Source organism: Lichenostomus cassidix, chromosome 20 (genome assembly GCF_008360975.1).
Source record: "Lichenostomus cassidix isolate B80296 chromosome 20, HeHo_3.0, whole genome shotgun sequence".
NCBI classification, from domain to species: domain Eukaryota; kingdom Metazoa; phylum Chordata; class Aves; order Passeriformes; family Meliphagidae; genus Lichenostomus; species Lichenostomus cassidix.
This window is the reverse complement of record NC_139500.1, coordinates 11977541-12258545: the sequence shown is the minus strand read 5'-3', so window position 1 is coordinate 12258545 and position 281005 is coordinate 11977541. Positions and strand designations below refer to the sequence as shown.

At 50.8% G+C, this 281005-nt stretch overlaps 8 protein-coding genes and 2 long non-coding RNA genes across 25 annotated transcripts; 3 read left to right on the top strand and 7 right to left on the bottom strand.

Annotated features, from left to right (window-relative positions):
- Window positions 1-64367: 64367 nt before the first annotated feature.
- LOC146428847 (uncharacterized) lies at window positions 64368-71204 on the bottom strand. The gene is made up of 3 exons (XR_014855948.1): window positions 70978-71204; window positions 67135-67224; window positions 64368-64581 (listed from the first exon to the last, which is right to left on the bottom strand). It is a non-coding gene; the product is annotated as an uncharacterized LOC146428847 (long non-coding RNA).
- Window positions 71205-75245: 4041 nt separating this feature from the next.
- Window positions 75246-79187, bottom strand: LOC146428846 (perilipin-3-like). 6 transcript variants are annotated; one of them, XM_085079179.1, is made up of 9 exons: window positions 79047-79187; window positions 78500-78639; window positions 78410-78457; window positions 77512-77704; window positions 77141-77223; window positions 76685-76931; window positions 76138-76337; window positions 75902-76030; window positions 75246-75784 (listed from the first exon to the last, which is right to left on the bottom strand). In XM_085079179.1, exons 2-9 carry the CDS (start codon window positions 78632-78634, stop codon window positions 75356-75358), a joined length of 1464 nt encoding a protein of 487 aa, XP_084935305.1. In that variant the 5' UTR covers window positions 78635-78639; window positions 79047-79187; the 3' UTR covers window positions 75246-75355. The 6 variants fall into 6 exon arrangements, with proteins under 6 accessions (XP_084935305.1, XP_084935306.1, XP_084935307.1 ...); XM_085079180.1 differs by having other exon boundaries at window positions 78410-78454; XM_085079181.1 differs by having other exon boundaries at window positions 78410-78505; window positions 78554-78639.
- Window positions 79188-111064: 31877 nt separating this feature from the next.
- LOC146428845 (uncharacterized) lies at window positions 111065-114139 on the bottom strand. Its single transcript, XR_014856083.1, has 2 exons — window positions 111956-114139; window positions 111065-111842 (listed from the first exon to the last, which is right to left on the bottom strand). It is a non-coding gene; the product is annotated as an uncharacterized LOC146428845 (long non-coding RNA).
- A 5142-nt stretch (window positions 114140-119281) lies between these two features.
- CHMP4B (charged multivesicular body protein 4B) lies at window positions 119282-139746 on the bottom strand. The gene is made up of 5 exons (XM_085079675.1): window positions 139416-139746; window positions 124265-124442; window positions 123456-123570; window positions 122801-122927; window positions 119282-120100 (listed from the first exon to the last, which is right to left on the bottom strand). The coding sequence occupies exons 1-5, from the start codon at window positions 139609-139611 to the stop codon at window positions 120033-120035; spliced, it is 684 nt and encodes a 227-aa protein (XP_084935801.1). The 5' UTR covers window positions 139612-139746; the 3' UTR covers window positions 119282-120032.
- Window positions 139747-144279: 4533 nt separating this feature from the next.
- On the bottom strand, window positions 144280-163210 carry ZNF341 (zinc finger protein 341). 2 transcript variants are annotated; one of them, XM_085078978.1, is made up of 15 exons: window positions 163048-163210; window positions 159319-159429; window positions 158041-158228; window positions 156797-156949; window positions 155938-156171; window positions 154514-154709; window positions 153928-154012; window positions 152790-152980; window positions 151684-151877; window positions 150516-150724; window positions 149165-149261; window positions 148352-148484; window positions 147430-147541; window positions 146572-146642; window positions 144280-145370 (listed from the first exon to the last, which is right to left on the bottom strand). In XM_085078978.1, the coding sequence occupies exons 1-15, from the start codon at window positions 163076-163078 to the stop codon at window positions 144859-144861; spliced, it is 2517 nt and encodes an 838-aa protein (XP_084935104.1). In that variant the 5' UTR covers window positions 163079-163210; the 3' UTR covers window positions 144280-144858. The 2 variants fall into 2 exon arrangements, with proteins under 2 accessions (XP_084935104.1, XP_084935105.1); XM_085078979.1 differs by lacking the exon at window positions 163048-163210 and adding an exon at window positions 161904-161922.
- Window positions 163211-163418: 208 nt separating this feature from the next.
- PXMP4 (peroxisomal membrane protein 4) lies at window positions 163419-170701 on the top strand. Of its 2 annotated transcripts, XM_085078992.1 has the most exons (5): window positions 163419-163677; window positions 164005-164067; window positions 164619-164817; window positions 165719-165978; window positions 167681-170701. In XM_085078992.1, the coding sequence occupies exons 1-5, from the start codon at window positions 163547-163549 to the stop codon at window positions 167688-167690; spliced, it is 663 nt and encodes a 220-aa protein (XP_084935118.1). In that variant the 5' UTR covers window positions 163419-163546; the 3' UTR covers window positions 167691-170701. The 2 variants fall into 2 exon arrangements, with proteins under 2 accessions (XP_084935118.1, XP_084935119.1); XM_085078993.1 differs by having other exon boundaries at window positions 165719-170701.
- Window positions 170702-174877: 4176 nt separating this feature from the next.
- E2F1 (E2F transcription factor 1) lies at window positions 174878-179532 on the top strand. Its single transcript, XM_085078986.1, has 7 exons — window positions 174878-175311; window positions 176149-176239; window positions 176805-177024; window positions 177386-177538; window positions 177652-177766; window positions 177871-178075; window positions 178286-179532. The coding sequence occupies exons 1-7, from the start codon at window positions 175117-175119 to the stop codon at window positions 178534-178536; spliced, it is 1230 nt and encodes a 409-aa protein (XP_084935112.1). The 5' UTR covers window positions 174878-175116; the 3' UTR covers window positions 178537-179532.
- Window positions 179533-184033: 4501 nt separating this feature from the next.
- Window positions 184034-209890, top strand: NECAB3 (N-terminal EF-hand calcium binding protein 3). The gene is made up of 13 exons (XM_085078991.1): window positions 184034-184614; window positions 189038-189062; window positions 189952-190060; window positions 195641-195666; window positions 195954-196051; window positions 204522-204658; window positions 204811-204932; window positions 205342-205421; window positions 205776-205829; window positions 206364-206476; window positions 207945-208022; window positions 208300-208391; window positions 209162-209890. Exons 1-13 carry the CDS (start codon window positions 184522-184524, stop codon window positions 209188-209190), a joined length of 1056 nt encoding a protein of 351 aa, XP_084935117.1. The 5' UTR covers window positions 184034-184521; the 3' UTR covers window positions 209191-209890.
- On the bottom strand, window positions 201559-204232 carry ACTL10 (actin like 10). Of its 4 annotated transcripts, none has more exons than XM_085078988.1 (3): window positions 204175-204232; window positions 203896-204085; window positions 201559-202765 (listed from the first exon to the last, which is right to left on the bottom strand). In XM_085078988.1, exon 3 carries the CDS (start codon window positions 202723-202725, stop codon window positions 201616-201618), a length of 1110 nt encoding a protein of 369 aa, XP_084935114.1. In that variant the 5' UTR covers window positions 202726-202765; window positions 203896-204085; window positions 204175-204232; the 3' UTR covers window positions 201559-201615. The 4 variants fall into 4 exon arrangements, 3 of the variants coding, with proteins under 3 accessions (XP_084935114.1, XP_084935116.1, XP_084935115.1); XM_085078990.1 differs by having other exon boundaries at window positions 203896-203977; window positions 204175-204210; XR_014855910.1 differs by lacking the exon at window positions 201559-202765 and adding an exon at window positions 203098-203337.
- A 1366-nt stretch (window positions 209891-211256) lies between the features above and the next one.
- Window positions 211257-269375, bottom strand: CBFA2T2 (CBFA2/RUNX1 partner transcriptional co-repressor 2). Of its 6 annotated transcripts, XM_085078985.1 has the most exons (12): window positions 269241-269259; window positions 241332-241379; window positions 226889-227032; window positions 223575-223816; window positions 221869-221958; window positions 220967-221148; window positions 220088-220341; window positions 219335-219420; window positions 218153-218348; window positions 216727-216795; window positions 216176-216366; window positions 211257-213787 (listed from the first exon to the last, which is right to left on the bottom strand). In XM_085078985.1, exons 3-12 carry the CDS (start codon window positions 227004-227006, stop codon window positions 213500-213502), a joined length of 1716 nt encoding a protein of 571 aa, XP_084935111.1. In that variant the 5' UTR covers window positions 227007-227032; window positions 241332-241379; window positions 269241-269259; the 3' UTR covers window positions 211257-213499. The 6 variants fall into 6 exon arrangements, with proteins under 6 accessions (XP_084935111.1, XP_084935108.1, XP_084935107.1 ...); XM_085078982.1 differs by lacking the exon at window positions 241332-241379 and having other exon boundaries at window positions 269241-269375; XM_085078981.1 differs by lacking the exon at window positions 241332-241379 and having other exon boundaries at window positions 216176-216363; window positions 269220-269323.
- Window positions 269376-281005: the final 11630 nt, after the last annotated feature.

Sequence of the window (281005 nt, the reverse complement as noted above, 5' to 3'; positions counted from 1 at the left end):
GCCAGCAATTCTTCATTTTTCCCCGTGCCATTGGTCTGGACTGGGCAGAGATCTGTATTCCTTGAGGAGCAGAAGGACAGAAATTTGGCCAAAAGAAGCATTGGAGAAGTGTCCAAATCTTGTGACACACAGCAGACAGCTCTGCACAGGGTGAAAGTTCCATGGTTGAGCCATGGAAGGATGCTGTGGGCAGGGAAATTGGGATTTCCAGATGTGTGAGCCTGCAGAGGTGCTAAACACCTGTGTGGATGTGGCTGTGAGGGTGGAGAGGCTGATAAGGGTCTGATTTGGGCTGGAAGGGACCTTAAAGATCACTCAGTGTCACCCCCTGCCATGGACAGGGACACCTTCCACTGTCCCAGGTTGCTCCAAGCCCTGTCCAACCTGGCCTTGGACACTGCCAGGGATCCAGGGGCAGCCACAGCTTCTCTGGGTACCCTGTGCCAGGGCCTCCCCACCCTCACAGGGAGGAATTCCTGCCCAAAATCCCATCTATTCCTGCCCTCTGGCAGTGGGAAGCCATTCCCTGTGTCCTGTCCCTCCATCCCTTGTCCCCAGTCCCTCTCCAGCTCTCCTGGAGCCCCTTTAGGCACTGGAAGGTGTTTTCTGCATTCTCATAAAATGAGTATTCCCGTATCAACAGCAACAGGGTTGATGCTGCTCTGTGTGTGTGTGAAGGGGTAAAATCCTTTTTTCACTAAAAATCAGACCATGTAGCAGATAAATTCCAGAACGCAGCTCTGGTGAGAGAAAGTGACTCCAGCCACCACTCTCCTTAATAAATATGTATTGCAAAGTCATCTGAGCTCCCTCTGATTCACATCAGGGCACTCAAATTTGCCATTACAGGGAATGTGACTTGTCAAAATCCCATCTGTAATTATAAACCTGCATGAGGAGATGGTGAAATGGTGGGAGAAGGAACGAACCCATTAGGATTTAGCTGCCAAATGTGTCCTGTTTCCAGAACGACTTCGAAGGTTTAAATCCCCAGCAGGTAACAGCACAAAATGTCACTTCCCATAGCAATAAATTCATGCAGGGACAGTCACTGACCACCCTGCTGCAGCCTGGGTTTGCACTCAGTCCTAGCAGAGCCAGGCTCCAAAGCAAATATAATTACCCAGGCAATAGCCCTGAACTTTTGCAAGTCTGATTTGTGCCTTTGGCAGCCAGACAGAGCCAAGAGCTGCAGGAGGAGGAAGGGATGGAGGCAGGGAAGGACAAGGAGCACATTCATAATCCCAATATTAGTTTGGAGACACCAAACTGCACCTCTTTAGAAAGCCTTGCTGGGAATGCTCTGATTCCCATAGCCTGTGGTGTGCAAACACAGGGAGCCAGGCAGCAGGATCAAAACAAGGCAGGCTAGCAGGAAATGAGATGGGTGGGAAGGACAGCTGAAGCCCAGCTCTGATGTGGGGGTGCTGCAGCAGGAGGGGAGCAGCCCAGGTGTCCCCTGCCAGGTCACAGGGACATTTTGTCTCACTGAGGTGTGACAGAGAGAGCAAAGCAGCTGGCAGGCTACAGGTGGGTGTTTCCAGCTGCCAGCACTCAGCTCCTGCTGTCAGCTGGGGCTCCTTGGCTTCTGCTGGGGTGACACTGGAGTTGTTAAATAGCTGTCACTGCTGTGCCACAGGGCACGGCCTCTGCCAGTCAGCCTGGCCCTGCAGCCTCTCCCTGCTCTGTTTTCCATGCCCTGAACCACGGAAGTGTCTCTGGCATTGAGTAGACTAGAAAATCAATAAGCAGCACTCTGAGCTCAATGGAGCAGCAGGAGACAATTGCAGAGCTGGGGACATGCCATGCCCAGAGGGGCCTTGTCCCCAGCTGAAGTGGCTGCGCCCCTCACAGTCTCTCTCTCAGCACCTTCTCTGTGCTGGGGGTTTCAAACCCTGGTTTCCAGCTGCTGTCACAGCTTCAGGGCAGAACCAAAGAGCTTTCTGGACAGGAACACCCAGCTTTTTGCCTTCCAGCTGTGGCCAGATGAAGTTAACCATGGGGATGTGTAGAGATGCGGTGGCCCGATGCTGCGGATCCCGAGTCCCCAGGTCCAGTGACCAATGCGATCCACGAGGAGGCCACTGAGGACGCCATCTCCTGGGGCTCGGAGGAGGCCGGGCCATGAACCGCACTCTCCCTTCCCCGGAAAGTTTTGCCTTAGGTTCATTGGCTTGAAGTTTTGCTTCCCTACCCCTGTTACCACCCCTGTTGCTGCCCCCTGCTCGAATGTTCTGTTGCTGTGCTCCCCTCATTGGCTCTTTGTAATCCCCTCCCCAGTTGTCATTCATTTGCTCCCCCGCTTGTCCCTCATATTGTTCCGGAGCCCGGCTGGCTCCGCCCCTGCTGTCCCGCCCCTGGAAACCCCGTGTCTCCCCTCAAAACCCCCGTGCCTTTGCTCTCCGGTGTGGTGTGGGCACGACCCCAGTCCCGCTGTACTCTGTACCTGGTAGCTGCGTGGACCGCCGCACCCGGGTAGCCTCCCAGTGCGCCCCCAGCTTGCTTCATCCTCAATAAACTGCGCTCTGGTGACTCCCACTCGCTGGACCCTCTCTTTATCGCGGGGGGTGACCGACGACTCCGCTGCATTCCTGCTTGGCAGGCGCCCGCCTCTGCCGCGAGGTCCCTGCCGCCCATTGGGCGACCTGGGAACTGTGAGGCCGACAGCTGCCGCCTCCAGAGCAGAGAAGAACAGCAGGGAGGGCCGAGAGCTCGAGCCCCGGTGAGGTCCCTGAGAGCTCGAGCCCCGGTGAGGTCCCTGAGACCTCCCAAAGCTCCGACAGCCCATTGGGAGTAAGGCGGCCAGCTAGGACTGGACACACGACCACAGGGATGCATAGCAAACTCATCCTGGGAGCCTCCAGTTGTCACCCCTGGGCTGGGGATGCACTGGAACATGCAGTGTCACCTTTGCTTGGAATTTTCCATTTGTTGGATTCTTTTAATTCAAAAGAGCTCAAGCCACAACTCCAAATTGCAGCTGCTCTCTGTAGTCCCATGGGCAGCAATGGCATAATGCACTTGGGCTTGGGGTTTTTCCCAGGGAAAGCCTTTGGAAAATGCTCCTTGTTAGGAAGTTCAGAGCAGGCATGAGGAGGAGGAGGAGTGAGAGGAGCTCCTTGCAGAGACACCCACAGGGGTGGGTTAGTGCTTGGGCTTCATGGCTTCAGAGGTCATTTCCTACTCAGTGATCATTAGGTCCCCTTCCAGCCTAAACCATTTTGTGGCTTTGTGATTCTCTGATCTGGTTTTGTCAGCTCTGGGTGACAGGAATGAGGGACTCAGCTCTGCTGGTGGGTGGCAAAATCTCCGTGAGTTGTCAGCACAGGCAGATACACAGAGATACAAAAATCTGATGTATAAGCAAGGGGGAAAAATGCAATTAAATAGATCAAACAGATCAAACAGAACTCCTGCCTGCTCAGCACTGCTGTCTTCATGTTAAACTGCTGAGAAATGCTCACACATTTGTCTTCCCCAGTCCTTCCTGAGGGTGTGCCTGAGCTGGGAGTGCCCTGTGGGACTGAGCAGGGACTGGGCCAGGAGCAGAGTCAGCTCAACACCTTGATCAAGGCATCAGGCCAACCCCATCCTCATCCCAAAATGCAGCTAAGGCTGGGGCTCCCTGCATCCTCTGTCACACAGGATGATGTCCCAGGTGTGGTCTGACTTGGGGAAAGCTGTTAAGTGGGATTGGGAAGGAACTGGTGAGACAAGCAATGTCTGGGAATGGTACAAGGGCTCTAGATGGTGATGGATTATTCTCTTTGAGGGTCCTGGCTGGGCAAAGAGGGCAGGGCCAAGCCTGGTTCCCTCATTTCCCAGCCTGGAAACCCTTGGCTTAGGGCACAGCCCTTCTTCTGAGCCTTCCCTGAGAGCACTCAGCAGCTCTCAGGGCATCCCCAGCAGGAGCCAAGTCCTTGCTACAAGATGTGCTTCAAGTCCCACAGAGGTTTCTGAGTGTTCCCAAATCCCAAATGGAATTCAGGAGCTGAGAGAGAGCAGCCTCCAGGGCTCTCCCAGGCACTGCCCCAGGGACACAGTGACCTGCCCATGGGGGGTGTGTGACAAAGGGGGCTCTGCCCCACAGGGATTTTGTGTCTCAGAGCATTCCCTGGAGTGCAGCCTCCCTCATTCAGTGGATCTTGCAGGGACAGAAGCAGGTATTCTTCTCCTGGGGTGCTGCTGAGAGAGGGATTTCGTTGATGGGATGCATCCCTCTGCCTCCAGCCACAGTGGCTCCCAGGCAGACAAAGTGTGTTCCCCCAAACCAAATGTTTTTTGCGGAACAATCCCATTTTGTGATTTGTGATGGCCATAAGCTAAACCACAGGATTTCCATCTCAGCGTGAGGGAGAACTTCTTCCCACTGAAGGTGCAGAGCACTGGGAGAGCTGCCCAGGGAGGGTGTGGAGTGTCCCTGTCTGGAGACATCCCAACCCCACCTGTGTCCCCTGCTCCAGGTGACCCTGCCTGGGCAGAGGGGTTGGACTGGATGATGCCCAGAGGTTCCTTCCAACCCTCAGGATTCTGTGAACTGTCCTGTCACCAGAACCCAAAATGGATGCCAAGTCACATTTTTTTCATACTTTATAAGTTCTGTCCATTTACATATAGAGCTTTAATGCTCCAATTACAGTTCCAGGTGATGATGTCAATTACCCCAAGGTTGCTCTCCCCAGTTCACAGTTGTTCACGTATCTTGGAGCCCTAAGGCAGCAAAGCATCCCTGGATTTCCACCTTAGAGGAATTGTTTGGTCTAAAAATGCTGGGAACAGCAGCTTTAGCAGCCTGTATGGAGTCCAGAGTTACACACTACAATTACAGATACAAGAAAAATAGAGAAGCTAAAATCCTAAGGCATCACAGGGACTGCCAGGGTGCTGCTGCTCCTCTTTCAAAGCAGGAAAAGGAGGTGGCACAGACAGGAGAGGGAGGAGGAGGAGAAGCAGCAAGAAGCCTCTGTCCAGGTAGCACAGGCAGCTGAGGGACAAATCAAGCAGCAGGAGCTCAGTGAGTGACCCAGGCTGGCTCAGCCACCTGCCCTCCAGCTGGCTGCTCACTGAGCATCTCCACACCCTCTGCCCTTGCCTTGGGGAAATCAGCACTGCCTGGCAGCGAACAGCACTCAGATATGTTTGATCAGCTCCTGAAAGGCCATAAAAGAGGAAACAGAATGATTGTACAAACCCCAAGGCAGGGAGGTGAGAGACTGGGGCTGTGAGAGTGCCAGACTGGAGCCACAGCAGGTCTCAGGCTGAGCAAAGGCACGAATGGCACAGGCCAGGGTGAACATTTGTACACAAAATGCTCTTTTCTGAGCACAGCCCCCTGGGCTTTGGGGCTGCAGCTGGAGCCCAATTAGCAACAGCAATTAGCAGAGCACCTGGGGGGGGAGCAGGGGCTCATGGAGAGGCACCAGAGCAGATCTGCTGGGCTTTCCAGGGTGTTTTGGGGTCCTGGGGGTTCAGAGCATCAAAGCAGTGTTGGCTCTTCCTTGGGAGACTCTGGGGAGCTCTGGGAGGCTGGAGCTGGGATCCACACTGATCCACATTGACCCACATTGATCCACACTGATCCACACTGATCCATATTGATCCACACTGATCCACATAGATCCACATTGATCCACACTGATCCACATTGATCCACTCTGATCCACATTGACCCACATCGATCCACACTGATCTACATTGATCCACACTGATCCACACTGATCCACATTGATCCATATTGATCCACACTGACCCACACTGATCCACATTGACCCACATTGATCCACATTGACCCACACTGATCCACATTGACCCACATTGATCCATATTGATCCACACTGATCCACACTGACCCACATTGATCCACACTGATCCACATTGACCCACACTGATCCACACTGACCCACATTGATCCACATTGACCCACACTGATCTATACCCTGTGGGAACCACTGCTGTGACAAGGGCTTGTTAATGGGTAAGGAATTCCAGAGAGAGCCCAATCCATGTCCCTCACATCCCAAACCCTCTGACCTGCTGGGGCTGAGCACCCCTCACTCCAGAGGAGAAAAAATGATTTCCCCACACAAATTAACTGCAGTGCAGACTAAAAGCATGCAGATGAAAGCAGCCAAACCCTGGGGTTCCTGCACATTGCAGGGCAATATGAATCTATTCCACTTGTAGCACACGAAATATTATCTGTGGCAATATTGGGTTTAATCAGACTCCTCTAGGGAGGTGTACAAGTGCTGCCAAAACACGGAATGGGATTCCTGCCTTGTACAGGCTCCTGCAGCCCTGGCCAGCCAGGGAGATGTAACAGGAGGTGATGGTTCCATCCACATCATATCCAGAAAAAACACATTTGCATGCTGTTTGTAGGGATAAAATCCATTAGCTGGCTGAAAAAGTGACTTTTCAGTGCTCAGAGCAGACTGCATTTGCTCTCAGTAATATTAATGGCAAAAATGTTATGTAAGGAGAGACTAGGAGGGCTCATTCCCGATGCTTTCATCTCCAACCTTCTCTTTAATTTCACTAATTTAATTGAATTAAAATAAAATAAAAAACAGACTCTGTTACACCTACATAAATCCTACAAGGTTCACCCTCCTAAACAACGTCCTTCAAGAAATTAGTTGAGTAAAATATACTGAAAACCATTATTACATCCCAGACATAAATTATCAAATAAAATCTCTAATGTGCGTTTGACAATCAGCTTCCTGTCCCCTGAAAGTCAAAATTTTCCTACAAAAAATTTGGGCCTGATGTTTTGAGCTGCCAAGGATATGAAAGCCCAAGGAAAAATTCGGTTGCTCAGCACTATGGAAAATCCAACTTATTAATGCACTTTTCTCCCCATTCCGAAAATAAAAAGAAAAAAAATAATCCAAGATATTTGAAAACAATATCATTCTTCAACATGAAGTGTAAATCACACTTCAGAGAGAAAGCAGAGAGGAGGGGAGCAGAATGTTATTTAGGTTTGTGTCATGTGTCATTTTTCTCTTGCTATTAAATTCAAAGGAAAACAAAGTCCACTATAATCAAGAGCAATCGTTCTGCTAGGAACATTTATAAGGTACAATGAATATAAATGGACCCCTTTTCCCGCAACAGAGTGCAAGGAAAATCCTGTTAAAAACAATTACTTAGAGCCTGGCAATAAACCCAGCACTGAGGACCCCTTGAACCCAGAGCTCCTGGTGTCAGGCCACCAATTTTGCAGTCAGGAGTTCAGAGGATCTTCAGTCAGGACTGCCATTGAAATCACTTCCCAGAGTCCCAGGAGCAGGATTTGTGCCTTTGGAAGGAGCAGCAGGGTTCAAAGGCATGGGCTGTGTGCTCTCTGTGGCTGGGGCTGTGCTGGGAGCTCAGCCCTCTGTGCAGGGGAGAGCTTTGGGCTCCTCACTGCATCTGGGATAGCAGGGACAGTGGGGACAGCCTCAGGGAATGGGATTTGGGAGCAGCCTGACATTGGGACTGAATGACTCAACCCTTGTTCAACCCCCTTCTTCTCCAAGCCCATGAGCTCTCCCTTTAGATTTAAACCAGAGCAGCTGCTGATGGTGTGGGGTTGAGGCTTTCTGGGCTCTCAAGCCCAAAGAAACAGCTCCAGGTCAGCTCCTGAGCCATCCTCAGCACTGACACCTCCTGTGCCAAGGAGGAGTGATGGCCCTGGATGAAAGGAATGTTTCCTGGATGCTCCATTGCTCCCATTGCACTCCTTGGGATGTTCAGGGAGCAGAGTGAGTGACCCAGAGCATCCCTGTCCCCGTGGTGGCTGCAGGTGTCCTGGGCATGGCCTGCTCTCCTCCTGCCTCTGGGATCCCAACCCAGCTCCTGCCAGCTCCTTCTGCTCTCAGCAAGGAGAATTTCAGTCCCAAATGTGTTGTGAATTCCTGGGAAGGCACAGATGGAAACCCTGCTGGCTGAGCCAGGGCTGGGACCTTGGGGACTCTCCAAAAGCCAGCCGGGAAATGGGGATTTGGGGGCAAAATGGAGCAGCCTGGCCCTGCACTGCTTCCCTGAGCTGTCACCACCCAGGAGTGTCACCACAGTCGTGGTTTGGGCTGGGCTGAGGCAACAAAATCACAGTGAGGGAGGACAATCCCCTCCCCATTGCCCAAATCACTGGCGATCACCACGTTGACTTAATTAATTGTTCACATCTCTGTAATTAAGCAGTAACAGCAATGACTCCCTCTCGGTGCTGATGACGATAATGAATAACAATCATGGCTGCTTTGTTTCACAGCACTAATCTGTTTTGAAATATACATTGATTTTATTTTGATTAGGCCTAAACCCCCTTTCCACACCGCAAATAAACCTCTCTGATTTGAGTAAATTGCTGTTGGCATTTGCATTATGATAATCAGCTCAGAATCAGCTGCTGTCTTCCTGGGTATTATTTGCTTACTTCTTAGTCCACTGTAATTTGGGGGTTGTATTTGGGAATATTTAATTATGGCTTTGCTCCATGATCCACATGTTCCCCATCACCGTTGTTATCCATGAAATGTTCCATAACTCTGCAAGCTCCTCCAGGCTCCTTCTCCTGGTGCTCTGAGTCCTCCAGACCTGCTGCAAGCCAAACCCACCTTCAAGGCCCTGGCAAGAGTGGAAATTTGTGAAAATCCCAAAGAAAACCAAAATTCATGTGATGGTTTTGCACCGAAACTCTACTTCCTGTTGTTTTCCTGATTCCTTTGGAAAATCCCAGGAGGTAGAGCCTGGTACCAAACTGCCTCAAAAATCTATTTTGATTATTTCAGTTGTGCTCAGGGAGCTGCTCCTGCCTCTGTCCCAACCTTTCCACCTGCTCCATGCTCATCGCAGTGCCACTGAGGTGAGTGCCTGGGTTTGGATCAGGTTTGGCTCCCAACACTGCAGTTAAAATCCCAACTATTTCACTACAAACATCTGAATTCTTCCTGCTGTTTTTTAGGGCAGAGTGGGGATCTGGCAACAATGAGATATTTTTTAATCTCAGTGTTTGTTGGAAAATATAATTTTCCAGCAAAATTCATGCTAACCGAACAGAGCTGAGCAAGGTTTCAGTGTTCCCAGGCCTCAGTGAAATTCCGACAAGCTGCAGTGGTTGTTTGCCTGAGAATGTTTTGCGGGAAGAATGCCATGAGAAAGATTAGGAGTCAGGAGTGTTATGAGAAAAGAATAAGGGAGTTAACAAAAGGATTCCTGAGTGTGTGAGAACAGCTGCAGGTGTGTGTGTATCTATAATTAGAAATATCTGTAAGAGTATATAAGTCTCTCGTTTAGCGAAATAAAGTTGGAGCTTACTTTATATCTCATATTGAGAGTGCTGTGAGTTTTCCCTCGCGCCGCATCTCGTTAAGTGTTGAATCCTTCATTTAAATTATTCACAACATTCAGTTCTGGCATTTTATAAATGGAACTTTTGCCTGCTTGAAAATGTTTCCCTTTTTTTATTCAATGCTTATTCTGATTTATTTTCTTTTAAGAGGAAAAACACATCCTTGTCAACAATTCTGGTTTTGTGTTTTCCATTTCAGATCATCATAAAAGACACATTTTTCTTTTGAACTGAAAGACAACTTCTGTCCAGACTAGCCCAGCAACCAAAGTTTTTTGGCCCGAGAAGTTTAACCAACATTTTTTTTATGTTCATGTAGCAAAACATTTTAAAACTTCTTTGCTGTGAAACTTCTCCTGTCATCCTAAGTCAAGCTATCCAATGAGAAGTTTATTTCTGATGTCTAAAAATACTTTAAGTTCTCCAATATCCTGGGAATGCTGCTGGCCTCAGCCTGGGAGGAGGTGCTGGGCTAGGGATCCATGAGCTCCCCCTGCCATGCTCAATGTCATTGGAGGGCTTTTCCAACCTCAGAGGTTCTGGGATTCTGGGATCGTGCTTTACCCCCAAACCCAGGAATCATGAGAATTGCCCTAAAAATGAGTTGTAAAAATAATTTGATTGGTCCATGAGTCCCCACTACCAACTTAGCCTGGTTCCTGTAGGGATAAGGATGTGACTCCTGTCTTTCAGGAATGTGCTTCTGGAATGTTTTGGTGTGTGAGGATGGAGCACATCCCTTGAGCACAGAGTCCTGCAGCCACTGAGGTTGGAAAAGCCCCCCAAGGTCATTGTGTCCAGCCTGTGCCTGTGCCTGTCCAGCCACCTTGTCACCAGCCAAGAGCACTGAGTGACATTCCTTGGACACCTCCAGGGATGGGAACTCCAAACCTCCCTGGGCAGCTCCTGCCAATGTTTAACAACAAGGAATTCCTCCAGATGTCCAGCCTGGACCTCCCCTGGTGCAGCCTGAGGCCATGTCCTCTCGTCCTGTCACTGTGTCCCCTCGTCCTGTTGCTGATCTGCAGGTAGATCCTGTCAGCTGCTCCTCAGCATGGACACAGATGGGAATTGAGGGGTTTTCCCTCAACAGCAGCAACATTTCATCATCCAACAGCCACACTGCACCATCCAAGAGAGGTTTGGAGCCAAAATGGCACCAGAATTCTCATTGTTCGGATATGGCAGAGCAGAATCACACATCCAGCATTGGGAATGACATCTGCTTCTTTTCCAGCATGTAGTCAGGGGAAGAACAGCTTCACCCCCTTCCACATGCCCACTCTGCCACCAGGGAAGGGGTTAAACACTGATCAAAGGGAACAGCACAGACATGGGGTGGCCATGCAGGCAAACCCCAGTTCTGTAATTGGAATCCTTCACAGCCCAGGGCAAACAGAAACAAGGTAATGCAGAGCAAGGGGCTGCACAGAGCGAAAGAGGCTTTGAAAAATGCAAAGCCAACCTGCAAACATGCCGGGAAATCTGAACCTTTCACTTCAAAGCGTTTAAAGGCAGTGTTAAAAGGCTGATTCTGAAAGGTTTCTGTTCTGCTGCCTCTCGTGCACAATTTTTGTTTAACTCAAACTCCCTCTAAGAAACAATTTTTTTTTATTTCATGCCTGAGCTCTGCTGCTGGTTCTGGGCGGAGAGGCATTGTGTGTGTGAACAGAGCACCCCAGGAGCTGTAAAGACTCGTGGAATAAAAGAATATTGAGGTGTTGGCAGAGGCCTTTAAGGTCATCGAGTCCAACCATGAACTCAGGGAGGCAAGGCAGGGGAGGAGTAGGGAATTCACACCAGGAGAAGGGTAGGGAAGGCAAGGCAAGGAAAAGGATGGGGAGGGAAGGCAGGGGAGGGGCTGAAAGCTGCCTTGCCTTGCCTTGGGTACTCCTCCCCTCCTGCCCAGGCCATCATTAAACCATTTCTGTAAGTATCACATCCACATGTCATTATATCCCTTCAGGAATCCCACTGCCCTGAGCAGCTGTGCCAGTGCCTGACAACCCTATTTGGGAAGAGATTTCCCCTAATACCGAACCTGAATCTCCCCTGGCACAGCTTGAGGCTCTTTCCTCTCCTTCTGTCCCTGTTCCCTGGGAGCACAGCCTGACCCCCCCGGCTGTCCCCTCCTGTCAGCAGTTGTGCAGAGCCACAAGGTGCCCCTGAGCCTCCTTTGCTCCAGGCTGAGCTCCTTTCCCAGCTCCCTCAGCCTCTCCTGGTGCTCCAGTCCCTTCCCAGCTCCATTCCCATCCCTGGACATGCTCCAACCCCAATACTGGAGGTGGTGCACTGGCACAGTCACTACCCTGGTGCTGCTGTCACACCATGGCTGGCACAGTCCAGGTGCCATTGGCCTCTTGCCCACCTGGGCACACCTGGCTCATGTCCCCCCTGTCACCAGCACCCCCAGGGCCTTTTCCAGCTTTCCACCCACTCTGCCCCAGTCATGGAGCATTCATGGGGTGGTTGTGACCCCTGTTGTGACCTAGGTGCAGGACCTGGCCTTGGCCTTGCTGAACCTCATCCCCCTGACCTCAGCCCCTGCTCCAGCCTGCCCAGATCCCTGTCCAGACCTTTCTTGCCCTGCAGCAAATCACTTCTGCTGTCCACCTCACTGTCACCTGCCAGCTGGCTGAGGTGCCCTCCCTGCCCTCCTCCAGACCACCAATAGGGACATTAAAGGGACTGTCCCCACTGCTGAGCCCTGGGGACAGCCCTGCTGACCAGCACCCAACTGGGGACAGCCCTGCTGACCAACACCCAACTGGGGACAGCCCTGCTGACAAATATCCAACTGGGGACAGCCCTGCTGACAAACACCCAAGTAGATTGAACTGCATGCAGGATCTTGAACCTCCAAGACTGTGGATTTCATTTTGATTTCTTATGACCAAGCCAAACCTGAAGCTCTGGACACTCCAAATGGAATTCTTTGTGGATTGGGATTGTATTTTTCAGGAGGGCCTGGCCAGTCCATGAAAGCTTTAAGTGAAAAAGCAGAGAAAACCTGAGTCATGATCACGAGGCACTTCCCCAGCATTTGGGGAAACAGCGTTTTGCATTCCCCAGGTTTTTCCCAGGAGCTGCAGGAAGGGAAATCCTGTAAAGCCCTCATGCTGCTCCCAGGGCAGCTCTGCTCCCACACAGACCCCTGGCACTGAAATCCCAGCCCACTTGCTCAGCAGATGGGACTGGGGGCTCTGGCATTCCCAGCTCTGCGTGGCCAGGGAAGGGCCAGCTCCACGGCCTTTGCTTGTCAGCATTCATCAAGCATTAAAGCACAGGACAAGCAGATTTTGCTGATTTAATGGATAATTCCAGCTTGTTTGGTCCATCTAATTCAAACTACTAGAACTGAATGTGAAGTGACTACTGCCTGTCCCTGCTTATCTTTGTCAATAGCTTTAGACACAGGTCAATGCAGGTAATCAGTTTTCAAGGGACTCTTAAGAATAGCAGGAGCTTCTATTTAAATTTTTTTTTTCATTTGTAAGTTCTCTCTTTCCCTCATTGTTGCTATTAAGTTTGTTTAGATCTTTTCCCTGTAAAATTAAATCTTTTTTTTTATTCTGAAAATCATTTCTTCCATCTCCTAGCTGAACCTCTGCTGACATATATATGAATTATGGCTTGCTAAGGCACTTCTCATCCTGAAATAGCTTGTAAAGGAAGGGAATGAGCTTTGTGAATATTTACCAGGCTTGAGACAACCCTGCGAGTGATCCTGATGAACATGATCATGGTTTGAGGAGGAAAATATGATGGGCAAAGGACTCAAACACAATCCAAGGGATATTTTTTACCAGAAATGCTGCACACTCCTTTTTTCCTGCATGCACAAACATAAAAGCCCAAGTGCAAGCTACAGGGAATTTATAGACAGAGACAAGCTGCTTGGATGATCAAATAAAAGATGTTTAAACCTCATCAATCGTTCAGGAAGCAGATGGGAAATTTGATTGTCTCTGACAAACGAAGGACCTTTGACAGTTCTGCACAAAGGTGAAGCAGATCTCAGAGTAGCAGCACAGGCAGCAAGAGCAGCAGTGCAGGCTCACATTTTATAGGGGGTTCTTTATATGATGAAGTCCATCCTGTAAAAAACCTCCCAACATCCCATGGCTCCATGTGCAGCAAATTTAGGAGCAGCTGCTCAGAGACATCACAACTTTCCCTGTAGAAACCCCAAAGCAGGAACTTCTGCTCCTAAATATCTTCCCTGGGCAGGAAGAGAAGTCGAGCCAAGGGCCAGCAGGTCCTTTTATCCCTCCTGGGAAACATTATCCTTCCTGGTCTCCCCTGGGAGCTCAGCTTTATGGACAGCAGAGCAGCTTTGCTCTCTCAGGTAGGTCATGGATAAGTACAGCAGGCTCTGCACTGCAGACCAAGTCCCTTGGGAGTGCTTTTAAAAGATTATGTGTGAAGCAAAATAGGAGCAGCAGGGGCTTTTGGACTCGTGAGAAATCAGCTGTGCTGCTGCTGCTCCTCAGCTTCTCTGAGCTCAGCAGCTGCATTTCTCCTGAAGGCCAGATCACATGGATATTCCATGGATTGGAAATATAAGGATGATTTAAGAGCTCCACAGGCTGACAAGACATCTTCTCCAGGCTGGTGAGTTAGAGCTTGTCTCTCCTCATCAGTTTGATTGATCTTAAGGTGACCTCAAAGCCCAGTCCTGCAGAATGCTGGGCCTGGCTCCAGGCTGCTGCCTTCCCAGGGATGAGAGCAGCTCATCCCCATTCCTGTGCCTTCTCCACCCACCCCTGCCATGGGCTGGGGCACAGCAGGGCATGGAAGCACTGGGAGCTCTCCAGCAGCTCCCACCTTGTACTGGGGAGAGGAAGCCAGCCTGTAGCAGATGGTCTAGGGGTGCACCCAGGGCAAGGCTTCCCAATGGGACCTGGGACAGCATTTAATGTGCACTGCACTGGAATATCTTTCATGCAAGGAACAGCTCCAATAAACAGAAAATACTGAGAGAAACACAGAGGTGCCCCCCAAAATGTCAATGTTCTTATTTGCCTGTGTTTTGGTGAACTTCACTGTGTGGTACCTACAGCACAAGCTGGGGAAATATTGGAAGAATTGACCATTAGTTTTAAGGATTCACTGTGTCAGGCACTGGAAAACTTGAAAGACAAGAGACATTTTTAAATGCCAACCTTTGAAATGTTAAATAAGAAGACAGAGAGTCAGGAGCTTCCCTTTCAAACCTCTAAAACTCCAGTTTTCAGAAAACACTGAAGTGGATAATCAAATAGTCTATCTGTGAGCTCACAGAGGAGTATAAGGGGATGAGTAACAGTCTGTATGGATTTGTCAAGAACAAATATGTCAAACCAATCTAATTTTCCTTTATGACAGTGCAAAAAGCCTTCTGGATAGAGAAGAAACAGACCATGTCATAGATCTTGATTTTAGTCAGGCTTTTGACACTGTCTCCTCTGATACTTCCATGAGCTAGAAAAAATACCATCTAAGTGAATATATTATTGGGTAGTTGCAAAACTGGTTAGAAAATTATAGATGGAGCAATCATTGACAGATTACTGTCAAAATAGGATGCTTGCAGTATGGGCTGAGCTTTCAGCACTTTCATTAATGGTCCCAATGAGGGAACAGAGAAAACACTTCTCAAGCTGGCTGACACCTCCACATGGAAAGGACTGCCAGGATTTGGGATGAGTAGACTCACAAATGAACGGCATGGAGTCAGAGCTGAGTTGGAGATGATTTGGGAAAAAAAAAAGAGATGCTGCTTGGTGGGTATAAATCTGTTGGGAAAGGAATGGTCAGCTGCAGGAATTCTAGATGGGAACGAGTGGCTGATGAGCAGATCTGAAGGGGATTCTCTGGAATTATGTGGCTCAGGTGCTCAGCAGCAGAAGGCAAAGCCTCACTCCACACCAAGTGTGCTTTGTGAGCCATGTCAGAAACTCAGCTTCTCTTGAAGGTTTGGACACATATGGTTAATGCTCAGCCACTCTCCCTGTCCCTACAAAACCACTGTGTTCTCCAGAATGATTTATCCCCAACTTAGCAGTGGCATATTTAGCTTTGAACATATTGGGCTTGGAAGGCAAGGCAAGACTGAGAATGTGATGTGACTGTGGCGCAAACTGTCCAACTCTCCCATTAGTTGGTATTTTATTCTCCACTCTTCTCCCTCATGAGAGTGCAGGGCTGGGATTATCCTGGGGAAACAAGCAGACTCTTGGTAAAACCTCATCAGCTGAAAGCTTGGCTTTGTTGCTTGAATAAACAAACAAAACCAGGTGTTGGGGGGAAAGGTTCACTTTTGCTTTCTTTTCCAAGAATGGTTTCCCTTCTCCCCACTCAACAGTGGGATGTGAGTCCTTGCTGCTCTCCTGCCTTTCCAGAGGAAGCCACAAAGAGCCTTTCCATGGGACATGCCCAGACCAGCCCTCTGCAGCTCCCCAGGCCTCTACACGAGCACAGAAAGTCCATGGAGTGCTCACAGCCCTCCCCATCCCTCCCGCTCCTGGTTTTTTTTTTCTGGAGAAAATCTGATTAAAGCTGTGCAGGAGAGAAGCAGATGGCAGTTTTGACGTGAGGTGAAGACAGCTTAATCTCCATCTGTGCTGACATTTTCACATGTCTCCCTGCACACGCTGGCCCCTGATAAGCTCTAAGGCAGAGCTGGGGGTCTCAGTGCCCTTTGCTGGAGGATTTTCCAGGAGGGATGTTGGGAGCTGGCAGACACGAGCCACGGGCTGAGCCCTTGCTGGAGACACTGATCATTAGCCAGCGGCTCGGTGATTGGGCTAGCGACCTCATTAACACCCGCAGCACCTCGGCATGCTGAGCTGGGCTTTGGGAGCATCTGCTGAGCCCTGCCCTGCCTGCTCCAGAGAGGCAATTAGGGGAAAACAAGGCTCAAAGGCACTGTGTCCTCTGAAGGGGAGCTAATCCAGAGGGCAATTCCAGCATCCTGGACACCCTGCGTTCCTGCAAGGCAGAAGAATCTGGCGGTTAAGGCAGTGATGCTTTTCATACCTGGTTTCTAAGTAAGCACTTGGAATTTTGGTGTTGGAGGCTCACTGTACCTGCCAGGGCACTTCCACAGCGGGGTTTTCCAGGCCACCTTTGTCCAGATCCTGGCTGAGTGCTGAGACTCAGCTGTGGGGTGGCTGTGGAGGACAAGCCCAGGGAATGTGATCCCTGCTGGGAGCACATGGTGTCACCGAAACTGGGGGAAAACCAAAAACCCTCCAACAACATTTTCAGTATTACAGAGTCAAGGCATTACTTTATTATCTGGCCAGGATGTTGTTCTGGCCAAGATGTGCCACAGAAATCCCTTCCACACATAGCCCAGGTGTGCAGGGAGAATCATTCCATGACACAAGGCTTTCACTAGATTTTTCAGATGTTTTATGCAGTCAAAACTCATAGAAATGAATTAGTTCCAGTGACAATGGGACTGGGAGCTCTGTGGTACTTATTCCGCTGCTGGGATGGGAATTCCTTCACGCAATCCTCTCCATTACTCCATGGGACTGCTAAAACACAGAGCTCAACATAGCTCTGGGGAAATAGCAAATCCCTTCAAGGTGAAATACTGAATACAAAAATACAAAAACAGATGGCCCTGCAGCAGGGCACTGGCCAGAGCACTCAGAAATGTGTTTTCCCTGGATTTCCTTTCCCTGTGCTCCGTGCCAGCCTCAAACAGGACCTGCAGCACCCAGCAGAAGAGGGGAAGTGCTCAGCTAAGGAGGCAGGAGAATCTCAAACCCAAATCCTTGCTGGAGAGTGTGAGGAACACACTGTAGAAGCTTAGCAGTAGGGATGGGGAACTGGAAAACATTTCTCATTAACTGGAGCAACCAAATAACCCAAAGCAATGGGAAAGGTGTGTTTTAATTGAAGCAAACTTCAGATGTGAAGAAATGGTATGGCCCAGCTGCAGTCTCGAGGCTCTCATTCCCATCACCTGTACAGCACAGTGCTGGTGATGAAACCAGAACTTTGTTCTGTTCCTGCAAAGAAAGAATCAAAGCCCTGGGTGTGGGGACACCAGAAGGGGAGAAGAGAGTGGTCAGAGGAGAGCTGATGTGGCAGCATGGCTCGGGAGAGCTGCTTCTGCTGACTGCCACCCTGGGATCCATCCTGCCAGAATGGGAGAGAAATCACAGCTACAAATTCCTCTGGAGACCTGAACTGCCCGAGGGGATTAGGGCAGGCTTTGGCTGCACATTCAGGGTGGATTTGGGAGCAGGGTCCCAGCAGGACACAGGGCAGGCATCAGCTCAGCACTGCAGCCACAGCTTTGGGGTCACACACAGCTTTGGGTTCTGAGCAACAGCAGGACTGGCAGGGCCCAGCGAGCCCAGCACTGTCAGGAGGTGGCTGAGCCCAGGGAGGGGATGTTCACTGCCACCCCAGCTCTGCTGTCCCTCCACACCCATCCCCGAGCTCTCACCTCCCTCTCTCCCCCGTGGAAATGTCCCCAAGCCAGCAGCACCATGCAGAGCACGTGGTGGCTCCTGGTACAAGATCTGTGTGTCCAGGACACTCTGCTGACCCACATGTGAGTGCATGTGAGAGCTGCACAGCAAACCCCTCCAGACAGCATCTCCTGAGGGCAGACACCTCACCTGAGGCGTCTGGAGGTCTGTAAAATAACCCAATCTGCACAGACAGCTTTAGGATGCCTGGTATGGCTGTGTGACACCCCGATGAGCTACTGCCCAGGGACCTTTCTTGGGCAAGCAGGGCGATTTATGGTGCAATTGTGCTGTTTAGTGTTTTGCAGGGAGGGGGTTGTGGCTTTCAGGCACTGCAGGAATTACTCGTTTCTCAACTTCACAGAGCATCCTTGAAATGCTACTTGTGCCATCTTGTGTTTTCCCTGCTCTAAATCAGTGTAAGTGTTTTGTTCTCTCTGCTACCCATTTTTATGATATCTGCCCTACTTGAACATGCACACAGCCCCATATACACTGCATTTCTAGGCAGGCAAGCAATCTTTCATGCTTTAGGAAGGCCAACTCAGTCTAACACAGACATTAGGGCTCCTGACTCTCTGTGACTTGTTTGACGTCAGCCAGGCGAAGATGAAGCTTTGATGGCCACACCTTGCATGTTCTTCTGGTTATAATCACTCAATAGCAGACAAATGTGAGGGTTCTGTGCAGATATCTCAGCCTCAGAGGTGTCACTGCCCCGAGAAAAGGTTTGAAGGCACTTGAGAGGTTACAGCGAGGTCCTGCCTCTATAAAATGTGAGCATTGCTCTGTTTTGCTGGTAACCTCAATTCTGGGAACAAATCATTGCTCAGGAAACCTGGGACTGTCTCCTTTGTTAAAATCCTTAGTCAGGGTGAATTTAGAATGCCTAAGCTAGAAGTAACTTGGCTGGGAATAAAGCAATAATCCATTCATGGCTTTGGTTCAAAGTTTATCCATAGATAACTTTTTCAAGCAAATCCTTCTAGATTTAACCAAGCTGACCAAAGTATCACTGAGCATCTCCTGTTCTCCTTTAACCACATTATCTGGCATTGTCAAGGAGCCAAATAATGTGGTTAAAGGAGCTCTACAGCCTACAGGGTGGCAGAGAGCTTCCCAGGAGCTTTGCTCTGCAGCCTGGCTGTGCCAACGTCACCTCAAATCCTCCTGGCTCCCTGCTTGGTGAGTGACACTTCAGAATCCTGAGAACAATATGTGGCAGCTAAAAATAGCTGTGCTCTGCAGGAATCCTCAGGTGCCAATCCACTGGTGATCACGGGATTTGGGAATTTTGGACAGACAGCTGATGGCTGAACACTTGCAAACAGCCTGAGCGTCAAACTGCAGAGCTGTGCCTCAGCATCTGCTCAGCTTCATCCCTGGTTTCATTTGTGTCGATATAATCACAGAATCACTGCAGGGTTTGGGTTGGAAGGGACCTTCAGTCTCATCTCATTGCACCCCCTGGCATGGGCAGGGACACCTTCCACTATCCCTGATTGCTCCAACCCCATCCAACCTGGCCTTGGGTGAACAAACCTCCTGAGAAAATGGGAGAGATACTGCAAATACTGACATTAACTCTTTTTTTTTTTTTACTGAAAGGTGGTTTTTATCAGCAAACAATCCAGACTGTGAGTCTGAGGAGCTTTGCAATTAGACTGCTAATGACAGCAGGTAATTTCTTCCATTTTTATTGCACTTCATTTACAATGTTCCAGCTGCAAATTGGACCTGTGCTGAACAAGAGGAGCTGCCCTTTCCTGTTGCACTCAGAGCTTTCTGGTCTCACGTGGGGCTGTGAGAGAGCATGGGCCTTTCTCATTTCAGCATGGCACATTCCCTGTTATCTTGCTTGAAATAAATAAGGTAAGATCAAACCCAGGAAATGAAGATGCAGCAGTCAGATAGGGCTGTTTACACCCCAGGCTCAGTGGCCTGAATTTAGCAGAGGTTTGTAGCAAGTTGCCAACTTCCTCACTGCTCCTCTGATTCCTGATTATTATTTTTTTCCATAATGCTCCAGCACCCCTGGCTCCCAGGCATCGCTTTGAACTCCAGCTACTGCTTCATAAATGAGACTCCAGACTGGAAAGGCAAGCTTGAAAACAATGACCTGAGGCACCTCAAAGCTGAAGAAAGCAAGGAGAGGAAACAGAGATGGGGTTGCTGGAGCTGTGCTTTTAACTCTCATCTTTTCCCACCTCATCTCCTTGTGTGGGGGACCCACTGCTCACTGATCAACAGGCAGGGCCATCCTGGCCCAGGAGCCACCACTGCAGCCAGGACTGAGCCCTCCTTGGATGATGCACTTGGGCTCAGAATCACCGAATAACTGAGGTTGGAAAAGACCTCCAAGATTATCAAGTCCAGCTTTCAGCCAAACACCACCATTCCCACTAAGCCATACTGCAAAGTGCCACATCCATGAGTCTTTTGAATTCCTCTAGGGATGGGGACTCCACCACCACCCTGGGCAGTTGTTCCAATGCTTAACTGATCTTTCAGTGAAGAAATTTTCCCTAGTATCCGACCTGAACCTCCTCTAGCACAGTTTGAAGCTGTTCCCTCTCCTCCTGTTCCTGGGAGCAGAGCCCCCCCACAGCTGTCCCCTCCTGTCAGCAGTTGTGCAGAGCCACAAGGTTCCCCTGAGCCTCCTTTGCTCCACCCTGAGCCCCCCACAGCTCCCTCAGCCATTCCTGGTGCACCATTCCCTTCCCAGCTCCATTCCCATCTCTGGACCAAAGTGCTCCAGGGAGAGCTTTGCCTCTCCCACCATCCCTGCTCCCCTGGCAAACCTGCCCTGCTTCTTTTCCCACCCGAAAAACTGCACCAAACCACTCGATGCCAGCATTCCCTTCAAAGAGCAGAAGCAAAAAAGGGGAAAATGCATTCCAAAGTAGCTGTTTGCAACCTCTCTGGCAGGTGCTTTGAAGGCAGCCTGCAGAAGGTTAATGAGTCCTGGCACGTGTGAGCCTCTGCCATGGGGATCGAGCCTCATGCCGGGATAATGAGAACTGCCTGGGGTCATCTGGAAAGGCAAGGCTGCCGCTGTGATCCTGCACCTGGATCCAGCAAGGCTTGCTCTGCGGGCAGTGCTGAGCAGCCTGGGAACTCGCTGGCTGATGTTTCTCATGCCTCGCAACTCCTTTTGTTCCTCAAATTGGGCTTTCATTGAGGAAATGGGAGGAGATGTTTTGTAGTTCTAAAATCTCTGTCAGTCGGAGTGATTGCCAGGGAGTCAACACAGCTTTGAGAGGGGTCTGCAGCCATGAACGATGGGCAGCTGGAAGGGACAAGGAACGTGTCACTGTCACCTCATCATGGTCCCCTGCATGTGAAGGTGGTGGCACTGAGTCCTGGAGCGATGGGGAGCTGGGGAGGGGAGGGCAAGCTCAGGGATCTGCCACCAGCCAGGTGCCCAAACCCTTTCCTGGATGCTCTGGGAGGAGGGGAAGCTGGAGGAGGTTTTGGGTACAGGGAGATCCCAGGAGACTCTGGGTAATGAGTCTGTGCCCTGGTGGGGAGGAGAGTCCGGGTGCCATGGATGATGCCATGGATGATGCCATGGATGATGCCATAGATGAAGCCACGGATGAAGCCATGGATGATGCCATGGATGGCTCCAGGAAGGCAGGTGTGCCCCCATTTCTCTAATCACGCACCTTCAGTAAATATAATTAATTTGACATTTTCAGTTCTATTTTGAAGGAAATCCCTGGGGAAGGTCCTGCTTGCTGCACCCCAGGCAGGTGCAAACGGTGCTGCTGCTCCTGGAGAACACAGCAGGACTTGTTCACAGGGGAAATGAGACAAAGGCAGCCTAAGCTGGGCCAGCTGCAGTCTGCAGCAGGACACACAGAGCAGGACACACAGCCACGGGCCATGAGGGATGCTCCCATCCATCCCCAGCTCTTCCCAAGCCTGCTGGGCTGCCAGAGAGGCCAGAATGCTTTGGGAATGCTGTGGCCCAGCAGCACTGGCTCCTGGCTGTCAGGAGCTGTGTACCTGCATGCCCTGCTCAGCTCCCAGCACTTTGGCAGCCAAGCCAGACAAGCCCTGAGTGCTGTGAGCAGCAGCAGCAGCACAGGGACTGTGGTGTCACTTCACAGCGTCCAGGGAGGAGGGCAGAGCACAAACCCTGCTCCAGCTGTTGGCACAGCTGCAGCTCCAGAGGCAGCTTGGCTCCTGGCCTTCTCCCCTCAGATCCATCAGACTGTGGTTCCATCCAGCTCTGCCTGGAGCAGAGATCCAGTGGAAATGGGGAAAAAAGGGGTTTTGCTGGCATCTCATTCAGCACAGAGAGAACAGCCCTGTGTGCCCACAGGAAAGCACAGCCCCAGTGCTGCTGTGGGAATTGCACAGGGATCAATCCCACTTCCCAGGACTGCAGATCCCAGAATGCCACAATGGTTTGGGCTGGAAGGGATTTTAGAGGTCACCTCACTCCAATCCCCTGCCATGGGCAGGGACACCTTCCACTAGACCAGGTTGCTGAAAACCTCATCCAGCACAGATGCTTCTCCTTAACAGACCTGGTTTTTGCCTTCCAACAAATATTCCCTGTCTGATTTTGGCTCTGAACCTGGCATGATGCCTAAAACAGAAGGCTAGACAAAGTTAGAAGAACAAAAAGCAGATTAATTTATTAAAGCCTTTAGGTACATTTAGGGCAGACAGAGCTACACCCAAAATGGATGACAAGTCATGAGTTCTTCACATTTTATAAGTTCTGTCCATTAACATATGAGGCTTCAATTCTCCAATTACACCTTCAGGTGATGATGTCAACCACCCCAAGCTTGCTCCCCCAATTCACTGTTGTTTACATATTTTGGGGCTCTGAGGCAGCGAAGTGTCCTTGGATTTTCCAACTGAGAGCAATGTTTTGTCTAAAATGCTGGGAACAGAGGTTTTCAGCACTTTATATGAAGCCTAGAGCTGCACACCAAAACTAAAGATACATGAAAATAAAAGCTAAAAATCCTTGAGGCATCAGGAGATTGCAGTAAGTGCATCCCAGGAAATGGGATGCCATGGAGGCAAAGGCAGAGTCTAATGCACATCGAGGCTGCAGCTGGGACATTTTAGCTGGGGGCAGGTCCAGAACACTCTCTGCAAGCTCAGGACAGTGGTGAAACACATCCTTGGAGCAGGACAGTTCCACTCTCTCTTTGGGTTGTGTTTCTTCCCCCTGAGCCACACAGCCTGGCTGGGGCATGGACATCTAACACAAGAGAACCTAGGGATGGCCACACTGGAGCATGGAGTGCAGCTCCATCCTGCTTGGACACAGCCTCAGAGCTCTGTGGTCACTGTGGAACACCCAGGGCACGATGTTCTCACCACATCCTCTCCCAGTCTCCAGGGATTTTCCACTCAGGGAGCTCCTCACCCAGAGGATGGATTTCATTTCCAGAAATTCATTTCCATAAATTCACTCCACAGCTTTGGCCAGTGATGCTTTCACACCTGTGTCAGAGTGCCCCTAATGCTCTCAGTGTGCTGTGGGGAATGAAAATCCATTTCCAGCTGATCCATGGCCTTGGCTCCCACTGGGATATTGCCCAAGGAGAAAGTTTAAGCAAGCACTGAGAGAAATAAAGATTCCTTCTTCATTACCTTTATTGAAATACATTTATGCTAAAGCTGCACTGTGTGAACCTGCTTTGAACACTGCAAGGGAGAGACAAATCTGGGCATTAGGCATCCCCCCTGTAAAGGATAATTGAAATCAATGCAGTTGTTGTCTGCCTCTGACACTGGGGAGATGCAAAGGGATGTGCTGAGATCCTGCTAATAAGTTGGAGGGTTCTGGCAGCAAGTGTGGCTCTCAGATGTTCCCTCTGCACCAAAGACTTTCAGTCAAGGCATCAGGAGCTGGAACATCAAGACAAGGCCAGTGGAGAGTTTTTCTTAAATAAAAAAAAAAAAGAAGATTAAATGTTTAAAATTTAAAGAATCACCCCCATGTTGAAAATCTCAATATGTTCTGAATACACTTGGCAGAAATCCACCCTCTCACTGCACAGTCACAAGGGAGTGAAACATCACTCAGCTGCTCCTCTGTATCCTTTTACTTTTTATGTGTTTTCACTCCTTTTCCTCCAACTCCCTGTGATTTCCAGCCCTTGTTGAACACTGAGGTTGCCTCCCTATTATTCCAGCATCTGTGGTCTGCTGTCAGTCAGACTTCAAATCGAGTGCCTACAGCTCCCTGTTTTCTGTGCTCCCTCAGTGCAGACAAAGCTGAAAAGTGGCAGTGTGTTTTTTAAAACTCATCTTCATTTTGCTCATTCTCTCCCCTGGAAAATTCCTCCCTCTCCCGAAATCTCTGCCGTGGATCTTTACCTTGAATCTCCCAGTGCAGGAGGGGGAGCAGAGCATGTTCCTGACTCCAGGCTGCACCAAATGAGATGTTCTCATTTCTTCAGGATGAGACAGGCAGAGCAGGTTATTCCAGGAAGGGCTTTGGGAAGAAAATGCTTTCAGGAGTTCCTGGGAAGCAAAGAGGGAGGATAAGGAGGTCCTGGCCTGCCAAGGTAGACTTGCCCTGCTGGGATAAGGCCCTACTGGGGTACTTACAGAATAAAAACATCATTATTGGTCTCCAGAAATGATATCAGGTCAGATGAACCAACTGCAAGGATTCCCCAGTCCTAAAGGAGCTTAGAGAATTACTCTTCAAGGCCTTTGGGATGGAAAGGTGCATTCTAGCTACGGCCAAAAATTTTCCTCTGGTTGTTTCAGTGCTTCTCTATTAATGATAAATTAAATGGTTAATTATAAAATAAATGGTTTCAGTAATTGCGTGCCTGGCCTTTGCAGAGGGGTTGTGTGTTGCTTGTAAGCACTGTGATGACAGAGAGGATAATGTTTTCCTTGATATAATAAGATTAATTGCAATTAAGGAATTACAGTGTAATGGGTTCAACACGATGCATGTTAAATAGATGGAAAACTTAGAATCATAGAATCACTGACTGGTTTGGGCTGGAAGGGATATTAAAGAGCATCTCATTCCAGCCCCAAACCTTCCACTTTCCCAGGTTGCTCCAAGCCCTGTCCAGCCTGGCCTTGGACACTTCCAGGGATCCAGGGGCAGCCAAAGCTTCTCTGGGCACCCTGTGCCAGGGCCTGCCCACCCTCCCAGGGAAGGACTTTTTCTGGATATCCAATTTAAACTAACCCTCCTCCAGCTTAAAGCCACTCCCCCTTGTCCTGTCACTGCAGGCTCTTGCAAACCTTCCCAGGGATGGATGTGAGCTAGGAATCCATGCCCGTGGCCAGAAGGATGCTGAAACGAGGTCCTGCAAGGGTGGGCATGTGGGTTCTGTGCTGCTTAATATTTGTACTGATGGCCCAGGAGAAAATATAAAACAGGCACTGATCTCTGCTCCCTGTGACAGCTGGAGCTGTGTCAGGGCAGGTCAGGCTGGAGATCAGGAAAGGTTCTTCCCCCAGAGGGTGCTGGGCACTGCCCAGGCTCCCCAGGCAATGGGCACAGCCTGAGGCTGCCAGAGCTCCAGGAGTGTTTGGACAGCACTGCCAGGGATGCTCAGGGTGGGATTGTTGGGGTGTCTGTGCAGGGACAGGAGCTGGATCAATGATCCTTGTGGGTCCTTCCAGCTCAGGACATTCTGTGATTCTGTGAAAGCTTCAGGTGGTAAAATGTTGATGGAGAGCTGATGGAGAGGGCTGATTGCTGTTGGGAAGCAGCCTGGCTTGTTTGGGAAAGGGAGCAAAGCAAACCATTCAGATTGGAATGAGGATGGAAGTGAAGTCATTCCCACTGGGAAGAGGCTGCAGTGGGCACAGAGCTGTGCTGGGGAGCAGTGAGATGTGGAAGGTGTGAGGGGAATCAGCCCTTGCAGGGAAGGTCCCCAGCAGCCAGAGGTGGGCAATAACAGCCACAGCTGAAGGAGGATTCCCCTAAAATGGAGATTTCGGGATGCACCAGCGGAGAGGTTTGATAATGGGATAAAGCCAGGCAGGTAAATAATTCCCAAAGGTCAGTCAGATAAACTTAGCGAAGAGGAGGTTAAGGACGAGTGGTCCCAAAATAAGGCAGAGAGATTTAACACCGAAGGACCAGCAGGATCGAAAGCTAAAAGCACAGGATAAACTCACCCTGGCTATAAATAAACTATATGGGCTCCTTTAACGAAGAACGTCCTCGTTAAAATGATGAATGAAGGCTGCTCCACTCCACCACATGCAATGAACAATAATAGCTGGCTGTGCTAACTGTGGGTGCAGCCCAGTTCAAATGGGAGCACAGGGACCTCTGTGGTGTGCAGGGGACGTGAAGTGATCCCGATGTCCCTTTGGGACATTCAGCTTCCCCAGGGTAGGGCTGTGCTGCACCAAGGTTACATTCTGATTTATCTCACCTCTGCACAGGCTCAGCTAGCAGGGACCCAGCTCTCCCTCACATGGCCACCTGATAGGATAAAATCACACATATTTGAATAAAATAAAAAAAAAAAATTCTAACAAAAAAAAATTAAAAATAATTCAGTCTGCGGCTGTGTCCAGTTCTGCAGTGAAAGCTGTGCAGCCCAAAGGCTGAATTCCTGCCACAGGCACTCAAAGGCAGCATTTTGGGAAGATCCAGAGGGACCAGATGTGTTAGTGGGAAGCACTGGAAGGCACAGCAGGAATGAAGGGCTGTGGTGAAGCCCTTGGCAAGGGACATGTGCAGGTGAGCAGATCCCTCTGAGCTGTGAGCACAGGCAGTGCTGGGCTTCACTCAAGCTGCAGATGGGCTTTAGGAAAGAAGGATGAAATCTCAGATTTTTACCAGCAGCTTCTTTCCCCTGAGCCTTTGGGGGAGAATGTCCATGCCTAGTGCCCCTGGGAGCACCAGAACCTGCCTAGCTCTCTCGTTTACCTCCTCTCCTCCAGACTGGAAGCAAGTAGCCAGGTGTGAAAAAAATATTAAAAAATACTCTTTCTCATTGCACATTCTTTTGGTGCCTTTTAGCTCTGCTGGGACAGGGGAGCTGCTGGACTCTGCAGCTTGTGTCTCAGCCTGGGGACAGCTGTGTTCAGGAGCTGCTGGGTTGTTTCACACAGATTTTCCCCCCCTGGCTCCACCAGGACCAGGCTTTGCTCTCTCCCTCTCCCTGCTGCAAACAGAGCACCTCCTGAGGGCACAGCCTGGTGTGGCTGTCAGTCCCCACAAGGGTTTGTGTCCAGCAGATTCCCACAGTCCTTACTCCCAGTTAGGAATTCATCTGTGGGATATTTAATCCAGTTTGCTCTCGGGATGAATCTCAGCAATTGGGATCACTGGCAAAGTGGCTCCATTTCACTCTCTGACAAAAGCCAGTGACAATGTCCCATCAGTGCCAATCACACCCTCCTCAGCTTCACACAGACACAGAGATTTTTCTCCCAGTGGCTCTCTTATTTCTCACCTTTCTCTGTGAGCTGTGGTTGAATTTAGCTGTGGTTTAATTTTAGGAGTTTGGGGAGGGATCAGATGGCTGAAATTTGGAGTCTCTGATTACACCCCCAGGGCACCTTTGCAAAAGCATCTCACAACAGCCTCAGGTGTGCAGTGCAGGGCTACAGAAGGACAGGACACAGCTCCCTGACACCTCCCTGGGACAGCCAGGGGGGGCTCAGGCTCCCCTCACTGGGAACAAGGGAGAGGACAAGGGGAAGTGGCCTCAAGTTGTGCCAGGGGAGGTTTAGATTGGATGCTATGGCAAATTCCTTCCCAGAAAGGGGGGTCAGGGCAGTGGTGGAGTCACCATCCTTAAAGGTGGTCAGAAATATGTGGATGTGGCACTTGGGGTTAGTGGTGGGTTTGGCAGTGCTGGGTTAATGGTAAGACTTGATCTTAGAAGTCTTTTCCAACCTTAATGACTCCAGAATTCTGGGATTCCATGACCTTTTCAAAATCTCTTGGCACTTTGCTCTCAAGGATGTTTTTCTTCTAGGAATTACATTTAATGTTGAAAAAGCCAAGAGTATGAGACACGCTGTGACATCAAACTCAAAGTGCAAAATGCTTCTGACTCTGCAAGCTGTTCAAGGGGGGAAATCTCCCTCCTGCCATTCCCCAGGGCATGAAGAAGCACTTAGGCCAAGGGTTTGCCAATCCTGCCATCCCAAAGCTCAGTGGAGAGGCTGTAGGGTCACTGCTGTTGGCACAGCTCGAGCTGTTGGATGCTCAAGAGGAAAAGCAGACAGGTGAAGTAGTGGAGGAATGAGGAATGTGCTTTTAAAAACTGAGAGGATTGGGATTGTTCAGCCTGGAGAAGAGAAGGCTCTGGGGTCACCTTGTTGTGGCCTTCCAGGACCTGCAGGGCACCTAGAAGAAATCTGGAGAGGTACTTGGGACAAAGGATGGAGGGACAAGACACAGGGAATGGCTTCCCACTGCCTCAGGGCAGAGAGAGATGGGATATTGGGAAGGAATTGTTCCCTGTGAGGGTGGGCAGGCCCTGGCACAGGGTGCCCAGAGAAGCTGTGGCTGCCCCTGGATCCCTGGAAGTGTCCAAGGCCAGGTTGGGTTTGGACCAACCTGGGATAGTGGAAGGTGTCCCTGCCCATGGCTGGGGGTAGATTTGGATGAACTTTAATCTCCCTTCCAGCTCAAACCACTCCATGATTCCATGATTTCAGGATTGGCCTCCATGCTAGAAATCCTCGAGCTGTCAGCAGCTGAGCTGCTGCCTTTGGGAGGTTCATTTCAGCCCAGCAACACTGAGTGAGCTGCCTTGGACCAGAGCTGGGGCTGGCCAGCAGAACCTTAGAGTTTCCTGCCTTCACCCCCAGCAAGGAACTGACCCAGCTCTGGCCTAAGCTCAGAAAACAGAGAATCCCAGAATGGTTTGAGTTGAGACAGTCCTTAAAGCTCATCCCATTCCCCTGCCATGGCAGGGACACCTCCCACTATCCCAGGGTGCTCCAAGTCCCATCCAACCTGGCCTTGGACACTGCCATCACCAAACTCATCCTCTGGACACTGCTGAGCTCTGATGAGCCCAGAGAAAGCCATGGTCTCTCCCTACTGCTGTGTATCCTTTGGGTGAAATGTGGGAATTGGCTCTCTGGGATGTGCTGTTGGGAGGTCTTGGCTTCACTGGACAACACCAAGCTCTCTAGATTCTAATCACTGCTATCCCTTATCCCCGTTCAGCCCTGCAGGACTGGGTTTCTCTGTGCTGGACATGGGCTGGGTACAGATTTATGGGTGCTCCACATTCCTGATGCACCCAAAGGCCCCTGGCTGTGCTGTTGTGGCAGGGTAGGACAGTCAGTACTGAATAATTCGTGCCTGCTGCTAGGGCACTAATTTCATATTCATCTGCTAATCTGCCTGGCCACATATATTAAGGACTTTAAATGTGATATATGCTATTAATCCTGCTACTGAATTATAAATTTGCCCTGACAGGTTAAAGTGCTGCTCTCTCTGGTCTGCCCACAGAGCTGCTCTGTCACTCCTGCTGTGTCCTGGAGCCTGCTGGAATAACCATGAGAAAAGGTTAATTGGGAGCTGCTCTGAGCATCACTCCGGTTAAAGACCTCGGTGTTGGGCTATTTACTCAGCTGAAGCTCTCAAAACCTCTGCCCCAAAACCTTGTGTGGGAATCTGCTCTTCCTGGAGATGAGCTGTGCTTACAGCTCAGGGAGTGTGCAGAGACATCACCTCAGGGGGCTGCCAGAGCCTCTGCCAGCACGGAAAGCTGCAGTGATGGTGCTTAAAATCCAGGGAAAACAGAGCTTGCTGGATGCCTGCAGTGCCTGCTGTCTGCTCTGAGCTCTGGGCACAGATCTGTGTGGGACCACAGAGCCACGGAATGGACTGGGCTGGAAGGGGCTTGAAAGATCAGCTCATCCCAGCCCCCTATCCCGTTATCCCCATTATCCCGTTATCCCCATTATCCCGTTATCCCCATTCCACACTGGGCTTTGCCTCTCACCAGCTGGCCCTGCCCAGGGGGCTGCAGACAGGCTGGGACACCCCAAAACCACCGTGTCCCCTCTTAGCCAGGCCCAGGCAGGACAGAACCAGTGCCACATCCATTCTCCAGAGCCATGGCACTGCTCTCAGGCTTTTGTTATTAACTCCTGGCTGGGTTATTATTCTGCTGCCTCTGCGATTTCCCCATTGCACTGCTGTCAGCAGTGTTTGTCAGCCTGCTGCATTAATACCTAGGCTTTACCTCCTTGCCCCTTCCTAGCTCGGGGAGAGAAGGGAGATTTGGTGGTTTCACGTAGCATTAGAGACTCGGGAAGCTTCTCCACATCTCAGCAGCCTGGGGGAGATGAGGGTTTGTTGCCTGCCCAGGTCTCAGGCATGTGTGGCTGCACAGAGGTGACCTGCCAAGCCCTTTGCTGTCTGTGCTGATGCCAAGGGCTGTTTTCTGCGTTGCTGAACAGATAGAAACAACAACAAAAAAATAGAGTAGCCCAGGGAGATGAGATGTGAGGTTTGCTCTGCAGCAAGCACCAGCACAAAGCATTTAAAGGCTCACACTGTCAGTAATCAATGCTCCTATTACAGGCTCCTCTTTTTCTGAGGATCTCAAGCTACTTAACTGTTGATATTTAGGCACTGAGTCAGTTCACAATTCATTTATTCTCTTATCTGGAGAGCTGCTGTGGACACTAAAAATCCACAGTCAATTCTCACTGCTCCTCTGCTTCTCTGTGTGGAAATGAAGCTCAGGATACTCGAGATTTCTCACCCTGTGAAGGTATTTAAGGAAACCTGCAGCACAAATGCTCCATGGCCATGTTTCTGTGCTCAGCCCAGCATGGTTGATACCCTCAGACCGAGCAGCGGTGCTGCTCCTGCTGCAGCATCCAGCTCAGCTGCTCTTGGTGGGGGATGCCTTAATTGTTTCTTAATTGTTAGGAATTGTTAGTGTTCTGAAACAGGAGGAGTTTCCCCTGCAGGCTCTCAGGAAGCCCATCAGCCTTTTCCAGCCTACTCTTCAACCTGGGAGAAGCATCCCTTGTTTTACAGGCCACCAAAATGAGGTTGTATTGGTTTATCCAAGTGAAAAATTCCTAAAATCTTCAGGGATTTGGGAATCCAACCAAGCAAAAGCCTCTCCTCAGCTGCCTGGGAGAAGCAGTAGTTAATATTTGTGGCTGGCTGTACCCCACTGGCCTTCTGCCTGTCAGCACCACCATGAGAGCTGCTTTGGGCAGTGGAGGTGTGTCTGATGCTGCTGCTGCTGGACAAGCTCCCTCTCTTCCAGGGGCCATGGAAAGAGAGGTTTGGATTCCAGCCCAGCCCTCGCTGGGCACTGGGATGCAGTGACAGCCAGAAAGTGCCCAGATGGAGTTGTTACATGATTAATAACCCAGGAGGAGCTTAATGGATAAAGCCATTCCCTTTACCTGGGATCTGCTCTGGGAATTGCTGCTGGAGAGCTTGGATGAGCTGAGTCAGGGGGTTACTGCTAATTAGTGTGGGTTATTGTTCATTAGTGAGCCAGGGACTGGAGGTGCCTGCTGAAGGCTTTGTGCCTCCCTCAGCCTCTCATTGGGGTTTCATCTTCCCTGGGAGCCTGGGAAAGGTGGTGTCAGTCAGAGCCTTCATCCTGAAGGGGTCAGAGCTGTCAGGATGTGGGAGGTTTTCTGGTGGGATTGGCCCTGGGGATAAAGGATGAGCTGTTCTCTGATGAGCATGGTGCAGGTGAATAACATCTCTCCTCTGAAATGCCTCTGAGCCCATGTTTTGATATTCCTCTTCAGCTCCCCTCGAAGGAACAACAACAGAGCCCATCAAGGAGAGATCTTGAGATCTCCAGCACATCCTGAGCTGTGGCTGAGCCATTCTCAGGTCAGATCATGCTGCTGCTGCTGCCTCTGCCAGGGGGAGGATCAAAACAACCCAGGGACATCCTGAAGCTCTTGCTGAGGATCTGCTCAGGACCCAGGGAACCTCTCTCATTCTGTGGTTCATTCCTCAAACCCCTCTGCAGAGGCAAGAGCATCACCCAATTCCAGCTGAGAGTGCCAGTGCTGGGAGCTGCCTCTGCCAAAGCAGCTGCAGGTCCCAGGAAGTTAAAGAAGTCAAGAGAAAGTAGCAAATGCATCTCCACAGATTAAAATGCTTCATCTCTGCCAGTGAAGGGCCACATCCCATTGCTGACACTCTCCTGCAAGCACCAAAATCCACATTGGTGCCTCTGGGCTCTACAAAGGGCACAGAGCCTCACTGCCAGAGCCTATTCACAACCCCAGTTGGATGGAGCAGCTTCCTATGGGACTTTTCCTCCTGTCTCACAAAGCACTGTCCACGTCTCTGGATGTCCCTGGCTCTCCAGTAGGTCACTGGTGGCTCTGGAGGCTCCTGGGAAGGACCAGCAGCTAGAGCACACATCCACCACACCTGTGTGGTGCTCTCTGTGACATCCAGGTGGCACAAGGACATGGTGGCCCAGGTGGCCCAGGCAAAAGCTGGCAGCTGGCAGCACCCCAAAGTCCAAATAATTTGAGGGGGATGAGTTTTGAAGGTTTAGAGGCAGCCTCTGCCATGCAGGGTTTTTCTCACCTCAGTTTAGAGAGTGAAGCCTGAGCTGGAACAAGAGGAACGAGCTGTGTGGGTGTCCCAGTGAGCTCAGAGAGCCCAGGAAATGCCCCAGGATGAAAACCCACTGCCTCCAGGCTGGGCGTGAAGCCAGGAGCTGAGCCAAAGGGAGGGGTGGCACAGGGAATCACCCCATTTTCCCAGGGAATCTGCACTGGGAGAGGCTGAAGGTCTTGGCCAATGACACAAACCTCTGGCCATGCCAGCTTGTGGCTGAGCCACCCTGCCACCTCCCAGACCTGCCCAGGCCAAGAGCAGTGTCCCTGTTGCTGTCCCCCTCGGCAGCCTCCTGCCCCTGGAAGGGCCACTTGTCCCCCTGGATCAGACATTCCTGAAGCTCTGCCTGGTTTCCCAGCATTAACTTCCTCTGCCTTGCTCTGTAACCACTCCTTTGGCTCTTGTTGTTGGGTTATTTATAGTAATCCTGCCGAGTGCTTTGGAAGCAGGAGAAGGGCACGGCGCTAAATACAATAGCATCACCTCGTGAGAGCTGACATTTCAATCCAGGGATCTCATTACTGGATCCAGGGAGACGGCAAATGTCAGGAAGAGCCGCTGGCTGCTGGCTCCGTGCTGGGGCTGCAGCAGGCACAGGAGCCCCTGGGGACACCACAGAGCCTGGGGACACCTCCAGCACCCCTCAGAGGATCCAACCTGGGCTGCTTTATCCAGGGCTGGCTGGAAGCAGCAGCAGTGTGAGGCTGGGCATGTTCTTGACCCAGGAAAATGTCCCATCCCATGTTTGGGATGTGTGTTCTACAGCAGTGAGGCTCTGGATGCTCTGCATTCCCCACAATCAGTCATTCCCACCATCATTCCCAGCCCCAGACCCTTCCACTGAAGTCAGGAGAGTTAAACACCTTCCTAGACCTGAGCACAAGTTTTCCAGCCAGACCTGGTGTAAAAACAATTCCCAGCCTGCTTTTTCCTCACAGAGGAATTCCAGTGCACAGCATGTCCAGGCTGTGTGAAACAGTGCAGATACCCTTAAGCTTGAGTTAATATTCATGCACTGTGCAGAATTCCAGATGCATCCAGGATTTCAAATGCATCCACCTCTCATCAGCCACGTCAAACTGTCTTGACAGCTAATAAGGGAGGCACAGCCTCGAATCCAGCAAGTTGTAACTGAATAAATATGATAAACAACCTGTTTCCAGATGGCTTTTTATGTAAAACTATTTATGCAGCGCTGATAGATGGCGAATTTTATGCCAATAAATCCTCGTATTTTAAAACATTTGCCTTCTTAATTGCCCAGTTCACATGTAAAATATGTTTATGTGCATTGCTGAGTCGAAAAGTGGCCTGGGAACAGCTCTGGACTGAGTAAGCACCGTTCCTGTGCTGGCTCATCTGCCTGGGCTCCTGGGAATGCTGTCACAGGAATGTCACCCAGGAAACCTGGGATTTAACAAGAGCCAGATTCCGACCATAGGAGAATCCATGTGGTTGTTAAGCTTCTGTCTCTGGCTCAAAGGTTTTTGGGGGAATTTGGGGCTTGGAATGCTGCCAGGGAGGTTCAGGCAGGGATGAATGTGGTGCTGGGAATGAGGCAGTGGTTTGGGGGGTAAACGTGGTGCTGCAGCCTCTGCTTCACAGCCCTAAAATCATAGCAGGGAATCCCAGAACAGATGGGTTGAGGGACCTTAAACATCATCCAGTTCCACCCCTGCCATGGCAGGAACACCTTCCCTATCCCAGCCTGCTCCAAGCCCTGTCCAGCCTGGCCTTGGACACTTCCAGGGGCAGCCACAGCTTCTCTGGGCACCCTGTGCCAGGGCCTCAGCACCTGCACAGGGGAGAATTTCTTCCCAATATACACTCTAAGCCTCTTTCAAATGGGAAAGTTTTGACACCTCTGCTGTGTTTTGGGCATTGGTTGTCATCTGACCACTTTGTGCTGCCCCTAGAGAGAATCCATCCTGCTTCTCCATGCTTTCCCAAGCTTTCTCCAGGGCCAGCCAAGTCCTTTCCATCCCCCTCACGCTGTGGGAACACCAGTTGAACAGATGTGATGCAGCAGGAAGCACTGAACATCCCCAGCTCTGCTGCTGAGCCTGGATCCTGAACCACCAACACCTCTGGAGAGCACAGGGCACCTTCCATGTGCTGCTGGCTGCATCCCAAGGATCTGAGCAGTGGCAGGAGCAGGAGAGACAGAGCCCAGTTAGCCTCTAATGCAATTAGTTCATGGTGTATCTGCATTCTTATTACTGGCTATTTGCTCTAATGGGCTCAATCATGTACAGCATTAACATAAATTGACACCAAGCAGAGTTATTCCTTCGGAAATGTTTGCTCATTTAGGATTGTTGGTCTCAGCTCTACGGTATATGGGGTGTTTTATTTAGCCTCTAACTCATTTATTGGGTATTTATAGAAGAGGGCTTTCCTGAGCAGTAAAACCACAGGGCTTTGCACACAACAGCTCTGTCCTCCTGACAGGTTTATTTGGGTTTATTTCTCTGCGGGAGAGCTTTGCCTCAATCTGTTTTCACCTCAGCATTGCTGCTGAAGTCATTCACCATCTCTGCCCTGTTGTTGGTGACACGCAGCACTGGGGCCTGGCTGGTCCTTGTGGGGACAGGACTGGGAAGGGGTCAGGGGACATTCCAGGGGTGCCTGTGCTCAGCACCAGGCATGGCTGAGCTGTGTGGGTTCCTCTGGTGCAGCAGTGGCCTTGGCTCAGATGAGCTTAGAAGCAGATGATACTGAGGAGGAGCCCTGGCTGTGAGGAGACCTTTAGATCAGGGTGACAAAGTGATGCTCCTTGCAGCTAGCATCCTTAATATGCATCAGAGAACAAGAGCATTGGTTCTGGATATCTCCTCCTCTCTATCCTATACGGAGTTAAAAGCTAGAAAGTTCTTTGTTCCATGTAGCTGAGTTTCACCGTTGGTTTTCAAAATTCTGTAACTCCCCTCCTCGCGTCCCCATTGCCCAGCGTCCCTGTCAATCCTGCTTCCCTCGCGTTCCGGTTGGTTCTCCCGTGTAAACCCTTCCCATCCCGCTCCCCCTTCTTAACCCCATGCACGGCATTCTTCTGGGCTCTCTGGGCTCTCTGTGCTCCCGAATCCAGATCGCTCCATCCTCCCCGCCCCGTCTCTCCTCAATAAACCCTGGATTCCGAGAACTGAGAGACTGTATCTCTTTTCTATCGCCTCGTCTCCTGCCGGCCTCTGTCTCCGAGGCACTCCGCACCGGCGCCGCGGCACTCACTGCAGCGCCCGGGCCGGGCCGTGTGAGAGTCATGGCGGCTGGCCTTCCTCCGTGTGGCGTAAGGCTGGCCGCCTGCCGCAGGGCGAGGAGCTGCACTCCGGCACTGCAGGGCAGAGCTGCTGGATCCCCCTCTGGGAAAAACCCTGCAGATCCCTGAGCTGCTGTTCCCTGTGGTCTGTCTAGAGCAAAATGTGTCCCCATGCAATCCTTATTCATGGGTCAGGTTTGATCCTTCCCTGTGAGGGTGGGCAGGCCCTGGCACGGTTTTCCCAGAGAAGCTGTGGCTGCCTCTGGATCCCTGGAAGTGTCCAAGCCTGGATCAGATGGGGTTTGGAGCACCCTGGGATAGTGGAAGGTGTCCTTGTCCACAGCAGGGAGTGGAACTGGAAGATCTTGAAGGTCCTTTCCAGCCCAAGCCATTCAGAATTTCTCCAGTGTGGAACAGGAGCCTCCAGCACCTCCATGGGCACCACTGAATCCAAGAGGCCATCAACAGCATCAGTCCTGCTTTGCTCCACAGAGAGCCCTTGGGCACAGCAGGAATTAGTCAGCAGGGAATCAGAGAAAATCCTCAGCTGGATGGGATGATCCACAGGATCATCCAGTCCAAATCCCAGCCCTGCACAGACACCCCAACAATCCCACCCTGTGCATCCCTGGCAGTGCTGTCCAAACACTCCTGGAGCTCTGGCAGCCTCAGGCTGTGCCCATTGCCTGGGGAGCCTGGGCAGTGCCAGCACCCTCTCGGGGGAAGAACCTTTCCTGATCTCCAGCCTGACCCTCCCCTGGCACTAGAACATCTCCCAGATTTTTCACAGAGCTACAGGTTCAAAGAAAACCATCATAAAGGAAGACTGGGTTTGAGGTGGCTCAAAACCACAGGAAAAGAGTTTGGGAATAAATAATAAAATAATTTAGGCATTGTCAAAATGTGCCATTTTGATTTTCAGGTGGGGTTTTTTTTGTCGTCAAGTCGAGAGAGACTTTGGTTTCCAAACATGTTTAATCTTGGACTAACCAATAGGCAAAGAAAGAAGAAATGTCAAATGTCATCTTGCTCTGGAGTTTATGAATGTGGGACAAATGACAGCCCAGAACTCTACTTTGCTGTGCACAAAAAAAGAAGAAAAAAAAAAAAACATGATTTGCAAAAATAGCAGGCTCGGGAAAAAAAAAAAAAAAAAAAAAAGGAGGACTGTTTTTGCCTTTTTAAAATATGAAGACTTTTTTACCAGAAGAGAAAACCCTGCCCTGTTTCTGCTCCAGTTATCACCATGATGGGCATTTTTCGATAAGATTTTTGATGGGAGAAGGGGTGGAGAGAATCCCAGGACTTTCTGTGTTAACTTGCATGTTCTGTGCAGCTCTTGACTGACACTGCATTAATAACCCTTGAAGATCAGGATTTTTGGGACAGCCAGATTTGCCTAAAGAGCATATGAAACTCATGAGGAAGCCACGGAGAGATGAGATGATCACCCAGAGCTCAGGTGGAGTCTGGGCTGAACTGGGATTGACACAGCATAGGAAATGCAGCCTCACTTCATCCCAAAAAATGGAACCAATGGAACCAATCCTTCAGCACCAGAGCACCTCATCCCCACTCCATCCCCATTTCCAGAGGGTCTCAGGAAGCCTGAGCAGAGGAGAGTGTGGAAAGGACAGCCCAGCCACCACCACAGGCTCAGCAATGCATCCTCCCATCTCCTTTTCCATCCCACATTCCAGTGACATTTGAGAGTCCTCTCAGATTTTAAAACACATGGATTTTGACATTTTATTACTCGCCTGTCTCAGTTTTATGGTTATTAGGATGGGTGAAAAATTAAGGTTCCTGCAGGCTCCAGAGAAAACCTCTGTTTTTACAAAGGGCATGGGAAAAAATGGCTGCATCCCTGTAGGTGACAGAAGGAAATTTAGGATCATTCCAGGCTCTGGGTTGCTTTGCAGAATGAGCATTCCAGTGTCAGCAGCTCAGCCCCAATCCTTTCTGCCAACTCCCACTCTTGTTTCATCCCCTCTGTCCCCAGAGTGCAGCACACCTGTCCAGGGCACAAGGAGATGTCCAAATTCCCACAAGAAATACCTTGAGGGGTTGGAGAGTGTCCAGGGAAGGGAACAGAGCTGGGAAAGTTCTGGAGCACCAGGAGTGGTTGAGGGAGCTGGGAAAGGAGCTCAGCCTGGAGCAAAGGAGGCTCAGGGGGACCTGCAAAAAACAACTGCAAGAGCAAAGGGAGCTTCCCCAGCCTGTTGCTATATTACATACATTCATTTCCATTTTTAGTGTTTTCACTTCAAACCACAAAGGAAAAGGATGCAAACCCTTTTTGCAGGTGTTATCTGCCTTGCTCAGACTCAGGTGTTGGGCAGAACTCGAGGTTGCCGTGGTCAGGAGGGCAAGGGCAGCTTTGGGGGGATGGAGAGACCAAAGGCAGCTTTGGGGGATGGAGAGGCCAAAGGGCAGTTTTGGGGGGATAGAGAGGCCAAAGGCAGCTCCTGGGTGGAGCTGCTCCCTCCTTCCCTCTCTCCATAGTTATATTGTGGGATTTTCCAGCTGGGGCAGCACAAGGCAGAGCCTCTGAATCCAGCTTTACTGAATTCAGCTTTACTGCTGCAGGTGTTTGCTTGTAGCCTGAACTCCAACTCCCCAAATCTTCCTAAATAGGAGCCACGTGGAGCAAACAGTGGCATTGAAGCTCCCTCCCCTCCCAGGGTGCTCCAGCTCAGCTGGGGAGTCTCCTGTTTTCTGGAGGACATCCAACACAATTCCTGCTGCTCCCACCAGCCCTTGCCTGAGCTCATCTCCAGCCTTCTCCCTTTTAGTCATACCAGAATCCCATTTTTACAACATTTTTCCAATCCCCAGGCCACACTCCTTTGCTCACCATTCCTTCCCAGCTTTCCCAGCTCCCTGGCACAGGGTCCAATTAGTGAGAACAGCTCAGAGCTTCCATGCACTTCATTGTTCCCACTGGTGCCAGGGAAGTGCCCTCACCTTCCCCAGAGCATTTGTAATTATTGCTGCTGGAATTCCTTCTTCTTCCCCTCCTCCAAGTCTCCCCTCATCCTCCCAGGTGCCACCAGCACTTCTGGCCCAAATTAAATGCAGCTCTCGTCATCACTTGTGGAAGATGAAACACAAAAATTATTTCCCCCCCCCTATTTTTTTTTGGTCTGTTCTGAAGAACCACTTGTGGATTCTGGCTCATATTCCCAGCTTGTGTAATTATGGGAACTGTCACCAGTGAGCAGAGAAATGGGCCTGGAAAATTAGAAATGCTTGGAATTTCGCTTGTAATGTTTCCCTGAGAGCCTGAAGCCAAGTTATCCAAGCTGTGTGATAGGCACAGGGACAAAGTGTGTCCTGCTGCGCATGGTTTGGATACAGACCCACATCTAAACCCCAAAATGGAGAGGTTCAGTTTCCCCATCCCAGGCAGAGATCAATAATGAGGGAAAAGGGACTCAAGTTGATCCAGGGGAGGCTCAGGCTGGATAGGAAAACTTTTTCATTGCTGAGTTTCCCATTTTCTCAAATCCTGATACTCTTCCAGCAAAACAGGGTGTCTTACCCACCCTCCCATCTGCTCTATGGACAAATAACAGATATTTTCTTTGATAAATAAACTGGGAAATGGATACTCCTCCAGTGCCACTTCCCACCAAACTGGCATCCCTCTCTGGGTTAGAGGAAGAACCTTTCATTTTAATCCAATCTATTTCTTGGGGTCCATTTACTCCTTTATCACCTTTTCCTCCAGTTAAGCCAAGTCTTAAATTTAAAAACTCTCTAGAAATTAAACAAAACAACAACTCTGTGCTCACAACAGGCTTTGCTGTGAAAGCCAGCTAATGAAACCTGCTGCTGTTTGCGAAGTCTTTCATCTGGGAAATTTCCCAGATTACATTTTTCAATTTATTTTTCCTTTTAATCCTCCCTACCTTTTTTCTGGCTGAAATTCCCACTGCTGTTTGAAGGCCTTCTTGAATATTTGCTGTTATTTGCTCCTTTCCCTCTGAAGTGAATTTGAAGCCAGGTCATGATGTGGAAGAGCACAAGGAAACCACACAGCAGCCCCTCATTGTTTGGAATTTGGAGATAAGGAGCTGGAGGGGCAGAAACTGCCTTTATCACTCTGAAGAAATGCCTTAAAAGTGGTCTCATCCTATAGAGGAGTAGGAAAGCCTTCTGAGATCCAGAGAAATGGTTCCAGACCTAGAACTGGGAAAAGATTGGGAAACAGTGGGATCAGCCCTGCAGAGGGGAGGCTGTGCAGATCCCATCCTAGGAAAGGGAACAGCTGTCCCCAAGTGCCTTTTGCGGGTGGAAAGGGATCTGGATGTGACCAATTTTCTCCCAAAAAAGCCCTTCCCCTCCTGCCCTTCATTGCTACGAGGCCACACTCCATCTTCTGCTTCTTCCCCCTCTTTTTACTGCTTCACTCTCTCTTTTCCTTCTTCCACTCTCTTTACTTCTCCTTCTCCTTTTTCTTTTCATTCTCTTCCTTCCTGCTGCCTGGGTTTTATCTCAGACTTTTAAAAACGGGCTCTGGCTGTAAAATTCACCGTATGGATTATCCATTTTTCACCAGAGCGCTCCTGACATTGTGTGGGGAGGGAATCCAGGAAGGGATGGATAAAATATATGAAATATATAACTGCAATTGAGCAAACAGCACCAACACTTCCTTCAGAGAGTTCCTCACAGTTCACTGAGGAAAAACAGAGCCCAGACACTGAATCATAAACCTCCAGCTTAATTATAAACACAGAGGCTTGGAATTGCAGCTCTGATGCTGGTGCTGCACAGCTCCTGCCTGGGTGTTTGCCCAGCCTGGGGAAGGAGCTGATGGAGCACTGAGCTGAGTAATTCCTCAAAAATCCTCCATTTAGGAAAAGGAGCAGCAAGAACCATTTTCAATTTCAGTGTGTCAAGGAAACTGGGCATTTCATCCGGGGGAGGGAGGTGGGGAATCAGTCAAAATGTTTTCATCAATGAGGGAAGAAAAATGGGCTGAAAGAGAGGAGAAATAGTGAGGACTTGGAGGCAGAGAGAAGCAGGAGGAAAGGATGGAATTGAAATCTTTCTTCTCGTGAGAGGGGCAGGGAGGAGGGAGGGGAGAAAGGGTGGCAGCAATTCGGTGGAAATTGTGTGAGCTGGCTGAGAACAAGTGGTGAATACATTTCAAAAGGTACTTCCAAATATATTGCGCAATTTAAATATGTCTCATAAAACAGAAAGAAGGAGGAATTTCCTCCCAGGAATGGTGGGCAGGTGGTCCTTCACCCACTTTTTGGAGCTGCAGATCAGTGTTGCTTGTCCCACAGAACTCCCCAACATCTGAAGCTGTCACACTGCAGTGCACTTGGGGTTTTTTTACCTCATTTTTTAACTGATACAAAATGTTAAATCATTTTAACAGCCCCTGCTCAGGTGTGAAGCCTTACCAGGTACTGTTGCCTTCCAGCTGGTAGAATTGTGAGGCAGACATGGTTAAAGGGGTAAAAGGGTTTTACCTGGGTATTTAATAGGATCCTGGGTGCACAGCCCTGCAAAGGTGGAACACACCGAGATACACACTCTGTATATACAATTTTATGGACCTGGCAAATTAGCATATCTGTCTAGGATTCCCCAATAAGAAACTTAATAAATGAAGTAATGTCCCCCTATTCTAAGAATCCCCCCACTTAATGAGACTAGAGCCCAGTTTATAAAATATGTTCCAGAGAGGAGGTTTCAACCAAGGTTAAAACCTTGAGTTTTGAGATAGCTTTGGGCTCTCTGGCCTCCTGCTGTGGATGTTTGGTCTTTCTGCCTTGCAGAACCCCAGAATTAAGCTAGAATATCAGACTACCAAAATCACAAGCATGTAGGCTGAGGTTACAAAGAATGTATAAAGGGTACAGAAAATATTAAAAGGGTATAAAAATGTATAAAAGGGTGCATAAAAAGAAAAGGCAAAAAATCATCAGTACCACGAGCCAAATCATGATGTCCCTGCTCCAAAGGATTTCTATTTGTGGGCAGCCCAGACCTGAGACAGGAGAGGAGGGGAAGAAAGAGAGATGGAGGGATTCCCTGAGTGCCATGATGTCCAAAGGGCATTGGCATCCCAGGGAACCAGTGCTGGGGAGAGGGGAGCTTGGGAGCATGGCAGCACTGCTCTGGGAGAGATCCCAAAAAGCAAACCCAGGCACTCCCTGGCAGCTCTTCTCTGTGGGATGATCCAGCTGCAGCTCCATCCTGCCCCAGCCCTTGCAGCCCTGTCATCCCTTGGGCTCTGGGGACAGATTTTCAGCAGGTCACAGGAACTGAGGCCACTCTCCTCACACGGAGCCTGGGGAGCTCCTTCTCCTCCTCTCTGAGCTCAGCTGGGCCAGAGCTGCCAGGGCAGAGGGCTGGGGAAGCACAGGGAAGGTGTTTGGGAATCCTCCAGGCCCTGGAGCAGCTGAAGCTCCTGCTGGCAGCTCAGCCCCTTTCTCTGCAGCTTGGCCCCACTTTTCACACAGCAGAGCCCTGAGTTCTGCCCCCTGGCCTCTCCCACCCCTCCGTTTGAAGAGCATTTCATCTCCAATCTCAGCCCTGTGATCTCTTTTCCTATTCCTCCTTTGATCCTGCTGGCTCCCTGTTTCTTTCCCGAATACAGGAGCACATTTAGCAGCTCAGGAGGAGCTAATGGGCAGCTTTCTCCATCATTCTCAGAACCATTAGTGCTCACATCTTCCCTCTCAGTAGGGCACATTTGTATGTTTAATTTAAGAAGGTTATCTGTCAAAAGTGATATCTCAAGGTAGCACTGAGCTGGATAAATATGTCAGAAACAATAGCTCCTGCTGAGAGGAACGAATGTTCAGAAAATTCATTCTTTGGAAGATCTCAAGACTGAGAAAATCAGGCCAGACTGGCACTTCTGTCTCAGAGTCACTCCCCCTGTGGCACTGTGACCTGAGAGCAGTGAGGGACTAACACCAGCCTGGGGCTCCTGCAGCTGCAGGAGGGAGCAGAGCCCTGGGCAGGGCAGCAAGGGTCTCACCTGGCACAGGGGGTCAGCTCGTGTGGGAAATGCTGTGGGGAAATGGGATTTACACACAGAAAGGGTCGGGGTTGGCTTTAGCACCCAGGGGTTGGGTCCTGGCAGTGATGTTTGCTGTCAGAGGAGCCCAGAGCTGTGTGAGCTCCTGTCAGAGACACAGGGACAGGTGGAGATGTCCCAGTTCTCAAGTGCACTGGAAATCAGATAGTCCTGGAATCTCCTGAGCTGGAAGGACCCACAAGGATCATCCAGTCCAGCTCCCAGCCCTGCACAGACACCCCAACAATCCCACTCTGTGCATCCCTGGCAGTGCTGTCCAAACACTCCTGGAGCTCTGGCAGCCTCAGGCTGTGCCCATTGCCTGGGGAGCCTGGGCAGTGCCAGCACCCTCTGGGGGAAGAACCTTTCCTGATCTCCAGCCTGACCTGCCCTGACACAGCTCCAGCTGTTCCCTGGCTCCTGTCCCTGTCACAGGGAGCAGAGATCAGAGCTGCCCCCCTGCTTCCCCTCATGAGGATGAAGACCCCAGTGAGGTTTCCCCTCAGTCTCCTCTTCTGCAGGCTGAACAAACCAGAAAGTTTCCCCTCCAGACTCTTTCCCATCCTCATGGCCTCATTTGGATTCTCTAACAGCTTAATGTCTTTTTTATATTGTGGTGCCCCTGGAAGTGTTGTGGTCCAGATTTGTGCCCAGACAAGGCTGTTATCTACAGCTGTTGTCTACTGGCCCAACGTCTTCTGAGGCATAAAAAGCCAAACAGTAAATCAGATGGACTCGTCCCAAAGAGAAAAACCAGGAATTATGGCTGTCCTGTGGCCAGAGGAGTCACAGAAAGCATTGAATGGAATTCTCTGGTATATCTGTGAAAAAAATTAATCTCTAAAGCTGGCAAGAGAAGGGGACACGTCCTCCTCTTTAATCCCACACTAAGACAGTGGAATTAAATACCACCACAGCAAATAAAGTCAAGGGACAAGGAGACTGGCAGAGCTGCAGCAGCTCCTCCTGCTTTGCAGGGCAGAGCACGATCCCTGAGCCCAGTGCTGAGCAGTGAATCCCCCACTGGGAAAAGCAGGAGCAGCCCCAGACCCAGCCCAGACAAAGCCAGTTTGGCTTTTGAAGATCAATCCCTTCATCCCAGAGGTCGGCAGGCTAATGACAAGAAATATCAAAGTTAAAGGAGGCAATCGCTTCAATCAGGTGAGTGATTAAATCGGGCTTTGAAGTGCCCGAGGGTCCTCTCTGCTGCTGTCAAAAATGGAGAGGAGAAAAGGCAGCCCTGGGTAAGGCTGAGCTCTTCAAAGTGTTCCCAGCGTCTGGGCAGCTCAGCAGGTGCCAGAACAGCCCAAATCTCCTCCTGCCCTGACACAAACCAGGGCCATGGGACATTCACTCACCTCAAGGAAGCACACTCGGTGGTGGAGGGACAGAAAGGCTCTGTTTGTCCCTGTTTTCCCTCCCCTGAGGGCATGGAGCTCACACCCTCATTTGGAAATGCTGGACTGGGAGGATCCAACACCAGATAAAAGATGCTGTAGGTGCTTGAGGAAAGCACTGCAGGCTTCTCCCCCTGGGTCAGACTCACCCAGGGTCACACAGCTCAGTTCTGTGCTGCTTTGTCCCACAGCAGTCACTGTCTGTCCCTCAGTGTGGGCACTCTGTCCTCCTGGTGCCACACAGCAGCTGCTCTGATCTTCCAGCTGCTGATACCAGCCTGGCAGCTAGCTGGGGCTGCGGGAGGATGCTCAGGTTTGGATTCCATGGATGTGCAGGGACATCAGCCAGTGCAGCCCCTGCAGGGCTCAGGAGGGGAACAGCCTGAGGTCCAAGCAGGACAAGGGATGGCAAAGGTGAAAATGTCCTCTAGTGGTGTCAGAATCTCTATTTCACTCCCATGGGAGCTGGGGTGACCACTTAGGATCAGTTTCCCATGATGAGGTGGGGCTTGCCTCTTTATTTTAACAAATTGAAATAACACTAATTTGGAAAAATGTTATTCTGCCCCTCCATGTCCCTGTATTCTCACAGAGAGGGCTCAGGCTGATTTGTGGGCTGCCACAGGAAGGTTTTGTTGGTTCCAGTGCAGTGCAGCTGCTGGAATGGAGCTTCATTTACTGCTGCAGCTCTCTGGCAGCTGATGGAAAACTCCCAGATATTACTGCCAGAGAGACTTCTGTAAATTTATGTGTTTTGTTATAAAATTCCCATCTGCCAGGAGTGCACAGCACAGGAAAGCAGTGTCAGCACACAAACAGAATGGAAGCTATGAAATAATCAGGGCTTCGAACAACAGGTTTTGGAGCAGGAGATGGATTGGGGTCTGTCAGAGCCTGTCAAACACAGCAGGAGTCGAATAATTCTGAGCTGCAAGGGGCTGGCTCTGTCTGGGGACACTGCAATGGAAATGGTAACAATAATCTGGGCTGAAGGAAACCCTTGGCCAGCCCAAACCTCCCTCCGTGCTCTCGGCTTCTTGCTGAATGCCACAGGGAGAAGTTCTTCCATCACTCCAAACCTTGTGAATTCTGCATGCATTTAAAAAACCCCATAAATAATAATAAAAAATAAAGCACTTCACTGACAGGAACACAGGCAGGGATGAGCTGATTGGGAAGTGTTTATGGATTTGCAGCTGCATGAGCAACCTGGGCTGGTGGAAGGTGTCCCTGGCCATGGAAAAGGGTGGAATGAGATGAGTTTTAAAGTCCCTTCCTACCCTGTTTCCATGATATAAACCTCCAGGTGCTTCTGTTGCTTTAACTGCACTTCCTTGTGACCCCAGAGCAGCAAAAAAAGAGAGCTGGCTGCAAATACTCGCAGAAAAACCTGGCTGAGCAGGCAAGCAAATGCTGGATTAAGCCTAATGTGGATAAATTCACGTGGTGCATGTGCATGGGGATAAATGGGACGCTCATCAGCAATTCTGTATTTCTAATATTGGGCTCTGTGCATGCAGGGCGAGGATCTTGAGGCTCTGGGAAAAACTCAGAAATGGTCAAAAAAATAAAAAACCCCCGAATGAAACAGTGGGAATGATTAGAGAACAAAAGAGAGAACATCTATTTTGGTGCTGCATAAATTCATGGCTTCCCAGCGTCTCGAGAGCTGGGCACAGTCTGGGCCTTCTGTTTGGAAAAGAGCAAAGTGGAAATGAAAGATGTCCAGGGGAAAGCAGCAAAAGTCATCAAAGGTATGAAACAGCTCTCAAATGAGAAACAGCCAAACAGATTAGGACCTTTCAGGATGGGAAACGGAAAATTGGAATAGAGAGGCACAGAGGATGGAATGAGACACAAAGCCAGGAGGGAGGAAATGAGCCTTTGTGGTCTATTCTGATGCAGGGATTTGGGGCCACGGAGTGAAATCAGTAATTGGAAGGTTCAAAACAGGCTGCAGGAGGCTCTTTGCACACATCCCAGAGCTCAGCTGGGCAACTCCTCCCTGCAGGAACCTGCAGAGAGGGAATTTCAGATGGGTTCAGAAAGCAGCTGGGCAAGTTCACTGAAGAATAATCCACTGAAGGCCTTTAAATTCAACAAAAACCTGAGCCTGTGGCTCAGGGAGAGCACGAGCTGCATGTTCCAGGCCCTTGGGACAGGGATCAAGGGAGATGTCCCTGTCTGTGCTCCCTGTCACTCACTGGCAGAGGGGACACAGCTCCCTGGGCTTTTGCTCCCCTCTAGCACAGCTGACCTTAGCTGAGGCAGCCCAGCAACACTCTCTGATGCCTAAATCACTTTAATACAGATTTCTCTCTCTGTGCTCAGGTCTGAGGCTTGCAGACATCCTGTGCTGTGCTCCCAGCTGTGAATTTGGGATGGAGCTGGGCAGGGAGAGGTGGGGAAGGGAGAGGCAGCACCTCCCGTGCTGCTTCCCAAAAACCTCTCCAGCCACCATGGGGAGCATCTCAGCCACCCTCTGACCTTCTGAGCTGCAGCAAAGCTCCTGGCTGGGGACAGGGAGCAAACCCCAAAGTGTGGCAGGGGTTTATCATGCAGGGGGATGAGTTTCTCCTTTCTCCCTGAAGAAATGCAGCCTCACTGTGGTGTTTTACATCCCCACGGGGTGATGGGGAGAGCAGGAGAAGGGGAGAGATGGGAAACGATAATTCATGTGAATCTATGTTTTAATCAAAGCCTGTAAATTACCCTAAGTGATGTTTTAACAAGATCCAATTGCGGGAGCTGAGCAATGTTTCTGTCATTACTCTGCTGCGTGTTTTTCTTTTTATTTAACAACCAAAATACAGGACTCAATTTACAGGGCTTTAGCCATGGTAGATGAATTTTTATGGGATGAATTCACACTCCAGCTTTGCTCTCAGGTTGCACGACGAGGAGCTGGGCCTTTTTATTATTATTAGACCAGGCTGTCAAAGGCAGTTATACTGCTCTCCTAAAACTAGATGCAAAATCACTTGCCTCTGTGCAGCATCAATAAAAACGGGGCTTCTCTCCCTGCCAGAATTCCTTTTTTCTTTATTTTAAATTCATGTTGGGAAAGTGGGATCACAGTCTCAGCTTTCTTTTCTGTTATCCAAACAAAGTCACTCCTCCGAAGGCTCTTCAGGCACAAACTGGGGCTGGCTTTGCCCAGAGGCACAGGAATGCCAGCCGTGGGGGATGCTGGAGCTCTCTGGTCCAAGATCCTTCTCCAAGGAGGATTAGAACAAACACTAGAGCAGCTCAGCCATGGCTTCACCCAGCTGAGCCTCAAAAGCCTCCAGGGACAGTGATCCTCCAGGATTTGTCCCAGTGCTGCACTCTTCTCCCAGTAAAAGAGTGAAAGTGTGAAAGAGAAATGGGGATTAAAAAATGTCAGCTTCTTCTAATCAATCTTTCTACCCTTCCTAACACCTTTCCTGGTGCAAAGCCCAACTGCAGATGGTTGCTGGGCTTGAACTGTGAGCAGAAGAAATGGATGGAAAACTTCAGTTTGTTGTGCCAGCCAGAAAGTGCAGGGAAGGTGCCTGGAGCACTTGGAGAGGTCTGAGTCACCAGGCAGGCTTGGGTTCCTGAGAGGGACATCAAACCTGCCCCAGAAAATTCCCACCAGCAGGAGCTTGGTCTGGGCAGGAGCTGAGCTCAGGAAACAAAAATCATGTTCAGTGCAAAGGTTTCCACCTCCCTGCTTGCACGGACAGCAGCCCCAAAGCAAGGAAATGGTCTTCAAATCAATGTTCAAGTCCAGAATTTCTGCCCAATTTCTCACCTAATCCTGCCCTTCTTCAGCCTCAGGCCATTCCCCATGTCCTGTCACTCCATGCCTTTGTGAAAAGTCCCTCTCCATCTACCCTGTCAAAGTCATTATCATTAATCAAATTAGGTGTAAGAACCTAAGTACAAATGTGCATAGTAATTTATGCCGATTGCTGTGTAAGCTCTTAAAATGCTGGGCTGAGGAAAAACCAAATGAACAACACAAACACAAAATCAAACCTGCAGCTTTCTCTGCTCTAATTAAATCCATCCTGCTCTGCCTGCAGGTGCACAGACCCTCTTGCTCATCTCTTTGTGTGATCAGACTCCGTGCAAAATGACAAATTAATAACTTGAATAACAACAGTTCAACAGGAACAGCCTGATTACAAATCCTGATAGAAGGAGGTATTGTTGCGGGAGTGGTTTCTGTTTAAAATGCAGTAAATCAGATGTCTCTGAAGGGAGGAAAGTGCAGTTTAAAAACTTATTTAAATGAAGGAATGGTAAATAGGAGAGGCAGTGCCCATTTCTCTTGTTATATGGGTATGATCCAGCGACAGAAAAACCTCGGCAGAGGAGCTGCTTCAATTTACTGTTATCAGAGGGGATTAGAGCTGAAGATCCCTGATAACCACAAGAGCTTTCCTGTGTTATTAACTAGGCTTGGCGATATTTCTCCTCCTTTAGAACAGAAATGAAAAACCTCTTCATTTGCAATGCACATTGGATATTTGCTGCTTTAATGCAGCATTTCTCCCTGGCAGGATCAGCAGGGATCTGCTCTGGTTGTGCTGCTCAGGAGCTCAGTCAGTCCCAGCGGGCTCAGGCTGCTCCTCATCCTGCCCAAAGCCCTGCAGCTGCTGGGAGAAGCCTGATGAGGCTGAATTTCGTGTTTTCAAAGGTGAAAACAGAGAATCACTGAATCCTGGGATGGTTTGGGTTGGGAAGGACCTTAAAGACCATCTTGATCCAACTTCCTTCCATGGGCAGGGACATGTTCCACTAAACCAGGGTGCTCAGAGCTCCATCCAAGTGGCCTTGGACACTTCCAGGAGGAGATCAGCAGCTGTTTGGCACAGGAGAGGAGGAATTAACAACTAATCAGCTCCCAGAAAGGCTGGAGCACAGCTGCTGCCCACACACCCACGGTCTGGAAGAGGAAACACGCCCAGAACCAGTGGCCAGAGAAAGTTTGGGACAGACAGCTGGACAAGGGGTTGGATGGCAGGGATGAAGCATGGCTGTGGTTGCCACGTGCAGGAGAACCAACCATGCTGAGCCCCAGGGGCTGGGAAGCCCGAATGAGGCTCAGGGAGGAGGGAAGATGGGGCAGGTGGAGGTGAACAGGGAACTGATCCGTCCAAGGTGCCAGCAGCCTCCTGGATGCTGCAAATGGACAGAAACACATCCCCTTGGAGACAAAAATAGGCAGGACCAGCCTCATTCAAGGACATCCTCTGTCTGCAGAGCAGTGCTAATCAGGAGGGCAGCAGCAGGAGCTGTGTGGGTGCTGGGGGAGGGTTTGCTCCAGAGCCAACTAATTTAGAAGCTGTGAAACTAAACTGTGGCATGAACAGGAGCACACGCTGGACACGAACAATTAGCAGCAGCTCGTTCTGGCAAAATGCAAAATACGGATTTTTCATCCCTTTTACGTCTCCATCTCTCTTCCCACAGCAGCTCCATTAAAAAGAGGGTGATTTACTATGGAGTGTGGAGTTAAACAATGCAGTTTGCTGGAAGGCTCCTGCTCTGCTCTCGTGGCTGCAGCCTGGCATTTAGGGATGTGCCTGGCTCTGTGCTGAGCTGGCTTTGTGGGATGTTCTCTCCCTCCCCATGGTGAGCAGCCAGCCCTTGGTCACACATGGCACTGGGGCAGGGTGACACTCTGCCATTTCCACTTGTTTGCAGATGATTTTTCTCACTGTGGCAAAGAGATTTTTCCACAGGAGTGAATGGAGAGGCTGATGAGGTTGTGGTGCAGCCCATGTTCCTCCCCAAATCATGAGTCCTGGCAGTGTGTTTGTGAAAAGATCCATAAAACCCCTGCTCCTGGATCCATAGAGTTGTGAATTGTCTGAGCTTCATTTTCCTCATGGAGCTGAGGTTGGCACTTTGGGATTATCAGGGAAAGCCAACATTTCCTGGGGAATCCAACACTCGGGGAGGCAGATGATGGTGGAAGGGACCCAGCAGTGAGACCCCAGGTGCCTCAGACCCCATCCAGGGCACAGCCACCAGCCTTGGAGATGCACACTGACAGATTCCTGTCTGTCCTCCATCACTGCAGCACCATTCCTGCAATTCTGTCAGGTGCAGGACCAAGAGAGGTGAAGAAATAAATCCTGCAGACAACTGGGGGGGTTAAGCTGCAGCATTAAAAATTTATCTCTCAGATTAATGCTCACCTGCTGGCCAGTCCTGGACATGTCCAGCCCCTTGGGTATCTCAGTTCCCTTTTTAAAGGTCAATTTTATCCACAAGCCAGTCTGGAACAGGGTGTGTGGAGAGAGCTTAATGAGAGACTTGCTGTGGAAATGGTAAAACACTTCTTGATAGCACTGTCCTCGTGTCCTGGGGCTCCAGCCTCATTCCAGCTGGCCTCTCTTGGCCAGGAGATGAGTGACACTGCCTGGATTTGGGGAGAAATCACAGAATCACAGAATATCCTGAGCTGGACCCACAGGATCATCCAGCCCAGCTCCTGGCCCTGCAGAGACACCCCAGCAATCCCACCCTGTGCATCCCTGGCAGAGGGGCCACATGTCCAAGCAGAACCTTCCAGAAGCTGCTGGCTCCCCTGGGAATTGCTGTGGGGACAGAGAATCCTGAGCTGGGAGTGTCCCACAGGGATGGTGGAGGATGAACGCCTGCTCAGGCTGTCCCTGGGAGCACAAATCAGCAGGGTGGCAGCACAGAGACAAACCAAACATCACTGCAATCTCTCCCTGTCCTCTCTCTCCAAGGCTCTGGTGTGATTTACCTCTCCTGACTTTGTCCCAGCCTCCTCTGGGCTCAATGAAAGAGCTCATTCTCAGCAGGGCAAGGGGCACAGGATTCCTGCCCTCGCTCAATTTACGATATTGTGGCTCCATAATAGGATTTCCCCCCTGTATTTGATTTCAGGTGGATTTCTCCAACTGCAGGAAAACAAGCAGGAGCACAAGTTTTATAGCTCCTGACGGCTCCCAAAGCACATTATTGAATTCCAGCACGAGGGCACAGCAAAGGTGAGGAGTGAAGTCAGAATCCTGACGCAGTGCTGCACACCCCAGGGCTCTGTGCTGACGTGAGCACTGAGCACAGCAGATGGAAATCCTGTCTGCCCCCCCAAACCTGCCTACCTGGTGCCTTTCTCATCTTCTCTCCTCTGGCCCATGCCTGGCCACTCTCCCATGGAGGCCAGGAGCAGTGGTGATGATCAGGGGTCTGATGAGCCCCTCAGGGGGACAGGAAGTACAGCCTGAAGGAAAGGAGTTAGGGAATGCTGCCAGGATCAGGCTGTGGTTTGCTGGCAGGGCTTGCTGCTTGTTTTCTCTTCATTCCCATCCATTTATCCCATGGAAAACCAGCTGGGATATGTGGCTGTGCTGATGTTCCTGGCTCCTGCAGGGCAACTACCTGAGAGCCTTGGAGAGAGAGGACAGGGAGAGATTGCAGTGATGTTTGGTTTGTCTCTGTGCTGCTGATTTGTGCTCCCAGAGACAGCCTGAGCAGGAGTTCATCCTCCACCATCCCTGTGGGACACTTCCAGCTCAGGATTCTCTGTCCCCACAGCAATTCCCAGGGCAGCCAGCAGCTTCTGGAGGGTTCTGGTTGGACATGTGGCCCCTCTGCCCTTCTCCATACTGTGTGTTGTCCTGCAGCTTCCTCTTCTCCCATTTCTTGGATAGCAGTGGAAATGCCACCATGGAGAGCAAATCCTCAAGGGCTGGGAGGAGGAAAAGCAGCAGCAAACCCAGCACAGCCCAAGTCCCTGCAGGGACCATCATGTCTGGAGAAAGATGTGCCCATGTGGTGCTCAGAGTGGAGCAGAAATGGCAGAAATTTATCCCTGTGAATATGTAGATATTTTATCACTGAGAGATCACCCAACTCCTTTATTTAGGCCTGCATTTTGGGTTCATATTCCCTGAAAATCAGGGGTAATGTCAGCTTTTAGAGAACTTCAAAGCAATGATCCATATTTGAGAGCCAGACATGGACATAGCAGAGCAGGACCAGCAAAGAGCCACAGAGGGGATCAAAGACAAACAATTCCCAGAGCAGGAAGGAACATTTACAGTCACCCAATATTTTTAAATAACAAACAAGCATGCGACACAAACTGCTGGCAAAAAAAAATTGATGAGCAGAAGAAGTAGCCAAATTCATTAAATAAATTATCCATTACATTTTATTGCTCCTTCAGCTCTATTAATGATTACAGAACAGCATCTATGCAGCCCCAGATAAAGCTGAATTATAAATATTTGTCAGAAACAAGTGAAAGAATGTAAGCATGCCACAAGTATTCAATCAGTGGAAGTAATCTATAAATACAGCACTGTGTTGTATAATTGCATTGATAAACTTAATGCAACAGGCTAATAGCAAACACTCACAATTAGCTGCTTAGAAATGAGCCAAGGATCAATAACCACTCATTGAGCTCAATGGGCAAAATATTCCAATTATTATTCCTGCACTTAATCCAGGGGTTTGTACAAGAACAGCAAATTTAGGTATTTCCTGATTTATTTCCTACCCTCCAGAGATCTGCAGCATTGAGACAGAGGTGGTGCTTTTATATTTAACAGCCCTCCATGGATTCTTCTCTCCATGAATTTGAGTAATTTTTGAACCAATGGTAAACTTCCTGCTTCTGCTGCTTCTGCAAGAAGAGTTTCCCAGCAAAAGTGCCCACAGAGGCAGAGGAGCCTTCTCTGGATCTTGGGTTTGTCACCCAGGAAGAGATCCTGGGAGAGACAATAAAACTGTTCCCCTCTTCACCATCTACACCTCAAGCAGGATTTTACTGTCCTTTGGAGATTTTTGAGGCGTGAGTTTTCTAAAAAGATAAAAATCAGGGGGGCAAAAAAAAAAGGAAAGCAAAAACCATCCCTAGCAGACCACATTTAGCCATGTGTCTCCTCACCCCAGCCTTTGGAACACTCCCACCCAGTTCCCTGCTGCAGATGGCAGCCAGGGCACTCCCTGGACCTTTCCAGCTCTTTTTATGAAATAGCAGCAGAGCTGTCAGCTCTCAGGCTGGGCTTGGGGCAGTCTGGAGCAGGAGATTCCACCCTGCAGTGCCCAGCTCAGTTCCTCCTCCCTGATCCCCAGAGCACATGGATGTCACCATCTGGCCCTGGCAATCTGCTGCTGCTCCTCCTGTCACCTTTCCCTGTCACCTCATCCAGAAATGCCTCAATCCATGACCAGTGGCCTGGGCAGGGAGGCTCTGACCTCCCAGCCTCACTGGGCATGGATGCAACACGAGCTCTGTGTTTTCCTGCTGTGCTTTGCCTTCTCTGAGCCTCCTTTTGCACCTGGGTTGTCAAAGGTCTCACAGGCTGTCAGAACAACAGCTCCTGAATCCTTTTATAGGGTCTTTAGGGTTTTGCAAGCTGCTCCTACACCTTTTTAACTCCTTGTGGTTTCCCATGCAACCAATGTTTGCATTGTCTTCTCAATTCCTTATCTGGATATTACTGCTATTTTTCTGCAGTTGTTTTCATGTTCTCCCACTCTCCTGACTTGATGTTTCTCCATGCTTTGTGGTTTTTAGTTTGAGCATCCCAGTGGCAATGGAAGGGCTGTGAGATCTTTTCCAGGAGAGCTTGTCAAGCAAAGGGCAGGGCCTGGAGCCCTTTCTCCACCTCATTCTATCCCTCTCACCATTGGCATGGCCTGATTTATGTTTCAGACAGCCCTGACTGCTGAGCATGCAGTCAGAACACCTCTGCACTCAGAGTCTTGCACAGAGAGAACAGGCAAGGCACTGAAAATGCATCTCAGTTCCTAGGGAGACCAACTGGCCTCAGCCTTTCAGGACCTCAGCATTCCACAGCCACTGTGGGAAGTGATTTTATCCTGCCAAGATTAGCTGTGGAAGAAAAAAACCTCCCCACAGTGTCTGGGACTTTTTACACAGACAGGTGGTGAAAGGACAAGGGGGAATGGTTTTAACCCATAAGAGGAGAGATTTAGAAATTGTTCCCTGTGAGAGTGGGGAGACCCTGGCACAGGGTGCCCAGAGAAGCTGTGGCTGCCCCTGGATCCCTGGCAGTGTCCAAGGCCAGGTTGGGTGAGGTTTGGAGCATCCTGGGATGGTGGAAGGTGTCCCTTCCCTGTGGTGTCACCTCCCTATGGCAGGTGAGTGGGACAAGATGGGCTTTAAGCCCTTTCTCACCCAAACCATGGAATGATTCAATGAAATTATCCATGTTCTCCCCACACCATGCAGGGCAGAGCTTCCTGAGGCTTCAAAATGCATCAGGGAGTGGCTGTGGGTGCAATTCCAGGGTCTCCTGGCTGTGAGCAGAAAGCCACTCCCCATCTTTCCTTCTGCTCCCATTCCTTCCCATTCCAGCATGGACCAGGATTTAGGGCAGGAACTGGCCAGGGAAGGTCTTGTCAAGCATCTCTCAGCCTCATGGGGCTTTTTCCTTCTGAAAAGCCTGGACACAGCCCTGCTGATGGAGTGGGGAGGCAGCTGGGGTCAGGTGAGCCTTTCCAGGCTCCACAGTGGGGATGAGGGAGGCAGCAGGACCAGCCTGGCACAGAATCCACTCCTGTGTCACTCAGCCGTCCTGGGAGAAATTCACAGCTTGTAACAGGACCCAAGTGGGGAACAAGTGTCATTCCAGATGTAATGAAAGTGCTTTAGTCCCTCCAAAAAAAATAAACCCAGCTTTAAAAAGAAGTATGAGATGGATTCATTCCAGGCTTACTCAAAAACCTTGCTTTGGGGGAATATACTTCACTTCTCTTTTAACTTTAATATCACATTAGAGACTGCTTGCTGGGATGGTAGAGAGTGTATCCTGAATACTTTATTGCCAGGCTCTGAGAGCTGGTGGAGTGTTTTGGATAATAGCAATGAATAATGTATCATGAATTCATTGCCTACCAGACTGATTTGTTTACTAATAATTTCATTTAAAGTACATTATTGTTTTACTACTCACACACTGATTTACTTCCCAACATTGACTAAACAGATATCATTAGATTAGAACAATTTTTAACTCCAAAAAGATATTGTTTACAATTTGCTCCTTAAAAGGCAAAGGTCTCCACTGCATAAATTTTTCTCCAGGATTTGGTGTCCAAAGTGTTCTTTAAGCAATCTCTGGGATATTTCCAGGCTTTCTTTGGTGCCCAGGTTCATTCCAGCCCTCGTTGCTCAGCTCTTCAGCAAAGGAACTCTGTAAAAACAAGAGGAGTCCATCATTAGCAGAGCCTCTACAAGATACTCTGCCAGAAAAGCAGCCTGAGGCTCCACACTGAGCTTTTCCCTGGAGCAACTCTTGTTCCTGGGAAGAGCAGCGTGTGCATCATTCCATATTCCTGCTCACAGCTCTGCACTGCACAACCACTCACACGGGGCTCCTTCTGCAGGTTCTGCAGCAGTTTTTGTCTTGAAGGAATGTAGAAACAGAACAACTCCATCTCTGAAGCCTTTCTCTGTAGCTCAGCCTGTAGAATGAATCCAAAGGCTACGGCTGAAGGAAGGGAAGGAGGTTTGGGATTGTTGCTCATAACCATCACCCCTGTTTGCAGTCCTTTTGCTGAAGCTCAGCTGAGCTTGTAGTGATACCATGATGGAAAATATCTCTTAGTCACAAATTTAATTCCCTGCAGGACACCAAGGCTGCTGAACACATCCCTGATCCGTGCAGTCATCCCACATTTTAGCTGCCAGGACCTGTGCAGGAAGGTGAACCAACTGGGGCTTTTCAGCACAAGCCAGACAAGACACAAGAAGGGGAGGATGCAGAAACATTCTTTAAAGGTGCTGCAAAGAAAGACACTGACTGTTCTCCATGTGTGTGGCTGCTAGGAAACCATTCATTTAAAATACGGCAGGAAATTCTCTTTACTCATTAGGAACTTTTTTTAGAAGTGTTGCAGGCTGGAGCAGATTGGTGCAAACCCAGTGAATCCTCCATGGGAGGCTGCAAGGAGTGGCTGCACCAGCATCTCTGGGGTGGGATGGGCTGAGTGATGAGAACCCAGCTCAGCTCTAGGCTTTCCCACAGCCTTTTCCCAAACCTCTGCATCCCTGGAGCTGAGGGGTGTGAGTGTCAGTGCCTTCAGAAACCTGGCTGCCAAAGGAAACACATGGACTCTGAGTGATTTCTGTTTTCATATTTCTGTTTGAGGTAATTCAAATGATGCTGGGAGAGGGTTCTGGATGGATTCACTGCTGGGGATGCTCAGCCTCCCTCTGCTCCTACCTGAGTGGCTGGGAGGAAGATGAAGTGTCTGTGCTGTGTGGACATCCTTCCTTTGAGGTAAATGGGGTCCAAGGATGTTTGCTGGAGGTGGGAAATTACCCCTCAGCTGTTAGTTTGTGACAACTGAGGTGTCACAAACCCTTGGAATCGGCTCCCCAGCCAGGCTTTGCAAATCCTCCAAAGGGAAAATCAGCACAAGATGTTGGGCTGCAGAGAACCCAGAGCAGGCAGCCTTCTTTTAACTTCCTCCTCAGACCTGGAGGAGTTAAAAATGTCAGAGCAGAGGGAAGCATCCCAACATTGCTCTCAGGGATAAGAGCTGGGAAGAGATTGCAGAGCTTACAGGATGAGAAAGAAATTAAACCACAGCACACAAAACCCCAATATCCCTGCTGCAGGCTCAGCCACTCAGTGAAACCAATCTAATTTGTTGGACTCTTTATTCCCAAAGCCTCCTGAGACCTTGGAGTAACAGAGAGAAGCTCCCTGGAGAGAAGAGAAAGTTTCCAGCCTGCAGGAGCAAAAGGGATGTCATGTTTATTTAAAAAGAGAGAGGGGACAGTGACACAGAGGAAATCCTGGGTGCCTCCAAGCCCTGCCAGGCAGATCCCAGAGGATAAGTGGTGTCAGAGTGTGGATTTTCCTGAAACACCTCTGATAACACCACTGCAGGAGCCCTGCATGGTGGTAGTGGCTTGAAAGGTGTTGGTGCAGAGGTGGAGCAAGAACTGGAACAGCCATTCCCAAGCTCTCCCTTGATAGTAATCACATCAGGCAGCAGAGATTTCCTTTGGAGAGATCATCCTGGGATGCTCCAGGAGCTGTGGAGCAGAAATCTCTCAGCCCAGGGATCAGGGAGCAAAGGGCTGTGGGTGCTTATGGAGCCCTGGGAGTAAAGGAGGGGAATGTTGGGAAGTGGGGATGGAGTGGGAGGAGCCTAGAGGAGGTGGGGGAAGGATAAGCCACCAGAAGGATCCAGAAGTTTGCTCGTGGGCCAGCTGGTGTGGGAAAGCACTGAGATAGAAATGCTCCAGGCTATGGAAATGATTTCCTTACCACACTGAGAAAACAGGTTTTCCACACATCCCCAAGGAAGGGGGGCTGGTGAGGCACCAGCCGCTGGCACAGCTCCATGAACACTCTGGAAGCTGCCAGAATATTCCCTCAGGGCACAGAAGGGATCCTCTGTCTGCCCTGCAGAGCTTTGGGATTGTGCATGGCAAAGTGCTGCAGCTCCCAAGGAATGGTCAGAGCCTCAGGGGGATTGTCCATGGATATGGGATTGTCCATGGGTTTGGGACTGTCCTTTGCTCATAGCCCTCCTTCCCCTTGGCTGGGCCTGAATCCAGCTCCACATGTGCTGGACATCCATGCTCTCCGGTTCCAAGCTTTGCCCAGCTGAGTTTGGGATCTCTCACAGCCTCTTGCAGCCCTGGTTCAGTGTTTGGTCACCCTCAGGGTGATTTTCTTTCCCCCTTCTGGCTAATGAGGATTTCCCCTGTTCCCACTTGTGGACACTCCCCTCTCCCCCAGGAACCTCTGGGAAGAGCCACCTCATCCCCCTCCTGCCAGGCCATGGCAGACTGGGACAGAGCTCAGCTTCACCTTTTCTTCTTCAGCCTAAACACACCCAGCCCCCTCAGCCTCTGCATCCCTGCCCATTTTGTTCTCCATCCCTGCCCATTTTGAAGGCTGAACCCACTGGACTAGCACTGGGAGCCAAGAGGATGAGGATCCCTTCCCTCACCACACTGCCACCTTCAGTGAGAGCTCTGGCAGGGGCTCAGTGTCCCTTTATCCCTGACCTGCCCACCAGCAGCCCCAGGACATTTTCCTGCAAATCTGTCCCTGGATTCAGCAGTGTTGGCTCCTGGTGTTCCTGCCAGGACTTTGCTTTTGTATCTATTGACCTTTGCAAGGCCACCAGCAGCCCAGTCCTGCAGCTGTCTCCATGTCCCCAGTGTCCCATGTCCCCAGTGTCCCCACCAACCCCACAAAGTGTGGGGAAGCTGCTCCTCAGTCTGTGCTGCCAAGCAGAGCAGTTTTGTTCTGAAACAGCTACAAGAACATTGCTCTGTTTCCATACAATTTAAAACAGGAATTAATAAGATTATTTTTAATTGAAATGGAGTCGACATCCTGCGCTCCCAACTCTGCACAAACCAAAATTCCTGATGCCTGACCTGCTCATGTGTCTGAATCTGCCTTCCCTCATTCAGATGAGGGCTGCTCACATTAATCCATTATTCAGTGATTCAGTCCTTCCATCCATGAGCCAAACCCATTTTCTGCAAATGTATTCATTGCTCCCTCCCGTTTGTTGACTTGTTAAGTGAAGGACATTCAGCCTGGCTGGAGGATTTGGGAACATTTTGCTTTGTTTGATGAAAAAGGGGTGCAGGATTTTACTCAGGGCATGGCTGAGACACTCTGAGCTCAGTGCCACCCTGACATGAACCTGTCCCATGTCACTGCCAGGGAGGATTTGGCTCTCAAGAGTTCCTGAGCTTGGCCTCAGCCCTTGCTGTCCATGCACTGGCAGTACTAGGCTGAAGAATATTTTGGATTGTATTTCCACTTTATTAGCATCAGAATCCTTCATTTAGCTATTAAAGCGTTTTCCTCTCGTCTAAATATCTTATAATAAAATTTTAGAAAGTTTTGAAATGCTGCTTGAAAAATTTTGGGTCTGGAAATGCCCCAGATTTGCCCTTTCACAGAACTCTTTCCTGCCTGGGGCTGCAAAGGCTCTCAGGGTGAAAGATTTACAGTGTTTTGGAGAGACAGGGTTATCCTTCACGAGCCAGGAACAGTGACAAGCTGGGTTGTTTCATCTTCATTCCCCTCCTGAAATCCCTCTTGATTCATTACACTTTGTCCTTCCCGCTGCTGTAATGAAATAAAAATGTTTATGTTGATATATAAAGATAGCAGCATTGATTTTCCTTTCTGCTGTAGATTTGATTACTATCAAGCTTCCAAAGCCTTCCCGAGGTCTTTTTTTATTTTATTGCAACACCTTTTCAAACTCGCAGCTTTTTCCTAATTGTGTTTTGTGCTGAGGGAAGCATGTGGAAGGACTGGGGAGGGATGCAGGTGAGGTCTCAGAGGGGCTTTTTCCATGCATTAAGATGTTGAGATGCTCTGATTTTACCAAGTGGCTGCTCCGCAAATTACATATTTGCAAAGAGTGGAGATGAAATTATAAATATGGGACTGCGAGCAAAGTTATTTCAGATTTATTATTGCTGCTTCTGGATTTTCATTTCATCTCCCATCCCTGGGGGTTTCGAGGTTCACCAGTATTTTGACACTATTTGTATTCCTGGCTCAGTGTAGGATGCCTGCAATGTGATCATGGGAAGGGATGAGCAGATGTGGGGAAAATGTTCAGGTGCCTTAAATATGATCAAACCCAGAGCCAGATTTAAAGTTCAGACAACATGAGTGTGTCGAAACCAGAAGAGGAAATTCCAGCCTGGAAATCTCTGAGTGAACAGAAGGGTTTGATATTTGCAACTGAATTTTCCACCTCGGTCTCCTGAGGTTCCTTCTCCACTCCCACTGCCCTGTGGCATGGGGAGAGCAGAGGCTGAGGCTGTGCTGCTGCAATATTTCCAACCCTCGAGATGCAAAAAACCCTGGAAACTTCCACAGAGCTTGTACTGTTCCTGACCATGGAAATCACCCGGGGGCTGCCAGGACAAAATCCTGCCCAGCTGCTCTGGTTCTGAGCTGCTCCGACAGCAAAGGCTGCCTTGTTAAGCTGCTTACAGCCATTGATTGCTGAGGCAGAATGTTAATTATTCTGGTATCCATGAAAAGGCTGCTTGTTTCCATTTCTTCCTAACGACCAGTGTTCCCCAATTAATCTTGGCTTTGTTATGAATGCAGGAAGGATTCCTCCTAACCACGGAAGGAATTGATTTTTTCAGGTTTCAATGTGTTTCTGTTCGGCACAACTTCACCATTTCCTTGTTTGCTTCAAAAAAAAAAAGGGATGTACATGAAGCTGGAGCAGGCTTTTCCCTCCAGGTGTTCATTTAGTGGTTTAAAGATCAGCTCCCCAGCAGTGCCTGGAACCACATGGTTGAATAAGGCTGGATTCAAAACGTTTGTGGAATTCAGCTGCTTCCTCGAGGAGCTTACAGCAAAGATCCTGGATGAGCCTTCCCAGTCCATTACTACAGCAACACATTGGGACTGATGGCCAGACATCTTTTCTGGGAATCCTGTCATTCTTACCTGGCCCTACAGCAGGAATTCCAGGTGTCTGGAACCAGGTTTCTCCTAAAATCCTTTTGTTTTCCAAAATATCACTCACTGGAAATGCAACCTCAGCAAGCCAGCAGACGTTCCAGAACATTTCCATTCAAAGGAAAGATGATTATTTTCTTTTTGTACATTTGTATATGAGAGTTTATCTTTCTGTGAAAGGGCAAATCTTGGGCATTTCCTGACTCAGATATTTTTAAAGTTAGCATTTCATAACTTTCTACAATTTTATTATTATCTTATAATAAAATTTTAGAAAGTTCTGAAATGCTACTTTAGACAGGGGAAAATTATTTAGTAGCTAACTGAAGGATTCCAATGCTAACATGTCAGGGTGGGATTGTCTGTGCAGGGCCAGGGGTTGGACTGGATGATCCTGTGGGTCCTTCCAGCTCAGGATATTCCATGATTCTGTGACCTCAGTTGCCATTGTCTGGAATGCCCAATTCCTTGCTGCTCCTTTCAGCTTGTGAATGTATTGAGTGCAATTCCTCATCCCACATCCCTCTGAACCACAGCTGTTCAGCCCTAAGAGGCACGAGGAAGTGATGAAGTGATGAACCCCAAATCTTCCACCTGCTCAGGCTGAGTGGCTGCACTGCAGGACCAAAGAACAACTCTGAGCTGGAGCTGGAAAAATGTCATCATGAAGTCACAGAATCCCAGAATGGTTTGAGTTGGAAGGGACATTAAAGCTCATCCCATCCCACCCTGCCATGGCAGGGACATCTTCCACTGTCCCAGGTTGCTCCAATCCCTGTCCAGCCTGGCCTTGGACACTGCCAGGGATCCAGGGGCAGCCACAGCTTCTCTGGGCACCCTGTGCCAGGGCCTCACCACCCTCTTAGAAAAGAATTTAATGTGTTTATCTCATCTGAATTTCCCTTTTTTCAGTTTGATCCCATTCCCCCTTGTCCTGTCACTGCAGCTCCTGAGGAAGAGTTGCTCTCCCACTTCCCTTTAGCCCCTTCACACCCTGGAAGGTGCTGGGAGGTCTCACACAACCTTCCCTCCTCCAGCCTCAGCAGCCCCAGCTCTCAGAGCTGTCTCCAGAGGGAATCCCAGGCTGCAGGTCCCATGGGCTGCACACCTCAGAGGGGCTCTGAGCAGTTCCACTGGTGCTGACAGGCAGCATTTTTAGTCCTGGGGTTGTAGTGAGATAAACATTGGTGTCTCCTGGCTATTTCCAGCCCCAGGACCTACTGGGAGAGGTGACAATCTCAAATTTCAACTCAGCAATGACACTTTCACCAACTTCACCCTAAGCTACACATCCTCACTTTGCACTTCTTGTCTCCCCATGGATGCATCCGAATCCTCAGGAAACTCCCTCAGCATTAAACACTTTGTTAGCTGGATTAGCCCCAGAGGTGCTGGTAATTGCAGCATTGTCAGGGCTGCTTTTCACTGCCAATCCCTCTGTCAGAGATGCTTTCACACACAGAATCCTGCAGAGCTCCTGCCAGTGGGTTGGGCATAAACCCCTGGCTGAGCTGAGAGATGTCTTTTTCTATCAAGTCAATTACTGTAGAAAATCCACCAATACAAAGGGCATAATGCAATTATTTGGAATTGATTTCTAATGAGCTTATGAATAGACATGTGGGCAAGTTCAAGTTTGCTGAGGGAGTTTATAATAATAGCTGTCACATTCCCATTAGCTCTCATCCCAGGGGATTTCACTGCACTCTGCAAATCCTGAACTCACATCCCTCGAGAGGAAGCATTGCCCAACACCCACTTGCCTTTTGCTTGGGAAATCTGCTTTTAATTCCCCCTTTCACCACAGCCTCCCAGCACAATCCTCCAACAAGGCAAACAAGAACTAACTGTGTGTTCTTCTGCAGGGGACTGGGAGGAGAGACCTCACAAGGCCTGGCAGGGACAGGAAGGTGACAAAATGAGGTGACAACCTGGGACAGTGGAAGGTGTCCCTGCCATGGCAGGGTGGAATGGGATGAGCTTTAAGGTCCCTTCGAACCCAAACCACTCTAGGATTCTCTAAATTTGAAATTTAGAGAAATTTTAATCCCATTTAGACTAAAATCAGCCTTAGAGGGCAGGAGCAATCCTAGCTCCAGGCCTGAAATGAGAGACATCCAACTGCCAGCTTCTCACCATGGGCTTTAAAGGACCCTAAAAGGGAAGAACATGGATTTACACTTGCAGATTTTCATAGCCTAAAGCTCCTCCCCACTACAATGAATATCTCCATGTCTGTAAGGACTGTGGCATCATGGTTTTATTTATTTTCCCTCAGGTGAGATTGCAGACCAGGAAAAGCAGCATCAGCACAGAGAGAACTGTGCTGGAATAAACCCATTTCTTCATCTGGCATCCCCCACATTTATTTGGCATCCTGGCCTAGTCTTATTTAGGGTTTTTTTAGAGTTGCAGTGGACATGAAATAAACCTGACCATCTTAATCTATATTCATCTCCATTCATGCCATTTGAAGAAGAGTTTTCACTTTCTAAGCAGACCAGATAATAATTAATAGACTGGATAATTGCACCATCAAGCCTGCCGTTTTGCAAGAACGGGGATGTGCTCCTTTAATATTTTAAAACTTCCCAGATTGTTCCAGACATATGGGGATTTTATAATATTTACTGTGCCAAGCTGCTGAAGGACCAGGCTTAACTGAAGTTATTGTAATCATGCCATTGTTTTTGAAAAACCCTGAAAAACATAGACATTGTAAAGAAATATTGACAGCTGAAATAGGTTCCAGGATGGGAGCTGGGAAATTGCTCCATTAGGGCACGTGTGTATGACAACATGAGGCAATTATTAAATTAACAGATGGCAGAGGCTGCTCAGAGCCCTGCAAATGGAGCCCAGCAGCAAGGGAGGGAGGGAAAGTCAGATGCTAACGCAGGCAGGGGTCTGAATATCCCTCTCAATCCCTGGCAGGTGGGAATTCTGGGGGTTAAAGGGATGCCTTGGTCTCCCAGCAGCAATAAAAGTGATGAATCTCTCAGTAATGGAAATCTGTGCATTCCCCCACTCCCCCAGCTCAGAGCAAACTGGTCCCCAAAAGGTGATTTTCCTGGTTCTCCCAACAGCAGAGGGAAAACAGTGAGGGGAGAGAGGGGAAGGGAAGAAGGTGAAGTCACACAATGGGATCACAGAGATCGTTGCCCAGCTGTGAGCCTGGGAATGCTGCCCTGGGAATTCTCCCCTGGAGGGATCCCAACCCCATCCTGCACCTCCACACCAACTGCTCCAAAGGACACCCTGAAATGACACTTCATTTATATATACTTTATTTATTACATTTACTTTGGCAGCTTTATTCCTGATAACATTCCCCTTGTTCAAGGGATTAAACTGCCCTGCAGCACACACTGTAAGGCTGGAGCTCCACCACATCCTGAAATCTGCTGAGCTGCTCCTCCCTGGCAGCAGGAGGGGCTGGAAACCTGCTGGGAAAGGGTGCTGGAAGAGCCCTGTGGAACTGGGACACAATCCCTGTCCCTGCTCTGGGCATGGATGAGATTTGGGAGGATTTTGCCCCTGGGCTGAGCTCTGTCCCCTCCAGGAGAAGGACTCTGCTCCTGCCTCTGGTGTTTCCTCAGCTGTGAGGAGTTTTAGTGCTTGTTCATTCCAAAAGCTTGAGAAAGGCTCAGGAGGCTGGAGGCTGGAGCAGCTCGGGAAGCAGCTTTGCCCCAGAGAGCAGGGAATTGATGATACAAAACTTCCCAGGACTGGAAAAGGAGGATTGACCATGGGATTGACCAGACCCTCTCCTCGGGCTGCCAGTGGCCAGAGCACTGTCCTGGGCACATGGAAATCCCTAAATCCCCATAAGCAGTAAGGAAATTCAGATGACACCAGCTTCTGGAGCAGTTTATAACCCCAGGCTCCTATTTTCAGAATGAAAAGTTTTGCATGAAGTGGAAAACCATGCCTTGAGCCGCATGAAGTATTCAAGAGTTGGATTTTTGGGAGATGGACAGTGAGTGTTGTTTCAGCTCTCCAAAGCTCAACAGTTCCTTGAAAAAGTTTGGGTTTGACTGTCACATGGGAAGATAAATCAATCATTCACAGCATTTTAGCAATTCTTCCCCTTTTTAGATTGAATTTATTAAAATTGGAACCCTAGAGTTAAATTCAAACCCAAAATAGCTGTCACATTGTTCTGGACTTTTCAATATTTATTCATTTCCGATCCTATAAAATACAAGTAAAGTTCCTCTTTTTTATAATGTTTTTCCCTCATCCTCAGGCTGTGCCCTTTCCCTGGGGAGCCTGGGCAGTGCTCAGAACCTTCTGGAGAAAGAACCTTTCCTGATCTCCAGCCTAAACCTCCCCTGGCACAGCTCCATGTCTCTGTAATTAACTTTTATCTCCTGATTTCAAGATGAGCCACAGCTTGGCTTAAAACTCAGAATTCTTTCCCTCTCCCAGACAAGGACTGGGGATAAATTATCTGTGGAGAACCACATGGAAAACAAAGACCCTTTGGAGGTTTTAGAGGCAAAGTCCTGTTTCAGGGGTGCCATGGAACCTCAGGCAGCCAAGGGCCAGAGTGCCCAAGGCATTTGGGGTTTGGGGTGGACTGGGGCTGGCCAGAGGCACAGCAGGCAGGGAAAGGATGGTTTAAAATCCAGATAGAGCAGGAAGAGCTCAGATCCAGGTCAGGGATCTCAGGCTGGGAGAGCTGTGGGGAGGGGACAGTGGGCAAAGGGCTGAGAGCCAAAGGAGTCCAGAAATCACTTTAAAAAATGATTTTCACCCCCACAGCAGCACAAGGCACAATCCCAAAGTGTTTGCATCTCCACCCAAAGTAGACTCCACAGGCTGAAGATGTTTGAAAATTCCTAGTCCTACCCCTGTGGAAGACTCAGACTCCAGCAGGAAGGGCAAAACAACCCTAATAATCCTACTCTCCAAAGAAATCATTTATGAATACAGAGAAGGTAAAAATTGAATTGGGCATTATGAAAAATTCTCTGTGTAGCTGCAACTACAACCCAGATAATTCATTTAGGCTAAATATACGGCTGTAATTGAAAAATCCAAATAAGGGATGCATATGCATTGATCCATATGATTTAAATCAAGCCATAAAACATCAACATTATCCAGCAAAAGCTGCTGAGGAAACGGCAGCCAAGCAGAATATGAAATTCCAGGGAGACCATTGCACTGGCTGGGAGGAGGACTTAATTGATTTTGACAAAGAAACCTATTTGCTGTTTAATTGATTCCTACTCTAAATTCCCAGCACTTTCAGACCTAGCAGAGGGAAGCAGCAGAATAGTGATTACCCAGAGCAAATTACAGCTGGCCAGGGCTAGAGTACTTCAGGTCCTGCTAATTCTCTATTTACCAAATTACTGCTGTGGATTTTCAGAGAAACACTAAAATGAGCTCATAGAAGCACACAAATCACTCCGAGTTACAGGAGGATAGAAAGAGGTGCCCAGGTCCTAGAAGGGCCTGGGGGAATCAGTGACACCCTCACTTTATCCCAAAAGCCTCCCTGCCCTTCTGCACCTCTTTAGGGCAGTGGGAACTGTGTTAGCTGGGAAGGACAAGGTCACAAATTGTGCCAGGGCTGGAAAATCCCCTTGGAATGCCTTCTCAGCTTTGCTAGGTGTCTGTGCCACTTCCCCAGGAGCCACCAGCACCAGGCTGAGCTCCAGGGTGTCCTCCCTGCTCCTGGAGAGAAGCTGCTCAGCAGCCCCACACATCTGGGTACAGCTGTGGAACCCCAAACTGTGCTGGAGCTCCTCTCCCATCTCCAGTGCCTTCCAAGGGACAGCACTGAGCCTTTGCCTTCACTCCAGAGAGGAGGAGAGAATGATTTTTTCCCATTTTGAATCAGAGAAGCACCCCCTGCAAATCAGGCCCTGCCTCACACACAGTCCCTTTAGACAGCCACGGTGTGAAGGTGCTCAGCAAAGTCATGGAATTGGGAAAATGACCTCAGAAAGTGCTCAGGACCTCAGAAATGGGGCAGAAATTGGAACAGGATGTCAGAATTCTGCTCTCTACAGCTACCTGAAAAGAGGTAGTGGTGAGGTCAGGGTCACCCTCTCCACCCAAGCAGCTGCCACAGGACATGGGAGAACTGGAGTTGTACCAGGGGAGGTTCAGGCTGGATATCAGGAAAATTTGTTTCACTGAAAGCCTTGGAACAGCTCCCTGGGACAGTGGTGAGGTCACCGTTGTCAAATAAAAAGCCAAAAAATCAAAAAGCCTTCACAAAATGGTTTAGTGGGCAGGGTGGTGTTCAACCAAAGGTTGGACCTGATGGTCTTGGAGGTCTTTCCCAGCTTTAATAATGCTGGGATTGTCAGGATGAGCAGGAATGCAGCCCTGGGCACTGACTGTGCTCCTGTGCAAGGGCTGTGCTGACTCCAGCTGGGGCTGCTCCTGGATCACCAGGGACACTGAATTCCTCCTGATCCCAGCCCTGGAAGCACAAACCAGCACCCCTAAGGTACTATCCATCTGTTTTTAAGCCCCTGTTTCCCCAGTGCCTCCCCACCAGTGACTGATGGGCTCAGGGCAGAGATTTCTCCATTTAAAATATCTCCTCCAATTTCAGAAATCCTCACCTGTTTGTCACACGTGTTGTGTGGCACACTCCTCTTCCACAGGGAAGCAAAGGTCCATGGAAAGCCAGATATAAACACACCAATTACAGCCTGGACAGAGAGAATAAATCATTGGCTTTGTTTCAAAATAATTAAAGGATGCTTGGAGGTGTTAAGAGGCAGGTTGGAAGCAGGAAAATGTTATTAGCTGGCAGGAGGGTGGGGCCAGTGGGAGTCAGGCTCTGCTCCTGGGGAGCAAGGGACAGGATAAGGGGACAGAGCCTAAAACTGCCTCAGGGGAGGTTTAGATTGGATATTAGCAAAAACTCCTTCACTGAAAGTGTTATAAAGCATTGGAACAGGGTGTGCAGGGAAGCAGAGGAGTCACTATCCCCAGGAACATTCCAAAAATGTGGGGATGTGGCACTTGAGGACATGGGCTGGCGGTGAACGTGGGTGATGGTTGGACTTGATGATCCCAAAGGTCTTTTCCAACTTTAACCCTTCTGGGATTCTTTGATTATTATCAATATTTCCCAACAGATCTGATTCTTTTACGGTTTGGACACTTCTTCTTCCACCTCTCCTGCTGAAAGCAACAGAGCAAAACCACCTGAAGACCTCAAACCTCTGCCCAGAGCTGGGACTTGTCCAAAAGCCACCAAAGTTTCCTGTAAACCTTGGGAAACACTAAATCCTCCTCCAGCAGCACCAGGTTGGGACTGTGGCTGGCAAATGACAGCAGTGCAGGCTGACCTGGTGCAAGCTCTCCCCTCAGAGAGCAGGGAAATCATTCATCCTCACCCCAGCCAGGGCCTGAGGGTTGTGTTAGTGACTGAATTCTTTGTCCATCCTTTCAGGAAGATCTGGCAGACCTGGAGGCACCTCTGGAATTTTTTCCCCCAAACCACACTGATGCCCCAGTGCTTTGGGCACCTAACTAGAAATGGAGCCTGGAAATTTCTCTTCTGCTTCCCACAGAGCAAATTCCCAAACCAAACAGGCTCCAGTCAAAGGAGAAGGAGCAAAGAGAAACAAGGATACACCAAGGTGCATTTCCAGCTGAATTCTTCATGAATTCCAGAGAAAGCAGAATGGAAAAAATGGTTTGGATTGGAAGAGAGTTCAAAGCTCAGCTCATCCCCCCCTGCCATGGCAGGGACACCTCCCACTGTCCCAGGCTGCTCCAAACCCTGTCCAACCCGGCCTTGGACACTGCCAGGGATGGAAATCATTGTAAAAGGTTCCCAAGGAAAGGAACTGAGAGATGCAGCTAAATGAGGAGGAAAGGCTGAACTGCTCTATCTCTCTCTGGTATGGAGAGGAGGAAGAGATTTCCCATAATGAGGAGATTTCCCCTAAGAGCTTCCCAGCCCCTCCTGGGATCACTGAGAACTGCAGCCAGGGATGCCTCTGCAAAGCCAGGAGTTGTAACCACTATCTGGGCTCTCATTTTCCTGCTCAGGTATTTCCTCCCTTCCCAAAATATCCAGAGCTGTGGAAAAGGAAAAAAAAAGAAAGAAAAGAGAGAGAGAGAGAGAGAAAGAGAGAGAGAGAGAGAAAGAGAGAGAGAGAGAGAAAGAGAACAACGAAAAAAGAAAAAAAAGAACGATGAAAAAAGAAAAAAAAAGAATGAGAAAAGGGAAAATAAATAGGAAAAAAGGGAGGAAAAAAAGGGAAAAAAAGCACTTTTGTGGTTTCTCCCCAAACTGCAGTGGGCTGCAGGGAGGTGATAGCAGAAGTTTCTGTACTCTGTGTGTGTCTCTGATAACACAGCCAGTCAGGCTCCCCTGGGAAGCAGGGAGTTTCTCTCTGGATCTTCTTCCCATATTGAATCCAAAGGCCATAACAAGAGAAATCAGTGTCTCTCAGCTTTTGCTCAGCAGGAAACAGTGTTAGTCACACTAGGGAACTTGGATTTTTGAGGACTTCCACCCCCCAGATGCTGAGAAAAACAAGATGCTAAAGACATATTTTATGTCAATTTTATATAAAATATTAAATTTTCTCTTTTATATAAGGAATGGAATTATGATATAAAAGTAGTAAATAGATCTGAGAAAATTAGGAAAAAATAAGAAAATCAAGGGTGTTGAGATTTTTTCAGTAGTGATGCATAGGCCTAATTGAAAAAAATTGATTTAATATCTCATAAAATAAACCTATTTATTTCCTATAAATATTTATGATCAGTAGGGAGCTGGGGGAGCCCAGACACCCCAAAGTGTCACCTGCTGCTCCTGCCCTCTCCTCCCATTTCCCGTTTATTGATGAGGCTGTGTTCCAGCTCTTTGTCTGGAGCATCAGTGCCTGACACCCTCGGGGAGAGTGGAGGTTGTTCCACAGCACTGATCCTTCAAAGCCTTCCAATCCTACAGGAAAACAGCACTTCAGGCCTTGTCCTGCTGTGTTCAAACACTGCAGCATGGATTAGCCAGCAGCAGGTTTTACTCTGGGACTGTTTAAGTATGAGCAGGAAAGAAAAAATACATGTTCAAAAATAAAATTTAAAAAAAAAAAAACCCCAAGCAGAGCCTTCTCCTGAGGGTAGCCTTGGGGCTGCAGGGGTGAGGGCAGCCAGAGTGTCCAGCAAAATCCAGAGTGGCACAGAGGGAGGTGGGGAGAATTCAGCTCTCAGTCCCTCTTTTGGGAAAGCACAAAAAGATCATCCACTGTGGAGTGACCAGGGAGGGGAATGGAGCCCCAGGAGAGGCTGAGGGAGCTGGGAAAGGAGCTCAGCCTGGAGCAAAGGAGGCTCAGGGGGACCTTGTGGCTCTGCACAACTCCTGACAGGAGGGGACAGCTGGGGGATCAGGCTGTGCTCCCAGGGAACAGGGACAGGAGGAGAGGGAACAGCCTCAGGTTGGGCCAGGGGAAGTTCAGGTTGGACATCAGCAGGAATTTCTTCATGGAAAGGATGGTCTAGCATTGGAAAGGGATAGAAAGGATCTCCCAGACCATCAAGCCCAGCCATTAGCCCAGCACCAGCAGGCAGGCAGAGAATAAAACTGGGTCCGAAAGCAGGAATTGAATACAGAACAAAATGGCAACAATGGTTACCTCAGCTGGGATGTCTTTGGGCTTCCAGCCAGTGCTGTGTGCTCCCCAGGTTGCTCCAAGTCTCCTCCAACCTGGCCTTGAACACTTGCAGGGATCCAGGGGCAGCCACAGCTTCTCTGGGCACCCTGTGCCAGGGCCTGCCCACCCTCACAGCCAAAAATTCCTTCCCAATATCCCACCTTTACCTCCACTCTTCCCTTGTCCTGTCACAGTGCAAATGCTCAGGTACACCTCAGATCTGATCCTTCCCTGCTTTAGCTACTTCTCCAGTGGCCAAACCCTCAGTGAAGCACAAATCCTTTCAAAACAAGCCCTTGCAAAAGCATTTCAAACCCCTAACATCGCTTTTTTTCCATTCCACAAAACAGCAGGTGTTCCCCATCAGTCTCTCCCAAGGTAAACATTGCATTTGGGTTGTAATTTGTTTAGCAACCCTTCCATTTGCAGCTGTAATTAGCCCATCAAGGCAGCTCAATGAAGATGACATTTCAAGTGACCTTCAGCTCCCAGCTGCAAGAATTGTCCCAGGGGAGAGATGGAGCAGGGAGGAGAGGCAGCATGGGGCTCTCCAGGTGAGAGGGGCTTGGGATCTGCCAGCCAGGTGTTCCTCTAAAAATCAGCCAAAATCAGGGCTTTGGGGAGGACAGCAGGAACAATCCCAAAATGCTGGATTTCTCTGCCAGGCAAAAGGCCACTGGGTTGGTATTTCCTCAAACGGGAGAGCTCAGGCTGAGTTTCCTGCCAGAAACATCCTGTAAAGCCAAGGTGTGTGAGGGCACCATCCTGCAGGAGCTCCTTGCTTACCTGCAATGTGCATTTTTTTAAGTTCCTCTTGCCAAGGAATAGGATTTTCTCCAACATTCACTTGCCAAAGGGCAGAGATGGTGTTTCACCTTGCCCTGAGACACCCAGGGAATCAACTCCATGAGATATGCACAGTGTCCTTAAAATAATAAAAGGGAACTTCTAGCTCCCTTCCATCTGCTGCTTTCCAGTCTTCTCCACCCTGCCCTGTCCTGGTCAGCTGAGTCCATCCCTGTCCAGCCTTCCCTGCTCTCTCCTCCCCCCTGCTCATTGAATTCCCACCTTTAATCCCAATCCATCTCGGAGGATTTTCCACTCTTTTCCCATCCAGCCTCTCACCTGCTCTCCCATTGTCTCCAGCCCTCCTCCAGGTCTCTCATGCTTTCCCCTTCCACCTCACTCCATCCTCAGCCTCAAACTTCTCCCCACCCTTCCCAGCTGTTTCTTTCCCAGATAATCCCCTTTAACAGCTCCCATGCCCCCTAGGGCACCTGGGGAGAGCCAGGCAGGAATCCGTGCCTCCTGCACGAAACTCCTGTTGCTTTATAAAGCAAGAATAACAAAAATACAAATTACAAAAAGTGAAAACCATACAGAGAATGGCACAAAATCCAACAGCAGCACTCAGCGGGTTAATCACCCTCTGGATCACCTCCCCTCCAACTCCCCTGCTGGATCTAAATAAACACAGGGATCAGGGGGAGTCCAGGAAGTTAATGCAGCAAATGAGCTGCTTCTGCAGATAGATTTTCCTTTCCACAGGGGCAGCCCAGCAGGGCAATGGCTCGCTGGCTCTGCTCCATCTGCGCAGCACGAGCTGCAGCAAAGGGCAGCCCAGCATCGATCAGGGCAGCAGCCTGTCAGTGCTGGAGGCATCAGGGGCTTTAACAAGCCTTGCAAAGATCGGGTGGAATTGTCACGAGCTCACGCCTGGCTTGTGAGGCAGCCTGAAGCAGATTTATTGACCCCCCCAGGGGACAGAGGGAAGGAAAGCAAAGGAATGCTGTCCAGCCCAAAGTCCTGCCACAGGACACCCTGGCTGAAGCATCTGAGTGAGGGCAGAGCTGAGTGCTGACAGCAGCAAGGATCCTGGCTGGAAAAGCACTGGGATGCTTCAGCAGGGAGCACAGGGCACTGCAAAGGGATGGCACTGACAGCACCTGTGTCCCCTGGGGGTCCCAAACCCTCCTGATGTCACCTGGCACTGCAGGCTGCCACAATCAGCTCAGAGGGCAGGGAAATCCCTCCAGGTTTCTCCCCCTGGAGCACTTGGATTACTCTCGTACAAGAGAAGGTGCAGAAGAAAGGGAGGGGACAGGGAAGGTCAGATCTGTGCTGGACAGAAAGCACAGATGCAGGTGCCACCCAGCAGAACAAATTCCTGCCTGCCCACAGCCACCAGAGCAGGGCCCACAATGGGATTTTGTTCACACACTGACCAATCACAGCAATTTCATCCCGTCCCATTCCAAATTCACTCCTTTAAGCATCTTGAAGTTTTGCAGCTTAAGGTGACACAGAAATTGGAGCTCAGGTAACTCTGCCTGTGCAGAGGCCCAGCTCCCTGAGCAGCCCTTCTGGGAGGCCACAAACCTTTTATAAACTGTGTATTTTGCAGCAAGTAATAACACAGCTTTGGAGAAGGGATGACAATATCCAGGAGTGACAGGAAACATGGAAGTGAGAAAAAGAAATTAAGTTCCTTGTAAGCAACTCCAGAGCTTTTGCCTTTCAGCACTCGCTGAGAGCTTCAGTTTCCCCAATCTATTGCCTTGAAAAAGCTGCTTGGGAAACTCCCCTTGAGCCATTTCCCCTGCCAGGCAGGAGAACATGGGAACAGGTTGGTGAATGCCTCCTCATTTCACTGCTAAAAAGTGACAGCCTGCTGGAGTGGTGCCCAAGGTGGCCTTCACCCATTCATTCCCTGACCTACAGGTCAGTGAACAGCAGGGACTGAAGGAAGAACAGAAGTACATGAATGTGAGAATTAAATAATTTAAATGTTCAGCAAGCTGGCAGAGGGAGGTGGTGGCATCCAGCAAAAGTGAAACAAGAAGCAAGTGGCCCTGTGAGGGCACTGAGAATTGACGTCAGCCCAAACCTGAGCATGAGGGCAGAGCAGCAGCAGGAGGGGAGACAATCACCAGGGCTATCATCAGCAGATTATCATCATTATCAAGGAACACTGCGTCATTCCCAGGGCTGCTGAGAGCCAGAGGAGATGCCTCAAGGCATATCTTCCTGCCAAGGTGTTTGCCTGGGGTTGTCACATTACCAACACATTTCTCATTTCTATCCCAAATTACTCCAAATAAGCATGGATAATCAGACAAACAAGCTTGGAGACAATGGAGAACAAACTGGAGTATCCAGGTTCCCAGAGCTCAGAGGAGTTTCAGCCTTAAACATTGCAGGAAGCCAGTCCATCTATCATTCCAGCTTCTCCCCACCTTTATCCCCTGCTGTCTCAGCAGCGTGGATGAGAACAGAGCAAAGAAAAAAGTCCAGCTATTCCCATGTGCAGCTACTCAGTTTTCCCTCCTTGCTTGGTGTAAGAAGTCTCTGTGGTTCCCTGAATCTTTGGACATTTAACAGGAAAACAGGGAGAGGCTTCTGCTCCTCAAGCTCTGCTTGGGAAGCCTCCTTTTCAAGTTGATCTCCAGGAAGTGCCATGAAAATGTCATTTTAGCCTCTCGTAGCTCCTTCTGCTGCAGTCACCATGGCCTAAAAAAGCCTCACAGCCGCTGGGCTGCTCCTCCCCAGCTCCAGCACAGGGAGATTCCAAGCACTGGAATTCCCAGCTGCAGCTCCAGAGGGTCCCCAGGCTGTGGGCTCCAGGCACAATTAGGCAGGAGTGTTCACAGTAAATAGATTTAATGACCATGCAAGAACACATCCCACTGATCCATGGGCAGAAGCAGCAGGAGTTGCTGGGCTCAGCACTATGCTAACACAGATCAGATGTGCTGCACTGACAAATCAATACCAAGTACAGGAAAGCCCAGCTATCCCTTAAAATCCACTTTTATAAACCAGGCAAGTTTAACTTTCAGGCATTCCTAGGTGGTAAGGCACAACTCTGCTATTAAGACAACAAAGCACAGTTTGTTTCCCACCCAGCAGCAGGACTGGCTCCAATATCCCCAATTCCCACCCCAAGTTCAGCAGGAGTTACAGGAGGCAGAACTGCTGAGCTTTTCTCCAGGGAGAATTCCCTGTGCAGCTGGGAGCACAGAGTGGAGGCATGACCCTGCAATTTATCTCTCACATCTCAGCAACACCTTGGCCTGGCAGCTGAAATTGCCCGATTATTTCGCCTTCAACACAAACTGGTTGCTACACAAGACACTTGTCTTGTGCCAGACATGCTGAGCTCAGGGAATCAGGATCCAAACCTTTCCTACATGAGGGGGTTGTGTTGCATCCAGGAATAATTGCTGCTCAAACCCAGAGCCCACACAAAGCCTTTGCACACAGGCGTGGAAGATGAGGAATGGTCACTTTTGTGAGAGAGGAAAGTTGCACCTCTTCAAGCCTGCATTTGCCACCCACAAAAAAGGCTCCATCCCCACTCCTTGTTTCTGGCCTCCATGAAACAACTTTAATTATATTAAAATTGAAAAATCAATCTGGAAGAAGCAGTACTCTCATGAGAACAGATTCCACATTGTTCTGGAAGGCAGAAGCATGAGAAGCCAGGAGCTGAACTTTCCATCTCCAAGTCCCACAGGCACCTGCTCCATCAGCCTGAGCCCAGCACTGCCCGGCCACGCTGAGGGCACTGAGCTTCCCAACCTCTCCCAAAGGGAGCCCCAGGGCACTGGGAGAGCCCTGGGCAGGACAGGGCAGTGCTGACAGCAGTGTGTCACCACACCCTGGTGACTCCAGCAGGGAGGCTCTCCCAGGCAGATATTCCCACATCCTTCTATCCCACCCAACTGAAACCCTCACCAGGCAGCTCCAGGAGGAGAATCAGGCCTTGGAGGACTGATCCAAGGGATGCCAGGGCTCTGAGCTCCCCACAGCTCCCCCAGGCTGGGACAGTGCCAGCAGGGCACATGTTTGCCCCTAGGCTTGGGAGAGAAGGAACTACACCTTCCCAGGACAGCATCAGGGTTTACCAGCTGGGATCCTTCCCGTGCCACTGACTGCTCCTCCTGCATCCCTGAGGGCACAGGGGAATTCCAGCAAGGAATAAATGGGAAGAGTCCAGGTGACATCCAGTGAGCAATACTCACAGTCTTTGTGCACAAGAGACCCTCAACAGCTTTTGGTATGCAGCAGTTTTATTTCAGGCAGTTATGACCCAGAACAAGCAGCTTTTAGGAAGACAGTTCTTAACACTTCACACTTACTGAGGGTTTAATGCCAACAGCAATTAATGTTTTATCCCTTCCATGGAGGTGGTGGAGGTTTCCAGATGCCCAGCTCCTGCTGCCTCTGCCTCCTTCTCCTGGGAGGACTGATCCTCCTGGGAGGGTTCCTCCTCCTCCTCCCTGGGGCAGAAGGGTCCCACCAGCCAGGACAGAGGAGTGTTGTTCTTCAGGTAATCCAGCAGCTCCTCCATGTACTCCTGGATCACAGCCAGCTCCCTCTGGCCCTGGCTCAACACAGTGCTGGACAAATCCTGGAAGGATTTGGCTGCTGAGAAAGCGGCATGAAGCTCCTTGATGGCACTGAGAGCCTTTGTCACCTTGTCCTGCAGGCTGCAGGGAAGGCCCTGGATGGCAGCCACTACTCCAGAGCAGGTGAGCTGCAGCTGCTGGGTGATCCTGCAGGCCATGAGCAGGGCCAGAGCCTCCATCTCCTGGGAGCAGGCAGGAGGGACAACATCAGCAATGAGTCACTTGAAAATATTTTTTATAAAAAGAAAAAAAATCAAGGGGATGGCCAGAGGCATTTTTTGCCCTCCCCAGGAAGGTACCTCTGGCTCTGCAGCACTTTCATCGCCACTCTCTTTGAGAAACTTCCCACTCCAGTCCAGCCACATCTGGTAGAGTTTCTCCTGCCCATCATGAAGTTTTTGATTAAATCCTTCCTTAAACGCCTCAGCCTGTGGCAGGGAAAGATCAGAGTGCCAAGACAGACAGATCAGCTGGCGAACTGCAAAGCTCTTCATGGCTCCAGGGCTTTGCTGCCCTCCTGCAGGGCTCTACCTACCAGCTGGAGGATGCGCTGGAGCTGTGCCAGGGCACCCTGCATGCCCTGCCAGGTCTGCTTCAGCCTGGCTGTGCAGTGCAGGTGGGCAAGGAGGCGAAGATCCTTGGAGAGAGAGCCCAGGTGCACAAAGTACCTCCTCTGCTGCCTCTGCTGCTCCAGGGCCATCGTGTCTGTGCCCTCCTGACACACTGCCAGCTGGGCTGGGGACAGAGCAGGGCCTGAGTCACCAGAGGGGTCACAGCAACAGCTCAGGAGATCCTGGACTGGGAGCCAGGTGCCCTCCAGCGTGGCACAGGGTGCCCAGAGAAGCTGTGGCTGCCCCTTGGTCCCTGGAAGTGTCCCAGTCCAGGCTGGACTGGGCTTTGGGCACCCTGGGATAGTGGGAGGTGTCCTTGCCCATGGTGAGAAGCCCAAAATGAGCTCTAAGGTCCCTTCCAACCCAAACCATTGTGTGATTCTCTTCTTCCCAGAGCAGTGGGGTGAGGAATGGGGCTGCCCATCCCCTGAAGGGTTCCCATTTCAGCAGCCCCATCCACCCTTTCCTTACCTAGCTCCTCATTCCCCATAGGCAGGCAGTCACCTCCAGCTCTCTCCAGTGCAGCTTCTGCTCCACATCCACCTGTCTGTCCCACTGCAGCCTCCAAATCCATCCCAGCACCACCAGGCACTGCAGCTCTGGCAGCCTCCATGCTCCTCTGGAGAGCAGCATCCATCACCTCCATCACTATGCTGCTCACAGCTTCCCTCACCTCAGCCACCCTGCACGAGACCAGCTCCTTTGTGTCACAGAGAACCTGGGCAAGAGGAGGGGAGTCAGATCATGGAGGGCTGTGTTACACCAGAATGCTGAACTGCACCAGCAGGACAATGAGCACAGTTACTCTAGTAAGATCTTGCACCACTCAGGTCCTCATACAAGAGCCCACATTGCTCCCAAGCTTAGAAACCCCACAAGAAGCAGGCCCCTCTGCCTGTTAAGGACAGCACAGCCTTTCATTCTTACCCATTCCAGAGGCTTTTGAAGGATGGGCAGCTTCTCCCCCAGTTTATCCAAACCCTTGGAAGCATATTCACTTGCTGCAGCCACTGAGGAGAGAATGGGGGGAACAAAAATGTGTTAAAACTTGTTTTCCTGCGATTTCACCACAAGTTCCACCTTGCAAAAATCAGTTTTAGGATAGTCAGCATCAGAATCAATCCCTGATTCTCCATCACACAACTGGGAACTAAAGCTCAGGTTTAGCTTTAGTTATAAGCCAGGAGTTGTGGTTTCACTGTGGTGACTGAGCAGTGCATTTCCTCATGCCAGCACTCCTCCCAGGTGTGGAAGAGACTCCTCCCAGGCAGGGATGAGCTGCCCTTCCCCAGGATTACCGTGAGGCTCCAGGCTGGCCAGCACGGGCTGCACACGGCTGGTGGTGGCCTCGGTGACACTCTGCACTCCCTGCTCTGCAGCGGCACACACACACCTCAGGCAGGGGTGGCTTTCCTTGCTGGAGGCATAAGCTGCACAAACCACATCACAGGCAGAGCTCACCAGGCTCAGATTGGCCACCTCCAGTGCAGCCTGAAAGAGCAAAGAGAAAAGCAGCCATGAAGCTCCAAATGTGGCCCTGAGCAGTTCTGCCCCAAAATTCTGTATTTGGGGGGGAATTGTCACCAAACCACCTGGCCTGGCTGAGGGAGAAACTCCTGCCTTGCTTGTGCACTTACTGAAACCTAAAACTTAGCTGTGACACAAGCTGTGGAGCTTTGGCATTGATGATGGTCCAGCTCAGGAAATATTTCCTACAGCACAAGGAACAACCGAGTTTGGGGGCAACTTCAATTCTTCTGCCACATTCCCACCTCCAGTTCACCCAGAATGGTCATTTGACAAGCCAATAAGCCAGGAAAAGCCCCACCAGCCAGGACTGAGTTGGTTTTAAGTTGCCAGACTTCATCCTATTCTGCAAGAAGGAGGCTGCTGGTCCCAGGAGCAGAGCAAGAGCAGCAGGAGTCAGGGATGCTGAAACATTGGAATATTTCCATAGGAGCACAGGATCTTGAGTTACACAAACATCCTTCCTAGCCCAGAACCAAGCAATTGTGATTAGCCTCAGAGATTTACAGGGACTTCAGGTCCACATTTTCATCTGTGTTGTCACCCAGAAGCTGCAGAGCACAGGGTGGGACTTTTTGGGGATTCAGCTCCCCTCAGGTACAGCAGGGCCAGCTCCTCACCCCTGCACCCCAGAGCTGCCACTCCCTGCATCCCACAGGGAGCACCTACCTCCTGCTCCTTCTCCTTCACCTCTGGGGAGCTCTGAGCAACCTCCTTCTCCTCCTTCATCATCATCACCTCTGGGGAGCTCTGGTCAACCTCCTTCTCCTCCTCCTCCTTCATCATCATCACCTCTGGGGAGCTCTGGTCAACCTCCTTCTCCTCCTCCTTCATCATCATCACCTCTGGGGAGCTCTGGTCAACCTCCTCCTTGTCAGGCACAGAAGAAGCCATGGCAGCTGGAATGCAAGGAGCACTAAGGCTTTAGGAAAAGATCCCCCTTCCCTCCAAGGCCATAAAAGAGAGAAGTTCCTTTACTACCTGTTCAGGGGAAACCCCAAAATGGCCTTATAGACAGAGGGGGCCTGTGCCACTTGCAAATCTACCTGGTTTTTAAGTTTCAAGTGGTTTATGATAACCAGAGGAGCAAGGAGAACATTCTTTCCTCACCCTGGAGGCCAAATATTCTCAATATATTTAGGAGAGGCACTGGGTACCTCCTTCCTCCCCACCAAGGCTGCAAGGAGTTTTTGAATAAAAGAAATAATAACAGAACTGGGAAACAGCTCAAGGGTGTGCCCTGCTGTTATCACACCCCAACACGTGAATATTCCCCCATAAACTCCTGACCAGGAGCTACTTTTACCTCTTGGAAAGGCTCAGAGCACCAGCAAGGAAGGACCAGGAGCTCACTGTGCTCCAGCCCCACCTCCTGCCTTTTTATAGAGGCTGGATGGGGCAAGGAGAGACCCTGTGGGCTGGCAGCTCTGGGGAGCAGCAGGAAGGAGCCACTCCCTCTCCTGGCCAATTAGAGGGGCAATAGGGCTGAAATGAGCCCTGCTGGGGCTCGTTAATTACTCTGTAATTAGGCAGGTCCACCTTGCCCTGTGTAAAGCAGCTTCACTTGGAGGCTTCCATTCCATCAGCAATAACCATGGGAATGTGTGAAAGCAATTTCCTATTCCTGCATTAGTGATATCTAATGATTCATCATGTTCCTAGATTATGGAGGAGCAATAAGATTTGGGGTTACTTAAGGGGAGCTTAATTTCTAAGTTTGTCTGAGGTGCCATGATCCTTTGCAGACCATGTTCAGTTTGTCTCTGACCACATCTCTACTGTACTCCTTCTGTCCCTGGATTCTGAACACTGCAAGTAATTGAGTTTATTTATTTATTTAGTCAAATGGTTTTTCTGATGATCAGCAGTAAGTACTAAAGAATATAGTTTTTACATTAAATATATAGCATTATCTGTGCTTTCTCAGGGACTTTTAATGGTGAGCTATGTGTTAGAAAAAGGATAAAAACCACTTTTGGCTGCACAAAGATCAGAATCTCATGCAGTTTCCTGGGTGATGAGCCTGGCTGATTGTGGTGCTGCCAAACCAACCTGGTTCAATGACCACAGAGCTGCTGCAAGCTCCATGCTGGAGACTCATGCAGGAAATCTGGGGGCTCTGACACCCTGCCTGTGATCAGAGCTGGCTGTCACCAGCACTGAGGACACGAGAGCAATCAGGGCAATGGCTCTGTGTGTTCCCTGAGCTCAGTGCTGTGAGAGGAAACAATCCTGAGTACAGCCTGTCCTGCAGACAAGCCCTGGGATGGGGAGGGTGAGGGGAGTCTGCAATTCCCAGTTATTGATCATTCCAGTCCTGATATTCCCTCTCTTCTCCCCATCCCCATTCCCGGGGCTGTCCATGGGGTTTGGGGTGCTGTTCCCACATCCAGTCCCTGCTCCAGCCCTTTCCCATCCCAGAACTGTTTTAGCCCAAATCTTGGGATAGGTAGGGTGAGGGGAGTCTGGAATTCCCAGGGACTGATTCATTCCAGTCCTGATATTCCTACTTTTCCCAGTTCCCATTCCCAGGGCTCTCTGGGAGTTTTGGGTGTCCCCATTCCCTGTTCCCCATCCCAATCCCTGCTCTGTTGCAGGATCCATCAGCCCAGAATGCCTGGAGGGAGGAGCAGTGGTTGTGCTTTACCTCTCTCTGGTTTGGGCTGTGACAGCAGTGTCCCTGGAATATGTCACCCTCCTGCACAGAGCTGCCACCCCTCAGCTCTCCCTGCTCCTGTGAGGCTTTGGATGACTCATGGTGGTTGTCACCTCATACAGGGACAGAAAGGTCCTTGGTGGCCTCAGACATCCAGGCTGTCACCTCTGCCTGCAATACAGCCTCAAGTCTCACCAGGGGAGGTTTAGGTGGGATATTGGGAAAAATTTCCTCACCCAAAGGGTGGTCTGGCATGGGAAGAGCTGCCCAGGGCACTGGTGGCATCACCATCCCTGGAAGTGTTCAAAAATCTGGTGGGTGTGGGGCTTGGGGACATGGTTTGGTGGCAGAGCTGGCTGTGCTGGGGGAATGGCTGGGACTCGATGTAAAGTGCCTTTTCTGACCTTAATAATTCCCTGATTCCATGATTATGATTCCATCTTCTGAGGGTGTTAGCATGGGAAACTGGATTTTGAACCTGTGGAAATGGGAACTCCCACATTCCAGAGGGTGAGCATCCCCTGGCTCATCAGCACAGCACAACCACAGCCTGAGGCTGCCAGAGCTCCAGGGGTGTTTGGACAGTGCTGCCAGTGATGCACAGGGTGGGATTGTTGGGGTGTCTGGGCAGGAGTTGGACTCTGTGATCCCTGTGGTTCCTTCCAGCTCAGGATATTCCATGATTCTGTGAAAGTAAAGGGGAATGGGAAGAGGCAGCCAGAATGGGCATTGGCTGCACCTTTTTCCCATGATCCCCACAATTTCAGCCAAGTTCTCAGTGTTCCAGGTTGGTTCTCCCCTGGGTGTCTCTGCAGCTACAGCCTCCTCAGCATCCTTACCCCCTCCAAGAGCATCCTTAGGGACTGATTGATATCACACCCCTATTAATCCTTAGGGATTGATACCTGGCTCAGGGCTTGGATTTGGGGGGTTTGCAAGGTGCACATGCACAGAGAGGGTCCCAAAACAGGAGAGGAGCTCTGGGTGCCCCTCTGCCCCACAACACACTTGCTTACAGTGTTCTGGCCTCTCTCAGTCACCTCCACATCATGCCATCAGCAGGTGGCATAGATTTGAAGAGGGTGATGGGCAAACTGTCATAAACACCCCTCAGAAATATTATTTGAAGTCCTTTCCATAAAAAGAAACTGGAGCTTGATATATGTGCAGAGCACAAAGAATGGGCTCCAGCAGCACATTTTGAAAATCACTGCTTTAGGCAATCTCCTTAGCAGCTTGTTAGATGTTTTATAAGTGTCCTTCCCAGCTCCAGAAGAAATAATACCACTAATGATTGTGTCAGATACAAAATAATTTCACAGCCTTTTTTGTCTGCGAGCTTTCCAATTGCAATAAATCACATGCCCTTCTGTGCAGCTGAAGGAATCCAAAGCCCATAGAGCAGGCAGCTTGGCTGAAAAGGAAAATAAAAATAGGAAGGACAGCAGGGCCATTTTTTTCCTGTATGAATTCCAGCAATACTTTGCCTTAGCAAGGCAGGCCTTGCTGAGCTGTGATTCCTGCTCTCATTAGCACGGCTGAGTGCTCCCAGCATCCCATGGGAAGGGCTGGAATTAAACATGGACAGGGATAATGAGGGAATCTGCACAGCCCTGCATGTTTCACCGCTTTGCAAAGTGGGCTGGTGTCCCTGGGAGAGCTGGGGACATGCCTGTGTCCCTGGGAGAGCTGGGGACATGCCTGTGTCCCTGGGAGAGCTGGGGACATGCCTGTGTCCCTGGGAAAGCTGGGGACATCCTGGTGTCCCTGGGAGAGCTGGGGACATGCCTGTGTCCCTGGGTGAGAGGTGGGAGCTGGGCCAGGGCAGATCTCCCCTCTCATCCCAAGGAAGGGTCTGCACGGCTGAGGGACTGGGGTGACCTTTAACCCAGGGGCTGTGGGAACCTGGGAGCTCCCTGCAAATCCCCCAGTGCCCAGGAGGATTGTCCTGGAGGACACAGCCACACCTGAGGGACAGCAGAGATCCACCAGGGGAAGCTCTCCTGCCAGCAGCATCCTTGCAGGAATGAAGCAGGGCAGAAAGGACACCTTTGTGCTTTACCTCTTGGGTTTAAAGATGGACTATTGTAGAGGGGAAGCAGCAAACTCATTTCACACCTCCCCTGAATCACAAAATCACAGAATGGTTTGGCCTGGAAGGAACCTTAAAGTTCATCTTATTCCAACTTCCCCAAAGGGACACCTTCCACCATCCCAGGGTGCTCCAAGTCCCATCCAGTCTGGCCTTGGACACTTCCAGGGATCCAGGGGCAAGGGTGAGTTTCTTTCCAATAGGATAATTACAACCCAGGCCAGAGTTATTTTAGATATCTAGAAACAATCAGTAAAAATTAATGTTTCTGGGAAATGGGCATTTCCAGTCTTTTGAAACTCCCTGTTGAATTTTCACTGGGAGTTGCAGGGGAAAGGGCCCAGAAAGCAATTGTTTACAAGCAGAAATGAAACCAGATGCATTGAGAAGAGCAGAGGATGGTGACTCTGCAGTACTCAGAGAGTTGCAGACCATGAACAAGTACCATGCCCTGCTGCACCACCCTTCCTGTGCTGATTGCATCCCCTGCTCTTGCTCTGAGCAACAGCAAAGATCTCTCCAGCCTCCTGCAGAAAGTGGGGTAAGGCCAGAAGCTCTCTGGCCTCACAGCCTGGTGCTCCAGTGAGCACTTGAGGAGAACCACAATCCTGTGTGTCCGTGGGCCATGCTGTCCCCAAACACTGGGGCTGATGGAGGTTTGTGTCCCATGCTTAATTCCAGCTCCTGGCTGAGCTTCCCCTGGGATTTGCATACTTTCCATCTGATTCTCCAATTCTGCTGCACTCCCAGCTCACACTCTGATGTCTCCATCACTTAGGATGCTCCCACTGCCTTTTTCTCAGCCAGCTGCCTGTTTTTTCAACATTTTGTATGAATTTAATTACCCTTGAAACCCTTTCCGTGCTCTGTTAGACCTGTTTGAAATTTAGTAATGGATGCAGAAAGCACAATTTAAACACCCAAAGGAGACAGTTACTCTGCAATGTGAAATAGTATCTGATCCATCCCAGTTTCATTTATCCACAGCAATTACAATTTTTCCTTATTTGCTGACTGATGGAATTTTGAGAAATTTATTCCAGTCCTGTATGACCCCTCATGTTCCATTGACATTCCTGATGTTCCTGGCACCACCAGGGGGATGATCCCACTCAGGACCTGCCACGAACCCCTCTGTGGGCAGAGCAGCAGCCTCAGCTCCCCCTCTTTTCAGTCTGCCTACAAAATAAAAAATATAACTCAAATGAGATGGAAAAGCTCAGAAAGCACACAATTAATTTTTTTTTTTGTGGGTGGATATTTAATCTCCCAATTGTTAAAGCTGTCCCTGAACTCCTGGGCTTTGCCCAGAAATAAATGACTCAGGTAACCCAGGTGTGATGATCTTCATCTCCCACCTGTGGTGTTTCCACTGCCCTGCTCTGGGTTTGGGGCTTATCTTGCTTATTCCCCTGGATTTATTTGTGATAAATGCCCATCAAATCCCTGTTCCCTTCATCCATGGTCACTGTCCCAGGACCCCTCACACTGATCCCTCACAACCCATGGATAGTGTGGATGCTTCTTCCAGGTAGAGGAGACTCTACTGCAGGATCAGAATGACAGGTTGGGGCAATTTCATGTTGTCAATCCCCTCAGGTATTGTCCTTTTGGTTTTTTGGAAATCACCTGATCATCACCATCCTTCACTTTGCCTTCCCATGATCCCAAAAAGAAGTCTGTTTTCCCCATGGCACGGCTTGAGAATGCTGATGAAATGAAGAGTCCTGGAGGTCTGCAAACTTCATTTCATAGGGGACAGTCTGTGCTGTGCCCCTGCAGAGCCCAGGATGGGAGCTGTTCATTGTGGGGTGGCTCTGCATGAAGGTTGTCCAGTCGAATTCCAGCCTCCCAACCCAAACCCTGAGGCTCTCAACTCCCACAGAACCCTTGGGAGGTGCTGCCAGCATTGCAGTGCAGTTGAGAGGTGAATTTCCCGTGGCTCAGTTTGCAGTTTAATGGCATCAGGGTGAGGATGGATCCCAGCCCTTCCCTCTGCCCTCCAGCTGGAGCTCCAGCACAGGTGTTATTGGCTGAATTTCGGGAGAGTTTCAGGACTATCACTGCGATGGAAGCAGCAGCCTGTGCCCTGGCACAGCTATTTTACATTTGAATGTCAGACCTGGCGGCCTGAGGGCCCAAACAGTTTTAATGCTTAGTTCTGCAAATAAACATCCAATCTTACACGATGCCAGGCAGTTGAGATCGCTTATAAATGCAGGAATATTATGGGATAACCCCGATGCAATCCAGGTAACTTGCCTGTGACACTCACAAATTGCTTTCCTGTGTGCCAGCAACTTCTTCACTGCTTTTTCAGTTGGTTGGGTCTTTGAAGGCAGAAGTTAAAGATGTCACAGCTGCCTTTCCAGTGAGGCCTTCAGCTCCACACAGGGATTTTCCAGCAGCTCCATTTCCAAGCCAGTGCTGTCCCAGCATCCTGGAGGATCCTCTGGGAGGAGAAGGTGCATTTTCCTTGCTGCTGCAAATCTCCTTCTGGAGTCCCTGCAGGCTCAGAGCTCCAGTGGTGAGCCATGGCCAGGAGCTCCTCTCCCTGTTCCATGGGATTGCAGACTTTTCCAGAAACACCTGCATTCCAGGGAGCCCTGCTGGGGCTCTGCTCAGAGCCCAGAGGTGCTGGGGTTTTATTCCAGCAGTGCTCTCCAGGAGCCTTTGTTTGCATTATCATCCCCAGCAGTGGGATAGGAGTGCCCTACTTTGCCTCCCATAAAAATAGCACTGAACTAAGGTTTGATCTTTTTCCAGCCATGGAGATAATTGTGAGCTGTTTGCTTCCATGCTCTTCCCAGTCAGTTGTTGGAGCTTTTTTAAATTGTTCTTTCAGGTTTGTTTTTTGGGCTTTTTTTTAATGGGGTCACTGAGATTGGTGGTAAATCTCGATACACCTGTCAAAATACCTTTTTTTTTTCACAAGCAGAACATTTTGTATTAGATGTTGCAGCATTAGTGTATTTTAATATGTATCCCTTTCTTTTGCCATTCTCTAAAGTAGTTGGAGGATGCAATTTTCAAATCTTTTCTTGTACAGCCTTTTATCAAACTGTCTCCATAGCTGCTGCTTTTATTTGAAATCAGATTTCTCTCTGATAGGATCAGATCTGAAATCATTTGTTACATTCCTTGCATTTCTCATTTCTAAAGCCAGGCATTGCTTTTTTACACAGTTTCTGGGGAGCTTTTTGAGGCTTTTGTACTTCTTTTCTCCCCTTTTAATATCGATTCTAATGTTTGTCAGACTATTTTATTTCTGCCTTCTTTGTTCTCTGATTTTTTGATCTTTCCTGTTGGTGCTTCTCTATGAGTTTTATAACTAAATTTCTTTAATTTCCAGTTGATGTCCTTTCTGTAAGTACTGTTGACATGGAAGAAAAGCAGAAGGAAACAGGATAGACTTTCTGCTGGTTTGACAGTTTAATCAGAGACAAAACAAACCACACTCTGGAAGGGGAAAGCAACTCCTCATAAATCCTACAGGTTTCCTTGTAATGGGAAGAGAATGCGTCTGAAAAATATGAGTGACATCCAGGGAACAGCACCAGGCAGGCCAGAATGGAAACATAAATGAATTGCTGTATAAAGTGGATCTTCAGGAATCACAGACTCATGGAATATCCTCATCTGGAAGGGACTCACATCAAGTTCAACCCCTGGCCCTGCACAGGCACCCCAACAATCCCTCCCTGTGCCTGCAGCATTGTCCAGCAGGAGAAGATTCTGATAGATGGTGTATTCAGGTCTGGGTAGAGATGGATCTCTTCACTCAATTCCCAGAAGAATTCGGGAAGAGGGATTTGTCACTCAGCAGGCTGAAATTCCAGCTCCAAAAATAGAGTCGCTGAAGAGTGATGTGAACCATTAAGGAGCAGTTTAGAGGAACTCCCAATCCAGCTGCTGAGAAAGGCTGGGCTGGGCTGTTGCTGCTGCTGGGCTTGTGCTTGGCTGCTGCTGTTCCCAATCCTCACTCTGCTTGTCCCTTCCCTTCCTTCCCACCCTCTTGGTTTTATTCCTTCCCACCCTCTTGCTTTTGGCTGCAGCTTTTCTTCACCAGAGTACAGCCCAGCTGGGCTGGGGTGGGGAGAGCAGCCCAGGGCCATGGAGGGGCTCTCCTAAACCCTTCCTCCTTCAGTATTTATTCCATGAAATCTGTGTTTCTGGCACTGCCGTGGAACTGAGAGTTTGGGCCATGCTGTTATCACACACATACAAGATGTGGTGATGCAAAAACCCTCCAGCCAGGGCAGGGCAGGCAGCAAAGAGGAGAAATGTCAGGAAACCATGAGCTGTGGCTAATAAATCCAGTCAGGAGTGCCAGGGCATGGCAGGAGCTTGGCAACGTCCCAGGCAAGCCGAGGTGTCAGGCTGGGGACAGTGTCACCTCCCATCAGCGGGTGAGAGGTGCGGGGAGAGCTGACAGTGGAGGTGACAGACTGGGAAATGCCCTGGAAGGACAGGGATGGCATGTCCTCCCTCTGGAGGAGCAGAGCACAAAGAGCTGCTCTCACTGCAGTGATTCCAGCCAGGAAAGGCATGGAGTATTTTCCTTTTTTTTTCCAGGATGCTGAACTTCCCCATCCCTCAGCACCATCTCCCCAGAGCCCCCTTGGCTCGAGAGCTGCTCATTTTAAACCATCCTCTCCTCTGCGTTAAAGGGAACCTTACAGGGCTCCCAGAGGAAAAACTGAGTAGCAACACAACCTTTTAAAAGGGTTGTTTGCTGTGTAAGAAAACCAGACCAGCCACACAGAAATTGTTCCCCGAGGAGCAGGAACATCCTGAGTCCTTCTCTCCACACTTCCAGGAATCTCTGCCACCAGCAGCCCTCGCTGCTGATCAGGCACAGCCTCCATCCACCCTTTGCTTTCTCATTTCAGAGGCTGTTCCAAGGAAGTTATAACTCAGCTGCTGGGGATGGAACACGGGAGGAAGTGACAGGAATGTGTCCCACTTGGGAATTCTGCTGGAAAATGCCACTTGCACATGGTCTCCTCTCTCAGCTCAGGTGCCTTGGCCCTCCCTGAGGACTCATGTCAAAGCAAGAATAAACACTGCACTCAGCAAGCCCAAGGGAGGAGAGGTTTCCACTGCCATCTCCTGCAGCCTTCCCATTCTCTTTAGATGGAGGAAAAAAAGAGTAAATGGGGAAAAAATGGATTTTATAAAATCATGAGATGATGTAATTTGTTTGCTTAGGAGAGGATTTTAGATTTGGGTTCTTTTGCTCATCTGGTGCCTTTGTTTAATTACAAGTAACAAAATGGGGTTTCCTTCATGAAGCCTGGAGGTGGCACATGCTCCAGCTGTGCCAAACACCCATAAAATTTGAGATTTACCAGGTGTTCCAGTGCTCCAGGGCAGTGAGACACACCCTGAGTCCTGCTAAGTCCTCATCCCACATGATGGTAATCCAGGAGTCCAGGATTCCCATTTAAATGATTTTAATGGTTTGGGTTCAGGTTGGAGAGGGTGGTGAACAACCCAAAGCCAAAACTGCCCATGTTCTCCTGGTGTTCTCCCAGCTCTGCTGCATGGTGCTCAGAGCAATGATTTACTGAGTGCAGCTGGCACAGAGCCCCAGCCATGCTCTGAGCTCCAGCACTGTCCAGAAAAACAAATCCTGGCACAAAATTTATTGCCTTGGAGGAGAAAGAAGCCAGCCCAGAAGTTTCCATGCAGGAGCTGCTCAGCAAGCCAGCAGATATCCAGCCTGGGGAAATTATTGCAGGAGGGAGTGCAGTTGAGCAGAGGAGGTTTTGGGGTGGATTTGTTGCTTTTCTCTACAAAACCTCCAGTGTTTGGTGTGTTTGCAAAGCCTCTGCTTTGGCAGAGTGGCACCATTGTCCAACTCCCAAGAGAGGGAGAAAAAAAACAGGTGCCTGTTTGGAAAATCTTGACATTTTCTGCACAGCAATGGATTTCCTGGGATATCATTACTAAAAAAAAAAAAAAAAAAAAGAAGATGGGAAAAAAGAAAGGAAAAAAGAAAAAAGGAAAAAAGAAAAAATAATAGTAGTAGTAGTAATAATAATAATAATAATAATAATAATAATAATGGCAGGGTGGAGGCAAGAGCTCCCTACTTAAGCAGCAATGGGAGCACAGGTCCCCAGAACCTGAAATGCCAAAAGCTTCCTTGAACCTGGAGAACTGGTGAGGACTCTGAAAAGCCCCTCCACTCCAGATCCCTGCAGCCAAAAATATCTCCCAGAGAGCAAGACAACAAAATTCCTTTTGAAAAGATCAAAGGGAAAACCCTCACTTAAAAATGCTCAAAGTATTTTAGGGCATTTTTCTTTTAAACCTTTTTTCTCACTCAAACCTTTTCACCAAACCTCACCCTGGGCTGTTTCCCACCCTCAGAAACATGGTTTAAGGGCAAACACCCTGTTTGTGCCAACGTTTCACACAACTCTTGTTTTATAGCCAACCAAGCAGCAAATTTACAGATGCAGGAGGCACCAATGTGCCTTTCCCTGGTGCCAGGAGCTTGGAGCAAGAGCCCTGGGCTGTGCAGCACTGCTGTGAGCACTGCTGCAAGCTGTCCAGATTTTCTAGAGCAGGTTGGCAGATGACACCCCAAAAGGCCAGTCTATCCCTGTCCATGCACAATGCCATTGCTGAATTTCCAGTCCCCAATCTCATCGCTCCAGGAGGTTTTGTTATCCACATCTTCTCTTGACACTGAAGATCTCAAGGAGATGATGGCTCAGATGCTGCTGCTATTGGACACCATCTGCTCCCTGTCCTGATTCACTCTCCATTAAAGACTAGCAAGCTTTCATGAAGTCAGAAGAAAGAAAAAGCCATGGATATGTCAGCTGGGATTCCTACTGTTTGCTGGTAATTAAGTTTGTCACAATCTTGACAGAGCTGGGAACAATGGAGGGAATCAGAAAGAAAAGGCAGAGGGAGGGAAAATATAATAAGAGTCACTCTGGAGCTTTTTCCTTCTGATTCTGTTGCCAAAGAAAATGATTAAAGGAAATAATGATATCTCCATGGTGTTTGCTCCCCAGTTCCACTACAGAGATGAATTCAGCCTAACAATTTGTCAATTTTTTTTCCATCTCAGGTAATGTCATTCCAATATTTACTGGGCTGCACACCGGTTCCTGGGGTTTCTATCAATTCAAGTCTAGGCTCTCCCTCTTTGTCACTCCCTCTTTGTTGTTTTGTCCTAGTTTTATCCTACCTTTTTCTTCAAGAGAGCAAACAGAGCTGAGCCCAGCTCAGCAGCAGTGTCCAGTGCTGGGCTGAAGGTCACCTTAACAGCACCACCTGCCCACCTGCATCTTCCTGCAGGAAAAAGAGATCCCTGGAGTTCATTTTCACCTCTTGCTGTGCTCACTGCCACTCATTTGGGTAGGAAAGGCTCTTAGATCATCAGCCACAGCATGCAAGGATGTAGGCAGAGCAGGAGGTGTTGGCAGAGCTTCTCTTGGGTGCTGAGAGCTGCAGAAACCCAACCCAAGGGCTTTGCTTTCCATGGTGTGCAAGAAGGGCACTGCTGATGGGCTGATGGGCTTCTCCAGTGGAGAGGAGTTTCAGGGCTGGGAAAGCACTTTTCCAGGGAAAACAGTACCAGAAGCAGAGGAAACAGGAATGTGGGGAGGTCATTGCAAAGGATTACCCCAAGCAGTTCTGGATTTGGCCTCAATCCTGCTCTGTCACAGCCCAGCTCTGGAGCTGCTGCTGGCATCTCCCTGTCCATGGAGCTGGAGGGCCTGGAAGAGTTAATGATTGAGTCTGATCTTAGAAGTCTTTCCAACCTAAACATTTCTAAGATTTCTCCCTATTTTCCTTTTGTTTCCTGGACCAAATAATAATAATTTGCTCCTCAGTGGAAAGTACAGAGCCTAGCAAAATAACTGCAGGGAAGTGGAAGTATTCTCAAGGAAACAGGAGGAGAAACTGAGTCCATCTCAGCTGTGCCCTCAGAGCAAAACTTTAGATGGCATTTTCTGTGTATTCCCAAATTCATGTGCAGAGTTGAGGATGGGTTTGAAAAATGTGGACACCACAGGACTGCTGCCCTGATGTGCATCTCATGCTCCCCCATCTCCTCCCAAACTGCCAAATCTGCAGAGGGTTCTCAGAGTGGACTTTGCAGAGCGCCATGAAAATAGCTTTATTCTGGAATATTTCCACTTGTCACTACAATTAATCACCAGAAGCCAAGGAAAAGGAGTGCAGTTTATGAAAACATCTAGCAGGGAATGTGACTGCAGGAACCTGACAAATGGGACAGCCACACAGAGAGATGCTTTAGAATAATCCATTTTCATGCCAGCTCCAGTAAAGAGAGCAGGGAAAGACTGAGCAGCATCCTTCCCTCTGACAACCTCCAGAGCATAATCGTGGCCCTCATCTGAAACCTTGCAGTGGCTCCTCAGAACATTTTTGAAAGACAAGGCACCATATTTTTCAAACTCTGTCTCAAGCAGGAAACTCAAGAGAGTCCCTCTGCTGTGAAAAAATAAATGTTCCTCTATAAAAGAAGTAAATCCACATTTTTCAAACCCAGCCTCCACTCTGGCCCTGAATTTGGGAATATACAGAAAATGCCACCAAAAGTTTTTCTCTGATGACACAGCTGAGATGGACTCCATTTCTCCTCCTGTTTCCTTGGGAATATTTCCACTTCACCATCCACCAGGAAGGAAAAGGCTTCTTTGGGATGCAGCTCTGCAGGCTCATCATCATTAAGATGTAAGAGAAGTAGAGAGAGGCACTTGGAGAAGTGCCCCAACCTCCAAGTTACCTGTGAGGATGATGAAGAGGAGAAGGAGGAAGAGATGATTGTGATTTCTTGTGATTCCCACCTTTGGCTCTGAGCAGTATCAGCACTCACAGGAGAGCAGATGGTTCAGTCAAGCAGGAATTCATTCAGACTTTCACTGCACACACAAGAAATGTGTTTTGTGCCCATTCAAACCAACAGATTTTTTGCATCCTGGCTGCTGAGCTGTAAAGGCAAAACAAACAAATACCCAAACTCGAGTGTCTTTGTTGGGAAATCAGCTCCTAAATCCCTGAGTGCAGGTGTTTGGGGAAGGCTGTAGGGGTTCTGGGGTTTGCCTCACTTTGGGACAGAGGTATGGAGTTCCCATGGCCAGGCAGTCCAGGGAAGGATGATCCAGAGCCCCATGGCTCCTGTCCAGTCTCTGTGAGAGGCAGGAGGAGATCAGGCAGCTTTCCTCTCAAACCTCACTCCAGCATTCCAGGAAGCAGATGGTTCTTTCCTCCTACTCTGCTTCCCAAACTCTCTGTGTCCCTTCATCTGCCCCACTCCCTGTGTGCACACACAGCCAGGCCCAAAATAATTCCAAGTGTTTCGTGGCTGGTAAATCAAAAACTACAAAACTCGCACGGATATTCTGTGGGGTTGGGGTTGGTTGGAGAAAGACAGAGAGAGTTTATGAGTGGACACAACAAAATCCTCTCCAGCATTCCCCAGCAGGGAATCCCTCAGCTGGAATCTGCAGAGGGAAGGAGCTCATTGCTCAAATAGCTGAAATTTAATTTATGCCTGATAATTAAACCCCCAAATAACAGCTTTCACAGTCAGCTGAACCATTAAATCCCCGAGGTGGATCCAAGCCTTTTTGCACTGGGTGGAGTTTACTCATGTGGAAATTTCCTGGTGCCCTGCTGGACTTGGTATTGATGTAAATTTTGTGGCGCTGATTAAAAATGTGTCTCTTCCCTTTCAGACCACCCAAGAACCTGTGAGTTGTTTGGTTGAGTTGTTGGGGTTTTTTTTAATCCTCTTGGCACAAAGCAATTCCTCATTGTCTGAGCTGCGCCTCAGTGCTGACTGATGCACAGGACCTTTAGCAGAGATCTTGCTGGAACTGAAGTCACTTCCCAGTTCCCTCAAGTGGAATTTGTGGGGTTGCAAAAATGGAACAGTGGTGCCTCCAGAACCCCTCTGAGAGTCTTCTCCAGAGCCTTGTTGTGAGCCTCATCCTCCAGGATGCACCAGCCAAGAACTGCAGTGGAACCGATGCCTGATGCTTTTTTGTCCTTTCTCTTTATACTCTTTTTATACCCTTTTTATACATTTTATTCCCTTTCCCATTCCCTGTACTTTTCACTCCCTGTATGTTAGCCCCACATGTTTATAACCCTTGTACTCTGATATTAGCCTAGTTCAGAGTTCTTTGGGGAAGATGAAACATCCCTATTATCTCAGAACTAGAGGCTCCAACCTTGGACGGAGCCTCCTCTCTGGAACGTGTTTTTGTAATCTAGATTGTAGCCTCATTTAGTGGGGGGATAATTAGAATGGGGGGATAATTACTTCATTTGTTAGGTTTCTTACTGGGGGATTTTAGATAGATATGCTAATTTCTAAAGTCCATAAAACGGTATACGCGTTGTATCCAGGGTGCTCCTCGGCATGATTCCACCTTTGACAGGAGGGCACCTGGGATCCTATTAAAACCAAGGTAACCCTTTTTCCCTATACTGCTGTGTCTGTGTCTTATTTTTACCAGCTTTTAAGGCATCAGAACCACCATGGCAACTGTGCTCCCTGACAGACTCAACCACGGGAAATTAAAGCAGAGGGTCTTAAATATCAGCTTTTCTCTTGTTCCTTGCTCTACTCAAATGTCAGTGGTTGTCCAACACAGCCAAACACCCATCCTTGAATTTGGCTCAGCAATCTTGGCAGCTTTGGACAAAAACCACTTTGCCATTGCATGAAGGGCCAGCAGAAAGGCTTCCCACTAGCAGCTCCTTCTGGATCCCAACCACAGAGCTCTTGGTTAAATGTAAAGCATTTTAAAGGCACAAGCAAGACCACTCCAGCTGCTGACACACCCCAATGTGAGTTAATTTACTCATTGAAAAAGTGCACTAATGAAATTGTAATGTACATGCTAATTAATGTACATATTTTCTCAGTAAATTTTGCACAGCTATAAGTGGTCAAATAAATAATGGATGCCATGGAATAATTTATGTGAGCTCTGTTTCTTACTGTACATGTTTTAATTACTGATATGAACGCACCTCAATGAATTATTGAAAGTCAAAGAATAAATAACATTAAAATTAAAAAGTACACGAGAAGCAAAGTTCAAATAGATATTTAATTCTACTAACACGCTGTGGTGTGTAATCCTTGCCCAATAATTGGCAGCAGGAGAGGAAATGTTCCTCCTGGCCAGCTTGAGCTCCATTTCTTCTGGGTTTTATCTGTGCCTTTCAGTGTTGCAATTCTAAAGCTACAGAGATGCTTTTCATCATTGGACCTTCAGAAGGAACTGTCTTAATTACACTAATGATGTCAGTTCTTCCCTGTGAGGCTGCTGAGGCCCCAGCACAGGTTTCCTGTGGCTGCCCCATCCCTGGAAGTGTTCCAGGCCAGGCTGGAAGGGGCTTGGAGCAGCCAGGGATGGGGGAAAGTGTCCAATCTCCTTTGTGAAGCCCCAAAACCAACACCAGCTCAGAGCATTAGCAGCAGCCCTTCCCACTCACACAGCTCCTCCAGCTGAGAATTCCACACCACTTGGAGGTTCATTAGTGAAGCCTTACAATTCCCCTGTGGAGCTGCAAATTGCCATCCAGCTTTCACAGCCACGGAAAGGATGGGGATGTTCTGAGCCTCTCAATGCAGTTATTGCACAATGTGAGCTGGTTTTGCAGCTGGGACCAGAGCTGGGACACAACTGGGGGAAATGGCTGGTAATTCATGCTGCTGGTCATTAGCATGCTTGATTGCTTGTTGCTTCTGCACTGCAGAGTAATTGTGTGCAATTTGTTACAAACTGTGGGCTCTTAAAAGCTGCTGCTGAGGCCTTTGGAAGAGCTGCCCTGGATGCTTTGCCCAGGGAGATGTTTGCAAACCTATAGCAGAAGCTGTGCCTAAAGGCCTCCATCGTGGGACGCTGAGTTTTTCCCGAATGGATGCTGAGTTTTTCCCAAATAGATGCTGAGTTTTTCCTGAATGGATGGGTGCAGCCACTGCCCTCAGCCCAGCAGGAAGCCTCCATGCAGAGCTGTGCTGCTGGCCTGTTCATCACCTCCTGACTCAATTACCAGGATGGGATCTCTTCATTCCAGCCCACTGCCTTTCCCTCCCTCAGCAAACCCATGTGTGGTGGTGTCACCCCAGCCCCTCTGCCACTCTCACACCAGCAGGATCAGGCAGAGAGCTGGAAGGGTAAAAGCTGCGAATTTTTGGGTTGAGATAAACACAGTTTAATAGGGGAAGCACAGACAAGCAAAGCAAAATAAGGAATTCATTCCCTGCTTCCCATGGGCAGCCACCTCCAGGAGAGCAGGGCCCCTTCATACGTAAAGGGGACTTGGGAAGACAAAAACCATCACTCTAAATATCATCCCTTTCCTCCATCTTCTCTCACTTTCTATACTGAGCCATAAGGTCTGGACTGTCCCTGGGGTCACTTGTGGTCACCTGTCCTGGCTGTGTCCCCTCCCAAGCTCCCAAGGCAGGAAAGGCCTTGGCTCTGTGCAATCCCTGCTCAGCAACAACAAAAATACCTGTATTATCAACCCTCAATCATTTTGTTCAGCACAAATCCACAGCACAGCCCCAAACCAGACACTGGGGAGAAAGTTAACCCCACTCCAGCCCAAAGCAGCACTCCATAGTACCCTGAATGATGGATTAACCTCACCCTAGGCAGGATGCTTATGGTGATATTGCCTTGCCCATGGCCCAGACAGGAAATCTCCCACTGGACAGTGCAGCTAAGGCTCATTTCTCCATCCCAAACCTTTCCCTGCTCCCAGCTGAGCACCCAGGCTGAGCAAGGACTGCTCCAGGTGCCCACAGGCTCAGCTCAGCTCTGGAAAGCAGCTTTTCCTATCAGGAGCTGATCTGTGATTTAATAATCTATTAAGTTATCAGCACGTGGGGAAAACAGGTCACTGATCAGATCCTGGCTTGGAAATCCCTGGTTCTGCACTTGTGGGAATATCCATGGGGATCAGGAGCTGCTTGTCCAGAAAGAACCAGGGGCACCCAGCCCAGGCTCCAGTGAGGGACAACCAAATTCAACAAAATTCAGCAAAATTCAGCAAAATTCAACAGAATTCCTCTGCCTGCTCACAGAACAATCCCACCCCAGCACAGGATGGGAGGCCCAGCAGGCAAATGCCAGGGGAATGAGACAGACTGGAAGTGACATTCTTAAATGGTGTCACTTCCAATTAGTCTTTGTGCCTGCAGAATGAGAAGAACTATTTTTAAGTTATGTTGGAGATTTGTTTCCAAGCTTTTCCAAGGTATATCAAGCATTTTCATTTCAGAGATGTCACAGCTTATGCTTTTGATCCTTTTTATGACTTCCCTTTGCTTTTCTTCCTTTTTTCTTTCTCCTGTCATATCCCAAACATTCACCAATTTTCCCCACAAAGACAGTATCCACTTGTGATTTTTTATAAAAGGCTTTCCTATGGAAATTCACAGTGAATAGTTAATTCTTTGCCTACCTTTGGAAATGGAAAATAAAAAATCCCATCCCATTCCACCCCTGCCATGAGCAGTGACACCTTCCACTGTCCCAGGTTGATCCCAAGCCCTGTCCAGCCTGGCCTGGGACACTTCCACAACCCATGAAATTGCTCAAGCTCAGCTCACAGACAAGATCCCAGCAGCCCCGACCAGAACAACCCCAGACACTGCAATTCAGCCCCAAAATACTCGGGATGGGGAGGCTGAACATGATCCAGCACAGCCCATGTCTCAGTCAAAATCCATCATTTTATTCTGGGATGGATTCCCCACTGCTGACATCCCCTTTTTCATGTGTTTTTCACCTGTAGGATTGAGCAAATCTTCCCTCCTGGCTGCACACTGAGGTTTCCTTTGCTTCCCCAGCTGTGAGAACAGAGGGGAATGAGATGGAAAAAAGCCTTGGAGAAGAGGGAGGTGGGAAATCATCCCCTTTGCACCACCTGGGAGCAACACAAAATTCTGCTGTTCCCAGCAACATCTGGGGCTGTTTGCTAAAAGGAGGGAAAGAACTCAGGGACTGTTCAGATCCAGACCAAAAATAAAGTCCAAAGAGCAAGTCAAAGTCCTGGCCAGGCTGTCCCCTGCCCCCTGGCCAGCAAGGGACTGTCACTGAATACTGAACTCGTGCATCTCCTAGGATCTTTGCTTTAGGAATGTTCAATCAAACAGGTTTTTTAAAGCTCCACCTTATCACAGTCTCTCCTCCAGCACTTCCGTGGCAAGGAATAATTATTTCATGTGCACTGCATGTATAATGAATTTTCAGGCATACTTGTTTGATCTATAACCTTGAAAATAAAAATCCCATTAGTCTAACAAGCTCACCAATTATTTCCTGGGATCGTTGAGCCTATTCCAGTGGAGAAAGTTGCATAAAATTGAAAGTGAATAGGAAACAGTGCAATATGTTGTTTTACAGGGTAAAACATTTCAGAATAGTGTTTCACATCATGTTTGGGGACAGAGGAAAGAGAAGTGGAAAGAGCAGAGAGCTTGGGTCTGCTTTAGCAGGGTGGATGTACCTGCACAGGGAAGCTGAGCTAAAATTAGGGAAGAAACACATTTAAATTTGCCTGAATCTAGATATTAACTCCTCAGGTGTCTCTGCCCAAGCTAGTTTTGGAGATTCCACGTTTAAAAAAGGCTTTTCCAAGACACATGTTTTCACTCATTTCAGATATCTAAATCCAGGGTGGTGAATGACACTCCAGAAAAATTAGTTTCTCTCTCTAACCTCCAAGGGAAGCCTCAGACACTGGGGATGTCTGCATGGAGATGCACAAAGCTGGATGATGCAGATCTCCCCTCTGCCCTATCATAGCTTCTGGGGGCTGTGGGGACAGCCCTTCCTAAAGAGGAGAAGTTATCATTGAAAGGTTTGGGTTAGAAAGAACCTTAAAGCTCATCCAGTGCCACTCCTGCCATGGCAGGGACACCTTCCACTAGCCCAGGTTGCTCCAAGCCCTGTTCAACCTGGCCTTGGACACTTCCAGGGATCCAGGGGCAGCCACAGCTTCTCTGGGCACCCTGTGCCAGGGCCTGCCCACCCTAACAGGGAACAATTCCTGCCCAATATCCCACCTAACCCTGCCCTCTGGCAGTGTGAAGCCATTCCCTGTGTCCTGTCCCTCCAGCCCTTGTCCCCAGTCCCTCTCCAGCTCTCCTGGGGCCCTATTAGACACTGCAAGGAGCTCTGAGGTCTCTCTGGAGCTTTCTCTTAATTTCTGCTGGGCCAACCACTGGCTCTGCCCACAGAAACTCCAAGATATACAGCATTTTGTCTGTCTTTGCCCTTTATAAGGCTGTTTATCATTTGCTCTCTATGAAGCTGGCTTCCATCATCCAACTTTCTCCCTGCCTGTGAGTCCAGCTGGGCATCTCCATATTTGCTCCTGCCCACCCAAGACCAGAACTGGTCCCACCAAAAACAGAGAGCACAGCCCAGGCTCCCCAGGCTCTTGGTTTAAATTCCAAGGTGAGGCTGCAAAAACTCTGCCTCAGTTTCAGCTATATGATCACAAACCAAAAAGTTCCTTGAATAAAACATGAAAATCCAGAATACCATCTGTGCAATATCATCGGGCTAATTAAGTTGATATTAAATACCATTTATTTTCCCCAACTCGTACATTTTTAATTTTAAGTGAGCTACAGAATATTCTGGGTAAAATAAGTGCTACAAAATCTGTTACTGGGAGCTCCAGCAGCTGAGTTGGGAACACCTGGGCTGCACATGAGCAGGGAGTCTCAGCAGAAACCTCCTGGAGCTCTTGTTAGCAAAAGAAAAACGACAAAGCATCTGTGGTAAAAGTGACCCTGCACCCACGGGGCTCTGTGTGGGAAGAGCCCTTTGCAGCCAAAAGAAAATGATGTTTTTCCAGGAGCAGCCCCAGGGTCTGCCTGTGGGAAAGCTGCCTCTCATCCTCCCCACGAGCATGTCCAGCCTCTGCCACTTGCTTGGCAGCAAAAAATAAAAGTCTAAAACCCTTGTATGCACTGCAGAGGCAGAGCAGAGAGCCCTGAGGGTGTCCTGGGCAGGTCACCCCAGCAGCTCCACCCTGGGCCTTGCAAAGCTTCATGAAAAAACCTCCTGGGCTGCCCAGCCACCCCTCAGCTCCCTCAGCTCCACCCTGCCCGTGCTGCCCCCAAATCCATGCTGATGGGGGAATTTCCTCCCAGGAGAGCACCAAGGGATGGGCAGGAGCTGCTGAGAGGGGACAGGACTGGAGGAACCACCTGCTGGTTTAAGGAGTTCCACACACCCCCAGAGCCATGCAAAGGCAATCCCTGAAGCCTGGCCAGCAGCTGGATGTCTCAGTGCCCTCAGGTCACCTGTCCAGGGCAATCCAGCCCATCCAGACACCTCTCAGTTGTAGGGAATATATCAATAATCCCCTTCATTCTGACACGGGGGAGGTGACATCCTCCAGAGCACTCGCAGGTGAAAGGACTCTGTAAGCAACAGACTGGAAAATCCTGCTTTTCCACAGCCACCTGCCCTAGTGTGAGTGTGAGTGAGAGACTTTCCTGCCCCTCTCACAGCTCTGGGGGAGAGAGAGGTTTGCAGCTCTCCACCAGCAGGGACACTGGAACAGCTGCCCTACCACTCTGCACCTTCCCAGCTCCCAGCCTGCATCCAGCAGAATTCCTTCCAACACTTGCAGCTAAGCACAGAGCAGTGCAACTGCCTGCCAGTTCATTTGAAGCGACCAATGGGATTTGCATCAAAATATATCCCAGCAAATTCCTGGAATAGGCTAAGACTGCCTTGAGGAGGATGAGCAGATGGGGATTTTCCTAGTCCAAAGGTTTTCAGTGTCACCTCTGTGTCCCAAGGCACAGGTTGGCCTCGATGACTTTGGAGGTCTTTTCCAACCCAAAAGATCCTGGGATTCTGTGAAGGGGTGCTCACATCAGGTACCTCAAACATCCCCAGTGTTGGTTTCACCTGTGCTTTCCCTCCCTCCCAGCACACCTCTGCTCCCTGTGGCCTCTGGGAAGAGCAGGGATGTGTCTGAACCTCAGCAAATCCCAGCTGTTAGACGGATCTGGGGCACCAGAGAGGTGGCACCAAGAGAATCGCAAGTGCAGCCCCTCACACTCAGATGTGCCATGGTGCCAGCTGGTGACATGGGCTCTCCTGGACAACCCCCAGCCTGTGGGACACTTCTCACCCCCTCCATCCTACACATAACACCAAGTTCTTGGTGTCAAAGAGCTTTCTTTGCCATGGATAGAGGGGAGAAAGGAGGAGAAAAAGAAAAAAAATCCAACCTGAGGAAGTCCAAGCAAGAGTTGAGCTCCCTGACTGAGGCTCAGGACACCCTTGTTCCCCATGATTCCTCCCAAAACCTTTTAGGCTTTGAAAAGGACACTGAAATAGGCTTAATATTGTGCAAAAAAAATTGCACCAATTCCTCTCCCAGCCTCTCCAGCACCAGGTTTCACTGGATCAGCCATCAGGATCCCCCATCAGGCTGGGTGAGGGCTCCTGCATTCCCTGGCACCCTGAATTCCAAGGGCAATGCCAAACAAAACAAGCAGAGCAAACCCTGCTGCTTCCCCTTCCCACTCCCACCCAGGTGGGCAAGGCAACCATTCCTGCTGGAATACATTTCTGACTTGGAAAGGGCTCCGAGATTGATGTGTCCCCTGGCTGAGCCCACTGGCAAGAGGGGGAAAATATTATTAATAGTAAAATACATCAATCACCCCACAAATTGTACTCCAATATGTCCTTCAGGCAGGAAAGTCCCCTGCTTGGGGCCATAGAGAATCCTAAAGAAAGAGACTTTCTTTAGGGAACACGTGGATTGCCAGTGTTCCCTGGCAATGAGGGTGTTCATTTGAGGTGACCCTGCCCACGACAGGCACAAAACCTGTGCAGGGTTCTGCTGGGAAGTACCCTAGGAGGGATGGGATCATCCCAGAGCATCTCTGGGCTCATCTCTGCAGCACAGCACACTGAGAAAACCAGCACAGACTGGAGCTGGGCTGGGCAGCACTGGGAGAAACCCCTGAACCACTTCCCTTCCTCCTCCCTCCCTTCATCCCCTCAGTCACAGGGCTTTTCCCTCCGTTGTCATTCCTTCTCTGCAGCTGCATCCCGATTCTTCTGGCTGTATTTGATGTTGGGAATGAAGAATCAAAGCTTTCCTGGTGCTCCAGGGCTGGCTGCAAACCCCTCCCAGGATCAGCCTGGTCTGGCACAGCACACTGGAGCTCAGGATACAAACAAGCTCTGTTATCACCTCTGCCTTTCACATCCAGCTAACTTTGCCATCTCTTCACTGCTGAAAGGTGAAACTTTCTGTATTTTGTGTCTGCCTGAACTGAATGAGAGGGAAAGGGGTTTGAAGAACATATTGTCTTTTTTTTTTTGAAATTGTAAGCGATTGAAAGATGTTGTCCCCAGTGGTTTAAAAAGAAAATAACCATAGATGCACTTTCACAACTGGCATAACACAAAAAAAAGCACAGAAGTTTGAAACTGGTTCAGTTTCAAGCTAAACACTTGAAAATCAGCTGAATAAAACAGGTCACTTTGAGCAGGAGCAGCAGCTCTCTGTCCATTTCAGTCAGCTTCTGTGTGATGGTTTTCTTTGCTTCTTTTTGTAGAGGAGCCAAATGATGTCCTTTCCCCCTCCATTCCTCCTCTGGCACTGCTGGAAAATCTTCCCAAATCCCTGCTGCTGGAGTGTTCTGCAGGAGGCTGGAGGGGCTTTGTCAGGGGCAGAAGCAGCCTGAGGAAGCTGAAAAGTGGGAGACTGGGAAAGGAAGGAATGTCTGCAGCCTCAGGGCCCTGTGTTGTGTCAAATACTGCAAAAACTGCCCTAAAATCTGGTAATTCCCCTCATCTCCACTATTAAATACACCAAATTTCTTTCAGGAAGGAGGGCTCTGCCCTCAGCTCAGCACCTGGGGACTCTCATCACCCATGGAGTCACTCTGAGCATCCAGAAGCACTCAGACTCCATGGGATGAGGTTTGTGTTGGTTCAGACCCCAATATCAACCAGAGCTCTGTTGTTGGGCTCAATAAAGCAGATTTAGCTCCTAACCCATCTCTAATATGTCTGTTCCTCATAGCCAGATGAATAATGAACAAATATAAATCACAAGGAATTTATCTGATGATGGCAAGGAGAGAAAGGGATGAATAATTTATTTGATGGATATTATTCATCCATCCATGGAGCCAGCCAAGTAATGAAAACATTTATTCACAAATCATTCTGTTGACAATTGAAAACTTTGTACAAGAAGTAATTCATATGTATGATTTTTGACTCCTTAAAAACTCTCTAGTATTTGAGAGCTGACCTTGCAGAGAGGCAGGAAGAGTTAGAGCTGTGCCTGTCTTTGACCCACCTCATGCTTTCCACCTCCTTTCCATCTCTGGGACTATGGAAAACAGATTTCCAGCTCTGAACTATGGAAAACATGACTTCACCCACAGGAGAGCCCCAGAGCTGGAAAGTCACCACCAAAAACCATTAAAACATGACAGTGACTTTCCCATGAAGGCAAAGAGATGCTCTTCCCACCAGCCCAGCTCCATTCCAGAGTGCAGGAGCTCCCTCCATAAATAAACCACTAGAAAGGCCTAAAATAACTTTTTCTTTCCTGCCAGAGGACATTCAGCTGCTTTCCAAGTCTTGTGCAGTTTATTCCATTATCAGAACTCCTTCATCCATCCCATCTTGGAACTTCCAGACTGTTTAAATAACCCCAATGTGTCCATATCCCTCTAAATAACACCAACAGCAGTCAAGCAAGGTTATAAGCAGCCACAGATGAAAATATGCTATTTGTGTCCCCCTGAATTCCTGTCAGTATTTTATGGCCTCAGCTCCTCTAAAAAGGATCACAAATCTGCACCAAGTCCCCAAGTGCAGCTCTGTGCATTAGGATCCTCCAAGATATTTAAAATCACATGAAGATGGACTGCTCCCTATTGCCCATCCCCATCCAGAGGCCCAGCAACACACATTATTCCAACATGACCACAAGATAAATTGCCATCTGCTTGCAAGTAGGAGAAGAGGAAGAATTCCTACGGCCACAGCTCTGGAGCTGGTGAGCCAGAAAACTTGTCATGGTTCAATTCATCTCCCAAAAAGAATCAAAATCACGGCTGCCTCTCTGAAATGGATGCAAATCTCCATTCCCCTCTGGTGAGTGAAGCAGGGCTGGCAATCCTGTCCAAGCAGGTTGCTTATGAGGTTTTAGTGCTTCTGGGAAAGCACAACGGCACAATCCTGGGCATATGGCATTTGCAAGGTACTCTCTCCTCCCAGCTGAGATGGTTAGTGCAGGAGAGAGGGAAAGGAGAATGAACAGAATAGCTCAGGCAGGCTGAGCAGATGGCTGGGAGCTCTTTGCAACAAAAACCCTGAAGAAGAGCTGAGTTTGGGGGGAGAAAGGTGGAAGGGATTGGAGGAGGCTGGGATGAGTTAGGAGACAGGGCTGGATTTCACACCCAATTCCCAGCAAAACCTCAATAAAGGCAAATGTGTTCCCAGGTGAGACACTGCTCTTGGAAGCCCAGCATGGTCTGGGTCGGAAGAGACCTTAAAGCTCATCCCATCCCACCCCCTGCCATGGCAGGGACACCTTCTGCTATCCCAGGTTGCTCCAAGCTCTGTCCAGCCAGGCCTTGGACACTGCCAGGGATCCAGAGGCAGCCACAGCTTCTCTGGGCACCCTGTGCCAGGGCCTGCCCACCCTCTGAATAAAAAAAGTTCTTCCCAATATCCAATCCAAACCTGTCCCCTTTCAGTTTAAAACCATTCTCCTTTTCCAGTCACTGTGTGCCCATATAGAAAGCCTCTCTCCCTCTTTTTAATAAGCCATTTAGGCACTGGCAGGGGCTCTAAGGACTCCCCTGAACCTTCTCTTCTCCAGGCTGAGCACCCTCAGCTCTCCCAGTCTGTCCCCATGGAGCAGAGGTGCTCCAGCCCCCTTCATCTCCACCTGCAGCAGGACAGGATCTGAGCAGCAGCACCTCAACCAAACTCCCAGCCCAGGCACAGGCACTTGGTTGTTTGTCCAAAATAAAATGCCCCTCTGGCTCCTACTCCTCAGCACCCAGGGGAGATCACCCAGTGGGATCCTCCCCAGCCCTGCTCAGAGCCAGCTCCAGGGGATGAACAGCCTTCACCCCAAAAAACAGCTCCCTCCTCCCCCATCCTCAGCCAGGGCATCATTCCCATATTTCCATGAAAGTTTTCAGTGGCACACAAAAATGGCCACAAAATTAGTAATGTTTCACACAAAAAAAGAACACAGAATTGGGCTTGGAGCCTTCCCTAGAAACAGAGCCTTGGCTGAGACACAATTCCCAGCTCCTCACTGGATCTCTTAGAGAGCAAAACCTGCTTTATTAGTCCTACTCTCATGCTTAGGGGCCATTCTGAACACCAAACACTGCATAAATGGGATAACCACCCCATTCCAACAGCAGGTAACTGGGGAGCCTCTGTACATCCCAATATCACCTTCATTTCATGTACAATGCTCCCATTTCTAGAGCCCCTCAGTAGCATTGTACTCAGAAGACCTAAAAAGATAATCACTCCAAAACAATGATATTTTGGAGTCTTAACAGAGGCTTTAGTACCATTTAGAAGTGGAATTTTTCATAAAACCACTCCTGCCTGGAGAGCAAGATCTCACTGAGAGCCCAAGAACTTCAGAAATGTTGAAAAGCTCCCCCACAACATTTCACCTGCTGCATTTCCATTCCTTTCCCCATAATTACCAAACCCAGCACATCCTGCTAGCTACAATTAACCTCCATAGGTGCCTACCGAGCCAGATGGAAGGGAAATTTGAACCTGCCAGCAAGATTTATTTAAAGGAGCAGAGAAATCTCTATCCCCCAGTAAATTCCTCCAGATTCAGCCAGCAGCAGGTGAGCTGAGGGCAAAATCTACCAGCTCATCCCTGTCCTGATTCCCAGGAGGATGGGATGCTCCTGCCTCCGGCATGGGGCTGACCAAAGGGATGGAAGAGGGAAGGAGCTGCTAGTTCCCATTTTTGAGATTATTTTGGGTTTGCAGGCAGCCAAAGCAGCCGGGAGGCTCCAAACACCATCAGCCTCAGGCATCCTGGGGGCTTTGCTGGGGTGGCAGGGAGGTCACTGATGTCCCGTGCAGGTCACCTCCAGCAGCTCGCTGTTGGGCTGGGTGGCAGCAGGAGCTGGAGCTGTCCTGGAGCTCCACCTAGTGCAACTCACCCGTGCCACCCTGGCTTTATCCCTGTCTCCACATTTGGGAATTCCTGGCTCTGGAGTCACAGGATATCTGGATATTTGTACTTCACAATTCCCCACGTCAGTCAATCAGTACATTCTCAGCTACTGCAGCTGCAGGTGACACCATAAAACACAGTTCAGGTGCATTCACATCCAGGGAGAGAGTAAAGGGGCAGGGAACCTTAATTTTTTCAAATCCTCTTGGTTTTTTTCCACTTGGAAGTACTTGGGGCTCCAAAAGGTGTTGCTCACAGGCACTGCAACCTCTGTTAAGAGCAAAACAGGCACCAGGGTCAGGTGACTGAAACACAGCTCTGGTTTTTAAAAGGATTCACATTTTCCAGATCTTTGAAAGCCTTCACCATGCCAGAGGTGCTCAGAGCTCCAGAAAAAAGGTATTTTCCCCTTAAAACTCTTGCTGGGAGCTATCAGCAAACTGGGAACTGCACCACGAGCATTACAGGGTGAGCTCCTGGTTTTGTTTTAAGCGTCAATATCAAAAGTGGGGGAAAAAATAAAAATAAAAATAAAGAAGCCTTTTTGGAAAAGGAGCGACATTAATTTCCAAAGGAATGGAAGAAAAAGTGGGATGAAATCCTTCTCACTGCTTTTTCCCCAAATACACTCAGCTGGACAAAGAGAACAAGGATCTCTCACCACAATGTTCTGTAAAAATCCTTTTCCTAAAGCCTCTCAGCCATCCATGTCCACCATAACATCCCTAGATCCCAGTGCTTTCCCCTCCTCCTGCACAGCTACTCCTCAGGGAAGCAAAATAAGACTTTGTGCTCAGTATTATATTTGTAACCACAGCCAATATTCAGAGAGTTTCAACTCCTGAGAGGGAGGGAGCCTTGAACAAAGGGAGATGTGTAAATACCTGAATAAAGACATGAATTTTTAACAGAAATAACTGTTAATAACTGTTAATTGTTTCCCTGCCAACTGCCAAGATGCATTAAAGAGGCTACAAAGGAATTCCAGCTTTTAACAGGTGAGGCAGTGGTGTTAAATGAAGGTCATGGAGTGTTTTATACAATGTGCTACAACACTTTTGCTCACTTTTTAATTAAATACCTCTGCAGTGCTATTCCCTGGGAACTCCTGCTTTATACACCTTACAAGAGCTCAGCTTTCCACAGAATCAGGGGATCATTAAGTTTGGAAAGGAACTCCAAGGTCATCACTCCAAACACCACCATTCCCAGTAAACTGTATTGCCAAGTGCCACATCTATTTGTTTTTTCAACGTTTCCACGGATGGTGACAACAAAATCTGTGCCCAAAATGTGTTTTTCTGTTCTGGCTTGCAACAAACAGTGGGATATCCCCCAGTGCACAACTCCTGCTGGGGAAATGTGGAAACTCTGTACTGCCAGGCTTGGGAGTTTGAAAACTCTCAGAAAAAGAAGCCAAAGCACAAATGTGTTCATTCCTTGCAATCAAACAGCTGTGGTTTCCCTGCTGGCTCCAGGGCTGGAGGGTACCCAGCACCCCATCCCAGGGGGATGCTCCATCTTTGTGTGGAACCATCAGCTGCTGGTTTCATTTGGCCTGGAGTCCCATATGTCTTACAAAACCCTCTTAGAACAACTTCCAGAAATGCTTTTATTCCGAGGATGTTCTGACTTGAATGCATCTGATTCATCTCCCCCTCGAAATGACCCTTTTACAGCACAGCCTGAGCAGCCAAAGGGAAGCAGAGTTGTTTTCTCCCTGCTATCACAATCAAGTTGTTTGGTATAAAATGTGGCTGAGAAGTGAATCCATAATGTTCCTGGCAATGCAAGGAAACTGCTATTACCGGGAGGAAAATGCAGGTAGTAACTCTGTGGGTTTTTCTCCACTGGAACTGTAATTAATGTGGATGCTGTGCACTAAGTGCAGGGAGAAATACAGACTTCACAGCGGTGAAAATGCATCTCATTAACACTGGAACTACTGTATCGTCCAAATGCATTATGTTCAGCAAGGAAAAGCTGTGTAATTGAATTCCCACCAAAGCACAGTTCATCTGCATCAAACAGCACCGTGCTCATCCTGCAGCTCCTTCGGGCTGCTGCTGCAAATGAGGATTAATTAGGATACCTGCTTGTTACTCAGGGAGCAGGCAGACACTGTGTGATCAGGATGGGGGCTGCACTGAGAGCCTCTGCTCAAACCCCAGCTAGGCAGAGCAGGGCCACTCCAAAGATTTGGATCTTCCTGCACTCAGGATGCACCGAAGAGTCAAAATCTTTTTGTCAGTGCAGCAAATGCTGGTAAAAAAACCCCAGCAATTCAAAGGAAGGCACCTCTGCTGCATAAATACTTCAGTAATAATTAATAAGTGATTTATGGAATTGGGTTTGAATTATTCTGGGCTGGATTGGCTCGAGTGGCAGGGATGTGTATAAATCATTCTGCGCACAGCACCTCCCAATCCCAACATGCAGCTAATGAACCCTCCAGAGCCAAACACACTCCTCCTTCAGGAAAAACCCACTGATCTGCAGCATTTTAATGGGTAAACTATTATTAATTTAAATAAATACATTAAGAACTCCCAAACACAGCACAGGGAAGGGTTTGGGAAGGGGTAGGGGGCATCCAGACAGAACAGCAGGGAGGTTTTGGAGATCTGGAGTTGGAAATCTGTGCTTTCACTCAATAGTCTCAGTCAGATACATGTGGGACTAATCCATCTCTTTGCTCCAGCATCTCCCACCCATGAGCCCTGGCACTGGGGTGTGGAAGGGCAGCAGGAGCTCATTAAATGCATTTTGTCTCATCATCATCATGTATTCTCCCTTTTCTTCCCCAGTCCTGTGTTCAGCAGAGCCCCAGCACACAGCCCTCCAGCAGCCCCCCAGCAACTTCAGCCTGAGAAACCCCTGCAAAGCCAAACCCCCAGAGCTGTCCTGGGCAAAGGCATCCTGGGGCAAAGCAGTGCAGGGGAAGGAGCTCACCCCGTCCCATACTGGGTCCTGGGATGATCTTGCTCCACATTCACCCCAAATTCCCAAAGTCCCCCATGGTGAGAATGGATCAGACCCCCCAGCATCCCCTTTGGACCTTTTTTTGGGCTCTAGGGGAGGCAGTGGGAGCAATCCATCATCTTCAACCTTTGGAAAACCAGGGACTGCTGGGTATCATTTTAAACTGCCACTTGGGTGAATTTTGCTCTCGGGAGGTGCGAGGGATGCTGAGCTCTGGCTGGCTCTGGCTCCCCAAACACGTGGGACATGATCCCACTGCTCCCAGGATCTCACCGTGCTCACCATGCAGCCTGACACACCCTGCTACTTCTGGGCTTCAAATCCCATTATTCAGCTCTAACGAGGAAGTACTTTTAATTAAGGAAATTAAAAATGCATTTGCACTGGAATTTTAAGTAGGTGTTAATTTGAAGGCATGACAAGGAGCCCTCCAGCCAAGCCAGGACCTGTTTGTGTCAGGAGCAGCAGGGGATGGGAAGGAGGAGGGGAAGAGCCTTCTGCATCCCCTGGGGACACCTAAGGGTCCCTAGGGACACCAAAGGGACAGGGCAAAAAGGCAAGCCCAGCAAACCCTCAGCTAGGGAGGGCACCTGCTAATTCCATTTTTGCAGAAGGGTGGAACCAGATGGGAGTCAATCTCTTCTCCCAGCAAGTGACAGGACAAAAGAAGTAGACCTCAAGTTGCACCAGGAGAGGTTTAGGTTGGATATTAGGGGAAATTTCTTCATCTTAAGGGCTGTCAAGCACTGGAAAAGACTGCCCAGGGCAGTGGTGGGGTCAGCATCCCTGGAGGAATTTAAAATTGACTGACAGTGCCACAGGGAGGTGGCTTTTGGCCACAAGGATGGAAGGAGATGCTTCTCATTTCATGTCCTTGCAGCAGAGACAGCCCAGGGAACTCTGCAATTCAAGGCTCAGCTTAATGCAGCTGGGTAACAGTCCTATCAACTAATTAGTTAAGTAATACCCAGCATTATTAATGCTGCAGCTCTGCCATCACCAGTGTATTTATAATAATAGTGTTCCCACTGTAATAGCATTAATCATAATGGATTTACTAAGAAATTAAGGGGGAAGGGATATTATCTCCCTCGGGAGCAGCACTTGACAGCAGCCCTGCTCACTGTGAGGATTTGGATTGGTTTAATTCCCAATGTCTCACTCGTTAATCTGCTTTTCCAAGGGCCCCTCACAAACACCCCTGTGGGAGTGCAACCAGGGCAGGATGGAGGCAGGAAAGCACAGCCAGGTGAGGGGGTTCAACCCTGGCAGAGGGTCAGCACAGCCACCAGGGTTCTGTCATGGGCTGGGAGGGCACAGTCCTCTCCTGCCCTGGTAGGCAGTGTCCACTTCTGGGCATCATCCTCTTCCCCAGCCAGTTTGCTCATCCTGAGCTCCATGCTCAAAAAACTCTCTTGGCTTTCCCAGGGGAGCAAGGAATATTCAGCATCTCTTCCCAACATTTATAACAAGCACTGAAAGGTTTTATTGAAACTTGTTTTCCCACAAACCCTTCTCCTCATCAGGCTTCTGGTCCAGAACACTTGGACCAACAGCAGCTTGTCCAAGCCAGGAAATGCAGTGAGACACCCCCAAGGCTCAGACCCACCACCCTCACCAGCACCCATCCATCATCAGTGCATCGAGCTTTCACCAGCAGCTCCTGTCTGAGAAAAATGAAAGCTTTATATATCTCCTAAAAGTCCGATGATCTGAATAAAGTTAAATCCTGATGAAAATTAAAGTTTGATAAAAATGAAAGCCTGAAGGCAAAAGTGATCCAATGATTTTTACCAGGAGTTCAGCTCTCTTTCATTAGTTTATGGCTCTGCATAAAGACAGGGAGCTTTTAACACAGCTTGCATTAAACCCCTCTGATGCCTTACCCAGGAGAGCAGAGATGCCCTGGAAGGTGTTCACCTGCCAGCAGGAAAACAAGCTGGAGGAAAACTGCTTCCAAACCTCGGAAACCTCTGGAGCCCTCAGGGCTGGTGTCCCCAGCATGGGCACCTGGCTGTCCCCAGTGCTGATCTCCAAGGAAACATGGAGATTCCACAGCTAGTGAGTACCTGAATTATTGTCCCTGTCCTTTGCATCATACAATGGACCTGAGAACACTTGGTTCATTTTTTCACCCCAAGTTCTTGATACACAAATAAACACATTTGCCCTTTTTCTTTTCCATTTAATACTTCTTTTTCTTTTCTAATTAAGGAAAGGACTTGGCCTCAGGTTCATGAGTGCCCAGGGCCACCCCTATGCCCAGCCCTCAGCCAGGGAGGCAGCAGTCAGGCCTCCTTGTTGCTTTCTCTTCTCCTGGCTGAGCAACCCCAACTCTCTCAGCCTTTCCTCAGAGCAGAGGGGCTCCAGCCCTCGCAGCATCTCCAGGGCCTCCTCTGCTCTCACTCCAACAGCTCCAGGTCCTTCTGTGCCCAGGACCCCAGAGCTGGGGCAGGGATGAGCCCTGCAGGGGCTGCAGCTTCATGGGCAATCATGGGGAATATTGTGTTATCCCTGGAGAGGAACTAAACGAGCTCTGGTGCTGAGGGACATAATCAAAGGAATGAAGCCTGTGTTGGGCAGAGTTCTGCTGCCACAGCGGCAGCTCCTTGTGGAGTCTGTTGTGACCCATTAGGAGCAGATCCCAGGTGTCCCCTTGCCCCCAGCCCAGAGTGACTGCAAGGGGCACCTTGGCCAGGCCGTGGGTCCCTGCCCAGCTCAGCTCCAAGCTCCCTGTGCTCCCACAAGCACCTTCTCCAAAGCAAATCCTGCCCATGGGGACACAGCGTCTCTGCCACGCTCGCTCCCTGCAGCTGAGGCCAGGCCTGCAGGACCCTGGGTTGCCCACTGAGCCACGGTTATCTCCAAGGATTCCTGGAGCTCTTGCCAAAGCCAGAGGCCCCTGTGCCCTGTGGAGAGCCCTCCAGCCCCTCGGGGTTCCCAGGAGCAGGGGTGCCCCAGCCCAGCACAGCCTCACAGTGCCAGGGCTACCCAGGGAAGAGCCGTGGGTCAGGCTCTGCAGGACCATGCAGGTTCAGCTCTGCTCTGCTCTGCCCCTACAGGACAGGGCCTGCTGGGATTTCCCCCTACAGACACCAAGTGTGTGCAGAGCAACTGCAGGGACAGTGGGACCTCTGTCAGTGGCATCCCCCTGTGCAGAGGGTCCCCCAGCCCCAGGGCGGCCATGCCAGCACCCCCAGGGACCTCCAGCCCCGGGAAGCTGGAGCAAGTGGAAACCACAAGTGTGCAAACGCTGCCTGTGCCCAAAGGAATGGCAAGGAGACCCGGGCTGTGACAAGCAAGGACAATTCATTTACAGAAGAGCAGCAACAACAGTGAACAACAGAACGTATTTAGAATAGAAGAATCTTTATAACAACAACAATCTATAGAACGTATTTACAGGATAAAGTCCTCTATAAAAACAGCAACCTAATCAACGTATTTACAGTATAGAGGACCTATAGAACAACTGGAACCTAACAAACATATTTACAAAAAACCTAAAAATTTCATAAATGTATATTGCGATGGCACAGTATCCATCATCTCCGTCAGTCCTGGAAGAGAAGGAAGCAGCACGGTCACTCCCCTGCGGCCCTGAGGGCTGTTCCCCGTGCCCCCAGGCTGGCACACGCTGGCACAGCGGCACTCTGCCGCCAGCACTGAGCCTGGCTGGGAGCTGGGAGCTGGGCTCAGGCGCTGGCACGGGGCTGGTGTGGCCCAAAGCAAGTGCAGGGCAGGCCGGGGGTGGTGCTTGTGCCACCAGAATCCAGGGATCCCCTGGGCCACCGTGTCCCTGTGTGGTGCCACCCAGGCCAGCCCCAGCCTGGTGGCAGGGGAGCCACTGTGCCTGTGGGCAGGGCATGGGGAGCACCTGCCTGTCCTGCTGCTGGGGTCGGTCTTCATCCCAGGATCATGGGCTCTTCCTCGTCTTCCTCATCCACCTCCATGTCTTCCGTCTCTTCCTCCATATCAACATCCATCATCTCCTCTCCTTCCTCCCCCACATCAACCTCCATCTCCTCTATGGTGTCTTCCACATCCACTTCCATGCTCTCTTCCTTGTCCATGTCCACTTCCATCTCCTCCTCTCTCTCTACTGCAGTCTGCACGAGGGACCACAAGCTCAGAGCAGAGTCCCTGTCCCTCATCATCCCCACAGGCCTGCAGCCTGCCCAGGCAGTCAGGGGGTGCCCACCTCCCTGGAATGGCACTGTACCTTCTCTGGGACAGGAGTGCACATCCTGCTGGGATTGGTGCTTCAGTCCAGACAGCAGGAAAAGTCCAGAAGGCAGGAACAACTCAGGACTGACAGATGTCACGGAGAGTGAGTGAGAAGTGACCACTGGCAGCAGGTGAAGGGTGCATTGTGCTGCTTCCCTGGAAGTTCCATCAGGCACACTCTTGGGGCTGTGATGCCACAGAAGTTCTGGTGCCACTCCACAGCAGTGGATGGGAATCATACAATGATGGAATCCTGGAATGGTTTGGCTTGGAAGGGACCCTAAGGATCTTCTCATTCCAACCTTTGCAACCTCCCACCAGACCAGGTTACTCAGGGCCCCATCCAGCCTGATCTTGAATGTTCCCAGGGATGGGGCATCCACAGCCTGTGCCAATGTCTCACCAGCCACACTTCCTCAAAAAAACCTCTTCCACAGACAGAAACTAAATTGCCCTTCCTCAGTTTCCAGCCATGCCCCCTTCTGTCCCTACAGGCCCTGCTGAATTCTCTGTCCCCATCTTTCCTTTGGGTCCCTCCAAGTCCTGCACAGCCACACTGAGGCCACCAGACTCCCTCACTTCACCTGCTCCTTTCCCAGCAGTCACATTCCTCTGAGGGTCTTTATGGCTTTTCTCTCCCTGCTGTCCCAGCCTAAAATACCCCTTACATCTCCAGAGCAGCTCCTCACCTTGTTTCCATAACCATGGAATAACACAGCCCATCTCCACCAGGCTGCTGGAGGGTTAAATACAGAACTGCCTGTTGTACCTGTGCCCATAAATAAATACCAAAGCATGCCCTTAGTACTGTTCTGTCCTGGTTTTTTGGACCTTGCTAGGAGTGAGCATCACCTGTGGGAGAAGCTGGGGTGGTTTGTGGGGTGTGGGAGCAGGGGGTGTCACAGGGAGGGACACCCCAATCAGTGGGAGCAGATCACAGGCAGATTGAAGGAAGCTTTTAAAGGAATTTAAGGTGAAGACTTCAAGTGAGACCTGAAATTGAGAGTGAACAGCTGGAGATGAAGCCTCAGCTGCAGGGTCAGTGTCTGTGTCCATGCTGAGAAGGCACCACGGATTGTGGATCAGGAGTGGGAGGGGTGAAGTGTGGAGAAAGATAATTAACTGAGCAGAGATCAGGAAGATTAGTGCTAACACTCTCTGAGCACAAACGCTAGAAAGGTGCCCTGGAGGATTTTGCAGTGAGATCAGGACACCACAGTCCCTTGGCACAGGGGATGAACCCACAGCCACCCTGCCCTGACAGCCCTGGTCTGGGCAGGCACGTGGGAAGAGCATCCCTGACCTCCAAAAAGCTCTCCCAGCAATCCCCATGCACACACAGCCCCTCTGCTCTGTGTCCTTTTGCTCTTCTGCTTTACTTTGTGCTCATGCCCCTTGGCTCCTGGCCAGGGGATATGCAGGGTACCAAGCTCCCTGCAAACAGAAGGAAGTTCTCCAGGATGCACTGGTGGGATTATATGAGGTGCATCAATATTTGCTCAGGACTGAGGTGAAACTGAACTGAACTGAATGAGGCTGAAAAATAATGTCAGGTATTGGATTGGGAAGTGCTGTGACAGTTCATGGTGGTGGCTACTGAGGCATCACCAGCTGTTCAACTAAAAATGGTCTTTTTTCCCTTTTCTCCCTCTTCTTTGTATTTTAACTTTATAGTTTAACTTATGTGCCAGGCAGAGCTGCTCCATATTGCAATATATAAGAGTGATTTGCGTTTTATCTCCATGTCATTGCTGGTCAGGTAGAGCTGAGAGCAAACAGAGGGAAACTCATCCCGGCATTGCCCTCTGCTGGCAAATCCCTCTCGGATAAGCCTTTCCTCCGCTGGGTTCTCCCTAAAGATTCTGGGGAGCAACTGCGCTGCCTCTGGATGCTCATCTGAGCACCAACAGCATCCCCAAATCCCGGTGGCACCAGCGGACTCAGCCAGGGGGACTGGGAGAGGAAGACTTTCCTCGAGGTTTGCAGGCTCTGGGTGCCCAGGAAAGCAGCAGAGGGACTGGAAATGGGGACTGGAGCCATGCAAGGGCCGGGCTGCACCCTGGGGAAAGGGAGCTGGAAATTAAAGTGGGAAAAAATGGTTTTCATTAACAGCCGGCAGCCAGTGACCCTGTCAGAGCACGGAAATACTGGTCTCTAATTTACGGAGGTTTAATGGAGTTCAGGAAGTGTTTTGCGGGGAGTTGGTTTTCCAGAGGAAGGCGATGGTGGGTGATGAGCCACTGCTGCTTTTGGGTGCGAGTGACCTTGTCAGGATGCCCTCAGCAGCATCAGCTGTGTCCCCTGGGATCACCTTCTGCCCCCGGGGGAAGCTCGGGGCTGGCAGAGCACCCCAGCTCGGGCCCTGCACTCGGGCGAGTGGCTTTGTGCCCAGCAAAGTGCCAGGGGTAGTGACCCCCGAATCTCGGGGAAAGAGCCAGGAGGGTGGGCAGGAGATGCTGCCGTGCTGCCAGCTGTGCCAGCTGTGCCAGCAGGCCCACAGCAGGGAGGCATCCCGCTGTCCCAAATGCAGAAAGGCAGTTTTTGCCTCCAAGTGTTCGAGTGGGAAACTGCAGACTGTCCCGTGCTCCAGCATGGCTTGGAAAGGTTTTTGTGTGCCACCGCAGAGGCTGAGCTGTCACGGAGAGTAGGATATTGGGAAGGAATTGTTCCCTGTGAGGTGGGGAGGCCCTGGCACAGAGGCCCTGCCCCTGGATCCCTGGCAGTGTCAAAGGCCAGGTTGGCACACCCTGGGATAGTAGAAGGTGTCCCTGCCCATGGCAGGGGGTGGAATTGGATGAGCTTTAATGTCCTTTCCAACCCAAATCTGAGGATTTTGCAAGCACAGCAGAGACAATGAGCCAAGCAGCAGCAAAAGCTTTTAGGTTGTGTCTCTGCAGGATAGCCCAGTCCAAACCCCACTGGTGCCTGAGACATTTGGGATCCTGAAGCCAGAGTGCTGCCGAGTCAGGACTCTACAAAGCCCTAGAAGCCTCAGTTCTACCTAATCCCAAAGCCATCTCCTCCCTAATGCCCACAGGTGAGTCCCAGGAGCTGCAAAGGTTTTGGAGAACTCACCGTGGATGGGGAAGCTCTGCCCAAGCCCTGTACATCATGTCCCTGTTTCCTGCTGGCCAAATCCCTGTGAAGATCTCCTCCCATCACACACTGGGAGCTGCTCAGGAAGGAGGATGGACCAAGAGCAGGAGCACGAGTGAAGGTGGACTGTTCAGCAGAGGGCAGGAGAACCCCAAGGACAGCAGGAGGGTGACATGAGCCAACCCCAGACCAAGCTGGATCCAACCAACCACCCCTCCTTCAGCCCCAAGGGACAGCCAGTGAGGGAAGCTGTCAGCCACAGCTCTGAGGTGACACAGGATGTCACCAGGTTCCCATAGCACAGACAAGGATGGGGAAAACTCTCACAATGCCCTAAAACATGGCCTCAAAATCCTGCCAGATGAGAAGCTCAGGAGGTGTCCAGCAGAGCTGAAGGCCTGGAGCCAGGGGAGGGGAGGAGGGAGGGAGGGATAGGGGTGGGCTGCTGAGAGCCACAAGATGTGGAAAGCATCACTTCCATTTAATGGACCTTGATTTTTGAAAATGAAGTTGAGAGCTCTTTTCTTTGCCATGGGGCTGAGCAGCCAAACATGAGAGGGATTTAGAAGGGCAAGAGCTTTCCAGATGAGCAGTGCAATTTTGTCATAAGAACCAAAATAATGTTAAAAACGAGCAGGAGAGAGAGGGAGCGTTGGGCATTGCATGCAAATGTCAACCTGAGGGTCCTCTCAGCAGAGCCCTAATAAAGGGATTAACCTGTTCTATCAATTAGTGATGCTACACCTCTTGAGGGAGAACAAACTCATCCTTCCAGGCTAATTCCATAAACACACTGCATCCAGGGCCTTCAATGAGCTGAGTGCTTTTAATGAAAGCAATGAGATTTAAAGACACCTGCAAAGGGATTAGAGTTGTCACTGGTGTTGTCACCTGTGTGGCTGGAGCCACAGTGCCATGATAACCCAGAGGGCTGCAACATGCTGGGGGCACCAGAGTGGAGTGCATCCCAGGGGAGCTGTGGAAGGATGGAGCACCCCGGGAGAACACCCAGCAAGGCAGCCCCAGTGCAGCCAAGGGGGTCCCCAGCCCTCTGTGCTGTTTTAATGCTGAGCTGTCAAACCCTCGCCTAGCACCCAGAGTGACAGAGGTGTCCCCAGAACCCCAGAATGTGACACTAGGGTTGTGGCTGGGGAGGGAGGAGCTGCAGCATCACAGGAGTGCCCGGTGGGATTCCGTGGTGGGGTTTAGCAGAGGGGGCAGGTCTGAGGGAGGGAGAGGAGGGAGAGAGAAGCACAAGCAGCTTAGCCCAGGCTGGGACCTCCAGGCCAGCAGTTTTGTCCCTCAAGCTCTCTCCAGAGCAAGCAAGGCAGGGGCTCCCAGCTCCAGCTGGGGCACAGCACGTCCCACAGCACCCACAGCAGCACCATGGCACCCATCAGCCCTGCAGGAAAGCCCAGCACTGACACACATGCAGGACTCCAGAGAGTGAGGGTCAGCTTAGGGGTAGGAAAACTGGGAGCAAATGCAACTGGACAGTGACACTGACACGAGACAAGGTGGGGGCAGAGCCAGGGAGCTGGGATGTGCTCCTGTGAGAGCTGCAGCAGGGCTGGTTTGGCAGTGAAACAAGGTCAGCTAGCCCCAGACCATATCCCAAGGGGTGAGGTGTCACAGAAGGGGGGATGTGGCAGAGGGGGAAGCACCTGATTATGGCACTGAAGTGCCAGCCATGACCTCTCACTCCTAAGGAAATGTCATAGCCTGGGTGTGGCTCCGGGGGACACTTCCCTGCAGGCAGAGCAGATGAGGATCCAATCATCTTTCCCTCAAATGCTTCAAGAAATTGCAGATTACAGATTTTAGTGAGGACATTGCCCTCAGCACATCCTGAGAGTGCTCCTGTACCCCTCAGCATATCCTGAGAGTGCTCCTGTACTTACCAGCTCCCACGTGAGGCCAAAAGCTCTCCAGAGAGCTCTCAGCACCAAGCAGCTCCCCAGAATCTGCTAACCCATTACTAACCCATTACTAACCCACTCCTACCCCACTGCTAACCCAACACACACTAACAACTCACCAGGGAAGCAGCTGGAGAGCAATTTCCTTCCCCAGAGGCTGCTGGAGCCCCCATTCCCTGCCTCTTTAGCAGAGTTAAATGTCTGTGTCTTACAACAGTCCCAGAAGAGCATCTCTTGGAGAGAGGAGCAGGAAAGGCACACGGGAAAGCCACTGATATGCCTGGAAAGGTAAAGATCCAGCCTGAGATCAATTTGACAGAGAGCAGTACTGGGCAGAGCTATGGATTTCCATTTTCCCTGGAGAGAACAGACCCCACCTGCTGCACAACACCAGGGCTCTCCAGCCCCAGGGGTGATGTTTGCTCAGGTTTATTTATCCTGTTTATCCACCTCAGCCTCTCAGCTTTTCCAAATGCTGGAGGTGTTCACCCTGTTCCAAAGGTGCAAACACAGATCCTTGCAGTGAGTGGACCTTGAGCAGCCACCAAGGAGGGATCTCTTTCCTGCCTCTCCCAACCCAAATGTGCAGCACAAGTCCAAAATGCTTCCCTGACCCTCCTGGCGTTGTGCTTCCCTTGGATCTGAGTACAAATGCCATGTCCTGGCTTCTCCACCTGCACAACAGCCACTGCCTCCAGACAAGGCTGAAAGTATTTCAAGGGAAAAGCAGGGATGAGGCCCTTCAGCCTAGTCTGTGTTTTTAGAGAATCCCAGAATGGTTTGGGCTGGAAGGGACCTTGAAGCTCATCTAGTCCCACTCCTGCCATGGCAGGGACACCTTCCACTACCCCAGGCTGCTCCTAGCCCTGTCCAGCCTGGGATGGGACACTGCCAGGGGTGGGGCAGCCACAGCTTCTCACCCTGCTTTGAATGAACACATACAACAGCGACAATGCTTTCCACCTTCCTCAGATTTAAAAAACAAGGATTAGCCATAAACTGAAAACATGTGGATCCCAGATTTCTGCTTGTCTCCTTTAACAGCTCCACAAGACAACACTGACACAGCTGCAAATTGAGTTGCCTGATGAGGGCAAGTTAATTGAGAGGAGTTTCCCAGCAGGAACTGGACTGGCTTTCCCAGCAAAGCAAAACCCTGGGCACTGAGAGACAGCTAGAGAAACTGCTGACAGGGATAGCTGCTTCCTTCTCCACTGCCCTGTGGTGCTCTGGACAGGGAAGTTCTGCCCTCAGAACCAGGCTGAGCAAGGCAGCAAAATGTTTACTGTAAACATTTCAGCTGTTCATTGATATTATGCAATAAATAAGGAATTCAGTGATACCCAAAGCAGAAAAGTCATCAGTCCTCAGACATACTAATAAATTTTAGGATTAACAAACCACCCCATTATTTATTAAAAGGATCAAGAAAGATGTTTTAAGGGTTGAGATAGTCATCACTGTGGCTCAAAGTAACCAGGAAGCACAACACTCCCTCCATGCTGCATTTCCTCCTCTGTGCAGAGCAGGCCCTGTGCTCAGGTAAAGCTGAGTGAGCAGGAAAGCCAAGCTATCCCAGGACACAGCTGGGCTGCAGCTGCTGCCTCTGCCAATCCCAGTCCCTGAGCTCCATCATCAGCAGCTGAACAGCATAACAGTGCTGATGGGATTGGGTTTTCCCTCCAAGCTCCACCTGAATGCCTCTGTTGGGACACTTCACTGCCTTTGAGATGCTCCCCTGTAATTCCTAGAATAACATACAGCTGCTTGAACAACATCTGTTAGCACAGTGCACAGCAGAGATCATTTCCATGATGAAAAACATAAAGCCAAGGACCCCAGCTCTGTTCCCAAACCTGTTGCTTCGAACTTAATTCAGCTCAGATTTCTGCTCAGTGGGGGGATTTTTACACAGAACAGAATCCCAGGATCCCTGAGGCTGGAAAAGACCTCCAAGATCATCAAGTCCAACCTGTGCCTGATCCCCACCTTGTCACCAGCCCAGAGCACTGAGTGCCATGCCCACACATTCCTTGGACACCTCCAGGGATGGGAACTCCAAACCTCCCTGGAGAGTCCATTCCAATGTTAACAACTCTTTCCATGAATAAATTCCTCATGATGTCCATCCTGGACCTCCCCTGGTGCAGTTCTTTCCTCTCCTGTCCCTTATTCCCTGGGAGCAGAGCCCAACCAAAGGTCAGCTGGCTTTAGAGCAGATACCCGTCCTGTAGAGAGAGGCCAAAGTACACCTAAACCACAGCCAGGTGATTGAAACACACAGAAGTGACAACAGCAGCCACAGGTGAAAATTAATCGAGATATTTAATACAGTGCAATCCATAGTAGTTTCTTAATTAAAATAATTGTGTGCATGTATCTGGATGGGTTATCAATTATCACCAAAAAGCAATAAACATTGTAGTGCTATGTAGAAAAATGTACAACTGGACTTGAAACCTTCCCTACTTTCAAGAGAGTGTGGATCAATTGCAAATCATTCTCACCAATTAAAATGGGCACAGTGACTACGTCGTTGCGGTGACAGACACAGGGCTGGCCACACAGCAGTCAAGGGATATAAATAGAACTGGCAAAGAACTAAAAACCTAAAGCATTCTTGCACCTAAAACACAATAAAGAAGCCGACGGGGGCTTACGACTTTTCCTGGTTTTTAAATGCCTTACAAGACTCCTAGACACACTTAAACTGACTTAAAATTACAGAGTGTTTTTTCAGCTTATTTCAATTCAATATATGGCCCAAATTGAAGATGAAGATCCAGCAGTGGCAGGAGCACAGTCCAAAAGCTGAGTGTTTGATTTTGCAAATACCTTTTCTACAGAAATTCAACCGTATCGACAGCAGGTGATTCCCCTGCTCCCCCTTCTCTCCTCTGGGCAGACCATGCTATGCAGAAAACAGCAATGCAGTTCCCACTGCTCTGGGTTAAAATTAAAGATAAAGACATTTTGCTTATGCTTCCTCCTCAACAAAACACATTTGCACCCAGGATAGGTAACCAAAGTCTTTTTTCCAGCCAGGTGCTGCTGTGGTTACATGGTTCCTGCCCAAGCTTCCAGCTCTTTCATGTCATCATCTTCTTCTTCCTCTTTCTTCTTGGCTGCAAAATCACAGAAGAGAACAAGTGAGTGGCAATCCTGACAGAACCCAGTGGCCTCTGTGCCACTGACAAGCCAATAACTGAAGCACCTAAGCCCAGCTGTGGACAAAAAATACACAAAACCTTTTAGAACTGAAGTAAAAAGTGCTTTGCTGAAAGAGCCAGCATGGGCTAAACTTCCTGATATTCCCACCTGGAGTGGAAAAAAACAACAGCTTGCACAGGAAGAATGCACAGTCACCATGAAAGTTAAGTTCTGATGTTTTTCCATAATTTCCAAGCCTCCAATTCCCTTTCAGAGGATGCAGCTTCTAACAGAAACTCATCTGATGTCTCCAGGATTAATCTCTTCCCATCAAGAATAAATCCCTTACTCCATCATTCAGCCCTCAAAATGTAAGGAATGGGGTGTTTGGGTCAGGCAGGTACAGAATTTGGAGGGGCTGGAGAGCCCTGGGAACATCCCATTGCCCTTCTCCTGTGCTCCCTGGCAGCTGGGTGGGTGTGGATGGGAGGGAGCAGCCTGGAGCCACCTCCTCCTCATTCCTGTTTGTTCAGGGGAGAAAATGCTGCTCTTTGTCATAACATGACAAGTCCAGTTTCCATTAATTCAGCAAAAAGAAGTTTGAACCCACAAATAGCTGCAGTAATTTTGGAAAATTAAAAAAAAAAAAAAAAAGAAAAAAAAAAAGAGTGAAACAATTCCTGGTCCAAGTGGTTTGTGTCACTCCAAATGGAACATCAGGAGAACTGAGTCAGCTCCAAGCTCCAGACCTCTCATTGGTACAAGTCTGGAATTTGGGTTTCTATATTAAGCTCCTCCAGCTTCCATGAAACAAAAACACCTTCTGCCTGAATTTCTTCAATACCACCACCAACAAAATTCCTCCTTCAGACTGATTAAAGCCAAAATCCAGGCAGCTCCTGACAACTGGAAAAGCAGGAAAGCTCATGGTCATTTTCCCTTCAGTGAATAAAAAGGAGGTAACAGAGTCAGCTTTACCTCAAAAGATACATTATTATTCCCAGAAAGACAATTACACATGAACCTGAACAATTAGGGAAAGTATTCCCTTTAGAATTCTGACCCATGGTAATCACAAGCAAACTTCATTCCAGTGTTAAGTTAATACTAAGTGAAAAACAATTTAGGTTAAAAAAATAAACCCACACAAAATCCCCACCCTACACCACCCCAGAATCCAAATTTTTCCCAAGTGCCAGCCTTGGAGGCAGCTTTATTGAAGCAAAAAGTGCCACTTAAACACGTTAATGGAATTCTCTTTTCCATCCAAAAGCAGTTGAACATAAATCCTATGAAACACTGAGCTTTATGCTCATAGTTTTTACTACCAAAATTGCATACAATTTTTATTATTTTAGGAAGTTTTTGTAAGTTTTATGCTGTGTAGCTCCTTAAATATGTCCACAATTACAACACCTCTTACTTGTGTGCAATCAAAAAATGCAAAGAGTATGTCTGAGTCCAAGACATTGTGTTTTAAAACTATACAGAGAAAAAATCCTCATTAAACCAGCCAGGCAATAAAAAGGTAATGCACAGGTTTATTTAATCTATTCCTCCTGAATCTGATAAAGTCTCAGATTTCAGATATTCTGATAGAGCTCCCTCCCCTCTCACCAACCCTGGTCAGCAGTTCTGCCTGGCAAAACACAGCTAGGAAAACACCAAATTCCTGATGTCAGAATAAAAGCAGTGTAACACACAAGGAGCAGTGGCACAAAGCACAACCTTGCTGTCTGGCAGTGCTGCTGCTTCCCATATCCATCCAAGCCTGGAAAGGCAGCAGGATAATTCTAGTTACACTGACCAGTTGGGATTATTTTCATCCTCTGGGGCTTTCAGACTTTTCTTCCCTAAGTAAGGACATGGAATAGAGCTGCAAAGTCTACAATTTAGCATTTTCAGGCAGATTCAGCAAAATAGCATTGTAAGCTTCATATGCCATGAATGCTGCCAGAGGTGTCCCAACCAGCTGAATTCCATGAGGAATCACTTCAGTTCATACAAGAGGCAGCAGTTCAGATTTACCAGCAGCTTTGAACCTTCTGTGTAAATACAAACATTTCTTCCTTCATGTAAAATCCTCCCACTAGCTAGAATTCCCTGGACATGTGCTCCAGGACTGGGATGACTCTACAGTTTGAGTATTGTCTTCCCAAAGAGGAGACCCTAAGGGCAGATCTTCCCAAAAGCCAGAAAAGCAGGGATCAAATTAAAACCCAAAGCAGCAGCAATGCAGCATGGATCCATGGGGGAATCCAAACCAGGCTAATGGAGGGACTGGACGACCCTGGAGGTCTTCTCCAACTTTAATGATTTTATGAGTTAATTTACTGTCCCAGGGTGTTTGTCAAGGTTATTTCCTTGTTGGGCCAGCAGCACCTGAAAAAAGCTTCCTTTTCCCACACCTCCACTGTTCCCTGAGCATCATCCAGGCTCCAGATAACCTGCATGAGCTGGAAAAGATCTGCTCCTGTGACAGGGAGTGATTTCTGTGCTTCTGTGAAAGGCAGGTTTCCCCAAAGAGAAAGGGCACTGGGTGTGATTTGAGATTCAGGAAGCAACTCCTGCAGCCCAATCTCCCAAATCCGAGGAGCTGGCAGATAAAAACGAACATTTTTAACAGATATAAACAGAAATACTTCAGAATGCTTCAGGGAAAGGCTGATCCATACCTGGCTTGGAGGGTATTGATATTGAGGGCACATTTGGTAGTGGTACTGTCTCCGGACCACTGATTTCCAGCAAGTTTTTGTCTAGTTCTTCTTGTTCTAGTTCCTCTAGTTCTGCCATGAGCTCATCCTAGGTTTGTAAGGAGACAAAAGAAAAAAAAAGAAGAAACTTTAAGTCATATTTATTAACAAGCAGACTTAGCTGATCGTATTATCAAAGAAAATAGCATAAATGCACAGGATCAGAGCAAAGTGAGGAGATGAGTCTGATTATTAATTGATTCCTGTACTTGGATCTCTTGGAGGGTGAGGAGGGTGGGGAAAGCAGAGAAGGGAAGGAGAAATCAAATATTTTCAGGTCAGGCCATTCAGAGCACTCTCAGCATAAAGTCCAGGTCCCAGCCACCAACAACTTCCAGGAGAGATTCCACACCCCAGAACTACACCCAGACACACACAACATGCACATCTACAGAGAAGGACCTTCCAGGAGTCCCAGTTCCTGCAGGGATGTAAAAGCCATGCTGATGTGGTGCTCAGGGTCAGTGATGGGGCTGGCAGTGCTGGATTAGTGGTTGGACTCCATGATCCCAAGGCTTCCCAACCCAAAGGATTCCATGACTCACTGATAAAAACAGAAGCAAATTGAAATCCATACCTCATCAAATTCCTCCCCAAATCCTACTGGCTTGGAGATGGCTGTAGAGATCTCATCTGCCAGCTCTTGCTGTTCTGCAATGTCCTGCATTAATTCATCTACTTTATCAATGTCCCTGGAAAAGAAAGGAACAACCAACATTTAAATCAACATTTAGAACTGTATTTCTTGGGTTCCACAGAAATGTCACACCACAGTGACATTTCCAAGGCCTTTTCTCAAAATACACTTTGCATGCAAGTCTGGATTTTATCCCTCTGGTCTCAACACAATTAGAGACGTATTTTTAACTTTTCCCTGCAAGCTGAGCTCCCAGCAGTTATACAGACACCAAGGAGAGGTTTTGTTCTGCACCACTGATATTAATAATAATTTGCTCTCTTCCCTGATTTCAGCATTATTACATCCACGATATTTGCTTTTGGAGCAAGCACAACATTCCCATAATGCAGTTTTACCTTTAATTATTGCTACATATACCAACTCCACTGCATAGACAGAAGTTTTAAGTCTCCCCTTGAGGCTTAAAATTCCTGCTGCTACGAGATGGATCTGTAACTGCTGCAAGCTCCCATTTTCCATAGACTACACTGGTGCTACTCAGCTTTTGGTTAAGTGCAGAAAATAAAACAGCAGTAAACTAAGGAAGCATTGATATTTGTTTATTTTGTCCCATTTTAGTTTAAATTAGAGCCCTTCAAAAGAAGGTTTTGCAACTCCAGCTCCACCTTTGGTATGAAACAGCTGGCATTCAACAGATCTAAGAAACACCAAACACAGGAAAGATACAGGAGGGAATAATAACTTACATGTTGTCATGAGCAGCTTTCATAGCCTTAGCAGCAAAACCCATGTTCTTAAGCACTTCAGTGTTGGTGTTGGCATTCTCCAGGGCTTCCCTCTGGAACTCAATTGTTGATAATGTGCCATCTATCTGTGCCAGCTGCTTCTCGTACCTCTTCTTGCGCTTCAGGGCCTGCAGGGCAGCTGCACAGCAAAGGGAAGGGTAGCACTGATGAGATTTATGCCCCAAAAAGCCATCCAGATTTTGTACCAAGCGCCACTCAGCACAGAGAAATATTTAGCATGTTCTAGTGTTTGCTGTCCGTGCTTTTTCCTAGATGAACTGTGCTGCCCAACCAGCCCAGAACTCACTTGTAACATGCCACAGACACAGACCACGCTACAACAAACAGGTTTCAATATCCAAGCTCATCCACCTAAAAACAGCCTTGTTCACCCTCAGCCCATCCCAGGAAGCTGCATGGCTGGTGCAGCTCCTGCCAGATGAGGTTACTGTGCTGTTACAGGTCCCCCAAGCCAGCTGAACCCTGGGAGAAGCAGCTCATTCAAATACAACAAGAAATGTTCCCTCAGCTTTGCACTTAACGCTGTCAAATACACATTCTAGACATGCTTGTATTTATATAAGTTTTGTGTTACTCCTCCTAGAAGGTGCTGTGCAAACAGCCTGAGCTGAGAGAAGCCCTCGGGGAAGGTGGTTTGAGCAATTTGCTGCCTGTGAGCACTTGTCCAGCGTGGGCTGTGCAGGAGGAACCCACCCAGGGCAGCTCCCAAACCCGGGGATCTGTGTGGGACAACTGCTCCAACCTGCTGCACCCACACAGGGAGCACCAGCAACACAACGGCCCACAGCCAGCTCTTCCCAGGCACCTAGACAGAAACCATGGGCATGGCCATTCCTGACACTGCCAGGGAACACCAGCTACACTGACACGTGCCTGTAGGAGACATGGTGGGTGCCACATCCCTGGCAGTGCCCAAGGCCAGGCTGGATGGGCTTGGAGCAACAACCACCACGTGCCACATGGAGTACAACACGAGTAAAGCTTCCCTTCGTGGCATTCCTGCTTCTCCTCCTGCCGTGAGCTGACTGCCTCTCCATGCCGGTCCTGCTCAGTCACACACACAAAGAATGGCAGCAAATAAAGGCTTTAAATCTTTAAATCTCTAAAAGACATCATTTCCAAGCAGAATTTTTTGAGGAGAGCAGAAAACAAGGAGTAGGAAATCCTGACAAGAGACAGCTTCCCTTATCTCCCCTGCTAGAGGCTGCCAAGTGGGTGATGTGATGGATGTGTTTCTGAGCACACACAAAGGAGCTGCTCTCCTAAAAGCTGATCAAACCCACAAGCACCCCGGGAGTTTTGGCAGATGCCATTTGAGATGCTGACAGCCCTGCAAGATAAAGTCCTGCTGTTTGAAAGTCCTCAACAGAGCTTCAGCTCCACAACTGGTTAGAAATATGCTGGATTTGGTTAATTGCAAACTAACTAATGGGGTGGAGAGTAAAAAAGCCCTTTTTAATGGGAAGGCCCAGCTAGGGATGGCAAGCACACAAAGTAGCCCAGGTTGATTTAGAAGTCAGCAAAAACACCTCAGCTGTTCCAACAGGAGTCCAGGACCCAACACAAACCTCTGCACTGACTTTCACTCCAGTGGCCAGAAAATCTCCCCAGTTTTGGGGCCAATCCAAAATCCACTTGTGTGACAGGAGTGGGAACAGGGGGTTTTCAAAGGACAGTGTTTGCTCTGCAGAATGAGGCACAACACAAACATCCCAAACATTCCAGCTTTATTCCAGATGATGAAGTGATGAGCGACACATTACTGGAATATTCATGCTGGTTAATTCGGCACTAATGGTTTAATTAAGGATATATGAAGTTTTCTTAGTCAGGAAGATAAAAACTGTTAATAGCTGTGTTTATACAGTGACAGATGCTGGTGAAATGCCCGACAGCAAGAGTACGTTTTTTTATTGAGAATTTTGTGCCTCATGGAGAATTATTGGCAAAAAGAGAGTTTTTATAGCATTATATAACATTATACAAACCAAGTAAAGTACTACAATTTATGAACAGCTCCCCACCACAGCTTTCTCTGAGAACAATGACAGTTTGTCTACATTTCATGCTCGTGTTTAAAACAAGCTGCTCAGACACCAAACATTGCAAGAATCCTCATGAAAGATCAGGAGTTCTTATCAGGACTGTTGGGTAACCCTGTCCCTCCCATTCCCACCCACACCCTTGTGCACCAGAACTGCCCTGCCCTTCAACTTAACATGGATTTGTGGCATTTTCTGGAAGCATTTCCCACCCCTTCACACCAAGGAAAATACTTATTTTCTCCATCCTAAGGCCAAAAGATCAGGAACCTACTGAAATCTTATGACCTGCCAAAGTAACACATTTTTATTACATTTTTATTAAAGCTATAAAAACTTAATGGGCAGGGAATTACATTGGCTCTTTTACTCAAAAAAAAAAAAAAATCCAGAATTTGAAATAAATAAGAACCAGGGACAGTGGGTACAAATGCAAGAATTGGCTGTGTTTGAAGTCAGAGTAGAACAGGGCCTATCTCTGCCCTTCTCAAAGGCTGCTATCAAATCAAACAGCCATGCAAGAGGCTCTCCTCAGCACCCACACCCCTAATTATGCCTTTGCTGCTTCCAAGACAGTAATTACAGAGGCAGGCAAAGCAATTCATACCCAGCTTTAACTGCTGTGCAACTGCTTCAGCACGACCTGTTATTAAATTATATATTAAATTGAAATATATTAAATATATCAAATTTATACATTTAACATATATAAATATACTAAATTTATATATGAAATTTCAAGCATTTCTCCTCTGGCCAGCCAGAGTTCACTCATGCTCTAGAATGTGTTGCTAGAGGTCACCAGCACATTTTTCCAGAAACAGCTGATGTCAGCTTTCCAGGAGTGTGACAAACTCCTTATCTTGGAGTCAAAAGGCACACAAGATTGCAGACAGCTGGGCCAGCCTCTCACAGCAGCTTCTGCAGTGCCTGACATCCAGAGGTTCCATTGGAAAAGTGGCTGAACTCACTCTGGAATATCCTTATCACAAATATCCTTATTACATAAAAAACCAGCAGTACCAGCTCACATCACTGCCTGGTTTAAGAGGGGATTTAACATTTAATATAAACCTCAGTGACAGCAAAAATACTTGATCATTCCGTGGGCAGTCACATTTCCAAGAAGCTGCCAATAAAGTGTGTTTTACACAACTTTTACACCTTGTCCTCAACAGACACAGTGAGTGTTTTAACTTTGTAAGTCCAATGTGCAGCAGGAATTGCAAGCACTTAAAGGATCCTCTGAAAAAACAAACAGCAGATAACAAACCTTAGCTGCACTTTATTTGAATTGTAATAAAGCTTTCAGAGAATACATAAGACTGGGGAAAAAGCAGTTATATATATGTATAAAATCATTATAATTATAATTAAATTGAAGGTAATACATTTTAAACTACCTGGGTGACTTCTGCCATCCATTAGGAGACAGTGAGAAGGCTCAAAATTACCTTCTCCATATGACATTTTGATATATTAATTGTCTTTATTATCAGCTATGATGGGGATGCTGGAGCCAATTTTTATTCATAAAGATTTCCCCACAGAGCTGTGACCAGTTAAAATAGATATCAGTAGTTTATTACCTCTTTTCCATTGGCAAAGGAATGTAAAATTCCTCTCTGTGTTAATGAGCATCAGACTGTGATCTCTGCACTTCCTTTTTACAGAGAAATTCTCACAAAGAAAACAGCAGATTCCAGGGAGGAATCAAACTGCAGCTGAGTCCAGTGAGATCTGGGCTGGCTGCTTCCATTTCCTGAATGGAAAACATGCCTAAAACTACATTCAAAGAACATTTTTCAAACTTTTTAACACATAAAACGTTATTCTTTACTCTGTATTTTGCTTTGATTTGGGATTTTTGGGGATTGATTGTCATTGGTTGGTTTTTAACTTCCAATCTTTGAACTGCAAAATTCAATTTTAATTTTCTAATTATTTGAATTTCTGTCATAACCCCCACTAGACATTCCAGCAGAAGTTCTACAGCTACTGTTTGAAATGGTGATTCCCAAGAATCCCAGGGTTTCCCTGGGATGTCACCATGACAGGAGCCAGAAGCAGGAACTCGTGTCACTGTTTTCAGGCACTTTTCCTGACTAATGAACATCCAAAACTGAAAAGAGCAGAGTCATTCAGCCAGACTCTCCTCCTCTGTCAGCAAATCAGTCAGAAAAACATGACTGCTCACCCAGATAATTTCACTTTGTCCTCCAGAAATGCTATCTGTAGGAATTTGATGTATTTTAAATTATTTTAACCTGTGTACAGGCAAATTATTATTCTTATTAAATGAGCTGTTGTGAGTTTAATGATTTTCTTTGCAATATTTACAGCAGTTTGTTAGTCAAATGAGACAAATGTTCACTGTGATAAGCAGCTTGCAGGATAATAAAAATACAATTTTACTACATGGTTCTGCATTCAGAGAGGAAGAATTGACTATGAATGTCAGTGGGTTTGTTAAAAATCAACAACCCTCCTGCAAATAAATATTCCTTACGACAGGCAGTGTTCCTGGGATATTTATGCACACAGGAATTCTGTAGAATTAATGCTTTTAAATCTCATTAGTAAAAAAGTATAGATCAGCAGATAAAAACCAAGAAGAACAAGACTTCTTTCTCTACATAATTGGAAATTCAAGTTTTGCTGACAAAAACACATCTCAGCTTGAGAGGAGCAAAGAGAACAGAACTCAAAGAGTTTCACTGAATTCAAAAACTGACCTAAATATACCTGTACCAAAGCCCAGGTGTTAGTGATCCCAGAGAATCTGTCCTGACAAACTGCAAAATCCTCCCCAAAATCCCACTAAAACAGAGAGGCTTCTCCTCTGGAGTTAATACCTCTGATTGCTCTAATTGAGGGGAAAAATAACTGAACCTCACATGTAATTCTTGCATTGTCTCTGGCAGGAATGGCAGCAGCAGACACACCAAGGCCATCAGCAATATTCATCTGGCACGGGGAAGTTCCACAGCAGCCTCAGTAAAGCATGTGCACCAAATGGCAGCCATGGCAAAAGAATAAAGCAGAGGAATTTCCCAAATCAGGGTGCCCTGGAGCAGCAAGCAAGCTCAGGCACTAAATAGGATTGAGATAATCAACTTAATAGTGGAAGAGCATTTTGCACGTTACCCTGTGCATCCAGCTGTAATTTGCTAAGCAGAAAGCAGTGGCATTATTTTTGCTGCTTCTGAAAATACCATTCCATCTTCCTGGCACTTGCCTCGGCAGCAAATTGAATCAGGAACAACATCCTCGCTGTCCTTGGGATGGGATAAACAAGGGGCACTGGGAGGTGGAAGGAGTAATTGCTTGTCTTGCCTGCAGTGAGGAGCTTTATCTTAGGCAGCAACTGTTCATCTCTCACTACTGAGAGCCAGCAAACTGCTTAAAAGAGCTCCAAAAAAATCCTAAAAAGTGAATTTAAAGCAATTCACAAATTATGCTGTGAGAGATAAAAAGGTAGATATAAACCCCACTGCAGACTGACCAAACTTTGTTCACACCATGGAGTTTTGCCTTGAATAAGAATCTTTCTGCAGAGGTTTGACAGCTCCAGGAACTGTTAAAGCAGCACTGTCCCTCTTGTTCAATACAAAGGCATCCAGGCCATACCAAGGAATGCTCAGCCCAGGCCAGGTGAGCCTCAGAACACAAAATGACAGAGATCCAAGAAGTCAGGTGTGATTTTAGGCATTGTGGTGTCCAGGTGGTTGGGACACAGAGGTACCAAAGCATGGTTATCAATAAATCCTCATCAATTCCAACATCACCCTGTGCAGAGCAGCAGGAGTTCCTTTCCCAGGAGGATCACCTCCTGAGAGCTCTGCTGTCTCAAGGATATATTCAGGTCTGAAAGTCACTTTATGCTGAATGTCACATTTCTCCCTGATGCCAAGGCTTGTCTCCAGTGCCTGCAGCAGCCTGCTGTGCCTTTCTTCTGGGAAATATGCACTTTTAGCAGGGAATTGTGGGCAGAGTTCAGGTCTGGTCCTCCCCTTGTCCTTCTATGCCTGCTTATTAAACCTCTAATAAAGTTTCCAAAGCCTACCCTCAAAGGAAGGCAACTGTTCCAGCTCAGAGATTGTGACTGGTTTTAAAACTACTTCAATAAAGCACCCAAGCTCAGGCAGAGAATACAAGAAGGTTTCTGCCTAATCTTTTGAAATACAAGATTACAACTTCCTCTTGAGCAAAGCAGTGCCAGAACATTTAGTCTATTGTGCAAGAGATGAAACAAAACAATAAACACTCCAGCTCTAAAAATCTATAAATGCAAAGGAGGAAAAAAAAAGAGATAAGGTAAAAAGCATCTGTAGAGTAGCAGTCAGGGCTGTGATACAGCAACACCCAAACACAAGAGGAACCACCACCTCCACATCATCACTGGCTCTGCTCAGAGCCTCTGCACCAGGAATTGCAGATGTTGTTCCACATCCACAGCTCAGAGGGGATGGTCAGCAAGGCAAACCAGCCTTCGGCCTTGCAAGGTGATTCCTCTGTCCCTTGAATGTCAAGGCAACAATCCTCTGTCAAACAGTGGTCAACAACCCCTGTAAAATAATCTCCAGGCAACTCTGAGACACTTTTGTCCAAAAGAAAAGAAAAAAAGGAAAAAAAAAGTCAACTACAGTGAGCTTTGAAGTTCCAAACGAGAAAACCAGGAAAGAGAAATCCCAGTTACAGAGACAGCTTTGTTCCACCCAGGAGCTGGAACGAGTCTAAGAAATGCTGGTTCAGCCAAAAACATCCAGGCCTGAAGCTTCAAACCATTCCTTGAAATCTGATCCACCCTCTGGAAGTGAAGCTGGCACTGTATTTCCCAACTTTCAGTGTCTCACTCCTTGGAGTTCTGCATGTCTTTGGATGATGGCAGGGGACTGCAAGGCATCTCCAGAGCTGATCTACCCAAAACACATTTCTTCCTTCCAAATGAAATCAGCTATTTTCTAAGGCTGCCTGGGTAAATTATCCTCCCTTACTCTTTCAAACTGCCACTAACTTTACTGTTAAAAATCTTCACCTTTTTTGATACACACATAAAATTCTGACATGAAATGAGGTAATTATTCAGAATTCAACCCAAGTTTAAACTTTTAGGATGAGAAATGTATGTTCCCCAAGGTGTCCCTGGGATTCTCACAACCTGCAAATACTCTTTGGAGATTTTCTTCTTTATTTTGTGGTTGCTGGAGGTACCTTGTTAAAGAGAATTCCAGTGGAAACTCAGAATCTTCCTTTGAATGCCTGCCAGAAAAGCATCAGGTAGAGATTCAGCTTTGCAGGAACAGAAGTAGCTCTTAAGTATCTCAAAATGCTGTTTTCTCACAGGAAAAACAAACAAACAAACAACCCAATTCCCTAAGCTGAACAGTATTTCTATAATTAATTCACAAAGCTCAGAAGATCCTACCCTGAAGTGGCACATTTCAATACCTTCTCTTCCTGGGGAATTAAAAGAGTGGCTGCCTGGGAATCCATCAGGCATTTTCTAGCCTTGGACCATTATTATTAGCGCATTGCCAAGTCTAAGAATTTCATTGATGCTGTCATAATATTTAGCATTTCTCTTAACAGCCTAACTTCCCCAGATGAGATATTTTGGGATGTGAAAAAATTACTTTTTTCGTGAACGCCAAGATTCCAACACTGACGACTACGGGGGAAAAGCTGAAAACACAAACCTTTAGAAAGCCAAAAGTTTTAAAGCAAGTAAGACAAACCCTATTTATTTTTAAAAAGTTTGTACTTGTTGACTCAACCTCCAAACACTCCAGTGGACAACACTGCAGGACTTCTCTGGAGGCTGAACTGCAGTTTTTAATGGCAATGCCATGTTTTGAGGCTGGGATCAGCTCCAGAGCCAGGTTCACCGATAAGCACTGTTCCTGCTGATGGAGCTGCCAGGGAAATACTTGGAAAAAAGCCTTTTTGTCTCTCACTGTTCTTCCAGGACAGGGCACATGCAGAGCCCACCTTGGAGATGCTGCCAAGGCATTTTAAGAAGTGCCACCTTCCCTGGAGATGCTCACTGTGAAGTTTGCTTTCTATCAACTTGTTCTATTCCGTAGCCAACAAAAATCACCTCCAAGCTTCTGAATACCACTGATGCTTCTGTCACTCTGGCATTTCTCTTTTCAGTCCCACTACATCTGAGCAACCTCTGTGCACTCATCTGAAGTAAACAGAGAGTCCCTAAATCTGAATAAAATCCTGCCAAGCCATGAGGAGCATACACAATGTGGATGTTTGGTAACACACCCCACCACAGGAGTGAAACAAGCCTGGCTTGCTGCACTCATGGATCACCATGCAAATCCAAAGAGCAAATCCAAGAGATGGGCATACAGGTTATCTGGAAAATTCCAAACTGCCATCATTCACTGCCATCAGTCCAGAGCTGCAAGACAACAGCTGCCCACATAATTATCCTGTAACTGTGTTAGCTCCTATAAACTGGTTATTGACAAAGCTTCATCTCAGCAATGAACCTGAGGGAAACCACAGCAAGCTTTTCCAACTGGGCTTCCAAGAAAGGACATCATGGACATCATGGACAGAGCTGTTACTGCCTGTGCCACTGAAGCACTGAGCTTCACCCAGGGGAAACTTCTGCTCTCCATGAGCCACCAGTGCTGGGTCACTGTGGCCACTCCACAGCCCTTGGCACTGGCCACGAGGAAGGTTCCCATGGAATCACAGAGTGGTTTGGGTTGGAAGGGACCTTAAAGATCACTCAGTGCCACCCCCTGCCATAGGGACATCTTCCACTGTCCCAGGCTGCTCCAATCCCTGTCCAACCTGGCTTTGGACACTGCCAGGGATCCAGGGGCAGCCACAGCTTCTCTGGGCACCCTGTGCCAGGGCCTGCCCACCCTCACAGGGAACAATTCCTGCCCAATATCCCATCTATCCCTGCCTCTGTCAGTTTGAAACCATTCCCCGTGTCCTGTCCCTCCATCCCTTGTCCCCAGTCCCTCTCCAGCTCTCCTGGAGCCCCTTTAGGCACTGGAAGGGGCTCTAAGGTCTCCTCAGAGCCCTCACCTCTGCAGGCTGAACATCCCCAGCCTGGCTTCAGAGCACAGGGGCTCCAGTCCTTTCTTCAGGAACTGCATCCCTGCTTCTGCTCAAACACTCACGGGCAGAACCAACCTCCTCATCTCCAGCTCTGTGCTGCCTGGGCTGCCTGAGGGAAAGGCAAAAGTCTGTCAGCATTGATACTTGGCCTCTTTAGGATTCTCCAACTGCATCCTGCTTGTTTCAGGCACTTTAAAGGTGCCAGCAGCTCCAGCCTGCTGGACACCTGGCTGCAAACTCGATGGAAAGTCAAGCATGAGAGCTGCTCCAGCTTTTAGTGCTGCAAAAATCATCCATTTTTAAGCGGTGTGAGTAAATGACAAGGTTTTACTTTAAACCCCACTCACATCCACACTGTGCTGGCTGCAAAAGTCAGGCCACATCCTGCTGCTCACACCACAGCCCATGCAAAGGAACAAGCATCACATACTGCCACAAAAAACAGTAAGGACAATGTAATTTTGGTTTTTTGGGAGCAAAAAGTGATCAACAGATCACTTGTACCTCAATGATACAAGTGCAAAGCCCAACAATGTCCCAGTCCAGATAAACACTCCACAACCCAGCACATGTCTAAGTTAAAGAGGGCTAAACCAACTTGCACCACCTGCAAATTATAGTTTTTGAACTAGTCTAGGAGCCCTGGAGCAGGATTCAGTAATTAGACCTGGAGCTTAATGAGATTAGAATCCAACATCTAATACATTTTGAGAGAAAAAGTAATAGACAAAGTCAGTGGCTGCCAACATGCCAGGTTTCCCTCCTGACAGAGAACAGGAACAGAGGAAGGATGTATTGCATCAAACACAGTTACCAAAACGTATCTGGCAGAATCACAGAGTTTTGTTTATGCCACTTTTAAAAGCAGTTTTTAAAAAGCTGTTTGTGAATCCCTCCACCACTCCTAAACCGTTTTATACCAGAGTCTTGTCTCCAAGAGGCTCTGCTTAACACAGGTAGGGTAGAATTGCAAAGGAGAAGTTTCCTCTTGTTTTTAAAGATCTAATTAAAGAGAGCAATTATCACTTTTCCCAAGCCAGGTGGTGAATGCTCATCTCATTAACCTCAGGGGAAGATGAAGGACTCGGGCCTGCACTGCCATCAATACTCCTGCACTGAGGCCCTGGGTTATGGATAAGCACCTGGAACTTAAACATCAATTTTCCATTAGACTGTGACTTAAAACACAAAGAAGGCAGGCTGAGGGACAAAAGGTGGGCTGGAAATGCTGCAGGACTCCTGCTTCCCCTACATCAGCATCTCATAATTCATGGAAACAAACCCAGGGTCGCATTACTGGATTCTGGGAGCAGAATCACTTCTCCTGCCAAGCAGGGTGTTCAAACCACACTCCCCATGTCTGAGGCCCTGCACACCCAGTCACAGGTCCTTGGGGTGCTTGCCCATGCCCTGAGCTGAGGCTGCAGCTTTCCTTCCCTCACTGCCACATCGCTGCCACACTCTGAACCACTCAGCATTCTAAACAAGCCCATCCAGGCCACCCAGCAGGCACTGCTGCCATGGCTTAATTAATGAGCCATGTGTCCCCTGCTGGAGATCCCACAGTCACCCGGAGATGCTATCACAGTCAGTGCCTCTGAGCAGGCACTGCTGCCCTCCCTCCTCCTTCCCCTCACATTCCTGCCTCCCTCTCCTGCCAGCTCCAGCATTTGTGTGGTTAAGTGAGGAAAACAACTTTTCTTTCCTTTTTTTTTTTTTTCAGGAGTTGGGTTTTGTCTGGCTCAGCAAACTGATCCAACTCATGCCCTGCCCACACAAAGCAGCCCAGAGGAACAGACAGGAGCAGGCAGGGTGACTCCTGAGCAGCCTCACTCAGTCAGTCCCAGCTGGACATTCCAGGCAGGTTGCCTGAAAGGAGCAGTTCTGACACCAGAACCCTCCAGCTGCAGGGAAATCACATCAACAGACTGCTGGGACAGCTTAAACAAGGTAAAGGGATGTAATTTCCATCACACACCATCACCTGAGGCAGCACTGAGAGCCCCAGGTGGGTATAAAGTCAGGAGTTCAGCCTACACCCAATTTTCTGGTTTGTTTAGTTCTGGTGCTGGGTGGAGAATAGGAGTGTTCTCTTTCCAGGAAAAGTCTGAATTATACAGCAACAGTCTAGCAGTGGGTTTGCATCTATTTTGTGTACTCAGTGCTGGAAAAAACACCCCATCATTATATTTAAGTACAGTGAAAACAGAAACTTAGACATCAGAAAAGAAAACCAATCTCTAACAGAAACCAGAGAAAATTCATGAAATGTCTGTCTCCTGCTAAAGCCAGAACACATTTTGGCACAGTATTAGCTTTTCACCCATTCCACATTTGTGGCCCCAGTGTTAATTAACAAAAAGGTGAGATCACTGCATCCACTCACCCTGGATCTGAACTCAGGTGAGCTGCTGTTAACACTGGCACTCTAAAACAGCACCGAGTTTCTTTCCCTGCTGTAATCTTCACACTGAGACCTAACTTGAGCTTTGGGTTTCCAGGAGAAACAGGCTCTGGAATTGTTGTACCCAGTGTAGTCAGAGCTCAAGGAATTAACCCCTTGTTCCTCTGTGTGCCTGGGCTATTCCTCTGACCAGGCACAGCCACAGGAAAGCAGAAACCTCAGAACAGCAGGGCTTAAGCTCAGTTTAAACCCCCCAGAAACTGAACACTGAACCCCACACCTCCAGAACCCCTAGAATAGATGGAGTGGCTTAGTTTGTATCACGAGGTTTGAGCACTGAGAAAACATCCCAGATGAACCAACATGGACAAACTGGAGCGGAATAAAAGGATGCAGCAGCAGCACAGAGCTCCCAGACCATCAGCCTCACAGCTGCACTCTGCTTTTGTCAGAGCAAAGTTGATTTTCAGGGCAGATGTAAAATGCAGTGAGATAGTGGCTGATTAGTGTTCAAACTAGTCAGTGCTGCTGCTGCTCCTGTAAAGTCACTGAGAGGAGTAAATCCACTACTCATGAGGTAGAGCAAAACTCTGGGAGAGCCTCTCGGAGGGCTGGGGACAAACCCCAGAACAGTCTACTTTCAAAAGAATTAACATTTCCATGACAACACAAAACAAAGCACAAGCATAAGCCAAGTTCCTTCCAGAATAGGGAAGAGTAACTTGCCTGTTTTCAGCAAACCCTTCTAATGATGATTAATCTTGATTGCTTTTCATCCCATGGACAAAACATGGCAAGCACATTAAAGCCATCACTGCTGGTCTGCCCAGCACACTCAGAACTTTTGATACAAGTTGAAAGCCTCCCATGCCAAGAAACAACACAGACTGAGGGAACTTATACTACAAAATTCCTTGTTATAACCTCAGAACTTCGTGAGTTGTCTGGTTACACAGCCTGGATACCTTAAATGCAGTTAACGAAAAATACACATGCAAAATAAATCCGTAAATTACCAAAAACCTGCATGTGCTCAGGGCAGGCACAGGAATCAGAAGCCTCTAAGTTTCTTAGAGTTAAGCTTTCCTTAGACTGCAGAAATGCTGCAGGAATGAGTAAATGAGCCTTTGGAAACCGACTCACTTGGCACCTGAACAATCACCCAGTGTGCTGGGGAGCAGAGAATGTTTCATTTCATTACCTCGAGTGTGCCAGACACCCATCCTTCCTCCGGGACAACAAAAACACCATTCCAGCTTTCCCCAAGGTGGCTTTAAGCTTCCAGGTAAGCTCCCTGCCTCACTGGATCATCTTCTTTTGGCTTTCCCACAGCAGCTTCCAGTAGCATCAGCAGGACTGCCCAGCTGAGATCACAAAGGAGATCCTCAAGGAACAGGGAAGGATCTCCATAGCAAAGTGATTAAATCTTGGAGAACTAAGCCTAAGGATTCTTCAAGTTTTATTTTTTAAAATCCAACACTTAAACAAAATAATCTCTAGCTAATTATCTTTTGTTCAGTTTTACTGGAAAGCATTCCAGCTGTATCAAAGTATTTCCATTAAAATGACAGACTTTCACATATAAAGCCAATATATTTTTATTTTCATTTAAAATATGGATTTAAGTGACTTTGCATCAAAATCACAGATTATGGATTATAAAACAGCCTGAAGTCAAAGAGGGAAAAATCCAATAACTGGATATAAAAAAAAAATGCAATTTGTAGGAGCTCAGCTGATGACTGACAGTCTGAACTTAGAAAAACTGAGTGTGTCCTGAGGGGAATTCACTTCCCAGCAAGCCACAGACAATCAGCTGCCTTAACTCACAGCCCAGTAAGAACAGTTGGCCTTTAGTTCCAGAAATGGAAAAAAAAAAGTGGATTCATTTTCCACCAGAAACCCATCCTACCCTTCTCCTCTTCCCAGCTCCTTAATTACTCCTCAGGATCCTGTGCTGCTGCAAGCCTGCAATTAGTCTGACCCAGAATCCTGCTGGTGAATGGGCAGGTTTTTCTCCTTCCTCCACCTCCAAGGAAATTTAATCCCTCCCTACCCGAGGTTCTGAAGGGCAGCAGAGAGGGAAGGAAAGAGAGGGATGGCTTTACAGTGGAGTAAAACAAAGACCTGAACAGAAGTTTAGAAGTTCAAGAGGCCCAGTGTGAATCAGAAGATGAAGAAATGGTAGAGAGGTATTTTAGTTCTCTTTTTCAGCTCATTACCAAACTAGGCCAAAAACCAAAGCACAAACTCACTTATTAGAGCTGTTGCAATAAATTTGATTTAGAACTGACTTGGTTAAACCTGAAGTCAGGCTCTGCTGAGGTCCTCTGACACATTCTCAAGCCCTTGTGCTAGCTCCATCCACGTCACCACACAGGGAAGTTCTGGAGTCTGGAAGGAGGCTCAAAGTGCTGACTGAAGTAGTGACATGAAACTCCTAAGGGTAATTAGTGCCAATTAACCCTTGCCAGACATGTGTTTGCAGCTCCCTGTGCCACAGGCAGAGCCACTCCTGCTCTGGCACAGCGGGGGAAAAATCCACACAGAAATCAGGATGTGCTTTCCTGAAAACTTTTCAAGACCACGGGAAAACAAGCAAGAAGTTTGTTTTGAGAGCACTGGAATGCGTAACCTGACAACTGCCTTATCTCCAGACACACAGACACATCAAGCACTGCCAAAGACACAAAACACAGCCAGACCTGCCCAGGCAGGCCAAGCTCCACCTGGGAAACACCAACTCCATTTATAAGCTTTAGGAGTGTGTGCAGAAGAGCCTCTTGGAGAGGCTGAAAAGGTGGGGATCAACCCCAGAACAAACCCTGTTTCCAGGAGAACGAGTATTTCCATGAGAACACAAAGCACGAGTATAACCCAAGCTCTTCCTAGAAGGGGGAATATTAACTTGCCTATTTTCAAGAAACCCTTTTAATGATGGCAAATGTTTTCCTTGGAAGTTTTTCATCTTTTCGTCCCACAGACAACAAACACACACTTTAAAGCTGTAACTCCTACTCTCCCCAGCACGCTCGGAACTTTTGGTTAGGGCTGACAAAGATAACCAGATATAACCAAACCCTCACATTAAGCAGGGTTTGGGTAAGGAGTTGTGTTAGTTGGAATTAAAAACCACCACCAGGGTAAATCAAGGCCTGGCTGCACGGTGCTGCCCTGCTTTCCCGGCTGCTCCCGGGGCTGGGATATTCTCCCGACCTCTCCCGAAGTGAGGCGGGCAGGGCACGGGCAGGGACCGCCAGGAGGAGCCGAGCGCTATCGCGACATGGCAATCGCGAGGGAGTGACGGGGCTTTCCCCAGGGGAACGGGAGGTGTCCTTCCTCCCACCGCGAGCAAACACGGCTGGGGCGTAGATCCCGCCGGGAAGGGAAGGGAAGGGCGGGACGGCCGGCGGAGAGGCGCTGGGGGACGGAATGACGGCACTAGGTACGGAATGAAGGCAGCGGGTGTCTAACACAGCAGCACGGCCGTGTCTGCGCTGTGCACAGGCCCTCCGACCTGTTGCCCGCCTTCGGCCCGCCCGCCTCTGCTCACCGCGCTTGTTTTTGGTGCCGTGCTTGCGGGCGGCCGCCAGCTCCTGCTCGATCTTCTTCTCCAGGAACTCCTGCTTCTTGCTCAGCATCTCCTCCGTATCGCGGAGCCGCTGGATCGCCTCCTGCGGGGACGGGCCCTTCCCGCCGCCCTTCCCGCCGGCGCCCGTCCCGAACAGCTTCCCCAGGAGCCCCGACATGGCTGCGCGGGGCCGGGCCGAGGCCGTGCAGCTGCGGTGCCCGCTCCCCTCGCTCCGCTCCGCTCCCCGCACACACCGACCCGAGGCCCGAGGCCGCCGCCGCCACCCGACTCCGCCCGTCCGCCTCGCCCCGCCGCCCCCGCGTCGCCTACAACTCCCGGCGTGCCTTGCGCCGCCTCGCCGCGCCAGCCGGCGGGCTCTGCGCGCGGGGCCTGCTGGGAGATGGAGGTGCGGCCGCAGCGTGGCGCGGGGCACGCCGGGAAGGCGGTGTCTCCCGAGCGGACCCGGCAGTGGCGCTGGGTTGCTGACGTCATGTGACCGGCGATGTCACAATCCAGCTGACGTCATGGGAAGGGAAGGGAAGGGAAGGGAAGGGAAGGGAAGGGAAGGGAAGGGAAGGGAAGGGAAGGGAAGGGAAGGGAAGGGAAGGGAAGGGAAGGGAAGGGAAGGGAAGGGAAGGCTGGAGCCGCAGACAGGGAAGCACGGCCGGGGCGGGGCTGGGCGGCACCGCCTGTGTTCTGTCCCAGGGTCGTTCCCGGACTCCCGCAGGCTCCGGGAGATGGGGAAGGGCGGGTGACACCGTGGCCCAGGCCAGCAGGGGTCCCAGCCCGGGGGGCCGAGGGTGACGGGCCACGGAACCATGGAAGTTGGAAAAGAGCGCCAGGGTCGTTGAGGGGTTAACCTGTGTCCGATCCCCACAGTGTCATCCAGCCCGGAGCACTGAGTTCCAAATCCAGACCTTCCTTGGACACCTGCACGGATGGGGAGTGCACCGCCTCCCTGGGCAGTCCCTTTTGGCGCCTTTCCGTGCGTAAAGTCGTTATGTCTAGCCTCAGCCGCCCCTGTTCAACTTGTTTGCTCTCATCCTGTCCCTGTTCCCTGGGAGCAGAACCCAAACCCCTCCTGTCAGGGAGTTGTGCAGAGACACAGGGTCCCCCTGAGCCTCCTTTTCTCCAGGCTGATTGCCCCCTAGCCTCTCCTGGTGCTCCAGACCCTTCCTTGGCTCCGTTCCCATCTCTGGACATGCTTGAAGTGACCAAGAAGTGACCAGAGCTGAGATCAGAGCCTCCTGTCCCCACCAGGAGTAGGCTGGAACAAATCCCAGCCAGCCCCCTCCTCCTCCAGCCCCCACCCCACTGCTGGGGTGAACCCCCTTGATGTACCCCTCAAGCCTGCTCTGGTGTCAGGAAAATGTGTAGGAAAAAATATTCTTTCAGACTTCCCTTTCTGACGTGCCAACTGTACAAAAGCAAGTTTTTAAACCCATGGTTGTTTAGTTGGTGGTGACTCGCTGTGAGCTCATTTCCTGGAGGACACTTGAGTCACATGCTCTGAGCTGTGGGGACATAATTCCATGCTGTAATCCATCATTTCACTGTACCTACATAGAAAATCCCATGAGAAAATTGACTCTTGAGTACCTCAGCCTGGTGCCAACCTTTCCTGGATACCTTCAATTTCTGTTTCTTTGTGCTTGGCCTCAATCACCTGTAAAAGTGATAAACCCCCATCTCCAGTCACAGTGGGGTTGTGAAAACAATAACAGACTCAGACAATAATAATGTTTGTCACTGGAAATCACCCAAGAAAATTAATCACTGCTTTGGAGCAGGGCTGGGATATTACACACCTCATGGAAAAGGGGGAAAATGACCCAAACAAATGGTTGTTGGGCAAGAGAGCTTTTTTGTGCCCTGAGTAAGAGGAGAAAGCACTGCTCTGGGAAATACAAAGAACATCCCACGCAGCAGGTGGGAGTTCAGCAGCACAGCTGTAATGGCTGCTGCCTTGTTCCATCTCCCTAACATTGCAGGTAGGTGGGAAAGGCAAATACACGGGAAAAATCCACTGAGCCTGATGGAAACAGTCCCAGGGCAGGAAGGCTCCCAGCTGACAGCACAGGAGGCTGAAGAGATCAAGGAGAGAGAGAGCTTTTACCTGCCCTTTTCTTCCTCCCACACAAGTGTCTGCTGTCAGTGAGCACCACGGACCTTTGCTCTGATCAGCTCTCCCAGGGCATGGCTCTGGTTCTGGGTTTCTCCAGGGAACTTCGACAAGATGCCAAGAAGTTTCCAGAGGTGGGTTTGTAAAGAAAGCAGCTGTGCCCAGGACACAGGATGGAACCAGTCCTGGGAGAAAATCAGTGCCCTGAGCACCTTCAATCCACCCCAGCCAGTAGGCAGGGCTGTGCCAGGGAAACAGAAACAGAGGGAATTTGGGCAGAATTCTTCCCTGCAGGAAATGAAACAGCTTGTACACATCTGCGTTTTCAGCAGCTGAAGCAGCTGGACAAGAATGGGGCAGGGAGGACAATCACTCCGAGGTTTACTCTAAGAGGACAATCATTTTGCTCTAGATTGTTTCTAGAAAAAAACAAACTTGTTTTGGTTCAACACCACCCCATATGCAAACACTTAGCAAGCACCCAGGGTGGCATCTCTGAGCCCTCCTGCCCCACAGTTACGTTAAGGAAACTCCCCAGCGTTTTATCCCTCAACAGTCACATACAAGGCAGTTGTGTGGCTCTGCTCCTCCCACTCTCTGAATTACAACCAGTGGAAACCAGGTCCCAGCATCCCACTGAGCTGGGGGAAAGCAGGATTTGGGAAGGGCAGGCCAGGTCTCCAGACAGTGCTTCTGAAGGAGCTGCACCCACACATCATCATCCCAAAATAGACCCGAATGCAGAGACCACATAATGACACCTACAGTGTGGCACAGAGGGGAGGGAAATGGGAAAAGTATATTTAGCCAACTATTTCCTGATACTGTTCCACTCCTGGGAGAGTGGAGTAAGACAAACACTGTGGGTAAATAAACTCTGCCCTTCAAAGCAGACAAGAGCTTTCACAGAAGCACAGACTCACCTAAGGAGGAAGGTCAGCCTGGATGTTCCCAGTCCAACCAGCTCATCCCAAGCACATCTCCTCAGGGCAGGATGCTCTGTCCAAACTGCTACTGAGGTCTCAGGACCTCTCTGCAGCCTCCTTCCTTATACTGAGTCAGAATCATGGAATCAGAGTGGTTTGGGTTGGAAGGGACCCCAAAAATCATCTCATTTCATCCCCCAGCCATGGCAGGGACACCTCCCACTATCCCAGGGTGCTCCAAACCCTGTCCAACCTGGCCTTGGACACTTCCAGGGATCCAGGGGCAGCCACAGCTTCTTTGGGCACTCTGTGCCAGAGCCTGCCCACCCTCACAGGGAACAATTCCTTCCAAATATGGCATTTAAATCGTCCATTAGCTTTAGGCCATTTCCCCTTGTCCTGTAACTCCAGGCCCTTGTGAAAAGTCCCTCTCCAGCCTTCCTGTAAGCCCCTTTAAGTACTGAAGTTGCTGCGTGCCAGCATGTCCCTGTCACCTCCCTTCCCATCCCTGTGAGGCAAGACCTCTCCTGACCCTTAACCACCCCATCTCCCAGCCTCCCCTGGAAGCCCTGAGCTTCATTTCCTCACACCCACCAAGAGCTGGAGGTGCAGAAACATGACCAAAAAGTGAAATGAGCAGTGAGGGAGTGAGCAAAGTAAACTGGTGGCAGGACCCATCCTGACTGGAACTGTGTGACTGTGTCCCAGGAGTGACAGGGTAAGCCATCATTAGACAGTGCAGTCTGGGAACACAGGGTACAGGCCTCTGCAAGCTGCTATTTTTAAGATTTTAAGATTTAAGGAAGGAAAAAAAAAAAAAGCCAAACACCCTGAGGTCAAACAATGGGCTGGATCAGACCAGTAAGACCAGTTATGCTGGGCTGACTGCTCCAGTGGCCAGAACAGCCAGAGAGTCCCAGACAGAGCCAGGATTTCTGTACCCAGGACTGACTGAACCCTGCACCACCTCTGGGTAAACAGGCTGGGAATGCAGTATTTTGTACCCACAGACACCTTAGCAGCTCATCATACAAAATTAGCAGGGAAAGCTCAGCTTGGCTTTTGCTACACTTGGAGCAGAGAGAAAGTGTGGGAGAACAGAGCAGGGGGACACACATCCCAGGAGGACCTGGAGGCAGCAGGGATGTGCAGGTCTAGGTGCAGATCCTTCCCCAAAAGCCAGTGCATCCTGTGGCAGTGGCAAACAGGAGCCTGGCAGGGCTCTGGAGCAGGCAGCAACACCCCTGCCTGCTCCCTGACCTAACTGGGCTCCAGACCTGCCCCTGCACCTCCCTCACCAACACTGCACAATGGGAATTTTCAGTTCCTGGGTTTGGTGCTCCCATGCTGGATCTGGGACTCCTACTTGGGAAATCAGAGAAGCCAAGAGGACAACAAATGTCCCAGTCACACTGGAGTTCCCTGCTGCTCAACCACACCAATTCCCCACTGAAAGTGCTGACAAGAACTGAGCTGAGGGAATGTGGAGGTTGGGAAGCAGCTGGCAGAGCTTGTCTGCAGCACCTGGCCCACAGCCAATGCTGGAACACTGGCTCCTGGATGCATCACAGGTTTCCTGTGCGACCCCAGACAGGTCACCTCACTCAGCCCTTAGTGCTCTCTCTCAACACAGGGGTCACATTTCACTGTTCACAGGGATGGAGTCATTGCTGCCTAAGGCACTCAAGAGATCCCTGGATCTGGGGAAAAAGCATGAACACTGTGGAGAGAACAGCAACCAGAGAGAAGAGCCAACACACACACACAGGCACACGTTCCCACACACTGACTCCACACGTGAGGTCCAGGGTGTTTATAACATGTGTAGTACAGACACGGTGATCTTTCTACTGAGAGAGACAGAGAGAAGATACCAGACATAAGTCTATCAGGGTATTTCTGAACAGTGTTCCCAAAGGATCTCAGGATGAACTTGCTTCCACTAGGAAGGATGTTTGCTCTCAGAAGGGCCACCCAAATACTGGGCAATACAGCTTTTAGGCCAGAAAAACCACAGATGGGACAGGCTGTGATTTGCAAAGCCACCTGATTGCAGCAGCTCTGTTTGTTGCAAGTTTGCATGGTCCTTCTTCTTACCCTGATTCAGGGATCTTTGTCTTTCTTGCCCTAAGCTGACCCGTGGTGCAGAGGGACAAGAAATAATGGAGCCACCCTCTTCAGTGCCTTGTAGCCACCAGTGGCTTCTAAGCAGTCCTCTGCCCAAGGATGGGAAGAGCCAGTGGAGATGGAAGCCATTCTCTCCCATATCCATCTACCTCCCCAGAAGAGCTTTGGTCTTTTCCACGGGGTTAAATTTGAGCACCGAGTGGGACAGTGGCAGCAGCAGCCCCCAGCCACACAGTGGCTCTGGGCATTGTCACTCCGAGGTCTGGATGTACACAGGGACAGCCAGCATGGCGCAGGGCCCGTCCGACGACGTCTGCAGCTCTGCCAGGGCCAGGTTGGAGGCCATGCTGTTGGGCTGCCCAGGGACCAGCTCCGAGTCGGCAGCTCCAGAGCCGCCAACCACGATGGACAGGACGGCGTCTGACTCCTGGAAGGGCTCTTTGTTGGGGTTCCCCTCGGCGGGGCTCTCCCCGGCAGCGCCGTCCTTGAGCTCGGGCAGCCCCAGCGCGCTGGGCAGCCCCAGCCCGGCCTTGCGGCCCCGCGCCACCCGCTTCTTCTGGGCCTTCCTGAGCTGCAGCTCCTTGTCCTTGGGCGAGCCCAGGCGGCACTTGTGGTCCCTCATGTACTTGTGGCGGGTGAAGCCCTTGCTGCACGTGGGGCAGCGGTATTTGTAGTTGCCCGTGTGAGAGCGCTGGTGCTCCACCATGTGGGCGCGGCGGCTGAAGGACTTGTTACAGTACTGGCACTTGTGGATCTTCATCCCTGCAGAGAGAGAGCTCGTTAGAGACACAGCCATGCCAGCAGGGGAGAGAGGGACAGCTTCACCTCCTGCTCCAAGGAGGTGCTCCCTAATGAAAGGGGGGAGATATTGCGCCACACAGAGAAAAGGGTGGGTGGCTACAGCTTGGATGTCTGTGTTTAACCATTGTTTTAGCCCTTTGCAGAATCATTTAATGATCCTGCACAGGATCATCCAGCCCAACCCCTGTCCCTGCACAGACACCCCAACAATCCCACCCTGTGCATCCCTGGCAGTGCTGTCCAAACACTCCTGGAGCTCTGGCAGCCTCAGGCTGTGCCCATTGCCTTGGGAGCCTGGGCAGTGCCAGCACCCTCTGGGGGAAGAACCTTTCCTGATCTCCAGCCTGACCCTCCCCTGACACAGCTCCAGCCATTCCCTCAGGAGCTGTCACTGGTCACAGAGAGCAGAGATCAGTGCCTGTCCCTCCACTGCCCCTTGGGAGGGAACTGCAGACTGTAAATAAACATTCTTGCCTCAAGTAAGAGCATTAAAATATCACCAGAAAAACATCTCAGGTATTTATGATGAAAATGCAAAACAATCTTTAAGTTGGTTTTTTTTTTCCCAATGTATTTAGTAAACAAAGAAATTTTCACTTTTTTTCCCTCCAAAATATGGGAATGTACAGTCTGGAACAACTGCACTATCAGCCCATCCCATCTGATCCCACTCTGCAGGGCTTTGGGCACAAGGAAAGACTTCCAGTTTTACCCCAAGAGATAAAAGTCTGATTGTTCCCTAGGGCATGGGACTAAATAATGGGAATAAATTATTTGTCTTTATTAGGAGGGGGAGCCTCATTTTTGGAACACGAGAAGGAAATCAAATCCCATGAGATCTCTTTTTGCATGTGAGATGGGACTGGGGAGGAGTGGACAGAGCACTGTGGATATTCACTTGATAGTAAACAGACCAAACAATCCAGCTCAGCTTTTGAGTCTCACCAGCAGGCCCTGCCTACAGATTATATTGTCTTAGAAAGCAGCCCAAAGTTTAGACATAATCCTGAATAGACACTCACTTAAACAGGTCTGCAGCAAAACAGAGAGAAAAAAAAATCTAAAGCTAGTAAATTATTCTTATTTCTCAGGCTCAGTCCTTCTGTCACATGCTCCTGCAGCACCACAGGGAATCCCAGTCACTGCATTCCCAACGACTCACCTGAATGGGACAGAATGTGAGCCTTCAGCTTGTCAGGCCTGTTGAACTCTTTATTGCAGCCTGTGTGGCTTCTGGAACAACAACAAATGCTGGTGAGATGTGGGAATCACCTGAGGATCGATTTATAACAGATCCCAGATCATAAAGAGATCTGTGACCCTTCTCCTTAGCAGCACCCAGATGTTTCTCTCAGTGAAGCCCCAGCAGGAGTTGCATTATTTCAGCCTTTCTGGGGAGGGGCAAGGAATAAACAGGCTGCCACAGGGACATGTGGCTTCTCCAGTATTACACATGGTTTGTGTCTCACTATAAATGCTCTGAAATGCAGCAGGTTCAAGATCCCAGCTGGAGACAGAAGTATTTTGGAAGAAGGTACAAGGTGGCTGGAGCAAGGAGAAAAGCCAGCGAGTCTTAGCTATCTCAGAAAGTCCATGTCTGTGCCATGGATTTGGGGATGCACCTTCCAAAACATGGCTCCTCTAGCTTCTACATTAGGTCCTATGGTGCCAAGTGCTTTTGGAGACATGGCAGTGAGGGAGAGCCCATCCTCCAGGCAACCTCTGTGGACAAATAATGCTCCTTGTCTTCTCCAGTGCTCCCCAGGTGCTCCCCCAAGCCTCCCATGGCTGCAGGAGCTATTTTACAGGGCTGATGAGCCAATGAAATGATGAGGCCCTACATGAAGTCAGTGACAAAACTGGGACTCTCGGGTTCCCAGTAGAACAGCACACAGCATTCCAACCTCCCCAAGCAGCACTAGCTTGAGAGGTGTCACAATGCCCCCTAGGATAGCTGCAGGAGACATTCCCCCCATCCCAACCCCGTTCAGACACTCTGTCATGTGCACACATTACATACGAGAAGGGACATTTGTATTTCTTGAAGGGCTCGTGGATGAGCATGTGGCGCTTGAGCTTGTCCTTGCGATTGAACGCCGCGTCACACACCGCACACTTGAAGGGCTTCTCACCTGGGGAGGACAGAGCAAGGGTCAGGGACAATCCAGCCACACAGGTTGGCCAGCCATGGACAGGATCCACCAAGGCCAGCTGTGCCACACTGTCAGACTTCCATCCCCAGATTGCCCTGCCCAATGGAAAAATCCCACAGAATCACACAGAATTAACTAGGTTGGAAAAGACCTTTGAGATCTTGACCTGTGACCCAGCACCACCTTGTCAAACAGACCATGGTGCTGAGTGCCACAGCTAGTCTTTTCTCAAACACCTCCAGGGATGGTGACCACCACTTCCCTGGGCAGCCCATTCCAGTGCCCAATCACCCTTTCTGTGAACTTCTTCCCAATGTCTAGCCTAAACCTCCCCTGGTTAAGCTGGTGCAGCTGAAGGCTGTATCCTCTTGTCCTGCTGCTGGTTGCCTGGGAGAAAAGACCAACCCCCACCTGGCTGCAGCCTCCTGTCAGGGAGCTATGGAGAGTGATAAGGTCTCCCCTGAGCCTCCTTTTCTCCAGGTTAAACAACCCCAGATCCCTCAGCCTCTCCTCAATAAAATAAGAAATGGATGGGTACAACCCATGCTGTGCACTGATCCTGCTCTCCAGGGCCAAATAATTCCTTAGCTCTGATACCACAGGAAGTAGGGAAGCCACCTGTGTGTCCTAACTAGTGCAGTACTGAGAATGAGGCAGAACCAAACCCATTGGTCTGAAACCACATTACTACAAATGCCCCAGAGCCAAGTGATTCCCACTCCCAGGGGCACAGGGTAGGCAGGACTGTGGCACAGAGGTGACGAGCACTGGGAGCCAGGGGAGCTGTACCCGAGTGGATGTGGGCATGCAGCTTGAGGTAGTGCTCCCGCCGGAAGAACTTCTTGCAGATCTGGCACTTGAACTTGCTGCCCCCGCCGTGCGTGGGGATGTGGCGGCGCAGGTAGCGCTCACAGGGGAACACCTGGAACACACAAAAACATGGCTCAGAGCTGGCACCATGCATGGGTCATCATGGAGATGGCATGGGAGGTGTAGCCTGGATAGAAAATGTAAGAATGATGGAGTTGTTTGGGTTGGAAGGGACTTCAAGCTTCATCCAGTCCCAACACCGCTGCTATGGGCAGGGACACCTTCCACCACCTTCCACTATCCCAGGCTGCTCCAAGCCCCATCCAGCCTGGGCTTGTACACTTCCAGGGATGGGGCAGCCACAGTTTCTCTGGGCAATTTAAGTAAGAAGCTCAGTCACTGCTTTCCCAAGAAGGATGCACTGAGAAAACTTTCAGGATTGTATAAAGAAAATTCAGATAGAGCTTTAAAAACCAACCAACAAAACCTCGAAACAAAAAAGCGCCAAAATTTTTTTTAACAAACACAAGCTGAAATCTTGCTGTCAGTGTGTAACACCATAGTGCTAAGGACCAGCATCTCATATGGATGCCCAGTCTCCCACCAAAGCCAGCAGTAGACTGGGCTGGGTAAGGATCCCCAGGAGCTCCTACCTTCCCCACAGTTACCTTCACCTTCTGCTTCCTCAGACTCTGTTACCAAAGGCTCCTATTCATGGAGCTGAGGGTTCGTGTCCCCCTCAGAGCCCTTGCCAGGTGTCCAGGCCCAGCTCAGGCAGTGGTCAGCACCCACCTTCTGGCAGTGAGGGCAGGGGAAGTTGTGTGTTGCTGTCTGCAGATGGTGCTCCAGGGCTTCTGGGGTGGAGTATTTATTGACACACTTCACACACCTGCACGTGGGGAGACACGACAGAGCCTATGAGTGAGGTTCCTGCAGCAAACCCCCAGCAGACCTGCCCTGCCCAGCCCAGCCCAGCCCAGCCCAGCCACCTTCCAGGGGATCTCTGGCAGGGTTGGTACAGAAAATAACCACTCAAGTGCTCCAGAACCTCAGCAACCCACATGCCAGCTCACACTCACACTTAGCATCCTTCAGAGAGGGAAATGCTGCAAAACTGGGTGGAGAAGCCTTTGGATTCTAATTCTCTTCCCACAGGCTGCCATGGGAGCACCCAGACCTGAGCACATATTCCACATTGCTTCCTCATGGAGACAAGCCCTGGGTAAGGACTTCACTTTATTTCAAACACCTCCTTCCATCTCCATTGCTTGAAGACAGCAGCTCCCAGTAAGGAGCTGAGAGTGGGGACACAGCATGGCAGGGGTCACACATCCTGGCAGTATTTCTGCCAGAGAGCTCTGCCAAAGCTGACTCACAGCAGGCACTAGGGACAGGCACCATCAGCAGTGAGGACAGGAGCACTCACATGTACCTGCTGTGAAACCCTTTCTCCTTAGGTCAGACTAAAACCTCCTCAAGCACTAGCAGGGCTCTGATCTCAAGGATCCCCACTACCAAGCTGTACAACAAAGCTCTGTAGTGCAAGGGTAACTAGAAACCGTGGTCTGGGCAAGAATTAGCAGGTATTTATTCCATGAAGCTCTGAAGTGACTCCAGTATCTCCTGGGCTTCCTACTCCCTCTCGACATCTCTGTGAGTATTTCAAAAGCTCAATGGAGCTCTTTGTGGAACTCCTCACATTTTCCCTCCACACTAGTCGAAAAGCTTTCCAAGGAACAAACCCTTCTGCAGCAAAGGGATAGGAAATTTTTTTCTGGGCACAGCTTCTAACAACGCACATTCCCTTTGCTGCAGGTGAAGAATCACAGAAAACAGGCTGGGAAGGGCTTCCTTGACTCTCTGACCCAGCCCAAGGCAGGTTCACCCATGCCCATCTCACTCTTCACTAGTGATAAGAGGAACTGCAGTGATGGGATCTTCACACATAACCAATCACTGTCATTCCAAAAGACTCCCTGCATTCAAAGTGCTTGGCCCTTGCTGTCCAGTGGAGAGCCCCCCATGATGTCCAAAAGCACCACGGCCACTGGACACAGGGCCCCCTGTCCCCTCTGAGGTCCCACCAACCATGCTCTGCACCCACTCACTCCTACAAGCCTTGTGAGCAGCGATTGTACTGTACTTGTACACGGCCATGTCCTTCTTGGGGCTGTGCTGGGGCAGCAGGCTGTGCGAGTACTGGTGCACGCCCAGCTCATACAGCGAGGGGAAGTCCTTGCTGCAGAGGTGGCAGCGGTAACTCAGCTCCTCCTGGTGGCTCTTGATGTGCTCCAGGAAGGACTCCAGCTTCTGGAAGGTCTGGGCACAGGTCTTCACCACACATTTGTACACCTGGGAGAAGGGAGAGCAACTGGAGAGGATCACCAAGGAAACAACCAGGGAAAATCCTCTGCCAACAGTCAGGGTTGCCTTCCATTCTGGAAAGAAACATAGACTGTCAGGGCACCCTGAGAAAGCAAGGTGGGACAAAGGGGTGTTGATTTGAGGGCCTGAAACCACTTGAGTGTGTGCGATCACAACACCCCAGAAGTGCTTGCCCCATGACTTGAGAGCTGCCACTTACACTGAAAACTCTGGATTTCATAGAATCATAAAGGTTGGAAAAGTCCTCCAAGGTCATTGACTCCAATCTTTGACCAAACACTACTTTGTCAACTAAACCACAGCACTAAGTGGCCATGTGTAATCATTGACTGAACACCTCCAGGGAGTTCAATTCCCTGGACGACCCACTCCAGTGCCTAACAACCCTCTGAGTGAAGAAACTTCCTGATGTCCAACCTGAACTTCCCCTGGCACAGCTTGAGGCTGTTTCCTCCTGTCCCTGCTCCCTGGGAGCACAGCCTGACCTCCCTGGCTGCCCCCTTCCTGTCAGGAGCTGTGGAGAGCCACAATATCCCCCCTGAGCCTCCTTTGCTCCAGGCTCCCTCAGCCACTCTTCCTACGCCTTATTCTCCAGCCCCTTCCCCAACTCCATTGCCCTTCTGTGGACACACTCCAGCACCTCCATGTCTTTCAGGAAGTGAGGGGCCCAGAACCCAAACATTTCACTTCTTTGCTTCCTCTCCAGCCACCCAAACCTGCTTGGTTGAATTCTTACTCAGCAGGGTTGAGAGAGAGGAGTTTTTCAAAGCCACTCAGACCACACAGCTACAGCCCTGAGCACTGAGCTGCATGGGAAGAACTAGCAGCTTTACAGACCAAGAGGCTGAGGACAGACCCTGGTAACTGGTACATTATATGAAGCCAATCCCAATATTGCCATCCACACCGGCACCCTCGGTCCCTACCTGCTCATTCTTGTGCTGTGTCATGTGTGATTTGAGCTGGAAGTAGGTGTTGAACTTGCTGGGGCAGAACTGGCACTGGTAAGAGCTGTCGATCAGGACAACCTGCTTGGCTTCCAGCTTGCCCGCCTCGCTCTCCTCCAAGGGGCTCAGCTCCTGGGGTGGGGGCACCGTGTTCCCGGAGGGCTGAGGCAAACCTGGAGAGAGGGAAAGTCCCAGCCTGCCATGAGACTGCTCTGAAAGCTGCTCTGCAAGCACCATGCTGCCAGGACACACCAGGCCAGGCTCTTCCTCCCTTTCACAGACAGACTCTTCAAAATCAGATGAATCTTACTAACAGGGTCGTTTGAAATTTGTTGGCAGATTATTAAGGGCTCTGACTATTCCATCTTCCCCTCCCCTAGCCCACTCTCTTTCTCCAGGGATATAACTGTGCTCTGTGGAGCAGTCAGAGAACAGGCCTCCATCAGTGAACCAGAGCCAGATTTACTCCCACCACTGGCAGGAGACAGGAGGTAAGATCCAGCCAGCAGCTCACAGTCCATGATGCCTGCAGAGAGCAGCTCCAGTTGTCCCTTGTGCTAGACATGACATTGTCACTGCATTCCCTCCCCTGCCAGGACTGGGGCCACCAGCAGGAAGGGGATCCAGACACCAGCAAGGAGCTCTTCTCTACTTCAAGTATTTTCAGGTGGCCATTGTGGTCTGATTCAGCCTGGGAATGACCTGCACAGTGCAAAGCCAGAGCACTGAGCTATGCTAAATGACCAGCTGCCTGTGCCCTAGGCCAGAGCTGTCAGGTGTGGCTCATGCACTGCCAAAGCTGTACCTGCCAGGGAATGATAAGAGGAAGACACCTTGCCCTGTTCACATGCACATACTAGCACAGAGTTTGGAGCCACTGTCTCCACCAGCACCTGAACCTGCCATGGCTCAGGGTATTAAAGGATGCAGCTTCCAGCAACTTGCTTAGTGTGAGCTGCTAAACTCCACCAAGGAATGCAAACAGCACACACAGCTCCCCTCCCTGCCTGGGTGAGGTGCAGAGACCTGCAGCCTCCTCACAGCACTGCTCTGCCCCATGCCCACACCATCCCCAGGCACCAAACCTGTGTTCTCCTCATCCTCAGGCTGGTTGGGGTTCAAGGCCATGACTTGCACAGTGATGGAGTTGCGGGAGATGGTGCAGCCCAGCCCTGGAGGCCACACTTTATGGGTCTGCATGTGCTTCTTCACATTGGACTTCTGGGCAAAGGCTCGGCCACACACGATGCACTGGAAGGGCTTCTCACCTGTGTGACTGAAGGAGAAGGCACCAAGTCAGCAGCTGGTGGAGAGAGGAGACAGCCCCCAGGCAGGGCCTGTGGAGGGGTGGCTGCCAAAGGACAGTGCTGGGCACTTGGTTTGGCACATCACACCTGGGGCCACCAACCAAGGCATTGAGACCTGATTCACTGGAAGAGGTGGATTGTCAGAGGCCACAATCAAAACAAGAAAAGGAGCAGGAGAGGAAAACAGCTCTAGAGCAACATCAGGGCACTCACTGTCAGGCTCTCTGTACAGACCTTGGGGACCTCATCACTTTCTCAGGGGTACAAGCTTTTTCTTCCCCGTCACCCCTCCCTCCCTTGATCTGCCTGAATTTGCTCTCCTCTATCCACAACAGAAAGATCTTTCTACCCTGCTTTTCTGTTTCAGGAGAAAGAGTGAAGAGTCCAAGTTGGGAAGGGGTGCAAAAACCACCACTTGTTCGTTCCCATCTGTTCTGAGTCCAGCTGACTCCACTGAAGGAAAAAAGCTCTGAAGATTTCAGCTTCCCCAAGCCAGGGAAAAGCTCTCTAGTTAGAGTTCCCTGTACAGACACTGAGCTTGGCTTACACTTTGCTAACAGCAGCAAACAGGAAGGCTGCAGCTTGCTGGGGACGAAGAGGAAAGGGAAGGGCAGAGGCAAGCAGTGGGAATGGTGCTGCTCCAATGATCAGGTGACAAGAGGTTTGGCTGTCAAGGTCTCATCGGCAAGGAAAACAAGCCTCCAGTCCCAGCACATCATCAGCATGAAGATTACATCCATGATACAGCCTTCACCCCAGTCATGGGGGAAAAGTTGTCCTGGGGTGAAAGGGGTGAAGGATCCCTCCCATTGCAGCACAGATTCTGGGACATGACAAACTGGACTGTGCAGATTCCCTCAGCAGAGCTGTGTCTCCTCCAGCCCAGCCTGCTGTGTCCAGGGTAGGGCACTGTTACCTCCTGATGTGCTGCTGCAGGTCGAAGTTCTTGGTAAAGGCCTTGTCACAGTATGTGCATTTCAGCTTGGGGGACTTGGGTTTGCCTGAAATCAAGAGCACACACATGAATGTGGCACAGCCCTGTCCCCACTGTGTCACAGGGCCCTCACCCCCAGACATGGCTGCTCAGGACCAAGACTAAAGGGCTTATGAACGGGTAAGATCTGCTTGGCCAGATTGGGCAGTGGTTATGGGCACAAACATTGATTTAACATAGCCTGAGCCACCTCTACAAATCCTGAGGAGTGTAGTCTGGTGGGGCAGGGCATCCCCCTCAGGCATCAACCACTGCCTTTCCAGCTACAGAGCACCAACCTTAAAGGTGCTCTGGGCATTGGGAAAAGACAGAGCATGAATAAGAGGAAGAGCCTCACCTCTGTCTCTGCTGTGAGCTCACCAGGTCACCCATCAGTTTCATGCAGGGCATTTGGTTCCCCCTCCAGAGCTGCACAGCCAATGCCACCCCTCGGGGACCCAATGGCTTGGCAGCCCACTCAGGACAAGCACAGTGACACACAGGGCAGGTGCTGTAAGGTTTAACTCACCTTCCTGCAGCCCAGTGTCGTTCTTGCAGCGGCGAGTTTTGGCAGCAGCAGGGGAATCAAAGCCAACCACAGAGCCTCCTCCTGCACTGCTCAGGGCACTGGGAGCACTGGTGCTCTTGGCCTTGAACCCCTGCTTCCCAGGGCTGTACACAGGGGCAGAGGGGTACACGGGGCTTTCCACACACTGGCTCGGTACCTGCAAGAGGGCAATTCATCAGTGGAACAGGTTTGCTACAGAGAACTGCACCATGCCCTAACCTCCATTGCCAGCCACACCAGGCTGCTGTTGGGTTTTCTGCCTTCTGCCAAACTGGATCAAATTTCTGGTTCACCAGTCCAACAATGTGTCTCTAAACAAAATTAATACCTTGCACAATGGAAAACTCTTGCTGAACATCAAAAAGCATCCAGCAGTTATTACAGCAAGAACACTCTGAGGAGAGCAAAGAAACACTCTGAGGGAGCTGTCTTGTCCTTCATCTATATCTTATGCCTGGGAGAATTTCTTATCTCTCTGGAGCAGCTCACCAGAAGGATCACTGTTGACCCTGTGGCAGGGATCTCCAGGTCCTGCTGCCTGCCCTGGCAGGACTGCAGAAGGGAAGGCAGGCACAAGGAAACTCCAGGTGCCAAAGTATGGCTGTTTAGGTCAGCATCAGGATTAGGAAAGGACACTTAGAGACAGAGTCATCAGTCTGGGGTGATAGTTTGAGAGTGTTTCTGCTGCCCACCCTGATAAATTAAGACAGACCACTACTTATCCAACATCCCCATCCATTTCTGACCACTGGAACTTCCAGATCAAATGCCAGCTGCACAGGTAAGGATGACAAACCTCAGTCACACCCAACAGCTCCTGTTGTGAAAGGGAGTGCAAACATGGAGACTGCAAACAGCTGATCCACCAGTAAATCCACCCCGCCTGTGCCTCTCTTTAGCAATAACCACCCTGTCAAACTTGAGATTTAAACTGAATTTTTCTCTCCCCATAAGCCTGACGTGTGCAGTGTGGTGCTCTGTGCTTCTACAGAAGGTGAACCCCTCATCTCAACTCCCTCTCACTCCCAACATCTACGAATGTCCCTTGACCAAAACAAATACTCAAGTCCCCTAAGCCTGTGCCAGCCAAGTCCTCTGTCCCTCTTAGGTGCTTCTCCTGTTCTCAGAACCCCCATCACCTTACTGATATCCTTCTGTTTGGTACCTTCTCCCAGAGGAAATAATTGTTGCCAAATAACCAAACCCATTTTCCACACAGTAATTCCATGTTCCTCAAGGCCAAGTTGGACGAGGCTTAGAGCAACCTGGTCTAGTAGAAGGTGTCCCTTCCACGGCAGGGGGTTGGAACTGGATGACTTTAAGGTCCCTCCCAACTCAACCCACTGTGTGGCTCTCTGAGGACAGATCCCTAGGGCCAGCCTTACCTCCATGGGCGGATAGGGCTGCATGCCCAGGCTCTGGATCTCCACGGTGCTGGACGCTGCCATGGGAGCAGGGGCACTGTACACTTCCACCACCCCGCTGCCGGTGCCAGGCTGCCCGGGAGCGCCCAGGCTCGGGGGGGCGGGCGGAGGCTGAGGAGGGGGCGGCGGTGGGGGCGGTGGGGGTGGCGGGGGCTGGGACAGGTAGCCAGCTCCAGCGTGCATACTCATGCTGCTCTGCAACCAGACAGGAGACACACAGCATGTTGGAAATGCAGCAAACAGGAGCTGGAGGGGCTGCTCCCTCACACACATCCCCAATCCCAAGTTGCCTGCGGGAACAGCAGTGATGTCTTGGCACAACGCAGCACATCCAGCTGGCAGGTTGAACCAGACTGTGCTGGAGGCTTGGCATGGCCTACAGGCACACACTGCCTCCTCCAAAACCCAAGCCCTCAAGTCCCACTGCTTTTATTGCTTTGTTTTTAAAGTTTTAAATCCTTCTGGTTACAAGTAATATTTTTGGAGCAGAGAGTGTATACAGCCCAGCCAGCCTGGGGAGAGCACAAACAACCCTCCCAGGAGGGGAGGAATCCATGGAAACCAACCACTATATGGGGGCTCAAGAAAAAGCAGGAGACCACATCACAAAGATCTGAGGATCCAACAACATGCAAGTTTGCAAACGTCATCAAACTGTGTGGTGCAGTCAACACACTAAAGGGAAGGAATGGGGCATCCAGAGGGATCTGGATGGGGCTTGGAGCAACCTGGTCTAGTGGAAGGTGTCACAGCCATGGCCATGGTGTTGGAATTGGATGAGCTTTACCCATGACTCCCTGGATCCACACGTGTCCCTTACCTGCACTGGGGGCTGCACCGCTGGCATGGGCTGGTCCAAGGAGGTGAAAGCAGACATGGCTGACATCAGCACCTCATCACTGACCAGTATGTTCCCCTGTACCAGGGTCTGAATCAAAGGGGATGGGGGAACCGTGATGTACGTAGAGATTTGCTGAAAGAAAAGAAAGATACACTGTTAGCCAGCAACAGGACAAAACAATACCCAAAAAACAAAGACACTGCTTTTTATTGAACCTCAGGGTCTCTCCTTTCACAGCCTCTGGTCAGCAGGGAGACACAGTAATTATCTGCAGCTTCCTGCTGAGTCCATGGGAGATTCTTAGCTCCAGGAACAAAGGAGGAAAAAAGTATCTCACTGCCTCAGAAAGTGGCCATTGGCTACAATTCCAATCAGGCGTTATTACACAAGGTCTGCATGACAAACTGGTCAGGGACAAGCTCAGGCCTTTCCCGGCTGCTTGCACCAGTGAGAGAAGGTGGAGAACTGAGGAAGGCTGCTCTGGCTACAGATGGTGAATGTCAAACTCATCTCTCCAGACTGGACTCAGATTATATCAGGGGAGGGAAGCTGTTGAATTTTTTGGCTGAAAACAACCTGTGTTCACAGTCCTGGGAAGAAGCACCATCCACGGGGACTATGTTAACATGGAAAAAGCAGTTGGTTTGAAAGTACTTTGGAAACCACAACTGCAGGCACATTACATATCATGCACCAGGGACTCACTCTGGAGAATTGTCTAGGGAAGGAATGTTACTCCAGAGAGGATATCGCCCCAGCATTCATCACAGCACATTATGTGGGCTTACTTGCAGGAATGAGAGAGGAGGGATGCAGGGATGAAGCTGTTCCTCGTCTGCCCATGAGCCAGACCATGGCCCAGGGGACAGTAAGAGCCATGGCCCCCCAAGCACTGTGAGAGTACACCCAGGCACATGGCTAGGCTGTGACACTGGGGCTCTGCAGTGGAGCCAAGGTCCAGCTGCAGCACAGACACAACATGTCCCTCATGTCCCTCATGTCCCATCCTGTCCCGAAAAAAGGCTGCCAGACACTCCTGCTGGAGGACACCTCACTGCAGAGGGCCCCACTTTAACTATGAGGTGAAAAGCCAACAAAGGGACACCAACTGAGCCTCCCAGAGCAGAGCTCAGTCATGAGGCACCAGTGTATCTAAAAGCTTCATCCCAATGTCCCCCCAGCCCCAAATCCCAGCAGCAGAGCCTGTGCCTGCAGCACGGTACCTGGCGGCTGGCACTGGGAGCTTGCTGCACCGAGGTGATGGATGGAGTGTACACACTGTTGGTGGCCAGGGACACTGAGGAGAGGGATGGGGCACTGCCCTGGCACTGCTCTCTCTTGTGGGTCATGAAGGCAGGCAGGGAGTTGAACTGCTTCTTACACTTCCCACACAGGAACACGTCTTCATCATCTGCAATGAAGAGGAGCAGAGCTTCAGGCCTTTTCCTGCATTCCCCAGGGCTCCACTCAGCAACCACAGTGTAGGGTAACAGGCACCTTTTGGATCTCAGCACCTTGAGGACATCATCATCATCAGGAGAGATCAGCTGCAAGGGCCAAGCTGTCCCTTCTCCCCAAGCCCAAGCTCTCCCTAAAGACAAGTGACGTGACTGAGCCCATCTCAGCCCTGCTGCCATATACAAACCCCAATGTCTCCCTGAGTCACACTTTTCCCACTGTCTGTCTTCTCATTCCAAAGACAGAACAACCAACCCAGCCCTGCTCCTGTAGCACCCTCTACTTTTAGTCAAAGCAGCTCATCCCAAAGCATCACTGTTGTGGTGGCTGAGGCAGATTTTATTACTCAGGTTGCACAAAGCACAAGAAGTACCCTGGATCAGGGCACAGAGTCACTGTCAGCTTGTGTCCTAAAGCCACCACTCCACAACGCTGCTGGGTTTTGGCACCTCTGTTCAACATGTGAAGCAGAAAGAAGACAACCCAGTTACATGTCCCAGCTGAAATCTGCAGTGCTAGCAAACCACACAACATCTGCATTCCATCCAGGCAGACTCACAAGGCTGTCTGAGTCACAGCCTGAAGTTGAACATTTCTGGGGACACAGACTGTAACTTCTTGGGGGATAACTCCATGTCCACCCAGCAAGTTCTAGCCCAGCACCGTGAGGGTCCACATGCAGATAAATGACCTGTTCCCATATTCATTCACACAGAGATGCTCCAGGACTGGAGCACTTGTGCACCTCCTGAGGACAACGAGTGGATATTAAATAAAAAATGTGAACAGGAACAAGCATTAGTGGTGGGGACAGTGGCTTCTCCTTCCTTTTGTGCCTTTATTGGAAGCACATGGTCAAGTCTGTTTTCATGGCCATCTCCAAAAACATCACTGCTCACTTGGGCACTTGTCCCCTCCTCCTGTGGGCTCACAACACTCGTAGCAGCACCCTACACACCCAGCTGTTCTGCCAGCTGTGCACTCTAGGGCAGAGGTGCAGCCCTCCTGCCCCTCTCCTCTCTCCCAGCGCCACCAGGACTCACCCATGGGCTGGATGGCGGCGGAGGAGTTGACATTTGGAGCAGATGGATCTGTCACACCTCCTTGCCCATCCAGTAAGGACTGCACAGCCAGCACTGTCTGATTATCCATTCCTGAAAGGAGACACAAGCATGGATGGTAAACTGAACACAGCCAAACAGGGAGTGGACTCCCAAGTCTTGGAGAGAAGCCACTCTGCAGCTGCTGCTCTCTCCTCCCAGAGCTTCTCAGCTTCTCACCATCGAGCCCACAGCATCAACTACCACACAACAGCAATGCTCCCACCTGTCTCCACAACTCCTTTGGTGCAAGAAAGAAGAGAAGAAGGGCAAAAAAAGCCCAAAGAGGGCTTGGTTTCAGGCACTTGCTGCAGAGAGGAAGTACACTTATAACAGAGAATGTCACAGGGAATGTGGGGATGTCACAGGGCAGCAGCCTGGGTAGGTCTGCCTGGGGATGCAGCACAGACACTGAGCTCGGGGCACACAAAATCCTCGTGTGCAGCAGCTCGCCCAGCAGCACTGTCACAAATGCCTCCCTGTTTTCAAAGCCAGTATTCTCAGATCTGATCAGACACAAGGCACACACACCCAGTCAGATTTGTTGTCGGAATCAGCTTACTTGTTTTGGCACAAACGTTTTTCACTACAGCTAAAACATTTTAAAATATTCCAGATAAATACAGGAAATTGGGACTGCTTATCAAGGGAGACAACCTGGCCAGCAGCATGTGACTGTGGATTAAGTATGACACACTCTTTCTCTTTAGAAACTGAATGTAAAGACACATAGGACAATCTGATTTTGGAACAAAAATAATGAAAAGGGGTGATTTTTATGCACCACTCCTTCCTACCACTCTTTCATGACAAGGAACCCCTGAATGAAGCAAATGGCATAGCAGGGCTGTATGTGATACCTTTTGGATTAAGGGAGGGAAGAAAGGTGAGGGGTTTTTAGGTGCCTTTTCGCTACAAGATTGCAAACAGCAGCAGAAAGGACAGTGAAGCACCCCAGCAGATCACAGCACAGGGACCAGCACAGCAGGAGCACCCATCACCCCAAGTTCCTCTCATAAAATTTCTCATGGACAACTGCTATGCTACCTTCTTGATGGGGAGTACAGCCTTTTAAAGATACCCTAAATACTCATTTCTCCTGCATTTCCAGTATGAGCTATGTCATATTAAGCCTCTGTGAACACCTTTTTCATCCTTTCCCTGAGAAGTGGCTGCTCATGTCCCTGGGAGAGAGCAGAGCACCATCCTGCAATGGCAGCTGGGGGAAGGCAGCAGATCCCACAACATCACACACTACCATCAAATTCCCACCATGCCTATGGGAATCCTTTCCCACAGATCACAGTGGCACAGCAAAGCTGCAGGTCCAGTTCTGCAAGCCTTGGTTTGCAGGAAGAGCTGGAGCCAGCCCTGCAGGTCAGCCCTGCCAGCAGAACACTGCTGGAACACTCCTGGGAGGATCTCCTCACTCCAGCCAAAACGCTGCTCTAAAATACACCTCCTCCTGCATAAATCACCTCTGGTCAACTGCAAAGGTAGCACTGCAGGCTTCTGATGGCACAGCCAAAGCAGAGAGTGAAATGGAGCGGCCCTTCTCCAGCAAAAATAAGCTAAAAGGAAAGAAGGATCAAAAATACAGGTGAAGTATAGTATGGGGATAATTAAGATTGCACAAACAGTGCCACTCTTGATGTGCTTGGCATTGGACAACTGGGTTCTCTTCTGGCACACAGTCAGATGTTCCAAGGAAAAAAGCCAAACAACTGCCTTGATCCCACTAGGAGAAAGAAGCTTGAGGAGAGGCCAAGACCTGAATGATGCAGCAACATTGTCAGTGTTGCACTCAGCCTCCTGATGGAGAAAAATGGCCGAGGACAACAGAAATGTTTATATGGCAATTCAGAGTCCCTCCACTTCTCTGAGTAACTGCCCAACACCACACTCCCCAGAGGGAAACCCCTGAGGTCATGGTTAGCAACCCATAAAGAAAGGCTGGCAGTTACTTGGTTACACGGATGCCACTCACAGCCATCCACAGACTCCAGGAGAAAGTTCTGGATCAATCCTGCCCTGCCTACAGCCAACACCAGTCTGCAGGATGCGCTTCAGCCATGAAACTTAAAAAACCCAGCTCCCTCTCTCCTGGCAGCAGCAGCAGGAGCTGAGGTGTCCAGAGCCTAACAAAACCAAGGTGGTTTGGGGAAGCTGGGATAAAAGCACAGGACTACTGATCTATGCTTTTTTTTTTTTCCCTTTCAAATTTCTCTCAGCTAGACATGAAACAAGACTGTCCATGCCACCCAGGTGCTGATTAGCCCTCGTGATAAAGTCTTTTTTCCTGACACCAGCACCAGGTGCTTTAGTGACAGGTGAAGATGCACCTGTGCCCTGCAGCACCAGGCTGCTCTAAGAATGCCAAGTCACAATCGACTTGTAATCCAATCAACAAGACAAAACAAACAAGCTTAGACACTAAAAGCTGCCAATTGCTGTGGGCTTAAAAAAAACCCACACTTTTTTAATTTGCTGAAAAGCTTTGCTGCCCTGAATGCTGCAAGGAAACTCACACAATGAGGAGCTGATTGCAGAGAGGAAATAGGGACCTAATTCTACACAGGGTGCTGGCATATGCACCAAGTAACCTGACAAAATAGAGAAAAATATTATTCTCTGCTCCTCTCTTTGCTACAGTGATCACAGGTGACAATCCGATGCCAGGACTTCCAGGCAGTGGCATCCCCCCGTGGGAAGGAAAATACACCTGTAATCTAGTCTAGGAAATCAGTGCCTGTAAAATAGTTTTTCTCCAAACAGGCTGACCCCAAGCCCAGTGCCACAGCTTGGCATGCCAAGGGTCCCCCTCAGATGGCACCTGGCTGTAACAATGTCCCAGCACTGAACTGAGATGAATTTGAACACAGCCTGTTCACCCACACAATGGGCACTGCCCAGGCTGGGCCAAAGAGCCCAGTCACCCCTCAAAATACACATGCAGGGGCCAGCAGCCACCCAGGCACTCTCCCTGGGGCTGGCCCGGAGCATGGCACAGCAGCGAGGCCAGCAGTGTGAGCCCTGGGTGTGGAAAGGACGGGGGACCGCAGCATGCAGGGGGTGTCCCACAGGGCTGGGACATGGGAGGTACAGGAGAGAAGGGATGCCCTGCGGGTGGGTGACCCTATTTGCTGGGCACAGAGCCGGGGTGATGGCAGTGCCCCAACGTGCAGGGCACACGGACAGCGTGAGGCGCCTCGGGCCATGGGGCTCTGGGGCAGGGCTGGGATGCGGCGCACCGAGCGCAGGGCCCGCGGCTAATGAGGGCTGCCGGTGCGCAGGGCGCTGCGATGGGCGGCGCGGGATGCCGCGGCGCGCAGGCAGGAGGTGGCACAGGGCCGGGGGACCGCAGGTGACAGCGGCGCCGCAGGGAGCCGGCGACGGCGTGGCGAGCCCCGGGCCGCGGCGGGAGCTGGCGGCGGGGACCGCGGCTGAGTCCGCCTTGCGGGGAGCGGAGGAGCAGCGCGGGAGACAGCCCGGGGCTACCGGGAGCGCCCCACGCCGCGCCGGGCCGGGCCTCACGGGGCGGCCCCGCCACGGCCCCGCGTCCCGCGCGGCGGCGGCGCTGGGCAGGGGGAGCCCGGAGGAGCGGGGGTCGCGCACCCCGCCTGTCGCCGCGGCCCGGGCGGTCCCGGCGCGGCCCCGGTCTGGCCCCGTTACCTTCCAGCGCCTCGAAGATCGCCTGCGCCATCTTGGAGTACCGGCGGCAGCGGCGCCACTAGGGGGCGCCCGCCGCCCACTCCGGGCGCACAGCGCGGGAGGGGCGGGGGAGGACCGGGGGCGGGGGAGGGTCGTGTTCAACTCGAGGCGCGGCGGAGCGGCACTGCCACAGCCCGCGGGAACCCGCTGGGGATCGGGCAGGGACCGCCCGGCGGCCGCCCCTGCCCCGCTCGGGCTCTCGGTGCGGCCGGGGCGGCCACGGCCCCCGGCCCATGACCGGGCTGTGCCGGGCCGGGCTCACAGCGGCACCCGCCGCCTCACGGAGCGGGTGGGCGGGACGCCTTGCTCGGCCCCCATTGGCTGCAGGGCAGACGCGCCGCACTAATGGGAGGCTGAGGTGGTGTCGCTTATTGGCCGAGGGCGCTGATTGACAGGCGCGAGAGCCTATGGGCGCGTTGGGAGGGGCAGCGCCCCCGGAAGCGGCGTGCGGCAGGGTGCCATGGCCGGCGGGGCCATGGCGGGCGGTGTGGATCGGCTGCGCGCTCTGCTCCGCGCTGTCAACGCGTTCCTGCAGCAGCGCCGCTACCATGCCGCGCTCGCCGTCCTCAAGGGCTTCCGCAATGGTGCCGTGTGAGTGTGGGGCCCGGGACGGTGCGGTCTCGGCCCCCGGTCGGTGGCGATGCTGAGGCGCGGTGCGGGGCAGGCCATTCCGCTTCCCTCACCTGCAGTTTGGGGTGGTTTGGGCTGGGTTGGGGTTCCCTTCGCGCCTGGCTCGCTGTGCTGCGGGTGCTCCTCTGGCTGGACTCCTCCCCGTCTGCTGTGCTGCTGCTGCTGCTGGATTGGCTTAAAAGTAACAGATATTTGCTTAAGTAGCTTTTTCCGGCTGTCAGTAGAATAGAAATATAGTAATTTCATACTATAAAACAAAATTTATGGCTTGTGTGTCCGTTTCTGCAGTTACGGAGCCAAAATCCGTGCCCCACACGCCCTGGTGATGACTTTCTTGTTCAAGAGTGGAAGGTATGAGCGCTAATTCTGTATTTCTGCGTTACTGCTCAGAATGTTTTCATCCCCACTGTCCGAGTTTCATGTTTCCAGAGAGTTTAAAAGCAGAAGGATGTGTGAGCCGTGCTTGAGCCTTGTCCTGATAGTGAAGTACACACAAATGTATATATTTGAGGGGTTTAATCACTCATGGTGATGAGAACCAGAGGGGGAATTAGCAAACGCCAAGAGCAATGTTCTGTTCTGTGTTGAAATCTGGAAACCCAGGCTATGGCAATGCACGTTGTGCCTTTGCCTGAGTGCCAGAGGTTTGCATTTAGCAAAAAAAAACCCCAAAAATTAAAAGGGCTGTTTTAATAGGCACAAAATGAGAGAAAAGCACAGTCCACAGTCTGGGCAGGGCTATGCTCTGATGGCTGAGCCAGAGGTGAGGGGATTTCTCTTCCATCCCAAGACAGTCTGGGATCCCCAAGCTGTCAGTGCAGGTCAGGGGTGTAGTGACCAGGCTGAGTGAGTGCAGGGTTCCAGTCTTTTCCCTCTCCTAATGGTCTGCTTCTCTCCTTCAGTTTAAGGGAGAAACTGAAATCCATTGCCCAGGCTACGTATGCTCATTCCCGGAACTTGGCTTATTTTGTGTTCACCTACAAGGGGCTCCTGGCAACACAGTCCCAGCTGCAGGGGAAAAAAATCCCATTTCATTCTTTCCTTGCAGCCTGCATTGGGGGCTGGCTGGTGTTCGGTGACAACAATCCCATCAACAGCCAGGTAAAGGCACTTGGTGGGAGTTTCTTTGGCCAGAAGAACAGCAGGTGTACTAGGAAGTGGCTGGTGGAGCCAGTTTCTGGTGGTTTTGACCACATAGCATTGCTCTTTCATTGTATGCTTTGTACAAATTGCTGCTTTGACTGCTCTGTGCTCAAATCCCAGAGGTGCTTGTGTGTCTCCCTGAGCAGCATGGGCAGTTGGGGTGCTGGAAGCCCAGGTTTGCCTTCAGGGCTGCACTGAATTCTTAGGAAGGCAGTCAGGTGATCCAAAGCTGTGGGGTTATCCCATCTGTCACTTGAGCTGTGGTCACTGCCTGTGTGCTCCTGGTCTGTCCATCACAGGGTTAAACCCTTTAGCTTGAGTGTTGTGAGTGTAGAGCACAAACAGGTTAAACTAACAGCTAAACTGGTTAAACAGACAAAAGCTGCTCAGGGACTGTTGGATTTAAAGCAGGTTGTTAACACACAGTCACAAACTATTGAGTAAAACACAGAGATACAGATTAGTTCCAAGTGCTCGATTTAAGCCAGGCTTTAAGTCTGGTGTTAGGCTGTGTCCAGACTCCTGAGTTCACACCTGCTTGGCAGGACTGCTCTGGGACTGTTCCATCAGCACCCTCTGAGGTGGCATTAAGTGAGAAAACACAGGAATTGTGCAACTGCACAGATGTGTTGCATGAAGTGCAGCTTGGTGATTGCTAAATCAGAGCAGCAGGACTTTGAGGATGTGAGGAAGACACAAACCTGTGGTTTTGCAGGCTGCTGATAGGGGAAATTACAGCCTGTTCCCTTTGAAGTGGGTGAGCTGTTCCCACCCCTCTTGGCTGGCCTGTCACTTGTGACTCCCTGGAGCTGGCTGTGCTCAGCACTCACCCCTGCTTTGTGGATTTCTCCTCCTGCAGATCATCATGTACCTGCTGTCCCGGATCCTGTTCGGCTTGGCCCGGCTGGCTGTGCAGAAGGGCTACATCCCCCAGCCCAGGCAGGATCCCTTCCCCCTGGTGGCTGCCCTGGTGTGGGGGACAGTGCTGTGGCTCTTTGAATACCACAAGGAGACCCTGCAGCCCTCCCTGCAGTCCTCCATGACCTACCTGTACGAGGACAGTGAGGTGTGGCACGACCTGTCTGACTTCCTCGTGTACAACAAAAGGACAGACAGCAAGTAGGTGCTTCTTGTCAATCACCTCCAAGTGGGATGGGATCTACCAGCAGCTGAGGGAAAAGGTTATCCTGTTGCTCTTGACCTGTGATTTTTTTAAATTAACGTCTATCAAGCGGAGTTGGCTCTTGTCTGCAGGCCAAAATGTCCTGATCAGTCTTTTGGCTCCTTTTCGAGCAAGCAATCACCCCACAGAAACTTGCTGCAGTCTTTTTTAAGAAGTCTTGTTCTCCCTACAAGTATGGCTTTGGGGTCTGTTTTTAAAAATCCTAATATATTTATAAAATGACAGCCTGACACTAAGTGGAGAGTATGAAATCATGCTTTAGGGCTCATCTGAATGTTTACAAGTGTTTTTTTCTGTGCTTTTGTGCTCACCATGGTGTGATTGAGGGGTGAAGGGAGTGGGGGACTTGCTGAGCTCTGAAAGCAGGGCCATCATTCCTGGATTGCTGTGGATGGCTGGAAATCCTGTTTAAACTATAACAAGGACAGTTGTGTGCTCCTTGAGAGAGTTCCTCTGGAGTTTTCCCTCAGGGAGACAAGAAAATGTGTGAGAATAACTGTTCAGATTGTTTTGTACAAGCCTGGTAATTCAGGCTTGGAAAGACTATTTTTCCTTGGTTTCTTTCATGCACTTGGGCTGAATCTGTGCCTCTGTAAAGTGCACTAATGAACACCCTGTAATTATTTTAAACTTATTTGTAAAGCTCTTAAAAGCTTGAACTAAATACCAAAAACAGTTACACAACTTGGGCTCCTCTGCAAGCAGGCCTCAGGTTTCATGCTGGGGACTTTGTGTGTCCAGGGGAGCACAAGCACTTTTATTTTGGTGCAACATGAAAAATGTTTCTCTGACGTTCCCAATCTGCCCTCCAGTGCCCAGCAGTGGCGTGTGTTGGCTGTAACCAGATTTGAATCAGATTTTGTACCTGGAGTTTGTGCAGGCTCATTGCTGAGCCAGGCTGAGGCCATGAATTAATTTATTAATTATCTTCCTGTCAAAAACACACTGCTGAGCCCCAGGATAGGGCAGCACACCCTGGGCTGTGGCAGAAGGTTGACTAGATAGTTGAGAAAGCACAAAAACTAATTTTAATTAATAAATTAATAAATTCAGACTCAATAATGCAAGGCACTCACACTGCCAGATAACACTACACAGTCCACTCAGTGATCTGCACTGAAATAATTCTTGACAATGGTTTGATATGGTGATATTTCCAAGAGAATCACTAAATTCCCTGTTCCCTTTTGGCTCAGTTGGGACTGTTTTGGTCACCTTCCCTGGTCCTGTTTGTTCACTTTCACTTATCCACCTGCTTTTGCCTGACCTGCCCATGTCATTGCATAATCCTGCTGATGCTCTCTGCATCATCTTTGAACTCTTTACCCTCCAGGCTCTGGCAATTTCAGCAATGTACAGCTGAAACAATACATTTAACTTGAGGGAGCTTCTGAGTAGAGAAAAATTCTCAATTTCTTCTTAAGTTATTTTTCCATGTCCTCCTAAACTCCTTTATTGCTGTAGCACATATTCAGACTGCTTTGCTTTTTATTTTTCCACTTTGCTCTTTATTTTTCCACTTTTCTTTGAACTCATGTCATACAAATCTGAGATGTACATGGTGCTCAAAAAACAAGATACTTTGTCATAATAACTGTCAATGATCCCTTTAACTTCTAATTTCACCTGCTATTACAGTCTGGACTGAACACTTGAATTGAAACATCCATCAGTATTTAATCAGACCCCGGGAAAGCTGTAAAATTAGGAACTGGCTTTGTTTCTTTTGGTTAAATATTTTTCTATGTATAGATAAGTATAAGGATTCAATACAGAAAAACTGCTGAAGCTACAGGTGAGGTCTGATTCCTTTATAAACATCTTTATTTCCACCATTGCTGGGTGTTTCAAGCATCACAGATGTTGTTCCAAATAAGAGCATTGGTATTCTGCTAATATTGCTGAATTCCTACAAGCTTTGATGGGATTTCAGAAAACCCTTCCACAAGCTGACAGCTGTGGCTTGGGAATTTCTCCCTAAAACTATTAAACTCACAAATCCTTGACCATGTGTAATTATTGCAGCAAAAGATGCTGTGGGCTGGTTCTGTGAGCTGGGTGTCTCTGAGAAGCTTTTGATCTGTTTAATTTGTAGCTGGTATTTCTTTCTCTTAGAGAGGCTTGTGATTCCCTTAGAGGTGGAATCATTTTCCTCTGCTGGGAATTGTGCTGCTGTGGCTGCTGGTGAAGCACCTCTGTGTCCACCAGAAGCACAAGTGGCCTTTCCTGACCTTCCCATTGCTGTAGAGTCTCTGTCCTCTCTAGAAAATAAATCCCAGCCAAAAACCAGCGTCTGGAATCAGCCTGGCAGCAGTGACCATGACTGATCCTTGATTCAAAACGCCCTTTTTCTCTCGGGAATCTCCCACTTTAGAAGCAAACCGTGCCTGAGCCTCCCACCATCTGCACTTTAGCTCAAGGGGGCAGCTGCCATCCCTGGAAGCTGCAGCTCCTCCCGGGAGCACAGCCCTGGGGAGTTTGCCGACGGTTGGTTTCCCTGCTGGGGCAGGACAGCACGTTAAGCTGCAAGTCCCTGCTTTCCCCAGGGAAGTAATTGGGACAGTTCCTTAATGACATCAGCTCCCCTGGCTGTTCCTGGGACCAGATAGCTGGGGATGAGCCCCTTCTGCTGCCAAGGTGTTGGAACAATGCAGGCGTGTAGTAGGGAAGTGAACTAGAAGTAATTTGTCTGAGTCAGACTTTTGGGATATGGAAGTGACACTCCCTGCCCTCCCCCAGGGCATTGTGTGGGGAATTGAGTGCCCTGTTTGGGTTCCTTTTTTATTAGCATTAAAAGCAGAAGAAATAAAGAGACAGTTGGGAAGCCACCTGCGAGTCGGCCAAGTGCTTAAGAATCACAAAGAAGGGTTATTTTCTCCCCCCAGCCCTGACTGGTTTTGAATTTTAAGATGAATATGGGGTTGTTTGTCTACAGCAACTTTATTTTCCCTTGTTATTTCTTCCTTGACACCTGACTGATGCTGAGTGTCTGTAAAAAGGAGCAGAGTGTCTCAATCTTAGCTCAGTTGGTCAAAAGTTACGATTACTGGATAAAATCCAAGATCTTAAAATGATGCTTCTCCCTCGGATTTTAAGCCTCTCTTAGAGGCAGTTTTAAAGGTTAATGAATGAAACTGATCAAAAGTTTTCAGCAAGCCTGAGCTTTTCAAGCAGACTGACTCTCCTGGGCTATTAATCATTTATTTTATGAAGGAACAAAGCAGGCTCAGGGTTATTTACTGCCGCTGCCTGCTGCCCTGGCATACCCACTGTGCTTCCCTTCCCTTTGGAGGACAGCTTTGTGCTGGGGCTGGCTCTGGGGCTGGCTGGAGAACCCTTTCCGGGACAATTACATTATTTAACAAAGGTGAAAATTAGACAGCTGCTTGACATTTGGGTTAGGGAAGGTTTTCTGTGCTGTGTTTGATGCTGGCAGTGCAGGGGAGGATATTTCTGGGAGGAAAAGCTGTGTTTGTCCATTCAGTGCTGCAGAGAAGGGCTCAAGGAGGCTGGGGCTGCTGGAAGGTGGAAACCTCTGTCTGCAGCATGACAGTGTCTCTGTTCAGGACATTTATCATAAAATCATGGAATGGTTTGGGTTGGAAAGGACCTTAAAGATCACCCAGTGCCACCCCCTGCCATGGCAGGGACACCTTCCACTATCCCAGGTTGCTCCAAGCCCTGTCCAGCCTGGCCTTGGACACTGCCAGGGATCCAGGGGCAGCCACAGCTTCTCTGGGCACCTTGTGCCAGGGTGGAGAAACTGCAGAGATGCTTTGATATTGGTGCTGTGACACTTTCCTGCCCTGGTAGAGTCGGTCAAGCTCTGCTTTAAACTGAGCTGGGTTTGGGTAGAAGCACAGGGATGATCCCTGGCTGGTGAAAGAGACCCAAAGCAGGATCCATGGGGCATTTCTGTGCATTTTGAGCTCTGCAGCCACCTGGTGCTGCTGGAGAAACCAGAACCCTGTGCAGATCCCTCACCCAGGAGAAACTGCTGGGACTCCCAACTCGTTTTCCCTGCATCAGCACAAAGGTGACCTTTGGATAATACCCCAAGCCATGTGCTGCTCCCTATTTGTCAGGTTGTGTTTGTTGTCCTGGCTCATGCCAGCCTGAGCAGAATGTGGGTTTTGATGCTGCTTTCGAAACCTAGAAGATAAGGGAGGAGGGGAAATAAGGTGTAATGTCTGTCTGCCACTGTTAATATTTTAGGGGTGTTAATCTTGAGTTTTCAACCTGTGTGTTCCTACCAGATTGGTGGAGGAGGTAACCTTTTTCTTTACTTAGAAGAATTTTCATGTCTCCAGTAATGAGGAGGGAGAAAAACAAACGAAAAACATTATAACACAAGTATTATTACCTCTGCTTTTGATATGTATTATGTATTTTGTGTTCATAATTGCTGTGTAATCCAGGCCCTGGTTTTCTGCCAGGGTAGAATAAAATTAAGAACATAAACTCAGGTAACTTGTGTGACACTGATCAGAATGCTTGTAGAAATATCTGGTTTTGGGTTTAAATAATAAAAAGAGGGGGCAGTGGGTTGTTGATGTAGCTCTGTCGACTATAAATTACCTTCTTGTCAATATTTCTGTATAATCACTCTTTGAATATGACAATACTGTGCTTTCTCTAAGAATAAAAGACCTAATTTTTTGTCTCTTTTTAGTGTCATTTTTAAGCTAAAGTATTTGAAGCAAGGCTTGACTATTGCTTGTCTGTAGTCCTGGATGTAGAGAAGCCATGCATAAGGTGCATTTTTGGCATTGCTTGTGCTCCACCTTGGAGACAACACCAGAGTTGCTTTGACCACAGATTGAATTCCTGCAGGGCAAAGGATCCCAACTCAGAAACAAATGGGGTTGGCTGTCACCCCCTATTTCTTGTTGTTTTATACATGACATACACAAATAGAGAAAATAAGGATGTCTATGGATGATTTTGTTGTCTCTTCAAAGCTCAAAGTTGAGGGAATGTGCTGTAGAGGTGACAGCTGTGGTAGTGGGGATGGAGCAATCCCTGAGTGTCTGTAAGACCAAGCCTCCAGCTTTGTAAGCTGCTGGAATACTGCAGTGTCCAACCTGGGCCCATGAGAACCAAATGAACACCTCCAAACTGATACCAGTCCCACTTTCAAGAGTTTTTTTCCTCCTCACAAAGCCTCATAGTCTGTCTGAGCCCTTGTTCTGCTCCAGGTGACACTCTGGTGACCTGTAGGTTTTGTTCTGACTCTTTAGCTGCCTTTTGGGCTCTCAGTGCCAGTGACCATGCCCTGAGCCTGCTGGGAAGTAAAGCTTGGCATATTCCCAAATCACCCCTTGATAACCCCCAGGCTCCCAAGAAGCACCTCATCCTCTCCATTCCTCTGTCAGGCTGGAGTGAAGGAAATGGAGGAGCCTTGTGGAATGGAGTGGCTTTCAGTGTTTGAGGTGCTCTGGAGGCTGAGATGAGACTGCCCTGGCTGGGTGTGAAGAGCAGAGCAGGAGGGGAATGGGCTCTGAGCTCATCACTTCCACTGAGCGGCTCTGCATGGTGGGAGCTTTACAAACAGATGCCACCATCTGAGGGGAGGAAATCCCAGAGCTGAGTCTGCTGTGCCCAGCATCCAGGAGAGGAGCTGGGTGTCCTGGAGAGGAAGGGCTGGTGGAGTCTTCTGTAAAAAATGCCAGAGAGGAGGCACTGCCTGGCTTTTGGGATTGGGATCTGAGGAGACACCTAAAGCAGGGCTGCTCCCTTCTGCCACAAGCCAGCTTTAGATGCTCAGTTTGTGCTACCAAAAAATGGCTTTGGCTTCCACAGAACAGTGGTGATGGCTCAGGTGATGGAGATGGGGGGCAGTAGGGTCAGGGCAGCAGAACTGGGGGGGCTCTGGGCTTTCCCCAGCTGCCTGTCCCCACCACAGGGACACTGTGCCACTCTGCCAACTCCCCATCTTGTGAACAAATCAATTAACTGGGAACAGGGCCGTGGGGAGGAGACCCCAGGAAGGTCCTGCTCCCCTTCACGCCCTGCAGACATTCCATGTGACAGCTCAGCACAGTCCGTGTGGGAACTGCTGAAGGCAGGACCAGCTGCGATGACAGGGACAGTAAATGTGCTCCTGGGACACCCACATGCTGCTCTTAACTGAGCACGGGAGTGCAGGTTTGCATCCTGCCAGCCCTCCTGCCTTCTCCCACTGCCAGGAGATGATTTTCCAGCCCAGGTACCAGCTCTGGCTCCACCTGCAGACTTCTCCCAGCAGACAGCCCTTGCCCTGAGTCTATCCCGCACCCAAATCCACTCCAACTCAGTGACTGCTGCTAGCTAAATCCTGCTGGGGTACAAAGTGTCTAAACAACCTTCCTGATCCTCTCCAGGAGTGAGTGGAGTCGTGCAGACAGGACTTTATCTGTGAACAGCACCTGCCAGACAGCTAATCTTGGGAGCACGCCTGCACTCCTTAGCAGGGCTGGCAGGGCTGGGGGGAGGCTGCAGCTGTGCAGCAGACAGGATTCATCTGCTTTCCCTCATCCACATGCAAGGAGAGCCCCTGCCCGCCCTTCTCCCACCAGCGTTTGCCTTTCATTTGTCTCCACAGCCGCCCCTTTTCCCGCCGCCAGCACTGAAAGCCTTGGAGAAGTTGCAGCGCAGCCTCCGGGAGAGGGGGCAGAGCCTGCTCCCCCTGAATAAGCTCCTGCATGAATTAGGGGGGGCTGAACCCAGCCTTTGTGAGCTGAGCGGGAGCAGCTGGTGCAGCAGCTGTGTCCCAAACCCTGCCTCATCCCAGGAAGCGCCGGGCTGAGGCTCCCCAGGGATGGGGAGAGCACCGCCAGCCATGCGCTCCCGCCCGGCTGCTGGGATTGCCTTTTCCCCCCTCCCCAGATGGAAGAAGCATTAACTGTGTGCAAACATCTGGTCTAACTGTTGCTTATGCTTCACAGTAATGATGATATTGCAGTGGAAGGGCTCTGGAGAGCGGGCCCTGGAATATTAGAAGGGCCAAGTGTTAATTAACTGTATTAATTCCCTTTAAGCAAGGCAACGTTTCCATTTGCTCTCTGCTGATGAAGAAATGAGGCACGGCGGGTTGATTTGATTGGTCACGGACACGCACCATGTTACTGCTCTATTTAAGGATGTAGGGATCCAGGGAAATCACAGCACTGCTCCGCGTTGGCTGTCCTCAGGGGAATTGCAGCCACTGCCAAAGTATCCAGCATAAAATCCTTTAAAGCCAGAAACCTGTTAGGCCAGCACAGGGGCACTGCATGTCAGGATCTGCTCCGCAGCAGAGGAGTTAACTCATCCCTGCGAATGCCTCCTGCATCCCACGCACTGCTGGAGGGTTGGCAGGGGGACTGGGGCAGGAGCCAGCGCTGGCTCACAGCCCTGCCTGGCAGCAGAAAGGGGCTGGGGGCCACTGTGCTCGACCCCTGGGGACACGAGGGGCAGCTCCTGGGGGGCACAGAGGGGTGAAACCCTGGGCTCGGCTCAGAAGGGTTTGGGTGCCTGGCTCAGACCCTGCTCCACACGTTCCTCATGAGCTTCCCCAAGTCCGAGCCCCGGAAAAGGCCTAATATTTAAATGCTTTTTAAATTTATTATTAGCAGGATGTATTTTTTTCCTTTTTAATTTTGCTTCCTCATGCAGCAGGAGGTTATCAGTGTCCTGCAGGCAGGAGATACCAGTGGTGGGAGCTGCCTGTCCCGTGTCTCGTGGGTGGACTCTCATCTCTCTCAGCATATGGGGCCACTCCCGTCTCCGTCTGCCATCCCTCTGTCCTTGCCTCTCCCTGGCCACGGCCAGAGATAGCTGCTGGCACGGTCAAGTACAGGTCGTGCTCCCAGCAGAGCTTTTCCTCTGCCCTGCAAGGGGTTATCAGCCAGTGCTGAAGGAGCTGCCGAGATCCACAGCTGTTTGGTGTTTGGAAACACAGAATGCCGTGAATCATCCAGCGAACGGATGGAGCAGATTGCAGCATCCCAGTCTTCCCCTTCACGCTGGACCCTTGGAGCAGCATCAAAACCTGAAGCCTCCAGACTTGCCCGACATTCTCATCCGTGGGCTCGGGGCTTCTTTGAACAAGGAGGATGAACAGCCCTGAACTCACCCCTTCATCCCTCCAACAGTTTTAGACAAAAGTCCTGCAAACAGCTTTTGCCCCACCCTGCAGCGAGCTCCTGCCCCAGTACAGCTGAGCGCACATTGATGCCCCACAGAGCAAGGCGTTGCTGCCGGGGGGAGCCATGGGCCCGGGTCATGCTGGGCTTGCTGTCACCCCCGGGGAAGTGGAACTTACGGGAGGCAGCCTGGGACAGCCCGCAGAGCCCAAAGCCACCCTCTTCCCCACCGGTGACACCCGTGGGTGGGCAGAGTCCGCAGGGCAGGGGAGCGATATGAACTTTGCTCGTGGGTGTGTGCCGCTGTCCTCCCGGGCCATCCGGAGCGGGGAGCAGCTGCGCCCGCAGCCGGAAGCCCATCACCCCGGCGGGGCTGAGCCCGGGCCGTCACCGGCTCTTCCTGAGGCTTAAAACCCCTACGGGTGGGCAAATCGGGAGCCGGGGCCGGTTGGGAGCGGGAAACCCGCGGCGGGTCACGGCAGGGGGACACAAGAGGGGACACAAACAGGGAGGCGGCAGGGGACACCAGGGGGACACTCGCACCGCCCGCCGCCCTCGCACCCACGCCGCGTCCCCGAGCCGCGCTCCCATTGGCCGCCGTCCAGACGCGGCGCCGCCGATTGGCCGCCTGTCAGCGCGGCCCCCGCCCGCCAATGGTCGCGCGGCACCGCCCGCCGCCCCGCGCGCCGCAGCCAATGGGAGCGCGCCCTCTCCTCCCCGCCGCGGCGGGCGCAGCCAATGGGGGGCCGGCGGGGCGGCTCGCGCCGCTTTTCGCGGCAAAAAGGATTTGGCGCGCAAAGGCGCGCGGGGCCGGCGCGCCGAACAATCCGGCGGCGGGCGCGGAGCGGAGCCGAGCGGAGCCGGAGCTGGAGCCGAGCGGCCCCGCGCCCGCACATGGGCCGCGCCCCTGTCCGCGCCCTGCCCGCCGCGCCGCCCGCCGCACCGGCGGCACCGGCTGCCATGTGAGCCATGGCGGCGGCGGGCGGCGCGGCGGGGCTGGCGGCGCTGCTGGGCAGCGCCTCCCCGCACCTCCTCATCGTCTCCGCCGCCGCCGATGAGCCCGCGGGCGGCGGCCACCCCGATACCGACCTCCTGCTCTTCGCCACGCCGCAGCCCGCCCGCCCCGGCGCCGCGCCCAGACGGCCCGCGCTGGGCCGCCCGCCGGTAACCCCCGCGAGTGGGATGGGGAGGGGGCGGGGGGCGGGCGGGGGCTCCGGGGACCGGCGGGGCCGGGCTGTGTCCCGGGCTGTGCAGTGTTGGGCCTCGTCGAACCGCCTGTGTACCGAACGGACCGTGTATCCGACCGGGCTACACCGAGCCGGGCTGTACACTGGGCCCGGCCACGTACCGAGCTGTATAGCGAGCCGTGCTGTATAGCGAGCCGTGCCATACCGAGCCGGGCTGTATAGCGAGCCGTGCTGTATAGCGAGCCGTGCCATACCGAGCCGGGCTGTATAGCGAGCCGTGCTGTATAGCGAGCCGTGCCATACCGAGCCGGGCTGTATAGCGAGCCGTGCTCTATAGGGACAGGGCTCTATACCGGGCCGGGCTGCACTGCTCCCCGCTGTGCCCCGTGCTGTGCCATATGCTGTGCCGTGCTCTGTGCCGTGCCCTGCTCCGTGCCAGCCCGTGCGGGTGCTCCCGGCGGTGCCAGGCGGTACGGCCGGGCCGTGCCACGCAGCACCTGCCGGGCCGGCCCTGCCCCGCCGCCGCTCCGGAAGCCGCAGGCCCGGGCGCTGGGCTGTGTTTGCCTCCCCACCCACGGCCCACGCCGGCTTTGGGGCGCTCCCCGCAGCGTGGCAGGCCCCCCCGCAGCTGGGATAGCCCCCGAGCCTCGCCGGGGTGTGTGGCAGCTCCTGTCAACCCCTTCCTGCCGGCATCTGGGGTGTCTGTACCCCACAGTTCTCGGGGGGGATTCCCTGGGGGGTTCCTCACACAAACCCTCCGTCACCAGTGGAGCCCCGGCGGTGGCTGTCCCTCTGCTGACCCCTTTCCTTGCAGGTGAAGAGGAAGCTGAACTTGGAGACTGATCACCAGTACATAGCAGAGAGTTTGCCAGTGGCCCGGGGCAAGGCCAGGAACCCTTCTAAAGGTACCAGCTGCACTCCCCCAGCTCCCCTTGCCAGCCCAGCTCAGAGCAGGGCTCCAGCAGCCCCACTCTGCTCCCACAGGCTCATCCCTGGCAGCTTTTGCCAGTCCCTTTGTGCCAGTTTGGAGGGGCTGGCCAGGGGGTTGGCCTGTTCTGTCCACTGTCCACTCTGACTGCTGTGCCCTGTGCTGGTGGCATGGTTGTCCTGCCCATCTGCTGGGCACCCCACTGGCTCTGTCCCCTCCCTGTGGGATGGAGCTGGAGCTGCCAGCATCGTGTCGGTGCAGTGTCCCAGGAGGACACTCTTATCCCCCTCAGAGCCCTGCCTGGCATCTCGGTGTCACAACCACAGCTGTGGTCACAAGTGTCACAGCCTATTCTAGGTCCTGCAAAATCCTTCCCATGGAGGATTTGGGAGCTCACCCCATCACCCTGAGAAAACAGATTGGTTTTGGGGTGCCACTAGTCCACAAGCCCCCTGCAGGCATGGCAGGAGTTTTGTGACCTCTCATCTCCAGCTCTGGGTTTCCCTTCTGGCTCAATGAGACTTGTCCTTGGCATCTGGCAGGGGCAAAGTCTCCTGGAGAGAAGTCCCGCTATGAAACCTCGCTGAACCTCACCACCAAGCGCTTCCTGGAGCTGCTGAGCCAGTCCCCAGATGGGGTGGTGGATCTCAACTGGGCGGCCGAGGTGCTGAAGGTGCAGAAGAGGCGCATCTACGACATCACCAATGTCCTGGAGGGCATCCAGCTCATCACCAAGAAGTCCAAGAACCACATCCAGTGGCTGTATGTCCCTTGGCTCGTGGGGCTGTGCTGGCTGTTCCCCGGGGTGGGGGAGGGTCTTACTTAGGTGCAGAGTTTCAGGGTGGGTCACCAGGGCTTTGCTCACAGGCCAAGTGTTGGCTCTCTGTGGGTGAGGGCTGTGCTCAATAGCAGGTGACTCCTGAGCAGTGTAGCTATTCTGTGTCACCTGCGAGTCCCCCTTGCCCCCCCCAAGTCATAGGGGGCTGCATCCAGCCTCGGGGAGTGCCCTACTACAAAATCCCTGCACGGCTGATTCCCTGGGTGTGGGGTGGGATGTGGGCAGGCCTGGGTGGGGCAGAGGAAGCTGTGGGGGTTGGCTCCTGACGGATGTGGTGCTCCCCAGGGGCAGCCAGGCCACCGTGGGAGCACCCGGGCGGCACCGGCTGCTGGAGAAGGAGCTGCGGGAGCTGCAGGCAGCCGAGCGGCAGCTGGATGACCTCATCCAGATGTGCACGGTGCAGCTGCGCCTGCTCACCGAGGACCCCGCCAACCAGCAATATCCTTTGGTTATGGGTGGGGCTGGCTGGGTGGCGGCTGTGGTTGAGCCCCGGTGTCACAAGCAGGCTTTCTCAGCCCACATCCCCGTGTCCCTTCCTTGACGCGCCCCACCGCAGCCTATGTGACCTGCCAGGACCTCCGCAGCGTTGTGGACCCCGCGGAGCAAATGGTGATGGTTATCAAAGCCCCCCCAGAGACCCAGCTGCAGGTCTCGGACCCAGCGGAGGTGAGTTGGAGTCAGGCTCTGCTCTCCCTCTGACCCCCCTGCACAGCCTGGTGTTCCTGGGCATCCTTGTGCCACCTCATCTCACTGCTGTCCCCTTCCCCCAGGCTTTCCAGGTCTCCGTGCGAAGCACTCAGGGCCCCATTGATGTGTTCCTCTGCCCCGAGGACAGCTCGGGGGTCTGCAGCCCCGTCAAGAGCCCCTTCAAAGCCCCTGCAGAGGACTCTTCTCCCAGCCATTCACAGCCCAGAGCCTCCCAGCTCCTGCATCCCGCCCAGGATGTGAACATGCCGCTGCTGCCCGGAGAGCAAGGTGGGGCTGGGGACACGAGGGAGCTGGTGTGGTGGCACCGTGGCTCTCATCAGTCCCTCTGCTGTTGGCATGAGCAAGGAGCTGGGATGGTGATTGGGCACCCCAGCAAGGCAGGGAGGTGGGAAGGCAGGTTTTCCATAGCCAAAAGAGCTTTTTTGGGGTTTATTTGGTGAGTATTGAGGGATTTACCGCTGCTTTCCATCCCCACAGAAACACTGCTGCCAGGGCCAAGCACGCTGCCCGGCAAGAGCCCGGAGGAGGAGGTGAGCCTGTCCCCACTGGCCTCCATGGACATCCTGCTGGAGCAGAGCAGGGAGGACTTGGCAGGATTTTTGGCCGATGAGTTCATCAACCTGTCGCCGCTGCAGGCGCAGGACTATCACTTTGGGCTGGAGGAGGGTGAGGGCATCAGCGAGCTCTTCGACTGCAACTTTGGGGATTTCACCCCCTTGGACTTCTGAAGTTGTGTCTGGGTGCTCAGGGGAGCTGCCAGAGGATGGGGCAGCCCTGGCAGGGTGGGCAGGGCAGGGCAGCCCCTCTGGCTTCGGCGCCCACCGTTCTCCCCCATCCCTTTTTTGCAATATTTTCTTCTTATCCCTCCAGCCCCCTCAGCCTGGCAAGGGCCGTGGCATCCCCAATTCCAGCCCCACAAAGGGGATGCCAGGGTGGGGTTCCCATTTCAGGGAACCTCCCACAGGGCCCTGATCAGGGGGGAACTGCCCAGGGCAGAGCCACTGCCCCCTGGGCGCCCATTCCAGAGCTTTAAGCAGTCCTGTGTATAGATTACTGATTTGATTAATTTATTATTGTCCCCTGGGGACAGCGTTTCATTTCCATGGGGGTTTGGGGGGGCTGTACAGCAGAGTGGGGGTGCTGAGAGTTGTTGTTGTGCTGGGAGGGGGTGGTGGAGATGTGGGGGGTGCTGGGTCAGGGCTGTCCCCCTGCATGGGGGGCTGCCCACGGCCTGGCTGAGCGTGGGGTATTTATTTATTATTTATGGCGTGTGGGAGCTCTCCCAGGACATGGAGGGGGCAGGAGGGAGCAGGAGGACAGTGCTGGTGCTGGTGGGACACAAAGGGTGCCACCAGGGTCTCACCAGCACATCCTGGCTTTGCTTGTGTCCAAAAGGGGGCTGGCAAGGCCATGGCTGTGGCAGGTGGCTGCGGGAGTGGGGACGGGGCTGGATGGGGCTGGTGGCCCTGGGACCATGTGCATGTCCCCTCAGGGGACACACAGGGGGAGCATCTCTGCAGGTGAGCACCCAACGCTGTCTCCAGGCTTTTCTTCCACTCCCTGTGCAGCCACCCAGCCTTTCGGCTCTGGCTCCCCCTGCCCAGGCCACTGGGGCTGGGAGAGGAGGGCAGGGGAGCCTGGAGACGCACTTTCACTTTTACTGCCATTTAACAAGCTTGTGTTCCTCTGAGCTTTGTGTTTAATAAAGGTTTCTACTGACTCTGCCTTTGGGCTGTGCTCAGGTGCCTGGGGCTGTGAGAGGTGGTGGGGACCTCAGCTGAGAAACCAAGAGGTTTGGGGTTATTCTGGCGTCTGTTTTCCAGTTGGAACATGAAATACATGACCAGGTATGTCCATACCTGGGGCTGCAAGAGGTGCTTTGGTCCTTGGTTGCACAGAGGGTGGGGTCTGGATGGGGATTGCTTCCCTTTCAGCAGGTCCTGTCCCCACTTGGCTGGTCCTGCCTGGTCCCCTCCTCACCTTCCCGCTGGTTTTGGGGCAGCATTTCCCTGGCTGTGGCTGCAGCATGAGGCTGATATGAAGCCAGTCCATGCATCCCCTGCGTTCCCAGCTTCCCCTGTTCACCCCAGCCCTTGGTGCTGCCTCAAGGCACCTGCTGGCACTAGTTTCTGGCCCAAAATTCGAGGTCCCTGTGTCCTTGCTCACTGGGGACACACTGTCTGCCAGCGGCAGCCCTGACCCTGAGTGCCCTGATTGTCTCTGCAGCACACCAGGACTGAGGGGCATTGGGGACCCCCAGGGAGGAGTGCCATGGCCCCCCTGGCAGCCAGGAACAGGCTCAGGGGTCATGGCCACTGCCCAGTGGCAGCCAGGGACCTGCTGCTTCCTGCTTGTGTTTGTGCACTTTCTCCCCTCCTGCCCAGCCTCCTGCCTGGTTTTTCTTTAAACAGCCTGATAAATATTTCACCCTGACCCGGTTGTGTAAGCTCACCCTGCTCTTACACCAGCAGGGAATGGGATCCCAGGCTCTGGCCAGGCTGCTGGAAGCTGCTGGGTGGCACAGAGAGCCCATCACCGCTGCCTGGCCTCCTGCCTGCATCCTTGTGCCTCTATTCCCACCCCTGAGGCAGTCCCCGGCTCCTTGTGCTGCTGCTGGATTGTTCTTACAGTCGGACACATGTGGATGGCAGAGTGCAGGTGTAGGGTGCCAAACCCCACAGCCCAGCTCCACACACCATGCCCTTTCCCAGCTTTCGCAGCCTTCCAGAGCGTGGCAGCAGAGCCAGCCAGGGCCCTGCCATCTCCAAACCAGCGCCCAGGAGGGCAGTGGCACAACAGGCTGTCATGGGTGACCCCTGTGCCTGAGCGGGAAGAGCTGGTGCTTGCAACACTAGCACTGCAACAGGATTCCTGCTGCTCCGATCCATGGGATTCCTGCCCCACAGAGCCAGGGCAGGAAGACAAGGGAGCAGGTGGGTGGGAATTGACCCTGGTCCTGCCTGCTGTGTCCTTCACTGCAAGGTCGATGTTTGTCACCTGAGGTGACAAGTGCCGAAGGTTTTATGATTGACTGTGGGGTGCCCAGCCCAGCCATATGCCAACTCCTCTCCATCCAGCCATCCAGCCATCCATCCATCCTCCTCTCCCCTGCTCGGTTCCATTGTGATGGAGGATGATGGTGATCTGCAATGATCCCAAAGAGGAGAGAGAGCCCGGTCCAGGAGTTGTTTTTCAGGGGAGCCAGGAGGCACAGGGAGTGGGGAGAGGACTTACACTGCCATCCCAAGCTGCACAGGGCTGTTCCCACAGCCAGCCAACCCCCAGCAGCAGCAGAGATTTACCTCTTTCTCTGAGCAAAGCCAAACCTCTCTGATGGCATCCCCATCCCATTTCCCTCACAGGGAACCTCCTGGGATGCTGAACCCCTGGGATTCCCAATCTCCATGAAAGCAGCCCTGGGAGGGACAGGGCCGAGTCCCTCTGCGGCAGCACAGCCCATCCCTGGGGGTTGCATTGGCAGCTCCACGTGAGCCACAGCACCGTAAAAATAACCACTCTGCCTCCCAGGATGATTCATGATGCAGCTGAAGGGCTTCCCTCCTGCTATTTCAGATCGCTGGAGAGGGAGCTGATAGCTGCTTTGGAAGAGCACATGGCAGCTTTGGGAAGCAGCCCCAGGCACTGCCTAGTTTTATTTATCTGCTCCAAAGATGCTTTTGTTCCTCGGGTGAAGCCAACACAGCCCAGGAGATGGGCACCCTGCACCCATCCTGCCTGCCCCATGGGCTCTCTGCTCCCATCTCCCATTCCCAGCCAGTGTGACCACACAGGGAATGGGTTCATGCAGCCCCAGGGTGCTGTCAGGCTGCACTGATGGCTCCATTGGCATCAGAAAATGCCATGCAGGATTTGGCCACGGTGCTGAGCCCAGGCAGCCCTGGGGTCTCCAGTCCTTGTGCTGTGGGGTTTGGACTTGGGGCAGTCAGGATAGCTCCACAGTGGGATGAACTCCAGGACAGGCTGGCAGTGGCATTAGGTGCTCCCCATAAGGGGTTTATACCTTTAATTTAATCGCCCTCAGAGGGTCCTACAGGGTTTTGGGGTCTCTATAGAAGGGGTGTCCTGCCTTGCCTCTGCATCCCACCCCACGCTTCCCTAATTCCACTTCCAAATCTCTCATGTTTCTTCCCCAAGGAAGGAACTCAGGGAAGTGAACTGCAGCATTGTTTATTGCTGGGATGCTGTTAATCCCTCAGTTCCACCCTGTTGGGGTGCTGGGGAGCAGAGCAGAGCCCTGGTGTCCCCCACAGCCAGGGCCATGTCCCCTTTCCCTACCATTCCAGGCTTTCTGGAAGCACCTGCGGAATTTGGGAGCACTTCTTACTTCCTGCCAACAGCAGTTTTGCCCTGAGCTTCATCCTCAATTTCAGGCTGCTCCTTTCCACATGGAAACTCCTGCTGGCTCCATGCTGGATCTGAGGGAGCCCAACGGGTGCCTAGCATGGATTTTAGCAGATGGGAGTGCAGGAAGCCCCTCCAAAGGGGGACTTTGATCCACAGCCAAGGCAGGGCCTGACCAAGCCCTTTCTGTGCTCGCTGGCAAGGTGATCCCCTGTGCCTGCTGCATCCCTTGCCTGAGTTTTGTCCCTGCTCCCATTCCAGTTGATTTGATGATGGCCATGTTCAGCACCTCCAGCCCTTGAACCTCTCTGGCTGCCTGGGGACAGGGACAGCCCTGTGCCAAGAGCAGTGAGCTCACGTGCACCCTGGAGCCCTCAGATACCCCTGCCAGGGCCCAGGTGTGCTTTTTCCACCTCTTTTGCCTTGCACACACCTGGAACAGCTGGGAGATGGTAAAAATAGCTGTGATGCCATGGGCTCAGCTTGGAGCTTGTTATCCCTGAGGGAACAGGAGATGAGGGAACTCCACGTGCTGCAGCTCAGTCACGTTGGGACAGGGAAGGAGCTTGGGTGTGAGACCTGGGTTCAGCAGAGCTGAGCTCAGCACTCAGGCTGTCCTGGAGAGCTCCATGTGAAAGCAGAGGTGGTGCTGAGGGAGGCAAAGCCTGCCTGGGATTTTGCAAAATCCAAGGAAAACTGGTTCATGCCCCTTTCTCTGTAAGTAAAATCCTGGTATTCAGGCACAAGCCTCCAAATGCCTGTGCTGGGCAGGGATGGTGCAGCTCCTCCTCCTCCTCCTCATCTTGCCCAGCCTGCTGGGGCAGGAGGGAGGGTCACATCTCTGGGGGTCCTGGGATATTGTTCTAGAGGGAAGCTGCACAGAGCAAAGGCTGCCTGGCACTGTGGGCATGGAGGAGTTGGCAGCACCAGAACTCATTTGGAACCACCCTGGCTGTCAGGGGACCACTCCAGGGCCACCACAACCACAGTGGGACCACCTGTGGTCAAACTGGGGCTAAACCAGGGCCAACTGAGGAAAACAGAGCTTTCCCAGGGCCAGCAGTGTACACGTTGGGACCACCTGGGGCAACGAGAGCTATCCTAAAGAGAATAGTGACTGAACTGGGACCACCTGGGGTCAAACTGGGACCAACCAGGGCCACAGTGTGACAACAGGGGCTATGCTATAGCCAGCTGTGACCACACTGTGACCACCCATGGTCAAACTGGGGCAGCCCCAGGGCCAACTGGGGCAACCAGGGCTACCCTGGGGCCAAGAGCAACCACACTGGGGCCACCCATGGCTCAACTGGGACCAACTGGGGCCACATTGGTGTGATCAGGGCTACAGTGGGGCCAACAGCAACCACACTGGGACCACCCACCATCTGCTTGGGGCCTCATTTAGGGCACGCAGGGCTATGGTGGGGTCAACAGTGACAACACTGGGACCATCAATCACCAAACTAGAGCCACCCTAGGGCCAACTGAGGCACCCAGCGCTACTGTGGGGCCAACAGTGACCACAGTGAGACCAGCTGGGGCACTCAGGGATGGTCACACCACCCACGCCTGGAGCACACTGGGCTGCACTGGGGCCAACTGCGGCCACTCCAGCGGCCAGTGGGCAGCGGGACCCAGCGCGGCCCCGCCCCTCTCCCCTCCGCCAATCCCATTGGTGGTTCTTGGTGCCAATCACGGCTCTTGGCCAATGGTATGGCGACGAGGGCGGGTCCTCCGCGGAGCCAAAGTTGGCTGGGGCGGCGGAGGCGCTCGGTGAGTCGGGATCGGCGGGGCGCGACCTGCGCACGGAGCGAGCCCGGCATCCTGCCGAGCCGAGCCGAGCCGAGCCGAGCATCCCTGCCGAACCGAACAGAGCCGAACCCATCCCTACAGAACCTAACCAAGCCGAGCAGAACCCATCCCTGTAGGATCGAACAGAGCCGAACCCATCCCTGCCGAACCGAGCCGAACCCAGCCATCCGTGACGAACCGAGCCGAGCCGAACCCATCCCTACAGGACCAAACAGAGACGAACCATTCCTGCCGAACCCATCCTTATCGCACCGAACCGAGCCCACCCCTGCCGCACTGAGACCATTCCTACCTCACCGAGTCCATCCGTACGGCACCGCACCGAGCCGTGCCCTAAGGCAGCGCACCGCACCGCACCTTTCCCTACGGCACCGCACTGCACCCCGCGGCACCGCACCGAACCCACCCCTACAGCACCGCACCGCTCCGCATCCTAGGGCACACACCGCGCCCTAAGGCATTACGCCCTCCGGCACCGCACCGCTCCCCGCAGCCCAGCTCCCTCGCTGCCCGCAGCACCTTCGCCCGGCGGGACCATGATGTCGTGTGCCGAGCTGCTGGCCGTGTGCCTGCTCTCAGCAGACCGCGGCCCCAAGCCCCACCGCCAGCCGCTGCCCATCTTCCACGACGTGAGTACCGCGGGCGGGACCCCCGCGCCCCTGCCCAGCCCTCGGGGAGCTGGCGGTGCTCTCCACGCGTGGGCGTCGGAGTGAAGCTCCTTCCCGCCTGCTCCCGGAGGAACCGGCCCGAGGGATGCGCCGGCGGCTCTGCGGCCGTGCCAGCCGGGAGCTGTGCATGGTCGTGATGGCTTAAATAACGGTGCCGTGTCCTTTTGCTGAATGCTGGGCCTCTGCGTGGCTAGAAACAGCCCACGCCTGAGCCAGAGCTGGCTGTCATGACTCCTGGAGCGGGAGCTGTGTCTGGCAGGAACGCTGTGGAAGGTTCCCTGGAGCTGTTCGCAGCCTTGGGATCCAACGGAGCGTTGCCTGCTGCAGCCCCCGGGTGCAGCCCTCGTCCCGGGGCTGTGGAGGAGGATGCTCCCTGCAGGTTGCAGGTCGCCAGGGCATCCTGGCGGCTGTGGGTGGCACGGGGGAGTGGAAGATGCTGGTGGTGGCTGTCTTTGTGTTCAGAGATGCTGGCACAGTTCCTCCTGTCACGTCGCGTCCCCTCCAGGCCGTGGAGCTGTACCCCTGGGGTGGCGGTTCCGGGGGAGGGGGCTGCATCCCGGCCGTGTCCCAGAGCCAGGGGCACAGCCCGGGGCAGAGCCACCTCCGGAGCACATCTGGGGTGCTCAGCCCTCCTGCTCCTGGCTGTCCTGCGTGAGCTGGGTGGGGTGGGCAGCCCCCAAATCTGCCTGGTGAGAGAGCCCCTGCATTCCCGAGTGTCCGGCACCACTGCCATCTAAGTCACCCTACGGACCAAGGAGATGTACTAGTGCAGGTGCTGCCCCTGCCCTGCCGCAGGACTGAGGAGGAGGTAGCCAGCGAGGGTTAAGGATGAGGCACTGGTGGTGCCCTGGCACCTGCACGGCCCAGGTCGCTGCCAGCTGTCATCTTCCTGCTGTCATCTCCGTCTTGTCCCGATCTCGGCTCACCCCCATATCCCAGTTCATCCCAGGCAAGGGGAGCAGCAGATCTCGGGCGGCACTTTGGGAAGGTGATACCACACCTGGTCCAAGACCTCCTGGCACTCCCAGGGAGCCCTGGGAAGCGCAGTCCCTCCCTCGGCCGTGGAGCTGCTCGCAGCTTCCAGCTGGGAGTCAGAGTCTCTCTCCTGCCTGGGGGCGTTCGGGCTGCAAGGCTCTCCAGCCAGCGTCATTAACCGCACTAATTACTTGGCTGAGGGAAGATGGGCTGGAGGGGGGTGGTGGTGACAGCTGTGTTCCAGTTCAGCTCCTCAGGGCACTCGTTGAGTCGCACATCTATCCCTCAGGGTGTCATTAGGGCAATTAAAATGGGAAATGTTAACAACGCTAGCAGCTGCTTTCCGGGTTCTGACGGCTTCTCTTCCGCTTCCCTCTGACTCCTTTGCTCGCGAACTTGGCAGGGTGAGTTAATCTGTGCACAGATTTGGGTCTGGGCAGTTGGTTGGTGTCCAGCTGCCCTTGAGGCTTGTCGGGGTGAGCATCCCACGGCAGCAGGGCAGGAGCCCCGCATGCCTTCCCGGCAGCGCTCCCCACCACCCATCCCGGGGGCTGCTGCTTCCCCCGGACCTGCCGCACATCTCCTGCCTTTGGGAGAAGGGAGGAGGAGGAAGAGGAGGAGGAGGGCTTTACCTGAGACGCTTCGCTGCAGGCGCGGTATGAACTGCAGTGCTGCCATCGCCCTGTGCAGCATCTCAAGCCTCCGGGAGATTTGTCCCCCAGGCTGGTGCCCGGGGCTGGCTCGCTCCCCTGCCGGGCCACCGGAGCTTCAGGAAGGACGCCGTTCGTGCTGGTGCCTTAGCCTGTCGCGGGTCGATGAGCATTGTCCCCAGGGCAGCTGTCCCCGCCCCAACAGCCGCCTGTCCCTGGCTGCGGGTCCAGCAGCCGCGGCTGCTTCCAGCCCTGCAGGCAGGGAGAATTCCTACTATCTTCCTCCTTCCCGGGCTGTGTGTGGGATTCATCCCGCAAATAACGCTGGTTCAGTGCTTCTGTCCTCAGTGCCAGCGCGGCTGCTGCTGCAGGCTCTGACCGAGGCTGTGGCTGCTCAGACCCAAGCCCAGGGACTTGGGCAACATCCCGGGCTGCAGGCAGTGTCCCTGTGCTTCTGAGGCTGCCAGTCCTCCCTGAGGCAAGAGAGAGATTGCCTGTAGGGCCCTCCAGCAGTCCACACAGACCTCATCCCCTTCCCAGCCCAGCTTTGCATCACTTTTCCCTGGCTTTGTCCCAGGGCTGCTGTCTGCACTGGGAGCAGTGCTCACCTGCCAGCACTGAGCATGTGGCTGTGCCCGGGGAGGGGACAGCATTCGCCCTGTGGAGCATGGAGGTGGCTCTGTGCTGTCTGTGCTTGGCTGGAGCTGGGTTTTGGGGTCAGACAGGGACGGGCTCGCCCGAGGCAGTGAAGTCCTGCCGTTCCCAGGGGCCCTGGAGCACACATGGCCTTGCCTCGGGGGGCTCTCACAGCTCCCTGCTTGTGCCACGGTTATTTTGAGCTGCAGGCAGCTGTCGTGTGTGCACTGGCTCGTGTAACACCCTGCTGGAACAGCGGGCCTTGTGCGTGGGGAAGAGGCATCCACTCTGCTTGCTGAGGTGCCTGCTGAGCCCAGGATGGGCTCACCCTAGATTAGAGACCTTGGCATCCTCCCTGGCATTGTGCTCTCCCTCTGAGCCCACAGAGAAACCCTGCTGAGCAAAGGCAGCCTGTGAATGGGAGATGTTTGCCCTCAATCGATTCTGCACCCAGGTGACACTTGGCTGTCTCTGGGTGAGCTCGGTGGCCTCCGTGACATCTGGAGCCATAGAGGTGTCATTGCATGAGCCATGTGTCCCTCTGATGGTACAGAGCTCTGCAGGATGAAGCTTTTCCCTTGATGGAGAGTCCATGGCAGTGTGGCACAGACATGTGGGACACTCTGGTGCTGCCCCTGCAGCTGTGAGACCCCACAAAGAACCCATTAGCCTGGAGAAAGCTTTGCTTTCAAATCCAGAGAAATCTCCAGTTTGGAAGGTGCAGGTTCCCATCTCAGCTCCAACGTGCATCCACTAGGTCCTGTGTGGTGCTCAGGGAGTGCCTGCCCTGTTTTCTTGCCAGGGAAGCAGCCTGGCCGGCTGGAATGCCAGAGGAATGGTTACCTAATGCTGCTCGGCCAAGGCAGCCTCCGTTCCCAGCGGCAGCCTGGGGCAGGAGGAGCTCCCTTTGTTCAGAAGAGCATCCGCCCAGGAGCTGTCCCTGCTTCTGGTTTTGGTCGCGGGGAAAGACCAGGGAGCTCAGCATCAGAAAAGCCTCTGCCACTTGCAAGCCAGCACCTGAGGAGGTTTTCTTGTTTCTTGGGCAGCTCTTTCTTTACCTCAGAGCAGTTTTCCCGGGAGATTTCAGTGGCTGGGTCCGGGATCGTGCCCTGAGAACACGCAGCAGAGCTGGTGGTGGGCGGTGCAGGAGGAGACAGGGACAGAGGGGGCAGAGGTGCCTCTGCCTGCTCAGAGTGCGGGGCTGCTCCGGGGGTGAGGTGTGGGCAAGAATAGAAAAGTTCTGTCTCCTCCTACCTTTTTTCTTTCCTAATCCTTCTTCAGACCTGCAGATTTCTTCATCACCCAGGATGATACAAAGGAGAGCTCCACACACACAGCTTTCTGTTGTTGGCTCCATTAGCATGTGGGGCCCAAAACCTCGTGCTGTTTGGTCTGGGAAAACATTCCCAGGCTTCAGAAGTGATGCTGTTCCTCACAGGAGTCAGCCCCAGACCTTCCAATACTTATTGGTGAAACAGATCCCGGCAGGGATGAGCAGCTCCAGCCTTCTCCTGGGTCGTGGGGAGAAGCCTCATCGCTGGGAACCCACCTTGAGACCCTGAACTGGAGCAGCTCTCCAACTGTGCTGTGTGGCAGAATTAGTTACAGATTAATTAACTCATTAATAATTAATTCCAGAGTGTGTGCCTGCCGAGGTGTTGCAGGAAAGGCTGTGCTGAGGGGTGGATACAAAGCTCGGGGCAGGAGCTGCTCCTCGGTGCAGGTTGTTGAGAGCTGGTGATGCACAAAATGCTTCTGTGTACAGTGGGTGTATACTTAATGTTCTTTCGTTTAAATGGACTGAAAAATTAAACAGTTGCCATCACAAGGATGTAGCAAAGTCCTTTCTGCTTCGCCTCTGTGCTCTCTAAAAGGTGCTCGCTGTGAGTGCCAGGCTCGCTCGGCCAAGGGCTCCGTGCATTAGAGGCAAGAAATGGGTTTAATTATTGGCAGAGGGGAATTTCCTGGAGCAGGCAGTGCAGTCCCAAGAGCTGGAGCTTCTCCACGGCTCCCTGAGCTCCTGGAGGAGATTTTCCATGGTGCTGGGTGCTGCCTGGCTCACTCTTCAGCTGCCCTTTTCCTCCCTGCTGCCACACTGAGCCCTGTTGTGTTTTGTCTTGCAGATTTTCCGGCGAGCCGACAAAAATGGTGAGTGCTTTGTTCCTGCTGCTGCCTCCCCTCCCTGCCTGGCTCTGGCTGAAGCAGTGTGGCTCTCATTCCCACTGGGAGGTTTGGCTGAAAGAGGGAGGGAGAAATTACTTTTCTGCTCCATCTGGATGCCAGGGCCTCGCCAGGGGCTGGGCTGAGCTCCCTGAATTCCCCATCCGTGCACCACGCAGGACACAGCCCCTTCCAAGCCCTTCTCCTGGCCCAGGGGCTGTCAGGCTTCTGCTCCATCTCTCACAGGATTGGTTCTGTCTCCGTGCTCAGTCCAGGGTGTTACAGGTGCCTCTGGTTGGGTTATCCTTGTTCTAGGTGCCCCAGGGCCCTGGGCATTTGGGAGTTAGGCTCTGCTACTCAGTTTTTAATCCAGTAACCAGAACCAAGAGGTCCAAAATCACAAGTGTTTTCTCTGAGCCTTCCCACACTCTCTTGGGCTCTTTTCCTTCAGGCAGCTCGGAGGCTCTAGGAGATGCTTTAATTGCAGATCACAGTGCAGCCCAGGAGCTGAAATCCTCCACAGAGAGGAAGAAAAAAGCTCTTGAGTCAACAGAGAGCATTTTCTTTCCATGAAAACCTGATGCTGCCCTCACTGTGCCGCTTGTGATGGACTCTGCTCTCAGACCACCTAACAGAGTGTCTGCATGCATTTCTGACAACACCGCAGTGGGGCCTTTTGGAAAGGGCCAGAATTCCCACCTGGAATTCCAGCAGCACTCCCGTGTTTTTGCTGGGCTGTTGGGCTTTCAGGGAGATATCTGCTGTAATTACCATGCACAACACGCCCAGCCATCCCACGCGCCCGGGGAGGCTCGCCGGGGCTGGGATGCTGCTTTCCGCAGATATATAATTACTCTTCCCTTTTATTGAAATGCAGATGACGGGAAGCTGTCGTTCGAGGAGTTTAAGAACTATTTTGCTGATGGCATCCTGAGCTCGGAGGAGCTGTGGGAGTTGTTCAGTGGCATTGACAGGCGTCACTCAGAGTGAGTACCGCGGTGGCACGGAGGAGACGCGGGAGAAGCTAAAACTGCCTGAGTGGAGATGGAGGACATTTGGGGGCGGGTGTGATAAATAGTCAGGGTGAGACAAACCCACCTCTTGCCACACGCAGATGTTCAAACCCATTGAACACCAGCAGCAAGCACTGGTGCTGAGAGCAGTCAGACATTTTGAGAGCAGCAATTGGGTTAACTGCGGTTCCAGCAAGCAAGCAAGCATTTAAAATGCCATTATTTCGGTTTGGAAAATGTATTCCAGGAACACCCAGCCCGTGGAGCAGGTTGTGTGTCTGCAGGAGTGTGTGGTGGAGTGAGGACAAGGCACAGACTGTGCAAAGTCACAGACTTTGCCACTGCTGACACAGGGAACTGCTTTTCACTTATGTAAGAGCTGCTTTCCACCAGTGCGTGTAACAGGGAATTTAGGCCAGCTACTTGTATAAAAAGAAAGCCCCAAAGAGCAGGGGAAGGAATTGTGTTTAGCTCTGGTCTCCTCTTGAGTGGTGCTATCCAGAGGAGTCTTCTGGGCTCGGCTGGCATTCTAATCCCAGCTTTCTGGGGACTTTCTGGCCTCGCTGGGGTCCCTCTGCCCAGCTGGCTGCTGTGGGTTAGTCTGTCCTGGCACTGGGAGGAGCTGGGTGTGGATGACTTGATGTCTGGGGTCTGTTCAAGCCCCGCAGTGCCACTGGGGGACAAGGGACTGCAGCTTCCTCCCAGTCTGGGTGGCAGCTTTGGCTCTGGCTCCTGCCACTTCCCCAGCACCCTGGGGAGCATCTCCTGCACCTCTCCACCCTTGGCCAGAGCACAGGTCCCTGCCAGGGAGAGGGAATTTGGGGCAGCCTGAGCTGCACAGGCTGGTCCCAGAGGTGTGCAGGCAACCAGGGCAGTGGCACAGACTGCCCTTGTCACACCGAGATGCCAACAGCTACCAAATGGCACTGAGCCACCAACAGCAGACATCCAGTGGCCCCCACACCATGCAGCCAGGCCTGGAGCAAGGGGAATGATGGACTTCTGATGCTGTTGGAGTTGGGTTTGGCTCCCTCTGCAGTGATGGGCAGAGAAGTGGCAGGTTTGGGCAGACTTGTGCTGCTTTCCTTGAAGCCTGGCTGCCCCTTGCTGCCTGTCCTGCTGGTCAAATCCTGCTTGTGGGTTTGGGCAGCAGGAGGTGTGTCCTGAAAACATCTCCCTCTCTTCAGGCTATGATCCCAGGAGCTGGCAGCAAGCTGTTCCCTTTGCTCTGGAAATGCTCCTTTCCTCTTGCTCCACTTTGGGGTCACAGCACCCCTGGAAAACACAGGGTGTGGTGAAGTTTTAACCCAGCTCAGAACTGCACAGGGGAGGGCTCCAGCCTTCAGGTGGGGTTTGTTCCACGTGTGTGGAGCAGCTGAGCAGGCCTGATGGGAGGCTGTGCTGCCTGCAGAGCTGTGGCTGCAGCGCTGCCCCCGACAGCTCGTTAGCCTAACGAGGATGCCGTAGCTATGACAACGTGGCAATGGCAGCAGCGAGTTGGTGACATCTATTAGCAGGGCATGAGCGTGGGGTCTTTGTTCTCTTCTTGCCAACAAGAGCAGAAAGGACCCTCACACAGAGCTGGTCCCAAATTCCTGTATTCAGTGGCTTTTAGCAAACGCAGGAAACGGCAGGTTTGGGGTGTGCAGGACTTGGTGTCATGTGAGGACTGGGTGCCCTGCTCTCCCCAGGGTGGGGGGCTGGACAGCCCCTCTCCCCTGGGCTTGCCTTGCACTGGCAGGAACTTCATATTTTAGAGAGCTGCCCAAACTTTGCTGCCAGATTCCAGGGTGTTACAAATCCGAAAAGCAGCTGCAAGCTCTACAAACAGATCTGGTGTGCTGCTTTCATGTCCCGTGGCTTTTGGGATGATGGTTTGCTTCATCTAGCGTGGGTTTGGTGCTGTGTTTGGGAGGTTTAGGCTGGAATTGGTGTTTCCTTGTCTCTGCCAGCCTGACCTGATGACAGACAGTGACAGAGACCTTCATTCCCAGCCCTCTCCATGTCCAGCACTGCCCAGACCCATCCTGACCCTCACCCATCACTGGAACCTGCACTGCTCCCCTGGGCCCCAGAGCTGACAGCTGGGAACATCAATATTTCACATTTCTTGTTCTCCTTCCCGAGAGCCTCATGCTCTCCTCTCTCCCCCTCCCACCCCCCTGGCACTCAGGTGGGACTCTGGGGCCTCTCACACACCTCTGATGTGACACTTCAGATTCTTCATTTCCACATGCGGCTAGTTTTTTTTCTGCAGTTCGGAAAATGGTTCCATTTTGGCTTAAAGCATCCCCTCACTTTAATTCTGTGACACTTAAAAGATGATGTTGAGACCAAATCTCTGGGTGGCAGCTGGTACAACAGCCAGGTCCATGGTTTTGTTTGGTTTGTCCAGAAGCTCCACACCAGCTCTGGCACAGAAAGGGTCATCTTCCTGGAAAAGAACATTTTCATCCACTGAAAATAAGGTCTGTAAAATCCATCAGGGTGTTCAGGAACTGGGTGCAGATTGCTCAGAGCCTTTGACCTGGAGCCATGAGGGGTGGAAGTGCTGACCTGGTGGCTCTTAAAATCTCTCCGTGGAAATAACGTCAAGCCTGTGATTCTCTGGAAGAAGGGATTTGAGTGAATTCCCTCCCCTCTCTTTACTGAGACTCAGAGCTGCAGCATCTGCCAGACTCTGGATGATGGAGAGTGACTGAAACACTCTGTGTCACATGAAAAAGGTTTGGAAACCAGATCTGTGATGGCAGTGGAGGTTCCCAACATGATAAATTATAAAAATGAAAAAAATTCCCGTCTGCTTTTCTGCAGCTGATTGCTGTTTTCTTGCATAAACTCCAGGCACATTCTGACAAAATCCCAACAGCATAATGATGACAAGATCCTTCATCATCAGTTCAGGCTTAATTACATTTAATCAGTGGTTTGAGCACAGTCAAAATACAGCTATGGGAAATGTGGAGAGTCTCAGGATGAGTGCTTTGGAGGCAGAGGATGGCTCTTCTCTTGGAGTGACAGTGGGAATGGCAGAGAGGAGCAGAGAAAAGCTTGCTGCCCCTGGCAGCCCGGCAAAATGGGTCAGGATTTGCTGTACACATTCTTTCCATGAGCTCCTCCTGGTTTTTGGTGTGAATTAGTTCATTCAGCATGAGAATGGCACCATCAGTCCTGGGCTTTGCTTGCTGTGCTCTGTCCTGCTCCTGCCTGTGCCCCGGGGGATGCTGCAGGATGTGGGATTTGGGGAGAAATTCTCAAACAGGGCTGTTGATGGAACAGGGTGCATCAGGAGGGGAAGGCATCTTCCCCTGCACAGCTCCCAGAGGGCTGATTTTGACACAAAATCTCGTTGATTAGTTCAATGCTCAGTGGTTTAGTGATTGATTAGTTAACATTTCTTTTTAAGCAGCAAACAGACAAGATATAAAGAGTTATCAATAACCCCTGGCCTCTCCCTAGAGGCCACAGGCTGGGGGCTGATGGCAGCTCTTTGTCACACCTTGCTGGAGCCCAGCTGAGAACTGAGCAGTGGGTTGAGCTGGTGGCTCCTTTTCCATGGTGAAACCAGTCCCAGCCCCAGGTCCTCCCTGGGACCAGTGCAAATGCCTGGGTGATGTGTGCACGAGGTGTTCCACTGCATATTTAACTATCAGATCTCCACATCCCTCCTTTGGTGACTTTAACACTTCTCCCAGGTGGGAACCAGTGCTTCCCTGCAGTGACAGCTCTGGGGTGCATCTCTGACAAGCTGTGCTGTGGATGCTGCAGTGCCAGGGCTCCTGCAGCACTGCAGCAGCTCTGCAGGCTCCAGACAGCTGCCAGGAACAAAGGGGACAAATTAAGAAGGAACAAAGTCTTTTCTCAATGTCCACCGGTGCTCCAAACCCCAGTGTTGCTGTCAGGCAGAGCTGCTCAGGGATGGCATCAGCAAAGTTGGGTGGAGTGGATCTGGCAGAGGAAGGGCTGTGGCTTTGCAGGTTTGTCTGTATCGAGTCTCGAGGGAAACACGATTTTTTTATCCACTTTAAAAAGTGTCTGCAGTGCCAGGTCAGTGCGCAGAGTGCTGCCCAAATCAGCTCCTGCCTGTTTAAAATAGCTGAGCCAAACCCCAGTCTCACACTGCCCCTCTGCTGCCTGTGCAGCCACGGAGCAGAGGCTGTGCACTGCCCCTGCCCTGGCTCTGCCACCTCTCACACCAAAATACTCCCATCTTTAATCCACTGCCTACTATTAAATACACTAAATGGGAGCCCAGAAGAAAGAGAGAGACAGAAACCAGCCTTTGATGTCTCGGGCAAAGTTGTAGGAAGGTTTTGCCCAAATTATTTCACTTTAAATGGCATTTTGGATACTTTACATGCTGTCCTCTAATTTCACATTGGGTGTTTTTGTCCCTTTGCCCTGTGAGCAGTGTCAGAGAGAGGACAGGGTGACATGGCTGTGGTTTCACATCCCCTGAGCAGCAGCACTGCAGCATTCCTTGTGCTTGGAGCCTGGCAAACTCCAGGTACTGCCAGTTCCTCCATGTCTGACAGCACTTAAACACTTAAAAAACACTTCAGACCCTCTCCTTTGTGCTCTCTTCTACTTTTCCAATCAGGATTGAAAGCGGTTGTAATAATTAGGGGATTTGGAGTCTGCAGAATGCCTTGAGCAGAGGCTGTTTTGAATAAATGAAACCCTGGGGTTTGTCCCTGCTGGCTCTGGGTGGTGCTGAGCAGCTCTTGGCCACCTGAGCAGATCTGACAGCACCATGCAAACCCATCCCCAAATCCTGTGGCTGTTTTTGAAGGTTTCCTCCTCCCTCTCCACCCCAGCACCACCTTTAGTAGCTACAGGAGGGACCTGCCCAAGCCCTGCAGGGATGCCAGCCAGGACTCTGCAGTGCAGGGCTCTCTGTTGGTGAAAAGGGTGGGGGTTTGGCCCGTGCCTCCAGCTTTTGGGACCCAGATTTCTGCTTTAATGACTTTCAGGGCAGGAACAACCCCTCTGGTGGGCTGTGCAGCCATCCAGCCCTCTGGGAGCCTCCAGACAGCCCCACATCATGGGCTCTGAGGTCAGGGAAGAGGAGAAGGAGCAGCTGGGGGAGGGCAGATGGGAAAGGAGGGTGCCTGGGGGAGCACCTGGGCTGAGGTCAAGGAGACACAAGGAGAGCGGCCTGGCTGGATGTTTCCCAATTTGGGGAGGAGGTTGGGTTGAAGAAGCAGCTCCAGGGCTCCAAAATGGGGCTGCCAACCCAGCTGGCAGCCAGGGGTGTGAGGCAGCTCCATCCCAACCCCACCCTGCTTTCCTAGCACACTCCAGCTCCAGGAGATGTTGATGGAGCAGATTTTCTTGCTCCTTCAGCCCCTGGGTGCTGCAGGGGCTGGGAAAAGCTCCTGAAGAAGCTCTGAACCTGTGCAGCTTCTTATTTTTCTAATGCAGCTTCTGCAAAGACATGAACGAGCTGTAAATCCAGTGGGACTCGAGACAAGCCCCTCCTCACCCCCACTGTTTCCCCCACACCAGCCCCACTATCTAACAGGAGCTTTTTTTTGTGTGTGTTTCTTGCAGTAATGTGGACACGGAGAAGTTGTGTGGTAAGTCAGGGGATATTCCTACCCGGGAGAGCTTCTCCTTCCCAGGATGTGTGTGGTGGGGCAGGGCTGGGTGGCACTGACAGTCCCTGTGCCTGAATCCCGGCACAGAGGTGCTTTTCCCGAGGGGATGGGCAAGGACTTTTCATTTTAATCCAAGTCGGAGAATGACTCTGGGAAGGGAGGGGAATGCTGCCCTGCAGCCCCGGGCTGTGTGTGGGGAGCAGGAGTGCGGCAGGCAGCGATGGAGGTGCTCAGGAGCCTGACCATGGTGTTCTCTCCGGCTCCAGATTATTTTTCGGCGTACCTCGGGGAATACAGGAATGTGCTCTCCGCCCTGGAAACCCTCAACGCCGCCGTGCTGGCAGCCATGGACAAAACCAAGCTGGTAAGGACGGGAGCAGGGCAGGTGGGTGGGAAACAGGAGCCGTGGTGTGCTCAGCTGCTTCTTCAATGGGAAATCTGGGGGTCGCAGGCAGCAAACCCTGCAAATCAAAGGGGTGTGCTTGGGTTGTCTGCATGTGCAGGCAGTGCTGCAGCCACGCAGCCTGGAGGAGGGAAAGGGTAAATCCCAAGCTTTTGTGCTCTGCAGACATCACCTCCCTCCTGGCAGGGCCCTGGCAGAGGCTGTCCCAGCTATTCCTTGCAGGGTCCTGCCCACGGACACTTTCTGGGAGCATCACTGAGTCCTTGTTGAGTTCTGAGCCGAAACAAGGTGTTTCCCACCCAGCAGCGCGGTCAGAATGTGCACCGCAGGCTTGATCTGCGCTGGATGGATCCCAGCAGCTTGTGCTGAGCACAGCCTGTGCTGCCAGAACAAATCCCGGCTGCTGGAGAGGGGCAGGAGCCTGGCAAAGCAGAGCTGCGGCTGGGAGCAGCGGGGCAGCCGGGAGAGCTGCAATTCCTGATCTCCCAGGCTGGTGCAGAGTTCATCCCTGCGGGGAATGCTCTCCCTGTGCCTGCAGCTCGTGCTGGTGGGAAGCAGATTGGATTGCTAACGAGGGCAAACTCCGAGCCCCGGCTGTGCGGTGCGGGGCTGAGCTGGGCAGCGTTGGGGTGAAGTGCTGGAGGGGACCAGCAGTCCCCTTTGCACCCAAAATGGGTTAAATGGTTTAGCTGTGTGCTTAGCCTGCTGCTAAGCCATGGGAAGAGCCCTTCTTTCCCTTCCCTGCTTTGTTCAAAGCACATAAAGGACATCATCCATGAGAACATTCCTCTGACTTGATCAGACAGAGGGGAAAAGGGGGATCAGTCCCACATTCACCTAAGTGACTCTTTTGTGTCAGTCATTCTCTCTGGGTTTTCCCCTGCCCACAGCCAGCCTCAGCAGTGCCCCTGTATGTTGGGAAATTCCATGCCAAGAGAAGGAATCTCCTGAAAATGCATTTTCTCATTGGTTCAGCTGCCCAACCCCACTCACAGTTATTAAATACAAGTCCAGAGGGAGAGGAGGAATCCTCTCCAGAGAGCTGTGCTTTATTTCAGTTCCTTTCTGTCCTGTTTTTTTGGGTAATGAATGTGTATAGTCTTGTGTTTCTCCTAAGGACAGCACAGTCACTGTATTGGTGTGATGCATTCATTCACTCCATAGTTTCTGGTGTTCCCTGGAAAAGAGAAGCAGGTTTTTCCTGTTCAAGAAAATTTTTATGGATTCACTTCTCCACCTGTTTGGATCTGCCCAGAGCCAGGGCAGCCCAGTGTTCCCAGCACTGCTCTCACCCAGGAGAGGTCTGTGCTGCTCTGATCCCAGCCCTGAAGTGCCTCAGTGCAGATACTGATCCTCCTGGGAATCTTCTCCCTGCACTCCCCTGCTGTGCTGGGCTCTGATGTGGGGAGAAGGCAGGAGTGGGCAGGGCTCTCACAGAGCTGTGGGATACCTGCTGCTGCTGGAGGCTGCCAGAGATGATAAATGCTGCATTCCTACCTGCTGGGACCTGAATATATTCCCACATTTGTATTTCCAGAGTTGGACTCGAGTTTGAGTTATTATGGGATTAGAGGGCTGGATTTTAGCCAAAGCTCACACCTCTGTGAGCCAGGGGAGAGAACAGGTTTCCCACATTACACCTGCCCCTCAATTATTTTAGTTCCAACACCTCTCATGCCCCGTGGCTGGGGTGTGAGAGCCCCAGTTTGGCACAGAGAGCATCCTTGTTGGGAGAGCTGGGTGAACCTTCATCCCAGGGAGCTGCTTGTGCACTGAGCAACCTGCAAGAGCCCTGCTGAAGGATCTGCAGACTCTGCCTGTCCTTGCCAGGCTGCATTTGTGAAGACTTTGCCTGACTCTGCAGCAGACAGTGATGCCCAGGCTGGCTGCAAGAAGGAGAAGGAGGAGATCTCTGGCTTGAGCTGGGTCTCAGCACAGCATCTCTTGGTTAGGGCATGATCCATCTCCAGCAATTCCTCCCTGCTGCAGCCACGGGATGCTCAGCCCTGCATCCTTCAGGGACCCACAGCTAGAAATGTGAAAATGAGCAGGAAAACAGCCAGAGAGCCCAGGCAGCTCCATGGGGCATTGCTCAGACCATGCCAGTGAGCTGCAGTGAGGAGGGGAATAAGGAAACCAAAGCTGGGGGAAATGTGCCATGGGTGTATTTGGGAGCTGTGGTTTGAAGCAGTGCTGCCAAAAGCCTTTTTGGTATGGAATATTCCCAGCTCTGTGTTTGTCACTGTAGGCTAGGATACCTGGCATGGATCACTGGTGTGTCTCCTGGCTGGCAGGAGATCTCGATCTGCTCCCATGCACCTTGTAAGGAGCAGGAGAAACCCTGGGATAAAGCACAGGAAATACAAGCTGGGATTGTCCTGTGTGACTGCAGTTACTGTAGGACACTGTGTGTGTGAGCAGCAAAGCTGCTCGTGGTTGTTTTTATGGACCTACAGGTCAGCAGGAGCAAAGCAAACCATTAGGGGTTCCCATGCCTCCATCCTTCCTCACTGGGCTGGCAGGAGCATGGTAAAGAAAAGCCTTTTCAAGAAAAGAGGGCTTTTTCTCCAAATCCTGTCATTGCCACTTACATTTGTAAAATGTAGCTTGATAGCTGTGCTGTAGTGTGCTAATTACACCTTATTTTGTGGCTGAACCTCATGTTTGCAATATAATCACATCAGAGTAGGAAGTGAACAGTGGAAATACCTCAGAAAACAGTCAGATGTGTCTCACAGGGGGCCTGTATGCTAAAATCTTTTCATTCTCCAGTGTGCAAACACTGCAAACCCTCACATAAACACCTCTCCAAGCCAGGCAGCCTTCTTTTCCCTTTGACAGGAATTATGTGGCCACCCATTCCATTCTGTCCTGAGCTTAACTATCATCATAAGAAACCAATAAAACCCCTCAAAAACAGAATTACAGCAGCTCTTGGCAACTTGGTGATTTTTATCTGGGCAAACAGAGCTGAAATACCACTGCACGACCAGCATTCCTTGTCTCGTGCTTGCTGAGTTATTTCCTCTGTGTCTCTTGTCCACAGAGCAGAAAATACTGTGCTTGGTGACATTTAGTGAACCTCTGGTAACAGAGGGTTTGGCCTCTGTGCAACACCTGATGAGAGGATTTTGGTTCTTTGCCCCAAATAAGGAGTGCAAGGCTGGCTGGACTTTCAGTTCTTTTGCTTTCCCGACAGAAAATTTTCCAGGCTGATGCAGAGAGGTGAAGCAGCATTTGAGGCTCTCCTGAGGGAAGGTTATTTCCATCCTTGTCTCCAGCACATCCCCCTGGGTGTGCTGTGTTTGGTGAGGTGAGAGGCAGCTGGCAGTGCTGCTGTGTCCATGTGGAATCCTGCAGAGCTGAGTCCCCTCCAAGCACAGCCTGCCCTGGGCTGGTGGTGGCATTTTGGTGGTGGCACCCCGTGCTGGTGCCTGTGTATTTGGGGTGTAAGGACTGCCCTGGGGGAGTTGAAGGGCTCAGGGTAGGCTGAATGTGGTGTTGGTGAGAGCAGCTCTGCTCCTGCCACAAAGCTCCATCCACTGACAGGATCCAGGGAGGATGTGAGGCTTAGGCCACCTCAGGGTAAAAGCTGAGAGGATGGGGAGTGCTGGGAGGCAGGGTTGGTGCTTATCCCAGAACCTGGCCCTGGGGAGAAGCATCCAAGCCCCAAGCAAGGGGAAGTATCCTGTGCCAAGGCTGTGGGAGGGCTGGGAAGGACACCTCAGAGGTGGAACACATTTCATTCACCCCACGGCTGCAGAGGCTGGTTGCTGAGGGAAGGGCCCTTAGTGCTGCCAGAGGGATGATAGCGTTTGGATTTGGATTTTGAGCAGTGGAATGGACTGTGCAGGGCTGTGTGGTGGGTGAATAATGTACCTGCTGTGCCCCACTGGGGACTCACTCACTCCAAGTGTGTCCTGGGGAGGCTGGAGTGTCTCTTGTTCCTGTCCAAGCAGGGAATGTGTGTCCAGGCTGGCAGGAGCTGGGCAGGCACAGAGAGGCAGGGATCCCCAGCCCTGAGCTCTCCATTTCTGGGGCTGTGGGCAAGGAAGGCTTTTGGGATGCTTTGCTGGAAGAGCCTGGATGACTGAAGAGCTCTCCCATGGCTGCATCTTGTCAGTGTTGCTGATATCCTTTTCCTGTGGCAGGAAAATGAGGTTCATTTTCCATCAGGAATGCAAAGCCCTGCTCAGGGCTGTGACCATCCTTTGCTGACTCCAGCATGAGCCCAGAGCTTGGGGTTTGAGCATCCATCCTCTCCACTTACCTTCCCCTCCCATCCAGCCACAGCTGTTCCCAGTTGGACACAGCTCCTGGACTGGGCTGGTGGCTCAGAGCAACCAGAAAACCATGAGAGGTTGAGAACCCTCCCACTGTTCCCTCCTCTGACACCAGCAGTGGAAGGGTTACATCCAGACGCTTCTGTGCAGAGCTTCTGGAATTCCAGCTCCTCAGTGTGCCAGAGAGAAACGCAGCAGGAATTGGAAATATTTGACCCGAGTAATGGGGTAGCAGTATTGGACATTATTTCAGACATGGCTGATGGAGCCCGGGGGGTGAGGGCAGCCTTGGGGGCACATGAGGACACCGTGGGGAAGGCAGGGGGTGCTGCTCCAGCCCGGCTTGCCTTGTTAAGGAAAGGGGTTGACCTCTCCTGGTGGATGCTCCTGTGGAGCAACCAGCCCTCCTGCACCCTGCAGAGGCTCCTTCCTCGACCTGCCGCCACTGCTCCCGTCTCTCTCAGTGCTCACGGTGACATCCTGTGGTTCCTGTGTCCCTTGGGGAGCTGGCACGGGGCTGGCCATGGGGAAAGGAGTCTGCTGTGACAGCTGGGCTGTGCTTCCCAGCTGCTTCCCTTCACAACCTCTGATCCTTTTCTCATCATCTGCCGAGCTGAGTCAGTTCAGCGAGGCAGCAGCAAAGCCAGGTGAGAAAATGCCTGTTCAGGGAGCTGCATTGGCTCTCTGAAGCACCAAACGACCTTTAGACCAAAATTACAAGGAGGGAATGTAGTTCCCTGGTTTCCAGCTCATCCACCTTGCCTGGTGCTGACCTGTTCAGTGTCAGGGTGAGGAATCACCTCCTGTAGTGAAGCAGCAAAGTGCAGGTACTGTGTGGACTGTGCCCTGCTCAGCTTCTTCCTCCCACACTTGTGACTCCCCTTGGGGGTCCTGCAGTGCTGACAGCTGGAGAAGGCCCATTCCTCATTTTGGCAGCTGCATTTTCAGCTGGAAAATGCAGCCTGGAGCATTGGGATTGACTGACTGTACCCAGACCAGTCAGCATAGCCTGAATCCCCAGCATGAGCCCCAATTGTTTTCCAGCCTGATGGGACACAAACTCATTGGATGGTGGATTGGAAATAATCTGGAGTGCCAGTGAAAAAAGCACTTTGTTTCTTTCGGAGAGCTTTCATTGACTTTGCACCCCTGCAGCAGCGCAGGAGCCACTCGGTCAGTGCAGGGCAGTGTTTGGGAGTCACTCCTCCTGTGCAGTGACAGCGTGGGATGGCTGCCACCTCTCTACAGGAACTTTGTGTGCACATACTCAGCCCCGTGCTCCTGGTACTCATGCTTGGTCATCCACATGTGCTGGAAGGACGTGAGTGAGGCTGCCATGGAGCCCCCAGCCCAGGCTGCCGTGCTTCTCCCAGGGTTTGCCAGGACTTCAACGTGGACGCCCGTGTCTTGGGAGAGGAAGTTCAGCTCCAAGCACATCCTCTCGGGGAAGCCAGGAAACATGGAGGAGCCTCCTGAGAGCACGATGTTGCCCAGCAGGTACCTCCTGACTTGCTCAGGTGCTGCCTGCAGGCTCTGCCAGGCCAGCTGGTGCAGCCCGGGGTAGCTGTGCTGCAGCAGCTTTGGCTGGAAAAGCGGCTCCGGGCAGCAGAAGCGCTCCTTGCCCAGGGTTATCCAGTGCCCGTCGGGGGTCTGGAATCTGGCTGGGTGATGGGAACCTCTGTGCCAGAGCTCTCGCTCGTAGTCCAGGGAGACGTAGCAGCACCGCTCCTTCAGCTGGGTGAGCACCTTCCTCGTCAGGGCCTGCAGCACGGCGGGCTCGGCGGGGCTCTCCAGCAGCAGCCGCTCCAGGTGCCCCGTCAGCTGCTCCCCGGCCACCCCCAGGCTGCAGGTGCTCAGGGTCTGTCCCCCGCAGACCGAGGTGACGTGGGACATGGCTGCCCCGGCCTCCACGGCCAGCCCGGTGACCCTGCCGTGGGCGCAGAGCGACAGGAAGCCGCTGTTGGCCACGTGCAGGGCCGGCACCCCCAGGCTCTCGAACAGCACCTCGGCCGCCTTCTCCCTGTCGCCGGCGGGGCAGGACGGCGACTCGGCCAGCAGCACCGGGTGCTCCTCGGGCAGCACTTTGAGGCAGCAGCCGAACAGGTGGCTCCACAGGGCTCTCACACCGTCCCAGTCCTCAACAACGCCGGCCTTGAGCGGGTAGGGCCTAGGTGCATCTGAGCCTGCCGCGCTCTCCGTGGCCAGGGGGTGCGGCTGGGGGTCCCACGGGGTGGCTGCGCTGCAGGGATGGCCCAGCACACTCCTCAGCACACACTGGGGCTGCTCCTGGCCCGCAAAGCCTGCCCGGGTGAAGCGGCTGCCGCTGTCTATGACCACTGCGGGCCTCAGCATGGCTGGCACTCCACAGGGATGCTGGGCACCGAGGAAGAGCCTGCAGGGGAACAAGAGGGGGCTGGTGTGGTCAAACCAGGCTCAGGCAGCTGCTCTGCGAGGGAAGCTGGCCCAGTTTCCCTGGAGGACAGCTGTGCCCGCTCTGGAGGTGTGTGGGTATGTCACAGCCTTTCCTCCTGGCTCCTCGCTCCCTGTCTCACTGAGCATTCCTCCTTGGTATCTTGTCTCCATCCTTGGTGATTTTCTAACAGTGCAAGGATAGAAACACTTCCAGGTGTTTTAAAGAAGCAAGTGAAAACTGGACAGGAAAGTTGAGAATCCTGGGCTGTATCTGAAGCAGAGTGGCCAACAGGTCAAAGGAGGTGATTTCCCCCTCTACTGTACTCTTGTGAGGTCCAATCTGGAACACTGTGCACAGTTCTGGTGTCCCCAGGGTAAGAAGGACATGGAAGTGTTGAAGGAAGTCCAGAGAAGGCCACAAAGCTGCTGAGAGCACTGGAACACCTTCCCTGTGGAGACAGGCTGGGAAAGTTGGGGCTGTTGGGGCTGTTGAGGCTGGAGAAGAGAAAGTTGTGTGGAGACCTCAGAGCACCTTTCCAGGGTGTGAAGGGGCTACAGGGAAGTGGGAGAGCGACTCTGTTGGGAACTATAATGACAGGACAAAGGGGGAGTGGGATCAAACTGAAAGAGGGGAAATTTAGGCTGGATATTAGGAAGAAATTTTTCCCTGTGAGTGTGGTGAGACACTGGAACAGTTTGCCCAAGGAGGTTGTGGCTGCCCCTGGATCCCTGTCAGTGTCCAAGGCCAGGTTGGACAGGGCTTGGAGCAACCTGGGACAGTGGAAGGTGTCCCTGCCCATGGCAGGGGGGATTGGAACTGGATGATCTTTAAGATCCATTCCAACCCTAAACATCCTATCATTCTGTGAATGCTGCTGCCAGCAGAGCCCACAGCACATGGAGAGGAGCCAAGAGGATCTGTCATCCCAGCTGGCAAAGAAAGGAAGGAGTTTGGGGTGACTCTGTGTGTGTTCACTTCACCAGCTCTCCATGTCTCCCAGACCTGCTCCTGTGGCATGGTGTGCCTCTTGTCCCACTCTTTGGGCACCCTCCAGGCCAGGTGACCCCTTTGTTCTCCCCAAAGCTTCTCACCTGCCCCTCTCGACCTACCTTTATAGCCCCCAGTGCAAGCACACGTCAAAAATTCATCAGGGAAGCTCTCATGGAAGCAGACAGGCTTTGCACTGCTTTCCTGGGCACAGAGGGCACAAAGCCAGGCCTGCCAGCTGTGGGGGTGTCTCTGGATGGGGCTCCCAGCACTTGGGGGGCCACCATGGGCTTCCAGCCTTGTCCTAGAGTCCTGGAGCGAGCAGAGCAGGGGCAGAAGGATGCTGTGCCAGCCCTGCAGCTCTCCCTGCAGCTGGGGCTGTCCCTGGCAGTGCCCCTTACCTCGTGGCTCGTGTCCATCTGCCCTCCTCCACGGCCTCTGGAGCTGGGAGCGCTGGGGCCGAGGCTGGGAGTGCTGGGGCTGGGGCTGTGGGCACTGGGGCTGGAGTGCCCATGGAACCATGGCTGCATTCCCTGTTGTGATCTCACAGACACTGCAGTCCCAGGGTTCTTCTGCCCTGCAGTGCCACTTCTGCCCTACAGCGTCACTTTTAGTGATAACTAAAAAATTGATTGAAATCCACCCTGTCTGCTTTACTTCAGGGACAACCCCTGCCAGGTGTGCCTCTGCTGTCCCTGCACAGAGCCTGACAGAGATGCCTGACAAATCCTCTCCCCTCTCCCTGCAGAGGTACGAGAGCTCCTCGAAGATGGAGCAGTTCCTGACCAGGTTCCTGCTGCGGGAAACCATGCACCAGCTGCAGTCCCTGCAGGCATCCCTCGAGTGTGCTGTGGACACCGTGGAGGAGCAGGCAGGACGGGAGAGGTAACGGGGTGGGACATGCTGGTCCCCTGTTCTTAGAACCACTCCTCACTGGGAGGGACATCCTGGAGCTGGATCTGCCCTTTCCAAGCCCTCTGCGGAGCTGATACCTCTAGGAACGACTCCAATCCCTCCTTTTGGGTTTTTTCTTCCAGAAAGGAGATCAAGAAATCAGAGACTTCGGTCAGCCTGAGGTCAGGGAGGCGGTGTGGGCGCAGGGGACAGAAGAATGTCTGCCTGACCCCAACAGACCCCTATTCTGGGATGCTAACAACAGGTACTGCTGTCCCTCGGGTTGTTTGTGCCCTGCTGGAGCCTGGAGTGGGTGTGGGATCAGCACAGAATCATTAAGGTTGGAAAAGATCCCCAGGATCGAGTCCAGCCATTCACCCTGCGCTGCCAAGGCCACCACATGGGGACCCATGTCCCCAAGTGCCACATCCACAGCAGCACTGAGCAGTGAGGGCTTCACCAAAATGGAGCCCAGAGCATCTCACCCAGATGCCAACTGGAGCTGCTGTGGAGTGTTTTATCTCTTGGGCAGTGGGAAAAGTTTAAGTTAAAAAAAAATTAAAAAGAAAGCAGAGGTTTAGAAGTTTTGGTGGTTTTTGGGGTGCTGAGCAAGCTTTTGCAATGGCAAAACAGAGCGTTTTTTGGGTGACATCTCTGTGCCCTTTGCCATGCAGGTGTTTGTGTGGAGGACAACAGCCAGTGGAAGGCTCAGATCAACAGGCTCCAGCAGCTCATCGAGAAGCTGGAGTGTAAGGTGTGTGCCCAAGGGGGGGCTGGGGCTGCCAGGCACAGCCAGGTCGGTGCTGGGACCCCCCTGTGCCAGCAGCCCCCTCCTCAGTGCTGGCATTGTCACAGAGCTGCACCCCCTCACCAGACCCAGCCCTGCAGAGCCACCCTTGTCCCTCAGCTCTGGTGACCCTCTGCTGCCTTCCCACGATTCTGACAAGTCACTCAGGCCCCACTGACCCCACAGATGTGCAGGGCATCTCCCTGTCCTCCCCCAGGCACCACAGGGAATGTCCCTGGTCCCCAGCTGTCCCTGGGTTACTGCCACTCCTGCTGCAGGGCTCTCCCAGTAACACTGGTTTTTCCCTGGTGTTCAACGCAGAGCCCACGCCTGGAGCCGCTGAAGGAGGAAGCCATGTGCAAAGGACAGGATGCAGTAAGTCACTGTCCCTGTGCTCAGGGTCTGCAGGTGGCCCCAAGTGCACAGACCTCTCTCACAGCCCCTGTGCCCCAAGACTGAGCTCTGGCTGTGGCCTGCTGAGGAGCAGGGTGGGATTTAGGGCTGTGAGCTGGGTGTGGGACCATACAACGGACAAATGCAGTGCCCTCAGCTCCCTGAGCGCCCTGGCAGTGCCCACAGCCAGCCCAGAGGGAGGCAACTCTGCCTGTGAGCTCCCAAATCCCCCAGGAGTGCTCTGGGTCCCCAAGCCCCTTTTTTTTTGGGGGGGAGCACACAGGGAACTGCAGCAGCCCCAAAGGAGTCCCCCACACTGGGGGATGGAGCATTTCCTGTTGGTGTGGTCCTTGCAAAGACAACCTGCCCAGTGGGAAGAAGTCACTTGGTGTCCCCGTTGTCCCCAGCACGGTGGTGCCAGACCCACTGTGGTGCCACAGTGCCCACAGCAGGGTGGGAGCAGGGAGGACAGGAGGGGACAGGCCAGCCCCTGATGTCCTTGCTGTCCCTCGGCAGCACATCCTGGTGGCCAAGAGGCAGATCTCGGTGGCCACGAGCGGCATCGAAGAGTTCTGGCAGGCGTTCCGCTCCTACACCGAGGGCACGGCTGGGCACAGCAGCTGCCTGCAGTAAGTGGGGTGCTTTGGGGGGTGGCTCCCCCAGAAAAGGGGGTTTAACACCCTTGGGAGACATGAGGGGTTTTGTGCAGTGTTTTGTGTGCTGGCAAGGGTGGGTTCTTGCACGGAGGGTGACACAGCTGTGTCCCTGCGGTGTCATCCCATCCCCTGCAGCAGGCATTCCCAGTAAGAACCAGTGCCTGGCAAGGCGTGGGGAGGGTTTATGCCAGCAGGAATGGCTGTGGCGTGTTCTGTAGGCGAATGCACGAGCTCCTCCAGCACTGAAGGACTCGAAAGCAGTGGAAAGGTCAAGGGCAGAGCTCCTGCAGAGAGCACTGATTTCTGAAGAATGCGTGGGAAGCTGCCGCGAGCACCTGAAGCTGACCCTGTGTGAGCCCTGCTCTGCTCAGGGACACGTCACTGCCAGCCTGTCCCCGAGATGGCACAGCTGCTCCCCGAGCAGCGCTGCCCTTCTCCCACGGGACCCTTCACGCCGCTTCCAGCAGGGAATGTTCGTGCTGTTCCCATTTCAAGTGTCATTTCCCAGCTCTTCAGCTTCAACAGCACAAATTCGCGCTTTCAGTCCAAACAAAAGGAAGATGCTCGCTGTGACACGTGCGGCAGAGAGAATGGGAGGCTTTTTCTTTGGAATTGATGGGCTTTTTTGTCATCAGGGCTATTTGTGGAGACAACGGGGTGGCGTTGCGTGGGCTGGCTGCCCACGTGAGCAGAGAGCTGGAGCTGAGCCCGGGGAGACTCCGTGGGCCTGGTTCACTCCAGGGAACTGCAAAGCCCCTTGTGGGGGCCTCAGAGCTGCTGGGTGACACGCTGTGCTGTCCCCCAGGGCTTGGCCCCCTCCAGCAGGCCTTGGCAGCAGCTGGAGGAAAGGCTCATCCTCAGCTGGAATTGCTGCTGCAGCAGCTGAGCACAGCTGCTTCCCCTGGCCCTGCACTCTCACCCTGCTGCTGCCTCCCACCCACCTTCCCGGGGTGGGAGGGAGTGTGGGAAGCATCACTGGCAGAACAGCATCTCTTTGGGGGCAGAGAGCTGTGGGTTTGTGCTGTGAGCTCAGCTCCTGCACTCGTGCCTCAGTTTCCCTCCATGTGAAAGGTGACAGGTGACACACAGCTACCCCAAAGGGCTGGCAGGATGAGCTGTGGCAGTGCTGGGGATGTGTAGGAAATAATAAAACACAGCACATGCTGCTTCCTGGCCAGCAGCAAAGACCAGTGGAAGAGCTGTGAAGCTCTGTCTGGACACAGGAGCTGTGAAGCAGAACTTGGGTTTGGGATTCCCTGGAGCTGTTCACAAACTGTGAATGCACACAAACTGTGCTTTGGAAGCCTTGTGGTGAGGCTGATGTGCAGAGGGCTGTCCCCTTGGCCTGGGCTGGTGGGGCACACATCCATGCCATGCCAGGGTCATGCCAGGGCTGTGCCAGCCTGCCCAGCCCCGGCTCAGGGTCACTCTGTCCCCACAGTGTCTCTGCCTGCAAGCTGACGGACGAGGCCTGCTTCATCCTGTACGAGTTCTGGCAGGACGTGACCTCGTGGAGAAGGTGGGGCAATGTCCACGTGTGAGGCTGGAAGCTGGGGGGCTCAAAGGGGTTGCCCACTGCTCCCTCTCCTTGCCCAGCTCCCTCTCCTTGCCCAGCCTGTCCCCCTGCTGGCCCTGCTCTGCCCTGTGTGCCCTCTGCAGCTCGCAGGGGATGAAACCTCTGATAAAGGATTTGGGGAGCAGGGTGTGGTGCTGGGCGGCACAGAACCCGCCCTGTCCCCCTGTGTGGGCAGGGGGTCCCAGCCCCACATCCCCTGACCCTGCCCCCTGTTTTACAGCCATTTGCAGTCCAGCTGCAGCAAGACTTTCCAGCAGTCCATCCTCAGCTTGCTGGAGTCCCCCGAGCTGCTGACCACCATGCTCTTCCCAGGTGAGGGAGCCCTCATTCCTGCTCCAGAGGGCAGGAGCAGGGCAGGAAAAGGGCAGGAAAAGGCACGTGGCTCCTTCCAGAGAAGGAGATTGGTTTGGGGTGACCTAAATCAGGTTTTTCTAGCCCATTGTCCCCAGCAGGTAGCTGGGGTCTGTCCCCTGCCCAGGGTGGCTCTCCAGGGGGACAGCCAGGCAGCAGGGGCACTGGCCCAGTAACAGATGAGCTGAGTCCTGTCTAAAACACACCTGGTGCCTCATTTTGTTTTTCACCTGGGCCCTGAACCTGCTCTGCAAAGTGCTGGTGCTCCCAGGTCAGTGCCAGGGGCTGCAGCCAGGCTTCCAGCACAGTGCTGGGGCAGGAGAGAGGCCAGCACAGGGAATGTGCACAGGCCTGTGGTACCAAGAGAAATGGGACCAGATGTGGGGAACTGGGAGCTACATGAAGTCCCAGTTTGCTTGCAGGGATCACTTGCAGGTCTCGTGTAAAATAATGAGTCCATAAAACATGGATTAATTTGGACTGACGCCTGAGTGCTGCTCTCAACCTGCCAGTCCTGCTGACCACATTCCCAAGGCTCTCCTGTGGGAGTTGCCACAGCTCCAGGGGGATCCCCCTCTCCAGGCCATGCCATGGCCATGCTCCCTGCCCTGGGTGGGGCTGGGTGCTTTAGAGCCAGGGACCTGCAGGGTCAGGTGCCCCATCTCTGCCACGCCAAATCTCCATTCCCAGGCTAACACCCACCTCCCTGACCCCTTTGTCTCTCTTCCCAGCTTCCTGGTGGATCATGAACAACAACTGACCCGGAGCAGCTGCCTCCAGGACACCATCAGCATGCGGGAGGATGTGGAGCCTTTGGCACAGCTGTCACTTTGTCACCTCCCTGTCCCTCCTTCCCTCCTGTGGCCAGCGGGGGCTGCCTGCCCTCAGCCCTGCCAGTGTTTTGCTCCTTTGCTCTTTTCATGTAAATTTATTTATTTATCCCTGCTCCTAAGACAGTCTCCAGGCTGCCTGGGGGTGACATGTTTGGGGGTGGCAGCCTGGCCCTTGGGGGAGCACTGCTCTGGTGCTGCACCCTGGCAGCCTTCAGCCCCTCTTGCACTCCAGATCCTCTTCCTCCTGGCTCCGAGGCTCCCCAGGGTGCTGGGATGGGCAGGGGAACATGGCTCTGGCCAGCTGTGACATCCTGCCCAGGGAGCCAGGTGGCCTCGTATGGATTGTGAAGCGTTTTATAGGGAAAAAAATATTTCATGGAGTATTTCTGGCAAGGTCTACCTGCTCATGCCCTGCCACGCTGGCAGCATGTGCTGTGGCTTTGGGATGGCTTTGTGCCCCACCAGCTGTCCCCATGGCTGTGCCTGTCCCCAGCACATCTCACTCCCAGGGGAGGCCAGTGTGGCTGCAGTCCCCAGCTCATCCCAGGAAGGGCCAGTGTGGCTCCAGGCTCTGTTGTTTCCTCAGTTCCCATAAATCAACATTGGCACTGGGCAGTGCTGCCAGAGGCTGGAGCTGAGTTAATGGGGAGGGGGCTGGGATGGGGGCACTGAATGAGGGGGGAAGGCTGGAGCAGATCCCACCTGCTCCATGGGCCTCACTGGGGGTTTTTGGGGTGCTGCAACAGCTCCTCTGCTGAGCTGGGGAAAAATGCAGTTTCCAACCAGTGTGGAGAGAGTGGGAGGGCATAGGGGGCAGGAGGGTCATCAGGGACCCTCCTGGCATGGAGAACGTCATCCTTGTGCCCCTGCCTGTCCCCAGCACCAGTGTGGGTCACCATGGGTGCCTGCATCCAGATCATCACTCAGCTGGGACCTGCTACCACCCCCAGCCTCTTTTCCCACTCCTGTGGGTGCTGCTCCTCCAGAAACATTAATTTGAGTGTTTCTCCCCCAGTCCTGGCTGCAGTCAGTAAAATGTGTGGCTGAAGGGGCAGTGGGTGCAGCTCCATCCTGGGGACACCTCATACACACTGTGCTAGGCAGTGTGACACCCCTGACCCCACGGGGTGACAACACAGGGGGTTTCTTGGGTTTTAGGGTGCTTGTCCTGCTCCAGCAGAAGCTCCCTGGGTTTGGGGTGCTGGGGGTGAGCAAATGACCCTCCTGGGGATGAGGGAGCAGAGCTGTCCCTGTTCCCATGAGCACACAATTCTTTACCTGATGCTCAATGCTGCTGCTTTCCCTGGCCAAAGCCATGATTTGCTGTGATCACAGGGCAGCAGAGCTTGCTCCAGCCCAGTGCAGGGGCAGCTGCTGGGCCCAGGGCCACATTTGTGCCCCCAGGAGTGACAAAAAGGGATCCAGGGCTGTTGGGCCATCGGTAAGGGCACAGCCAGGGTGGGTTACAGAGGGCACCTGGGGCAGCCACAAAGAGCTGCAGCAGGCACTGGTTTGGGATTCCTGAGCTGCCTCCCCAGCCCCCTGTGGGGTTTGCCTCTCAATTTTAGGTTTCTTCCCCACTGGATTAATGTTTGCAGTAGCCTGGAGACGAAAATGCTCAGATGAAGGCAAGGTGTGTGCAGGGGGCATCCCTGGGGGGCACAGGGCTGGCAGTGGCAGCCAGCTGTGACAGCACATGGGGCTGCAGTGGCAGCCAGCTGGGACAGTGCCCTGCAGGCTGCTCTGTGCTCACATAAAAACAGATCATGTAAAAAAAGCACAGAAAACAACACATTGAACTGGAAACTCAAAGAAATCCAGCATCACTGAGGACAGTGCACTTGCTCCCAGGCTTTGCCCACAGTCTCACCACCACAGGGAAGATAGTTTTTGTCCCTAAAAGTCCCCTTGCCAAGGCCATGGTGTGGCAGCACTCCCCAAAACCCTGAGCACTGCTGCAAACCTCTGCCCCTTCCCAGAGAGAAGAGGGAGCTGAAGGATGAATATAGTCTTTTTATTGACTACTTTAGAGTAGAACAAACTAAATACATCTGTAACAGTTTGGGTTCCTTTATACAGGACATTAAATAAGTTATGCACAGGAATGAAGTAACAAATTTCTATTACAGAATTAAATGTCAAAAAAAAAAAAAAAATAGAAACCTCAACCCAATGTCTTCCCATGCCCCAAGTTCACATTTATCATTCCATGTTTTAAAAAAACCAACAACAAAAAAAAAAAAAAAAGAAGCAATCATTCTAATCATGACTGTTAGTATTTCATTCATTTACACTGGGGTTAATTTTAATACACGGCCATCAACATCGCATGAGAATTATGGAAGACAATCTATTTACAAGCAATTCCTTCCAGCCCTGCTCTCCCTTCCCAGCCCCCCTTGGCCCTGTCAGCACTGACTGCAGCATGAGGCTGGGGCTGCAGGCGAGGAGAGAATGTCACAACCACTGGGATTGACGTGAGGCCACTCTAAATGTGTCCCTGTCCCCTTAGGGCAGGAAAATCCTTCCTAATTACCCTGGCGTGAACACCCCCAGGCTGGGCTGCTGCAGGGCAGGGTGGCTCCAGTGCCACCTCCATTGGGAGCTGCCTCAGTCCCAGTGGCTGTGCTGGGCTCCAGCACTGATTGCTGGGGACACAGAGGTGACATCCCCACTGCCATTGGGGCTGTCTTCAGGTGCCTTTTTGCACAATAAACCCTTGCAGACAGGGAATCACTAGCTCCATCCCAGGACAGCAGCTTCCCAAGGAGCTTTCCCAAGGGGCCAGGGCTGGAGCAGGTTCCCTGCTCACCCCCAGCAGCACTCTGAATATTCATTACAGCTCCATTACTTGCCTTCAATTGAAAAAGTGATCAAAAATAATTTGGGAATTACTCGCCTCATTGGGCTCCAGCCCAGCAGCCGCACACACACAGTCAGGGAAGCATGGCTCTGCTGACTAGATGGATTCCTAGAGCCTGTGTGTGTGGCTGTGGGAATTGGAAGTAACTCCTGGAGGACATGTCCCCTCTCTCCCACGGGCTGTGCCACTGCTGACCTGTGTGACACTCCCTGCCAGCCCTGGGACAGGGCTGATCACAGCCTGAATCCCTTCCACAGCATAGCAGGGACTCCCCAAGGGACACGTCTCCCCAGGCTGGCACAGCATTCCCATGGGACCTCACTCTGAGCCTGCTTTTGGGACAATCTCCCAAGGTGGATGGACATCCCATGGCATCTCCAGATGCAGCACTGCAGGAAGCCCCTGGGGCTGGGGAAAGAACGGACACAGGATACCAAGTCCTGCCTTTCTTTTACCGGTTTGGCTGGTGTATGTGGGGAGCACAGGCTGTAAATAACCCCACACACCAGTGAGGATCCCTGGGCTCAAAAACAACAGCAGGAACTCACTAACCAGCAGCTTCCAGGCAGTGAAAAAACCAAACACTTTCTGCAGAGCAAAACAACAGCCCCAGGTGGAAAGGGCACCTGCACCCAGCCCAGATCTGCCCTGCACGTGTTCCCCCAGCACAGGCCCCACCCAGGAAACACCCAACTGTCTGCCTCACCACAGGCCAGGATGAAATCCAGGCCATCCAGCAGTCCCTCCCTGCTACTGCCACTTGGTTTAGAGCAGACAAACCCTCTCCTCCCTCTCTGCAACCCTCAGCTGCCAGCCTGCAGGCAGGAGAGGTGGGCTCAGCTTTTGCCATTGCACAGAGGATGAGATGCTCCCGCTGGGAAATTGGCTCTGCTCTGTTCACAGCAACCACGGGCCAGCACGGCCACCTGAGGCACAGCTGTCTGGGAGGAAGGGAAAAACAATGGATATTATGGAAGAAAGGTGGCAGTGGTGGCTCTGACTCACTCAGGGAAGTGAGCCTGAGCATGCCACAAGGACAGGGCTCGCTGCTTGGCACCACACTCTCAGCATCTCCGGCGTGTGCCAGCGCTCTCCCCCCAGTCCAGCTCCCCTGAGCAGGTGCCCAGTGTCCCCCAGGTCCTGATGATGCTTTGCTGTCCCCTGAGAGGAGCAGAGAGATGCTGCAGGGGAGGCTCACCCCAGTTCATGAACCACGAAGGAACAGGCAGGATGAGAGGGCAAAGCTGGAGTGTTGGCGCTCCGAGGAGGCGCGAGGTGTCAAATATGTCAAGTGAGAACAGTTGCTGTGGGGGGCTTTTCAGCTTTAAAAAACCCAGGGAGCTGATCCAGCAGAGTGAAGCAAACCCTTCCTCCTAGAGTCCGTTCGTGTCGATGGCTGTCACGGATGCTGGGGTGGAGGAGCGCGAGGTGGTGGCCGAGGTCTTCTCGAGGGCCGGGCTGGGGATGCCATCGAGGCTCTTGGCTGCTGCTGCCACCCGGCCCGTGGGCAGTGCCAGGGGCTTGCTCTGGCCGTGCAGGCTTTGCCCGCAGATGCGGTGGTGCCTCTCCCAGTCCTTGTGCTGGCAGAAGGAGCCGCAGTACCGGGCGATGTTGCAGCCGCTGCACGTCTCGCTGGCTTTGCGGCCGCAGTTCCAGCAGCTCTGCAAGACCAAGGACACCGCGCTTGAAAGGGGTTTAGTTTCCCTAAGAGCTGCAGGACGGTGCTGACTCAGCTCTGGAGGGGACTGTTCATCCCCTCTGGCCCAGATTTGGTAATACCAAAATGAGCAATCCATTAATTCCTGCTATTTCCCAGGTCTTTGCCAACAGTTCTAACCCCTACTTCTCTTTGCCCAAAGCTGCTGTCACACTGCTCCGGGTACATCCTCTCCCCTAGATCCACCCAAATGCAGAGAGGAAACAGCAGGCATGGACTGAAAAACGCTGCAGATGCTGCTATTGAGCTTTTTTATTTCCTGTTTTAAGCAGCTCTATTTTGGTCTCGCTCCCAGCCAAGCGCTCTCCGCAGGGATCACGGCGCTGCATAGGCACCATTTGCTCCGCACCCTGCCTCGCTGCACAAGAGGTTGGAGCAGGCCAATTTGGAGAAGCAAATGCTCATTTGAAAGCCTCCCAGCCAGGTGGAAGCACTGCCAGAGCCCGAGCTTCAATCTGGAAGCGGAGCAAAGCCCCTCTGGCCGCCGGGAGAGGTGTCAGCTGGTGGCTCCCGGCGTGCCACCGCTTCTCTCGGAGCGCGGGGCAAGGGGCCAGCGCCGGAGCGGCGGCTGCAGCTGCTCCGGGGAGGGGAGGAACGGCGGAGCAGCTTCCCTGCAGCTGGACCAGGGCGGAGCAAACACATCCTGAGGAGGGCAAGCTCAGCTGGGGGAACGCAGCCTCTGTCAGAGCTGGCCTGCTCTGATCCTGCCTGCCCTGATCCTGGCACCTCTGTGGGGACACTGCTGCTGAGACCACCGGCAAAGAGCTGGGGGAGTGGGGTGGTGGGAGATGCTGGGCTGCACCAGCTGTGGGGAGGGGCAGAGAGATTCCCACTCCCAGGCTCAGCACTGGAGCCACCAGCTCGTGGTGGTGATTTCTGGGCTGGCAGTGAAGCACCTGACCAGTTCGCTTTGGAGTGAGCTGCTCCAGAGCCTGTGTGTCCCCAAGGCTCCTCCACCTTCCAGCAGAAGCAGGACTTGTGACCAAAAAGCCCCTGCCCAAGGCTGTGGTAGCTCTTGGAAAACTGGGTCACTGCTTTGCAGCTGTTTACACTTCAAGTGTTTTTCAACTGTGTTGCAAAGGTTACAAGATGTGCCAGAACACGGGACAGCTTTTAGACAAGGGCTCTGGAGCTTGCACAGGGGCTGCTCAGGAGCTCCCAGGGTCCCTGATTGCTCCCCAGCACAGCTGGAGGAGGAGGACACTCCTCTGGTATTCCCCTATGGAGAAATCACTCATTCCTTCCATGGCTTCCTGAGCAGTTCCACCCACTCCCATCATGTGTTTATCGACTGGTGTGTTCAACCCTCAGCAATTTAATTGGGAATTGCAGCATGGACATACTTCATCTTCTAACATTCCATGGGTCTGGCTGTGCAGGGAGCCCTGGTGCCCAGGTGAGCTGAAATCCAGCAGGAGGAGGGGAGGGAGCTGCTGCCCACACATCCCAGCAGACATGGACAGCATGGTTGCTGCTCAGCAGACACAAACCCTCTGCTCCTGCACTTGTGCAGAGAAATTAAACCATGGAGCAAAGCTCACTTGGATGGGATGTGGTGGTGCAGGAATCAGCCATGTGATTCCCCTTCCCCACAATCTCAAAAGCTCAACCAAGTGAACTTCCTGTTAAGCAACAGGGAAGGTAATTGATGACTGAGTAGAAAGAGATTCCCTTGGGCACACATTCAGCAGGTGCCACTAGCTATGACAAACCAAGAGCCAAACCAAGAGCCATCCCTTCTTTTCCAAAATGCCAGTGTGGGACAGACCACTAGGAACATGCAGCTTCCCCTGCAGCCCAGCTTCTGCCCACAAAGAGCAATTCCTTTACTGCACAGAGCAAGTACCCCACCATAATATCTGAGCTAAACAGCTCCATTCACCAGCATCCTTTTCCCTTTGCTTCTACACCTCTTTCAACCCCACAAAATCCCTGCTCATTACACTGGATCCAGCTCAGAGTGCCCAGTGGTTGCACACACGTGGGTGCTGCAGACATGATTTAGGCTGATTCCCTGCAGCAGAACCTAAAAGGGATTTTTTATTCTATCGGTGCATTCCTTAGCTATTGATTGGAGAGAGACTTCTAAACTGAAAAGGTGTTGAAGGCCAGGTTGGTTGGAGCTTGGAGCACCCTGGTCTGGTGGAAGGTGTCCCTGCCCATGGTAGGAAGGTGAAATAAGATGTTCTTTGAGGTCTTTTCCAACCCAACCCGTCGTGTGATCTACGATTCTGTGAAAGGGGTGAGAAACCTGCAGGCTCTCTGCTGGGCAGTACCTGGAGACCCTGTGAGCCTGGGAAAGCCCTTCTCATGATGTCCCCTGGCACCTCACCTCAGTGGATTCCTCCTGCTCGTTGATGACCAGGAAGGCATCCTCGGTGGCCTGGCGCTTGGCGTCGGCGATGGTCTGCTCCATGCGCGCTCGCTCCGACGCGATCATCTCAAACGCCTTCTGCTCCGCCTCAGCCACTGCCTTCTGCACCTCCGACATGGCCTGGCGCTTCACCTCGTTCACAGCTTCTTCTGGAAGGAAAGAGCAGCCTCACCCACCTGCTCCAGGACTGGGGGCACCTTCCAGAGAAACACAGTTCCAGCAGCGTTCCCAGCACCAGCATCCTGACCGCTCCCAGGAGCAGTGAGGCTCAGCCCCACGGGATCCCTGCTGGCATTCCAGAGGAGCAGAGCCCTTTGGAAAAGCCAGGGTGGGGATGCTGGCAGCCATATGTGCATGTGCCAGGGCGTTCCTGCAGCTGGGTTCCTGCTGTCTGTGCACAGCAAACCCACAGTATGTGTGTTTACCCCAAGCGAAATGTGTTCACCCCAAGGATCCCTGAAATGTGTTCACCCCAAGGATCCCCAGCCGAGGTCACCACAAACACTCACCAGCTTTTTTCCAAATCTCCTCAGTGACATAGCCTGTCCCCGACCTGCTGCTGAACTCCCGCAGGGAATCTGTTGGAATAAGGGACACAGGGAAAGGTTGGCAAAGCTTCATCTCACCCAACTGCTGCTCACGTGCCCAGGGGGACCTTGGGACATCGCAGGGCAGGGGAGGATTGACCAGCTAAAACTCAAAGCAGAGGATCCCTATGGTTAAAGCCATTCCTCAAACATTCACATGATAAATTACAACATTTAATTAGCACCTTGCATAATTTATGACAGTGTATAACCTATTTCCATCTCCTGGTACTCTAAAACAACAGGCAATGCTTATAAATGTACATTATAAATGTATGTCATCCAACTTCTGCACTGTCCAGAGGCTGGGAACATCAATCTATAGACCAGCAGTGTACATTAAGCACAGCACTTCCCAATCCCAGGGCGATTCAAAGGCTTGAACTGATGGACAAACTGTCCTCCAAGACACCTGGAGTTGTTGCCTGATGCTTAACTGCACCTTCTCACAAGAGCAATAATGCTCAAAAATTATCCCTAGGTCCCATGAGGGGAGAAATCAACAGCATTCCCAATTTATAGAAAAAAATTGATTTGTATCACCTTTAACAACACAGGGCTGGAAATATATCAGTTGTGATCTACTTAAATATAGAAGGGCTAAAAGCTGGCTGTGCCCCCCCAGGCTGTCACACACACCCACTGCTCCTCAGGCTTTGTGACAGCTGGAGACAGGGTTTCCTTGCAGGAGGATTCCCTCTATATTTTGTATACAAACAAGTAGAATATACATCAAATTGACATTTATTCTTCCCAGAAGAAATCAATATTTATTATTGAATAATCAGATGGGTTTTTTCCCCTCCAGAACTTGATTTGCAGTGTATTTGTTTGGATGGAAATCAGAATTACATTTAAATAAATCAGCATTTTAGACTTGTTTTTTGTAGAGGGTTAAACCCCTGCATACTGGAGGGGGAAACTAGTCAGCTTTGATAAAGTTGACTCACCATACAAAAACAGAATTAGTAACACAGGTAGCTATTACACTTACAAAAGCATTTGGTATTTTTAGAATAAGTAGACCTTGACATTTAAAATCCTTTAGGCAAGAAGGACTAGAAGGGGGAGTGGGCTGGAGACAAACACCTCTCTCCTGCCTTTTCACCCCTGAGTTTATCAGCTCTGGATCAACTTTGGCCAGTAGTGACAAGGGAGAGCCTCACAGGTGCCTTTAGATGTTGACAAAAGCTGCTCACCCAGGAGCTCCCAATTTCCAACAACTCATCTCTTCAAATCTCAGAGAAAAACACTTGAGCAGCGCAGAACCAAACTTATCCCACCATCTGCATGAACAATCATCCCTCTGCCCGCCGGAGCTGTGGCAATAGAGCTCTGCTCTGCTCACCGCTGCCCACGGAGTCGGCGCTGGCAGGGCTGTGCTGGCGGCTGAGCAGCTCTGCTCCCGCCTTGCGCGGCTCGGCCGTCTCGGAGCAGCGCCGCTTCCAGTAGTTGAGCTCCTCCCTGTCAGCCTCCTGGCAGCGCCGCAGCACCGCCATGGAGCGCCGCGTCTTCTCCACCATCTCCATGATGCAGTTCAGGGCCTGCGGGAGGAAAGGATTCTCAGTCATCCCGGATTTCGCCATGGAGGGACCGTTCCAGGCAGGTGAGACAGCAGGGAGGTGATTTCCCAGGATTTGGGCTGGTGCTGTGCCCAAGGATGTAGCACCAGGTGGGGTCACACACACAAGAGGTAGCTCAACACCTCCAGGCCATGCTCCTAAAAGTGGAGGGGAAAACTCCACCACTTTCCGATGGGATTAGGGTTGGTTAGGATCCCAGTGCCTGTGCTCCACAGTCACTGCTTAACTCCAAATATTCAGCTAAATGGCCTCTCCTCCACCCCAACCCCATTCCCTCCAAAAAACCCATTAGCTTTAGACCATGAGGTCTCTCTGCATTTATGATCAAAGCTGAATTTTAATCCCATCTCTTTGAGGGAAACAGAGCAGTGAAGTGCCTGGAGGAGCAGCCTCACTTAGAAGGAAAAAGCTCAGCATAAAATCTGCCAGAAGCACCAGGTCTTCCTGTTGGTGCCTTTTTTGGTACATAAAAGGCTAGCACCTCAGGGGAAAAAAATAGTCTTAAAATACAGTCCTAAAATACAATAATGATGGGTTTACTTATTCCGTAAGGTCCAAATCTTGACTGCACTTAGCACGTTTGTGCATTTGTACTGGCCAGGGCTGGGGCACAAAAGACCCCTGCGGGGATAAGGCTGGGTTTGGTTGCTCAGCCAGCCATGGCAGCACCTGGCCATGCTTTGCAGGAGAAGCTCCCCAGCTCCAGACACTTCATCCACACTGATTTTAGTTCCCACTGACCACGGGAGGAGGAAACCAAACAGGAAAGTCCTTCAGCTCCTCTCAGCCCTCCCCACCATCCACCTGCTTGTGGTGGCTTGCTCCTCCACCAGCCACCAGGAGAGGCTGGATATGGGATTAACAACATGGAAATCACCAACTGGAGCAGGTGGAACACCGGGCTGCTGCTTCCCACAGAGCTTCCCACACCCCCTGCCATTCCTTACGTGATCAAGATGCTTCCACTCATCTGCCCACTCCCTCTCCGTCAGGCGGTGATCCACCAGCTCATCCTGGTAGCCTCCATTCAGTCCTGCAACAAGCCACAGAGGGATTAGATGGACCAATGGAGAGAGAAGGGGCCCCAAAGCAAGGATAAAGAGCTCTATTTGCAGCTCCACGTAGCTGGGATTTAAAAACACATCTCAAGGTGGCAGGTCTACAAGGGGCAATTCCATGCTGCTGGTTTTTCATCCCTGTCTGCTTCACTGTCTGGGAAGTGCTACAGTCCACTTGTGGCTCCAGCTCTGACCTGATTGTGGAGCTGGTTCTCCTGTTATAAACTCACAGCAGCTCAGAGCTTATGATTCAAGCTGTCCTGTTGGAAACACATCATGCACCTCCCACACATCCCTTGGAGAAACAGGGCAGGGGGTCAATCTCTGCTCTCCTGCTTTGCAGATCTTGCAAAAGTTGATTTTTCTTTCCCTGCCTCCTCTCCCTGCCAGCTGGGTTGGCTACACTCAAGTCACACACCAAGTCCTTCCTCCTCATCCTCCGTTGCTCCAGCCTTCACACAGGCAAATACAAACTCCCAATCTTCCTGTTTGTAACTTCCCATGGGGTGTTGTTTCCTCTGAACTGCCTGCAAAAACTCTGCTGTGAGGACATGCGCAGCATTACTCAGCTCTGGGTACGGGTGGCCAAGCAGGGACCAACACCAAAGCTCAACGAGGAACCTCCTATCCAGGCTTTCTCACCAAGCCCGCCGTGCCTGTCCCGGATCTCTCTGTGCTCCAGCATCTTGCTGGGGTCTCTGTAGAGGTGGGAGGTGGCAATGTCTTCCAAGGTGTAGTGCTGGAGGGGCGGTGGGGTGGGGTGGAACTGCCCACTGGGGTTCATCAGGGGGATGGTGAGGGCAGGGCTGTGCCGGGGTGCGGGGCTGATGGTGCAAACCCTCTTGGCTGGAGGCTCTGTAGGCAGCGGCTCCCTCTCAAAGCTGCTGTCTTCCCTCCTGCAATCACACCAGCAGACACAAGCATTCCTTAGCATCCCATAAATGTACTCAGAAAGATGCAGATTTGGAATCAGCAGAGTTTGGGCACCAACGATTTTACCGGGGGGGTAAATGCAGAGAGCTCAAACAAATGCGCTCAATTTGTGAGGCGATGCACAAAGTGACCCCGTCAAAGAAAAGGGTTCAGAATGCCTGAGTGTTGTGATTCATCTCTCCGAGCATGACCAAATTAAAATTTCACAGTTTTTATAAATCTGAGGCATGCTCCACATAATTGCATAACAACTTTTATCTTGGAATAAAAAGTGGTGAGAATGAAGCGCATCCTTCCCAGCCCTGCCAGTGCCTCCATTCATTGCCTTGGAGGTGGAAAACTGCTCAGCTCTCTGGCTCAGGCTTTTCAGTGCTACTCCAAAGTCCCTCTGGGACAGAACCTGCCTGAAAGAGGAACCAACCTGAATTCACAGTGCAGTGTGAGCAGTCAGTGGAGTCTTAGAACAGCCAGAATAGTTGCTGGGAACAAAAAGATCTTGGATGCCACTTAAAGCTTTGTCAGCAGCAAAGATAAAATGAAAGTCACAACTTTAACAACTGAGCAGAGTGACAAAAGCTGGTTTTTTACCTGTCTGGGCTGTGCCTCTTGCCATTGCCATTGACCTCGATGAGCAGCTCGGAGGAGTCAGCGGGGGATGTGGTGTTGGTGTTGAGCAGGATGTGCTCATGCTGGGCCAGGTACTGGGAGGGTGTTTGCTTGGCAGCGCGGGCACAGTGCAGCAGCTCCCGCTGCAGCAGCGGGAGGTTGGCCTGGAAAACGAGAACAGGGCTGGATTACAGCAGGGCAGGGGCTTCCAGCTGTTCCAAAGGGTTTGCTCTTCATTCATCCTTCAGAGCAGTAAAACCTGTGGCCCGTGACCCCCACTCAGGATCCTCCAGCTCCTGCTGTCTGCACTGTCAGATTTACCTGTATTTTCCCAGGAGCCTGATGCTGGTGGACCCAAAATCCAAGTGCTACAGGAAGCACTCTGTGCTTCCAGCATCTAGTTACCCAGAGAAGTTATGGAATTCCCATCCCTGGAAGTGTCCAAGGCCAGGCTGGACAGGGCTTGGAGCAACCTGGGATAGTGGAAAGTGTCTCTGCCCATGGCAGGGGATTGAAACTGGATGAGCTTTAGGGTTCCTTCCAACCCAAACCATTCTGTGATTTAACCACCCCAGACAGACTCCGTGTGCCAGCACTTCAAACATTCTAGATCTGAACATTTGCAAATAAGATTACAGGCTCAGAAACTGCCACATGGAGCTTGGTTTGCCTCCTTTATCTGCAGCACACAAGCAGACATATGTGGCACACGGCACAACGTCAGCCAGTCCCACACGGCCACCGCTATGCTCTGTGCAATCTGTCTTGGACTCCAGCAGAATTGCTGGGGTGCTTGCAAGAAGAGCTTTCCCAGCAATGTCACACTGCCAAGAGGCACAGGCAGGCACACCAAGTGTCAGCAAACCCCAGCAGCTCCCTGTCACCTTCAGGAAGGGGATCACAAACGGCCGGAGGGGGAAGTTGGTCGCCTCTTGCAGCTTGCAGTGAAATTCCTCGATTGTCACCGTTGAGTTCTGAGAAAAGAAATTAAGAAATGAAATGGCAATTTGTTCTTATTTTTAGACATGTGGGAAACGGCTCCAAATGAACAGAACTGGGAGGGAGACGGCATCTGCCACTCCAGGACTGACAGTGTTTGCATTGGATCCTGCTGAACGCAGCCAGGAAGGCTCAGGCCAGCAGAGCAGGAATGCTGCACTAGGAGAGGGGTGGGAACTGCCTGGCCCAGCATCCTCCCAGCTCCAGGGTGGGAGGCAGAGGCTGACTGCAGGGCAGCAGGACCCAGCTGGCATCTCCTGCGTGCTGGGGCAGGCTGTGGGGAGTCAGACTTCAATCCCAGCTGCTCAGAGCTGCACACCTTCCTCTCCTTCCTCCCTTTCACTTCTCCTCATCTAGTCTATGCATGGAGTCTCATCAGCCTTCTGCTCACTGTGGTCCAGCCCTGCATCCCCCAGGGCTGCTCAGGCTGGGGAATCCCTGGAACAGCAGCATTTGATAACCTGCAGGTACAAAACTCACCCCTGCAGCAATTACCACAGTTCAGGGTGAGAACAGCAGCCAGAGGGACTTGGACAGTTTATCATTCCCTTTCCAAAAGGGTAGGCTAAGGTACTACCCTACATCCACAGAATTATATATGCTATATAAATGCTGCAGCAGCATTTTGCATCCAGTGCTTAAGCCCTGGGAATGCCCCTGAGGACATGGACAGACTTAGATTTGCTGCCCACACCAACCCTGGAAGCAGAAATGCTCCAGGCTGCTGAAGTCTAGCTCCCTTCAGGGCCTGCTGAGCCTCAAAAGAAATGTGCCAAAAAGCAGAGATCAGCTTGGGAGACCCACTGGGTGCCCCACAGGACCACACTGGCCAGGGCTCCAGGGCCTCAGCCCAAGGTCACAGAATCCAAGAAGTCTGGGTTGGAAGGGACCTTGAAGATCATCTCATTCCAACCCTGCCATGGGCAGGGACACCTTCCACGGTCCCAGGTTGCTCCAAGCCCTGTCCAACCTGGCCTTGGACACTTCCAGGGATCCAGGGGCAGCCACTCTGGGCAACCTGTGCCAGGGCCTCCTCACCCTCACAGGGAAGAACTCCTTCCTAATACCCAATCCAAACCTCCTCTCTTTCAGTTTAAAGCCATTCCCCCTTGTCCTGTCACTAATGCCCTTGCAGAGCATGTGGAGTATGATGTCCAATGCACTGGACAGCATTTCTGCCAATTATTCTGTATAACTGCAAATACTGGATACAATTCTGCAGCAAGACCTGTTCATTGGGGTTTGAAGGGTGTTCTCACGGCAGGGGGCTAGAAAGAGATGATGTTTAAGGTCCCAACTCAAACCATTCTGTGATTCTATGAGTTACAGAAAAGCTTTGTCCAATTCCTTCCAGGAATTTCAGTTTAACTTAAGTTTAGCTGCACACAAGTTTGTGCCTAAGTCACCAGACCAGCAGCTTTTTGAAACCTAGCAAAGACAAGAAAAAGGAAGTCACTGAGTTTCCCAGGAAGCACAAACATAAGAGTCTTGCTCAGCAAAGATGCAAACAGACAGCACTGTGTGGTGGGGACAGGTGCTGGCTGCTGGGGTCTGGGAAAAGCCAGGCAGCCCAGGATGGTGCAGGACTTACCACCAGTGCCAGGACGAGGGTCCGGACCTTCTCCCCGATCTCCGGTGAAATGTCATTGCCAAACTGCTGCAGGGTGGTGAGGAAACGCTTCAGCTTGCTGAGCTGCCGGGCTCCACACGTGGCTGGGAGCTGCTGGTTGGTCAGCGAGGAGGAGGAGGATGAGGAAGGACCATTGCTGAACCTCTGGGGTGGGGATGGTGCCCCGTTCAGCGTCGGGGGGGAATGGTTTATCCCATTGGGCACTGCGAAGGGGAGACAGAAGCAATGCTGAGCACCAGATGGGCACATCCCTGTGGTCTGGTGCTGAAGGGGATCCATCCTCCAGCCAGGAGTCTGCTGCTGATGGGGGGCAGCTCAGGTGGCTTCATCTCACCCCAGGAGGGCTACCAGATCCTGTCCTGCGCCCACCATCCCTCCCTGGAGATGTACAGGCAGTTTCACAAACACGGTTGTTTTTCCCAGCCTGGTCCCATCTGCAACTCTGCCTCCTGTAAGTGGTGAGCATGTCGAAACAGACCAAAGGGCTGGAAGTTCGGGAACTCAGCAAGGGATTAGAATAAATTGTTGACATCCCTGTGCTGTGGTTGCGCAATGCCGAGCCCTGTCTGATGAGCAGCTGTGCACTGAGGCCCCAACTCGGTATAAACCCAGAATTTCAGAGTGAGCAGCACATCATTTAAATATAGGCATAGCTGATCCACTGGGTTTATCCTTAAAAACCCAGCCCTGAATCCCTTATGGATTTAAGTGCTGATGAGGGTACAAAAACCATTTCAAATGATGTGTTCAGAGAAGCCCTGAAACCACCTGGCAGTGCTGCCCCTTGCCTGTGGGAGGAGCAGCAACTTGCGAAAAAAGGATGCCAAAATTTCTGCTGCAGCTTCACAAGGATCATATGAATCCTGATGAACCCAGTGAGGGGTTTTTCAGAGAAGACAGGAGGTATATGAACAGTTAAACCACTCTGAGGCATGCCAGGGTCAGAGGCTGGAAAGGCTCCACACACCTGGACCTTCGTGGTGAGCACAGGAGGGAAACTTAACCAGAGTCAGTTAAGATGCAAGGAAAGATAAGGCTCCAGAGACCATCAAATGTGGTTCCTGCTAACCAAGGGGTGACAGCCTCTCTGGGGGCTAACAGAGATGTGGCCTTTCACAGCCAGAGAGATGATGAGATAAGGTGAAAGCCAGCACTGACAGGATGGAGGTGCAAAGGCCATGTGAGCTCATGCCTCTCGTTATGGAGCAAAGCAACCTGGAAAACTGTCCACACTCCCGAAGCAGCAAAACAACAGGAATGTCAGGATGTACCCACAGGTACAGCTCCAGAGTACACCAGAGCTGTGTGAAAGGCAAGGCCTCTGGCAGTTACTGATAAAGGCACTATAAAAGGGTTATAAATAGGGGTGAAGCTACCAAGAGAAGCTCCTCTCAAACAGCAAAGGCTGTGCAGCTCTGCACTCTCCAGCGGCCACAACTGAGGCACTTTACCCCTTCTCTATTTCACTTCCTCTTATTCTTTCAGATGAAAATCTGGGGAGAGCAACGGGCTCTATTTATACCTCAGGCGAACGAGGGGCTGTGAGACACCCCTGGGGCTGCAGGGGACCCTTGGGAGAGGCTCCAAGGAGGGAGCAGAGGATGCTGGTGGATGGGGGATGCCACAGAAGCAGAGCTGGGAGCCATGAGCCGTTAGACACGGCCCCATAACTGCTCTTGGTGTTTTTGGGCTCATCCCCCCTGACCCTCTGCCAACGGCATCACCGCAGGGCAGCTGGCAGTTATCTGATCCTGCACATCACCAGGATCTGCTCCACCACAGACCACAAGCTGGGCTGGCACCTCAACTTCCAGGTGAGAGCACAGCGCTGGAGCAAGTGAGGCAGCACAGTGAGACCAGTGGGAGTGCTGGTTTGGGGACAGCAGGGAGATAAAACTCCTGGGAACAAAGTCATCATCTACTCTTAAATTCTGCCTGAGTTCCTTCATAGTCAAAGGTTTTGCTGCTTCTCCAACGCTGTGTTAGTGACCCATAGGCAGGATCAGATCAGATCTTGGTCACCCACTGAGTGACCAAGACCTTCTGGTGTAACTGAGAAAGGAAGAAGCAAGAACGAACTTCCCCACAGGTTGCATCTCTCATCTATCTTGAAAAGAGGCAATTAAGTCATCTGCAATCAGCAGATTCAGGCTTCTTGGCCCTTAACAGCGTGCCAAGCATCCTCATTGGAAAAATTAATTTCTGTCACTTTGCTAATGGTCTTTTTCTGCCTGAGCAAAAGGAGAGCCATTAAAAACGCCTGAGCACATAAAGATGGGGACAATGTGTCTGGCGGGATAACCCGGTGATTAGCGCTGCTGCCAGCACCACGCAGCACAGCAGAGTGTGTCCTCCAGGAGGCTGGGCTGGAAATCTGTGAATCCCACTGCCAGCATGGAACTGTGAGATAGCCCAGACACCCTCATGGACAGCACAGCAATGCAGAACCAGCTAGGGAACACTCTGTGCAGGGAAAAGGGGTGAGGAGGGCACGGAAAATATGTACATGCCATGTGTGGGGGTCAGATAACTCCATGCCCAACAAAGTAAAGCAGCTTTGCTCCAGAACAATGCTTTAAAAGAGACATTAAATGGCTTAAATGTCAGCTAAGGGAGGAAAAAAAGACTCTAGGCTGTAACAAAAGGCTGAAGGTCCTTTCCACCCATGGAGTCACCTCTGAGCAATTCTCTGCTAGAATAAGTGGGTGCAAGGCAGTGCTACAGCTGGGCAGGATCAGGACCGACTGCGGCTTAATAGGAAAGATTATAAAGAGAAGATGGAGAAAAGAGAATCTGGATGGACAGCAAGGAATTTTCAAGGCTGGGAAATTAAAAAAAGAGAAAAACTTTCTAATCTCAGCTGCAGGAATGCTGTCTGCAAAGTGAGATACCGCAGAGTGGGAATTAACTCCTCCAAAAGATAGAGCTGAAAGCCCGGGTCTTGGCTTGCTTGAAGCCAACCTGATAAAAGATTCAATTTCTTAAGGAGTTTATGGTGGAAATCAAGGCTGCACCTGCAAAGAGAAGGACTCAAGGCAGCACCAGGAGAAAGACGGGAGCAGGCAGGGGGGCAGAGGGGGACTACACACCCTGTTTTATGTCCTGCATGCATTACAGAACTGCAGGAAAGCTCCACTCCCCCCTCCCTCCCAGCCAGGCAGCACTAACTGCCGTGCCCTGGCTGATGGCTGAGGCATCCCTGGTGAGTTCTAGAAGTACAGCCTTCCCTCCTGGCTAGAGCTGTTCCCAGGAGAAGCAGCCCTGCTGGGCCTTACGTGCAGTTGGAGTGAAGGACACAGGCCGGGGGCCGCCGGGGTTGACGGGGGGCAGCGGCGGCATGTTGGGAGGAGAGGACCTGGACTGGATCTTCACTTCCACGGGCGATCCGGGCATCACTGGCACCTTCTTCTCACCAGCAACTGTACCAAGAGAAGGTGGCAAGGCTTAGTGACAGTCACTGGCACGCATTTCCCTGTCCAGCACACCAGGAACGGTTGCAAGGGTGAAGAGCTGGGGGAAGGCATGCAAGGCTCCCATGCTGCTGCCAACAACCCCAAGCTGGGGACAGGGCACCCAGGGTTGTGCTCATGGCGTCCATGCTCACCAGCCCAGTCTCCTGACCCCATCTTCTCACCCCTTCGTTCCTGAAGGTGCTTTTCATAATATTTTTATCTGTTTGCTTTGCTTTGCCCCCACTCAAGATCTCTGACACACCCCAGATGTGCCCACACACACCTCGATGAGCCTTTCCAGGGGAATCACAACCCCTGGGAGCCATGCAACAGGTAACCTGGTTTAGTGCTGTGCCAGAAGTGACCAGAATGGGCCCGGGGTTGTAGAGATGAGCTGGAATCAGCTATTCACAGACCCTCTCCTGTGTGCAGTGTCTAGTGTCGGATATACGACCAGCTCAAACTGCAGCTTCCTTTCCAGCCTCCAAGGGACATTCCAGCTCAGGGGACAGTGTGACCACACTCCCAGCTCGAGTGGCTGGGATCAGCCTCACAAGACAAAAAGGAGGAAACATGCCAATGTAATAGAGGGATACTTTTTTTTTTGAGGGGGGTGTTTTGGGGTATTTTTGGTTTCTAAGATACAGACAACTCAGTGGACAAAGCCTAAGGGTCTCCAAAGCACAGCTCCTGTAGGAGCCAACACCATTCCAGGAGTGCTCTGTATTGCACTGCCAGTGTCTCCATGACCCCAAACAAATCACCCCTCTGAGATGATGATCCCCACTCCCTGCACCTCAAGCTGCTCCTCTCCTTGCTCAATTAACTCGCTAACGAGATGTGACCAGCTTGTCCCGCCCAGGAACACGGCTGGGTCCCCAGCACGTCCAGCTGCACCCCAGCTCAGGCTGGGAGGGAGCTCAGCTCACCTTCCAGCTCTCCAGTGATGCAAGCTGGGCTTGGGGCAATTACCATCTAATCTGCTATCCACACTTCCTACCAGTACCTGTCAGCTGCAAGAAACTCGGCTTTTGAGCCCCGGCAGAGCTATTAAATGCTGTATTCCCACAGAGCACTGAATAGGTGGCAAACTTTGTGCTGAAATACAACACAAACCTGCTACTTCTCCACTCCCAACAACAAAAATGCTGCTTTCTAGAGCAGAGAAGACACAAACTGGCACCTGAGCCCTCGTGTTGCTGCCTGGGATCTGCTCTGTCAGCCCCAGCACCTGCTCTGCCACCAAGCTGCCTCATTTATTTTCCTTATGGCAAGTCATGGCGAATGCCAGCGAGGTAACAAATGAACTTTGTGATTCCTAGCAATTTCTTTCTGCTGTTTGCAGGAAGGGGAAGCAGGGATGATACACACTGAAAATCCATGTTTTCCTGCCCTGTCAGTGCAGGTGGAATGACTGGGGTTGGAATCGCTACAAAACCCACATCCCAGAACATTTGTGTCTTCATTTATCTAAGCCTGCTTTCAAGAAAAGGAAAACATCCTCAGCTTTGCTTTCATGAAGCGGGGAGATATTGAAGCCATGGGAAACTACTATTAATTTTAACATATAATAACTACATTAATTCCATATTGCAAACTACTATTCACATACATGTGGCCCAACTTCCATACAATTAAACCCTGATGTGCAGACTCTCCCTGTCATCCCCATGCATGAGTATGATATTCAGATGAATAACCATGCATTGATGTAGGAATAGGACATAATTTATACATGTAAGCACCTATTCTAGCAGGTGAGTTTATCAGCAAGAACAGGGAAAATCCCCTGACTTTCCTTCCTCTCTAAATAAATGCAGCAAAACAGTGAGAGAGCTGAATTTGTGCACAAAGTTGGGGTATTTCTACCACAAAAAGTGTGAGTTCCCTCACCCAGGCAAGGAAGGGAAACATTGCTAAATGACCCAAATTTTTCTATCAAAATAGCACTAATTGTGCCCATCCAGCACTCGGTGTCAGGTGCCTGATGACCATCCAGGGACCCACTGTCACCCACCTGCCTCCTCTTCTTCTCTCTCTTCCCATGAAACTCCCTTTCCCAGGTGTACATGGCTAACCTGACACTGCCATAGTCTGGCGAGTCTGAAATCCTTACATTTTCTCCTATTCCTTCCTAAAATGTTCCTAGGGCACACTAAGAAAGCAGAACTAATTTGGTTAATTTACAGCGAGGGAGATGAATTTCACATGGAATTTATAACCCCAAAATAAAACCAGCTCCTGTGTGAGACACCAAAACTGAAGCCCACAAGAAACCAACACCTTCTTTTCCAAGCCCACTCCAACAGACAAGAAGCAAACAGGATTGTTAAATTTAAAAGCTTCCTGCTAATGACCTAGGGCATCTATAAATGCAGATAAAAACCATCTTTCTGAAGCTCTTCATTTTTAGCCTAAACACGTCTGTTTAATGAGAATCATGTGAGCAAACCACGCTGCAACCAAGAGCTTGAGTCAGCCTTGAGTTGACCTGGGGCTAAAACTGAGCCAGTGAGCTGCTCCCTGGAGAAATGCTGCCTTCCTGGTCTCATTCCTCCACTTCCACTGCTCAGAAATATTTACTTGCTCACCAAGGGCAACTTTTCAGCTCTGCCTCCAGATGCACAGGGAGGATGCGGAGATGCTCCTCAAAATGTGCGTAAGGCACTCCACTGTATCACTCACCTAAAGAATCTAACACTATCATAGATTTTGGATGATACTCTAACAAGAATAAATGTTGTCAGTGACTGAATGCTCTGAGAACCAGAGCAAGACACCCACCCAAACTGGAAACATTACATTGCTTTCCTTCAAAAATTCCTCCTTCCAAACCCTATCTGGATTAGGAACACAGATGCTGTCTCTACTTCTCAAGCAGTGCCTGCAGGAGCAGATCAGACATGTCTATGGCACAACACTTTGGCTGCCAAGCTGCCCAATGTCCAAACTTTGCAGTGCTCAGCTTTGCACCAGGACCTGGCTGGGTTCACCAGGGAAAGAGACAGCCACGATGTGACCCGGGTGGGAGAGCTACATTCCCAGCCTCAAACACGCTGGAATTTTGCATGGGAAGACAAGTCAGAGAAAAGGAACCCCAATGAGATGCTGTTTTAGTCTTGGCTGCATGCAGGAATTCCATCTCCTCCCAGCAGCAGGTTGTGCAGCGCAGATTTTGCAGCGCTGAGTTACAGATCTCAGCTGCTCGAGCTGCCGGCTGGGCACAGGCAGCTGCAGGCACAGAGCAGGCTGTGCTCCTGCCCTAGATATTTGTGTGCCCCATTTAAGCAGCCCAGGTGTGCAAGAGACTGGAAAGGCCCAGAGCTGTGACTACACCTGGAGCACTCCCTCCCTCTCTCCCTGACATGCTGCAAGGCTCTGGGTTCATCTGCCTCCTCTCTGGCTGTCGGTGTGCACCAGATTTCCTTCACTGCTCCAGTTCCCATCCTAGCGTAACAAATTAAAGAGGAACATATGTCAAGATTAAGTGCAGCTGATGATTTTCCTTTCTGGAGAGGAGAAGGAGAAAAGGGAGATGATGGGACAAGATGCCAAGAGAAAATCTGGGGTCTCGACTGATCCCACTCCTGCATTCCCAGCTCCCCAACACCACAGCACATTTCAGAGGGGGCAGTTTTAACACCCACTCGAGACATTTCATCCTATTTATCTTCTTTAAAGAAGTCTTCCACCTATGGTGTTTAGTACAAAGAGAGTGTTGCTGTGACAGGTAACTCTGATGAATGGTCAGCATTTACTTGCACTATAAACTGTGTAAAGAAGCTGCTTTATTAATCTCTTCATGCCCGTCGACTTGAGGAAAGAGAAGAGGCACAAGAGAAAAAACAGCGACAAGTTAGGGAGTATCTCAAGTACGCTGGAATTTAAATTAATCCTTAAATTCCTCTGGCAGTTAGAGAATAAACTAAGTGATGAAGAAGAAATAAAAACACTGCCTGAGGAGAACTGGATGTTACCTTCCCCAAAAAAGCAAGATAAGGAACTGGAGAATGGCGACAGTGAGGTGGACAGACACAAATGGTCTCCTCCTCATCCTCTTCCCAAAGTTCAAAATACAACAGTCAGCAAGGCACTATCAGGAGGTGTTCCACTCTGCTCAGGAGAAAGCCTTGATCTAGATTCTATGGCAGAGCTCTCATTTGTAAATAACCTGCAAAGAGTTGAAACTGCATCTCACCAACCCATGTGCCAAACTTGAGCTCTCCAGCTTTCTGCAGAAGTCAAACCATGAAATACCTTGTAAGAAATAAGAGAAAACCATGTGAAACACAAGACTGCCCTGCACCACCAGCAGCTATGCCCAGGTAAGGGCTTGCTTTTCCCTTTGGCAGCTTGCAGGACAAGAGAACAGGCTCAAAACCACACCTTGTCACCAAAGCTTTGACCGCTAAGTGGTTACACTGAAAAACTGTAAATTAACCAAGATATTTTTTGAGGAAAAGGCTGTATACAAGGGTTAGCCCAGTGGTTCAGTCTCAGGAGGGGAAGTATTTAACAGTTTCAGACAAAAAGAAGAGGTTTAATCAAAGCAGATGCTTTCAACTTTCATCTAGAACAGGCAGAACATATTCATAACCCAAAAAGCTACTCTTCGCCTCAAAAAGTTCAAAGCTCCAAATTCATACCTGCCTCTTGAGAGCAAGGGACTGGAGAACTGTCCCAGTAACAGCTGCCAAGGTTAGATCCAGCAGGAGCAATTCTTGGGTCACCTCCAAGCCAGGTCTGAACTTGTTCTGGAGCCAACAGACAGACAGACACCCCCAAAAGTGATTCAGCCTGACCCAAAACATCCCTCAGAACAAGGGAGATCAGTCACACCTCTCTTTCCACTGGCCCTGACACCTCAGGTGAGCACTTGGACTAGAGGCATGAATTCCAGATCATCTACAAGTCAGCAAAACAAACCCTTCCTACCAACAGTCCTTGGAACTTCTTTCCCCACCATTTACATGGTTCAGAGTCCCTGGTTTAAGATGAAGCAATGCCAAACTAGGCTAAATGGAGAGAGAGGCCTTTGGAAAGAGGGAAACAGAGGAGGGACAGCCCTCAGTGCCCTCACTGGTGGCTGGCAGGACCCTGCCTACAGCCAAGGACATCTCTGTACACGGCAGGGCCGTTGGACTAGATGACCTTTTTAAGTCCCTTCTGACCCAAACTATTCCGTATTTCTACAAGTAGCTCAATGTATCATCCTGGAGGCCAGGCCAGGGAAATGCCCAAGCCCACCCATGCCAGCCCTGACATCCCCAGCGAGGAGGACATGCTGCAGTTGGCTCAGCACAGGGTCCCTGTTGATCGTCTGAATGCAGACGGGAGGCAGCATCAGTGTAACCTGACCTGATAATGTAAATAGGGTGAAATGAAATATGGTTCGCCACCTCCCCAGCTTTGGCGAATGTTTATTTTGAATAACATGCTTATCTGCTCCAACTGCTCACCATCTGTTTTCAGTCTCCACCAAGCTAATATTTTTCACATTTAGGAACTGAGAAATGGGAAGAATTACATTTAAATTTTATTAACATCTTTCCTCTGCTCCAAGGTTGCCTTTCCCTCCCCCTGATGGCTCTAAGCCATCTGTAGAGCACCTTTGCAGTTCTCCAAGGCATGCAGATGAGAGGTGATCTACATGCAAAGCAAGACTATCATTACTCAGGCTTCCAGAAGATGCCATTTACGGCTTCCTCACTGCAATTCCCTCCCTCACCTGCTTCCACACAGCTTCCCCCAAGCTCAAACTCAAATCACATCGTCAAGGGAAAAGTAATATTTTACCTTTTTGCAGCACTGCTGCATCAAAAAGAGATGGAGGGGGAAAACTGAAGATAAGCATCAGGAACAAGGCAGCCAATACAACAGCTTTTGGAAAAAAAGGATGGCTGGGTCTGTCCCAGTTTGGAGGAGAATGAGACGTTGGGAGGTTTGTAGTCAAGACGACTTTTCTATACAAATATTGATTTATTTATTTACATGTAGGGTGGTTCCTAGAGGTCTTTCTTTGCTCGAGCCAACAAAAGGTGATTTGCAGCCTGAACTGGGGACACGAGTGTGTGGCACAGCCAGGTCACCAGCAAGGGCTGGTCACACCAGGTCCTTCTCCATCCTCCTCCCTCCACACCACGGGGTTGGCCAAGATGATACTACAGCATCTGTTGCAGTAGGTAACTCATGCCACTGTGCCACTTCCTCCACTCAATGTGATCAGCCTATTTTTACCCTGTTCAGCTCGGGTTTATGGCACATCCTGGCTCCTGAGCTGTAAGATGCTGTGGGAGTGGAGAGGGCTCGGCACCTCACAGGAGAGCCTTGCATCACACAGGAGGGAGCTGCTGAGCCTGGGATAGGCATTTTATAAATCAAAAATAAACGCGTGTATCTCCATTGCCATCTAGTCCTCTCCCACACACAGCTGTTTCACTTTAAATCTCAATTCAATGTGAAACTCAGATAGAAGAACTTGAAAGAGCAAAGTATGTTATCGTTCGCAAGCAGTCCAGAAAGCAGTTAATAAGGGAAATAAGATTAATAATTTATTCCTGAAGGCAGACTGCAGATCTTTATCCGTCTTGCCCTTCAGTGATTTTTATAAAATCCTATTAATGTGCCTGGCTCTACAAACTCAGCGGTAGCACAGGTTGGATTTCAGAGCAGTTCCCACCCAGACAGGGTGGCTGCAGCTGCAGCTCTGCCTGTGCCATGGCCATGGCAGACCCATCAGCCCAAACCTGCCTGCATGGCATCCCTACCTCCTGAGCTCTGCTTTCCTCCTGGGCCATGGACTCAGAACAGGACCAAACCCAGGGATGCCCTACAAACTATCACATCCAGCATGCCCCAGAATCGTTGTACATCAAACCCCCAAATTCTGGTTATCTTGCTTTTACAAGAACACAAACCACTCTGCTGTGGCAGCCTCCACTCTCCTGCTCCCTTTTCCACGAAGGAGGCAGGGAATAGTTACTCAGAGCATAAAAGCTGCCCTGACAGTCATTTCCACCCAGGAGTTGTTGCTGCTCTAACCACCACACCACAACCATTCTCTTCCCACACCCCCAGCATCCCTACAAGTAAGTTTTGGGGACCCAAGTTCATCCCTTGATGTCCCTGGCAGCAGCTTTTGCTCATCACTGTCTCAAAGGGATGCTGTGAGCTCTGCCAGGGAGCCCATGGTGCCCACGGAACCCTCCTCACCCTCACCAGCCGCTTGCTCTGCCTCCATCAGAGACAGCCACCCTGGAGGGAGGGATATACTCCTGGAATATAGCCCAGGAGAATATATTCCAGGAAACCAAGGCCTGCATTGCAGTTTTAGGATAGGAAGCACTTTGGGATTGAGGGGAGTGATCCAGTCTCCCCAAACCACCCCTTTGGCTGGGTTATAACCTGGGATAGGGCACTCATTCAGCAAAGCCTGAGCTGCTCACTAATTTATTTGCTTAGTTACTGCTAAGTATTTTGGTAATTTTTCATTAATTCATCGTCCCACTTAACATTACAGAATCAAGGCTATTTTTTTTTTTAAATCACCCACTCCGATAACAATATTAAGAAATATTTCCTCCTCCACACTATTTACTCCTTGGGCTAAAGCACTCGGAATGAAAAATGAAAGCAGTTACAGATATCAAACAGGCAATTATCACAATCATGGCAAAAAATTAGTTCTTAAAAGTCCCAGCCTGCTGCACTGCTCTCCAAATCCTCTGACTCTGAGCAAAACCACGGTGGCAGAAGCAAAGTTTCCAGATGGGAACATCTGCGTCTCATTTGCCGCAGGGAAGAAAACACCAGGAAGATTAACAGCTCCCAGGGCCGGTGGAGCCCAGACACAACACGTACAGAAGGGATACCACGGAGAAAGGCTTCGAGCAACAGCCTGCTAGCAAAGATTGTGCTTTTTTATTTAATGATTATTTTGCGGGGCTTCTACACATGGAGAAATGAGATGTCAGGGCAGAAGAGAGCTGGAGTTTTACTTGTTGTAAAACTGTGTATGGTGAAAGCAAGAATTGAGTTGATGATATTTATATTTTAAAAAAAATTAAATAAAAGCAGCACTTTTAACATCTCAGCTTTTTACATAGAAACATTAATTTTAAAAGTTGGCTTTAAGAAGTCACCCCCAAAAGGTCTGAAATTGCCCCCTGCCCAAAGCATCAAGGCCATAGATTTGCACCTCTAGGCTCCACTGAACACCAAGTTTACACCAGAGAGTAAGAAGTGATCCAACAAGTGGGAAACTCATGGTTGAATGACCAAGTCTCCCCTGGCAATGGCAGCAAAAGCCTTTTTCCCTTAGGAGCATTCCTTAAACTCTGCCACAGTTTCGGGACCACATTTCCGAAGGTGGGCAGGCGCAAAATCCACAGGTTACACAGAAGAACAACTGAGCACTGTAATTTTGGGAGTCCAAATCTGTTTTTCATTCTCCTTAGGCTAAACACCATGGAGTAAATAAAGCTGGAACTTTTGTACCTGTAAAATTTTGGGAGGTCCAGAAGAGGGAAAACACAGTGAAACAAGCTCTAAGTTTAGAAAGCATTTTCCACCTTAACAGAGACTTCGAGACAGCCTTTAGGACATGATTTTATCTAGCCCTCATAAATCCTTTTAAAACTTGGATTGCTGGCCATTTAACAAGCAGCTCCACCCTTCTGCTCTCCAGATGAAACACATTCACACTGGGCTCCATTTTGTTCCTTTCTTCTCTGACCCAGCAGCACCAGCAAAGCAGCAGAGCCTGGGGAACCGTGGTTAATTGGCATCCTCTAATTACTAATTAGCTCCGAGGGGCTCTCTGCAGCTCTGAGCAGTCAACAGGAATGCATCCACTGATTTAAACAGGCTTGGGAAAAGCAGAGCTGCTGGAGCAGGGTCCTAGAAATGACCCAAGGAGCTGCACAGGGAACCCACAGCTCCCCATGGAGGATCCAGCATGGGGCCACCACTGCTGAAGCCCTCACTGGGCTTTGCACAAATGGCTCTGGAGGAGTCTCAGGGAGGCTATAGGGTTCTCTCATCCAAGGGGAACATTCCCAGAGGGTTCTGGCTGCTCTGCAGCTTCTCCTGCACAAGAGCCTCTTGCATGGATGCTGCAATTAGAGGTGTCAGAGCAGCATCTGGGGCTTAAAATCCCATCAGAAGAGATTTAAGCCACCATCTCATCCCACCACCACTCCACAAACTCCATTTAGGACCCTGAGCCTCCTCACTGCCCAACTTTAACAAAAGGGCTGAGGAAAGGGCAATGTGCACAGAACAGATCCCAGCAGGAGCCGACAGCAGCCGGTGCTGCACACGCAGTGAGACCACAGCTCTGCAGCACTGCCCTTCTCCCTGCTGAGCTGCTCCAGCAAATCCAGGGGAGCACTGCAGGTCTGGCATTCCCATGGCTTCCCCAGGAGACCCCCTTCGCAGGGAAATCCTTCCACACTGTGAGTCTGGCTCATCCCAGAAGCAATGGTCACCATGTGAGTGACCGTCCTTTTTCATCTTCTGGTGTTTTATATCCCAGGTCACAATTCCAGTAGGAAAAGTTGTGGAAGAGGACGAAATTTTCCAGCCAATTCCACAAGAAATTTAGGAGGTGATGAGAAGGATGCTGTTTCTGGGTCAGCACAGTGAGCCCCTTTGCTGAAGAGGTCCCACTCTGCTCACTGCAGGAAGAATCCCTGCCTCTCCAGGGACAATCATTTTGGGAGCTTCCTCTCAGAAAAGCATCACAAAATGTAACCTCTTGGTGCATTTTCAAACCCAAGCAGCTGAGGGATGGTATGATACCCCTTATCACAGTGTCAAGTGAGTTCAGATCCCAGTCCCACAGCTCCTGCCACTTCAGGTCTTGCCTACCCCTCTGCCTCTGCTCCCAGTTAGCTGCTGGGAGTACGTCTGGCCACATGCAGCTCAAGCTCCTACAGGGGTGGGTATGGTCTGCATAGAAGCTCCCACAGATTGTTAAGAGGACAGCAAGGTTAAGTTTTGTGTCACCAGAGAACCCAGAAATCCTTCAACCAGAGCATCTCCTTTGGGAGAGACAGCCTTATCTGTGCAAACGTATTTTCCTCTGGGTAAAACCCTGAGATCAGGCTGGACCTCCACAGTGACCCTGCCTCACTGGGTACAGCAAACACAGCCATTGTCCATGACTTGGACAGGTCCATTCCCACCCTGACACACCCCAGGGATCTGTACAGCAGCACAGAGCCAGCCTGTAGCACCTCACAAGCCCACGCAACACAAGGAAAAAGGGGAACAACCTGAAAATCATGAAATCTTTTAAAATAAAAGGATGAATTCAAACCCACCTTAAAATCACCCAGTAACTGAAGATTTGGGAGCTTTAAACCTGGTTAGCAAAGACATACAGGAGGAGTTTTAAGTCGAGCTTTAAAACCATTTAAGAAGACATTCCTCTCACAGTCCTCCATCTTCCAAGCCCTGCTGTTTGATGGTTTGGTTCCCACCACTATAAATCAACCTTAAAACCAGCACTGACCCCAAAAAATACCCAGTACTGAGCAAATCTGGATTCCTTAGAGCATCACAAATATCACTGAGAACACAGGGATCTGGGCTAATGAGAACAGGAACAGCAGGTCTGGGGTTTAAGGGTGAGAGTATCCAGTGAGTAGAGAGTACTCAAAGTGAATAAAACACAAACTGGGATAAAAAAAGCCTTTGCATACAGGCAGACCCAAAGCACCAGTGCCAGCAGCTCAAGCACCACTACCAATAACTGTAAATAACAGCAATTAAAAAAAGCAAGGTCATTTCTGAAAGAAGTGAGATGTCAAGGCAGAAAACCACATTTAATCCATAACAACCAATGTGACCGCGGAGAGGCACAAACAACACCAAGGATGCCCAAAGCTATTACAAAACCCTATATTAAACTAGGGAAAAAAAAACCAACCAAACAACAAACCTGTTTGTTAAGCAGAGACCAGGTACAAATCCTGACCATCTGGAGAAGGAAGCAATCCAGAAGCTCATAGTCAGAAGGGCCAGTTTAGATGAAAACAATGGTCATTTTTGCAAAAACAAAACAGAAACCAAATCCAAGACAAAACAAACCACTAACCAAGTTCTACCACAAACCCAAAATGAAGCAATCAAGGAAGGATACAGAAAAACATCCCCCTTGGGTCTCTGAAGTCATACCATTTCCAAATATAAAGCAGAGTCCAGCAGGGAGTCTCCCTTCTCTGGATGGAGGCTGAGGAGCAGGAGCTCACCACTGCCAGCCAGCTCCAGGGCTGAAGTTCCACTAGACTTTACTCAAAACTGGGCAAGCTGTACGCAAAATAAAGGAGGAACTTGGAAAATATTTGGGAAGTATCTTTCACCCTCATTTTTTACAACCTGCTCCAAGTGCCAGAGGGGACCCTATCCATGTCTGTCAATGTCTGCAGGGAGGGCTCAGAGCAGAGACCAGGCTCTGCTCTGTGGGGACAAGAGGAACAGGCAGGAACTGCCCAGGACATTCCACCTGAACATGAGGAAGAACTTCTTTATTGTGTGGAATTGCCCCAAGACGGTGTGAGTCTCCCTTACTGGAGATATTCCAGAACCACCTGGACACAACCGTGTGCTCTGGGATGACCCTCCTGGAGCAGAGAGGTGAGAACAGATGAGCCACTGCAGTCTCTTCCAGCCTGATCCTTGCTGGGATTCCATGACCAGGAGTGTCCCTCACCCCACAGGCAGGGTGGCTTTTCCACAGCAGCCCTGGCACGGTGCTGGCAGTGCTGCCCACACCCACACCCTTCTCTGCCCTGCTGATATTCCTGAGGCAGCCAAGCCTCACTAATGACTCCCCAGCTCCCTGGCTCTGCGGAGAGCTCACTTCATTCACTTGGGCGCTAAGTGCATCCACTGCTGCCCAGCTAACAGTCCCTGCCATCGATGGCACACACAGGAGCCCTGCCAAGATGACAATTCTGCCTCTTAAAAACACTCCTCACACCACCACACAAATTGCTTTTCCTCTTCGCCCCAAGCCTGACCAGCATGTGGGAACTTTCCACCATCCCACAGAGCTGGCAGCACAGGAATCACATATTTAGGGGTGGGTGTTGGAGGGGTGGAGGAGCCTGATGATGTAGAGAGGCCCTTACACACCTGAAACACCAAGAGACAGCAACTCCTGCAATGTCCAGGCATGGAGAGATTGGGAGAACAGGAAAAGCATCAAAGTTCACTACTTAGAATCATGGAATAGTTTGGGTTGGAAGGGACCTTAAAGATCACCCTGCACCCCTTGGACACCTTCCACCAGACCAGGCTGCTCCAAACCTTGTCCAGCCTGGCCATGAACACTTCCAGGAATCCAGGGGCAGCCACAGCTTCTTGGTCTGTTCAGGGAACAAGCCCAGAAGAGATGGATGCACAGCAGTGACTGCTTCTGCTGTGCCTCCTTCCCCTCCCTCTCGGGGCAGCAGAGGTGGAGATGTTCCATGGATAACCTCTGGAGATCCAGTGATGCACAGAGCCTGGAGAGTGAAGGTTGGCTCAGCTGCTGCTGCACTTGCTTTCAAATTATCACACTGCAACACAGCACAGAGACTTTCCAACTTGTCATTCTTAAGGTTGATCTCAACTCATTACCAGCAACCTGCATTAATCTGCACCCCACCAACTGGAGCATGGGGGAAAGACAAAAAAATCCCGAAAAGCTCAACTGCCAAAATTACCAGACCAGAGCACAAAACAACTCAGCAAACCCCCAAGTTTGCTCTAAACTGCCATTTTCCTCTCCTGGACACAGCAAAGCCTGTGACACAGTGCCTATAAATTTCCTCTAATGATGCGGCAGTGAGGCAGAGCCCCATCTGTGCCTGGGCACAGGTGAGACTTTTCACTATCGTGTAAGTGCAGGCTGCCTTTCAATTACACTCACCAGCCCATTAGGCAAATTAGATTTGCATATGAGAGGATAACTAGAAAGTCAAGAAATAGCCCCTGAAGGAAAAATACATTCTGTAAGCTACATATCCCTGGGAAGATGTGGACAGGGAGCTTGCTGTTCAACCCAGGGCTACTTTAGGTTTTCATGGTGTTCAGGTTTCTCTCAGAGCTGGCGTGGGTTTGAGGACAGCCTCTCCACCAGGCAGAACTGAAGCCAAAGACATCTGCGTTCCCTGCATCCCCACCTCCCTAAAAAGATGCCCATTTCTGCAGGGCTTTGCATCATTTGCAGGTTCTGCCTTGCAGTATGCTGCGAAGGAGATTAAAATATTACTGGTGTGAGAGAATTTCAATTGATTCCACCTGGCTTTCAATAATATATCGCTAAAGTACAGAATTATTTCCAGCACCCTAAGAAGGTCCCCAGGGATGTGACACCAAGTGGTATGGCATTACACTGGTGTCCCATGTCGCTGAGGACATTCGTGTGGACTAAACAGGTCTGCTCAGGTGATTCTGAAGAATTCATTTGCCTGCACAGCCTTTTTTTTTTAATGGTGAGTGTATGCAAAACAGAGACAACCTAGCTCATCTCCCAGAATCCAGATGGCACTTGCAAACCTTGTCTGTGTATCAAATGTTGTTTTTTAGATCAAGTGTCCCTGGTTGACAACACAGAACTTCACGATGCTATCTTTAGAGAGGCTTCTCTGCAAAGAAACACCCTTGGAGCATACGTTGCAGGAATATGCTAATGTGGCAGGGTGTTTTCAGCGGCCGCAAATGGAGCTGTTCCTGGGAGCTCAGACACCCCACAACACACTGAGCCTGGCTGGAGATGAAGGGTCACCAAGGCCCTGCGGAAAAGATACACCAACAAACTAAAAATCACAGAGAAAGGTTAAGTTACACCACTGGTGAGATGCAGGGCGAGCTCCCAGCAAGCACACTTACACATCAGAATGATGATTGCCAAAAAACCCTACTAAATGAGCGAGGGCAGCTCAAAACAGACAGCAAAAGCTGAGACTTTCCATTCCTTGACTTCTCTAACAGGTTTAGAGATTCTTGCCCTATTTCCTGTTCAGCTAAGTGCAAGCGTTTAACAAAAAAAACAATCATCTTCTTCCTCAAGGTCTTCACTTCCTCCTCCAGATTTCATGCAAAGATAAAAGCAACACATGCAAAGTAACTGCTTTAAAACCAGCCCATTAATAAAGAACGAAACTTCTACAAAACTTTCAGTTTCACATATTCCTGAGATGGTCATGTTACTCTCAGTGGAAAAAAATAGTAGTAGCTGTTAAAAGAAAATACCAGCATCCCCCAAAACACCTACCCTGAGTTGTTTTCTATTCTCCTCAGCTCCAAGAACAAGAATCATCACCTGCATGTGAAAAAGCATGAAAAAATCCCCTGACTTACACACTCTCCACACCAAGCAGCAAAATGGCTTAACAAAAGCCAAGGAAAAACAAAGAAAGCTGCAGAAACAGGTTATGATACAGCTCAACCCTGGGATCAGAAGGTGACACCAACAGCAGTGAGGTGGCAGAAATAACCCCTCGTGCCCGCTGCTGAAAAGAACATTTCAGAACAGTGACATCAGGTAAAGCAGCAGCTTTTGAAAAAAGAAAGTGATCCAGGAGGTAGCTCCTTCCATATTGCAGGCGCTCACAGTAAACACCATATGGCCTGTTAATTTAATTAGGGAGAAGAAACCCCCTAAGTTTGAGATTTGACTTTGAAGGGTTTAAAACAAGCCTGAGGAAAATCGCTTGAGATATTCCCTTAGCTTGACTTGTCTCCTTCATCCACCTTCTGACCTGCTGTACCTGGCGGCTCTCCCCAGGCTGCACAGCACCCCTAAGAGCTGGAATTTTTTCAGAAGTCCTTCGCCACCACTGCACCTGCATGGATGCTTCCCAGGAAGATCTGGGTGGTCCATGACAGACAACCAAACCAGGAGAGGTCTGGATCAGGAAGGAGGTATGTGCAGTAAATAAACCAAGTACTTCAGCTGAACACATCTCAGAGAGCAAGCAGAATTTTTACTTGAAATGCTCACAAGCTGCATTGGCAGGTCCCATCTGTCAAAGAGAGGATGGAGCTCATGGGGAAGGTCAATCTGACAAAAGCTGGAGCACCTCTGCTGAGACACAAAGTCTCAGGGCAAGTCTACTCCCCGTCCAGAAGTAAGCTTGCATTTGTGATCTTGAGATCAACCAACCAAGCTCCAGCCATCCCCAAAGACTTTTGTATCTGAGCAAAGACTCACTGCAGCATCTACTTAGCCAGGAGACTGCCCACAGGGCTGTGTTGGCTGAATAAAAAGACATTTTTCATTATGAACGTCTTCCATGTGTCCCTTTGCGGAGAGAGGAGCATTTCGAGGGTAATTTCTAACTAGAGGTTTGCTTTTGTGTATCTGTACCACGACGGAACACTGCAGCACCCCTGTCACACCACCCTGCCAGGTGTCAGCACAAGCTGCCCAGTGCATCACCATCAGGAACAAGACAGGAGGGGCTGCTGGGGCAGCATTAGAATGCAAAGACAAAACCTGCTGATTTCCAGTGGAATGACCTCTCAAGCTGTAACAGCTTCAGCAGCCCCCCGAGACCCAGGCAGCAGGAACACCTCAGCCATGGTGCTACAAGGACTGCTCCAGATCTGCTCCAGAGCCTCCAGCACAAACCTCATCAGCACAACCAAAGTCCTTTAGGGAGCTCCAGTTGGGTAAGGGAAACCCAGTATTCTCCAGAGAGGTGTGACTGACCGACCTCAGGACTGGGACAGGGCATTGGCAGCCAGACTGTTCAGGCAGGAGCACCAAGGGAAACTGCCTGATGCCTCCAGCACGGGCAGGAGCTGCCACCCTCCTCTCTTCCTGCCTGGCACAAAGTAGGTCAGGGCTGCGTGGGCTGATCCCACGTCACAGGATGTGACCCACCTGTGTTCCCCACCAGAGATGCTCCATGCCACTGTGAGCAGGTGCATTTCCAAGGCCTAGGTAGGGCAGCAAGTGATGCTCCCTCCCTGCCTCTCTCCTCTTGCCAACTGCAGCCCAGCTTGTCTCGATGAAAACCCAGAATGCTCCATGCCACTCTGCCAGCACTACCCCAGGAAAAGTTGTGGGAGGTTTGGACTTTCATGGAAACTGCTGCCCTGTGGATAAATTGTACCAGGAGAAAATCGAATCCTTCCTAGAGATTTGTAACGTCAGCTGGCACGGAGTTTCTCCTTGGCTCCTCTCAACAGCTGACTACACTCACAAATTAACATCCCACTTGTTCAATTAGTTTTTCCTTTTCTACCCAGACCCAGGTTAGGATCTGTGTGTCCCTTTAATAGGTGTGTCACAGCAGTATGCCAGTTTCCCATTTCCTAGTAAAAAAACCAAAAAAAACAAAAAACCAACAAACCAAAACTGAAAATAACAAAACATCTAAAGGCCAGCAGACTTCTTCCTGCCAGCAAGGAAACCTCCTCTCAGGACACTGCAAAGATTTAATTTACTACCAATTGCCCTCTGGTTATTTTACATTTATGGGGTGGGGGCTGAAGAAAGGAAGAAAGCAGAGAGGGTGTAATTAGCTTTGCTTGTAAAATGTTCATCCCAGTTGTAACAGCACTGGAGCCTATCAGGGCCTTAATAGATTTCAGGGTTTTGTTGAAGCTGAAGTGTCTGTGTGGGGTGGGAGGGAATAAAAAAAAAGGGGAAAAATTATTTTAAAAAAAAATCAATAAGTGGATCCTACATCTTGCCACAGCCCCATATGGAAGTAATCAAGCACAAGGGTGGCAGCTGGGGCCAATAACAGTCACCTGCAGTTGAGGGACATGGGGGTTTGGGATGGGTTTTTAATGCTAATTTCCTGGAGGAACAATGCGGGAGCGGCAGCCGAGGGCGGCTGAATGGGGAGCAGCGGAACAATGGCTGCACCTGGCGCGGGGAGCAGCGCGGAGCGGCACGCGGCAGCGCCCGCACATCTGTTCCGCACAGCGCGCTCCCCCCGCCAGCACCGGCCCTCCGCACTCACAGCTTGCTGGCCAGCAACAGGTCCGGGCTGTCTCCAAGCTGCAGGCCTCCTTCTCCTCCCTTCAGTGATGGTTATTGATACTTTCGGGGCTTTCTTAGGGTTTTTTGGTGAAAGGGGTGGTTACACGGCATCCTGCCGGCAGGCTGTGGTATCCTGTTGCCACAGGAAGATGAGGAAGGAAAACTGACTCCTGGCTTTGAAGATCTGCAAGTGTTGGTTCTTCTAAATGATCTTCTGGCCACCTGCAACTGTCTTCCTTCAATACCAGAAGTCCTGCTGCAGCCACGAGAGATGGGAATTCTGCAGCCGGGAGCGCGCCGAGGAAATTCAATACGCATTATTCTAAAACCTTAAGCTTGGCTTATAAAAATGCCACTGCCCAGCCCAATAAAAGGCATGATAGTTACACTTTAAAATGCTTTGAAACCTCTGAAATCGCTATTGTCCTGTCGGACATAAGCTGCTGACACACAAAGCAGTGCTAAGGTCAAGGTCCTGCCTCAGAAAATTGCTTGCAGACCCAGGAACTGAACCCAAGCCTCTCCGTGCTGCACTCTAACTGTGGGATCATCGCTCCCCACTTCTTCCTGGCTGCTGCTCCTGCTCTAAACAAAGGTTTTTCCAGCCGTTCCCTGAACGCTGCATGAATTAAGGCAGTCTCCATCATAAAAATAAAAGTTGAACAGACTCCCAGAGACCTGCAGTGACGCTGCCCCCAGGGACTGCTCTGGAGTGTCTGTCACAACACATTTCATACCTAGCTCCTAACAAGCAATCAGATATAGAAATAGTCACTAGATAAAGGCAAGCTTACAATCCAGCCCAGAACAAGTATGGGTAAAGCCAGCTCTTATAATTGGAAAAAACCCAACAGGCAACAGATTACGACCATCTCCTGCTCAGATTTAAGAAGTAGCCAGCATTGCCTTAAATCTGCTGCATATGCCCAAGTCCTCAAATGACTGTTCAGCTCTCCAGCTATACTATAAACATCACATATACATGTCAAACAAATCTTGTTTTTTGTCCAAACCTTAAAAAAGCCAGAGCTGGAAAAAACAAGAGGCCACCTGGCTCCCCCATCCCATCCCATAACTGTGGGAAAGCACTGCCTCCTGCTAAATGCTGCTGGTGGTTACTGCATTTATGGGTCAATTTGGGGACTGGAGGGCTGATTGCCTTGAAAACTCAGCTCCTGAAGTCAAACCACACAAACCTGTCAAACCAGTGATAACCTCTCTAAGCCAAGATCCACTGTAGGCGACACAAGACAAAGCTCTGTAAAGCAGCAGTAAAATCATTTGGGACGCACACTTGATGTGACAGGCGAGGCAGCTTTAAGAGAAACCTCACTCTCTTGGGGACACCAGTCCTGTAAGACTGAGAAGAATAAACCACAAGAAAAACCAAACCCAAGAGCCTGACCCAGGGCTCACGTGAGCAAAGCTCCCTTGGCTTTGGCAGGTTTAAACAAGCCTCTGCAACACCAGCAGATGCAAGTTGCAAAAATAACAGCATCTTGGAAGTAAGCAGGGGCTGTGGCTCCAGTCCCTGGGCAGAGCAGAGCCTGGCTTGGCAGCACTGGTTTGGCCTTTTCACTATTAAATGGAGTTTCTGCTCTTTTCCTCGGGGCATTCCCTGTGTAATAGAGTTCTCAGATTAACGATTTATTCTCCCTGCCTTTAGCAATTCTGCTCCTTCCTCAAACCCTTCAAATCCTTCCCTTGGCTTAGCTGTACTTTCCTGTTGGCAGGATTCACTCAAACTGCCTTTGCTTTTCTCCCTTTTCCTGGTTTCCCACACTGGAGTCCCTTAGTTTTGCATTATTTGTGTACTTCTCTAACTGCTGGATGTGCTGGGGTAGGGCTACCTGGCTGTGAAGGGCACACAGACATTTAGGTGAAGCCTACGTAGTTCCAAAAATCAGACTAAACATCTTTTCCATATTAATAGTGAAAATCACATCATCCAGCAGACAACTGGGGGAAAAAAAGTGTCTTCACTCAGATGTCCTACACCATTTCTATAAAATTATTAGGACTGGTGACAGAGTTTCAAGCCACCTTCTTCCCCAAAATACAACCACCTCTCTCATCTAAGCACTCCACTCATCAGGCACCCTAAATCCTTTCTAAAAATAAAGGAACCTGAGGAGAAAAAGAAAGTTTCCGGCAGGGCTTGAGCAAGACTCCACTAAATTAGTTGTTTAATGGCCAAATCGTGCTGCCCTGATGCCGGCAAAACTTCCGTTTGCTTAATCAGGGCTCGACCTGCAAGGAGACCACAGAAGCAGCTGCTCCAACACCCTGCACTGCCTTCACAAATTAGGGAAGTCTCCAGGAAAGCCGCAGCAGAGAAGCACAGCTCTTTGCTCCTAAATATCATCGCTCCCTGTATGGCTTTGCTGGACATTTTTGGGGTTCCAAACTCCTTTGTGCTGGTGCACTTTGAGACATTGAAGCACACACACTCCTCTTGCCTCCTCTCCAGGGACACACAGGAGGTGTTTGGTGCGTTGCTAGAAGCAGACTTACAATATGTAACAGTTTTTAAAGGCTCCACTCAAATGCTTGCATGCAGCTAGAGAAGGAAAACCTTAAGGTGGCCCATGGAGTGGCCAAAGTGGCCAAGCACAGAGCTGCAGCCCAAGCATCCTGCCAGGGAGCCCAGCCAGCCTCTCCCCTGGGAAACCCTGTCATTTGGCATGCTTAAAGCTAACCAGGACAAAGCAACACCAAAGGGAATCATCCTGCACCAGACAGCCCAGCAAATATTCCTCTTTTTTTCCAGCCTGACAGCAAGCGATGCTCAGCCACATTTCAGCTCCCCAAACTTTGAGTGCTGATTTTGGTGCATCTCCTGTGGCTGGGCAGGACTGCTCCAGCACATAAAATGGACTGTGGACATCATGGTACAGGACCTGAGTGCTGCAGGGAGGAGAATAAGCTGGTAATATTTTGGGGAGCAGCTTAAACGTGCAACAGAGCAATCTTTACAACGAGCTACATCAGAGGGTCAGAGGAGCAATTTCAACTGCTGAACCTTCCCAAAAGACAGGGAGGAGGGAAAAGAGCAGGTTTAAACTAAATATGCAAAATCCAGGGATTACAACAGAAAAAGAGAAAATACAGCAATCTGTAACTAAACAGTGAAAATATATAGGGGAGGTATGTTCTGGTATCACAAGATTGATCCGGGAGATTTAGATGCTGGGAGCATCAGTTGCTGCTCAAGGAGCGCAAAGACAAAAAGGGAGCAGCCTCTGCCACAATGCAGAGAAGCCCTGAAAACATGGGGAAAATTAAGGAAATTTGGGAGCCAATGGAAGAAATCCACCTCTGCAATTTACCCCCCCCTTCCCAGCTTCACTACCAGCATGCAGAAACCAGAGTAAGCCTAAGCACAGCAGAAAAACACGTTCTGCTAAAACACACAAAACCCTTCCTGCTTTGCCATTTCCCCAGAAAACGCCAAATCCCAGCCCTCTGCTCATGGAGGGGGGCTGGGGAGAAAGGGAAAAAAAAAACCACCAAAAAAACCATTCCATAGCAACACAGAACGAGCTGTACCGCAGCTCTCCTCAGAGAGAGTTTAGTGTTTTTTCAGCTGCAGAATCCTCGCATGCAGCCGGCTGGGCTATTGAAGTTTTCCCCAGCACTGCAGAGGACCGAGGCAAGGCTGGCAAAGCGCTGCGGCCACCGCCGCTCCCACCCTCTCCCTCTACCTGCTGCCGAGGTGGAGGCTCTCCGAAGCCCGCTGGACAAACCCACGGTGCTCTCCTAACCTTCCTGGGGCCACCAGGGCTGAGCATCCCCCGAGCATCCCCCGCGGCCCCGGATACGCCGAGCGCTGTTTAAAAATAATCCCATGCCTTGCTTACCCTACCCAGCGAGGTTGCGAGGATCCAGCTGCTGAGGAATACACCTCGTTTCTTTGAAATAGAAAGAAAAGCGCTCTTCCTCCTCCTCCTCCTCCGCCCGTGATCTTCGAGCGCAGCCGGAGCCCAGCCTGCCTTCTCCTTTCATTAGCTGGACATGTGTCAGGTCCCGCACATCTGCGATTTCTCACTGCCTGGAGCCGCCTGTCCGATTCCAGGGAAACACAGATGGATCCCAGATGGGAAGGTCCTGCCAAACAGACCAGCTCTCCACCTTGCCAGAATACCCAGCTTAGAGGCACACACCCTCGGCTCCCTGCCTGCTCCCTGCCTGCGCCGCGCTGCTGCCAGGCTGCTCGCCAGCTGATGTCACCAGGCACACACCTACCAGCGCCTCGCCGCCCGCCTGACATTAACTTGTTAAATACACGGAATTTGTTTATGGCCGGCAGGAACAGCGAGACAGCGGCGGCGGCGAAAGAAGCTTCGCCGGCCACCCTCCCCAAACCAGCCCTGCCTTGTGCGGCACCGGGGGCACATCAGCCTCTGTCTCAGCCCTCGGCTTGGAAATCGGGATGAGCTGTTGGGCAAAGCGGAGGATTGATTTTCCGAAGGTTTGCCCCCGCACGTAAATCTTGGCTGCGAACTGCCCCCCCAAGCCCAGCGCCAGAGTTTGCGGCGCTGGAAAGCTGGCATGTGGTTGTAATTAGAAGTAACAACAAGATAACAAGATACTGATGTTGCAAGGGTACCAAACGCGGACTGGAAAATTCAAAGGAAGAGCAATTAAATGTGTAACATACTACCCGGCTCGAAGAGGAAGTGTTGTAGGAAAATGTAAACCCGAAATGTTTTATACGGGGAGTAAACTCCACCAGCGATCTCAGAGCAAGCAGGAACCCACTGGGCAGGAGCACAATTGACCATTTCCCCCCTCCCATTAATGCACAGACGTGGCGGCTCTGCCACCTACAAACCTCCTGGTAATCCTGACAAGCTGCTCCCCGAGGTGCGGCGTGAACAACAGATATTAACTGGAGGCCCCTGACTAATCCCATCAGCCCGGCACCATTCAGCGCCAGCCGGGCGCTGGGCAAACACGGATTTACACAACAGCATTCCCGGCCACGCAGGCGGGCAGCTCTGGCTGCCGGGGCACTGCCTCGAGCAGGGGCACCCACCCCTCCGGCACTGCCCGAACCATCCTGCTCCACACCATCCCAGCCCCAGCTCCCCGCAAACCACCCCAGCAGGAGAAGCAATGTTTGCATTTTGCTTGCAGACCACGCACAAGCACACATGAAAATCTCAGGAGGCATTCACTGCTCCAGTCCATACAGCTGAGCAGGTTCAGGTCTTAACATCCTTTCCAAATCTTTGCAGGCAACACTACCTTTCCCTCCACCTACTTTTTTTGAGAACCAGGGACCTCAGTACTTTCTCAGTTCAGCAAACTAAGAGCCTGCCATTGCCCAAGTCGAGGGATGCTGTTTTTTCACAAGTCCAGCAATCATACATGCCAAATTCTCCACAGTTGGTGTAGGCATGACGGGCTAGTTACTTGTTCACAGGCAGCAAAATGCTCCTTTGCATGAAGTTCCCAGTGTTCTGGTAGGCTACTGCTAACTGCCAAGCCATGTCCATAAAGCCTGTGGAGGTACTGCCTCCCAGCATCCCACCTAACCCTTCACCCCAGCTTCTCTGCTGCTTATTCCTAATTAGTTTAAGGTACCTCTGCTTCCCTTTGGGAGGGGAAAAGGCTGTAAAGGGAGAAAACTGCTTTAAAGGAAGCATTAAAATCATTCTATGAGCAGGCACGGTGTGAGTTCATGAACACAGGGGCCACAATCTCCTCCTGCAGAGGACAGGCCTCCCAGTATAGGCAGCATGCTGCATGATAATAGGGAAGGAATTTGAGCAGGAGACTTTGGGCTGCTGTAGGAGCACACGAAGCTGCTGCTTCCTTGGCTGGGCAAACACATCACTCCAAGGAGGAGGATGCAGGCAAAAGGGGCACAGGTTTACAGCAACTCTCCCTCCTTAAAACCTCACCCAAGAGCAGCAATTCCATATTTCAGTTCGGGAAAAAAAAAAAAAAAAGAATCACATTCAAGTATCAGCACATAAATACCTGGAGCATCCCATGAGGTGATGCTCAGGCAGCAAAGCAGGTTGGGAACAGACAGATCCAACAGTGCCTTCCAGCACTCCCTCCTTCTGCCAGCCCCCTAGTCCTCACTGGAGGGGCTGCTGGCAAGGCACATCAATAAAACATTTAAGTTCAGAAAGTTCAGCTCGCTGGGGCTTCTGACACTTCTGATGGAGGTTGCGCACAATACTGAAGCTCTCAATATTTCATTAGCTGAGATGGAAAAACCATCTCTAAATTACACAGACAATGAAGGGAGACACAACCCAAGCAGCTCCACCAGCACCAGAACTAATGAAGTTATTTTCCTATGGACTTGCATCCCATGGTCGGCTCCCCAGCGCCTCACACTGTGAGGTCTCCAACAGGAGTCGTCCCCAGCCGGGTTGTGGTGACAGTGGTGGCTCTCATGTGGACTCTCTGATGTCTTATAAGAATTGAGCCCATGTTGCAGCTCTGTCCCCAGTGGAGATGGCACCAGGCAGACGGATGCAGCCCTGTGCTCACAGCATTAAGTATCCAGCATCAGACACCACTGCTCCGTGTCCAGCCCTGTCCCAACATCCCCAAGCCAGCAGTGAAATCAAAAGCTGACTTTGGTCTGAGTGTGACAGAGAGGTGGATGCTGTGTGATGAACAGCAGATGCTCAAGAGATGCAGCCTGGGATCTGTCAGGTCTTGGGGTCAAAGCCATCAGAGAAGTACCCTCAGAAGGCACAGGGACATGCTGGGGTTTGGGGGGCTTTATGTGAAATAGGTTACCAGCACTAGGTGTTTCCTCACCTGCTTTTTAAATCATATTTAAGGTTAAGGCCCTGACCAGCTTGTAACACTTCACACAAACAAGAGCTGTCCCCACCCTTTATCAACCCATGGACCAATAAATCTCTCCAATGTTTTTACAGCCTAAAGCACTTTGAAATATCAATAACTCAGGTCTCTGCAAGTATTTAAAGTATAATTACAACAAATTTGTAAACCTTTATGAAAAGGCACACAACTCTTTGTCATGGTGTCCCACAGCCCAATGTCTACCAAAACCCCAACATCCTCAAAGAAGACATCCCCACTCCTGGCTAGAGAGGCAGGAACATGCTCAGCATCAGAGTGAGTTTAGGGTTCTCCAAGCATAAAAACTACAGGTGGGATCACCTGGGTGCCCTGAGCAGAAGCCATTTCCAAAACTCCTTCGAAAATGTCGTGGATTGTGTCTTACACATGATCCACATGCTTCAGCTCACCCAAACCATGACCTACCCCTATGCTCATCCCTGAGCTCACCACTGGCAGAGGCAGGTCTGTGAGGCACAGAACCCCAGAATGGTTTGGATTGGAAAGGACCTTGAAGCTCAGCTCATTCCACCCCCTGCCATGGGCAGGGACACCTTCCACTAGCCCACCTTGCTCAAACCTCCATCCAACCTGGGATGGGGAATCCATCCACCTGTCATCTATTCACTCCTCACTGTTCCCAAGAGGCTCTTCTGCTCCCAAATATGCATTAAAGCAGATTTTGTAGCCCAGGCATCAGCAGCACAGCGGAAGGAAGCAGGACTGCAGGCAGCATGGGGAGAAATGTTTTCCCCGGCTCACCATGCTAATCTACTTCTGCTTTCTTCTCCTGGGAATGTTCCATGGAAAGAACGATGCAAGCAAAGTTTGAACACTGGGAGCTATTGATACCTGCTGCTCAGTGTGGTTTCTGAGGAAAGCGAGGAAATCTGAAGAATTTTTCCAGTTTCCAGTGGAATTTTTATGCCTATCACAGCCCATTGCCACAGCGAGCACAAGAGACCCGAACTGCTTCTGATTTCTCTGCTATTCCACAGATATTTCATGATGAGCCTCGGCTTTATTTTTTGCCTGCTGTGTTCTTACCTCAGAAAGAAGCTTCACTTGAATTCAAGGCAACCCTGGAAAGCCTTTGCCTTTTTAAGCTGACCACTTTCCATCACACAGAAAAATAAATCCAAATGCACTGAGGCAGCCAAAGCCATTTATCAGGCTAAGTAGAAACCGTAAATTCATGCTAACTGGAATCTGATGGAAACCAATTGGGATCCTCCTCTTCCTCCAGGCTCAGGTCTGGCAGGAAAGTCAAACATTTTATTGTTTTCTTTATGCCTTACAAGACAGTGGAGCCAAGAAGGGACTGCTCCCTTTGAAGCGATGCTGGTGGGGTTGCAAGGGAGACTCAGTGACCTGAGTACAAGCCCAACCCCCCCAAAACAGAGATTAGACCTCTGCATTCCTGGCAAATTTATCACATTTAACAAACATCCTCTTTTCAATACATCCATTATTTGAATTAGCACATGGCAGATTATGTTAACAAGCTTAATTTGTCACAGAATCAGAGAAAGGTTTGGTTTGGAAAGGACCTTAAAGCTCATCCCATCCTACCCCCTGCCATGGCAGGGACACCTTCCACTATCCCAGGTTACTCCAAGCCCTGTCTGGCCTGGCCTTGGACACTGCCAGGGATCCAGGGGCAGCCACACCTTCTCTGGGCACCCTGTGCCAGGGCCTGCCCACCCTCACAGCCAGGAATTCCTTCCCAATATCCCATCTAACCCTGCCCTCTGGCAGTGGGAAGCCATTCCCCCCCATAACTCCAGACCCTTGTCCAAAGTCCCTCTCCAGATCTCTTGGAACCCCTTTAGGCACTGGAAGGGGCTGTAAGGTCTCCCTGGAGCTTTCTCTTTTCCAGGCTGGACATTCCCAGCTCTCCCAGCCTGGCTCCAGAGCAGAAGAGCTCCAGCCCTCAAGGAAATCCAATCACATTGCCTCCCTCAGGAGTGATCATGAGCAGTGTTTGGCTTTTGTGCCATTTCAATCCTGCCCACAGAGGGGAAAAACCGTATTAAAAGTTGGCCTTAAGTGAGCTGGCAGAGCTTTACACCCAGAACATCCAGAATCAGACATTGCAAAAAAACCCAAACAAACAGGGAGAGCAAAGATAGAACAAGGAACTAAACACAACCTAAGAAAGTTGCTGCAACTACTTCTGACCATACAACATCACCTAAGCAGATGTTGCCTTATTCCTGTGGCCACATACGTAAAGAAAAAACATGCAGGAACTGATGTCCTGCCCAAAAATATCCTCTCCAAAACAACAAACCAATTCCTAAATCTAACACCCTTGCTCTGATTAGAAATCCAAGCTTCTGTAGCTGTCACGGGTATTTAAACCAAACATAGAAATATGGAAAAAATGAGTAATCCTATTTGGAGAGAGTAAAATCCAGCCTGCAGAGGATTAATTCTAGTCCAACAGCTCTGCAGCTTGACAGTATTTTCCAGATCAATAGCAGTGCCATTTGATTACAGAAATTTGTTCAAATACATACATCTACTCTTCTCCAATTGTCATTTTTGTGATGCTCAACTTTTAATTGCCCAACACCTGATCAGGAGCATTCCTGACATTGGAAGCTCTGCTGCAGCTCTCAGGCACCTCTCCACTAATTTAGAAAACCCAATTACCTGTCTACCTCTGACACTTTCACCCAATTCCTTGGAGAACCATGCTCTTTGGCACCTGTTTCTGGGGCAGACAAGATTTGGAAGCCAAAATCCTCCTTTTTGGAGGTGAGATGGTGACTTTGAGAGCTGTGTCCTGGATCAGGCACCCTTCTCTGGGCTCCCAGTGCTCCTCACCATCAGATGTGGAAGATCTTTTACAATTAAGAAAAGACAGGTTAAAACCTATCAAAGCAGCTGAACTTGTGTTTTTTGCTTCATCCCAGAGGTCAAAGTGAGCAATAAAATGCCTGTGATGGATCCCAAGCTCCTTCCCCACATCAGGGTCACTAGATCACAGTTCGCTTCCAGCACCTCCCTCCACTGGTGCCTTTCCTTCCACAGGCTCTGGCTCTTCCCTGAGAATGACTTTTCCTTCTTTATCTTGGGCTTTTTTAACAGAAGCCTTTTCCCAGTTTCATCCTGAGCTTCCCTCTGCCCCAGTCCCTGGGACTGCAGACCTGTGAGGGTTCCTGGGGCTCTGCTCCTTGCCCAGTGCTTCAGGAGGAAGATGGTGCTACCTTCCCACCACACAGCCACCCAAGCAGGGTGCTTTTCTCATTAATTAGTTGTCACTAACCTGGTAAACCTGATAAAAAATATCCCAATTCCAGTCTCACTTTAAAAAAAAAAAAAAAAGAAAAAAAAAAAAAAAAGTCCTGAGCTGTTTAGTTCATTACACCCAGCAAAAACCACCAGTTCAGGATTTTAAGGGAGGCATCCCAGTAGCATCCCAGTTTGTTGGCTTTGCAAGTTTACCATCGAGCAGGGTTCCCTTCCTTCCAGCCTCAACCAATCACAAAAACCACATTTCAAAAGTGGGTTTTGTTAGTTTTCCCCGCACTTATTTTTTCCCCCCATTTTTCTTTGCCAGCTCCCTTCCCCTGCTTTCCGCTGACCCTTTGGACCTAACAAATGCTGGCTTTGGGGAGAGAAAAAAGAAGAAAGAGCCCAGCGCAGCCCTTTGCGCCTGGCCCGGCATTCCAGCGCCGCGCTCCCGGCTCCACAAAGTCTGATTTAGGAGCACTGCTGGGAGCTATTAGTTTACGAAAGGCCCAGCACGCCCACCCAGGCACAGGCGACGGCGAGAGGCTCCCCTTTCACCGCTGCCATGTGCCTCCCATCCCGCCCGGAGTGCTGGAAGGCTGTGGTCGGGCTCAGGGCAGGGAGCCAAGGGAAAGCCAGCCTGGGCGGCGGGCGAGGAGAGCGCAGAGGTCAGCGGAGAGGGCTGGAGATCGTCCACAGCCCTGTGCTGCCGCAGGAGAAGAGATTAATTAATGGGATGCTTATTAAGAGTTCAGCCTCCATCCAGACTTTGCTTTTATCCTGCCCGTTGCTCCTGGTTTCCATGTCCTGTAACCACTTCTTCCTTTTCGTGCCCTTTTTCTGTTTCTGCTACCATGCTTTCAGTCTCTTTTTTGATCTATTTTTTTGGCTTTATTTTTGCTTCCCTCCTCCACTTTCTGCTTCCACCATCTCCCAGCTCCTTGCCTGCCTCCATCCCTTCCCTGACAGCACAGAGATCCCCCAGCACCCCCACCAGCTGATCCTGAAAATCATCACTGTCATCCCAACCACTGGAAGCCCACAAAATCAGCTGAGCAAACCTAGGTGTTTGCCACCTGCCTCTCCTACCTACCCAGAACTAAAGCATATTTCAGACTCCCAAAAATGCACGGCATGGGGAACTTCATGGCATGGTTTTCCAATAGCTGCCAGAATTTGGCCAGCTCACCAGGCCCCAAAATCCCTGGTGTGGATGTAGGACAAAGTTAACTCCCCAAAGCTGAAGATCAGCTCAGTGGTGGGAGAGGCAGGGAAAAAGGAAAGGGGAAAACAAGCAATGAAGCATCATTTTGGAGCCATCAGGGTTTTGACATTCTCCAACTGGCTTCTATTAGCATTGCATCTGTATTGGGTGCCTGAAGGGGAAAAAAATAAAAGGATTCATTTCCAGAGGTACAGAGCAATCAGCAGGTTCTCTGTGCTTCCACTGCCTCTGGAGTGCTTGGATGCAGCTCAGGGAGGACCAGGCACAGTGAACAAGGACCTGAAATTTTATTACCTTCCCCTCCTGCCGGAAGCAGAGCCCATTTACAGATTTACAGCTCGTGTCAACAGGAAGTTCGTGTTTACAAGTTTCCTGGAAAAAAAGCCAGCATTCCTGTCCTCCCAAGAGCCTGGTGGGGATGCTGCTTCATGGGGGAGTGCTCAGATGGGTATGGGAGACAGGAATGAGTTTTAGCCATGTAAAACATCCAGACAAATAGATAAAACTATGAAAAAAAAATCTGAAGGCCAGAAGGAAAACAGTAATTCAGCAATTTGGTGGAAAATGCACAGCAAGACAGAACAGCCGTGTCTGGAAAAATACTTTTACAGCATCTGGGATTCACACTTCAAAGAAACAGAAGAATTTTAAGAGGATGAAATGCTATATTCAGGCTAACATGAATTTTTCTCTTCTGGCCCAATTCTCTTGTCATTCCCGTTACACTGCTCCTCCAAGAGACAGAGCCAAGCTCAGCTGGTCACTCTGGGGTAGGCCTTTCTCTCCCAATAAATGCATGAATGGGACCACAGTGGTATCTGCTGGTGCTGCTGGACTCACCAGGATCCACCCATCCATCCCCCTGAGCTCAGGACACCATTATCTGCCTTCAGCAAACAGGAGCTCTGGGCCTAAACTGCCCTATCTTGTGAAACCTGAATTTAAAATATTCCTCTTTCATATGGTTATTAAAAAAAACAAAACCACAAACCCAAAACCCAAACAACCTGAAACAAAGAAAAAAAAATCCACAAAAAACCCCACAAAAAACCTCAATATTTGTTCCAAAATAATACAAAACAAGAGGACATGAGGACAGCCAAGGCTCAAGGAGCCAGAGCTCCACCAGGATGCCAAAGACTCAAATCAGTAAATATTTATTTAGGCCATGCTGTACAGTTTAGTAAAGGCAGATATGGAGTGCCTAGGGTGGTATCTGATCTCCTGAGAACATACTGCTCCCAAGGAAAGTTCTGTCTTGACAGAAGGACATTTCCAACACAAGGACGATCCAATCACAAGATCCCTCTGAAACAAACTCATTCAACAAAACACAACAGCTAGAGAAAACCAAGTCTCAAAGAACCACAGTTACCTTCTCCTTAAAGAGCTGGAGAAAACCAAGCTGACAAAGCGCTGGAGCCACCCAGCCTTACAAACTTCCAGGATTTAACATGCAGAGGCTTGAAACAACCCAGCTGAAGAGGAAACTCAGAACTGGTGCAGGCATCAAGTCCTTCCAATACCACCACAGCTGTCTCCAGCACAGATTTAGGGTGACCTCCCTCACCCAGAGCTGCACATCTCCACTCATTCCCTGAGTATTTGAGCTCTTTCCACACCAACCAGCATCCCTAACAACAAAATTCCCAGGACTGTCAGAGCGATGGGAAGGAAAGAGTCATGCAAAGGTCCCAAAACCTATCTTTGCATCCTAAGTCCTTGGCAGGAAAGCATTACTAAGGAGCTGCCTGTCCTGGATCCAAGCATTTCACATCCAGGTGTCACCATGCCTGTTCAAGAGGATGGAATTCAAAGGGAAGATTTTGCAATAGGCTGGAAGGAGCATTTGCTGAAAGTATTATAACAAAGTAGTCAGGTATCTTCTACCCCACACACTGGACATACGTGTTCAGACAACTTCAAGATCCAGAAGAACCCAAACATCTGTATGTTTAAGTTAATTAACATGCACAGAGAGGAAAAACGGAGACAACAAAAATTACCTTCAATCCAAACCTCAGATTTACTAAACTTGAAACTTCAGCAGTCATCAAAATCTTAATTTTCTGTGTAATGTATGTAATGTAATGAGTTACATTAAAAAAGAAAGCCTCAGGGGGAATAATAAGAAAGAGACATCTTAACTTAAAAAAACAATAATAAAACCTGGAGTAGGAGATAAAAAAGAGATTCATCAGCAAAGCTCCTCCAAAAGGGGGTTTGGAGTTGATGGCAGAGGCAGTTAAACGGCAGCGTTCTGGAAAGAGCTGATTTGATTTGGCTGTTACCACTGAAGAAAAAAAACAACCAACTAAACTAGAGTAGCTCAAACATACATTTACTTCCTCTTCATTTTATTAAGCCTACCCAGGGCCGAGGTGAAGCTGAGGTTATTGCCTCCGACCCTGCTTTGGGGTGTGCTCTGCCCAGGTGAGCCAGCACCTCCTGGGGCTGCTCTTAACTTCTCCCAGCTGTGTTTTCCTCATGTCCCAGACGTCTCCACCTGGTTCTGCAGATGGAGCAGCTGCAGTTGAAGGCAAACACCTGGTGAGCCACAGCCCTGCCCTGCACTGCAGGGGGAGATCAGAGGTACAGCAGCTCCTGCCCTATTTAAGGCAGTGTTGTAAGTACTGTGCTCGTGCTTGATAATCTGCCTCCTTTGAGCCTAGGGAACCTGAAAAGCTCAGCTGGACAGGTTTGCAGTGAGCAAACACCAAAAAACCGCTGAAGTTGTAGAAAGGGAGTGCTAAATCCAGCACAGGGAGTGCCACCCAGCAGACCACCACAGGATGCTCCAATGATTGTACCTTTACAACCAGTTGCATTTCTCACACTCAGCTTTGGGCTGCACCAACCCAACCAGCACAAGAGCTGCAGATGTGCCCAGACACCCTGATGGGCTCCAGGTTGGCAGGAGGCTCCCTTGGGGTAGAGGAAGGAAGACCCTTGTGCTGTTCACTGCTGCTGTCTGACCTGGTGCTCCAAGCTACAGCATGAGTACTTGGAAATTCACTTCTCTAGAAAAACACATGACAAATACTCATCCTCTAGGGAATGTCATCATGAGCAGAGCAAGAGAAGTACTAAAATTATTTTTTAATGGATTTTTACAACAGTCACGTCAAGTAACACCTCCCTTCGAGTTAATACTGCAGTCTGAGCAGGCTTTTAGTCCAAGAGTTCATTCTTCTTGGAGACTCCTTACAACTGAGCAGCAGTGTCATACATCTACCTGGTTAGCAGTGCTGCTTCCAGGCACCATTTTCCTGCAAGTTGTTGGTCAGTGCTGGCAATATTTATATTAAGAACACTAGAGTATATAACTATGAGGCTACAAACTGGAGGCAGACAGTGCACTAAAAAAACCTAAACCCACTTCCCAACAGCCTCCAGACTTTTCTGAACACCACAGAATCAGTAAAAGAAACTATTTCTTACTTAGCAGTGATTCTCAGGTGACTTGAGCTGAATTCAGCATTGTAGTCACACAGGAAAAAAAATCCATGAGAGATGCTCAAGGCCAGGTTGGAATGGGCTCTCAGCAACCTGGACTAGTGGAAGGTGTCCCTGCCCACAGCAGGGGGCTGGAGAAGGATGATCTTTAAGGTTCCTCCCAACCCAAACCATTCTGGGATTCTATGTAATACAATTTTGATTAAAAAGGAGGTAATTTAAGGGTTAAATTAAATCTTGCAAGGCCAAACTGGCAGGAATCAGTTCCAGAAAGCCTGCAGGGTCAACTTGTATTGACTACAGAAGATGCTTGTGCAAATTAAAAGGTTTCCCTGCCTGTTTGTTTCGGCATATGGAAAAGCTGCAAATTCATTCCCTGAGGTTCGCACCAAGGAGGCTGTTAAATGCCAGGACAAGTCTCAGGACTGGGATGTTTGCATGGTGAGGAGTGCTGGAGGTGCAGCCTGCTGCAATTCTCCCATGTGTTCAGGAGTCAAGTCAAATCAAGCCGACATTTGTAAAAGCTCCTCTCGGGTCCCATTTCCAAACACCTGCATCCCTGTGTCTCCTGGGTGCTCTGGCTCTCCTGTTTCTCAGCACATCTCTGCAGGCAAGAGCAGTTCACTATGAAAATGGAGAGTGCCTGTCTTCCTCACCCATGCAGAACAGCTAATCCCAGCAGGATAATCCTGCTTTAATGAGAAAACTATAGGACCTCTGATAAAGCATATAAATCTTATAAAAGCCCTACTACAACATTCCTTAGTCTCTGGGACCAGATGACCGACCTCTAAAATGAATTTTGCATGTGGCTGTCTCAAGATGTAGAACGTAACATGTGGCAGGGAGTGCAAACTGCTCCCTCTTGTTTGCAAGACACCATAAAATCTGTAACAGTGCTGGAGGCAAATTTCCCGTGCCTCTGGACATGTGTGCCACTCCAGCAACAAAATGCCTCATCCTCGCCTGCCACAGGAGCCAGAGGACACCACCACCTCCAACTCCTTTTCTCCCACTCACAGCACATCTCCCAAAATGGGAATGGCCATGATAAAGCTGATCTGCCCCAAGACAGTGGCTCCAAAGGTCCAGTGATTTCCTACAGCCCAACAAAGAGCTGGGAGATGGCAGGAACTGTGTCAGAGCCAACCTGGGCAGCATTGCAGCTGCTCAGCTCCAAGATAAACTCTCAAGCTTCTGCCAAACTGAGAATCTGTGTCAGGTTTTGTATGAAAAAAAGATCTGAAAACAATTCCTCATTACAGCTTAGGTGTAGAAATCCACAGACACTTTTTTCTGACCTCACAAGACCTCATCGCAGGGAAGAACCCAGTGAATTGACATTTCAACACTTTCTTTTCCCCTCAAGTACAAACACACAACTGCTGAGAAAAAGCAGTGATGCTCTGACCTGACACGACCAGTCGTGTAGCGGGATAATTCCTGTGCTGTATCGGTGACTGGAATTACCAGAGCTTTGCCAACAGCTTAATGAGATGGAAACTCACGCTCCCACTGCCAGAATTTGTTTGTCGGGCTATAAACTATTTAGATGTCCTGAATATTTTGCTCCTGTGTTATAAAACAGGTGTGAAGAGGTGCATCTCCATTCACGGAGTTGCTGCTGGACAGATTGAAATTCCTGCTGTGCTGCATGTATACAGGGAGATCTGTCCATCAGTTTGTCCTTCACCAAAAGGGACTCTCAGAGCCTGGGTCACACCTGCCCAGAGTCCTGGACCAGCTCTGTGTGGTGCTGCCAGCATCTGCAGGGCTTCCTGAGCCACCTTAGACCAGCAAGAGCACCAGCAGGACAGTAAAAATGCAGTGCTGCTAGAAACTGAGGCAACCCTTACATATGTACAAGGAAAAGCTGAGATCCTATGCCAACCAACTTATCTTGTTTGGTAGCTGTGAGACTGAAGGCAAGAATTTCTGCATGGATGAGATTCTGGTCTTTGCTGCTCAACTGTCCTTATACCATCAGGACAGTCCTCAGCACTGATGGGGGATCAAGATGTGGTAAACAATGTTCAGGAGCAGTGACTGAGTCTGCAAATGTTTTTTCTGAGCATATTTTAACATAAAAATACAACAAATTTCATTCCATTAACTTTATCTCTAATTTAGCTTTCTTAATTAGAGGTACAGGGCTCGAGGGAAACTGCTGTAATTATTAAATGGGAAATAAAACCTGATGAACACAGTAGCTGCAGCGACTGAAGACTTAAATAAAACCGGTAGAGGGCAAATCAAGAAACATCTAAAAATCACCTGCTCAACAATTTGTGTGCTCTGATAGTTATTTACCCATTCAAATGCACAAAGAGGTTCTATTTTCCCTCTTGCTAAAATCAATAGCACACAGGGAAAAAAAAAAAGGGGGTTGTTCAATGAGACAAATATATTCAAGAAGAAAACAGTTGGAGAAGTGCCTGGGAATGTTTTTGGAATACTCCAGTGCAAAGCCAAGACTCTCCCTCAAAAGATTCCATCAAATTAACTTCTAGGTGCATAGATAAAGAGGGAAGACCAAGAAAAACATCATAGCCTGGGGGGAAAGAAGTGCACCAGTGTATTCTGGAATGTGGAAACTCAGGTGGGCCAAGGGCAGCAATCTGGAGTCAGGTGTTTTGCAGCAGAGGAGTAAATAAACACCAGTAAATGGATGCACGCACAATTCCAATGGGAGCTGATCTGCAGTCCCTGATCTGGGAGCCATACAAACAAGCCACTGCCTGTGTGACACCATTCCTGACCCGTGCTGGTTGAGGAGTGGGAATGCCTCTCTGGAAGAACATTCCTGAGGATGACACAGTTTCCCAGCACCGTGTAAAGTACAGTGTGTCTCCTTACTCACCACGGAAGGTGATCCATCAGCATCTGTAGTGTGAAGAGGGAAGCAAACAGCAGAAGGAAAGCAAAGTGCTAGAAAGAATTCCTGGCTAGAATCTGCTGCCTTAAATCTTCTCATGAACACGGGCTGTGAGGCTGCAGAATGACACACTCACACCGGGAAAGCAAAATGGGTACAAGGCTCCCATCCAACTCGGATTTAATGGCAGAGAAGATAGATCTGCTCTTTGAGAAAAATCCCAATTGTTGATTTCTATTTTGTCTGGCGATGGAGCACAGTATTCCTCCTTCCTTCCTGCCAAAAGTGGTGGAAGTACGATGTGCTTTAAAGTAATTACAGCAGCTCATCCCAGAAGTGGCTGCATTTCAAACGAGGCAGGAGATGCACAAGTGGGGAGTGGCTGCTCCCGGCTGAATGTGGAACCTGCCTTCAGACCTGGGCATGAAAACGTTCATTCCAAAACCAGCCACCACATTTGCTTCCAATACTTCTGTAGTTCGTCTCCCTGTGGTCTGCCTAACCCTGCTGCACCTCCATGTATGGCTGGAAAACCCAGGGCAGCACAGCCCAATGTGGCACCCACGGGTAGGACATGCCTTCCTACAGAGACTTGGCTTGATCCAGGTTTTTTTGAACTGATATCTCTCTGACTCGTCAGCAAAACTGGCAAACATTTGGCTGTGCCAACTCTGTACCCCCATAAACATTGAAGTATGCCTGGAAGTGCTCAGTACTTTCATTATTGGTAGAACAGCCTTAATTATCCAAATAAAACTATTACTATACTGGGCCTTTGATCATAAATAGAACTTAATGGATTTTATTACATCCCAGGAAGCGAGAGCTACAGAAGGAAAAGTATTGCTAAATATGCTTTGCTACTACCTATCAATTTCTCCTAAACACTCAGCACTTAAGAAATACCCAAAGAAACACACTGGTCCCACTGCACAACCATGGCAAACTCCCCTCTGAGCTCTTCCCCTTTAGCAGGGATCGTTTCAGCAGCTGAAAATTAAAGGGTCACAATATTGAGCCTTCAGGTATCAAGTTCACAATGGAAATAGCAGCTGACACAGAAAGGGCTCTGCTGAGCACGGCGGTGATAATTCTGTTGCCTCGGAGCTGGAAGCAGCTCCCTTACACAAAGTTTGTTATTTAACTCAGCGAGGAATGAAAGAAAATGCCATAACCGTGGATTTATTCCTTACACAGCCTCTTTCAAATCACACTCCACACCGGAGACATGCTAGCAGTGAGTCTTTAACTCTGGCTGCAGTATCCTCCTAAATCCAAATAATTCCCTGTCAAGTGCCGGGGAAGGCAGTGATGGTCGCAGTGAGGGCTGCTTGTCCTGCAAACCCCTGCAAACTCTTCTACAGAGCCCAACTTCCAGAAAACTTCACAGGAGCCAAACGCTGCTAGATGCCGCAGGTCCAGGAGCAAGTGACAACAAATCTGGGATGTCCGACAGTCATGAGTCCAAGTGGCCTTATGGAGAAGGCCAGGAACAAGGAGGACTTCAGTGGGGCAGCCAGATATGCCCCTGCTCACATCATCCAGGAAAAGCCATCTTGCCACCCCCGGGGACTCCCCACCTGGCCCCGCTCCGCGATGACAGCCCAGGCCTGCTGCTATCTCCCAAACAGATGCATTGATTCTCCTGAGAGCCTCCCACGTCTTATCTCGCTGGCAGTTTCCGAATGTCGAGCGCCAAGTCCGGCTAAAACCACTTTAAGCTCTTTTAGGCAACAATTCCTGAAAGCGTTTTGGCAGGGGAGCGAGGGAGGCGGGATGGCAGCCCCACTGCTGGGTCCCCCTGCGCTGTCCTGCCGGGATGGGCATGCAAAGCAACCCCTGCACCCCACTCTGGAGATGCTGTAAACAGGACCTGGCACAGGAATGGATGTAGAGTTTACAGACATGCCTTGCTTCAAGCAAATTTGCCTCTCAACACATGGCCAAACTCTCACGCAATAAATTAACTATTTGGCAGCCACTGAACCAGCGCTGGAGCCAAACCAATTAGGGTTTAATGTGATCCCAATTTCCTATTTCTGAGACGGGGGTCGGGGAGGAGGGGGGAGAAGGGGGAAGAGGAGGGAGAGAGAGCAAAGTAAATCCCCTCCTGGTTTATAAATCCTTGCCAATCATCCCAGATAAACCTGTCACCCACAGCTCTAAATCTGTATCTGCACTCGCGTGCTCCGAGGGACGCGATGGGAAAAGGCGCATCGGACGCAGCCAGCCTGACTCCTGACATGTGTTTTCCATACTTGGGAAATTCAATCATTTAAAAAATATTTACCAAGCTTTGTCTTTAATTAGAAAAACATGACGACGGATAAGGCGAGTTATTATTTCTAAGCTAGAAATGTCAGAGATCCTCATGATGTCAGAAGATAAACCCCATCAGCGACTCGCGGACGCGCTGCCAGGGCCGCAAACGTTTCGAAGGATTTTTTTCACCTCCCCTCAAAGTTCAGCGCTTTCCAGTCACAATTCAGCGGTGGCTTCTCTGCCCCCACCAAAGCTAATCAGGGAAGAGGAGGAGGGAAGGGCTCCTGCAGCAGATCTGCCAGACGGGTGTTTTAATGCAAAGGAGCTCGCACAACGGGGGAGGAACAGAGGAGCATTTGACTTCTTTGTGTTTTCACATCCTGACTCTGGTACCTCCCTTGCACAAGTAATTACCTGCCCTCAGCTAAGATAAGCAAATTAATCTCATCTGCACCTGGAAATGCCGCAGGCTGAGCTGTCCCCATCCTTTAAAAAAGTGTTAAGTTTCTGCTTAGCCAAGACCCAGGGAAACGCTCGCTCTCGGGAATACAACCATAAAATATTGCAACCCACGTTACTCACCTAAGAAAAGGATGCTGCCTGTGCTCCAAGCAGACAACATGGGGTTCTGCCTGCCCAGGAGCATATGTGACCCTACAGCTGTACCCCACACTACAGCCCCTCTTCCACCTCTGTTTGATCCAACATCTCCAGCCAGATCCGGAGAGGCTGCGCAGGCAGGATGCACAACTTAGAAGTATAAAGCAAATATTTGCTGGCTAACAAACAAAAGATAGCCGGGATGTAATGAGCTGTCAGGCCCATCTGTGTGCTCACCACTCCCGTTAAGGCGACTGAAGAGTCTTTGCTGACCAGGTTAGGGAGGAGCCCTGGGCTGGCTCCTCAGCGCTGCCAGGCTGTTGTGTGCCACCAGGTTAGTCCCACCAGTGCCAGTAACTGCTCGACCCAACCATCCCTCGCCGGTCCCTCGTCAGAGCAGCCCACTCCCACACACCCCAAACACGTACAGCCTCCCTGCTTTATTTCCTTTAGCGCTTTATACCTCCTCCTCCACCTCCTCCTGTTGCCTCATGTCAGAAAAGGCAGGATCAAACACACACAAAGGCCAGGTGGGAGCGTGTCAGGTGATATATTTGGAAGAACTTCCTGCTACAGCAACCAGGTGCACTACTAGGAAGTGAAAGCCAACTCCTAAGAGATCACGAGGATTAAAAAGTATGGATAAGCAGGGAGAAGCTGGTATAGATGCAAACAAACTGGTATCTATCTAGTCCACTCTTACAGCAGTAAGTCTGCAAGCATTCACTAAGTATTTGTCTGATTATTTTATATCCACAGGAAAAAAAAGGCTAATCCTACATTTTCCATTCAAAACCGTTCCTGCAATGAGAGAATTCTGTAATATTTTTGAAACATTTTTTAACAAGCTTTGAAGTATCACCTATGGCCCCAAAGCCAAGCCAAGAGCATGCCATTTATCCTGTGAAAATACCCTTGCAATCCAAGGCTGAGGTCTATTAGCAATGACTATCTTAAATACCAACATAAATCTAAACTGGAGAAAATCCCTGCCTGAACAGTCTGATCCTTTAAATTATCCCAAGTCTGCAAAGCACATCATTGAGGAAAACATGTGCAGATTTTGACCTCAAAGTCCAAGTGCCAGAAAAATTGCTACCTGTAGAAGTTAGCGCTGCTCTCTCATGAAATGGAGTAAAGGACATTTTAATTGAGTTCTAAGGTTAGGGTGGATTAATCTGGAGTGCACAAATACAGCCAAAATTATGTCCAGGACACCTCTGCAGCTGAATCAAACACGAGTGCGCACAGGGATGTAGCAGGGAGAAACAGGAAGGTGACAGGGACACAGGAGAAGTTTCATGCCCCAGACACTGGCTGGACAAGTGTCCTCAGGAAGGTGGTTTTCAGCCTGGAAGAGTTCCAGGTAAATCGCCTGTCTGGGTGGAAACCCTTCCCCTGGGACTTTTTACATCGGAGAGGGAGAGATGAATTTGCTTCTCACCTTTCTGAGTTTAACAGCCACCTTCCTCTGAAGGGGAAGAGTTCACCTCTGATTCTTGCCAGCGAGAGGGAAACCTGAGCAGTTCTCCCCGTCCTCTCCAGTGGCTCATGGCAGCCTCTCGAGGTGCCTGTGACTCCTTGGCAGCTCAGGCTGATGGAAAGCACTCAGCTCACTATTCCACTCCAGTCCTGCTTCCAACAGAGTCAACTCCATGAGCTCTACCCCAAGTACAAGCTCTTTTCTATCCTCAGAGAAGCTGCAAATCAAAAACTATTTTTCTTTTCTCTGACTGCTTTAAAACGTCCATTTACTTCACCCGCCTGAACACTGGCACAAGGGGAAACACCTTCAGCCTTTCATTTTACAGCATATGAAAATCAAAATTAAGTCCCTGAATGATCCATTTTAATTTCTGCCCATTGGAAGTATCCATGTAAGAGCATATTCATAAGAGCCAATATGTGCCTTAAACTAACACAGAACATCCCAAAGTTTCAAAGCAGTGCTACATTTCTTCTTTCCTTCCCCATCATTAGTTTCACACTAAGCACTGATCCACTTCTCTGTAACACACAAAGAAATCAAGCAACCTCCTGACATTGCCAGGATCTGTATAACACTGCAGAAATCATCAGGCTGACAACTAAGGCAACGCAGATAATTAGAATTTATAAAAATTATGAGTCTACAGCTGATCATTCACTTTCTTGAGACCAAAGATAAACCCCAACAGTGTTCTTGGGCTGACATTGGGCCCAAGAACTAAGTGATGTCTTGTTCAGTGGCTGGCACTAAGAGGACATCCTTACCTGATCTGTCTACAAAGGTCCTGATAACTATAGCACATTATCTATGTGCTTATCTTTATAGAGCCACTGCACGGCTCACCAGGCTTATCCTTAGCATTCCCCAGTGGAGATTGGGCCACAGACACATTAAAGCTGCATAAAAAACAGCACTTCAGCTCCCACTGAGTCACCCCAAACATTCCAGGTGACCTCACTCTCTACTGCCAGCGGCTATGGCCTTGCTGTCACTGCTGCCATAGGGTTGGTGACTGCTTCCTCAGCTCTGTCAGCAGAACCCAAATGAAAAGCCCTAATTACAGAATAACTGACTGGTTTGGGCACAGAGAGACCTTAAAGACCACCTTGTTCCACCCCTCTGCCATGGGCAGGGACACCTTCCACTATCCCATGTTGCTCCAAGCCCTGTCTAGCCTGGCCTTGGACACTTGCAGGGATTCAGGGGCAGCCACAGCTTCTCTGTGCCAGGGCCTCCCCACCCTCACAGGGAATAATTTCTTCCTAATCTCAGACATGGTTTAATATTGCAAAGCTCAACAGCTACATGCACATCCATACATCCTGCCATGAACCAATAACATATTCAAACAACTTGCCCCTTGTTGGAGAAGGTACCATAGCTGAGAGAGGAACCAGTTTCACATACCCACCCCAAAGCTATGATGGAGGCACAAGATCCCTGTCTCCCTTATCTCCAGTTGTTTCCAGAAGGATTTCAAAGGTCTGTCTCTCGTCCCTGTGCTCAGCCTAAGCGAAGCAGGGAATCAGGGAATCATATCAGTCTGCACACACCATCGAGCTGCACCACAAGCAGACACACTGGGTGGGATTTGTCTCATCCAACTCCTTGTTGCCAAAGCCTAAGCCAGCTCTCCTGGACTCCCCTTGCAGTCAGTGAAAAAAAGCCCAGGCACCTCTGGTGTGGAATTTGTCTCATTCAGAGAGAGGTGTCCAAGACTGGAGAGATTAATCACTCTCAGAAGGGCCTGTTTCTCCGATGTGACTTCAAAGGGAGCTTGGGGAAAGGAAATTGGGCACAGAGGGCTGCTTTGGACAGCGGGGTTAAAGCACATGATCTCACCCGAGCTCCTTCTGTGGAGCCTTTTCTTCAGGGCTGACCAAATGAAGGTTGGGAGCCAGGTGCCAGGGCTCTCCAAAGCCACAGGGATGTGGACACGGCTCTCCCACCACGGTGCTCCTCAGGCACCTGGGACACCAGCTGAGTGAAGTCCACACACCTTGACAGACTCATATGTTTCTAACTGCCTTTGGGGGTAACAACCCAACCCTGAACATCTCCACACCAAACAGCATGATAAAGTATAAAACCACCCTCTGCAACTTCTGTCACTTGGTAACTCATTCCCTGTATCGGGAATCCAACTTTCAGAGTGGTTTCCACATTAGCATCAGCATCTATCTTTACACTGCTTCCCTATGAGCAATCACACTTCATTTTAAAATTCCTGAATTTCCTGAGCTTCGGGATGTGCTTTTAACTGCTTTTTTCCCTTCCCTGAGCTATGACTTATGCACAGAGTCACCTTGAGGCCGTGATCCAGCCCAAGTGAAATGGACATTGCTACGCACAGACATCCCAGCTCTGTCCGGCACCTCACTCCTCATCCCGGGTTGGCTCAGCCTCCACTCCCAATTGCGGATAAACAGCACAGACCACAAAAACACTCAGCAGGTTGATAAATGGCGAGAGGCACAGGCTAACCATGTGCTCTCCTGCTGATCTCACGGCTTTCAGAGGGCACAACACTTCTGGCAACAAACCCACGAGTTTTGGGAAATGAATGCAAATGGAGCTGAAGATATCCACCTTCCCTGCTCCAAGCAGGAGAGGATGCTGTAACAAACAGGACTGATGTGCACAGGATTCACATGCCAGGTCACTGCCCACCCGAGCGCCTGCAGTCCTGAGTGGAAACACTCGTGCCCAGCTCTGATGTGGGTAGCTCACTGTGGCAGCACTCCCTGGGCTATTTCATGGCCGTGTTTTAGCAATGGGCTCGGAATGTGGGAAGCGCCAGAAGGGTGCAAACGCACTCTGGCTGCAGCAGCTGAGGTGTGGCGCTGCCGGAGCCAGCCGCGGGCCGAGGGGCAGCGGAGCGGGGCTGCACCCTCCTGCCCGGGCACCAGAGCCATCCAGGCTGGAAATCCCGCACAGATCGGGCACTGCCGGGCTGGGCTGCGGCCGGGGATCCCCTAGGCCCGCACTTGGCGGCAATGAGTCCGGGGGCACGCTGAGAAGCACACATTACCCAGCACACAATCCCAGACTGCGCTCCAAAGCGCGTGTTCCCCTCCCGCTCAGCCCCGCTCCGGGCGCTCAGCCCCGCTCCCCCCGGCCCGGTCCCGCTCGGTCCCGGCCCAGCGCTGCCCCCCGCCCCGCCCCGATCCCGGCTCTTACAGCCCCGATCGCGGCTCTTACACGGGCAGCTCCCCGGGATCCCCACCATGGCCCGGATCCGCGGCGCCTCCTGCCCGGCCCGGCCCGGCCCTCGCCGTGACGAGCGGGGCGCGGCCTCGGCCGGCCCGCCCCGGAGCCGGGCAGGAAGGGCTGTGAGGGACGGGAGTGGGTGTGTGTCGGTTTGGGGATGAGCTATTGCCGAGTTGTGTCGGTTTGGGGATGAATTATTGCCGAGTTGTGGGGTAGAGCCTTCACAGACCTCACTGGCCGCGTTCCCCATCTCCGTGAGGCCTCTCTGCTGCCCCAACGTGCTACAATACCTGTACACCCCCCAAAGATGTTAAAATACCTGTACACAACCCCTACAATACCACCTGTACACACCAAATGTGTTCAAATGCCTGTACACAACCCCCAGCGGTGTTACAATACCTATGCACACCCCCCAAATGTGTTCAAATACCTGTACACGACCCCCAAAAGTATTGCAATACCTGTACACACACACCCAAAGGTGTTACAATACCTGTACATATACTCCCAAAGGTGTTACAACGCTTGTATACAACCCCCCAGAATGTTACAACACTTCGACACAACCCCAAAGCTGCTACATTACCTGTACACTCCCAAAAGATGTTAAAATACCTGCTCACAGGTGTCACAATGCCTGTACACAGCCCCCAAAGGTGTTACAATACCTTTACACCCCCCCATGTGTTAAAATACCTGTACACCCCCTAAAGGTGCTACAATACCTGTACCTCCCCAAGTGTTAAATTACCTGCACACAACCCCAAATGTATTAAAATACCTGTATCCCCCCAAAGTGTCGCAATACCTGAACATACACCCCAAAGGTGTTACAATACCCTCCAAAGTGTTACAGTACCTGAGGATGAATAGGTTTGTCCCCAGCCCAGCCCCAGTGCCTCAGGTGTTGTAACCAAAGTGGGTTTGCTCCCTCCTGGCACTTCCCACATTCCAAGCTCACCCCTAAACCAGGTCCACAAAATATCCCAGGGAGTCCTGCTGCAGTCAAGTATCCTTGACGAAAGTGAGATGTGTTTGCAGTCCTACAAGCTAAAGCTTTCACTGCATGGGTACCTCAAAACCTAGAAATGCCAGAGTTTGGGATCACAAGAGCTTCACTGAGAGCCTGAAATTCCTGATCAGGGTTTGTCAAGGCTGCAGCCTCAGCGAATCATGGAATATCCTGAGCTGGAAGGGATCTGCAAGGATCATCCAGTCCAACCCCTGTCCCTGCCCAGACACCCCAACAATCCCACCCTGTGCATCCCTGGCAGTGCTGTCCAAACACTCCTGGAGCTCTGGCAGCCTCAGGCTGTGCCCATTGCCTGGGGAGCCTGGGCAGTGCCAGCACCCTCTGGGGGAAGAACCTTTCCCTCATGCTGGTCTGATTGGCATCTGAAAACGAAGCACAACCTTGCTCCCATCCTGGAGGGATTTGCCATTGTAGGTGTTCTCTGGGAAGCTGAAAATATGCCAGCTGGGTCAGGAATGTCCCAAAAGACTTGGAAGTAGCTGTAGGAGGAAGATATGTGCCTGCAAATTGGGTTATAGCCGGCGCTTCTCTTCCCAGCAATAAAATATGTATGTGGTCCTGGAAGCAGGGCCAGGACCCAGTCTCCTGCCCGAGGTAGATGTTGTCACCAGTTAGCAAGTCATGCTGGTACCAGTGTGGCTCTTGATGCCCTGCTTCAGCCTAGGAAGAGCTCATCCACAGTGAAAGAGAGCTCTTGGGACGGGACAAGAGATCCAAACTGGCTGCCCTAAGACACTATCCATCCCCTCAAGTCACTGCTTGTATAACCGAAGCAGTGAGAGCTGTGAGCCCTGCTCAGGGAAAAAGGAGCACATGGGTCAGGGCTGCTGTTTCCCAGTAGGACCATGCTCCAGCCAACTGGGTTTGACCTACCCCAGTTCTGGGCTGGTGATTGCTGGCAGCAGTCCGTGGAGAGCCCAGCCCTGCATCTCAGCAGTGTTTCACTCCTGATGCTCAGGGAACCACAGGCTCCGTTGGAGTTCACTGGCCAGGAACAGGCATCTCTTGGGCCCAGATGTCCCAGGATGGAGCAGATCCAAATTTGCACTGAAACAACAGGACCATCCGTCCGGTCTCATTGTCTTGGTTTTAGCTTTGTGGCTTTGCCTCCTCCCCTGGCCCCCATCTGCCAGAGCCTGCATCCCCTGCACTGCTCTTATCTCCTGCCACGCTGGCTGCAGCTTGGCTCTGGCCTGTGTTTGCCACCACTCCATTTCTGTGTCATCTACAGCCTCGCTGGAGCCAATTTGACACTGGTGAAGCAGAAAGGGCCATTGTGTGGGGTGCTGATAAGGGCTTTGTTTTTATTTAGCTGGTCCTCGAAGCCTGTGAAGCCCCTTGGAGAGTGGCAGGCTGGGCTCCATCAGAGCCCAGTGTGATGGGAGCAGCTTCCCAAGACCCCTGAACATGCCAGTCACAGCCTGGCATGGAGCTCACCCAGGCTGGAGCTCTCTGTGTGCTGAGGACAGAGGAGATGGAACTGCTATGGTGACTGTGGGGCTGTTGCTGCCCTGCTCTGTGCCCCATCCCTCCAGGGCACCACAACCTTGAGAGATGTGCCCTGGCAGGAAGTGTCACTGTTCAGACTGAGAAGAGGGTGATGAGGACTGGGAGAGCAAAGCAGAACACTGGGGTGTGCTTGGGGAAGCTTTGAAGGAGCAGCAAATGTATTTTCATCCTCCTTTCTCTTCAACAGCTTTGATATTGCCCAAAAAGCCATGGTGGGCATAGGGCGGCTCGAGGACAGTGTCTGCTTTGCTGCTTGGTTTCTAAAGAGGGAACAGCTGCTTTGGAAACCCCAAAAAGAAGAGGACTGTCTAAATAATACCCCTGGAATACCAGGAAATGGTACATACAGGGTTTGGTCTGGCAGGTCTCGATGCCATGGAGGTGTAGCTGCTCAGGACAGCAGTTTTGGGGACATTTCCATAGGTCTGTGTGACTTCCCCACAGAGGTAGGATCACATTTGAAATGTGGCCATCCTGCTGCTCCTCCAGCAAGTGTCTTCTAGAGAGAGGAAGAGGCGTGAGCAGGGAATGGGATCTCTTTCTCAGATCTGAGACAAGTGGTGCCAGGGTGGTGGCTGAGATGTGGGCATGGTCTTGTAAGGAGGATGATCCCCAGACCCTGATTTCTGTGAGGAAGGGCAGCAAGTGACATTGAGTCACTCTGCCATAGCCTGCTCTGCAGGGAGCTCTCCTTGCCCACATCCAACCCCCAGATTTTAAGCCACACAGTGAGCTGAGCTTGTCTTGTGCTCTCCGGAACAACAGCCATCAAATGAAGGCGTCAGATGCAATTTTTTCCTCTGCTGGTACATTGGTACACAGAGTAGGGTTTGTTTGCTCCAAGAGAAAAAAACCTACCCAGCCTTTATGAGTATGGATTTCTGTGCTGCGTCCAACTGAGCAACACCTGTTCACTCAGCTGATGCTGCTGCATGTCCTTGAAATAGGCTGGTGTATGAGAGAAGCAACTCTACAGGCATGTGGACTTGATTTGGAACCCTTTTCTTTTTATCACTGCAACACATAATGTATTTGGGACAAGAAAAATACTTCTCAGCCCAGTGCAGTGTGTGGGGACACACATGCTGGAGAGGTAGATATATATGTCTAAGTATTTATATACATATATCACACCCGACTGAACAGCCACAGTTTTGCAAACAGCATTTTTAGGACTATAAATACATAGCCACTGTACAGGGTATGTAACTATGGCCAGTAAAGCACCGAAATATTCATACATGCCCTCCAAAAGTCAAGAGATGCTCCCACCACCTTCAGAACACTTAATTGGATATCAGGAAGTCGAGTCACAGACACTTTTTCCGTGGTGAATTCTCTGTCAGGTGTGCAGGGAATGGTGCTTGCTGTATGAGCAGGTACTTGGCCTCTGCTCTGGTTATTTGCTGCCATTCCACGCCTCAGCTCATGCCATGCTGGGCTCTGAAGATGGGGTTTTTTCAGTTCTGTTTGCTGTCCTGCCACATCCTCACTCCTGCCTGATGTGAAGCACTCTTCTGGGGTTGATCCCCATCCTGAAGGAGCTGTGCTCCTTCAGCTTGTGCAAAGATCCTACCAAAGGGAACTGGGTGGACAGGAAGGACATGGAGATGTTAGAGTCCAGAGGAGGCGACCAGGGTGATCAGAGGGATGGAGCAGCTCTGCTGTGAGGAAAGGCTGGGAGAATTGGAATTGTTCAGCCTGGAGAGGCTTCAGAGTGGCCTAATCGTGGCTTTCCAGTGCCTGAAGGGAGGCTGCAAGAAAGATGGAAAGAGACTGTTTACAAGAGCTTGGAGGGACAGGACAAGGGGGAATGGCTCCACACTGACAGAGTAGGTTTCTATTGGGATATTGGGAAGAAATTCTTCCCTGTGAGGGTGGAGAGGCTTTGCAGAGAAGCTGTGGCTGCCCCTGGATCCCTGGCAGTGTCCAAGGCCAGGCTGGACAGGGCTGGGAGCAACCTGGGATAGTGGAAGCTGTCCTGCCCATGATGAGAACAAGATGATCTTCAAGGTCTCTCCAACCCAAATCTTCTCAGATTTGTATAATTGTATGAGACCACATGGCCTTGAGTCTCCCTCTGAATAAAACCAACAGGACAGAGGAGGCTGCAGGGTGCTGAGCTGGAGGGAGAGAAGGTCTCAGATGATGATCCTGGGCGGAACAAAGTCTCTCATGCAAAGATGTATGGCCAGTCTTGCTTCTCATAGCCTTGTCCTGACTCTTCCTCACCCCTTTGCTGTCCCCTTTCAGTTCCCACACCAGCTCAGTCCTCCCATTTCCTCTACAGGGAAGGCAGATCTGGTGGAAAGGATTAATGGGTTTGATCAAAGAACAGCAAACACAAAAGCAAGAAGGGATGTTGTTTGGAAATCTCTCATCTCACAGGCATGTGTAGCTCTAAAATTGCTGAAAAAAAAAGATTACTGTCATAGAAATGAGTGGGAAATGAGATAAAGGATTTATCACACAGGGCAGGTCATGGCAGAGTACCCTGCCTGCTTCCTTTTCTGGCAACTCATTTTCCAAACTAGGCAAAATGGAAAGTTCAGTACAGGTATCATTGCCAAGGGTGGGAACTGAGTGAAAGGAGAGTGAGGCAGATGGTGCCAGAAGGGAGGTCTGGAGCTCAGTGGAGTTCCCAAGGTCAGTCCCAGTGTCCGGTCAGTGTTTCTCCTGGCACAAGGTGAATGGTCAGCATTGCCTGGAGAGACAGGTGTGTCCAGGGGGAGGAGGATGGGATCTCATCAAGCAAAATCTGCTGGAGGAGAAGACGGGTGGGATGAGACCTGTTCAGCAGGTGGAAGGCAGAGCACACAGAGGCTGTCGAGCCCAAACAGGCAATAATTCTGTGATAAAATGTGGGGACATTATTTGTCACACAGATCCCTTTCTTCAAACATAAATGTTTGAGCAGGAGGGTGTCCAGCCCAGCTTAGAAGCTGTAATCCTCTCCCTGAAACCATCTCAGATCTTCCCCGTTTGTATATTCAAGCTGATGGATGCCTGCTGCAGCCATAAAGAGGCTGATACTGTTTTGAATATCTTATTTGTTTTCCAGAGGCCATCTGGCTGCATTTCTTCATTGTTTGAGAAAGCAGTGACACTGACAGCGCTGCATTACCCAAAAAATGCCCTGTGCTGGGAGAGCGAGTGACTGGAGAGGAGGAAAAGAGACATGTGAGCACTCAGCAGTCGGGGCTGGACATCAGGGCTGTGCATCTCTTTATGAGATCTCTCAGCAATGCACCGGCATGAACAAACTCACTGTTTAGGACCCCAGGAGCCAGTGAGCAGCTCCTGTGCCATGTTATCAGCTCCTGTGCCATGTTATCAGCTCCTGTGCCATGTCACCAGCTCCTCCAGGTCACCAGCTGGGCTTGTGCCAACTTGTGCAGCTCAGGCTTTCAGCTCTGCGTTTCCCACCCAGAAATGCAAACTGGGCTGGCTGCTGGGATCCCTAGGGAACAATGAGGCAGCTCAGTGCCAGGCAGGATCAGGCCAAGGTGATCAGAGTCCAATGCCCAGCAAGAGCTGAGGAAAGCTCAGTCCTTGCACTGCTTTGGACTTGTCAGAGGATGATTCTCTAGTTGTCTTGCTTGTGGCTTCTGGGGGCAGGGACACCACCCAGCCTCGGGGACACAGATCCACAGTGTGTTTTGGTGTCATTCAGAAACCTGCAGCCACTAAACTGCTCAAACTTTTAACTTTGCAGCCTCAACGCAGCCCCTTGTCACGCTTGGAGCAGCCCCGAGCTGAGCCCTGCCTGGCTGTGCAGGCTGCCTGCCATCTGGCACAAGCAGGACCAAGGAGAGTTAAATAAATGTTAAATACACGCTAATGCCATGTGACACCAGCAAAAGGCAGCGAGTTCAAGCTCCAAGAGTCTGCGTATGTAAACAGCATCCTGAAATTAATATTTACCTTTTAAAACAAACAGATATTTGGGGTGTTTCACAGCCTTTCTGCCTAGCAGATGCCAAAAACAACAGCTTGGTACTGCAGGGAATTGGCTTGACAGCTCAGGGGACGGTAAACTCCCCACCAGTCTCCAGACTGTGAGGTCAGAGCCGGTCCCTCTCTTTTCAAGCAGATAAATTCGCACAAGTGCCAGATTAATCTTTGCTCAGGGGCTGCGACCTCTAATGAGGAGTGGGAGCCACCCCGACGTCGCAGGCGGGGAGCAGGATTGGAGCAGCAGATGGGCTGAGGAGGAAGGATTTGGGGATGCTCGGAGCAGTCCCTTGTCCAGAGGGGCCCTGGGGAGGCAGAAGGGCTGTCCTGTGGTGGCTCCTTGGGTGGCAGCCTCCCCACCAGCCTGTGCTCCCCTTCCAGCCAGACCTGCACCTGTGGGGTTAATCCCATTGTTTCTCTAAGGAGTGATGGTTTTGTAAATCCCAAGCACAGCCCCTGTCAGAGCACAGCCAGGCTCGGGGATGTCGCTCACACACCCCAACTTCTGCTGCTCCTCCGTGAAGACATCGTGGCCATCCCCATCCTCATGTGAGCACCCAGGACTTTTTGGGGTTTGCTATGTTATTTTAAAACATTTTTTATCATTTTCCAGCAATGGGATGTGTGTCTGCACAGACAGAAAGAAAAAGTCAGCTGCTGCCATGGAGGTGTTTGGCATTTCAGAAAATAGAGAGTGAGTAGAGGCTGGGGCAGGAGTCTGATTTTAGTTTCAATAAGATATATTTTGCAGATGTCTGAAGGAGAAAGAATTTTTGCTGTGTTTTGCATCTTGCCACTTCTACCATCACCCCCTGCTGGATTTTATTTCAGTCCTCTGTTCCTAATACACCTTCATCCCTGGCACTGTGCTTTCATCCTTATCCTCCCAGCTGGGAATAACTCTTCCCTCTTGGCTGTGGTGCTCATCCCCTCACTGTCCCACCTCTGGCTGTGGGTGCCCTTGTCCCAGAGAGTTTTGGGTTAGCATGGCTGGGCAAGCTCCATGCTCACAGCCACCACCTGCCCGTGCTGGTGCTCAGCTGGCTCCTATTTTGGATTTTCAATTCCCTGCAGCATATTCTTGGTGATTTTTCAACCTCCCATGGAAGGGGAGAAAGGGGACATGCAGAGCTGATGGGCCAGGGATGCATCAGGGCTTGGAACGAAGTTGGGAATCCCAGATCCATGCCTTCAGGAGCACAGCGATCCCACAAACATTGCACCCTGCGTGAGGGGACACGAGGCTGCCACCTGCCCCTCGGCCGCCGTGCAGCTGCCAGCTTGAGATGACAAAGTGACAGCACGTTTGGAGGCCGTTACCTGCCAGGCAGGGCAAAGCAAACCCATTAACAGCGGCACTGCGTGGGCGGGAGGATGTGGGCAGCTCTATCACCTCTGTAAAACAAAAACCAACAACGACGCCAGCGTGGCTGCCATGGGGCCCTGCACGGGCACGGGGTGGGTGATGGGGACAGATCAAACACCCCAAAAGTGATGGCAAGGCGAGCTGAGCTCACTAAACCACATGAAGTATAGGATGCTCGGGCACCAGGGAAGGGCTGCACCCAGCCTGGGGTGCTCAGCGTTTCCAGAGCGGCCGTGCCGGAAAAACGAGTGTGTTTGTGTACGGATTCGTGTTGAATACCTCTTTCTTTTGAAATCTAATCCTCTTTGCATTTCAACTGCTGACAGTGCTTGTCAGGGCTTGCAGTCAGGGTGATTTAAAGGGTGATAGTGAGCGGTAAGAAATTCATCTGCCCTGCCAAAGTCACACGGGGAACTGCAGCTCAGTGCTAGGGACAGGGGCTGGGTGATGCCACCAACACTCTGTGACAGCCGTCAGCCCATCAGGAAGGGCCTTTGGGCTGTTCCCCGACTTCCCTTTCTACAATTAGTTCAGTTTGCTGATGAGGTCAGCCAAAGTTGAGCTGGAGAAAGGGGGGGAGTTTTCCTATCGAGTGACAACTTCAGGCTAAAACTGGGGGGATGGGATCAGGTCACTGGGAGGTCTGTGGGGACATGGGGACAGGACACCATGGATGGGTTTGGGGAAGGCCATCAGCCCTCCCACTTCCCAGGCCACGTCCAGCTCCAGAGAGATGTCCAAAACACTCTCATGTCTGCACTGCACCTCGTCAAGCCCTTAAAAATAAATTAAAACTTAATTATGGTGTTTGGTGCATGGTAATGGGATGCCAACTTTTCCTAAGTAGTGATTGATATCTATAAGACAGACCTGGAATCTCTGCTGTTAAAATGAACTGGTAAGTTGCATTGCACATGAAAACCTAGAAGGCTGTGGATGAGCAGCTTCAAATAATCCTCTTTGAACTGGAAAAAAGGAATACTGGAATTTTGAGGAAGAGCCATTCCCCAGTATAAACAGGGCTGTTTTCAGAACTGGGAGGGAATAGGACTTCATATTAGTTTGGTTAGTGGTGATGGATTAGAGCAAGGTTTCCTGCCTGCTGATTTCCACTATGGACTTCAGTCACTTTGCCCTGCCTGTTTCCAGCTTCACCAAAGGTTTTGTGTGAGGATTTGAACACCCTGGGGTTTCCAAGGAATATTTCTATACTACAGAAAAATAGCATAAAATAAATCCTCATATATAATAATATAAAACATTTAAATATTAATATATCATTTACGTAGACTATATATCTATTATATGAGACATTTAATTTCTTATCCAAACCAAACCAGAGAGCAGCAATTCTGTTACAGGTAGTGAGGGCTGAAAATTATGGAGCTGAGGCAGGGGTTTTGCTGAGGGTGATGAGTTGGCTATGATCCCTCCAGGCTGTTCCCTTGCACTTCCAGCACCTCTGCCCACCCTTCCCTGTTCCCCTGGACACAGGGGTTCCCAGACCACCCCGCAGCATCCACATTCTCTCCGTGCAGCCAGAAGGAGAGGTGGGAGTGTTTCCAGGCTGTTTCCATGCCCTGCAGAGGGGCATGGCAGCTCGTGGATGCTCTGCCCGGCGCTTGGCACGTGCCATGGCCACAGCTCCAGTCCTGGCCGCTGTCCCACGGAGATGGCTTTCCTAGAAAGCTCTGCCTGCTGCCGGCTGGCCGCTCCTGAAGCACCCTGGCCACCACACCAGAGATGCCATCAGCCTGAAGGCAAGTGGGGAGGAGGCCCAGCAGTGCCAGGGCTCCTTCCATCCCTGCCCTGGGGCTGGTGATCTTGAAATAAGACCTGCTGGAGCACCCAGCTGTGTTTGGGGTTGAGTGTGAAAGGACATGTGGGTGGCTCATCCTGCCCTGCAACATCCCCTGGCACTGCCCTGCTCCTCAGCCAAGGGGCTTCAGGTGATGAGGAAATGTGCACAACCCAGTTTGGTTATCACTTTTTTTAAAATAGGTTTTAAGGTAAAAAATCATTCAGCACCACTGAGGAATTAAAAATAGTTGTAATACCTAAGCCTTGAACAAAGCCTTCTCTCCCAGCCACCTCCTGCCCTGCATCTTCAGGGCTGGGGCTCGCTGCCCTTGGCTGCCCAGCCATGTGGCACAGGGTGGCTTCAGCTGGAGCACAGGGGACACTTCAGCTGGGCAATGTCCTGTGTTCATTTGGATGGAAGCTTGTTTTGGAAAAGAGGAGTGAACAAGTGTGTGACATTTTCGTTCCAAACTCAGGCTTCGCTTTATGTGCTAAACTGTGGAGTTGGAGATCAGCAGAAATTGAAATAATGAATTTCACTGTTACTGACTTAAAAAAAAAAAATCCATTAACTGGCAAATTCTGAAATGTCATGATTTTTCCGGCTGTTCAGCACAAGAACCAATCTGGAAGTGTCATTATCCGAGCCCCCAGCAGCCCTGTGATCCTGACTGGCTCCAGAGGCTCCAGTGGATCCCAGCTGGGTCCCCGTTTGCTTTGGATTCCTCAGGGAGGCCCTTGGCTGCACCTCACACCTTTTGCAGAAGGACATCAGCCTTGCTGGCATCTCCCAGTGCATCTGGGGCTCTGCCCATAGTACAAGGAGGGTGAAGGGAGTTTTTTGGAAATTCTCCTGACTGGACAATCCTCCTGGATCACTGATGCAGTAGCTGCCCCGGGATTGTGCCTTTCCTGGCCGAAGCCACGGGCAGCACAGGGTGCCCTGGGAGCAGCCAGCTCCACCCGGGAGTGGTGGGTAGCACAAAGCCCATATCAGCAATGATTTCCTGACAAACAGTGCGGCTCATTGTCTGTTCTCATTTATAAACTGCTCCACACCAGCCATCTGATATCCATTATTACAATTACAAACAACCCACAGTAACTCTCCAGCTGGTCAGCTCCATCCTAACAGCACTGCAGCCATTCAAGGATGCCATATGGTACCAGAGTTTCCAAAGCAGCATTGTCAATCAGCCTTATTAATTTCTGAGTTCATTTCTTTTCCTTTTAGGGATATATTTTTTCCCTTTCTTTCTATATAAGACAGAGACACTTCTCTGGCCTCAATTTGGAATATGCAGCTTGACAGAATAATTGAAACATCCACATCTCTGAGGCAGCTGGCAGGGAAAGGAAGAGCCTGAACTCTGTGAGCAGCCCCCCGAGTCCTGGTGCTCATGCAAGACCTCCGAGTGTCTCTTCCCATCTATACCCCAGTGCGTGCCACGAGAATATTAAAAACCCATTAGATCCGGAGTGCCGGACATGGCTGGCTCTTTACTGCAGATGGAGGGTTGTTAATGGCCATTTCCCTTCGATCTGAGTCTCCTTTGAGCTATATTTATTTTTTCCCCACCATTTTGGAGCCTACTGGTGGTGTCATTGCAGTCGGCTGGAGATGCTGAGATGCCGTCAGCTCTGCTCATGCCCATCCTGTGGTCAGCAGGAGCTTGGGAGCATCCCAAGGTGATTCCCAATTGGGTGGACTCTTCCTTTGGGGTGATTTCTGGTGATTTTGTGCCTGGCCCCTTCTGTGTGGCACCATTGCACTGTGTATCTGTCACAGTGTCATTGCAGATGGTGCTGAGGGAAGGGGCTGTGCTGGATGTGCCATTCCCAGCCCTGCAAACACCTTCAGGCACTGCATCACAGCCACTGGCTGCAGGGGCTGCTGGGCCTTAATTTTTGCTTTGCTTTTGCAGTTTTAAGCAAAATCAGCAATGACCAAGGGATGAATTCTTTCCTTAGCTTGAGGATTTTGTGGCTCTGAAATGCTTGGGTCCAGCTAAAGCTCAGCACCTGAGCTCTAGCAGGATTTTCCTTCCCTGAGGCTGGGATAGAGGTGATGGGGTGAGTGGAGATGGAGAC

Bases quoted from the DNA above. Each gene is read 5' to 3' on its own strand.
- LOC146428846 (XM_085079178.1), bottom strand. From the start codon at position 78,634: ATGGCTTCTTCTGTGCCTGACAAGGAGGAGGTTGACCAGAGCTCCCCA. The intron at 77,224-77,511 runs GTAATCCTGGGG...TTCTCTCCTCAG, and splicing joins GGCCAGCCTGGAGCCTCACG to TGGCTGCAGCAAGTGAATAT. The intron at 76,932-77,140 runs GTAAGAATGAAA...CCTCTTGCCCAG, and splicing joins TTCAAAAGCCTCTGGAATGG to GTTCTCTGTGACACAAAGGA.
- CHMP4B (XM_085079675.1), bottom strand. From the start codon at position 139,611: ATGTCGGGGCTCCTGGGGAAGCTGTTCGGGACGGGCGCCGGCGGGAAG. The intron at 124,443-139,415 runs GTGAGCAGAGGC...TTTGCTGTGCAG, and splicing joins CGGCACCAAAAACAAGCGCG to CTGCCCTGCAGGCCCTGAAG. The intron at 120,101-122,800 runs GTATGGATCAGC...GTGATTTTGCAG, and splicing joins ATCAATACCCTCCAAGCCAG to CCAAGAAGAAAGAGGAAGAA.
- ZNF341 (XM_085078978.1), bottom strand. From the start codon at position 163,078: ATGGCGCAGGCGATCTTCGAGGCGCTGGAAG. The intron at 156,172-156,796 runs GTAAGGGACACG...GTCTGGTTGCAG, and splicing joins CGGTGCAGCCCCCAGTGCAG to AGCAGCATGAGTATGCACGC. The intron at 154,013-154,513 runs GTGAGTTAAACC...TCTTGATTTCAG, and splicing joins CGACACTGGGCTGCAGGAAG to GCAAACCCAAGTCCCCCAAG.
- PXMP4 (XM_085078992.1), top strand. From the start codon at position 163,547: ATGGCCGGCGGGGCCATGGCGGGCGGTGTGGATCGGCTGCGCGCTCTG. The intron at 163,678-164,004 runs GTGAGTGTGGGG...CCGTTTCTGCAG, and splicing joins GGCTTCCGCAATGGTGCCGT to TTACGGAGCCAAAATCCGTG. The intron at 164,818-165,718 runs GTAAAGGCACTT...CTCCTCCTGCAG, and splicing joins ACAATCCCATCAACAGCCAG to ATCATCATGTACCTGCTGTC.
- E2F1 (XM_085078986.1), top strand. From the start codon at position 175,117: ATGGCGGCGGCGGGCGGCGCGGCGGGGCTGGCGGCGCTGCTGGGCAGC. The intron at 175,312-176,148 runs GTAACCCCCGCG...CTTTCCTTGCAG, and splicing joins CCGCGCTGGGCCGCCCGCCG to GTGAAGAGGAAGCTGAACTT. The intron at 178,076-178,285 runs GTGGGGCTGGGG...CCATCCCCACAG, and splicing joins GCTGCTGCCCGGAGAGCAAG to AAACACTGCTGCCAGGGCCA.
- NECAB3 (XM_085078991.1), top strand. From the start codon at position 184,522: ATGATGTCGTGTGCCGAGCTGCTGGCCGTGTGCCTGCTCTCAGCAGAC. The intron at 196,052-204,521 runs GTAAGGACGGGA...CTCTCCCTGCAG, and splicing joins CCATGGACAAAACCAAGCTG to AGGTACGAGAGCTCCTCGAA. The intron at 206,477-207,944 runs GTAAGTGGGGTG...CTGTCCCCACAG, and splicing joins GGGCACAGCAGCTGCCTGCA to TGTCTCTGCCTGCAAGCTGA.
- ACTL10 (XM_085078988.1), bottom strand. From the start codon at position 202,725: ATGCTGAGGCCCGCAGTGGTCATAGACAGCGGCAGCCGCTTCACCCGG.
- CBFA2T2 (XM_085078980.1), bottom strand. From the start codon at position 269,268: ATGGTGGGGATCCCGGGGAGCTGCCCGTGTAAGAGCCGCGATCGGGGC. The intron at 219,421-220,087 runs GTGAGAAAGCCT...GGCTTGTTGCAG, and splicing joins GGACAGGCACGGCGGGCTTG to GACTGAATGGAGGCTACCAG. The intron at 213,788-216,175 runs GTGAGGTGCCAG...TTGGTCTTGCAG, and splicing joins AGCAGGAGGAATCCACTGAG to AGCTGCTGGAACTGCGGCCG.